This window comes from Lepisma saccharinum (assembly GCF_977018435.1).
Source record: "Lepisma saccharinum chromosome 12 unlocalized genomic scaffold, izLepSacc3.1 SUPER_12_unloc_1, whole genome shotgun sequence".
NCBI lineage: Eukaryota > Metazoa > Arthropoda > Insecta > Zygentoma > Lepismatidae > Lepisma > Lepisma saccharinum.
In genome coordinates this window covers 15709075-15952867 of record NW_028142891.1, presented here as the reverse complement: position 1 = coordinate 15952867, position 243793 = coordinate 15709075, and the positions used below count along the sequence as shown (strand labels likewise).

Genomic DNA, 243793 nt, shown 5'->3' with positions numbered 1-243793 from the left:
TGATCGTGTTCACCTTGAGAATGCGCACGGGTCACGTGCCCGTGAATCAACATCTGGCGAGAATACACGCGGTACCCTCAACTTCCTGCCAATGCGGAGAACCCAGCCAAACAATAACGCATCTGATTTTCCAATGCCCCTTACGACAAGTTAATCGGGAAACGTTCTACAAAACCCTACTTCGATTAGATGTTCCATTTCCGGTGTCAATCTCAACCTTAATAAGTCAGCCTCGAGCTCCCACTATGTGGGCGCTATATAGCTTCGCACGGAAACACAACATCGCCATGTAAACAAACAAACAAAAAAAAAAAAAAAAAAAGTCAACACGGAAATCTGCAGTGTAACATACCCCATAGGATACCCCCCTTAGTGAAAATCACGAGTGAAAGTGAAAGTGAATTGTGAAAGTGCCATAAGGATTACCGAGGAAGAAAACACGAAGAAGTAGGAACACATCAATCAGTCCCGCTGGCTCGAAATCGCAAAGGATAGGCGGTGTGAGCCAAGAAACAGCAAGCAAGCAAGCAAGCGTTTGCTTGCGCTTTCGAACTGCACTAGGTGACGTCACTTCCGTCAAGACTGTACTTCAAGTATGTACTTTGTACCTTTTGGACACAGCCTTTGTACTCAAGATGGCAAGAGCCGCATTTGTGCATGAATGAAAATATAATCTTGCAAAACTTAGTTTTTGTGTTGATATATTATATTTTCATATGCATGTCTGTATCATCTCGTTATTTCTCGCAGAGGGCGGGATCATTAGTCCATTTCTGTGTATGGCAGAACGCAATGAAGAATTGAGATTGGAAATATTATTTTACATTTTAGAACTTATTGGAAGGGGGCTACGGCCGTGTCATGCACTCCTATGTCAAGCCTTACTAGAGTCCAAGTCCTAGAAGCCCAGCAAGGGGAAGACTGTGCAATTAGTTTTAGAAGAAAAAGAAGTGCCAGTAGCGGTATAGGAGATTACCATTTCACCAAGAAATTGAAGGAAGAAAACATGACTGATACAGCTAATCAAAAGCGACCTAACTTTTCGGCACTTAATAGTCCAAATGGTGTAAGTAGGACTTCAGCAGCACTTGCAAATACGAAGCCTGGTGCAACAAAGAAACTTGTCATCAAAAACTTCAAAGGTAATAATGGAAGTAGCATGTTGTGCTGTATGGTTAATAAGCCTTAGCTTCTTCTGTAGCTAGGCATGTGATGCTCTGGTGAAAGCTTTTCATATCCTTACGTGTGTTATGCATAATAAAATTGAAACAAATGGTGCAATGAGGAAATAGCATGTTTGTTTCTGTGGGTTCAGTAGTTCAGTGTTAGTTAACAAAATGTTTGTCCTTGCACTAAGCCTTGTCATCTGGTATTTGGACAGTTGCTTATTTGCACGGCAGATGGTAAGTTACATCAAGATATTTACAAACGAAGTAGGTTCCTACTATTTCTCTTCAATACTACTTACGTGTGATCTCCAAGATACCTGTGCTTACACTTTTATTTTTAATTTTTATTTCATGTAAACCTTACAGGAAACAAAACCAGCAATGTTTTAAATTATTAATTGCTACTTCATATTGAAACATGTGTATCGTAATAAATGCATTTAAATAGCTTGACAGCATGTCTTAATATGAAGTAACTCGTCATGATTGATACCAGATGTTTGCACTTATTACTTCTCATCTATGTCAAAATTATAAACAAGGGTATAGCTTGAGATGACCGGACCCCTCTCCGATTTTCTTGATATTTGACGTAGTCACTAATTGAGGCCTCCTAATCACGAATCTGAAGTTAAAATTTGTCGGAAACTTCTAGAAATTGCGAACCATTGACGCTAGCCTCACGAAGCATTGGCACGTGGTTAGGTTAGGCAAACATAGTTAACATTTAGTGTTGTTGTAGTATCAGGATCTAGAAATTGCAAGTAATTGCGAACCATTGACTCTAGCCCCACGAACTATTGGTGCGTGGTTAGGTTGGGCAAACATAGTTAAAATTTGGTGTCGTGGTAGTATCAGGAATATATATATATTTGCTTTGTGAAACAAAAAATCGACTGTTTCCATTCTGAAAACTAACACCTTATTTTAGCTTACTTTGCAATTTCTAGACATTTCCGACAAATTTTAACTTCAGATTCTTGATTAGGAGACCTCAATTAGTGAGTATGCCAAATCCGGTCATCTCAAGTCGTTCCTAAACAAGTTTGTGAAAATTAAAGACCAAAGGGTAACAGTTCGTTATATCGGAGACACTTTAAAATCAGATATTTTGTGTTTTGCATGGTTCGTACTTACCAATTGTGTGTTGTGGAACATAGTTCAAGGTGCCAACCTAAGAGTTCAGTATGGGGCTTATGGCAACAGTGTTGCCGCATGGTTCGCAGTAGAAGAAAACTCCAGCACGCATCGAGCGTCTGCTGTAGTACATGCCGCAACAAAAAGGTAGTGGTGGTCAACGGGTACTGTTCAATGGGGCTGTTCACTGCCAAACTTTTCCACTAGAGGCACCACCCCTGTTGTGTCCCTAAATAATTTCGTTTGTGATTTGGTTGCCCTAAGCTTTACAGTGGAGCACGATAGAATGGCTATTAAAATGTTATTTTCAACGAAGGTAAGAATTTCTCGTGTAAATTGATAACAAAAATGCGTTTAGCAAACTTTTAAGATTATCTAGCAAGTTATAAAGTTTCCAAAAATTACTTTCTCCTGAACCTAAGAATGAATATATTAAAGCGCAATGGCAGGGTAGGTCAGATGGGCTAAATATAGTATGTTTATGAACAAAGAGCACTAAACGTGACGTAATTTTGGTCGTCCCTAGGTGCCATTGGTGAACAATAAAAAAATAATAGATTTTTACACTACGCTTTTATTTTTCCTTTTGTTGCGACTAGCGAGTATGTGCAATTCAACGGCGGGAGTAGGAATCGGAGAAACTACCCAAATTACAAAGAGAAATGTATTAAGTGGATAAGCACATAATATGCCCTATGCCCTATCCAATAATTTAATATTAACATATGTTTTCTGTGTATTAAGCACACATTATCCCCTCGTATTTTGGACCTTTTTGTTTTGCATTACAACAATTTTAAAATTGAAGCATCCCACAGTGTGGCACATTTCAGTGAATGCGAGAACAACGGATAAACCTGTTGTATGTTACTGGACTACAGTAGAAAAAAACATAAAACCTTATGCAAACACAGTAGCAATCTTTGAGCAACATCTGACCTTACGACTGGCCAACTTGTAGCCTGTAGCCGCAGTATATGATTCCACTGGTAACTCAGCACATTCCCCAAAGTGCAATACAGCGTTATTCGGTGGGCTGCTTCAATTATAATTCCTGTAAATAAGAAAGCTCTAAACGTTGCGAGATATGAAACAGAATATAACATATTTTTTGCAATAACTACTCTTCTCGATTAATGTGTATGTATAAAATAGAGAACCATATTTACTAGCCATGAGGAAAAGTATGGTATCACGTAAAAAGATGAGTAAGGTATTAATAACAACTATATAAAAGAAAGTACAGTTGCGTGGAATTATTATGTATTATTCTTTACCAGATTCACAAGAATAAAGCACTTAAATTGTGAAAATTCATAGTGGTGCGTATCTCTCATAAAACCGTAGTCCAGTCCCAATTAACATATCTGTGCATAAATGTGGATTTAAAACTCAATTAATCATTTACTAGAGGTGTGAAATAGATGAAGGAAGTTCTGTTGTATTTTGTGTGAACAATGTTTACAGAAATAAAGAGACAGACATTGGAAATATTCAATCTAAAATGCTCTCGCTTTGTGTCCATCAGTTAACGTTATTACCTTGCAAGCAACAAGTCCAGGATTCAATTTACTTAAGTATCTCATAAATCTATTCCCTATGTATGCATTTGCGTCAAACTTTACTATCTGGAAAAGAACTGCTCGATCATTTTATGTTCTTTTAATATAATGCTATCAATAGTTTTTTATAATAGTCAGTCATCCTTTGGGAAGAGCAAGTGAGTATGCCAAATATGATCCGCCAATGTATACAATATTCCTGTTTTCGGAGAAGAATTACCCAAAATTGAGAAAGCACGCGCACAAATAATAAACCACTTGACCTGACCCCAAGGCGGAATTATATTCACGAACTTTTGCCTGGCCGTTTCACACACCCCTTCCCAACACGTGTTTGCAGTGAGTGGCAACAGGCGGAAAGCTGTTATTTTTAACTCCCCAAATCGCGGTTAACACAAGAAAGGAAAGCTTTTTTTGAATGGTCTGAATTGTAAAAGAAGGTATAGACCATCACAACCTTACATTTCCTCTGATTTTTGTATATTTATTATTTACTCTTCGAATGTTAACGACTTTTGTTTCTGACAGAAACACACTTGTTTGGGGGTGGGGATCTCAAAAGTAAAAGCCCATTACAGCCCATACTGAACTCTTAACATGGGGCTCCTCTAGTGTGTTGTAGGTATGCAGTGTTTCCAACCTTCTTCACCGAAAAATACCTACTATCGTGTTCGTCACGTGTGCAAATTGTAGATTATGCACGGATACCTGACGGATAGCCCCATGAACCATTTCCGATAAGGTTAGGTTAGGCAAGCATAGTTTTAAAAAAGGGGGGGTTGGAAACACTGACAGGGGGTTATGTCATCAAACGTATGCAGCATCCGGTTCACGTAGCAAAAGCAATGGCACTTGTGCATCAGTGAGATATTTCTCTTGAAAAATACATGATTTCCCGGTGAAATAGATTCCACGATGAAAGAAAATACCTCGATGAACATTGGAAACCTTAGAGAAACTCATTTCTGTAAGTAGTTTCTTCTGTAAAAATCAAGAAATGTGTCTCCGATATAACGAACTGTTACCGACCAATCATCAAGAACATTGCATTGAAAAACAAATATATTTGATATCAGTATAGATGGATTGTTGTCAGCAATATGGTTCAACTATCATTTTCATCAAGTAACCAATTTACAATGATGTAATGTGTGATGTGTAAGAGATGGTTCCACAATTTAGTTCTTTAACCTATACAAAGTAACCATAAGTACACTCCCTCCTCCACTCATAACTACTTTTGGGTAATAAAATTCCCTGGCAGTTATAAAAAGAAATAATAGTTTTGACATGCATGAACTCGGATGTTTTTGAAAGTTTAGATATTCAGTCCTGCCATGGTAATAAGGTATACCCAACAGCGAAAGAAACAGTTGGCAAATTGTCCACCACCATTTTAATTCGGTCTGTATTACACATTGTGATGACAATGAATTGAAATAATGACATCAATAAGCAGAGAATAATGCCTGCTTCGAACCAACATAGGGCCCAAGCTTTTGTTTTATTGCGATTTCATCAAGCGATGAATGCAATTTTTACATGGTTCGATTTCGATGTGTCTGTTAACACATACTGCGGAGTTTTAGCGATTACTTAAGATTTTGTTCAATATATGCTTTCATGGTTAGGTTTGATTACCTTAGCATTAAGATAAAGTCCCTAAATGCATTATACTAAGGTTCCGATTTCCTTTTACATTCATTCCCATGCTTGTACGATATTTACTGTCGCTTGTCGACTGAGAATATCGTGTGCATGAGAAGTGCATAAGGTAATTTTCAAGTTGTTTTTTTTTCAACATAAGTAACTTTTTCGAGTCCAAACAGTGCTCATTACTTTAAAGAAGGTTCAAATTTCATGTGACTATGATTTCCAAAATTCTACAATAATTAGTGTTTGTGCTAGGAGAAACAATCGGAACCGTTACCGACTTGACACAAGTGAATATAGCACCCAACAAGACGTTCCATAACAGAATCTATAATTTTATGTTGTTTGGTTAGGATGGTTAGGATTGTTAGGTTTTGGACTGATAGTTATTTTCGACATGTTCTTTCGCTATTTGAGTGTGCATTCAAACACTTTTCACTAATAAAAAGTGGTGAAAGTACTCCAAAATGGCAGATTTTTATCTACATAAGCTATACGTTGGAATCAAATATCTTTATTTGTTTTTCCTAATGCGGATACCAATTTTATATTACGTAAAACATTGATCTCTGTCGATTAAAAGAAAATTAAACATAGTTCTCGAGGGGGTAAAGTGGCTTACATTAACTACATTAACTACTTGCATGGGAATGGATCCTTCCCTCCCGGTTATTGGTTGTGATATACAATATTCATACCATAGCGAGCATGGTTCGCAGGTGATCCTACAGCAAATGAAATTAAACATAATATTAAAAATAATAGGAATTACAGCTAGAGGAGACCTTGATTGTGAGCAAGTATTTGGGGTCAGTGACTGACACAGAGCTTAATGTGAGCCGTAACTCCATTCTGGCAAATCGATTTGGTACTAGAACTCTGTTCCTGCTGCAACATTTGGACATCCCTTTTATTTATTTAACACCCTGTATAAAAGTCCATCATTTGTTAATTCTTGTAAGTTCTTGTATCAAATTTGTCACTCTCGTTGGGTGGTCCAGAAATTTAAAAAAAAACAACAATATGTTTCAGTGAGTGCTATTCGTTTAAGATGTAAATGAAAACCTAATTTCCTGAAACTACAGATATGATAAATCTTGTGTTTATATATATATATATATATATATATATATATATATATATATATATATATATATATATATACTTTAGATGAAATAATAATCAGTACTTTTCTCTGGCGGTACGTAACAGTACACTGTACTGGCATTTTTTTACAGGACAGAAGAAAACTAAGAACATTTTATTTGAAATGCACACGTGTATGTGTGTGTACATGGATGCACCATCACTTATGAACATACCACAATATTTAGAATAGTTCTTGGATGAACACGATAACAAGTAATACCAACAACAAATAAACCTGAAGAGTATTGAAACCTATCTTCCAAGGAAAAATACAGTAACGGTTCAGATTGTTTTATGATTTTTTTAAATACTCCAAGTAAGAAAACTAATTATCGTAGAATGTTGGCAATCATTGTCACACGAAATTTGAACTTTCCTTAAAGTAATGAGCACTGTTTGGATTTCGAGAAAAGTTATTTATGTTGAAAAGAAAACTTAAACACTTACCTTATGCAAGAATGCACACTTCCCATGGAATAATTAATATTCTGTTGACAAGCAACCAAACCTAACCTAACCTAACCTTATCGGAAATGGTTCGTTGGGCTATCTGTGTATGCTTCGTGGGGCTCTATGTCAGCTACCCGTGCATAATGTATAATTTCCACCTGTGATGAACATGATAGTAGGTATTTTTCGGTGAAGAAAGTTGAAATACTGCATAGCCACAACGTGAGTCAAGATATGCCCGCCATATTGTGTGTTCTGGAAGTGAAGAAAGGAATTAAAAAATGCACTCAGAATGTGAAAAATTGCGTTTGTTTTCGTGTAAAAAGCATAATGGCACCTTGAACTATGTTCCGCTATACACAATTGGTAAGTACGAACCATGCGAAACACAAAATATCCGATTTTAATGTGTCTCCGATCTATGAAACTGTTACCAGTTTTTTATGCTCTCACATAAATCTAAAAATACTTGAACATTCTAACAGCCTCAGGAAGGGTGGTACCTACATGTACCAGCACCTCACGGAGAAATTAACATGCCATTTCTTTGAAACTGCACATGATATTTTAGTTCTGTCTTTTTTGTTCATTTGTATACATATGAAGACAATGACATACTCAAATTATACAACAACATATCCATTGTTACTATTATTATCAAGTGCAAATTGAAAATGTCTTTGATCTACCTCTGACTGTTATGGGATAGATCTTATAAAATGGTGTATAATTTCTTCAACTACCACATTTTGCTGATGTATATCACTTTTACATGTAATAATGAGAACATGTTCAGCACATGCGACTTTAAGGTTTTCAGTGGGAAATGCACAGGGAGCACATTGCTGTTTTGTAGAAAAGGGTTCAGAATTGTGAGATTGGTGAATTGACTTGACTGACACATGATCTGGGGCTTTTTGTAATTAGTGAAATTGTAAATGACTTGTACATGCAGTTGGGATCAATATTTTTTTACACTTTATGCTGTGAATATATCAGTGTGACTCCATGCGTGCTCAACAAAAAATCAGATAAATTGAACATTTGAGCATATTGGTTCAACAAACTACAGGTATTACCTCAGTGGATAGCCTCTCAACACAAAGGAAAGTTTGTACATTTTAATTGCAATTTAAAGCAAAAAGGATGTAAACATGTACATGACATTTTCATTAGCCTTTGATTTAGTTTTTCCTGGTGCCTGGCTCTGAAGAAAATTTTTCGGGCACTGCTAATACCTTCTACTGTCATGTATATTTATTTATGTAACTTGTCTTCACTCGAATGATCTTATTGCAGTCAAATACACTAGACTCTCGCTAATCCAGCCCTCAATAGTCCGGTCCACATCCGGCCTGTAATCACTCAAGCAGAAATGACGCGCACAACAATGAATTATCGTGTTTAACAATGTTGTTAGTTAAATATGTTAAACAATGCTATACATACGTACAGTATTTGAAATTGTGACTTTCTTATAGTAAAGTTCAGTACATACTATGGCTTCTAAAAGGAAACACGTAAAGTACAGCCTGTATAGTCCCTATGTGTTTAAACTACATAGTAAAATGTAATTTCCGACCCTCTCAGTAATCTGGCACCCATGGCCGGATTAGCGAGAGTCTAGTGTACTTCTGGTTTCACATGATCGGGAACATAATGTCGAGAAGGGCAGAGGGTGTGAATTCACAATGTACATCAGCATTTTATCACCATCATTTGCCTGCTATAATATTTTTGTAGAACTGCACACAGTAAATTTTAGCATAACTTTTTCTAGCTTGGTAGGTCCTTTGTGAAGGGCTTGAGTAACATTAGAACTGCCTTTTGTTATTAAATCCAATAAATAAGTTTGACGTAACATGATTTAAGATTTTGAAGATTTCAGGATCAAAAGTGATATATAAAATGACCTTTCAATGTTAAAATGGTGGAGAAGACCTTAATTTTGATTTTAAAACTACTTATTATACAAAATAATTTTTCCCCTTAAGATAGTACAGCAGAATTAATCAATTTCCCATGATTTGTATAACTTGCAGGGTAATTCAGAATTCAGAAGGTCTCGCGTTGGTAAATAAACTCCTAGTTTCATGTTTCAGAGTTTATTTCACATTTTTTCGTAACAAAACATGGTTGGATAATGTACCTAATACCTTTTCAAAACCATGAAAAATTAACATCACAACATGTTATTTCACATGGGTTTGTGTACCACTGATGCACGCCTTGGTGTTCCATATTTCGCTAGTGTCCACCACAGCTTTAACCAGGTTAAACCATGAAATCATCATTTTAGACGTCTCCAGAACTGGTGCAGGTGGTGAATTGAAATGGTGTCTGCTTTGAAACTTGTTCTCATTCAAAGTATCCGTTCTGTAGGCAATAGTTTGGAATGTTTTACCGATTTTGTTGCGCTGAGGGCGAATAAACCAGATGAAGGCATAAACTGTTGACATTTTTAATTGTACTGCTCCTTCTCTTGCATGCCAAGTGAAATAAAGTATGCTGATGCATCAAAACATGGATTCATGTTCTGTTACGACATGCAGGAAAGCCTAGATTCTCAATATTTTTACAAGGAATATCACTTAAATTCGAAGTGCACATGCAAAATGAGATGCCGTTAATTGAATATATATAATATTCATGAAATATCTTCTGTGGTTTAGTCACTATCAGTTACTTTTTTAATAAATGCGAATATACGTACACTTTCCAAATCTAGTCTTTGTTTGTCTCAGTATGAAGCTTTCCGGTTTTCACCAGATTTGGTGTCATTTTTCAGTTCACCAGTCTGATGCATGCTATGGTTTGTGTGTCTGTCAAAAGTTAAATATCTAAGTGTGTAATTAGTAGCAAATAACATTTGTTTCTTTGCAGATAAACCAAAGCTACCTGAGAATTACCAAGAAAAGACTTGGGAGAAGTTGAAAGAAGCCGTAGTTGCAATCCAGACCTCCAAATCCATTAGGTATAGTCTTGAGGAGTTGTATCAGGCTGTAGAAAATATGTGCAATCATAAGATGGCATCACATTTATATATTAACCTAACAGGTATGTATGTTTCTTATGTCATTTTCAGTTATGAGTTGGCCTCCCCGATGGTGTAGTGGTTACTTTTTGCGTTGTAATCAAGGGGTCCTGGGTTCGATACCCGGTGGAGGCACATAGTGGTTCGGATCCCACTTTAAACTGTAGGTCCAGTCCAGATTAGCCTTACTGTGCATAAAGTGGACTCAAAACACCAAATAAATAAAACATTTATGTAGTTACCAGAGTATTAAGTTTATTCCTGTATAAAGGGGTCCATTTTTGCTTCTAAAATATTTACAGCAGAATTATTCCATTTTCCGTGGATCACATAACTCTCAGAATAATTCAAACTTCAGAGAGTGTTGTGTCGATAAATAAACTCTAAATTTCATCTTTTAAGGGTTTATTTCGCATTCTGCAGTTCTTTTTGCATCATTTCATGACAAAACAGGGTAGCAAAGTGCACCTCACACCTCTCAGAAACATGAAAATTTAACATTACAATGTGTTATTTCACATTTCGTGTTTTTGTCAAAAAAATAAATATGCATACCTCTAAGTACTTCAATGAAATTTGAGGGTCCTTCCAAAATCAAATAATTGAGAAAATGAAAAGTTAATTTGACACAGCCTTTTTATTGTGAAAGTACACACCTTGAACAATTTTTCTACTAAGGCATACTTGCCATTCAAGCCGTTATCTTAGTGAGAGACAAGTTTTTGCATACCCTCACCATACACTAACTTTATAGTTTTAAAAAATATGTCCAGAATTTTAATATATTACTTTTAGTGTTGTGCAAAATGTTGCCCCTTCCTTCCTTGGCAAATCTCCATTACAAGCCAGATAGGGCCTCCCTGATAGCACAGTGGTAGCGTCGTCACCTTGTAATCAAGGGATCCCGGGTTCGATACCCGGTGGAGGCACATAGTGGTTCGGATCCCACTTTCAGCTGTAGGTCCAGTCCCGATTAGCCTTAGTGTGCATAAAGTGGACTTAAAACATCAATTCAATAACAACAAGCCAGATCCAGTTATTTTTTTAATTTTTTTTTTCTTTCCATACAGCACTATATTCATAACGTAAACAAAACTACATTTTCAATTGGAAATGATGACTATGTTCACGTAAGTTTCAATTTCACCACGTCTTTTACTTCACGATCCATATTTGATGGCCTACTACCACAAACAAATAAAGGTTATTTATGTCTTACTAGGCTTTGAGCGTAATTTGCTCAAGCGAAAGCACTCTCAATTCCATGCGCCATCTACTGTCTGATGAAAAATTATAGATACTCGAGTTTGGACTCCCATTAAAAATTAACCAATAGACCTACATCAAAATATAGCTTATTCTATTCTGCATTAATCTATGCTAGCCAATTTTTTTTTAGTATGTCTTCTATTTTTTCTCATCTCTTGTGCGTGTGCGAATTACTCACTTAGTAGATATTAAGTATTTAAAAATAAAATGTATTTAAAAATATCAAAATATATTTTACTTACGGTTTGTGAGTATGTAAAGTATTCCAAATTATGTTTTGGGAGTCAACTGCTCCCTTCCTCAGGTTATCTCCTTGGCTAGCGAAATTGCTTCATAGGCACGTCAAATAGACGTAAAACAAGGAGTGAGGTGATGGGTGTTGCTATGGTAAAAAAGCTTTTCTAACAACTTGCCCATTCCTGATAAAACTCCCATGCCCACATTCCTTTATTTGTAAAGCGTAAAAAGTCAAATATAAAAAACCTTAAAACTTGAAACATTAACCTTTTGTGTCCCAAGCGTCTCGATCGAGATTCTGTGTCAAGGTCGTAGTTTTTACGTTATAAATTTTCTATTTTTGGCTAGAATTTCAATTTTTTTTAATATTGTTCCTAACACATGTATTTAACAGAAATGTTTTTTTTTGCATTTTTTTTTGTCTTCATGAAAATGGAGGGGAAAAGGCGGGAAAAGGGACTTCTCTTTTGCGTCTCTTTTCAAGGTCAAATTATTTGCCAACAAAGGAAGACCGGCTTTGTTGTTCTAAAGCAATGCTTTTCACTCCCTCCTGTTAACTGCATTCGAAGGAAGCTTGTTTATCAGTATCCGATGTCAAAATGAAAGTTTTCCATGAGGGCGCAAGCAGGGGGTGGGGAGAGGAGGAAGACTGGTTGTTGAATCTGAATTGTGAGAATGGAATTTCGAAGCACGCTGCAGGAAACCTTTGTTTTTTAGCACAAGTGTCCACAAGTTGCAACAGGGATTACCCTGCATTGTCTAAAAATAGAATTTCAAGCAGCTGCAAGAATCGGCGCTCATTTTTCACTGCGTTCTAGCTTTTCGTCCGTGAATGTTGTGCGTAGGTGTCGTTTAGTGCCCAAGTGCGAGGACATTTTTTGGGTGAAGTGACAATTTTTTAAAATAATTTTTGGGGCTTTTCTCCCTTCCCCCTCCATATATATGCCAAATTTGCAAAACTTTTGCATTTTGACATTTTTTTTTGGGGGGGGGGGCATTTTTTTTAAGAAATGTATTTTTGAGGGGATTTCCCCCCTTTCCCCCTCCATATGTACGCCGAATGTGCATAAATTATACAGGGTGGTGCAAAATTCCGTTTACAACGCTTGGGAGGTGATTCGACAAGTAAAAACAAGGAAAAAATGCCATGTGAAAAAATGTCGAAATCGGCACCGTTTTCGAGTGACAGGCGTGCGAAAATCGCCTCACACCATGTTTATAGCACAATAACTCAAGAAGGAAGAAAGATATCAATGTCGGAATAAAATAATACAAACAAAATCGTACCTGACGAATACAATGGTGCAGCAATTGAGGCCCAGTGTAAATTGCGCAAGGGGACTCTCAAAGAAAGTGGGGAATCCCCGGATGGAAAATACAGGAAATTTACTACTATTTTCTACATAATGTTGAGATCGGAATGTAGGCAGTAAAAAATTACGACGTATGTCCACATGTCCTACTACTGCTGGGACACCGTCCCACACTCGGGAAATAGGAAATTCACCCGAAAATGACGCTATGCCGTCAGATTACGCTGAGATTGATTTCAGCTAATTGATACAGAAAGCCCCACTAGAGGCGCTGTGGGAGTGTAGGTCACCTGTTACGTATTAGTGTTGGTGGATACTACGTAGAGAGTGTAGTCGACCGTTGTTCTTCCTGTCTGTTCTGCGTGTCGCAGCGTAGGGTTTAGTCTGGCATGTGTGTGTGGTTGAATTGCTCCAAGGAATATGAAGCATGGCGTTCGTATCACGAACGTTTTCCCAATAGGCGGTTACCAGCACATGCACTCTTTCAAAGACTTGATGCTCGACTGCGTGAAACTGGATCTCTACTACCCCGTAGGTGGGATTGTGGAAGACCCCGCACTGTGCGCACTGTGCAATTTGAAGAGGACGTGTTGGATGCGATACGAGACCGTCCTGACACCAGCACACGTGTCATTGCTCGTACGCAACAATCCCACCATAGCAATATGTTCCGCGTTATTCAGGAGGAGGGATTGCACCCATACCAATTGCATAAGGTGCACTACATACTGCCCACGGACTTTCCCCTACTAATTGGATTTCTGCCAATGGTACGTGCAACAAACTCTTGCCATTACAGATTTCCCAACAAGAGTTTTGTGGACCGATGACGCAATGTTCACCAGAGACGGCATGTTCAATAGCCACAACAGCCACGTCTGGGATATGGACAATCCGAATGCAATCATTGTGCGCCATCATCAACATAGGTTCGCAGTGAATGTGTGGTGTTGCTTAGTAGGTGACCACTTGATAGGCCCGTACATTTTGCCCTCTACTTTGTGTGTTGGGAATAATCGGGTGTTTCTACATGACGTATTACCTGAACTTTTGGTAAACGTGCCACTGGCAGGCAGACAACGTATCTGGTTTCACCCCGCGGCGCCCCCGCACAATTCGACCGGGGAGCCAAGGCCTTACTCAACGATATTTACGGCGATCGTTGGATTGGCAAGGGTGGACCTTTACCGTGGCCACCTCGTTCCCCCGACCTCACACCACTGGATTTCTCTGTGTGGGGAGAAATGAAAAGGCTCGTGTATGGAACCCATGTGGAAAGTGCTGAGGATCTCGTTGCTCGTGTAAGTGCCGCTGCTGGGACAATTGTTGACAGGCCAAAAGTATTTTCTCTTACCAGACAATCAGTGCTTCGCCGATGCCATCTTTGTCTTCAAGTCAATGGCGGACTTTTTCAACAAAGTCTCTGAGTATACCGGTCTTTGTGAGCCCCTAACAGCATAGCATAGTGTCCTTTAGTGAAAGGTGCGAGTGAAGATGCTGGAGATCGCTGTACTTCATACCATCGATCTGCATGTGCGGAGGTTGTGCGCTTCTCAGTGGAATCCCTTCAAGATGTGCTGTGTCCGGAAATGTTACATGCCATTGTGTGCGTTTTCTCGCCATTCTCCTTCTTCATTCCTTCAAGGATTACCCACTTTCTTTCTGGAGCTCTCTTGTAGTATGTACAGCCTGACGACATGTGGCCATTGTTTAACTTTTGTTTTTTGTACTGCAAAGTAGTGTGTCAACATTAAGGGATTGAAAACGTTTTTTTGGTGTTTTCTCGTATTTTTTCCATTTGGAATTGTGTCCCAGCAGTAGTGGGACATGCGACAAATTGGTTTCTTTTCTTCTTCGTACCGCAATGTGAACCGTGTACAACAGGAAATTTGCAGTTATTTTCCTATTTCCCGAGTGTGGGACGGTGTCCCAGCAGTAGTTGGACATGTGGACATACGTCGTAATTTTTTACTGCCTACATTCCGATCTCAACATTATGTAGAAAATAGTAGTAAATTTCCTGTATTTTCCATCCGGGGATTCCCCACTTTCTTTGAGAGTCCCCTTGCGCAATTTACACTGGGCCTCAATTGCTGCACCATTGTATTCGTCAGGTACGATTTTGTTTGTATTATTTTATTCCGACATTGATATCTTTCTTCCTTCTTGAGTTATTGTGCTGTAAACATGGTGTGAGGCGATTTTCGCACGCCTGTCACTCGAAAACGGTGCCGATTTCGACATTTTTTCACATGGCATTTTTTTCCTTGTTTTTACTTGTCGAATCACCTCCCAAGCGTTGTAAACGGAATTTTGCACCACCCTGTATATCATCTGAATCTGTGATTCATTCTGCGTACAATGGTATATCTTTCATATCTCTAGGGCATTTAGTTTCTGAGCTGTAGTCAATGTAACTCTGCATTTCGCTCAATTCCGAAGCTTGAGACAGTGGCGTACAAGCCTTTAGTTTCAGGGGTACAACTCACGTTACATTGGTCGTACGGCAATGATGCAAATATTTTTCTGTTTCTTACATGCCAGCGATAATTTCTATGTGCATTTTGAACCTTTCATATCCTTTTTTTCAGGGGGGGGGGGAGAAACCCCATTTTTTAAAAAGAAAAGTATTTTCAGGGGATTTCCCTCCTCCATATATACACCGAATGTGCATAAATTATATATCGTCTAAATCTGTGATTCATTCTGCGTACGACGGTATATCGTTCATATCTCCAGGGCAAATAGTCTCTGAGCTAAAGTCATTTCAAGGTACCGCTGCATTTTGAAGCTTGAATCAGTGGCGTGCCGACCATTCCTTTTGGGGGTACAACTCAAGTTACATTGGTCATATGATGATAATGCAAATATTTTTGTGTTCCTTACATGTCGGCGATTATTTCCATGTGCATGTCGACACTGTCATGTACTTTTTTCTTGAGGGGAGGGTGGGGGAACCAATTTATTTTCCGAAATTTTGGAATTTTGAGAGTTAGCCCCCTCCCCCTGCCACATATACGCCGAATTTGCATAAATTTTATATAGTCTGAATCTCTGGTTCATTCCGCGTACAACGGTATATCACTCATCTCTCTAGGGCAATTAGTCTCCGATCTACACTCATTTAATTGAAACTCTGCATTTTGCTCAAAATCTGCTCAGGACAGAGAGGCTTACATGTGAAAAAAACCTTGGGTCTCAAAAGGTTAATACCATAATCCTTTGCCACTTTTTCAATCCTTACGGAAACCCCTTTGAAATACAGGATCCCCATATATCTATACTTCATTTTCTCCTCTTCTATATCAACCCCATCCTCCACTATTTCCCTTTCCTTATTCTTTTCCCTTTCCTCTCTCTTGCAAGTTTTTCGAGCTCCCCTTTGCATTCTCCTCATTTCATTCTCCTTATATCCATTCCTTTTGCCTACCCCCATGATGCATTTTTCCTCTTTTTTCAATTCACCTAAATGATTACACAACCTTTTTGCTCTTATGAAGAAGTTTAGAAAAACATTGTTTTTTGATTCTCCAAGCATGGTCAGATTCATTATTGATGTATAAGTCCCCTGCCAAGACTTTACAAGTATGAAAAACACCTGTTCTACTTCTCCTTCCCCTTCATTTCTTCCCTGGTAAACTTAATATGATCATCTTGTTCACTCAAAATCTTAAACATCCTGCTTAAACCCTTTTCCTCCCCTATAATCAAGGTGTCGGCAACATACCTCCCAAAATATTTAACCTCCCCTTTCATTTGTTCCATTCAGCCATTTCAATGTAATGTAGGAAAATACTGGATACAATTCCAGAGATCGGGTTCCCCATAGGTTACCCTTCCTTTTGTATGTAATTCTTGCCATTAAAACTAAAGTAGTTATATTCTGTACACAAATGAAACCATCTTACATACTCGCATGCAATAATAACATTTAACCCTTTTTCCATTAACCACCTTTGTAAGCAGTCTGCCGCTTTGTCCCTGGGAACACTCGGGATATAGATTGACGTCGAAACTCATTATCCTATCCTCAGTTGAAATCTCAAGTTTTTCTTTTTTCACCTCCCATGAGTTCCTAACACTATGTTCGGTATTTTCCCCTACTTCTTTAATTTTAGATACAAGTGTTTTAGCTAAGTTATACCCTGGATGCAAATACATTGGAAATATGGGCCTAAGGGGGGTTCCTTCTTTGTGCGTTTTGGGGATCCCAAACGCTATTGGGATACTCCCTTTCTTACACCCCTCAATTAATTTCTCTTTCATCGTTCTCGCAATGGTGATACTGGTCTCCACCCCCTTCCTACATTTTATTCTCCTTATCCGATCGGAACAAAAATAGATTGCTTTCCTTAACATTATTTTTTTATATATACCGCATCAGGCACCTAAAAGTACCACCTGAAATAGCGAAGAAACCAGAAACAGTAGCGATGTGAGGTTTGCGGGAAACAATAATATCAAATGGGGCTCGTAAATCGGAGGTATGGGGTGGATCGAAAAATATCGACAAATGGGGCATCTGGAGCAAAGTCATTTTTTTAAATGGAACGATATACAAAAACATGCATAATATAAAAGAGCACACGCAGAGAAACACAACGCCGTTGGTCTCATGCATCTACTGCACATAGGAACGAAGATATGGCCATGTGAAAATATGTAAACAAACTAACAAGTAGCCCACTTGACCGTCAGTACCACGGCATGTAAGACTTCTCAGGTGCCTGACAGACCTGCCTTTACACAGAGCAAGTTTTGATAGCAGGTACACAAAATCGTGTTAATTCATAGCAAGCAGTCGTAGTTGTAAGAGCGAAGATTATGGTGTTCACAAACATAGAAAAAGCGGACATGATCCTGATTTATGGGGAATGCCGAAAGAATGCCTCAGAAGCCTACCGTGTGTACGCAGAGAGATATCCGGACAGACGACAGCAATCTCGACGTCTGTTTGGTAAGTTATTTACTAAATTAAGAGACACCGGAAGTGTAACACCACGAGCACGTGTGTGGAACAAGCCAACTACAGGTGAGGCAGGTGCAACAAATGTTCTCGCCGCTGTTGCTGTGAATCCGCACATTAGCTCGCGTGAAATTGCCAGGGATGCTGGGATGAGTCAGCGAAGTGTATTGCGCATTCTGCACACACACAAGTTTCACCCATATCATATCTCCCTCCATCAGGAACTTCACGGGAATGATTTTGTGGACCGTGTTCGGTTTTGCACATGGTTGTTACGACAGGACACACCCGATTTGTCACGTATCCTCTTCACTGACGAGGCAACTTTTACCAATCATGGAAATGTCAACCTAAGGAACATGCACTATTGGTCGGTGACAAATCCACATTGGCTTCGCCAAGTGGAACGCCAGCGCCCATGGAGTGTGAACGTGTGGGTGAACATCTCATTGGCCCTTTTTTTATACAAGGGACACTGAATGCTGACCGATACATACAGTTTTTACAACATGAACTGCCTGTACTATTGGAGGATTACCACTTCAGACAAGGAGGGACATGTGGTACCAACATGACGGGTGCCCAGCTCACAGTGCAAGACGCGCTACAGCATGTGTGGAAAATACATTTCCAAATCGTTGGATTGGACGTGGAGGGCCTGTCAAATGGCTGGCTCGTTCCCCAGATTTGACACCGTTAGACTTTTTCCTGTGGGGAAAGCTGAAGGACATTGTCTACCGGGATGTGCCAACAACTCCAGAGGATATGCAACACCGTATTACTGCGGCCTGTAGGGACATTCCCTATGAGATGCTACATTCTGTGCAATGATCTTTGCGTGGGCGCCTCGTTGCCTGTATCGCAGCTGACGGCCACCACTTTGAACACACACTTTGACAGGTTTTCGCTTCTTACGCAGTGGTTCTTCGACATACTGTCATGGTCATTTTCATTGTGCTGTAACACTGTCAAATACATGGTGCTGACGATGTCTACTGTATTTTTTCTTCCTTTAACACGTTCTGTCTTCATCTTGTCCAATGGCTTCCGACATCTCATACTTGTACATGCCGTGGTACTGACGGTCAAGTGGGCCACTTGTTAGTTTGTTTACATATTTTCACATGGCCATATCTTCGTTCCTATGTGCAGTAGATGCATGAGACCAACGGCGTTGTATTTCTCTGCATGTGCTCTTTTATATTATGCATGTTATTGTATATCGTTCCATTAAAAAAAATATGACTTTGCTCCAGATGCCCCATTTGTGGATATTTTTCGACCCACCCCATACCTCCGATTTACGAGCCCCATTTGATATTGTTGTTTCCCGCAAACCTCACATCGCTACTGTTTCTGGTTTCTTCGCTATTTCAGGTGGTACTTTTAGGTGCCTCACGCGGTATATAGTTCTTATGCTTCTTATCCTGTCCTTTTCCCCTTATATTATTCCCCTTTTTCCTAACTTTTTCTTTCCTAACCTGTTCTTCAGTGATATTGTGAATTTTTCATTTTACTTCATCCTTGTCTTCCTTATCGTCCAAAATTGTCCCTATTCCTTCAGCAACTATTATAAATTCCTCTTTCACGATCCTTTCATACCCTGTGGCAAACTTTTGGTATTTTTAAATACTTTTTTTTTTAATACGTAATATTCTATTTTTTATCCTCCTGAGAACAAAAAAGGGTCGTTTTTTTTATATTTTGCAAACAATCCCTATCTTTGAAATTCTGTAAATCAAAAACTGGTTGTCCAATTGTTATGAAATTGTATTAGGGTGCAGGTAGAAAGGTTTTAAACACAATTATTAATTTTCAAGTTTGCAAAATATCTCAAAAAACCGTTATTTTATATTTTGCCAAACAACTTTTTCTTGGTATTGGTTAGTCCTACAAATGCATTAGTCTTGTTTCAGAGCTCTTTGCATCCGTTTTTAAAATGCATTATCATTGTCTATTCACATTGCGGGAGCGATTTTATACAGATTTTATTCAGTGATTTCTGTTATACTGTGTAAACCTCAGGCTGTTACTCTGATTCAGTGTGTGCGGTGTTGTCACACACTACGTACATCTTTACTCCGTTGAATAAAAGTCTGTATATAATTGGGTTCACAATTCAAATTAACAATGATCATGGGTTTTAGAAACAGATGCAAGGAGCTTTAAAACAGACCAATATTTTATTTGAAGGACTATACCCAATCCTAAGAAATTTTGCAAAATTGATAAGAACTGTTTTTTGACAAATTTTAAAAATGTGAAAATTAAAACCTTTCTGCCTGCACCACACTAAAATTTCATCACAATCAGACCACCCATTTTTTCTTTCTGGGATTTCAAAGAGATCGTTCGTTTGCAAGACTTAAAAACACTGCATTTATTTTGTTCTCATGACGATAAAAAAACAGGAGACAAACTCGAAAGAAAATAATTTTCAGCATAGATTAACACAGAATTGAATTAACTAAATTTTGATGTAATTTATTTTTATGTAGGTCTATTGGTTAATTTTTAATTGGAATCCAAACTAGAGTATCCATAATTTTTAATCCGACAGTAGCATAACCTGTGTGAAGCATCGGGCACTTAAGCAATATTATCTTCATGCAGCACACTAGTTCATGTGGTTCTCCCATTGCATGAGCTGCTCTGTTCCTCGATTGGATGCTGACTGGCCAAAGCAGGGTTGGAGAGGTTCATTTAAAGTGATATAGAGGGAGTTAGTGTTTATATGTACATCCTTAATCTGTAAGAAATATCTTGGATCTTTTGTGTATGGTGGTAACGCAGACATTTGTGAAGGATAGTGAACTTTTTATTTGTTACAAAGTGATTAATTCTGTTCGCTTTGTTAATTTTGTTATTTTTTGTTAATGCAGGTTTAACAGAAACTCATGTAAAAACTAATATCCAGCAGTTTCTGGCGGAGTCCATGGACCGGCTAATATTTTTAAAGAAAATGAACGAATGCTGGCAAGCACACTGTAGACAAATGATAATGATTAGGAGTATATTCCTCTACTTAGATAGAACTTATGTTTTACAAAATCCTGCCATTCATTCCATTTGGTAAGTTGACAATTTTTAACTTCTTAATGATTGTAACATAAGAGAAAATGTGATTTAACCCATTGAGCAGTATGTTTGCAACTGACCCCATTTTAGTGAGTTTTTTGCATCAAATATCTGGTCGTTGCAAATGATATGTCTGATTTTGGGATGACCTAAGTTGGATATTCCAAAATGCCGCCACGTGGTGCCAGTGTTACGGAAAGTGACGCGTACGTATCCCTACAAGGAATCGGCTGAGTGCTAGCTTGCCGTGTGATCCTGTAGACACAACACGGACGTAAATCAAATGCACCTACTTTTTCTTTGCGAGTTTAAACTTTATCATAACGCAGAAAAGGCAACGAGGAACATCAACAGATCATTTAGACCTGACACGGTAAATGAACGAATCATACAACGACGGTTCAGAGAATTCTCATCTGGTGATATGACCCTTGAAAGTGAACTGCGGGGACAGCCATTAGCAGCCGTTGACAACACTGAACTGCAAGCTCTAGTGGAGTCGCTTCACTGTAAGGGACAAGCAGTGACATTGGGTGCACATTATTCCACAGTTTCCCAGCACTTCCAAAAACATGGAAAAATTAAGAAGCTGGATTCCCCATGAGTTCACTGAACAACACATGATGTCAACTAAAAGTGGGTTTTTCTCTGCTCTCCCGAAACTGAAACATTTTGCACTCTGCACAATGGCTAGATACTGATGAAGTCCGAAAACACCTGTCGAAACAGACCCTTCACCCTAGAAGGGTGAAACAATGAAGTACTGAACCCAGCTGGATGAAATGCATAAAAAATTCCTAGTTAAACACCCTAGATTGTTAACAGAAATAAAATGTTAGTGCTTCACGTCAATGCGAGGCCCCATGTTGCAAGAACAACAGTGCAAAATCTACACAACTTGCACTATGAGAGACTTCCGCATCCACCTTACTCACCAGATTTCTTGCCATCCAACTATTCTTTGGACCATTATTTGGTGGGGAAAAGGTTCCCCAATGAAGCAGCTGTGAGAAACTCATTTGAGGAGTCTCTTCAGTCCAGATTGTCCAACTTCTATGAAAGTGGCATTAATGCTCGTTGGGAGAAGTATAACATCGAACGGTGTCTTTCCTCTGAGTTTCTGTTTGAAGTTTCACTACCAAATCCGACGTTTTCCCTGATGGTGTAGTGGTAACATCATCGCTTGTCCTGGGTTCGATACCCAGTGGAGGCACATATTGGATTGGATACCACTCTAGGTCCAGTCACGATTAGCCTATCTGCGAATAAAGTGGACTCTAAACAACAATTCAAACAAACAAATCCAACATTTCATGTGTAACTACCTGATAAAAAATTGGATTACAAGCATTTTGTTTTTTTTGTGATTGTTATTATCATCATTAATAATAAATATTAGGGATGAAATTTTGGCTGATATCGATAAAGTACTGATATAAGATTTATGTTTATTTACTTGTCGAGAGTGGAAGCTGTATGTTTATGTAAATTATACCAAAGTGGTACACTAGTGTAAGAAATTGAAAGATATATTGGTAAAGTTATCGGTAAATTTTTCCATAAAACCGATACATCGATATGCCTGTATCAGCAGATACTGATAAGATACCAATTAATCTGCCCCCCCCCCAATAAGAATGGTACTGTTATATTTTTTTTTATTTTCCCATTAATTTTAAGGAGTGTACAATTATTTAATGACATTTTGTAAGAATGTATATTACACAAAAAAAATATTCTAGAGGTCTCAAATAAAACTGCAGGTCTTTGACCTCCTTAATTAATAAATGTATTTTGAAAGGCAACTTTGAACTAAAGTCCAAATCACCAACCCTGAGACCTTCTGTAAACAAAACCACGTCCATGCAGAAAGCATTGCAAACTCATAGAAGTAAAATAATCCACACGAAAATCCAGCGTTGTTACACAATTCATTATGTAAGGCAAAACAACGGCCAATTTGTAGTATGGGATACACTGCTGCAAATGACATCTCACTTTAAAACCAATGCTCTTTCTTTTGTATTTATTGCTTCATCTTTATGGTTAACTCTTTGCACCAGTAATCATTTCCCATAAATTTGACTTCTTTCTTGCATGCAAATTGAATATATTTTACTTGCATTTTTTTTAGACAAAATGATATAACATGGTAATGTATATTTCTAAGGTTTCATATAGATAGCAGTGTATTTGAAATTTGTTTGTAGATTTTATGTAAATTGTATCTTACGTAAATAAAATATATAATGGGCATAAACAGCCATATGCAATGCTGTAAGTCCAACAAATATATTGATGATGATGATCAAAAGGTAAAATTTTTGTATCCCCAAAACGTATTTCTTCAATTTTACAGGAGAAAGTACTTACCGAAATGGCTTTATTTATACTTTAGGAAGGTCTTGGAAGTTTGTTTTCACCTCGATTTTTTTTTGCCGGTAAATCATGTAATTTTCGACATTAATGTCACTCCGATGCACGAAAGCTGTTCCCTTGATGTCCATCTACTACGTGAACCAAATATTTGCGAGCATTTCATGACATAACAACCGGTCAGTGTTTCCAAATATGCGGTTTTGTAACTGTGTAACAGTTCTAGAACGTAAATAAACGTGAGTTACTGTTCATCATTTCTGATTACGAACTTGCGACAACATGACGTGCACAGGATCAGTGGCGTGCTCAATGTGAGGTTGATGCCCCCCCCCCCCTCTTTCGCCCAGTATCTCTAAGGCTATTTATGAATGGTTCGTGGGGCTATTTATGAATGGTTCATGGGGCTATCCGTGAATGGTTCATGGGGCTATCCGTGAATGGTTCATGGGGCTATCCGTAAATAGTTTGTGGGGCTATCCGTAAATGGTTCGTGGGGCTATTTATGAATGGTTCATGGGGCTATCCGTGAATGGTTCATGGGGCTATCTGTGAATGGTTCATGGGGCTATCCGTAAATAGTTTGTGGGGCTATCCATAAATGTTTCGTGGGGCTATTTATGAATGGTTCATGGGGCTATCCGTGAATGGTTCGTGGGGCTATTTATGAATGGTTCATGGGGCTATCCGTGAATGGTTCGTGGGGCTATCCGTGAATGGTTCGTGGGGCTATCCGTGAATGGTTCGTGGGGCTATCCGTGAATGGTTCGTGGGGCTATCCGTGAATGGTTCGTGGGGTTTTCGAACCCGAAAAAAAATTTCTAATTTTGAAAAACAAATTTAACTAAGTTTCAACAGAACCTAACCTAACCTTGCCGTGCATGGTACGTGGGGCTATTTATGAATGGTTCGTGGGTCTATCTGTGCATGGTTCGTGGAGTTTTTGAACCTGGAAAAAATACAAAATCAGTAACACGAAAGTAGGTATTTTTCTATGAAGAAGGGTGCAACACTGCATAACCAGTGATCATGGACTACGCTAGTCAAGATTTCTCCGCCATATCGCGTGTAACGCAAGCAAAAGCGAACAAAATAAAAATACTCGATATTTCGAAAATTGAGATTATTTGCCTGCAAAAAACGAAACTCGAAGTAGAAGAATCCTTACGAATGCAGAATATGTAAGTATCAATGTGAAAAATACGAAAATAAGGGAATTAGAGATGTTTGGTGGTTACCGAAATTTTAATGATCAAAACAAGACAAAGAAAGTCCGTAAATTTCTTGCGGTTGGAAACTTTGACAAGCATCCTAATAACGATTTTTATTCCTCCAAATATAGTGCACTTCCTAAAATAACTTGGTGACATGGCAAGGCAAGATAAGTGTGAACATTTTGTAGGAATATGCATTGTAACTTTCAATGAGCTTAGAGATTTGTGTACATAATGATATTTTATAACATTGGTTATTTTCTAATCATGTGAACAGCAAGGAAGTAGTCCCACTTTCAACATGGCGAGTTCTATGCGTGCGGGAAGGTCTCTGTGTTCAGTGATACATCGAATCGTTGAGACGGTTTGTTTACAGAAGGTCTCAGGGTTGGTGATTTACACTTTACAACTGCATATTTAGACAATTATTAGTTGTATTTTTACACAATTATGAATTATAATACTTTACAAAACCATGCCATATAAATTATACATTAATTCGCCAAAATAATAAAATGGTTGGATTTTACACTAAATTACAGCCTGTTTATAAACTCATACACCGATGTTTGTCATACCAATAGAATACCAATTAAACTGTCCCATTCCTAATAACAATAAAGAAGCCAGCCTCCATGGCAGAGTGGTTAGCACAGTACAGTGCGATGCCAGCGGTCCTGGGTTCAAATCCTGGCTTGTGTGTGTTCTTTCTGAGTGTCCCTTCATAAATTTTAAATAGTAAAGAACTCTGTGTTCAGTAATGTTCATAATAATAACCCATGCCACACCAGCCCGTGAGGGCCAATGTCTACCTACTCACTGCTGGCCTCATTCCCACCAGAGGCGAGATCATCCAACCAGTTATGGGGTGACATGTGTTCAGCAGGACGAACCCCAAGTCATTGTTGTACGTTTCCATGACCAGGTTTTATTCATTCATAGCTCCCCAATTTCCTCACGATGGTGGGTGACCCCTACACAGGCCGAAATCTCAGGAGAAAAGTTGGTACGCTTCCTCCAGGAGACTCAAACCTGCATGCATCCTGTAGCCGGACCCCAAAACATGACACCTTAGACCTCACAGCCACGGTGTGTAACACTGTGTATTCAGTACCCTGATGAAAATTTGAGGATTCTGAAAAACTCAGGGAAAATACATTTAGAAGTTATTTGGTAACCATGAAACTGCAAATAAAAGTAACTGGATTTTTTAAAAAGTGAGATGTGATTCTCAATGTAGTTTTAGTAACACTTGAATGAACTTTACTAAAAGTACGTAACCTGTTTGTTTCCAGGGACATGGGTTTGGACCTTTTCAGACATCATATAATCTTAAACCAGTTAGTGCAGACCCGGACAGTGGAAGGCCTGTTAATGTTAATTGAGAAGGAGAGGCAGGGAGACACGGTGGACAGGACTCTCTTGAAGTCTCTGCTTCGGATGCTGTCAGACCTTCAAATTTACCAGGACGCGTTTGAAAACAAGTAAGAAAAATAGTTAGGTAATTGCGTAGATTTAGTTTTGGTGCAATGTAACTGAATTTTTAGTGTTGTAGTTTTGGTTCTTACAAGCGGAAAAGAAAAATTTTGATTGTAACATTTCAGGAAAACACACACTTCCTTCATCGTTAGTTTCATTAATGTTATAGAGTCCCTAAACAATGTATTTTATTTATTTTTGGGATTACCATCTTTTGCAGTTTTTCCCACAGTTACTTATTATACAGAGTGCTCACAAAGTGGGCGAACCCCCTCCCTCCCCTCTTTGATGGATTTTGTTAATTGCTTGATATGGACACAGCTGATGGTTTAAGAGCCCAGAACATCAGTGTGGAGTAGAATACTCCATTGGACCACTTTCGCTTGCTCAAACTCGATTGAATCTCCCACGCTCGAGTGTTATTCAGTCGAATATATGGAATATCAAATATAATTTCAATGTGACAAAAGTTGTACAAATGTAAAATTTGTGGTGGTAGTTTCAGTCCTTAATCATCTATCCATTTTCATATATTTCTATGTATTGGTAAGATTGACTAAATTACTTTTTAAAATGATGATGACTATATTCACTGTAGTTTCAATTTCACTGCATCTTTCACTTCACGAAGCATATTTGAAGGACCACTGCCACAGATAAATTACGGTTTTACGTTAACTACTGGACTTCGAGTGTATACCGATCATTTGTCTGTTCGAGCATTATTTGCTCGAGCAAAGAAACGGTCGATTCCATAAACCATCTAGCGTCATCCGTGCGAACTACTAGACAATAGAGTAAAGAAGCCTCAATGCAGCACTTTAGTGTGGAGACTGTCACTTTCGTAGCACAGCAGAATTCTGCACCATATTCTGGCAGATGTTTTTCACGGCTGCTCGTAACTCTTTGTGTTGTGTGATACCGTTTATTTTAGACTCTTGTCATTGATGAGTCCCCAGAGATGAGGTTGGGTCTTCTTGGAAGTTCACTTGCAACACGAAGTGTGCCAGAACATGGTACAGAATTTGGCTGTTCTTCTAAAATGACGGTCTCCATGCCGATGTTCCAGGTTCTTAATGTATCAGGTATGTGTCCAGATCAAGCATTCAACAATAACCATTGTAGTGTCGAAAATAAAGGGGGTACACCCACTTTCTGAACACTGTACATAATATTTTATATTCCTTTCTTTCTTGTTTACATTATTTACAACCAAAATGTGTTCCAGTATTGCCAAATTACTTTTGATACACTAAAATTCCACACTTTGTAAAAAAAGATAATATACGTATATCCCATTGTATGGTAATGTTTGAATATCAACAATTCTAAGAATTGTGGAAGAGGTATTGTACAGTTTATAAGTCTTTTATAAAATGTCCTATTTCTTACATATATCTTTTGCACTCAGTTATAATATGATGTTTATCTTCTTTATTTCCACACGTTCAATTACAGGGTGGCGCACGAAATGATCCACCATTTTGTTGTTGAATAAAAACTATATTATAAAGAATCTTTCAATGAAACATAAATGACACAAAGGTTACACTTTGGAAAAACGTACTACTGAAATACATGCTCAATATGGCCACCGTTTTGACTTTTAACCTCAGTCAAGCGAACACTAATATTTCCAATTACCCTATGGCACATGGGTTCCGTAATTTCACTGCAAGCCTGAACAATAAGTCTCCGCAGTTCCATTAAATCTTGAGGTTTTTTTTTCCGAAAATCTTGTCCTTCAAAAAGCCCCAAAGAAAATAATCACAGGGGTTGAGACCTGGACTATATGCGGGCCAGGATTATCCACCAGCGAAACGATAAGGAAATCTGTTTGAAATTACACGAAGATTGAAAATGTCGTGCAAAAAATTTGCTGTGTGTGGCCTTGCACCGCTTTGCATAAACCACTGTGTATTGAACAGTAAAGCTGTGTCAAGAAGCTGTGGAATAAAACTATTGCGGAGCATGGTCAAGTAACGTTCAATGTTTTCTGTCTCCTCAAAGAAAAAGGGTCCGATCAGACCATGACTGGAGATAGCGGCCCAGACCATAACCTTCGGTGCTTGGCTAACTTTTTCATGAAGCACTCGTGGATTCTCAGCTGCCCAAAAGTGCACATTTTGTTTGTTAACCACACCATCCAAATGGAAATGCGTATCGTCAGAAAACCACACGTTGTACAGTGTTGCATTGTTACCCTCAGCCCAATTAGCGAAGGTCAATCTCTTCTGTTTCTGTTCATTTGTGAGTTTTTGCACCACGGTAATCTGGTACGGATACATGTGGAGATCACTTTTAAAAATCCTTTGAGTAGAACGTCTTGATATCCCAAGTTGTGTTGCTGCTTTTCTGGTCGATTTGCCAGGACTTCTCTGCACAGCAACGTGGACGGCTTCAATATTCAAAGGCGAACGCACAGGTTTTCGACGATAACGCTTTGATTCCAGTACTGTTCCTTCCACTAGAAACTTTTCATGCAGTTTGTGTATCATTTTACTCGAGGGGGTCCACTGAGTTTGGAAATGTGCACGAAAGCGCCTCTTGAGTCCCCACAATGCTCTTTGTTTCGGCGAAAAATAGCACAGTTGCTGATCGCTGTTCCATCGTAAGTCTTCCTTTGCCCGCCATGTTGTATACTCTAGCCCCCTGGGGACAGGTGGATGCACTACGCTTCAATTTTTATCATACGATATTTCCAATGACTACTGCAACTGCTGGTGGCACACATGACATCATTCCTCATCTCAGATCTGACAAAAACAAAAAACAAATGGTGGATCATATCGTGCGCCACCCTGTAGGTTCTTGTAAAATTAGAATGTTTTGTAAACTGCTGTTTGTTCTGACCAGATGCAATACAGCAATACTATTTTAACAAAAATAGGAAGAAGTTATACAATGAATCTTGCCAATAATGTTCCATTGTTGAAACATGACAAGTGTGAAACAAGCATTGAAAACTTATCAAATTTTAATTGTGGATCCCAAATATCATTAGGATATTCAAAATCATCAACATTTCCTCAAAGATTCTTCATCCTATCTGTACAATTAAATTTCAAGTGCCATGGCGTACCCTGTTTGTGAAAGAGAGAACACCATAGCGAGTGTATAATTCACAATTCTTGTTGTTTAATTTCTTCCAGTGTTCTTCTGCAACGAATGAAGCCTCCCACAGATTTACGTCTGTGCCTTCAGTATCTCTTTTTAAAAACCTTTATCTTTTTAATCATGTGTTTCTTTTCGATGGAGGGAGCCGACAATCCGTTTGTGATGTCTAAAGCATAATCTTATTGCCATTTTTCTTGATGTTTGCCTTACATCAGTGGCATGCCGTGTCTGGCTTACAGGAGCACTGCAAAATGTTCCAATATTTTCACTTTTTACACATAAAATGTTTCTGAATTTAAAATATGTTTATTTTTTAACTTAAGGTAAGCAACCTAACCACAGTAACAAGCATTGCAAGTGTTACATTCTGACTTGGGGACCCCCTGTTCTTTTGAACATGAACATATTATATTTTATATCCCTGTATATTCCCCATCTCTGAATAAATGTCGTCATCATCCTTTACCGTTTCCTGCCTCTGGCTGGGTCGGCATAGAAGTCAAGCGCCTCCATTTTTTCCTGGCCTTCCACCAATCCTCTCTTTCGACGCATTCCAATCTTGTCCTCTTCTCCTAACACTCTCCACTATCTGCTCTTTCCACCGACATCTTGGTCTCCCCCTTGGCCTTATTCCCACTCATTGTGCATTGTAAGCTCTTACTGGTAGTCTTTCTGCATCCATCCTCTTCATGTGTCCGAACCATCTCATCTGCTCTGTCCTGAAGCTTCACCACACCCACCGTCTGTCGGATCTCCTCATTCCTTATTCTATCCCTTCCAGTCTTCCCTAATATAAAGATTTCATCTCCACTGCCTGCATCTTTCTTTTGTCTCTCTCTCTCATTGTCCAAGTCTCTGCTCCATAATGAATTCTTGGCACATAGCAGTGTTATACAGGGTGCAGCAGTCAAACAGGAAGATTAAAAAAATTCACAAAAAATAGGGAGAGCAAATATTATTTATTTTTTGAACATGAATGTACTGTACATGAGTGAAAATTACTAGTGTACCTGAAAAATGTTCATTTTTTTCATATAGTGTCAGTAAGATGGCATCCTTGGTGTTGCACACATTGTCGGAGTCTCAGAGTAAATCTGCCCATGATGCTTCGTAGCATCTCCAATGGAATGTTGTGGATCTCTTGCTGAATTCGAAATGCGTGTCTAAGCACATCCATAGACACTCTGGCAGTATGGCTAGTTGAACCATTTTGCTGGAAGAGTGTTTCTTCATCTGGGTCATAGTCATCGAGGGCAGGCAGGAAAAAGGTTACCAATATGTCAGCAAACTTTCAGCGTTTACAGTCACCGTGTTACCACTTAAGGTCATGCCCCCACTCTCACGCTCGCCAGCCATTCCTGAAATCTTTCCATTTGATTGCCTCTCGCAACATCATGGGCGGATTTACTCTGAGACTCTGAGGTCTCCCCATTGGTGCAGTGGTATCGTCGTTGCCTTGTAATCAAGGGGTCTTAGGGTTCGATACCTGGTGGAGGCACATAGTGGTTCGGATCCCACTTTAAACTGTAGGTCCAGTCCTGATTAGCCTTACTGTGCATAAAGTGAACTTAAAATGCCAATTCAATCAATCAATCAATCTGAGACTCCTCGACAATGTGTGCAAAACCAAGGATGCCATCTTACTGACACCATATTAAAAAAAATGAACATTTTTCAGGTACACTAGTAATTTCCACTCGTGTACAGTACTTTCATGTTCAAAAAATAAATAATATTTGCTCTCTACTTTTTGTGAATTTTTTAAATCTTCCTGTTTGACTGCCTCACCCTATATATTACCTTCTTGCATTTCATAGGTACATCCCTGTTCCGTTCCATATTAATCTTCGAACACATTGATATAGTCCACCACCCATTTGTCCTCTTCTGTTCACCTCCTCATATATTCTCCCACTTCTCTCAATTATGCTTCCTAGATGTTTGAAGCTCTCCACTACCCTCAACTCTTCCGTGTTCATCTTTATTCTTGGTTCATTTCTGGCTCTGTTTTCTTGTTAGCTCCTCACTCTTTTCTGCACTGAATTCTATTCCTGCTCTTCTCATTTCCTCATTCCAACTATCAAGCTGTCTCTGTACTACTTCTTCCATGTTTCCCAATATTACTAAGTCATCAGTGAACAAGAGGGCCTTCATCTCTTCCTCTCCTATCTTCTTCCCCATCTCTTCGTTAATTACATCCATTGTAATTATGAAGAGCAGTGTGGAAGGAGCACTTCCCTGTTTTAGCCCATTACTTATACTGAACCACTCCTTTCTTCCCACTGGCATTTTCACACAACTCTGGTTGGCCTTGGATGTGCTATCTCTTCCTAGACTCCTTTCTCTCTTAGAGCCTTCCAAATGATTGTTCTGTCCATGCTATCGTATGCCTTTTCTATATCTAGGAATGCCATAATCAAATCATTTCCATACTCGTTGTACCTTTCCTGCATTTGCCTTATGGTGAATATCAGATCTACTGTTGATCTGCTTCTTCTAAATCCATACTGTTCCTCTCTCAGGTTCAGTTCTGTTACTTCCCTTATTCTTTTCTCTAATATTTTCTCATACACATTTGCTGAGTGGCATTAAGTGTTATTCCTCTATAGTTTTTACATTCCTTTCTGTCCCCTTTCTTGAATATGAGAACTATTAGTCCCTTTGTCCATTCTCTTGGCACTTCTCTCTCTTGCCACACTGTTTTCAACACACTCTACAGCCATTGCACATTAATCACTCCTGCTCCTAGTATCATTTCCACTGACACTTCATGTATTCCAGCTGCTCTACCTCCCTTCATTCTCTTCAGTGTTTCCTCCACTTCTTTGCATGTGAGATTATTTTTTTCCTCGTTGTTTTCTTTTTCCTCGACTTTTTCATGTTCCTTTCCTTTTTTCACATTCAGCAATTTCTCGAAATGATTTCTCCAGATTCTCCCTATTTCTTCATCCCCTTCTACAACATTTCCTTTCATCATCCCTTAGCTTACTGCTGTCTCCTCTTTCTCTTCTCCTTTCTCTCAGTAATAAATGTAATATCTTACAATTGTAACATTAATCCTACTAAAAATAAATGTCTGATGAAGGGACAGTATGTTCTCTGAAAACGTCATGCAAAAATTTGGGTTTTTGTGCTTGTAAGAACTGTAAACTACAAGACAAATAATTCTACAATGCAAGCATACAAGAAAAAGAAGAACCAATTTGAGATTATGTCAAGAACCACTGCTTGAAGTTAACAATATTTGGTAAAATATGGAGTGAACTGCTCAAGTATAAAATAGTTGAAATTTAGCACAATCTGATTCAGATTCTTCAAAGTTACTGTTGTGTTGGTCCTGTTATTGTTTCAAATCTAGATGTCTATCCATTGTATATATTGCATAATGAATTTTCTTTTCTCCTTAGGTTCCTAGTTGCAACAGAATGCTTGTACGCTGCGGAAGGGCAGCGCTTAATGCAGGAACATGACGTTCCTGAATATCTTGCTCATGTGGATAAGAGGATAAATGAGGAAAATGAAAGACTGTTACATTATTTGGATCCAACCACAAAGTAAGTTCATTTTCTCGTGCAGTGAAATCTCACACTTCTTAAAAACAGCACTATAAAACAGCCTTAATCCGTTCAGCCAATTCCCTGCAAAAAATCATGTTGAACATTAGGACGTTTATCTCGATCTTATATTTACTGTAACTCTTGTTTTCCAAACCCTGCCGATGACACATTTGCCAGAAGGCTGTTCTGTATGACAGGCGACCTCTCCCTTGATTTTGAAGCAGTCTCATTCAATCACCATGCAACCTTGAACTCCTGCCTTAAGATCATGGACCAATGCACTATTGCCAAACTGATAGTCACTAAATGCTGCTTTCTCTAGGGTTTGAACACATTCTTAAAGTGTGACTGAGGTGTCCCTCCACAAAAACGTATGTTCACACTTCTTTACCCACACTTTTATTACATAATCCTTCCTAGTAGACGGGGGAGGGGGGGGGAGAACTTGCTTATGAAAACTTTCCTTTCTTTTTGTTTGCCATGTTAGCTGTTGGAGGGAAAAAGTAAGAAAAATTTGCCCATCCAGGTTATCTGGTATTGGTTGAGGAACAAGTGAAAAAAAAAGTCACCAATCTCCCCTCACAAGAGCTCATTAATCTGCAACTGCTGTGTGCGGCTATGCCATAATTTCATGAAGTAGCCTTTTTTTTAATGCAGCTATCTGCATAGAAAATATTGCTCCTGTGTCCATTACATTCATCTTTTCCCCTTTCTTTCTGCAACTTGGTTCGGGGATAAGCATGCTGCTGATTAAAAAAAAAATGAATGCTGTAGTCCAGCTTGTCTTTGTCTTTAACAAGTGCTTTATCTTTAAAATATGCAAAACCTTCTATTCCGCCACCTGTCCACTAGTGCCAGTCTGTCTGGAGGGAGGCTGCTACCAGCACCAGTGTTGTGTCTGGCTGTTCCAAGGCAGTCGCTTGCAGATCTCTTCTGACAGCAGTGATGACTCATCCACCATAAAGGATGCAACTTTTCGTTCTTGGCCTGCCTTCTGATAAACAAAACATTAACTCTTATTGTGTGGATACAAGAATAATCTCTCTTGAACACTAGAGCCAGTGGCGTGCCCAGGGTTTTTTGGGGTTGGAGGGGCTTACATATATATTTTTTTTGCCCCCCGGTGGCGTAGTGGTAACGTCATTGCCTTGTAATCAATGGATCCCACTTTAAACTGTAGGTCCAGTCCCGATGAGCATTCCGGGCATAAAGTGGACTTAAAACCTCGTGCACCTATATTCCCATTGAAGCTGGCACCTTTTCAAAGTTGTCGAGAAGTACAAAATAAATCGTAGCTCGAAAACAAACTGTCATAAAGAGATGAAATTAATTTTGTTTTCTTTCTTAAAGACAGGGCTTTTAACGAAGGTAAAATTTATACATTGTGCCTCCCAATAATTAGTGTTATAGGAGGAAGAAGAAAATTGGCATATGGCACGCCACTGTGCCCCCCTCAATAGAGCGAAGTGAATGAAAAATGTAGTATGTAGTGATGGTACATTCCTACAATCGTGCAAAGTTTCGTTGAAATCAGATGCGTGTTGAGTAAAAAATAACAACTTTATATGAAGTGGCAGTGTTACCAGCTTCGAGACAATGTGTGGAATTTTTGCTTCTATTGTCGGCGCTATGGATGCTGGATGGACTAAAGTTGGAGGGAAGCACTAAAAAAAACTACTCCAAGAGTATATGTAATGATTGTGCTGCAACTTTGGAGGAAAAAAGTGCTGAAATTACGACTTTTGGAAAATTTCAAACTTTGGTCCTTTTCCCTCACCTCCCCCCCTAGACCCTTAATTGTTGGATGTTACTCCAAATGGTGCTTTTTGCTTATTCTTACATTTAAAATTTCAATTTTTGGTTGAGAAGTTACAGCCTTTTATTTTCAATTTATTCTATAGTAACAAGAGGGAAGAAACAAAGGCCTTTTTTAAGTGGTGTTTGCAGAAAAGAAATGCACTCAATGTTTAGTATGATCACTGCTTTTCTTCAGAACCATTCACACACTAAAAATAAGTCACAGTGTTCAGTAATTCATCTGCGATTTCGTTTGCATAAAAAGAGTACTGCAACTTCTGTGTCTTCAACAACTGTATTATCTTTAAATATTATGCAGTGGCGAAGGTGACATTTTTACGAAGTCATCGCAAGACTTCCCAAACGTCAGGGTCAGTTTTTCAACCGAGGCCGGTGCAGGGGGGATTCCTACAATGATAATAAGAACAACAGTGTTCGTACGTGACGTGTGAAGTAGAGATGGCCAGATCCATTTTTTTCCCCTCAGAAACCAAAGTAGTAAAATTTCAGAATAGAGATTTTAAATTTTCCGGAATCCTGATATTTTTGGCCATCCCTGGTGTTGAAGTAAGATATGTTAGGAAAATGGTTGTCTGAATAAGTATGTCTGTCACCTCGAGAACAAAAAGCTTGATCAGTCTTGTTTGTAAGCATAGATAACTCAAACAACAGGAAGTACTTCGTGTTTTTTAAAGCAAGAACATTTTTTTTGGAAAATCGATATTTGAACCGCAGGATTCAAAATAAAATTAAATGGAGAAATACTATGAAAGAAATACAATGGATCCAGAACTGCTTTCTTTTTTCAGTTCTTTCTAACACTAACCATTGGGAAATTTATGCTTTTGCTTACTTATATTTTTTTTGTATGCACCATTACTTTCATATATTCGTTGCAAGTTGCATTGCGATACTCTTAAATATGTGTTTTTCTCTTATAAATAAGAGCGTTAGATGCTTTACAGTGCTGTACATTCTGAGATGTTTCATCTTGATGACGTCACAGAAACCCGTGCATGTTTGTAAGCAAGGGGGCTTACAAAAAGGTTTCTTATGACCAGACCTTCAAGAGCGGAGGAAAAGTGCTTGAAGAACCTTGGATTCGAAGACCTACTGCGATGACCTGGGCCGCCTGACACCATTGCACTCAACAAGAAATATAGCGGGATGGTTGGGCCTTGGGGTAGGACTGGGTTTTCTTTTCAATGCGCTAAACTTTGCGAATCTCTTGCATATTTCTAGCTGTTTCATGGTATCACTTATTTCCCTTAAATATGCGAATATTCTGACTTACTCTTTACTTCTGTAAAATATTTAAAGAGCAATATTTTTAATATATTTGCTTTGTCATCGCTGCATCGACCAATATTTGAAGCTCTTTTTTTTTTTTTTTTTTTAAATGGTACCAATATTACCGATACTTAAAAAAACATGTATTACTAAACTGTCTTTTGTGCAATATTAGGATGCATTGAATACTCACGAATACATGTTAAAAATGGATAATCCAAATCTACGCACATTTATTCATGACAGTTTAGCAAGCATTTTAGTTGAAATGTTGAGAAAATATACTACAGTGTTACGAAGTACGGGCATCCAAAATGTAACATGCTGTGTTCGAATATTCTGTGTTGTTATCAGTGGTTTCGTTACCTGATGCACAGATGTGACGATTTACCAATGAAAGGTTATAGACCAATTTTTGGACTGAAGAAAACAGGGTGCAATGATTATGTGGTGGAATATGGTATTTTCTGTGAATTTCTGAAGAAAAAAAAATTCTCCTGGGAATGAACATTAGTTTGACGTCATGAGTCCAAACAAATCTACCATGTGTTTTTATCTTAATAAACTGCCTTGGTCAGTTGGAAAGAAGTGTGTGCTAGGAATTTAGTTGTATCCATCCGTTGATTTTTGTTTTCCAGTTTGGTACATTATGTTGCTCTATTTCAGGTGGCCTCTTATACATACTGTGGAAAAGCAGCTCCTCAGCGAACACCTGACTAGTATTCTCCAGAAAGGACTGGACAGCCTACTGGAGGGGAATAGAGTCTCAGATTTAACGTTGATGTACAGCCTCTTTTCGAGGGTGAAAACTGGGTTGCAAGAACTCTGTGTTAACTTCAACAGCTATATCAAGGTGAGGTTGATCTTTTTATGCTCTTCAGCTTTTAGAAACTGCTATTATGTGCATTTTGGTTGGATTTAATGAGAATACTTCACTTATTTCCCATTTTTTGTAATCATAAAAGAATATTATTTATAATTTGTAACAAGGCTGAATCTCGAGGAGCAGGAGTGTTAAAAGTGGGGGAACGTGGGGGATGCTCCCTCCAGCTGGGAAAATTAAAATCATTAGAGGCATGTTTATTTCTAGGGCTAGATAAAACTACAAGTTAACCAAAAAAGTTCTTGCCGTTCTAGAGCAGTGATAAACAAAGAGCAATACAGTGGACGGCGCTTACCTTTAGGTTTTTAAATAATCTCCATCAGCATCCAACACCTTTTGCCAACATTCCTGCAGCTGCACAATACCCTGGTGATAAAACTCGGCGGGATTGGATGCAAAGAGGTCCGTGAGTGTGTTCCGCAGGTCTCCCTCATTTGCGAAGGATCTCTTACGGAGGTGGTTGTCGAGGGAATGAAACAGGTGGTAATCTGTTGGTGCAAGGTCCGGTGAATATGGTGAATGACACAGTGTCTCCCAGCCAAGTTGCTGAAGGGTTTCCCGGGTCCTCTTTGCCACATGTGGCTTGTCATTGTCGTGCAGGAACAACACACCCTTGCAATTCACCAATGCCAGCTCCTTCTGCAGCAATGCACGGTGTACCTTTTGCAACTGCTGAGAGTAGAGGTCAGCAGTGGTGGTCTGACCAGGTGGAAGGAGCTCGTAATGCACCACTTGCCGACAATTCCAGCATACAGAGAGCATAACCTTTCCTGGGTGCAGAGCTGCTCTTGAGGTGTGAGGAACAGGGTCACGTGGCGACAACCAATGTCTGGTACGCTTGGGAGTGTCATAGAGGACCCACTTTTCGTCACCAGTGAGCAAGCGATCGAATATGGGTGTGTTCAGGTGCCGAGTGAGCAAGGACAAAATAGTTGTCACTCGTTGTTCCTTGTTGGCTGCCGACAATGTGTGGGGTACCCACTTGCTTAACTTGTATGCCTTCCCTATCCCATGCAGGTGCAGTCTGACTGTTTCGGCGGAAACGTGAAACCTTTCTGCAAGTTCATCACACTTAGACCACTGTCCTCCTCGATGGCTGCTTTCAGGGCCCCGTCATCCAACACATGTGGTCGTCCAATGCGATGTTCATTTCCATTCTATCTGAGGTCTTCCTCTTCCTCTCCTTCCTTCTGGTCTCGCTTTCATTACTTGTTTTGGTTTTCTTTCTTCTCCCATTCTCATGACATGGCCATACGAGCCCAGTGTTCTTCTCTCTATTATCTCTTCAATTTATTCTACTTGTAGCTGTTCCCTGATTTTAGTGTTCCTGATTCTATCTCGTCTGGTTTTTCCTACGACGACTCTGAGGTATTTCATCTCTGTTGCTGTTAATCTACTTTTATGCTTATTTTGGAGCATTAAGCTTTCTATGCCATAGAGCATTGTTGGTATAAGTATGGTTTTATATATCCTTAATTTTGTATTTTCTTGTACCTCCTTTTTCCCTACTATTGTATTACTTATTTGGTAATATATTTTATTTGTTTTTAGAACCCTGCTATTTATTTATTTCTTCTACTTTTCCTGTTATTATTGTTCCCAAATATTCATATCTATTCACTTGTTCTAGCTGTTCTCCTTGTCATTTTACTTCTAATCTCTTATTTCCATTTAATATATGCATTACTTTACTCTTCTTTGAGTTCACTATCACTTTTCTATCTTGTATTGAGCTGGGCCATTCTATTATTGTATTTTGTAGTTCCTGTTTAGTTGATGTTATTAATGCTATGTCATGGCCACGGTGGCTCAGTTGGTAACACATCTGACTACCATGCTAAAGGTCCCAGGTTCGATTGCCGGCTGGTTCAAATCATGGAACTTTTCTAATGTTGGAAGCGGCCCCGGTGCCCACCCAGCGTTGAATGACATGGGTAACTGGGGGAAACCCTGGGGGGTAAAGGCAGTCAGGGGCATGATGCTGATCACATCATCCCCTCACAACCGGATGAAGAAAGTGTGGGGCGTTACCCCAAACCCCCTATACGCCTTTATGGCATGGTGCTAAGCACAGCATACAGAAGTGATTGTACATCCATGAGCGAAAAAAAATGCCCACACTTGAAAATTTCAAAGTCCAAATCTGCACAATGTGACAACAAGGCAGAGCAGTGTAGCAAACCTCACATGCGAGAAAGTAGCATCGCCAGTACGTCGAAGTCTTGGTGATGCTACAAAACATATGTAATTGATGTATTTATTTCTGATGAATAATTGCAAATAACTAAACAATTGATAAATTTTGCAACACATTCTTTGCTCCTGCTTCATTCCTCAATATTTCTATTGCTGCAGATATCTTCTGAAACTCGGTGAATATGTGAAAGATGATTCATATATTGGTTCCAAAAAATGATAAAATATATTATTTTCAACTTGATAAACATTACTTTGCTGAATTTTTGCATAAAGTGAATATTGAAAAAAAATAAAAAATAACACAAACATGCGTGCACAGAAACACGCACCCATAAAACACATATATAGCCAGAAATGAACACAATATCAACTGGGTGTTTGGTCACATAAACAACACGCGTGTTGATCGTAATTACATGTCTTACCATGTCGACAATGACGTGCGTGAAACTGCAAATGGCGCGAGTTCTTCACAGTTTGTAACACTGTCGATCATCGTGGCAGTCTTTCTGACTCAGCTTTTGGCTTGTAGGAGCTTGTTACATTCCTACAGGCTACAACAATCATTCGTAAGGATGTAAAAAGTATCATGGCCATAAACCAAACTGTAATTTGTGGGGGAAATATGTCAACAGATCTCTTGCGAAATGTAAAGTTGCAAGAAGTGGCTGGACGAAACGAGCCACGCGGTATCTGCCAAGCGAGACTGGAAGAGCATATTGAGTGGAGAGAGTGAGTGAAAGAGAAGACAGAAATTTAGAGTAGATGGTTAAGGCGTTCTACTTATAAACTCAGACTGACATTTTGATTCCATGTTTGAGTCTCCACTCAGCCACTTCTTTTTTTCTTTCCTTTTTTCCGGCGTATGGTGGAGTTAAATAATGTATGATTATTAAAATTGCCCTAATGTTTTTCCTATCGTTTCAAACCATTTGAAAATAACTTTCGCAAGCTCTACGTTGGCTACAGTGTGCTGCAATATTCGTTATAAATATATGTTTGCGTTTATCAGAAACATTTCAAGATTGAAGAGCCTAGTATTACAAAGTTAATCAAAATAGGACTTGTTCCTTCCAAATATCGGAACATCTAGTAGTTCATGTATGTGTTTAAGAAAACTTTAAAATACTCGACATTTTCATAAGCTGATAATGTTTATAATAAAGATAACATTAATTATAATGTGAAAAACTGCAAGATTTGTAATTCCACACGCTTTCTTGCTTTGACTAGATAGTTGCTGTTCAGTGATAGATTTGTTCCTCAGATTTGCCTTCAGGAGGTTACGGCAAGAATCTCACATGGTTCATTCGCAGAGTCAGGCGACCTTTAGTATTACTTTAAAATGATTTCCTTCCTATAACACGAACTTCTTGCCATCAGAAGTGGTGGTATGTTTTTCCAAAGTCGAGAATTTCTTCTGTAAGGAAACAGAGGATGCTTTCAATCTAAGGAAGAACTTGTTAGGTTATTTTTCATCAATTTATTATACATTATGTATTAAAAATAAGTTTTCAGTCATTTTTATTGCAATGTTTACTTTTTTAATTTCAAACAATTGTGGCAGTAAAATATTCATAAATATCTTGTGGATTTCAGAAAAAAATGGAGAATAACACAGTAACATATTTTCTATGGTTTTCTGAAAGACTAAAAATCTGCAGTCTCCTGGAAAAAAACATGGTATTTTCAGGCCAGTCTTCAATGCATTAAATACGTAAATGGGTGTAATTTGCCTTTGCAAGTTGTATGAAATAGTATCTGCCCTTCTCTTTAATATGTAACTTTTTCAATTACAGAGAAAAGGAAGAACAATAGTCATAGATCCAGAAAAAGACAAAACGATGGTCCAAGAGTTACTGGATTTCAAAGATAAAATGGACAATATAGTGTTTGTATGTTTCCAGAGAAATGAAAAGTTTACAAACAGTTTAAAGGAAGCATTTGAACATTTCATTAACCAGAGAGCGAACAAACCAGCTGAACTAATAGGTGAGTAATGCATTTATTCATTCCAAAATTGGCAAGCCATTGTTATTCAGTGGTGTAGCAACATATCGCGAGGCCCTGGGCGAGATTAGAATGTGAGGCAACTCTGCTTTTACATTTGAAATCTCAATGTGAATTCATACAAAATATTCAGGGATTCGTCAGCAATTGATCATATTTAAATTATAATAATAAATTGCAGACTAAAATTATATTTAATAGTTTACTCGTCCTAAAAATGTCTATCCAACGGCATTTCAGATTTACCATTTATTCGACATCCTCCTTAGTTGGAGGTGCTTTATTGTTAACTTATTAAAATCGGGAGTGTGCAGTTAAGAAAAATAAGAAAATACAAGACAAAGTGTTTCTTATTCAAGAAAAGATTAAATGGGTAAAAATGTCCAAGCAAGTTATAGTGATTTTTTCGTAAATGTTTTTCAGGCACCCTTAGCTTTAGGGCCCCACCTTCCTATATGTTACGTCCCTCATTTGACACATTGATTCAGATTATAACGTTTAACTAGAATTTAAAATCAGATGAAAACAGAATGTATTAACTTCATTGCCTATTCCATATTCTCACCTCTGTTCTTTTACATTTTTCGTATTAACCTCATTGGACAAAGGCCCCTTTAGGTGCAAGGCCCCAGACGGTCGCCCACTTTGCCCACCCCTTGCTACGCCACTGTTGTTATTTTTACCTCAAACTTAACTGCATAATCAGCAGACGTACTAAAAATATTGAAATTGATGAAGTGAAAATAACTGTAATTTTGCAACACCTATGTTCACATAATTTTCCCCATGTAGTTGAGTTTGTGTAGTTTTCGTATCCTACAGTCTGTATAGTAGAGTGCTGCAATGAATGTTTTTCGCTCGAGTGGCAATTAGTTTGCACGGGCAGCACTAGATGGCATACAGAATTGATAGTTCTTCAGCTCGAGTGAAAATCGACCGAACGAGCAAAATACACTCGGAACTCTCGAACCCTATTAGTGCACGTATAATCGAAATTTGTCTATGGTAGTGTGCCCTCAAATATGGATCGTGAAGTAAAAGACGCAGTGAAATTTGAAAAATAAGTGAACATTGTCATCATCTCCATGTTAATATGCAGTTTTGTGTATCTTACCAAGATACGTGAATATGAAGTAGATGAGTATGGGCTGAAACTACCTATGCTGACATTTTACGTTTCTACGATTATTTTTACATTGAAATGATGTTTGATTGAATGTTATAACTGCATTTTATTATTTCGCAAAATATGATTATCTTTTTCGGTAAGTTAGCAATCATGTACACGTACTTGTTGCACTGTGATGCAATATTTGTAATTGTTTAGGCAGGTCTGTCAGCATGTGTATCCATTTTACGTTTCGGTCTGTATATATTGCATAGTTTCGCATGTGCTGTATTTGAGTCTTACATAATAATATACAGAATTATTATTTAGAATTGTAATTGCATGGAGTGATTTCCTTCCATGTTTGGGTTTTAGGTTGACAGTGTTGCTTATTAGGCTCTGAAATATGGGACGTTGCCAATCATTCTACTGCAAGTGTGGTACGTTCGAGTGTGGGAGATTCAAACGAGTTTGATCGATCGAAAGTGGTCCGATGCAGTACTCTACTGTATAGATATTGAACAATGTTCATTGATGTTAATGGATGTATTGAAACCAGAACTCTCCAGTACTGGTGTCAACCTGACTACCATTTGTAAATATAGTGTGCTTCAAAAGTCGCAAAACCCAAACCTTGAGGGCTTGTAACATGAAAACCGTAAGAGATATTTGCACTGGGTCTTCATTACAAAGCCTCCTCATCCATTGAGATATGCTTAACATTATTACTTTATTCCATACAGAAAGTTCTAAAAATTAATAAATTACGTTAGTCATTGTCAACAGTTTTCCAGAATACCACACATCTGTTGAAATCATCGGAGAGTCTGCAATGTTAATCTGTCATTTTCAATCAGTGTGCAGCATTTGATGGGTTTTGGACTGGCTATTATATGGGTTAAGTGAAAAAGTGCTATTTTAGGGTCATATCTCCATAGCTGGCAACACTAGAAGGTCAAAATTTTGTCAGCAGATGCAGGCAACATGTGCCTAAGTATTGGCCATACATTTACATGATGAAAAATCATAATTTCCACTGAAATTTCACTTTTTAAGTGTAAAATTCTATGCATCTAGTAACACTGTTGTTACATGCCAGCTGACAGACATCTAGTTTTGAATTTGCAAAAGTAAGTCGCAAATGTGGCTATTTGATGTCCTGTGTTAAGACTTGGGCCCTAATTGCTACAAATTGAAACTAATTGTTTCGTCTTCTCATAAAATGAACATGTAACAACTGTACACTTCAATTTTGTCACCTCACTTCAATAATAAAGAGCCTGCAGCGAAGAAAATCTTTTTTTGTAAATTGGAATCATGCTGATAAACAGTGGTCTGAAAATTTATTTGTAGTGCCTGCCCTATGGACACAAAGAGGTTGAAATTTTCAGTTAATCATCACTTATCGACAACATGCCACTCGATAAGTCATAAAAAAGGCATATTTTTTGAAGAAATGCAAAAAGTTTGGGAAATTTATTCGAATTGCAATGCTTTCTTTCCTTTCTTTTCACTGCCGGCACCTTATTGTTGAAGGGTTGAGACCGAAACTTTGGTGGTCTGTAGTTACATGTTCATACTAGGAGATGTGATTATCATTTTCGATTAGGGGGTGCAGGTGAGATATGTCCGAAATTTTCCTAAATGTTAAATTTTTTTCCAAAAGATGCTATTTACGGTCGTTTTTATTTATAATGTGGGGACGTAAGAGATACGTTGTTGAAGAGTGGTCTTTTCTTATGATTATCTGGAAATTTCAAGTGTATTTGCTTCCATACGTCCCATGCAAGAGCCAGTTCAATAACATTGCAAACCTTTAGCGGATGTAGCCTCGTGCACCTCGAAACCCTCTGGACCTTTTCAAGCACACACTTTTCAAACTTCCCGCGCAATAAAAAAAATCGTAGCTCGAGAACTAATTGTCGTAGAGAGATTAAATGGATTTTGTTTTCTTTCTTAAAGATAGGGCTGTTAGCGGAGATACATCATGCCTCCAAATAATTAGTGTTAAATGAAGAATAATAATAAGAAGAAAATGGAATTTTATTTTTAAATGGCGTACAGCATGCTCCTGTGCCTTCCTCAATAGACCGAAGTGAATGGAAAAATGTGGAATGTAGTGGTGGCACATGCCTACAACCATGCAAAGTTTGGTTGAAATCAGACATACTTCTTGAGTAAAAAACAATAATATTATAAAGTGGCAGTGTTGCCAGCTTCAGGACAATGTCTGGAATTTCGCTTCCAGTGACGGTCCTATGGACACTTGCTGGTCCAAATATGGAGGGAAGGATGACAAGAGACCACTCTAATGAGGATATGTAATGTGCGTGCTGCAATTATTTTTAAAAAACTGAAATTTTGCATAATTACGGAAAATTTCTAACTGTAGGCCTTTGCCCCTGCTTACCCCCTGGACCCTTAAGGCTCAGCTGGACCTTTGGCCAGCGCAAGGGCAGCTTTCCTCGAATTTTCCTTTCTTTTCGAAAAACTGCTATAATATTTGAAAATCCGAAAAATTACATATGTTTAGAATTCCTTCTAGATCATTCATGTGAATTTTTGTGTGGTTTGCTTTTTGCTGTTGTCTAGATATTATCAATGTTTAATAGACTTGCATAATCACAAAACTATTGAAAATATCTAGGCAACAGCGAAGGCAAACCACACGAAAATTCACATGAATGATCTAGAAGGAATTCTAAACATATGTAATTTTTTGGATTTTCGAATATTATAGCAGTTTTTCGAAAAGAGAGAAAAATTTGAGGAAAGCTGCCCTTGCACCGGCCAAAGGTCCAGCGGAGCCTTAATTGTGGGATGTTACTTAAAATGTTTTTTTTTTTTTTTTTTTTGTTTTTTTTTTTGTTTTTTTTTTCAGATTCTTACATTTAGAATTTAAAATGTTCAAAAAGATGCAGTAGTTGAGGAGTTACAGCCTTTTGTCTTCAATATATTCCATAGTAACAAAAGGGAAACGAAGAGCTTTTTTAAACGGCGCATGTTATTGTAACAATGACTGTATTGTTTTGTAATTCGAGTATGTAATACCTTTAGACGTAAACTAATGAACAAAAAAGACAGAACTGAAATGTAGTGGATACAGCAAGGCTACTGACCGGGAATTCTGCCTGAATTTTTGACTCCAGGAATTCTGCATGAATTTTTGACTCCAGGAATTCTGCATGAATTTTTGGCTCCAGGAATTCTGCGTGAATTTTTGACTCCAGGAATTCTGTGTGAATTTTTGACTCCAGGAATTATGCGTGAATTTTTCTCCGAAGACGTGAAAAGTGGCAACTTTTATTAATCCCAATCCCATTGAATTGCGCAAAGGATTATTAAGGATTAATCCCATTGAATTTATACATATTTATTAATTTAAAACAATGTGTTTTAAACATTTTTTTTACAAGTGTTTAAAACACATTTTGGTGGTTGATATTTTATAGTCTGTGATAATTTTTTTGTTTGGCAACCCTGTTTTTACATTGAACCTGTGTCAATTAATCCGTGCTTTACGGGTCTCACTTATCGCACAACACTTGAGCAACCTTATGTTCTGACATAAAAAAAAAAAGCTTTTTAATTTTAGGCTAAATGCCTACATTGTTAGGGTAGGCAGACTAGCTATGTATGCACAAGGTAGCAAAATTGTTGTGTGACAAGAAAGACCCGTGCTTTACTGTAGAAATCGAAACTTCTCAGTTCCTTGTTTCATACCGTCCTGTAAGTTTGAGACTAGTGGAAGCTGGAAGTGGAAACTAATATCTGAATACACAATGCGTGATTTTGATCATGACGTGATTTTTTTTTCTTTTGCGATACGATTCATTGGTTTGTATAACTGCATGAGCGCAGATGCTTACTTTTGGTAACATAACTTTGTACTTGGAAAGATAAATTGATCTGGAGAATCTATTATGACACTGCAGGTTGTTTTCTGCTATATAAACTGTTCAGGCAGCAGGAAATATTTCACCCTGATTTTCCCAGGACGAGGATAGTAATTCTATAATATTTAGTTTCTTGAAATTTAGATGAATATGAATCCTAGTGGCGGAAAAACTTTTGTCCCTGCAGTAGAGGTGTGCGGGATCCCGAAAAGTCGGGACCAGGATCGAGAAAGAAAATTTTGGGATCCCAAGCAGTCAGGAAATACCGAATGGTCATTTTAAAACGTCGTCAATTCTCGACGTTCTCTGCATTGTAAATGTCTGGAACGTATCGGAAATTGTTAGTTTTTGTACCAGAAGTGTAAAAACAAGCACTTAAGATGGAAATTACATGTAGAATTCGATATTTCAAGAGCTTTGGGAAATTTCAATCACATCCCGTCCCGAAAATTTCCCGACTTTGTCATTAAATTAAGAATTTTCCCCGTCCCGACCCAAAAAATTCTGTCCCGCACACCCCTACCCTGCAGTATGGTAAACCTTATCTCCAAAGGGAAATAAACTGTCCTTGTCGCCACTGTACTCATAAAAATGAGTATTTTTTTTTCTTTAACGACTTTAACTATAATTTACTGGGAAAAGGTTGACTTTATTTTGTTTAAAACATGTTTTTTTAACTCATGTTTAAAACTATGTTTAAAACAAAAAAAAGTTTGTTTTGTTCTTTTTTTAAAAAACACAAATTTTGCCAACCCTGCTTGCAGGAGACCTGGTTCAATTCCCTGGTTGGGTAAATTTATGATCAGCATTTTTCCAGCCTTGCCCCTGCATAAACTGACTGTGGTTCACCCAGCCTGAAGCCAATGGTTATGTGGCAGCAATACTGGGGGTAAAGGCAGCGGGAGCATGGTGCTGATCATAACACCTCCAAAATGGCAGAGTTCGAGAATAATGTGTGGTTCTACCCCCAATTCCCCTACCTGTGCCTTCATGGAGAACTTTACCTATATTTCTGGTTGAATTATTATTTGGTGGAATCCATGACAATTTCTGCAATTTTACTGTGATATTCCTTAATTCTTGAGTAATTAAAAGTATTTTTTTTCTTCCAGCAAAGTTTGTTGATTCGAAATTGAGGGCAGGGAACAAAGAAGCCACGGAGGAGGAATTAGAAAGGCTACTTGATAAGATCATGGTGTTATTTAGGTTTATTCACGGAAAGGATGTGTTTGAAGCTTTCTATAAGAAGGTAAGAAATTATGAAAATGCATTATAATATATTTTGTATGTATTATTTTCTCATTCCACATAATATCTGAGAATGGATTACATTGAATGTTTGACTGTTTCAATTGCTTTTTTATAATTATCATGTTTGTGACAAGAAATAGAAGTTACATTTCAGATATACGAGGGGGTATCAAAAAGTTTTTCCTGTTGAGGTATAATTTGTGTAATAATGGAAAGCTTGAAACAACAAACATACATATAGTTTGCCTGTAGTGTCCTCTACTCAGAGTTACCCTTTCAAACAGTTGCCATCACATTCGATACCGATACCGATAGAGTACCGATTAATCGGTCCCATCCCTAATGAGAATACATGGATTTTGATTATCTGGCGAACTTTATATTAATTTTATATAACTGAGAATGAAAATACCACAAACTCATGATTCTTCCTTATGTTAGTAGGCAATATTTATAATATGTCATACAGTTTTATGATGCCTATGTCATTTTCTTAATGTATGAAGTTATTTTCAGACTTAATTTTCCTTGTATGTACGAATTGCTTGCATTGTAGAATTATTTCTCTTGTAGTCTGTTAATGTAACAGAAAACATCAAGAATCTCTGTGAAAGCAATGGTGATTTTGAATTGCCTGATGATATTTTGTATTCATAATTTTTAAAAAAATGGCGATCAAATTTTTTTATCAGAAATAATAATAAGAGAGACTGCTTATTTCACAGTTAAGTTGCTATGTTACAACAATGTAACATTGACAAGATCCATTGTATAACTTATTCTTTTTTGTTAAAATTTTTTAACCATTGTTAACTGTATCTTGAGTCAAACTAAAAATAAATGTCTGATGAAGGGAGCCTGAAGTTGGAACGAAAAACTGTGTTTTTATGCTTGTAACAACCGTAGACTAGAAGAGAAATAAATATGTTCAGACTGTTTATTCAGGAAAACAACACTAACATCAGAGTTTTGACACTGCAACATATGGTTTCCACATATTCTTTCCATATCCTTTTACAAGGAGAAAAGTGCCAGAACTGGATATTGTAGCAGATGATGATAGAAAATTTAATACTGTATGCAGTACCTTCAAGTTCACAGCATGACTTTATCCTCACGGTAACAAACCTCTTGTGTTTTGAGTGTCCAATGACTGTTCACTGCTAAATAGACCAACATGATTCTTAGAACATGATCTTCTGATGCATTGCTTGTGCCTTCTTAATTCCTGGAGCGTCTGTAGTATGACGGTATCAGAATGAGTACCATCATAATGTGAAAAATAAAATAATTTTATTACTTGAAATTTACGATTTGAGGTCATATTTGGTAGTTTATATTTGTACAAAATTAATTTGCATCACTTTGGCTTTAATATAACTGAAGTACGTATGTAAAATGCACGTATTTAAAATATTTTTATATCTCAGCGATGTAATTTGGCTTGTGATGTATGAAGAATATGCTTACCGAAAATTGCCAATTTATGCATAATCGAATCGCACATATGTTTGGTTTCAACAGCTTTTATTTGCTCTTTCATCAGTATTTGGGCACAAACATGTATTTAAAATGTATTACTAACATGTACAAATCATTTAATATAAGTTTTGGCAGAATTTTGTCGATAAACATACGATTTGTTTAAATGAGCGCCTTGAAGAGTAATCCTAAAGCTGTGAAGTAATCCTAAACTTGGAAACATAGCCAACTCACATAAAGGGAAAAATCTAAGTTGAGCGTAAATAACCTTTTTCCCACCAAAATAGTAAAACTTAAAATAACTGAAAAAGGTGAAAATAAAATACGTAAACATGTAATTGAATATTGTAATATCTATTTTATTGTATCTAATCTATTTTACTAGCATTTTAATGTATAATAACTGTACAATTCTAAATTTGTCACTTGAAAAGTATTCGCAAGTTTGTATTCTGTGAAAAAAGTTGTAACAGTGTGAGTTCGGATACACTGCTTCATCTTTAAGATCGCCTTCGACCAGAATGGAGTCGAAAAATTTGACAAGGACATAAATTGGATCTATTATTCTTAAAAGAACAAGATTCGTCCGATAAATGTGATTATTTTGTCACATAAAGAGCAGTAGCGGTTTTGATCTTCGGAAACTCCGTGAAGAACCTTAAAAAAGTGAAAGAATATGAAAATAGTGAACGGTTACAAAGTCGTAATAATGGCAGCCATTTTCTCTCGCAACTGAACTAACAGATAAGTACTTAATACATGCACGTAGCTACAAATGAAAGGCCTAGAATGTTAACTTATAATAGTGTTTAATCTGAATTCAGAGAGTTTCTTAAACTCATATAAGCGTTTATAAATATAATTCGTCTTGAATTGTGCTTCGTCATTTTCAAACGTCATGTGAAAATTATCTCGTAAAAATCTTCGCAAGATCGCAAGTAATTACAAATGATAATAATTTGACTTGACATCTTAAACAAACGTGAAGAAAAACCTGAAATGTGTAGAAATGAAATGTTTTGCAAGCTAATGCTTAGCTTTCTCTGAATGTTCACTGAATGATGTGTAAGAGTATGTGCTTCGACTTTGTTAATATTTTTCTCAAAATACATAAGTCTTTTATACTTGATATGTGATAATTTTCCTTAATTCCTTCGAAAGTTAATACTGATATTAGTGTTGCAAATTCATTTATGTGAAAATTTGAATTGAATTTTAGGTAGCTGATAATGTGAAATATAAAACAATTTTCTTTAATTTAATTTCTTTTAATATAATTTTGATCTCGACCGTGCACTTAGCCGAGGAAAGAAGGTCTCGACATAGTAGCGAGATTCCACTCAATCTGGACTTGATTTATCTTTTTTGCATCATGGAAATTATATTCACATTTGGAACTACTTTTGCAGTTACTGCAGAAGTTAAATTAAGACAGACATGGACTGCTTTGTTTTATCTTTTGTATTGCTAACACTATGTCTTTTGCATGTATTCAGAAAGAGCAAAAATAATAATTAATAAGGTCATTACAAAGTGCTGATTGTATTTCAGCATGCAAAATCAACTTGTAATCAACTTAGATTGGAAGGCTGCAGCTTCAATTCTTCTGCATTGGTCACTCGACGTATATTTAAGAAGAACAATATTTTGTTGTCTAGGATTGCAAAACTTTGAATACCCAATACTTACATCACAATTCTCTGCTTTGAACAAAAACCTTTACTTTTTTCATGTTAACTGTAGGGTCGTATTTGTGAACATGTTGCCTAATGCCATTTTCCCATGTTGTCATTACACCATGCATGCCTGGAGGAGTATGTAAAATGTTTGAATGGTATAAGAACACTACCACTAATTTTCTGTATTCAATATTGTTACTGCCACTGTTAAATAGAAAATAAAATACACTATTCTAGTCATAAATATCTGCATAATAACAGTATCAAATACATGTATAAGTCACAAACCTGACTCATGTCACATACATGACAATCATAAACTGAAATATTAATTAAAATTGTAATTAATGTTTTCATATTTTGACACCTTTCCATGATTGTTTTTGCACACAATATTTGGAGATTTACATTTGAACCATGTAGTATGGAGAGGAAACGAACTGTGACTGGTCATGTTTGCGACTCCTGAAAACATCTACACTATTATCTGATACCCAGAACACCCAGAAGTTTTCTAATGGTGTAGCATCATGAGAATATGTCCAAACAGTTCAAACAGGCATTATTTCTGTTTTTAAACATAATAATAACATAAAAGAAACATAGCCATGTGTTTTAAACATGTCCCATAGGTAATCATTATGATTTGTTTGTTAGCTGAATGTACATTTTCAGTCACTGAACAGATTTCTGGGTACTGTAAACGAAATGACATGGATTGAACGAATGGACACTTACAAAACATTCAAATAACTACAGACTATTAAATATCTCAAATGTCAAAATGTTATTTGAACAAATCTAAAAAATATGTTTATAACTGTGTTTTAAACGTTTTAAACATTTATAAAAAATGCAAGTCATGTGTTTTAACTGTTTATAACAGGTTGTGCAATTAACTCTTGATAAACTTACTTTTCATTTTTCCACGTAAATTTCTTTCGCGATCGATTTCGCCACCCGTCTGGTGGCTTCGTCAGGCATGTACAGTACCTATCTCCACGTAACTGCCAAACAGATATGTTTAGATACAGGTTGTGCAGTTTATCCTAATCTAGTTTCTAATCACTGATGATGATTATGTAAGCCTACATAATGCATTCTTTTTTCCCCTCAGGATTTAGCAAAGCGCTTGTTGGTTGGGAAGTCCGCGAGCGTTGATGCAGAGAAGAGCATGCTGTCCAAATTGAAGCAGGAGTGTGGTGGTGGGTTCACTTCCAAATTAGAAGGAATGTTTAAGGATATGGAGCTAAGCAAAGACATTAATGTAGCATTTAAGCAGGTAAGGTTATTGTAATTATTTTGGGGATTATTATTGTGATAATATTTTGGAAGTTGTATAACAGATTGTGGTAAGTTGTTTAAATTATCCATTCTTCAAGAGTCTCTGAATGTTAGGAGTGTGTGGGACAGAAATGTTTTTGTTGGGACGTGACCAGGAAGGAACTATTTTAAATCCTCAGTTTCAGGACAGGAAAAATTTGCAGTTTTACGACCATGTCGGGAAATTATCAGGTTGTGAAATGTCCGAAATATCTAAATCTGCTAACCATTTTCCCTTAAGGTGAGGAGATACAATTACGCACCAATTGTGCATTTATTTCAGTATCGCCCGAATGGGCACTGCTACTAAAACAAACCCTGGGTGTATCCAAGAGTATGAATTTCTCTGCATGTTGCAAGTGCAAACATTTTGTTATGTTGATTATTAAGCTGGACACGATGTTTGAAAAATATGATGAATAATAATTTTTGGAATCCCATGTATTCCTTATGGGGAATCAACTTCAACATAAAGTTACGGCTAATCAAATGGAAGTTTCGACTTTTCCGCTGTTGAAATTCATCTTCAAACTGCCCTCTTCCCGTTGACATATCTTCCTATTCCATGGGAATTTTTATATTCACAAGAGAATGAATCAAATCATACTCCCATATGAGCAATGCTTTTTTCCTTGCCTCCTGGCAGTGTTGCCAAACCTGATGGGCATAAAAGAACTAAATTTCACCTTAAATGGAGTTAAAACTGACTCTCATGGAGCTAGATTTGCGATGGCTGGATAAAGTGCCTTCTAGGGTAATGTTAGTTGTCAAAGGGGTGGGGCAATGCTATTATCGTTAACTCTAAATTGATGACAATTTATTCTTAGTTTTCAACATCTAGATCCGGCGGCATCACCCATCTTATTAATCCACCGATGGTGGTATGAAATCGAAAGTAAAGAATTCCCTGACGACAATATTATGTCAATTTCACATCTAACATTGCGCTATAAAGAAGTAGCTGGGGAGATAAGAGAGAGTGGGGCGACACAGCCAATATAACAATATCATGTCACGTGCAAAATGTATAATTATGACGAAAGGTGATCTATGTGGGTCTGAACCAGAGATGGCATCATAGTGGGGCACGGGGGGTGGGCATCCCAGTTCACAGCCGAACTAGTGCACGAAAGATTGATTGATTGATTTAGTTTATTTTACTTCGCGTTTTATGCCTCTTGGCTAATTTGGGAAGATGGGGATGAGTGATGAAATTAATGAATGGACATTCGCAAACAACCAAGCCCGATCAGGATTCGAAACCGGGACCCTTGGCGTTGCAGCACGATGTGCTAACCGCTCGACCACAGGGTCCGGCTAGAGTGCACGAAAGAGCCAGATCTGGCTCCGCAAGAGAGCTAAGTTGGCACACTGTCATGGACAGAAGGGCTTGGGAAGACTCCCGTGGAAATTGTATCGCCTGTCCTTAAATCATTCTTTTTTGCAATTGTGGAATAAAAATTAACAATTTCCGAGAAGTTTCAGACATTAACACTGCAGAAAATATTGAGAATTAACCACTTTTATTAAAAATGACTATTTGGAATTTCCCGACTGTTTGGGATCCCAAAAAGTCAGGAAATCGTTCATCAATTTAGTCACATCATCACTCATCCTCATATTCGCTATTGGCCAAAAGTGGCAGAAATGCAAAGTAAAATAAACCAAATCAATAAATTGAGTTTGAGTTTGAGTTTATTGAGCAATTTTCACACCGATAATACCCCTGGGGGCATTGGTGCATGTACATTACAAAAGACATGTTGACATCGCACATATATATATATCTATACATCAATTTGGCAATTTTTTTTAATAATAATATAACATAATATAATAGTAAAACACACAATGACAAATTATTTGTTGAAGTGAACTAGTGCTGTAAAAGTACATGTTATATAGTGTATACAATCTAAATTTATTTTATAAAGTTAGTTAATTCTTGAAATTCTTGAACTGAATATAATGTGTATTAATCAAGCATGTCAAACCCCTTGCTTTTCAAGAATTATTTAGCATGTTTTCCATGTTCGACTAATATACCCATGTGAAATTACTAACTTTGACTATTTTTTGAACTTGGAATGAATTGTGGGACCAATCTCCACTATTTTCTCGATCTGCAAGCAGAATAAGGGGAAAAGTAGGTGGTCGGAATTGAAAATACCAAAAAGTCCGGCCATATTTTTATAGCAAATAAAAGATCAAGAATGTGTATAAAAACTGGGCACATTTCAGGATCAAAAGTGGTATATAAAATAGCATTTGTGTGTTAAAATATTGAATGTGAATCTAAAATGGATTTAAATACTTACATTTATTACACAAAATTAAGAAAATCCTTTCTAGTAGCACATTTATGCATAGTGTATCTAGGTTCTTAATGACTTGCATAACCTCTTTTAGGGTGGGGTTGGCCATCGGCTGATTTCTTTTTAAAAGTGCGATAAAATAAACACCGTGCAATATTTTTCAAAGTTTGTTGCTTTTTTGACAAGAGTACAACTTCCGATTAGTTATGGAATATAATTTCATTGAAATCGCTGCCGCGGCTGGCTTGGCTAGCACATCTTGGCAACCCAATTTTGTAGGACATTATCGATGGTTTGTGGCTCTATTGCATGATCAATATTGTGCTTAAGTGCCTGAATCGTTTCTGGATTGTCAGCATAACATCAATCTTTAGCAGAACCCCATAAAAAAGAGTCTGACGGCATCAAATCGTAGCTTCGCGAAAATAGCTGATTACACGCTCATTGAACTGAGTGCGCAAAAGAGCGATTGTTGGACGGCTTGTGTGGCACGTAGCGCCATCCTGTTGGAAAAAAGAAATGCCTCTGTAGGACTCTTTGTTGACTGTAACATTGTTGCCATCGTCATCCTCGAAGAAAAATGGACCAATAATGCTGCCACTCCACAAACCATACCAAACAGTCACACGTGGAGGATGCAGTGGCCTCCCTACGACGACGTGCAAGTTTTCCGAGCCCCAAATATGGCAGTTTTGCTTGTTGACATAGCTGCCCAGGTGGAAATGTGCCTCATCCGAAAAGATGAGCTGGTCTAAATGCCACACAGAGAAGCGATAACAAAGCAGCTGGTCATTTTGCTACAATTCCTGAGGCTAGTGCGGCTAAAGTTCAGTTACTGAGATCTGTGGCAAGTTGAGGTTCTCTGGTTTCGGCGCACACTTTCGGCAACAGCAGAAATATTCTGGACTGAGCGCACTGGACAAACCCGAGGATAACTTGTGTTATCACTTAGCATGCCACTCTCACGAACTTCCATACAGCTGGCACGGTTGGTGCATTATTTCGTCTGAAATTTCTTTTCAACATTCACACTGTTTCGGCAACACAGCACTAACTTTGGAAATAAGTTTTCAATATTTCCCACCGTTGTTCGAGCGTAAAACAATTCATTTCGTACCGCGGAGATATGCTACTGTGTTTCTGTCAAGGTTTTGAGCGCGAATGAGCTGTCAGTGTCAAAATAACATGTGCTTTAAAAAGAAACCACCAGATGGCCCACCCTTTAGATGCAAAATAATATACAGTTATGATGGTTGCAGGAAACGCAGTTTAAAATTTCTTGCGTGAAATTTTGAAAATTCCCAAACTCCGTACCCTTTCGTGAATGAAGACATTGGATCTTCGAAATTAATAGGATTTAACCATTAAATTGTGTGTGCGGAAGTGAGAAATTTTCAAAATTTCACGTAAGTAATATACAGTTATTTTAAGTGCGACATTTCATCCTGGTTTTTCAGAACTTTCTCAACGCAAGATAAACACACAGCTTTACATAACTAGTCACTCTACACTCGGTAAATAAACTGTATGGTGCACCTAGTAGCGAAAGTAACATGGAAACAGCTGAAGTAAATGAATTACTAAGGAAATATGTTGTCCCCCCCCCCTCCTTCCTTATTGCACATATTGCAGCATTGTGCCAAGGTGTAAACTTTTTTTTTACCTATACCGCGTGAGGCACCTAAAAGTACCACCTGAAATAGCGAAGAAACCAGAAACAGTAGCGATGTGAGGTTTGCGGGAAACAATAATATCAAATGGGGCTCGTAAATCGGAGGTATGGGGTGGGTCGAAAAATATCGACAAATGGGGCATCTGGAGCAAAGTCATATTTTTTTAAATGGAACGATATACAATAACATGCATAATATAAAAGAGCACATGCAGAGAAACACAACGCCGTTGGTCTCATGCATCTACTGCACATAAGAACGAAGATATGGCCATGTGAAAATATGTAAACAAACTAACAAGTGGCCCACTTGACCGTCAGTACCACGGCATGTAAGACTTCTCAGGTGCCTGACAGAACTGCCTTTACGCAGAGCAAGTTTTGATGGCAGGTCCACGAGATCGTGTTAGTTCATAGCAAGCAGTCGTAGTGGTAAGAGCGAAGAGTATGGTGTTCACAAACATAGAAAAAGCGGACATGATCCTGATTTATGGGGAATGCCGAAAGAATGCCTCAGAAGCCTACCGTGTGTACGCAGAGAGATATCCGGACAGACGACAGCCATCTCGACGTCTGTTTGGTAAGTTATTTATTAAATGAAGAGACACCGGAAGTGTAACACCACGAGCACGTGTGCGGAACAAGCTAACTACAGGTGAGGCAGGTGCAACAAATGTTCTCGCCGCTGTTGCTGTGAATCCGCACGTTAGCTCCCGTGAAATTTCCAGGGATGCTGGGATGAGTCAGCGAAGTGTATTGCGCATTCTGCACACACACACACAAGTTTCACCCATATCATATCTCCCTCCATCAGGAACTTCACGGGAATAATTTTGTGGAACGTATTCGGTTTTGCACATGGATGTTACGACATGACACCCGATTTGTCACGTATCCTCTTCACTGACGAGGCAACTTTTACCAATCATGGAAATGTCAACCTAAGGAACATGCACTATTGGTCGGTGACAAATCCACATTGGCTTCGCCAAGTGGAACGCCAACGCCCATGGAGTGTGAACGTGTGGTGTGGTATAGTGGGTGAACATCTCATTGGCCCTTTTTTTATACAAGGGACACTGAATGCTGACCGATACATACAGTTTTTACAACATGAACTGCCTGTACTATTGGAGGACATACCACTTCAGACAAGGAGGGAAATGTGGTACCAACATGACAGGTGCCCAGCTCACAGTGCAAAACGTGCTACAGCATGTGTGGAAAGTACATTTCCAAATCGTTGGATTGGACGTGGAGGGCCTGTCAAATGGCCGGCTCGTTCCCCAGATTTGACACCGTTAGACTTTTTCCTGTGGGGAAAGCTGAAGGACATTGTCTACCGGGATGTGCCAACAACTCCAGAGGATATGCAACACCGCATTACTGCGGCCTGTAGGGACATTCCCTACGAGATGCTACATTCTGTTCAACGATCTTTGCGTGGGCACCTCGTTGCCTGTATCGCAGCTGACGGCCACCACTTTGAACACACACTTTGACAGGTTTTCGCTTCTTACGCAGTGGTTCTTCGACATACTGTCATGGTCATTTTCATTATGCTGTAACACTGTCAAATACATGGTGCTGACGATGTCTACTGTATTTTTTCTTCCTTTAACACGTTCTGCCTTCATCTTGTCCAGTGGCTTCCGACATCTCATACTTGTACATGCTGTGGTACTGACGGTCAAGTGGGCCACTTGTTAGTTTGTTTACATATTTTCACATGGCCATATCTTCGTTCCTATGTGCAGTAGATGCATGAGACCAACGGCGTTGTGTTTCTCTGCGTGTGCTCTTTTATATTATGCATGTTATTGTATATCGTTCCATTTAAAAAAATATGACTTTGCTCCAGATGCCCCATTTGTCGATATTTTTCGACCCACCCCATACCTCCGATTTACGAGCCCCATTTGATATTATTGTTTCCCGCAAACCTCACATCGCTACTGTTTCTGGTTTCTTCGCTATTTCAGGTGGTACTTTTAGGTGCCTCACGCGGTATAGGTAAAAAAAAAGTTTACACCTTGGCACAATGCTGCAATATGTGCAATAAGGAAGGAGGGGGGGGGGACAACATATTTCCGTAGTAATTCATTTACTTCAGCTGTTTCCATGTTACTTTCGCTACTAGGTGCACCATACAGTTTATTTACCGAGTGTAGAGTGACTAGTTATGTAAAGCTGTGTGTTTATCTTGCGTTGAGAAAGTTCTGAAAAACCAGGATGAAATGTCGCACTTAAAATAACTGTATATTACTTACGTGAAATTTTGAAAATTTCTCACTTCCGCACACACAATTTAATGGTTAAATCCTATTAATTTCGAAGATCCAATGTCTTCATTCACGAAAGGGTACGGAGTTTGGGAATTTTCAAAATTTCACGCAAGAAATTTTAAACTGCGTTTCCTGCAACCATCATAACTGTATATTATTTTGCATCTAAAGGGTGGGCCATCTGGTGGTTTCTTTTTAAAGCACATGTTATTTTGACACTGACAGCTCATTCGCGCTCAAAACCTTGACAGAAACACAGTAGCATATCTCCGCGGTACGAAATGAATTGTTTTACGCTCGAACAACGGTGGGAAATATTGAAAACTTATTTCCAAAGTTAGTGCTGTGTTGCCTCACGTGGTATATGTATTTTAGAAAAATGTATACAGATCCTCCCCCAAGAAAGAGAAGAAACTAATGCTCGGACTGAACGAGTGTTTTTGTGCATGAATGATTTGTGGACAAGTGACAAGAACGCTCTTTCGGAACATACGTGGAAGCTATGTTGATTAATAAGGTGAACTTTAATCACACGTGTGTGAACTTTTAAAAAAATGCTATTTGAAGTGTCGGGAGAAGGAACCAGATAAGTCAATCTTCTGTTTGAGTTGATGCAGTGGTGTTTGTTTCGATACAAGGTTAGGAGAGGCATGACTGAGGGGTGTAAAATGGGGAAAGAAGCAAGTTTGTAATGAGTCATACCATATGCCTTGCTTAAAACAGAATATTGACTAACCTGGTTCTTTCCCCTGACGTTTCATTTGAAAAGAAAGATGCACTGAAAAAGGTCCATTCATCAGCAAAATATCAGTGAATGACTTCTATTACTAAAGGACTGCTTGCTTGTAGTTCAGTGCATATCACCATATTATGAATGTTATTATTGCAGCATTTATTTATTTACTTTTCAAACAGTAGTATTTATGATGAAACAGTTTTCACATTAAAATGTGTGCATTTCGCCATCCTGTTTTTCCTTCAGGAAAATATGAAAAATATCCCATTTTGTTGTTTTAAGAATCTGGTCCTCTATTAGCTTCTCATAGTTAATGTGTTTGTATTTTCCTTTCCAGTACATGGGAAATCTTCGGAATCCCCAGTTATCTAGTATAGACTTAACTGTGAGCATACTTACCATGGGATACTGGCCAACGTATCCCGTGTTGGAGGTGACTTTACCAACCGAAATGGTACAGTACCAGGATATCTTTAATAAGTTTTATCTTGGCAAGCACAGTGGAAGGAAGCTTCAATGGCAGCCTACGTTGGGCCATTGCGTTCTCAGGGCAGAATTCCCTCAGGTACAGTGACCAGTCATGTTGCTATTTAACATATTAAGTAAGTGTATTTACTCTCTTATGCCTTGTACCAGAAAATATATTTTTAATCACTATTTCACCCTTAAGTTCCGTACCATGGCTGTACGGTCTAAGGCGTCAGACTTTGGGCTCCGGCTTCGTTGTAGTCTCCTGGGGGAAGCGTAACAACTTTTCTCCTGAGATTTCGGCCTGTACTCGGGACCGGTGGCCTCCCACCATCATGAGGAAATCGGGGAGCTACGAATGAGTAACGTAACCTGGTCGTAGAAAACCTGCAAGAATGACTGGGTGAACGAAATCCAGGTGAACCTTTACGACCTGAATATTGCATTCAGACAGTCAAACACCCACCCAAGCAAATGTTTTGAGGATTCTTTACTTGCAGTGGACCTGGAGGGCTCGTACCAGTGGATGGAATGATGAATTCCGCAAAATACATTGACATATTGAGGCGCAGAATTGTCCCACTCATTCAAAATCCCACTAACGACGGACAAGAAATTTTTCAGCATGACCTTGCTCCTTGTCACACATCAAAGTCTGTACGTAAATTTGCTTCTGTCAACAATTTAACGATTCTAGATTGGCCAGGGAATTCACCGGATATGAACCCCATAGAAAACTTATAGGGTATTGTGAAGAAACGTGTTGCAAAAATGGACTGTTCAACGAAGCAAAAGGTAATTACCAATGTGATTCATGTGTGGTTTCATGACAGTGATATCAAAGTTATGTGTTCAAATTTGGTTCAATCAATGCCAAACCGCATCAAGCAGCTAATAGCAGCCAAAGGAGGACATATTTCATATTAGTGTAAGTGTACGTTATGTACATCTCCAAGAAAGAGTAAAAAATGGAAAAAATATTTTTTTTTTCTCTTTGTCCGCATTAATTTGCACAGTACTGTAATTTGTAATGTACAAGCCATGATTTTTTTTTCAGCTGGAAATTGCCCGCTCCCCTGAAATTAGTCAGAATGAAATTGACCTTTACTAATTGCTAATGGCATATGTCAAGTTTCATATGACACTCAAAACATGTATCTCCAAACATTATCTCATACTCCTTGTGACGGGTGTTACGGCTGCCATTAGCAACCACTCTGGATGTGACACGGTTGGTGTCTAAGGCCTAAGGGTAACTCCAAGGTCCTTAATCACATCTACTTGGCTAACATATATGTCCTTGATTGATTGATTTGGTGTTTTAAGTCCACTTTATGCACAGTGAGGCTAATCGGGACTGGACCTACAGATTAGAGTGGATCCAAACCACTATGAGCCTCCACCAGGTATCGAACCTGGGACCCCTTGATTACAAGGCGATGACGCTACCACTGAGCCATCGGGGAGGCTTATATGTTCTTAAATTAATAAGTACTCCCTCTGTCCCATAATTATTGTCCGGTATGCCAAAATAGTAACTTTTTATTTAGGTTCTTTTGGATACTTGATCGGCCAATTTGTACTGATCCTTGAGTAATAACGTTGTATGACACATTCCCGTGTTTCATTTACTTCTTCTGTATACACCAATGTCACCGTTTGACAATTATTATGGGATAACAAACAATAGTGTACTGGACAATAATTATGGGACAGAGGGAGTATGAATGATGTATTGTTTACATTTAGTGTATCTCATAAATTTAGTTTTATTAGCACTGATCTTTAAATTTATTATATTGCATGACTAATTGAAATGTATACAGTATATAGTTGTAACAATACCAATATGCTGAATCAATATTTTGATTTTCAGGGAAAGAAAGAACTTCAGGTGTCTCTTTTCCAAGGTTTGGTGCTATTACTATTCAATGACATAGATGAACTCTCTTTGGAAGACATTAGAGCAGCTACAAACATAGAGGTGAGAATTAAAAACTTGTTTTATTTGTCATTAAAAAAAATTATACCAGGATTATTATTTGGACAAAATGTTAACAGACTGTGACGATTAATTATGTGTGTACTGTTATTACACTGGAGAATCTTTTCTGAGATTTGAGAACGTGAAGCTCTGTGGGCAGATTATAGAACTAAATTTACCTTTCTAGGAAATAAAACATTGCTAATCATGTTTTGATAGCATGTCTTGTACTGTTATTTCTGTTACTATAGCAGAATGTCTACTAGTCAAAAAAGTAAATAAATCAACAAGTTGGTCAAGAAATTATACTTGTAGTCAAGACTTTTTGCTGTCACAATGATTGATTTGCTTTATTATACTTCGCCTTTTGTTCCACTTTTGGATAATTTGTGAATATGGGGATGAGTGATGACCCGATGAATAGACATTCACAAACATCCATGCCCAGGCCGAGATTCAAACCCGGGACCCCTGGCATTGTAGCATGATGTGCTAACCACTCCACCATGGTGGCCGGCTCACATTGATTGAAATTGCAAAGATGAGGATGAAGGGACGATAACATACACATGCAAGCTTTCCCTGACAGTTGTTTACGAATATTTGGAAATCTGATATTGTATTGAGTTGTGTATAAGATTTCTTCAGCTTCGTTTCTTAAGAATTAAGGTGCTGTCCTTTGGACTGACCGCAGGCCGTTTCAAGTCCGCCTGGGTATAGGACCAGTGGCAACCCTCAATCATAAGGAAATTGGAGAGTTACAAGTGACTAGCGTAATCTGGTCTGGGAAATTTCCCATAACGGCTGAGGGTTCGACGTGCCGACCCCACGTCGCCCCATTACTGGTTGAAGATCTCCACATCTCTAGGTAGGATTGTGGGAGGGAGACTGGCAGTCGGGAAATAGGCCAAGGCCCTTTCAGGGCTGTCGAGTCACGGATATGTGTTCTCTTGTTAAAGTACATCTTCACTTTTCATCTTAATGGGCCTTTTGGTACGGGTTTTGCATTAAATAAAAAAAATAATATTTATTTTATTAATTGCAAATTTCCAACTTTACGTAAGTAAGGTTCCATAAAATAAAGGCCAAGAAAATGTCAGGAATTTTGGATTTGTAATTTTTGGTAGACACCCTGTATAGCAATGTTAATTTTGTCAAGCACATAAATGTCATACAGTACAACTCATCACAGATAGAAAACAAATGTTATTGAACATTGTACATAAACTTGAATGTTAACATTTGAAGTTTACAACACATATCAATGACATATTTTAAATTTACAATGTAAAGAAAAAATATTGACTTGTACTGTATTAGAGAACATTTACAAGACTCATTTAATTGTTACTTACATGGTATAATTTTATATTAGGGTTCCTTCAGTATGAAATATTGGCCAATACTGATAAACTTCTGGTATAAAATTTACCGATACATAAAACTGATTTTCTATGGATCCAGTATAAAATTCAAAATGGTTCATTGACCTCCTTAATAAATTAATGTTACTAGATGAACCAAACCTTTGCAAAGCTGCATATTTAGACATTTACTTTAAAAAAGGGACAGAATGGAGATATATATATATGTTTATATCCATAAAAATTTAGCAAAGTGGCACAATATTGCACTAAATTATAAAATATTTATAGACATATCGGATCAGTAAAATTATTGGTAATTTTACCAATAAAAGGAAAACCAATATTCACATATTGGCCTATTCTGATAGAGCACCAATAAAACTGTTTCGTCCCTATTTTAAGCCCTTAAGCACTGTGACTGATTTTACCCAATGTAGGCTACAATACTGAGTGTGTTTAAAATTAACACAAGGTTTTAAATAAAAACATTATATATCATTAACTACCATTGTGGTATCAAAGAAAAATGCAAATAAAAGTACAAAATTTACATTGTATCTTAAGATATCTGTTTGCTAGTTCCGCAGATAGATCTAATCCAGTTCATTTTTCCTTGTAAATTTTAGATTGCTATCAATTTCACTACCAGATAAATCGATCACAATCAAAAAAACTTTGTGGAAAAATCAAGGTTGTTTGACTTAAATTGCAATTTGAATCATGTTATTTTGTAAAAAAAAAAAAAAAATACGGTTGCTACATATGTGGAAAACCTGGAAAATAGGGAAATGTTTTGGAATGTGGCTTGTCTATTGTTTTATAGAACTTAGTCTTGTTGGAATTTCCTTTAGAATTCCTATATGCAACAAAAATTTCTCCAGATGCTATGTACTTATAAATGTAAGCAAAAAAAGCAGCATTTTCTACGACACTATAAATCCGCCAGAAAATGAAGAATTATGTATGGTTTATGAACTTTTTCTGTTGTTTTTATATTGTGGAGATCTGTTATGGTGAAATATTGTACCTCTGTTACCTTAGCTTGAAGGATAGATGCACGTGATTGTAGCACCCAATACATATAATGCCGATCGTAATTTTACACTTTACTCTTCGAATTTTCACATGGTGTTGTGTGTGTAGAATGAAGTGCTAAAAAAAAAATTGTGAAAGTGAATATTCATAATAATTAGTGGATTATGTACAGGGTTATTCAAAGAGAAAGAGCAGATTTCAAATGTTTATTTCTCTTGAACTATAAAAGATAGGAACACGTGCCATACATCAATGGATAGAGGAAGCTTTGAAGTTTTGTTGTTTTAAAGTTTTAATGTATGCACTCAACATGGGAGCACCATGTGTTGCCCGACAAACATCAAAACGGTACTCCATTTCTTGGCACACACGAATTAACTGGTCCCTAGTTATATTTCGAGAGAAATAAACATTTGAAATCTGATCTTTCTTTTTGAATAACCCTGTATTTAATTGAAAAACACCAAGGTTCAAAAGCAAAAATAAACATGCCTGGAAAAATTTCATTTTAAAGAAATCATTCAGTGGTAATTTACTCTGTTAAGCTAATTTTCCATTTTTCCGCCAAATTTTTCTCGTGATCGATTTCGCCACCCGTCTGGTGGCTTCCTCAGGTGTTGTGTTTATTAGCTTGTTAGATACTCTAACTTCTTGAAAAGGAAAGCGTGTCAAGAAAATGTATGTACTGATCAGTGGCGTAGCATGGACATTTCGGGTAAGAACGCCAAGTCCAAAGGAAGGGTCGGCCCTTTTTTGCTTAATAATTTACTTATGGTATTAGTCGCCACAGGTATTATTTGCCTGAAGTAAGCTGGGTTTTCAATAAAACATCATCCATGCATGTTTTACCTAGAAAATTAGATGCCTCACTATGCCACAAATGTTTTGAACTCTGGTGTTTTATACCTTTTTTTTTATATCTTTCTGCATGACGCAAGTCATTAAAAACCTACCTGAATCACAAGCGCCTTTGAACAACAGCAGACGTCATTGTTGTGGTTGATCCAACTACTGATTGATTTGCTTTATTGTACTTTGCTTTTCTACCACTTTTGGTTAATTGCGAATATGAATATGAGTGATGATATTTATGAAGTTGATGAAGGGACACTCATAAAAAACACCTGTGCTAATGCCAGGATTCGAACCAGGGACCTCTGTCATCTTGGCACATTTTGCAAAGCACTCTGACACGGAGGTGGGTGGATGATTCAACTATCGTACACTCTACTGACGTAACAGTGCCGATTAGTAATTCAGACCACTGTTTATTGCATCTTGGAATGGTGATAAAACATTTTAAAATAATTTTGTCCATAGACCATTCAATGTTAAGAGCTTTCAAATGAATGCTAAACATTTCCATTGACACAATATTAAGCAGTTAGATAATAATGAAAAAATAATAACAATAAAAGAATAATAGTTTTGCAGGTTAAGTGGTAGAGCAGGCACAGGCTGAATTCTTCCACAAGGACTTCACCAATTTATTTGACAAAAACTGTGTTGATCTTTTAGTTTCTAATGCACATCGCTGTTCGTGCGATAAATTATATAATGCAGTGGCCATTAAGAAGCGGTATATTTGAGATTGGTAAAGTTACGTCAGTCAATATTGCATATTGTAGCATCACATAGCACGAGTTGCATGAGCGCGAAGAGCGAAGAACCGGGTAGGAATTCTACCGCTGTCGTCTGCTTCAGAAGGCAGGAATGGTCACATGAACCAGTCATGGTAGACCTCTGCTCCGTACGCTGGCGTACGAGAGAGCATTTAGGCGCGTGCTGTAGAGATCGAAGCTTTCCCTCCAGAAAGGCAGCAAGAACTATAGAGTCCTTTACACCAAATCTGCTCGGCATCCAGCCAGGAAAGGCATTGGAAAAAGATGCTAGAACGAGTGTTGAGAGTGGAGCGTTGCAAGCGGATCGAAAAATAGCTATTATAATGCCATGAAGGTCAAACATATATGAAATTAGTCACGTTTTACTTTATATTCACAGCATTTACGCATTTTTGAAATTTTAAATCTGGGAACGCCGGGCGTATGGGCATACTATAACGCTATGCCACTGGTACTGATAAGGTCAACTTCATAGGAAAGGAAAATGTAATATGTAAACTATAAACACTCAATTTCTACACAAAATATCGAATATTATGTGTAGAATAATACACAAGATACTAATCATGGAAAACTTAATAGTGTCATTATCATAAAGCTCTAAGTAAACATAGCAGCTGATAATATTTTGCAAAGTTTCATTTGAAAAAACCCAAAGTTCAGGTACAAAGACTGTAATGCATTTAAGTTCAAGATTTCATAGTACATCCAAAATATTTTATTTTTACTTGAAGGAAAGGTAATGAAATTATTATACAGTTTCATTAACACACTTAACAGACTTTTTCATATGTCCAGTATCGGCAACAGAAAGGAAAGGTTGAACAGAAAACACCTTTCAAAAAAATATTAAGAAAGTATATATGTACTGTGCCAAAAACATACAAGGGCTTCCCAGATAGCATAGTGGTAACCTCGTTGCCTTGTAATCAAGGGGTCCCAAGTTCGATACCCAGAGGAGGCACATTTTAAACTGTAGGTCCAGTCCCAATTAGCCTTACTGTTCATAATGTGACTTAAAATCAAAACTCAAATGAAAAACATACAAGCAAATTTGTTTTTTTAAAAAAATCACAAACTGAAATTTAAATTTTAAAAAACATCAAAAATTATTTTCAAAATAAAAATGAAGATTTTTATCCACTGTCCACCAGTAAATGGATTAGAATGGAGTACACAGTTCGTGTTATTTTCCTAGAGATTTTCTTTCTGTATGACTAATTGCAAAATCTTTGTATTCTCCTTTAAAGGATGGTGAATTGAGAAGAACACTGCAGTCCCTAGCGTGCGGCAAGGCCCGAGTGCTGCAGAAAGTGCCTCGTGGACGAGACGTTGAGGACAATGACAAGTTCGTCTTCAATCGGGAATTCATGAACAAGCTCTTCCGGATTAAAATAAATCAAATTCAAATGAAGGAGACTGTAAGTATATGTTTTCTTATTATGCACTAATTGTAATAAAATCAGAGGTTTATGTGTATGTATGTAAGTTGTCCTTTCAAAAAATCATGAACGTGTATGAAAGTAGAAAAACTGCCGTATTTCTTTGAATCCAAGATGCCATGGAATGTAAGGTGAGCCATAATTATTGAGAGACCAGAGTTCGATTCGCAAGGTGGGTAATATAGGGTCTGTTTTTTTCTGGCCTTGTCCCAGCATAAAGTAGCTTTGGAGCTCAGCCAGCCTCAAATCAACGGGTACCTGAGGCAACCCTGTTGGGTATAGATGACCAGAGCATGGTGCCGATCACATCACCTCCAAAATGGCCGAGATCGAGAATGTGTGGGGACATGGTGCTATATCAGGGTGTCTAACAGTCAAAAGTCAAGAATTTTTGCTCTTTTTTGTTACAGTATAGTGAATTTACATTGTGATATACCTGTACTGGGATTTGATAAAATGTAATATTTGGAAATCTAAAATTGTATTGAAGTGGGGTGAAGATTCACTTTGTTCCTTAAGAATTACTTTCTTGTATGTGTGAAGTTTTGTAAAAATATTACATGACATAATGTGGCCATTCCGCATCCAGGATGACATGGTCGTGCAATTTATCAACAAAGGATATTAGTAGCAATAACAATAATAATATCAATACATATAGTGAATGAACAGCCTCAAACACTATAATGGTATACAAAAGACACCTCTCAGAGCACGGGAAAATATTAAGATTTGGGGTCAAAACAAAACTCAGAATTAAGATAGTTATTCACATTTCAAAACTGTCTTAACTCCTCTGCCGGACCCTGTACATCCAAAATGTTTTATTTTTAATGGACACACTCGACAAACTTTTCCAAAGTAATTTTGTATGTACAATATCAGAAACGGAAAAGTGTATATTTACATATATTTTTTATTTGCTTTAATCAAACTGTTCAAATATTTTGCAGGCTCAGTCATCAGAAAACACATTCACGTAAAAAAAAAAGGTATCTATGAGGAACGTGGTGAAGACATGCAAGCAATTTTGTGGATGCTTTTTCTAAAACATCACAAACTGTGATTTATATTTCAAAAATCATCAAAAATGATTTTTAAAATAAAAAAGTGATTTTTTTTATCAACTCCGTATGTGCATAATGAACAACAACATGTTCCACGCATTGAGTTTAATTGTTTTGTCGCCTCTTACAGACCGAAGAGCAGAAAGCAACCGAAGAGAGGGTCTTCCAGGACCGCCAGTATCAGATAGATGCTGCAATCGTTCGTATTATGAAGATGAGGAAGACGCTTAGTCACAATTTGCTAATTAGTGAATTGTATAATCAGCTTAAATTTCCAGTGAAGGTATGGATATCATTTGTTTATATTCTAAATTGCATCTTAGCATGGAGATGATGACAATGTTCACTTAAGTTTCAATTTCACCATCTCTCACTCCACAATCCATTATTTTAGGGTGTTATATCAGGCTTCGAGTGTATGCTGGCCGTTTTGTCTGGTTCAGCATAGGGATAGCCGAATTTGGATATCGGATATTTTGATATCTGGATATCTGAATGTGTGCATAATCCGGACAGTTTTATTGTTTATTCATTTTACAGGCTGTCCACATATTGTCAGATTTTCTACAAATCTTTCATCGAATCTGAACTATCCGGATATGAATATCCAGATATCCGTTATCTGGAATTTGTGGCTATCCTTAGTTGGGTGTCATTTGCTCATGATGTGACAATGTAAGGACTATATTTGTATTTTCTTTTGGCATTTCTTCTTTAGTCAATAAATTAGTTCATTTTGTCTTAATTATGTATGTTTTGTATGTATTATAAAGAGTTTTCCAATAAGAATGATATGATATTTAAATGAACTGGTAACTACGGTTCAAATGTTATAACTGTCACTAGTTGTTATTTGTGTTTAGTATACTGTCACAATTTATCATGGCTAAATACACGCTTCAAGAACGTTTGGTTATTATCCAAAAAATTGATGAAAATAAAATTGTGAATAATTTTGGGCAAAAAATTATCTTCTCAGCTGAAGCTCATTTCTGGTTAAGTGGATATGTTAACCCATCCGAATACCATTTAATTTCAATATTTTTTCCTGTGAAATACCATTTAATTCCGGCCTCCGGCCACGGAAGTTGAAGGACAGTACGGAACTTTAAATTTCTTAAAAACTATTCAACTAATTTACATGAAATTTTAGATTGTTACAGTGGAAGACCATTAGTACATGTTAGAATAAACAAATTAATTTTATATCTAATATAAATTACCTAATAGTTCTGCTTTGTGTGGTATAACTTGAAACATTCCGGCATGTGCAGTGCAACTTTACATTTCTCACACTCCCAACGGCTACTTGACTTCTTGTTTTGTGCAGAACACACTTTGCACTGTCTTGATGGATTCTGTTTTATAGCATTTGGAGGGATTTGCTGAGGGAAATGTGCCCAATTGGCACACTGAAGTCTCATAGGTGTGTCTCCGGAAGGGCGTCCTCTTCGGGCATATTCTGGCAGGGCAAGTTCCTCCAAGATTTGCTCTATTACCAGAAGTCTGAATTCGTTAAATTTGAAACCCTTGATAGATGGCCTAATCTTCTTGTATATGACATATGCATTGTAGAAAGCTAAGTCTAACATATAGAAAAATATTTTCTTATATGCCTTCAAGTAACGACGCATGATTGGAAATGATGCCAGCTGCTGATCCATTCTATCAACCCCACCCATTCCTTTGTTGTAGTCAATCACTACCATAGGTTTCGAAATAGGTTCTTTTGTCTTTCTGTTCTTCTTCCCTGTGTTTGTCATATTTATGTGATCATGCATGGTAGACAACAATGAGACAGGTTTCCGGTCAATCCACTTGATGGCAATCATATTATGGCTGTACATAGCAGAAGCCTCACCTTTCTTCAACTGTTTGGCTTTCAGTTCCTTTGGCATTTGTTTCCTGGTTAGGCGTACAGTACCCACAACGTTTGTCTTTGCATCTAACAATTTATTGCACAAAATGGGAGATGTGTACCAGTTGTCGATATACAGAGTGTAGCCATTATGGAGTAAAGGTTGCATGAGATGAAGGACAATGTATTCATGTTCAGGGATGTTTTGCTTTGTATTTTTTTTGCCTGTGTATATGCTAAATTGGTGACAGTAGCCAGTAGAGGATTCACACAATTTGTAATATTTTATCCCAAACCTAGCCCTCTTAGTTGGATTAAACTGGACAAAAGAAAGTCTTCCCCTGCACTTCACAAGACTTTCATCAATTGCAATGTCTTGTTCAGGTGTGTAAACATGCTGGAATCTACTACTGATATACTCCATAGGTTGTCTGATTTTGGCTAGCTTATCTTCTGGATTCAAATTATTGTTATTTACAAAATGTAAGTACCTCATGATCAAAACAAATCTTTTGAATGGCATGACAGTAGCAAAAAATGGAGTTTCTGAGAGTTTTCTAGTACTCCAGTAGCTTTGCAGGCTTTCTTTTTTTACCTGGGACTGAAGGACACACAGACAAATAAATGCTAATATTTCATCTGGTGTTGTGTCAAACCATTTAGATTCAGTACTATTGGATTGTTGATCACCATTGAGTTCTGCATTGTTTATTTTGCTTTGAGCATAGATGTTCGTTTCCCTAGATATACTAGCCCATAAATCATCCTGAAGGAACTTTTTCACTACATCGCAAGCTCTGGGAGAATCCCCTAATGAACGCAGAACAATGTTATTTATACCAGGCTTACCTGAAAATGGTAATTTCTTTGGTACTTCATTTTGGGGACATGATTCGGACCATTTCCAGTCTTCGAACTTGCTTCTCTTGGGGGTTTCAACAATTTCCCCCTCACTTTCACTACTTTCACCAGAGGGACCACTTTCACTTTCACTAATGCTACAAGAATCACTCTCTTCATTCCCGTCATCAAAATCCACATTTTCATCTTCGTCACTATCAAAAAGCAAATCTTCTATCAACGAATCTTCAACAAATCTTATTCGCGACATGTTTCCAAGACGTAACAAACGAAGGTTTGTTTATATGAGAAATTACTGAAGAAAGCAAGCTTGAATCGGTATGAAAAATTTAGCATCACAAACATAGACATCACAGATTCAACAGATCATAAAACCTCTGCCATCTATGAGCAAAAGAAGAAACTACGTGATGAAAATCGGGAGGCCGTCGATTCGACGGCTAGGTATGGCAAGCAAACTTCAAGTCGGGCCGTCGAATCGACGACTAGGTATGCGGATGGGTTAACAAACAAAATTGTCGTTTTTGGTGTGAAAACAATCCACAAGAGATTCACGAGAAGCCCTTGCATCTGCAAAAGGTCACTGTATGGTGTGGTTTATGGCATGGTGGCATTATCGGACATTTTTTGTTTGCAAAACGAGGTAGGAGATGCAGTTACAGTGACTGGTAAGCGGTACCGATTGATGTTAACAGATTTTTTGTGGCCAAATTTAGATGAAATCGATTTGGAGGACATGTGGTTCCAAGAAGACGGTGCCACATGTCACTCTGCTAATGCCACTATCAACGTATTGCAAGAACAGTTTGGTGAAAGGATAATTTCAAGAAATGCAACTGTTAGTTGGCCTCCAAGAAGTTGTGATTTAACTCCTTTGGATTGCTTTTTGTGGGGTTATTTGAAATCTATAGTTTATGCAAACAGACCTCTAGCCCTCATAACATTAGGCCCAAGTTATTGCACAAAGTCATCGAAAATTGGGTTCATCGAATTCACTCGTGTGCACGAAGTCGAGGTGGACACTTAAATGATGTGTTATTCAAAATATAATGTAATAAACCATGCTTCAAAATAATATAAAATGTTTGGTTGTATCTGAAATAGTTTTTATTTTATTTCATTGTAAAATCATATTGTTCTTATTGGAAAACCCTATACATTATTTTGTCAACTGTGGAGTATTAAAGGCTTGGGTGGGCCACTGCCAAGATAGCTGTTTTCAAATTTTCCTGTCCTTTCAAAAAAAACCTATGATATTCCAAAATCTGAGAAATTACATCAGCTTAGAATTCCTTCTACAAGGTGACCGAAAAAGTTCTTGCTGTTGCATGGGAAGGAATGATCACTGATAGGAAAATATGTGTGCCACGTGCCGGAAAAGTGGTCGGGGTGAGTCATAGCAGCCATAGCTTGAACAGGCGCAAAGAGAAATGGAAGTGTTGAAGCAGCTCGTTCGGGGTTGTCTGCTTTATGACTTCAAGGTGGGCTTGTCCGGAGCAGAATCAAGTCGCTGAATATGTCAAGCCTTTGGGGATAACGCTGTGAATGAACACAACGGTAGGAATTGGTTCCAGAAGTTCAGGTCGGGAGATCTGTCGGCCGGCCACACGTCCTGAATGGCGAGGCCCTGAAGTAGGCCATACAGGAGGACAGCAGTCTAACGAGTGGTGAGCTTTCCAACCACTTCCAGGTTTCCGATGAAACAGCCAGACTGCACCTGCACCACATAGGGAAGACGTTGAAGTTGAGCAAGAGGGTACCCCATACACTATCGGAAGGCAAGAAGCAACAACGAGTGATAGCCTGTTTCTCGTTGCTTTCTCGGCACCGCAACACACCCATATTTGGTCGAGTGCTCACCATTTACGAAAAGAGGGTCCTGCATGACACTCCCAAGTGTGCCAGACATTGGGTGTCAACACGGGATCCTGTGCCTCACACCACAAGACCACCTTTACACAATGCAAGATCATGCTCTGTATGGTGGACTAGTCGCCAAGTGGTGCACTATGAGCTGCTACCAATGGGTCAAAGCATCACTGGGGACCTCTACTCGCAGTAGTTGGAACGTGAGTAACAGGCACTGAAGCAGAAGGAGCCAGCATTGGTTAATCGCAAGTGTGTACTGCTTCTTCACAACAATGCCAGGCTGCGGGTGGCCAAGGATACCATACAGTGACTTGGCTGGGAGACACTGTGCCATCTACGGTACTTCCCAGACCTTGCGCCAACAGATTGTCACCTCTTCCATTCCACCGTACCACCTTCGTGGGATATCCTTCGCAAACGAGGCAGATTTGCAGCAAGCACTAATGGACATCATTGCGTCTGAGACCCCGAGTTTTACGCCAGGGCATTGCACAGCTGTAGGCATGTTGGCAAAGATGCTGGATGCAGATGGGAATTACTTTGAGGACCAACAGTACGTGACATTCGCTGTATACATTTTTGTTTCTGACGATAAAAAATGGCAAGAACTTTTTTGGTTACCTTTAAGATCATTGATGTGAATTTCCATGTGGTTTGCTTTTGCCGTTATCTATAAATTTTCAATAGTTTTGCAATTATGTGAGTCTATTAAACTATTGATAATATCAAGATAAGAGTTAAGGAAACTACATGAAAATTTTCATCAATGCTCTAGAAGGAATTCTAAGGTGATGTAATTTTTCAGATTTTTTAATATCATAGTGGGTTTTCCAAAAGAGAGGAAAATTTGAAAATTCTGCCCTAGCAACGGCCAAAGGTCCAGCCGAGCCGAATTACGATTCATTGCCGCACCCTTTGTGCATTTTCTGATGAATATATAATTGAATATTTTTCTTTTCTTATTTGCAGCCTGCAGATTTGAAGAAACGCATAGAGTCGCTAATAGATAGAGATTATATGGAACGGGATAAGGATAATCCTAACCAATACAATTATGTAGCATAGTGTGCCATCATAAAGACTGGGCGTAGAGCGTGTGCGTGTGTGTGTGTCTATGAGAGAGTGCGAGAACGTGTGCTTTACGTAACATTTGAAGACCTTCGTTATCTACATGTGGTCTTGCTGGATCGTGTACAGGAAGTTTGCAAGGTTGTTACAACGAAGGTCAAATTTGCAAATGGTGAATTGTGGACCTTGGTTGTGTTCAAGGAAAAGTAATATTTTCTTCGTTCGAAAGACAGTGCGATCGAACGACGAGAGGAGAGACATTTTAATGCTGTAGATAAAGGAGCAAACACTCTTCTGGTCTTAAACAGTAGTCCTTGATTTTCATAACTTATTAGAGTCCCCACCCCACCCCTCCCCTCCAACTACGAAAGACTTACACAAAAAAGAAATAGTTGAAGAAATCTATTTGGAAGACTGCTGCAGGATGCTCGGTGAAGATATTTTATTTATTTAGGGGAATTCGAGAAGAAATATTATTTTTAGAGAAAGGCAATTAACACTATATTGTTCTGACATGTTTATTAATTAGATCTAAAGAAATAAACTTGCACATACTTGTGCAAAAGAATGACTTCCGTACGTTATCATTTTACTGTTGGTGGAAAGTGGAACTGTTGCTTCAGTGTGAGTTGAACTGTAGTGGATGGTACAAAAAATGAAGTAGTGTTCAATATTGATTGCTTAATGCAAATAATCCCCTCAACTTTTGCCTGTACCGTACGTAGCATCTTTGTTTATTCAACGTATTGAATTTTGGACATAAAATAGTGAAAATTATGTAGGTAAACTCTCTTCATTTCTTGTATCAGCCGCTATTGTTCAGTTATTTGGTATTTACTGTTGTTTTATCAATAAGGAAGAAGCTGTATCAAAGATATACAATCTCGTTCAATAACATTCACTGAAACATCTGTCTGGAGAAACTAAATATCACCGTGTATAGTAAGAAATTGAATCTTTACAGGACTACAATTTTTAAGGTACTTCTACTTTTCTTTTAATTGTAGATTTATCAGCTTAAGACAAAAAAAACATAAATTTATCTTTAAATAATTAAGTATTAAATTTACAATGCTTAACTCTATTTCAATCTAGTCAAATCTTTGAAGTGTTTGGAATGTTCTAAAAACACGCATTGTACCTTGTGTGTACTTAAAAAAGCAAATCACAATACTTTCACAATTTTCTTCAGAGCATCGACAGCCTTTCCAACTAGTTTCGTTACTCTTTTGTGATAATTCCGAGGAGGATTTGTGATATAAATGTGTTTGGATAAAGGAATGAAAATTTTTTTCAGTTATTTCTTGCACTATTGCAGCTTTTTTAAAAAATTTGTTTCCAGTATTAAATTGATCATGTTGTTTATGTATGCTGGTAATGATTTATTTTGCTGGTCAAACGCTAGGGATAAATGTGTTGGGGACTTGACTCAAAAACAACATTGTAAAATAAGGATTTGAGAGTCAGCTATAAAAAATCATTGAATATAGCTGGATCTTTCCATTTTTTTGTTTCATGCCTCTGTACCATATTGTGCATTCTTTCCAATAAATAAGTTAAGAATGGTAATATATATAATTTCCACAACACATTAGATGGGACGGCTGGTCATAACCAGCGCCAATTTCTTTATTGATGGTAGAATAACCTTTCTCAAGGCTTGCACTGATGTGTATAATTTAAGCACTTAATTTGGATTTTTGATGCACAAGAAACATACATTGGATTTTACACTTGTCCAGAACTGTGCAGTCAGAAAATTTAGTTGTACCAGGTGGTCAGAATTATAGTTCCCCTATCCAGAGTTCTCTGGAGTCTTTTCAAATCATCATATTGTGGTGAAACTTGTCACTACAACCACTATTGGTTTTCTCAATTGTCACCATACCACAATCATCAGATTGTGGCATAGATGCCATGGAGATCATGAGGAAGCAAATGCTGATGAAAAAAAGTTCAAATTTTCACCACCAGGTGGAAGTGTGGTGCTGAAATTTGGTGCACAGTGAACAACATCCTGCTATTGAATCATCGATTACACTGTGTTACGTCACATAGGCGGCACACACATTTAGTTTATGTCTGCTGTACAGACATAAACTAAAAGTGTTACATGTCTGACTTCTGATGGTTGTTATTGTGCCATATTTCCACCTGGTGGTAAGAATTTGAACTATTTTTTGTTAGCAGCATTTCCTTCCCCATGGTCTGATTAGCGTGTATATGAAGTTTCATTGCAATCGGTTGCTTGCTTAGAGTACAGGAATTTCATTCTAAGCACCAGATTTCCACCTGGTGGTGAAATGTGAACTATTTATACATCATCTTTTGCTTCCCCATGGTCCTATATCCTCTCATACCAGTGGTTTTCAAATTGCGGAGCCCTTTTCACGATTCAACACTTTCCCGAATCAACTGAAGAGATGGTAAGAAACTGGAGTAAATGTCGTGGTACAATCATGTGTTTTAAATTCTGAAAATTGACCATCAAAGTATAGCATCAGTGAAGTGTTACCTCACGGCAGTTTATTATTTCAGAAACGGTATCATTGCACTTCAAAAATGCCGCGGAAACCTCACACTTTCAGCACAGATTTCTTTTCCCTGCTAAAGGTCTTGAATGACTTGGGATGCTTGAAAGTCGCTGGTATGACGGTGTGATGAGCGATTTATCAAGGAAAACGGAGCACACTGAAAATCGCTGCTCTATTCCAGGTTTCACTGCATTAAATTAAATTAATTAAAATTCCCCTACTCAGAGCCTGTTCGAAGCAACGGATTGCAGTGAAAAATGTTCTAGAGACCATTAGGAAGCAGATGCTGACAACAAAAAGTAGTTATAACTTTCACCACCAGGTTGAAATGTGGCACTAAAGTAACATCAACCAGTAATTGAGTTTTTGTTGGTACAGGAGTGTTCAATATGCACCCTGTCAACTTCAGTGCCACATTTTCACCTGGTGGTGAAAATCTGATTTTTTTTTATTTTGTCAGCATTCACTTCCCCATCATCTCCATTGCCTCTATACCAACTTTCAGCAGAATCTGTTGCTTCGAATGGCCTCCAGAGGGCAACTTTATAATTGTGGCTATCTGGTAAAATTACTCCAAATTTCATTACCTTAGTGCAAGCACTGTTTTTTAATTGAGCTGAGCTCCAAGGCTATCAAATAAAAATGTACATCTTTTTGAACAGAAGTGTTCAGGAATTTTCATTTGTTTTACTATATTTGGGAGCAGCTGCCCAAGGTATTACTGTTAGCAGATAAATTTATATTGCAATTTCTGCTGTGGCTCGTGTGTTTTTTTTTTTTTGCACTAACATTATTATGGTCTTGAAAGCTGGAATATAAGTCACTAGTGCCACATGTTTATGGTAAAGAAAAGATCAAGATTTCGGTTAAAAAACTGGGCACAAAAGTTTCATATGAAGGGCAATTTCGTTGTGACAGGTGTGACATTTCAGACAAATTTACATTCATTTTAAAATTATTTCCTTATCACTTTCAAATATGTAACTCTTAACAATTCATGTAATTTCATTTTCCTTGATGAAAGTTATTGAATTTCAGAATATTCCTCTCCCATCTCAATTTTCAACTACAGAAAATAATTATTTTGTAATTGTGATGTGTGTGACAGGAGACTTGACTTCAGGACCTTCTTTAGTCTTTCAGAAAAACTGAAATATATATGTATTTACTGAAATTATTTTATTTTATTTTCATAAAGCAAACTTTAATCGACATTTACATGCTTTTAGTTTCTAAAAATATTACTACATACTTTCTTATAATTTTTTTTTGTCTGTGACTTGTGACACCATGCACATTATTTACTTTGTAGGAGTATGGAACAATGCAAAGGCTATGAAAATTATCATAAATAGAATCTTCAATTTAAGGTTTGTATCAGAAATGAAGTAAGATACTTAAGAGCTTAAGATATAGAAACAATAAATGAGACAATTAGAACGAAATTAGAATAAATTTTCTTATGGTACAGGGTAATTCAAAATGAATGGTGCAACTTTAGAGAGTTATCATTACGTTACTATTTATGATAGGAAATCAGACAAAGCATCAATATAAAGAAGAACTCTGGAAGTTTTACTCCCATGACACATTATAAAGATTCAACATGGGAACTACGTGTAACGTGGAAAAGCTCTAAATGATAATCAAGTACTTGCTATGCACGAGAAAGCAAGTCGTTGTCAGCAGTTTCGAGGGCACTTTCAGATTAAATTTTTTGAGGAGCTTCGAGCGATACGTATCCGATACTACCCACATTGCACCCAGACAACAATGAATATTTTGGACCATCCGTATATTCAAAAGCCTGGCATGACCGTGCTGTGCTGCTAAGCATTTCTAAAAGTAGATAAATTACGTGAAATATTCTGTGACATCTTTTGACACTTGTAACTTGGCAAATCTTTCGGAAGGGTGAAACACGTGCATTACTACCGAAAAGAATGTGGAAATGTCTTTACACCATTGCGATTGAATCAGTTCTCGATAGCTCCAACCTTCTACTGGTCATTAGCCATTTTGCAACACTGGCGATCCTGGTGGAGCATCGGCTAAGCAGAATAAGCCCGCTAAGTGGAAATAATACTTCCAGAGTTTTTTTTTTATCTTGTATTGATGCCTTGTCTGATTTTCTATCATAAATAGTAACGTCATAATAACTGTAAAGTTGCACTATTGATTTTAAATTTCCCTGTATATTACTATATCATAATGAAACTAAATTAAGTGGATGGAAACATCACACACAAGATCCCAGTTGTATTATAAAAAGTAATAGGTTTGAAACAATATGCTATGTAAAAGTCATTAAACTAATGTTTTTATTAATAATTCCAAATTCTGCATAATTTTCCCTTCAATTTCACATATAATAAAAATAAAATATCCTTGTTTGTCCACTTTCACATGGAATGACTGTAAAATGGCATTTCAGTGTTAAAATTGAGAATATAATCCTTTCTTTGATTTACACAAAATAAACATTTCATTTCTGATAGCACATTTATGTAGTAATCGGAGTGTTAAATTTAGTCTTGTGCAAAGGGGTCCCATTTTTACATCTGAAATATTTTTCAGCATAATTAACTAATTTTTCCGTGATTGTCTACACCTCACAAGATAATTCATACTTCAGAAAGTATTGTGTCAGTAAATAAACTCTAAATTTTATATGACAGTAGAAAACATCTTGCGTCACGTGCCGGGAACGTATTTGTTAAAAAAACACAAAATAGCACAATAAAAAAAAGAACACTAGCAGTTCTTCCGAGCTTTCAATTCCATCTCGGAATCATCATCAGGGCACTAGTGCTAGCGGAGCTTCAACCACGTCCCTTCCGTCGCCCCTTGACCAGCCCTGATGATGATTCCAAGATGAAATCGAAAGCTCGGAAGAACTGCTAAAGTGTTTTCTTATCTAAATTTCATGTTTAAGAGTTTATTTCGCATTATACAGTTCATCACATCATTTTGTGACAAAATATTGCAGGAAAACTTACCTCGCACCTTTCAGAAACATGAAATTGAGCATTACAGCTGAGCCAATACCGATGTCAATGTGTTGGTTTATTTTTACCGATACCAGCCGATACTTTTCCAGAATTTTTGTACAGTAAAACCTCGTTAATCCAGACCCCGATAAGTCGGACTTTGCTTAATCCGGACAGGAAAAAAAAACAGAATGCAAGGTTTTAAATGTGGCTAGAAGTCAACAAGAGAACTTCCCAAAGAAAAGGCAGTCAACCACTGATGAAATTCTGTTTCACGCAGACTTTGTACTGTACTGTATAGTGTATTTAGGCCTATGCCCTTTAAATACACCATAATAAGCGTGTTTTGTTGCTATAAACGGAGTTTTAATGCACTTTCTACTGTTCTTGTAGGTTATTTCATTTTATCTGGACTTTCATTAAACCAGTCAACTTATCCCCTCCCCCATTAGTCCAGATTAACAAGGTTTTACTGTATTTCACGTTCTCAAAACTACTATGTGGCATTTTGCCAAGAGTCTAATTGTCCAGACTGCAACAATTGCAGATAAGGTGACATTGTTGTGTGATTGATTGAAATGATAATTTTGGGTGCATCATCACTTAGGCTACTTTGCACCCAACATTATATGGGGTCCAACCCCTTACCACAACTATAATAAAACAAGTTTCTGAGGATTCAAATATTCTTACCTAGGTTAAGAGCTGAGGCTGTAAGCAGGTACTCACCACATATAAAGACAAAACACAGGGCAACACGCACACAGCCGTACGAAGATTATACTGGTCGTAGGTCCAGATGCCAGAGCCTCGTCAGTCTGCAAAATGGAGTCCAGGGTGTACTACGTAGAAGTGAGGTTTAGAATTGTGTGTACTATGTGGAAGGTCACCCCTTACACCCCGGTGACATTGTTGCCAAAAAAGGAAATTTTGTAAAATCTGAAGTTTCTTCTTATTTCACGTTTTGTGCAAAGAAACTGAATTTTGTGATAACCATACCATGATGTAATTCTTGGATATTTTGGAAATGCAGAATGTGCCTCGAACCTTAAAAGAGTTACTCCACACATGAACTAAGCTGAAAATAACTAATCTTAAACTATAATTTTATAGTTAATAATGTTACTTTCTTTGTCTGAAATAGCCAACCTCCGTGGCGTAGTACAGGTTCGAATCCCAGTCTGGGCCTGGGTCTTCTTTGTGGGTGTTCCTTTATCAGTTTCATCGTATCATCATTCATCATCATCTTTGCAAATAGCCGAAAGTGGCAGAAAAGTGAAGTAAAATAAACCAAATGAATCTATAAGATATTGGTAGGTGCATAACTGGCCTCATAGAAGCTCTGTGTAGCCCCAACCTATTAACCCATAGGTGTGTGCAGACCCTCTCATTAAAGGGTTGGGGGCAAGCCTTGGTAAAAGTTCAGTCGGAGAAAGAAAAAGAAAAGCCTCATTCCATCTCACTGTTTTATTGCATTGATGGATAATGTGTGTCCAGACCCACCAAAACTCATTATTAAAAGAATTCCAACTTCCGTGACACAAACATTCCCTGTTCCCCCTCCCACTTTATTTTCCTTCTCTGTGGTTCAAAATAATTTATTTCACTTCCATGTGTGACCAATTTTGACAAATGAAGACCACAGAAAAAGAATATGCTTTGTCCATTTTCTTGATTTTACAGGACAGCACGTTATTTCTTTGTTAGCTCTTTCCCTGTATACGCAACCAAAACCTCTTTGCAATGGATGGAAAAAGCATGTTCTATTCTTGTAAAATTCCTAGAGTGTAAATCAAAAACCCTGAGACCTTCTGTAAACAAACGGTCTCACCGATTCGATGTATCACTCCGCGTCAGCTGATTCATGACGGCAATCATCTGCTGTTACACTCATAGTTCGCCGCACCTATTCATTTTATATAAGAGCCTCTGCATGTGAGACCCGCTCTCAAAACATCAGACGAATATGCAGCCGCATACATTGTTACTCCCGGTCATTCTCTCTTTCATAACCCTTAAAACTGCAGACACTGACACACCACTGCACTGGGATACCAACTTAACCACTTCATTTACTGGTTTCTCAGGATACCACTGACAGAACGTTACATAAATATTGAGTAGTATCTGTTTCTCACCCCTTTTCAAAGGCTGACCTTGCTGGTGTTTTGAAAACAAGCTCGGAGAACACGGAGACTTTCCCACACGCATAGAACACGACATGTTATTTTTCTAAGGATAAATCAGGCAATATTACTAAGTTGCACTACTTCCTTGCTGTTCACATGATTATTTTTAGAAAATAACCAATGTTATAAAATATCATTATGTACACGAATCTCTAAGCTCATTGAAAGTTAAAATGCATATTACTACAAAATGTTCACACTTATCTTTCCTTGCCATGTCACCAAGTTATTTTACGAAGTGCACTATATTTGGTGGAACAAAAATCGTTATTAGGATGCTTGTCAAAGTTTCCAACCGCAAGAAATTTACAAACTTTTTGTCTTGTTTTGATCATCATCATCAATATATTTATTGGATTTACAGCAATGCATATGGCTGTTTATGCCCATTATATATTTTATTTACATAAGATACAATTTACATAAAATCTACAAACAAATTTCAAATACACTCCTATCTTTATCAAACCTTAGAAATATACATTACCATGTTATATCATTTTGTCTAAAAAAATGCAAGTAAAATATATTCAATTCACATGCAAGAAAGAAGCCAAATTTATGAGAAATGATTACTGGTGCAAAGAGTTAACCATAAAGGTGAAGCAATAAGTAAAAAAAGGAAGAGCATTGGGTTTAAAGTGAGACGTCATTTGCGACAGTGTATCCCATACTACAAATTGGCCATTGTTTTACCTTACGTAGTGAATCCTGTAACAACGCTGGATTTTCGTGTGGATTATTTTACTTCTATGAGTTTGCAATGCTTTCTGCATGCAGGTGGTTTTGTTTACAGAAAGTCTCATTGTGATTTGAACCTTAGTTACAAAGTCCCTTCACAGAGCTATTTGACAGCACCTTTACCTCAAGCACCGAAGTGACTCGAAAGTGAGCAAGACCACACAGATCAGAACACTTTGGACTGTGCAGGTAACAGTGTCACCAGACATTTTGCTTTGTTTAGAGCTTTGAAAAATCACCATGGACTTGGAGGAAGGGAAATCGACAGAGAGTACATTCCAAACACGTTCCTCATTGAATATTTTTGTGACCAAACAAAGCAAATGCCTCTCTGTGAAATAAAGATCCTGTAAAACCTTTTAAAATATATAAAAACCTGAAAAAGTCTTGATTTAGGCGCATAATCCTAAAATAGGTTCTAACAAGCAAAATAGTTTTTTAGGCACTATAAAACTTCATCAGTTGTTGCGTTTTCCAACGAAACGCTTGCTTATTAACTTATTATTTCTTACATACTCGTAAAGGAAAACAAATAGGTTTAAAACCTAAAATACGACGTCTAATCATCACACATAAAATATTAATCAGGAACTTTACTTTTCGTCAGCTGGATCTAACGTATTTTTTTTATATTATTCATTATTCGAAAAATATTCAATTCTTTATCTATTTGACATTAATTCACATTTTTTTGTACAAAATTTGGCGATCTTAAGTACACGCAAGCTATAATATCTATATTATTATTATTATACCATCTTTTTACCTACTCATGTAATAATACAGTATTAATAAATTTACATACTTTAATATCTAATGTAATTATAACCTAATTATTTTAATTTAAACATTATTATTATTATTGTTCTCTATTATTATTATTGAGACCCTTAGTTCGGATCACCCCATGAAATTTCTAGATACGTGCTTGTTCTTCCCTAGTTCTGTGGTGTGGAACTACTAGCTGAGACTGTTCTGCACCTACAATCAAATCAGTCAAAGGGGGAGCAAGGGACGAAGTGGTGTTTTAAGTCCATTTTATGTACAACTAGCTGATTATCCCATGTTGCCCGGGTATTTATTTATCCCAATCTTCTATTAGACAGGAAAATAATGAATTCTAACTATTGGCCAAAATGAACTTGGAGTTGAACGGCATTGGGAGTGTCACTATTCATCTTAGCGACCCCGAATACTATGGATTCCATACTAATATCGGTCGTTTTACGTCCCCCTTTCCCACCCCGACCCCTAGCAGTGCCTGAGGTGTCCTGGAAGTGGAGTTGAACGGCATTGGGAGTGTCTCTATTCATCTTAGCGACCACGAATACTATGGATTCCACACTAATATCGATCGTTTTACATGTCACCCCTTACCACCCCCCCCCCCTAGTGGTGCCAGGGGGGTCTTGGAGTTGAACGGCATTGTGAGCGTCACTATTCATCTTAGCGACCCCGAAAACTATAGATTACACACTAATATAGGTCGATTTTTATTATTTTTACATGTCACCCTCTTCATACCCCCACCCCTAGGGCTGCTGGGGTGTGTTGGAGTTGAACGGCATTGCCAGTGTCACTATTCATCTTAGCGACCACGAAAACTATGGATCCCGCACTAATATCGGTCGTTTTCGATTATTTTTGATTGTCACCCCTTCCCACCCACACCCCTAGGGGTGCCACGGGTGTCTTACACCCACAGTACTTCTTTCGAGATTGCAAGTGATAGATGTTCCAAGTTTGGTTGAAATCGCTCCAAGCGTTCGAGAGTTATGCTGGAACAAACACACACACACATCCATTTTTATATATTAAATAAGGCTAATCGGAACTGGACCTACAGTTTTAAGTGGGATCTGAACAACTCTTTGGCCATCGAACCAGGGACCCCTTGATTACAAGGCGAAGAAGCTACAATTACGCCATCGTGGAGTCCCCGTAAATAGAACAAAATTAGTATTTACTTTGGAAGACATCAAACCTAATTTCCTTACCACTACAGAACCAACCCAACGCATGCCGCACTGAAAGCAAAAGCACAGCAAATTACAGAAATGATCTGAAACGGATGTCGACCCATCATAACCCAGTTCAATTGTTGCCTCTTTAAACAGCCTTCAAAAGTAACTTGTCGAAAGTTTCATCTGTATTTGATTTGGGAAAACTTCAATTCAATTCTACCTAACTTTCCAGAAGTATGTCGACCTTGGTGGCGGAGAGGTTCGTTGTGAGTATTCCTTAATCAATTTCATTGTATCACCACTCATTCTCGTTATGTTACGATTAGCGAGAAGTGGAAGAAAAACGAAGTTGATGAACTAAAATCAAATCTCTACACACATACATGAAGCCCCACCCGAAATCCTACAAATACATAATTTAAACACTGCATAGTGGTAATTAATTTTACTTCGGTTAAACATCTTGTATAATAAGTTGTAATGTACTGACAAATTCATTCTCAGGGATTCTACCCCCCACACACACACACTTTTTTTCTCTTTAGATGTCGGTGCTGCCCTCCCCGAAATAAAATTCTGGCTACGGGCTTGGGGCCGTTAGTAATATTTTGCAGGAGGGCCCAACATTTGTAGATCCTACACTGTTTATATATAGTAATAATTTCAAATTAAAATTCAAATAAGCTGACATGTAATACGGAAGAGATGAGAAATTCTATTTTTAGAATAGCACACACGGATTTGCTGTTTTTATTTCTTCAGAATTTTATGGTTATTTGAAAGATATAGTATTTTTAAAAACCGGTTTTAGAAACGTTTTTCTGGAACAGACAAAACTACGAACAGAGAAAGATGCTTCCACGGCACATATTGAATTACCATTTCTTTTGTTAGGAGCGTCTACAGGTAAACCTTAATATGGATTACAATGTGAAGTTTGAATATCTTCATGTTAAATTTGCATGGAAAATTACTTTTTACTCACACAAGTTCATTTCGTATTTGTATTTTTAAAATTTTGAATACATTCTAAGAAATTATATATGTACACTACATGAAAGGAAATTATACAGTCGCTACTCCACTTTCAACGTCAACATCACGTGAACGCCGTGAGGATAACGATAATACACGATCCGCAAAGCTGTTGGTGGGCGAATACAGTCTGCAGAAGTCGAGCCAGCGATTCGCATCCGCTTCATTGTCTGGTTCGAAGTGAGTAGATGCACGGACTAGATTTCGTAACTTTTCTACCATCTTTCCTTCCGTGGTTAATACCTTCAATATAACGTACCCTGGTATCAAAATTGCTGGTAGGAACGTTATGATCCACCCTGCTATTACAGTCCAAAGGGGGAACGGTTCTGTCCCGTACGAAATCCTTTCGTTGTAGATCACGAAGGCACAAACGACAGCGAGCAGTGTTACGGGAGTCAGGAAAATCCAACACAACCACCACAATACATTAATAGTCTTTGCACCGTAAACAAAATCAAGAAGTTTTGCGTAGTTTTTCATGCCGAATATGAATACAAAAGCAAGCACTTCCATGAGGCAAATAATGACTATGGTTAGCGTTGCGTGGTTATCGAGAAGTTTCATCCAATAGATACCATTCTCTCGAAGGCACAGTGCCGAGCCTACGAGCAGTAAGAATGTCGTCACTGTGATGCGAAAGTTTCTTTCCTTCTTCAGTGCAGGGTGTAAGTCTAACAAACTCCACTGCAAGGCGTCCAGCTGTATTACTATCCAAGAGAGCGTAATAAAGCCAAGAGAGAGGAAAAGGATCACGTTCCATAACTGTGGAAAGGGGAAGGTGGCTATCATTGCAGGATATATGGAGAACATAGCTGCTGGTCCGTCCTTTGCCAAAGAGAACATGGGAATACCTGTCTGCGCCTGCAAATATCCCAAACCACAAAATAGGATGAGTCCAAACAGGATGCTGACCACTGTGCTTAGAGCAGGAACGCAGAACACTTCCCACGAACAGTCCTTGTTCACGTAGTTGAACCGTGCTCGATGAACCGCCATCCCTAGTCCTGCACCGACGGTGAACAGTGCTTGCACTGCAGCGTCCACCCATGTTTTGATGCTAAGAAATTCGTTCATGTCAGGCACCAAGTACGCTATAAGCCCGTTCGTTGCTCCAGGGAGAGTGACTGCACGGAGTATCATCACTACCATGGCTACGTATCCAAGCGGCATAAGAAAATAGAAACTTATTCGAATTCTTTTCCAGCCGATGGAGCAACAAGCGATGATCAGAGCGTACAACAAGAGATGGAACGTCAACAGCTCCCACACGAGTCCTCCAGGCTGATCGATACTGGCTGATGTTCTGAGGGCGAATTTGTTGAGGTACTGTTCCGACGGACTCTGCAGAGCCACCGATAAGCTTGCCAAGCCGCTATTTCTCACCTCGGTACAGTTTCCATCATTCCAAGAGTACTGGCACGCACTCCAGTCGATAAGTTGGCTCACGGGATAGACCATGAAGAAAAGACAATAACTCCCGATGACGCTTGCGTACGCACACAGGAAAACATTGAGGACCACTGTTGCGTATCCAGCTCCATGCATTATGGGAGCCGCACCGAATATTTTGATGCATCCGCTGCTGGTGAACTGCCCAACAACTGTCTCCAAGTGGAACATGGGTATTCCGCAAAGAAGGATCATAAGCAGATACGGGACGAGGAAGGCTCCCCCTCGATGAATGTAGCACATGTAGGGGAATCTGAAGACGCCTCCGATGCCGATACATGGGATAAGGTAGTAGAAGAACATCTCCATTCGTTTCAAGTACTTCTTGGCCTCGACGGGATGTGCGTCGGGTTCCATCAACTTGATGCTTCTGGTCTCCCGTCGGACTCGAAGCTCGGAGATTATTGACCGTGAGTCATCGCTGATGGAGTACTCCTCGACGACGTCTGCAAACGTCACCACTCTGGGAGGAACGTCTACTTCATCTTCGTCATCTTCAACATAGAGACTCGGGATTCTCTCTCGGCATCTCTTGAGGGGAATCAATTTCGGTTTGCATTTTCTCAGTGGTCTTTCAGAAGGTTCGGCCTCAATTGCTTCGGAAGATTCTGTCTCAATTGCTCCAGAAGGTTCGGTCTCAATTGCTCCAGAAGGTTCGGTCTCAATTGAATCAGAAGGTTCGGCCTCAATTGCTTCGGAAGATTCGGTCTCAATTGCTCCAGAAGATTCGGTCTCAATTGCTCCAGAAGGTTCGGTCTCAATTGATTCAGAAGGTTCGGTCTCAATTGATTCAGAAGGCTCCGTCTCAATTGATTCAGAAGGTTCGGTCTCAATTGCTCCAGAAGGTTCGGTCTCAATTGCTCCAGAAGGTTCGGTCTCAATTGCTTCGGAAGATTCGTTCTCAATTGCTCCAGAAGGTTCGGTCTCAATTGCTTCGGAAGATTCGGTCTCAATTGCTCCAGAAGGTTCGGTTTCAATTGCTTCAGAAGGTTCGGTCTCAATTGCTTCAGAAGGTTCGGTCTCAATTGCTGGCCCAGCTTCATCACTTACGCTTCTATCCATCTCGCTCTCTTCGATATTTGGCAGAGGTTGCTCATCACTTGACGTGTTATCCATAACTTCACTGCCTTTTCTCTCTTTCGATCGTGAATATCTATTCTTTTTTTATTCTTTTTCTTGCTAATCGCAAAATATGCGTATAGTGCTATTTAATTTTTTCGCTGCACTAATTCCATGGAAACTCTTTACCAATTTTTAAAACATCAACAATCAATAATATCCATGGCATTGCTCCTTCCCTGTGCAAGATAATTGGGATGTCTTCCAATGTTTCGAAGTGTTAATGTCGGGAAAGTTTAAAGTTTTCTCAATCGGTGACAGTGGCTTTAAGAGAATTTAGTCTTTTTCGTTTACAGGAAGTTTCTTCCAGTTCCAAACCCTAAATCCGAAATAAGTTACACACATATATACACTCACACAAATGTCTTAACAATGTTATTTCTGATTGACGTGTATATATTAGTTCGGTTTACCTATAAATGGTCAGATATAAATCTGCTTAATACGTTTGAAGAAGTTGCATAATCAAGTTAATTTTGTGTAAAGTCATTTCTGACATCATCTCGTAATCAAGGGGTTCCGGCAAAGGAACATTGCAGTGTTTCGTGCACCATTTTGAACTGCAGATCCAGTCCCGATTAGCCTACCTGGCCACAAGGTGTACTTAACAGAAAACTGGTCCCAGGTTCTAATCCCCACCTGGGTATGGATGTTGTTTGAGAGTGTCCCTTCATCAATTTCACCATATCATCAGGTAACATGCATAGGAGGTAAAAATGACGTGATCAACACGTAAGGCTTGTAAGTCCACCTTACAAGTTGAAATTATTGAAGAAAACGTATTTCATTCCCGTATTTATCGCTTGAACACACATAGCAATATCAGACTTCAAGTAGAACTTTTAATGAAACAATTGAGGACTTGTTTTGATTCGAGTTGTTTCTCTGTAAGGCTTCTTCAGAGGACTTACGTGCAGGTGAATGGAAGAAATGATTTGGACTCGCCCATGGCGGGTGTGTTTGCTTACTTAGTACCTTCTCAACCAATGACAGGGCGCCCCGATTCTCACGCACTGTAAGGCGCATTACGAGTGGGTGCTATCTGGCGAGATTTCTGTCCCCGCTGCGTCTGTCTGCCACGGTCGGAAGAGAACCAAGAAAATCGACTCCGTGTTGTTTCAACAATGCTTGACAGGAGGTGTAGCTAACAAAACGGGTGTCATTTTAAATGTGTAAACTAACTATTAAGTTCACAAAGAGATGGTTTAATGTTGGACATTACCTTCATTAGAAGCAGCGAAGTTAAAGATAAAAGAGGAATGTCTGGCAAACCTAGATCCGGCAGCACCCGCAAAGTTAGGCGCGTGCATCCCAGTTGCCCGTAATGTTAAAAGCATACGCGTAATACTTAGCGTTATGATTTACAGATTTGTTTTGCCTTTTCCTTTGACTAAGTTGCTTGATGTGCTTTTCAAAATGTGCGCAAATATCGTAACCATGATAATGAGTAATATTCTCGAATGCATTTGCATTTGCAAATTGTATCCTACTCATTTCCCACAAATGGCTTTTTAGTGAAAGAAAAAGAATAATAAGAATAAAAATATGACATGGCCTTTCCAGAAGAGTCTGTGTCCTTAACTAAGCTGTATGCGAAATTTGTCAATTGCTACCAGTTGAACGTTGAGCTACAGGTAATTTATTCTGAAGCCGAATATCGAGTAAAGAGTGTGTTTGAACTTCATGAGTACTTGCGTACTACCCATTTGAATGAAACTGTTAAACAAGTGTACAAACTAACAGAATTGTTCCTCGCTGTTCCTGCCTCAAGCTCGTCGGTGAAAAGGTCGTTTTCTGCACTGAAGAGGATTCACACATTTCAACGCAGCACACAGACTCAGGCAAGGAAATCTGACTTGGGACTGATATCCATTGAAAAGGAGCTGCCAAAGATATTGACCAGGAACTCCCGATTCTACGACGACGTGGTTGAGGTGTTCAGACTAAAGGATCGTCAGATCGAGTTACAGTATAAATGAGAATTTTCATTAAGTAATACATACATATGCTATTATTGTTAACATAGAGTGTGTGCATTTTGTGTTTGAAATTGAGTATGCCCATGCATGACTTACATTCAAATAGATTCTATTTAGTTAAAATATCTTTGGGTTTTCTTTATCCAATATTCAGATCAGGTTTATCTAAGGAAGCCTTACACCTTTCATAGAATCACGCTACGCCACTGGTGTTCAACCACTAGTATCATAACCGTAACAGCATAGGCGTCGACTCCATGGGGCTTGGGGGGGCTCGAGCCCACCCAATGTTAACGATGTGGGGGCAGACCCCCCAAATAATTTTGCTTAAGAGGATCTAATGTATTATTTTGCTTCTCTTGTAAAGTTTACTTTGAATTGTGCCACATGAACTTAACTTTAAATACACATTTGAAATGTTCTAGACCATCAACTTTGGGGGGAAGGGGGCTGAGACCGCTAAACCACCAACTTTGGAGGGGCTATGACCAGAGACAGCAAAACACACAACTTATTACTATATAGTAAGTATATAATTATGAGTATTGTTAACATTTTTACTAAAAGGAGTTTCAAAAGACGATGTGCATGAACTAGGGGAGTGGATGGGACGTTCGGGCTACAAATGGCTCTCACGTGATATTCAGAACGAGATCGTTGATATATGTCCATATACAGTACATATCCCATAGTGAACCATCATTAGTTGAATTCTCTGTCAGAAAAATAATGATCCTTTATTGTTATACGTACTTGTGTGGTAAATTTATATTTCATTATTTTTTTTTGTACATACCAATAATTCTTTTGCTTTACTTTTATATAATGTAATCTTTTATTAGGGAGATCTGTTTTGCGCTCCCTGGTAGCAGGTATTAAAAGTCTGGAATATTTTGCTATTATGGTTGACGAAACTTGTGACATATCCATCCGTGAAAAATTGACATTCTGCATTCAAACTGTGAATGAAAATTTTGATATTTTTGAGGAATTCATAGGCTTTTACGAGATTCCGAACACTGAGGCCAAAACTTATAAAAGGGTGGGAGTGAGTCATTCATTAATTTATTTCAGTGATCAGAGCCCCCCCAATAATTTTGACAAGCCGGCGCCCCTGCGTAACAGTGTACAGTTAGTTGGTAATTATGGTAATTTTTGTAATTATTATAATTACTACGCTGAAAGTTTGCTCAATGATAAAATGTATGTGTGACACACGTCCATTTTTTTATTATTGATGGTAATTTATGTAATTATTATAATTAATATATAATTGCACATATTTAAATAACAAAGGAAGCGGTGATTCAATGCCAGAATGGATTCTTGAATTTTAGTGAAAGAAAAATGGGTGGACCTCTGAAAATATTCAATACTTCATGTTGTCATGTTCTCTTTCTTCGGTGTTAAAATTCAACATCTCAGTAGCTTTGTTTTGTCTGCGAAGTTTACATGAGTGTTTCCATGTTCAGACATAATTTATGTACTAGCATATTGTAACACATCCCCTATAACACATCCATAGAACCTTCTATCTTTCAACGACGGTTTTGATTTATAACTCTTGACTGGGGCGTTTTCGGACTGGGCTTCGTTATCTCGTGTTGATGCTTTTGTCTCCCTCCCCATCATCCATGAACTTTTGTTACAGGTTATGGAAACACCCTGTATCTCATACTTCAGATGCAGAAATTGAACTCAAATTTACTTCAAGTAAACAAAGGTTATTCTAATTAAAATTCATGGCTCTTAAAACTATCACTATGCACATGCTTGCAAACTGAGTGTAGCTACTTATACAAGTCTAACATGAATGATTCTTCGGATTTCAAAACACTGTATTTTCAAAAGTATTACAAATACAATAATGATTTATACATGAAAAGAACTGGAAACTCACCAAGTTTTTGTGACACACTACAAGCAGGAGCGATTCCTCCATGTAGGCAATGAGGAACTTCCTAGAGTTCATTTATATTTATTTCCAGTTCTCTACTTTTGTAAGAATTTAAGGAGCGTTATAAAATTTTGAGCCCAATGTAGGTTCCCTACTCAACTGTCAAGAGCCAATCTGCTATCACTCGCTCGCCCCAGATCTGTTACCCAAAGACAAACTTCTTTGCCGCTCAGCGGCGGACGAAGCTTTCTCGCCACACTGCACCCAGATGGGTGAGGGGCAGTGCAAGCAAGGGAGAGGGGTTGCCCAGTTATACGTACCGAGAGGAAGCTCCAGTAGTTTCCTCAATCTTTGATTCCAAACCTAGCACAATAGTTTTAAACCTTGCAAAATTTGAACTTCCTTGGCACCTAGCACACTGTGTTTGGTAAAATCCAGCATCGTCTCAAAAAACGGGCGTCCCTGGGAAACGGAGAAATTGAATTCTAATGAAGTGAGGAAATATTTATTTTTAAAAAATCAGATCTTGTTTGTACTTCTCCAGCGGACTTGTTTCAAACAAAGGAAGTAAACCGACCAAGGAACAAGCTTTTACAGGCCTTTGTCCATCCTCTTTTTTCATCTTTTCTTTATCATCCTCGATTTAACAAGTAAGGAACACTTTATAAAAGGAAATCGGTAGAAAGTTGGGAGTCACAAATAAACAGACGGCGTTACCAGTCGTCGAGTTTTCTTCAACTTTTTTCAAGCACTATACTGAACCCATTTCATTCAATGGTTGAAATTGCTAATTAATAATGCAGTTCACAACTCCAAAATAGCTGCATAAATTGAACTTAAGACTACAACAGTCATCAGAAAATGATAATGATAATAATAATTGTGTAATAATAATAATAATAATAATAATATACCCTAGCATAAGTTTATCGCATTTAGCGTAATTTAAGTGTTGAAATAGCACTTTTTCTATCAGGAAGTTGGTATTGACAAAGCTGTCCTCAATCCACATACGACAACAGACAGGGAAGGCCTCCAGCTAACATTATAAATGCAATGGCTAGTACAAGGCACGTACAAGCGATACATGTGACTGTGTAGTTGAAAACATTTTCGAAAACTTTTCTCGGTCTGTTTACCAAAACTTCCTACACCCAAAAAAATCCACGAGTCGCCACTGACTGCAAGTGTTCTGTGTGTTCCCCAAAACTCTGCCTCATCTCTCTCCACCGTTTCCTGAGACATTCTTGCTCGCTCCTTGCTTTTCTGTTTACACACAGAGCCAGCGTCTTTAAACTGCTGGTACCACCGCAGAATGCTCTGGTGACCTGGTGGTTCTTTTCTGTATCCTCTTCAGAATGCACGCTGCACTGCAGTAACAGGTGAACACCTCAGATATTCCAAACTCTTTTCTGCATTGTTGCCATATTTTGTAACGGCACTGTGCTCGTGCTGCCACCTGGTGTATGGCACATGAAAACTTGGTGAGTTTCTGGTTCTTTTCGTATATCAGTCATTACATTATTGCATATGTAATACTTAGGAAAATATACAGTGTTTTGAAATTCGATGATATTCATTTGTACTAGCCCTGTATTGGCATTTCTAAATTGCATGTGAAACATCGTTGTTCCAAAATTAGTATGAGCTTCTGTAATCTTAAGAAAATATCCCATCCTACAATGCAAGTCTTTGTTCTGCTGATGCAAGAATTTTAAATACCTTCACCATGTCACTGGCAGTGCCACTTCCAATTACATAAGAATAATACCATCCTCCTCGCAGCTCGGAACTTTCATTGACTTGAAAGTGTTTTTCATATTTTAAAAAGTAGATCTGTAACATTGTTCATTATCGGCCCCCTTGCCCTCCCTATGAGCATACCTATATTGCGGCTTCGGCCACAAGGAAATGAACCTTCGGCCAAAAGTCTCCGTTCACCTTTTCCTCCATCGGTTCAACTCGGGCCACAAGGAAGCCTGCTCCACTCTGCCCCTCCCCTCCATGCGGAACTACGATGCACAGGAGTCGCGGGTCTGCACAGGCTCTTTTGTCTGTGGTATCACTATAGGATATAGTCAAATCATTTTATGTCTGTTTCCAAAGCAAAGAATTGTATAAAAACAAGAAACTTGTTTTTCAAAATATCTTTATAAAAATTTAAATGATCAAACAAAAATTACACAAACATATATAACTAAAATCATTACTATTATAGGTAAAAAATGTCATTTCACTTTCAATAAACCTCTTTGGATATAAAATACTGCATTTACAAAATCATACCATGGTACTTGACATATAATGAAACTGCATAGGAACAAAGAAAATGGAACGAATTAAGCATTGGCATTCCTATAACGCTTAGACATGCGCAGTTTTTTTGGTATGTAAAATTCTTCTTGGTCTTTAGTTTCACTTTGTGGAAAATTCCCATTTTGGAAAGATATGTGAATATTTTCAGGCAAGCATGAGACACTACATGCTTGCTGTGAGTGATTAGTACACGGTTCACTTTCAGATTCTTGTGTATTGATACTCTGGAAGTTCTCAATATCCATATGTATAGGGGACATGTGTCCCAATGCTGAAAATGAACATTCATTAGGAACTTGATTTGCGTACTCCACGCAAATAACTTCATTTGACCAACTGTCCACAATTGGTGTACTTTCTGGCGAAATACAACAATCCCAGTTGCTTTCGTCAGTTGCGTACGTGATACTGTTAATTGTATTGATCTGTGGACTATCCGTGCATGGGTACATGTTGCTGTAGTTCAAGGTGGATCCATAATCCCACACATCACGGATAATTTTTTGACCACACTCTTGCTTAACGTCTGAGTTGGCAACCATGATGTTGAGAGCGGTTGCATTTTTAAAGTGAACAAGTAGATGGCGCTGCAAGTTGCTCTTGTGACTTGTCGCATATGAGCAGAATTTACAGAGAAAATCCTTCCGTCCGTTGTGAACGCTGTAGTGTCTTTTCAACAGGGTTTTACGAGAGAACACGTACTGACACACAATGCACTTGTAGCCACTCTTGTGTGCTGATTTGATATGTGAACGATGTGCTGCTTTGCTGAAGAACTGCTGGTCACAACACTCCAAGGGTTGTTTCAAGTCCTTGTGCATCACTTGCTTGTGTCTCTTGAGGTTGTTTCTTCGAGGGGTGTGGTAACTGCACTTCGTACAGAAGTACAATTGACGCTTGGTGTGTTGCATTGGTGAATCTGCACGCTTTGGCATCCCATCTGAAAGCAGAGTAGAAAAGAAACTCACATATGTCTTCATATTATGCATGGTATTCTATCTAAGGTGACCAGACTGTTTGTTACTATTTTTTTAAAAACGTAAAACAGAATGCCAAAATATCCCCTTTTTGTGCCAATGAGTTATCACTATAGAATTACTGCAACAATACACCTTCTCTACTATGGCATTTTTGGGTAAAATTATTATTTCACATTTCAATCTCAACAATGTACCATATTCCAATTTTTTTCTTAAAATATTTCAGTTTTCTCTCTGTTTATCTGGAACTAATGCCCCCACTGAATGAGTGTTTTCATACATGAGTGATTGATTCGTGGACAAGTAACAAGAACACTCTTTTGGTACAAACTTAGAAACTATTTTGTTAAAATAAACTGAACTTCAATCACAAAACATATTTCAAAATTTTATTTGAAATTTGAAAAGAAGGATGTACTGAAGAGGATCCATTCATCAGCAAATATCCATGAATGACTTCTAATTCTAATGGACTGCTTGGTTGGAGGTGAGTTTTTGACATATCACTATATAATATAAGCTATTTACACAGTATTTATTTATTAATTCAATTAGTTTTGAAACAAGTATTTATGACGAAACAGTTTTTATATTAAAATGTATACATTTTGCCGCCCCGTTGTGTTGTTTTAAAAATCTGGTCACACGTCTAAATTGTCATCTGTGCGTGTTTGTAATTCTTACTTATCTCCCACTGAACTGCTTTAAGATGAGAATATTATGCATGGAATTTAGTGGCGCCTATGATATTTAAGTGCTTTAAGTCCGGAGAATTCTGTGCCTCTCTTTATTAGGAGGAGTTTCGTTTCCAAAAGTATGTTTGATTTTTCATTTCATATTATCCATCGTGTTCTAGCCTTAAAATTTACATTGGAAAATAAACTCGCACTCATTATAAATAGCAGTTCAAATATGATCAGAAGCAAACAACAATGCCTGATAATAAGCCATCACCAAGGAACGGATTTATATGTAAAAACATATTTATGTGTGAAGCTGAAACCAGTTAACTAAATTTTGTATTATTTTTACACATCATGGCATGTAGACACGAAAAATTCAGTTTTTATTTTTCCATATATTTACATATATATAATACATTATGTTTTGGCTCATATTTTTACATAATATTTCCATATTTCTCAACATGTACTCCATATTCGCACAATGACTACATGTCCCCGTGTGACCGAAAGAATTGGGTGAATTTCTTACGAATTAAAAAAAAAAAAAAAAAAAAAAATCACATTTTGGCTTATTATTCAACTTGTATGACACCCAAGAACATGAAACATGTTTCATTCTCTTCAGAAATGTCAATTCTTTAAAAATAATACTAAAGTTCGCGCCTTCTTCCCAAATAGCGGGAGAAGAGGGGGGGCAAACTCCAGATTTTTATGGTTTTTTCATTGAAATTCGGGGGTCGCGCCCCCAACCTCCCTTCCTCGGTTCGGCGTTCTGAATTGTACACGGCTGCATGCTTTGATGTTTTAGCTGCAAAACAAAACTTATCCGAAGTAGATTGCTCCCATTGTGCCCGAGTTATAACAATTTCCTCCAAAAATGCAAATTACCTATTTTCTCTATTTTCTGTTAAAAAAATATCACATTTTGGCTTATTATTCAACTTGTATGGCACCCAAGGACATGAAACATATTTCATTCTCTTGATAAATGTCCATTCTTTGAAGAGAATACTAAAGTTTGCGTCTTCTCCCCAAAATAGCGGGAGAAGAGGGGCAAACTACAGATTTTTATGTTTTTTCCATTGAAATTCGGGGGACGGGCCTCCCCCAAGCCCCTTTCCTTGGTCCGGTGTTCTAAATTGCAGACGGTTGCATGCGTTGATGTTTTAGCTGCAAAACAAAACTTATCCGAAGTAGATTGCTCCCATAGTGCCCGAGTTATAACAATTTTCGTCAAAAGAGTGTTCGAAGTCAATGAAGACGATATTCCCTGACATTTCCCTGACTTTTTTTGACACCTCAAATTCCCTGACTTTTCCCGGTTTTCCAGGTCTGTCGCCACCCTGTTATATATATAAATATATATATAATATTTTATATTGTTATACCTTTTTACCTATTAATGTAATAATATAAATAATATATTAATTTAATAGTTATTAATTAATATTATTTTAATTTAATATACTGATAATTATTTTAATTGCAATGTTATTCTTATATCCGAGACACTTGGTTCGGACCCTTCTCCCTCCCGAAATAAATTTCTAAATACGTGCCTGTTCTACAAATACTATCTTGGCTTTGTTTTCAAGATCTTTGCTTGTTTTTAAAATCTATTATCATTGTCAATTCACATTGCGAAGGCGATTTTACACATATTTCTATTCAACAGAGTAAAGATGTGTGTTGCTGTCACTAGAGCGATGTCCATTGAACCGTGGAAACTGCGGGCTGGCGCACACATAAAAAAACCGGCACTTTTTTTGTTCTCATCTCACGACGATAAAAAAATCGAAGGCATACTCGAAATTGGTTACCATAGCTTAACGCCGAATAGAAAAGCTAAATTTTGATGTAATTCGTTCTTACGTAGGTATCCTGGTTAATTTTTAATTGGAGTCCATATGGAGTATGCATAATTTTTAATCCGATAGTAAGTCACTGTTGATAGTTCCAACACTCGCACATAACTTAGGACTGGACAACCAGAAACGCCTGCGACATATAAAAATTTATTTTTCATTCTTGTTTTTCCCGCTTTACAACAATAGGGTTTCTTTAACCCCTTTCAAGACAGCTTCTGTCATACATACTTCAACTTTCTGCAACAATTTCGAAATGATAAACTCAAATATTTACAAATCGCTCTGCATGCAAGAATCATTGCCTACCAGCAACTGGCGTACGCATGGGGGGTGGGGCTACAGGATCTCCCGAAATTTTGAGATCAAAATTCTCAAATGAAAACAGTAAGGATTGATTGATTGATTTGGTTTATTTTATATCTCTTTTCTGCCACTTTTGGCTAATCGAGATGTGATGATATGATGAAATTGACGAAGGGACACTCACAAAGAACATCGATACCCAGGCCGGGATTCTGAAAATTGGGGTCGGCTGAAAGCAGCAAAGAACTTGGCGAATGTCCCCCTATGAAAATGGTAATTACGATATGTATTTTAGAACCTGTGGTGGCGATTAGGGGGCAGTTGCCCCCACACTTTTTGCCACTTTTGCCCCTGCACTGTGCTAAACCTTATGGACCAAGGGAAAGCAAACTGTCCTTGCCCCCCCCCCAATTTTTGCAATTTGCCACCCTAGTTTTGGAACCCTATCGCCTCCCCATCTAGAACACATCTATGTAACATCCACCTTTTGCAACCTCCCCCCCTCCCACACACAGACGCGGATCCACGGGGAGGGCGATAATGGCGATCGCCCCTCTCAACTGCCAGGTTTTTGAATATATTATTATTTCTAATATTTTTGAATACTCAAATGTTCTGTCTTGTCATTACGAAGATTAACAGGCTCCATAATATTTTTTAAATTTTCATTTTAACCCACTTATGCTCATATGTGATCATTCAGTTTACTGTGGCAATGGAAGGAATTATGAAAACGACATAATTTAGGACCATAATTTGCATAACCTCATAGCACACGCCACCCCATAACATACATATATAGTTATACAAAAGTAGCCGTTAATTGTGAAGAAAGTGTATGTGTAACAGAAATGGTTTATACATCAATGAATACAGCATATCTTGAAGTTTATTGTCGCACGTTGTTAGTTTCAGACGCCGCCACTGGAGGCGTGAGCGTTTGTTTATCTACACAAGTACCGACTTGGATTGGTCGTGGTGGAACGATTCGGTGGCCACCTCGTCGACGTTGCCGGAAAGAGGGGGAACAAACACACGTTCTTTAATGTAACCCCAGATGGGGAAATCCATGGGACCAATCAGGCGAACGAGGTGGCCACGGAATCGTTCCACCACGACCAATCCAAGTCGGTACTTCTGTAATATGTATAAACAAACGCTGAAACTAACAACGTGCGACAATAAACTTGAAGATATGCTGTATTCATTGATGTACAAACCATTTCTGTTACACATACACTGTCTTCACAATTAACCAGTGTGGTATTTGTAGGGAGGGATGGTGGATTTCCCCCCTCTGGGTACTTCTTTACCCCTCTGCTTGATAAATTTTTATCCATGGGGGAAATGTTATATGGCATAAAGCCATTATCTCATGCTGTCCCTAAACAGTCAGTAGAATTTCCCTCCACTAGAAATTTCTTAAATACCACACTGCAATTAACGGTTACTTTTGTATAACAAATTTATGTATGTATGTATATACAGGTTCCGGGTTCGAATCCTGGGCAGGAATGTTTGTGAGTATCCATTCATCAATTTCATCACTCATCCACATCTTCGCAAATTAGCCAAAAGTGGCACAAAAAGCGAAATAAAATAAAGCAAATCAATCAATCAATCAATATATATATATATATATATATATATATATATATATATATATATATATATATATATATGTTTTGTTGACGGTACGCAATAGCGGCATCTTTTTATAGGCGAGATTTGAAACTAAAAGCATTTTATTTTAACGAAATAAATGTATGTAGCTATGTTTGTGTGCGTGTGTGTGTGCGCGCGCCTACATGGATGCAAATTGTTTCTCGAAGAAATTAATGTAAACAATTTGAATGCCAACAACTGAAAGACAAGTCAAAGGATATTGACGGTTTATTTCCCTTTGGTGCGTGCGTGTACAATGCATTGTTGTGTGGCGAAATGCATAGGGCGAGTGGCGCTTGTAAATGAAAACGAAGTTTAATGAATAATTTTAATGAGATGTGTCCATTTTTAGAGTTTATAATGTGATTAATACAGAGCATGGAATTAGGGGAAGTGGAGTACCATGTTATCAAAACTGTTAATAATAATAATAATAATAATAATAATAGTAATAATAATAATAGTAGTAGTAGTAATGTCGGGAGGGTCCAAAACAAAGGATAGCCTAGGGGCCCAAATTTGATTAATACTCCCCCCCTGATGGTGACCCACGCACGGTAAACTTTCCAGTACTGTCTTTCAGAGAATCTTGCGTCATTGCAATGGATGAAAGTTGCGACAAATATAGGAATTTCTATCTATTTCTTTGGATTTACCAGCTGAAGAAACTGATAGTTGCAGCTACTGTTGCTATTTTTCTTACAATTTTGAAAATTAAAAAGAAAAGTATGTGTTAGAAATTGGTTCCAAAGAAAATATGCTATTCAAGTTGTACTCAACATGTTTTTAATAAACTCGGTGTATTCGTGCGTGAGATTCGCAGGATTCATTCATTAAAAAATATTTTGTAGAACTAAATATGTCAAGCATTTAATACCGTGGTAACAGTGGCGGTGATTGAGTTCCAAAACTGGGGGGCATAGACAATTTACTTTCCCTTGATAGATACGGTTTAGCATAGTGCGGGCGCAAAAGTTGTAAAAAGTAGGGGCAACTGCCCCTCATGCCCCCCTCCCTAATCGCCACCACTAGGTGGTATTAATAAAGATTTTCATTATCGGCAAATCACATCTGGCGTGTTCAAATCCCATTGCTATGGATGAATTCCTAAATATTAATGCATACGAATGCACCTCATTTGCGTTTTCTCTTCTTCATCGAACACAAAATGCACAACCAACACGCAAGAACCGCCATCGCTTTTCCTCGCCAAACTCACAGATTATCTTCACATGACCAAACGTTCGCTCTGATTGGTTGTTACCACAGCATTTAGCAGAGAAAGTCAGTTGCAATTAGAACACAGCACACCTGCCAAAACCAGTCAAGCAGCCAGCCTGGCAGTCATCATTTCAAGCCAGGTAGCCAGTCCAGCGCCAACTAGGGCAGCGTCACCAGCAAAAAAGAGGATTTGTTTGATTGATTGAATTGGTATTTTAAGTCCACTTTATGCACAGTAAATCTAATTGGGGCTGGACAGGCACGTATCCAGGAATTCCTTTTGGGGGGGGGCTCAACACCATTTTTTAAAGGGGTATAGTAAGAACCTCACAATTGTATGTTTAAGACCAGTGTTGGCAATTGGGTCCAAAACAGGTGGGGGGGGGGGGAGGGCGGTGCAAGGAAAGTTTACTTTCTCTTGGTAGACAAAGCTTAACGTTAAGAGGCCATAATGTTGAGGCAAGAAAATAAAAAATGGGGAGCAACTATCCCTTAAATCGTCGCCACTGTAAGGCTGTCATTTTAATCCGAACGTGAAATCGGAACATTTTTTACCACTCGACTCCTCTGTTTCCATGCATTAACATTGTGTGCCGGAACCATCTCAGTATGTGTGTTTGTCCATTTCTTCTCATCAGGCATAAAAACATCTATGGTGTCTTTGAGTGTTTTTACGAAGCTGTTACACATGCACGGGATGGACAATCCACTCGACAACGCGAGATTCAAATTGTCGGCTGCCAACTGGACGCAGACAGCTCTCGAATATGTATCTCTGATTCGAGCCTGAACACCACTAACGTGTCTTGTCCTCCCATGCTTGCAGCTCTTATAAAAGCCGAAACCCACCAAATTGTTCAGATTCAGGCTTTAGCACTCACAAGTGTTAAAAAATGCCTGTCACAGCTTCCGCTGTCTTGTCATATATCGGCACGAAACAAAGGAAGTCTTCTCGAATATAGCTGGATCAGGAAACAATTAATGCACAATGAAAACCCTTCCGTTCCCAACACATCTAATGTTTCGTCTCCCAGTATGATCAAATGCTTATTCATTTATCTCCAGTGACGTGCCCTAGGGAGGGTTGGTGAGGTCATAACCCCATTTGACCCAGTATTCCTTCTTTTTTTAAAAAAAGAAGAAGAAGAAGAAGAAGAACAAGAAGAACGTCAAAGACAAGATAAAAATGGCAAAATCAGGACTGACCACCAAAAATAGTATGCAAAACCCCTCTCCCTTCCGAAAATCCTGGGCACGCCTCTCTTTATCTCGGACACATTTTTTTAAAATCAACTCACCAGAAGTTTTTATCATTCCGTATTGGAGATTGAAGTACGATGCGTTCTTCCTGCAGGTTTGGATATGATCCTTTAGGGTGCTGTCTGCCTGCCTTCACACCGAACCTTAACAAGGCCTTAATTTTCCATCCTTGTGACTTGGATTTTCAAGACTTAGGAAGGTTTCAGACCGAAGGGACAGGCGATACATGTCGATTGGAATGGGCCAATCAACAGCAACGTTTCACACCGTAGCGACACAAAAGGCCGCACAAACCTAATTTCGAATTGTGAAATCCTCAGGCGACACGGTGTGAAATCTCCCGTATTAGGCCACGTCATTGTCACCTCGAAGTAGTAGCTCTTGTTGATCACAGAAGAAAAAATTCTCCTCAACCGGTGGGAATGCCCCTAAGTTTTCTTCTCTCCTATATTTTCTGTGCTTGTTCACTATACAGGCAACACCTTACGATTTGATATACACAGGACATGTACTATGTAGACATTTTAACGAAAAATCGATTGAAGTCAAGGATGGCTAGGTGGCTCAGTTGGTAGAGCCCTGATTCAGGTCCCGGTAGAGCCTGCAATTTCCGCCTAAAATGTCTTCATGTTCAACATCTTCTTGCTTTCTCTTCTCGACATTCATAATTTTTTTGGCTGTCTCTTTATGGTAGTTAAGTGTTTGTATGTGTTTCGAACCTAGTAGGCTTAAACAAAAGTATTTCTTTATACCATGATATTCTCGGACTGCATATACGAAATTTAGTTCTGGCAAAACTAAACCATCACTCAAAACTTTGGTTTTCAGTTGATCTATGCAGCTTATTTCTGCTTTAATAAACCACTCCAATATCCGGTACTGCTGAAATATTCACTTTAGAGAGAGAGAGAGAGGGAGAGAGAGAGAGGCCCCGGAAGTTCTACTGTCGTCAATGTCTTCATTTTCGAATCACTATATCTTATAAAGCAACCAGAGGACGCTGACTGATCACTAATCGACTGTATGAATTGTCACACTTACCTCTGAAATCTCATTAACCGATTCTTTGTAGAGATGAACAGAAAAATTGAATCCGCGTATTTATATCCTCATTATATTCTAGAACGTTCCGCAGATAAAACGATTCGTTAATATTACCAGTAGTTGACTCCTTCTCTCATTCAAGAACGTACCCTCTCCCGCCTTCCAGAGATTAGAAATTACAACGAATCGCCCTACGTGTGGCGCTACCTTTGTTGTGCAGCTTCCAAATGCTGACAAGTCTCTACATAGTGCTCAAGTGCGCTGCGACAACACCGAAAGCGCAAGAAAAGTTTACGTGCAATATTATCAACAACAGGGTTATAGAACATTCTCCGTCTTGCCTCGATAATTGTCTATCTCCTTAACTCATCGTCACATTATTCAAAAAGCCAAAAACCTAATTTTATCTAGTGAAAAATAAAAAAAAATCCTGGGGGGGGCCTCGAGCCACCTTAACCCTACCTTGGATACGTGCTATTAACAATAACAGGGTTATAGAACATTCTCCGTCTTGTCTCGATAATTATTTCTCCCAAATTATCATCACATTATTCAAGAAGCCAAAATCCTACTTTTATCTATTTTTTATAGTGTAAACAGAAACATTTCCTGAAGGGGAGCTCGAGCCTTCTGATTCCCACCTTGGATACGTGCTATTAACAATAATAGGGTTATAGAACACTCTCCGTCTTGTCTCGATAATTATTTCTCTCAGATTTATAAATTTATTATCTTCACATTATTCAAGACGCCAAAAATCTATTTTATCTAGTGTAAATTGAAAAATTTCCTGATGGGGGGCTGGAGCCACCTCATCCCCACCTTGGATACGTGCTATTAACAATAATAGGGGTATAAAACATTCTCAGTCTTGCCTCGATAATTATTTCTCTCCTTAAATTATTTTCACATTATTCAAGAAGCCAAAAACCTAATTTTATCTAACGTAAACTGTAAAATTTCCTGGGGAGATGAAGAGCCCCCTGTGCCCCATCTTGGATACCTGCTATTATCAATAACAGGGTTACGGAACATTCTCCGTCTTGCCTCGATAATTATTTCTCTCCTTAAATTATTGTCACATTATTTTATTTCGCACCACAAGAAACAAAAAACCTCATTTTATCTAGTGTAAACCTAAAACTTTCGGGGGGGTGGCTCGAGCCCCCTAAGCCCCCCTCTGGATACGTGCCTGGGGCTGGACCTACAGTTTAATGTGGGATCTGAACCACTATGTGCCTCCACCGGGTATCGAACCCGGGACCCGTTGATTGCAAGGCGATAAAGAGGAAATCCTTTCTCGACAGGAGCGGTGAAACGATCTAACCGGTGGGGGTGGGGAGGAGCACATTACTTCCCGCCTCAAATTTTGAGGTAGACTGACGAGCAATTTCCATTGAAGTGGAAATATTTTGATTAATTGGAATTTTTCGGTGTCCGAAACGGAACATCCCAATGAAAATTAGCACGTAAGAAATTAATTTAATGACATTGGCCACAGGAAACAAAAAAATCCATTGGATTCAGTCGTTGTCAGCTAATTTAAACCAAATTTTATATTTGTGAACAAGCCTAGTAGACGTAATCGAACTAATACTCTCTACGCCATAATTTATTTATTAATAATAAATGTCAAGGTTACACATTAATTAACTTGTACAGTTTAAAAAATTAGAAACTCATTTACGAGTAAAATTATTTGAAAAGGTCATAGACTTTTAAAAAACGAATTCACCGGACGGAACGAAGTTTGAGAACCACTCAACTAGGGCATTCCTACTGGAAATGATGGCTGCTTCACTGATTTTGACGATTATCTCGTGTTCTTATTGCAACTGGCTGCCCTCTGCTGGATTCTGTAGAACAGCCAATCAGAGCGAAGTTGGGTCACGTGAAGATAATCTGTGAGTTTGGAAAGAGAAGTTTCTTGTCTGTGGCTTCCGAGTGGGGTTTGTTTTTGTTCGTTGCTCGATGGAAGAAAAGAACAGAGATAATGTGCTGTGTATTCGGGTTCATTAACTATTTAGGAATTTATCCAAAGCGATGAGATTTGTACACGACAAATGTGATTAGGCGATAATGAAAATCCTTATTATTACCAGTGTATTAAAGGTTTGACATATTTAGTTGAACAAAATATATATTTTTATGAATGAATCCTGGGAATTCTTCCTTAAAAAGGTTGAGTGCAACCTACAACGTTCTTCAGATCCCTCGTCCATCTTCTTAGCTTGTGGGTCTCCTTTATCGCACAACGCTAGGACAACCTTGCGTTCTAACATCAGACGAGGAATTCCTGCGTTGTTACGTTAGGTCTGTTAAGTTTGGTTCTCTTAGCACTGTAAATGTATTCTTTAGGCTAAGAGAACTAAACTTAACAACTAAGCCGTTTAGCCTAACAATGAAAGTGTTCCCTGGTGACGTCAGAACGAAGATTGGTAGCGCGTTGTGCGATGAGGGAGACCCCAGGCAAGTATCCAGGAATTCCTTTCGGGGGGACTGAACACAATTTTTAAGGAGTATAGATAGAACCTCACAATTGTATGTTTAAGACCAGTGGTGGCAATTTGGTTCCAAAACGAGGAAAGTTTACTTTCTCTTGGTAGACTACGCTTAGCATTAAGAGGCCATAGTGTGTAGGCAAGAAAATGGGGAGCAACTATCCCTTAAATTGTCGCCACTGTTTAAGGCTGTCATTTTAATCAGAATGTGAAATCGGAACATTTTTTACCACTCGACTCCTCTGTTTCCATGTATTAACATTGTGTGCCGGAACCATCTCTGTATGTGTGTTTGTCCATTTCTTCTCATCAGGCATCAAACCATCTGTGTACCAGAAGTGTTTTTACGAATCTGTTACACATGCACGGGATGGACAATCCACTCGACAACGCGAGATTCAAACTGTGGGCTACGAAGTGGACGCAGACATTTCTCGCATATTTCTCTCTGATTCGAGCTTGAACACCACTAATGTGTCTTGTACTCCCATGTTTGCAGCTCCTATCAAAGCCGAAACCCACCAAATTGTTCATATTCAGGCCTAAACACTCGCAAGTGTTCAAAATTGTCTGTCACAGCTTCCGTAGTGTTGTCATATATCGGCACGAAACAAAGGATTTTTACTCGAATACAGCTGGATCGCGAAACAATTAATGCACAGTGAAAACCCTTCCGTTCCCAAAAAAAAAAAAGGTAAAGTGCTCCCCTGTGCATAGCACCACGCCATGAAGGCGTATAGGGGGTGTGGGGGTAACGCCCCACACTTTCTTGATCCGGTCGTGAGTGGGGGTGATGTGATCAGCATCACGCCCCTGACCGCCTTTACCCCCCAGGGTTTCCCCCAGGTACCCATGTTATTCGACGCTGGGTGGGCGCCGGAGCCGCTTCCATCGTTAGAAAAGTTCCCGGATTTGAACCGGCCGGGGATCGAACCCGGGACCTTTAGCATGGTAGTCAGACGCGTTACCGACTGAGCCACCGCGGCCACCCTTCCGTTCCCAACACATCTAATGTTTCGTCTCCCAATATGATCAAATGCTTACTCATTTATCTCCAATGACGTGCCCAAGAGAGGGTTGGTGGGGTCATAACCCCATTCGACCCAGTATTTCTTTTTATTATTATTATTATTATTATTATTATTATTATTATTAAAAGAACGTTAAAGACAGGAGAAGATGGCAAAATGAGAACTCACCAATAGTATACGTAACCCCTCTTCCTTCTGAAAATCGTGGGCAAACCACTCTATATCTCGGACACATTTTTTAAAATCAACTCACCAGAAGTTTTTAATATTATCCTTTAGGGTTACAGAACATTCTCAGTCCTGCCTCGATAATTATTTCTCTCCTTAAATTATCGTCACATTATTTTATTTCCCACCACAAGATTAAAAAAAAAACCCGAAAACTTTCGAGGGTCTCGGGCCCCCTAAGCCCCCTTCCCTGGATACGTGCCTGGGAGACCCTTTAGCTTGTCGCCGGCCTCTGTGGCGGAGGGTTAGCACATCGCGCTACAATGCCAGGGGTCCCGGGTTCGAATCCCGGCCTGAGCATGGATGTTTGTAAGTGTCTATTCATCAATTTCATCTTATCATCACTCATCCCCATCTTCGCAAATTAGCCAAAAGTGGCACAAAAAGCTAAGTAAAATAAAGCAAATCAATCAACCTTTAGCTTGTCACTGCCTTGCGGGAACAAAAGCATACCGACAAGTACGGCAAGAAGGATCGTGTGAGGCGAGAGCTAGCAGATGAGCCAGTACCACACAACTATAAGGTCTCGCGCGACAACTTGAGCTCTGGGGAAAGTGGAAATCCGAGGGGGCCATATGGGTTTTGTCAAGAAAAAGGCAGGCTGGTGGAGTAAATTCCAATGTTGCCATCTACAGATGTAAACAATTAACTGGTCACTCAGTTTAGATGTAGATTTGCATAATTCGGAAAAAGAGGGTTCTGCATTGCGAAGCCAGGCAAGAAATGTTGGAGAAGATACTCGCCGATATCCGTGGCGGAGTGGTTAGCACAGCGTGCTACGACGCGAGGAGCCCCGGGTTTGAATTCCGGTCTGTAGATGGTAGTGTTTTTGTGGGTGTCCCTTCATCAATGTCATCATATCGTCACTCATCGTCATCTTCGCGATTAGCCAAAAGTGGCAGAAATGCGAAGTAAAATAAATACAATCAATCAATGAATGAATCCAATTTGGATAAAGGGGATATCAATTCATTGATTGATTTTATTTATTTTACTTCGCATTTCTGCCACTTTTGGCTAATCGCGAAGATGAGGATGACTGATAAGACGAAACTGATGAAGGGACAATCACAAAGAACACCCATGCCCAGGCTGTGATTCGAACCCGGGACCTATGACGTCGAAGCGCACTGTGCTAACCACTCCGCCACAAACTTAAAAAAAAGTGTTCTTACGTTGTGGACAATACTGTACCTATCAAAGTGTACCAGAAATGTTTACGTGATCTTTGTTTTCCTTGTTAAAGATCTGAATCCAATAGGAAGGTTTTGACGGAAAAACCAGATATTATTGTTGTGCGTGCCGATTTCTTTAGAGATATTCATGACTGCCCAAACACTGAAAGAGCCGTGTACTATTTAGACGAAACATACATAAACGAACATCGTACGGTGTCAAAGCGTGGCAGTGTGACAAAGACATTGTAGGGCCTCTACCGCCAAGTGGACAAGGAAGGAAAGGGTACAGCACGTTAGACAACATAGTCATATTACAAACACTCGTACAGAGGAAAATAAAACAGAAGCGGGGGAAATTATACGCATGTTTCATTGATTTTGAAAAAGCATTCGACAAAGTTCATAGGGATATTTTGTGGGGAAAATTGTATGAGAAGGGAATGTCAGCGTGCATGATCAGAGCACTGCAAGCAATATATGCGAGGGTAGAATTCGGAGTAAGATGCGAAGGAAACCAAGTCTCGGCACTGCAGCCTTCGCTCAGGGGACTCGAACAAGGATGCATCCTTTCACCAGTGCTATTTTCACTGTTCATAGATTGGGTAGCGCATGAAACTAAAATGGACCAGGATTCTATCCCATGTATAGGAGTGCAAAGTATACCAGTGCTTATGTATGCAGACGACATAGTCATCTTGTCCGAGACAATAGAGGGTCTTCAAAGGGGCATAGATAGCATATATGAGGGGTGTATCAATATAAAATGAAGGTAAACATTAAAAAAACAAAAATTATTGCCTTCAAAAATGACTACATATTTAGCAGACAAGAGACATGGACATACGGGGGAGAGTTAATCGAGCGGGTTAAAAACTTCACATACCTGGGGGCAACACTCTCCATGACAGGGAGTTGGACACACCATATAAGGGCAAGAAAAACTAAAACAAAATTTGCAATAGAACAAGTCATAAGGACAATAAATAAGGCACCTCAAATGTCTTTCCCGGTCATTCAAAACCTCTATTCGTCAACAGTATTAGGTACATTAAACCATGGAATAGAACTGTGGGGGTTAAGGGGGGACAACACAATAACTGGCATACAAACAGAATTTTATAAGAGATTAATGGACGTAAGCAGAGGCACGGCCAACTGTGGGATTCTCAAGGAATTGGGCCTGAACATAGACGCGGTACAAGCACGGATGAGGGTTGTTAAACATTGGATGCGATAATCACAAGAGGGCCAAACTACGCTGAGGGGACAATGTTTGGAAATACAGACAAGGGAGGAAAACGTTTACAGCTGGGGTCTGGAAGTGAAAAATCTCTTATATAATAGCGGAATGGGTTGGGTATTGGAAGAGGGAGGAAGGGGGGTATCTCAACAGAAAATCAAATCAGAGACAGGTTACTGGACATAGACAGACAAGAAATAGTAGCAGACTGCCAAACAAAGACCTCAATCAGGGGACAGCTAAGAGAAAGAGAATGGGGGAAAGCGAAATATATCCAGGTTGTTGGAAAAAAATTTAAAAAGAGGATGATAAAATGAAAAAATAAAGAAGATGCGGCACGATATCCCCAAAGAAAACACACCTGGGCTAGCGTGTGATGCACAAATCGCGTGTCGAAAATGAATGCGGCAGGGATTCCCCGGAATATGTCCGACATGGAACACAGGTATCGAATGGGGGTACAAAGGGAAATGACGGAGGTCACAGCACATGAAGAACTTTTCGCCAGGAAGTGTCCGAAAAGCAGGCTGCCGCATCTTCTTTATGAGTGCTATTTGTCGACATATGGAGGTGTGAAGTCCATTTTCACACGATTTCGGCATTCTCTAGCTCTGACACGGTGCGTCATTCTACAAAATTCCATTTACATTTTCGTCTTCATTTCACTTGGCGATTCACCTCCTCCGCGTTGTAAACGGAATTTTGCACGACCCTGTATATATCGAGAAGAGACGTGTATATACGCATTGATGATGTCAGAGGGATGGACAGACGTTTTAACCCAATAACTTCCATTACGAAAAGGAGAGAGAAGGAAATGCGGGGTAGAGGAGCTCGCGCCATTGCGTACAAAGCAAATATGGTCGTAATAGGTTAGAAGGTCGATATACTTTTCTTTCAATTAAAATAACGTAGTGTATATACAGCTTTGCTAAGAAATGCTCTTGGTTATCACAGGCATTCTGGTAACCTATATTGAGAATATAAAGAAATTAGCGCGGTTGCAAACACTGTTTTTGAAGGGCGGAGAACTCATTATGAGAGTTGTCACTGCCTCCGCGGTCAACTCGAATACTTTCTCCCCAGAGCTCAAGTTGTGCCGCGAGACACTAGTCCAACTGGAAAATCCAGGAGGGAATCTAGCCTCGTGTGATCCAGTCATTACTCGATAGACACCAGGCCCGTAGCTAGAGGGGGCAGGGGGAGCAACTGCTCCCTGAGAGCCTGCTTTGCCCCCCTGTGAAAAATACAGAACACATTCCTACCTGGAATTCTCACTAATTGTTACATTATATCCTGTATTACTCTATCAACATAACAAAGACAGTTATTGATTTTGTGATTTATTATGGTGTATGGGATTCCGTATAATGTATCAGGATTGGGGGAAAATATTCCCTTCCAGATCCAGACTTCGGGAAATGATTTCGCAATTGTGACATTTTGAGTAGTCTTGAATTAAAGGTGCCTAATGTGTTCGGATGTTTTTCTTGGATGTGCTGTTATGAAGTTTGAACTGCTTAATTTATTGTTTCCCAAGTCTACCTTTTTGTAAAAGTGATTCATGTGGTAGAGAGAGGGAGTGGATATTTGATTTTTGTTACTTAGCGTGGCTTTTCTGCTAATCGCGACAATAAGTGATAGGGGACACAGAGGGGAAACTGCCTCCTCGATTTCACATTTTATACAAATAAAAATACATTTCGAAAAATTTTCTTGCTCGCATTCTTTGCTATTTTTAAAGTCCATGTTCAGAGCCATGGCTATGGGGCGGCCGGAGTCAGCCCTTGGAGCCAAACGATCTAAAAGTAAAAAAATGTTCAAGAGAATGCCATGGCGCCCTGTGAAATTATTTTGCGCCCTATTAAATCAATATTGCTTTCAGTTTGCAAAAATTTGGATTATTTCGGTTAGAAAGCGATAAAATTTGTAGTTTGATACGTGTTACAGTAGGCATCTTGTGGAGTGTAAATATAAATTTCAAATCTTATGATTCATTTCTCTTATGCAAAAGCATCAAATATGATAAGCAACATAGGCGTGTGTTACGAACGATAAATGCATTTTATAAAGGAAAGGGTAAGTGATATCCCTGACTGTTGGCGTGATATCGTTTCCATAGCATGTTATATATTGCTCTTAGAGTTTTAAACGGCAGCAAAAATAAATGCTATTTTGGTTTGGTTTGAGTTGCTGTTTTAAGTCCACTTTATGCACAGTAAGGCTAATCGGGACTGGACCTACAGTTTAAAGTGGGATCCGAACCACTTGTGCCTCCACCGGGTATCGAACCCGGGACCCCTTGATTACAAGGCAATGACGCTACCACTGCGCCATGGGGGAGGCCCTAAATGCTATTTGCATCTGCGAAGCTATCAATGGGATTGCATACATTAAGGACAGAAGATGCCATATTTCGATTGATTGTAACATCGAAAGAAGAATTGGACGAGCAAATAGTTACTGAGAAAAGTTGCTTGCCTTGATGTCCTGTACACACTGTGAAAGTTGTCGGTGTTATCAAGCGGCACCCTATGAATATAGGTTCAAGAAAATGACAAGCAAAAAAAGCTGCAGTGAAATAAATACGAATGAAAATCTCTCAAATTATATACTAATTATTTTCTTATATTTATAATATTTTACTGTGTCTGTAACAGACGTTTCTGTAAAAATACCTCAGGCTCAACCTAATTTTTGGCAAATAATTCTGTCAACTCTTCTGCTGTGGAGTGGCTTCTCCTAATTGTATTCATATTTCTTAAGCCAATCTGCGACTGGCAGAAATCAGTATCAGGATAAAAAAAACTGATATTAGGGGTTTGTAAGCTTCTGCTCAAAAAGTGGTGGTGATAAGCGGTCCAAACCTCGTGCCGCGGGGATGGGGTAAGGCGAAGGAGACCCCTTATATCGTTTGGTTTCATACCATAGTCATTAAGGAACATATTTTTCATAACGTAAAGAGGATACAAATTTTTCATCTATGAAACTTAATATGAAATATTAATGATGACACTGTATAATCCAAAAAGTCATTGATCAATCAAGGGATTCCTATTTGTTTGTCAGGTGTCAAACATGTATTTCAACATTAAAATACAATACACACAATATTATGCAAAATGGTTAACATAAACAGTAGGCAAACATTGTCTGTAGTGATGCAAGAGTCTCCCCTTTGTAAGAAATACAGTCCGTGGTGGACTAAGGGACCCATGTTTTAGCAAGTACAAAAAAAAATGTACATTACAAATTTTTACATAATTCATCAAAGTGTAGATAATATGTAACCATTATTATTTAATTAATTCGATTTTTCTTGCATAACACAACACAATGGCGTTGTTGGATTCTCGTTAGATTCCTTTGTGCGTAAAAATCTTGCATACTGGAAGCATGATTTATAAAGGCCTTCCTTAATCAGTTCTGCAGAGAAGCCCAAAGCTGTTGGTACATATTAATCGTCTATTAACATTATTGACCTGTAAATATAACGTAGATACAGTCCCGATTAGCCTATTTATGTTAAACTTTATCTTTGTATTCTTTGGTAGTCCGGAAAGTCATTATCGAAATATTGTTATTTGATGTTGCTCGAACTTTTTTTGTTCGTTGGAGTTTCAAGATATCATCCCTTTCCTGTTACTTATCACTTTTGGAGGAGGGGGGGCATCTTCCAATGCAACACAATATATTAAAAATTTGCCCCCTCTAGGATTGACTTCGCCCCCCCCCCCCCTACTAAGAATTCCTGGCTACAGGCCTGATGGACACTGAGATACCTGACCCGCCCCAAGATTCGATACGAGATTTTCATTTTGCAACAACGTTTTGCTTTCAGCCCGGATAAACTAGCGAAAAATGTAAGGCCTACCTGTCGGGTGGTCCTCGAACACTGCCGCCGTCCGCACCCTTCACCATCGCAGGAGGCAATCGGTGTGGGTGCCTCCGAGGGTCAAAGGGTCGGTCACGGTGGCTGAGTTCTGTCGGTAGCACGTGCTCCGTCAGACGGTGTTGCCACACGAAGGGAAAGTTCCCTTTTGAGGGAAATTCGGACAGAATTTCCAGTCAAATGGGAAATTAGATGTCAATCATAGGTCGCCAAAACAAGCTCGAAGCTAAATTTTCGCGGTTATTCCATTTGGTTCAATCCCTTTTGCTTTAATTCATTTCGTGTTTAATACGTTTCAGAGGTCGTTCCTGTCGCCTTATTCCGATATTGCATTTATTCAGTCTCTATGTTTTTCCTTTCTCACTTATTCTGGGGATGGAATATAGTTTGGAGCTTGATGAGTTTCGCTATAGTTTCTTTAGCACGTGTTTCCCTCGCGTTTAATTCTGTATTACGTTTTGCGCGAAGAAAACATTCGACTCAATACTGGAACAGATTATAGCTTTGAGTCTTAGGTTTATATTTAAAAAAATATATTTTACGTCGCTTTTCTACATATTCGTTTAAAAGAGAAGAAGAGAGATGATATGATGAAATTGATGAAGGGGCATGCTCAGGCCGGGATTCGAACCTCGTAAACTGGCATCGTAGCGCGTTGTGCCAACCACTCCCCCACGGAGGCTGGCGAACTTATGAAATAGTTGACGGGTCGATCACAATTGTACATACATGCTTGGCCGGGAATCGAACCTGGCGCATCTGGTTCGGAAATGATGATGATGCTACAGGCATGTACTGTCACATATGTTTAGGTTGTAAGGCTCTCAATTAGACTGTTTCAACCCAGAAGTGTCTGACTGTACGGGTATGTGACGAATTTATTTAACAATTTAATACATGTGAACATGAGCCAACGACAATATTGCTGAGTACTTACAAGACCGCCCGTAGGATTTTTTCTCAGGGGGGCAGCAGTGCTGAAAGTGGGGGAGACGTGGAGTGATGCTTTCACCTACTTAAGAAAACTCTCATAAAGCATCCCCAGCACTTAATCTGCGGTCTTTCACGGCACCACTCGTCTATGTTTTCACGCTACACTTTCACCATTTAAATTATGTGAGGAAGCGTCGTCGCCTTGCAATCAAGGGGTCCCGGGTTCGATACCCGGTGGAAGGCACATAGAGGTTCATTTTAAATTGTAGGTCCAGTCCCGATTAGCTTTAGTGTGCATAAAGTGGACTTAAAACACCAAATCAATCAATCTTTACGCGAAGGGAAATTTCCCGCTTGCAAAGGGAAATTGTGCCATCCGATTGTGGCAACACTGCCGTCAGCTGCTCGTCCGATTCATCCTGACGCACGCCTCGCGAGAGGGGTAACAATGCGTGCTGGACAGGTGCTGCCCGCAACAATGGATCGTGCCCTGATAGTGCAGGCAGATGCCTCTTCCGCACTTAATCATCAACACACTCTCCGCGTTTTGCGATCAGGAGTTAACAATGCTGCGACACCTCGTGTCGATAAGGGAGACATCTAGCGTGCAATGCGAGAAGACACGGAAGTTAATTCGTCATGGAAGGAACACAAAACATTAGGCCATGGCGCAATTGTTTGGGTGCATCATGACTAAAGAGATTTATCAATCATATTTTGTCTCCACGCCCATTGGCGGATTTAGTGGGAGGGATGAGTAAGTATTGAGAAGTATTAATAGCATTATATTCCAACGAAGAAAAATGTTAGAACAACCCTTTTCAGATATTAGAACAAAGATTAGCACAAATATATTAATCGAAAGCAGATTTATTAGACTAGGGGTAGAAAAATACATGACGGTCAACATGTCGCCTAAAATTTTCACCTGGCGCTTGATTGATTGATTGATTTAGTTTATTTTACTTCGCGTTTTGTGCCTCTAGGCTAATTTGCGAAGATGGGGATGAGTGATGAAATGATGAATGGACATTCACAAACAACCAAGCCCGACCGGGATTCGAACCCGGGACCCTTGGCGTCGCAGCGCGATGTGCTAACCACTCGGCCACAGGGTTGGGCACCTGGCGCTTGAATACAGTACTAATAATAAGTGTGTGTGTGGGGGGGGGTTGTTTGTGTGTGTATATACATATAATATTTCGAGTTCGCTTTTCGCTTATGGAATATTTCCTTACCTTATTTTAAAATAACGAGTACAGTACTATATGATTTTTAATATTTGTGTGTTTTCTTCTCGTTTAATATCTAAGAAACTAAAAGTTAAACTATACAAAACAGAAATGTTGCCTGTAATATTATATGGATGTGAAACTTGGTCCCTTACATTGAAAGAGGAACATAAATAGAGAGTATTTGAAAATAAGATCCTTGTTATATACTCGCAGCACATTCTATGCCACTCCCAGGAAAAATTCTAGATCCGCCCATGTCCCTGATATCTATTTCTATGCGTATTTTTTTATTAGTATAGCCGTTCTCATATTTTCGCAGGCCCTGTCAACGCAAAGCTGTATAAACACTATGGGAACGGATTTTAAGGTGCAGCACCTTTCCAAATAATAGCTCTTTTCACACCGATCGTTTGAAACATGTATTTAAGGACATGGAATCAAGTAAAATGAACACACTTGGTTGCATCTTTTCCTGAGATTAGCACATTTATCCCCTTTTTAACCCCTCTTAGATGCTTCGGCACCTTTTCCCTTCCTTTTCTTTCATGTATTGTTAAAAAATTGGACGGAAAAATAAATGATTTTCACTATTCTTGAGCAGCTACATAAAACCCTATAGTCTCATTTTGTAGATGAGAACGAGAGCTACAAAATGGTATAATATAATCATTGCAGCCCCAATAGTTCACAAGATAATGTAGCAAAACCCGCGAGAGAAAACACAAACTTCAACAAAACCTACTCGGCAGAGCCACCGTTCTCTATGCGGTCCGCGCGCATTATATACAGGAGGCGCAGAAAAAGAGAGCGTTGAATAAAGGCATTTTATCAGCACCTTTTTGAAAACATTTTCAGAACATTTTTTCCCCCTTTTCCCGACCATAATTTTGCACCTTAAAATCCTTTCCCTAAGAATCACCCAAGGGTCCCGGGTTCGAATCCCGCTCGGACTTGGTTGTTTGTGAATGTCCGTTCATCAATTTCATCATTTCATCACTCATCCCCATCTTCGCAAATTAGCCAAGAGGCACAAAACGCGAAGTAAAATGAAACTAAATCAATCAAAAATCAACGTAAGAATCACAATCTACTCGCTTTCTTTATGTAAGTTCGGGGTAATTACATGATCTTCATTTTATACAACAGTAAACAATTATTGTGCTCATTTAACTTTGTACTTGGCAAAGTCTTTCGGAAGGCTCGGTTCGGACTCTCTGCCCTCTCCCCGCCCCTCTGGCGACGCCACTGGGTCCCTGCCATTTTACACCTCAAAGCAGGTCTTTCCCATACCAACAGATGAGGTGGAGCCTAGACCATCAATAAATTACAATCCTAGACACCTGTTTTTCATCATACTTGACAACGCATATCGACGCCTTCACCAAACATCCTGTTAGGGGAGTAATGACTTAGTTATAGGCACACACACTGTGTGAATTAATCTTCTTGCCTTGGGGGGATGCACACTGAGTGACGTATTTGTGATTTCATTTCCGGTGGGGGGCAGGTATGGAAATTTGTATATGTTACCAGTTAGGAAACTCTACTACAGTGAAACCTCGTTAATCCGAACTAATGGGAACGAAAGTCCGGATTAACTGAATAACCTAAAGGAACAGTATAAAGCGCATTAAAACTCCGTTTATAGCAACAAAACACGTTTATTATGGTGTATTTGAAGGGCATAGGCCTAAATACACTACAAAGTCTGCGGGAAACAGAATTTAATCAGTGGTTGACTGCCTTTCCTTTGGGAAGTTCTCTTGTTGACTTCTAGCCACATTTAAAACCTTGCATTCTTTTTTTTTTCTTTTTTTGCTTTTGCCTGTCAGGATTAAGCGAAGTCCGACTTATCGGGATTCAGATTAGCGACGTTTTACTGTATTGCCTTCCAGTTCTAAGTAGGCTACCTAGGACATTAAATCTTATGATAACATTAGACGTAATTTAGAAGCAGTAAGTATATTTACATTCTAAGAAAACCCGAAGCCCTACACATAGTGTTGCCCACGAGACGAGACATGTCCCGTCTCGTCTCGTGTCTCATCTCGAAAACGAGACGCGACACGAGACGGGACAGCCTTTCTAAAATTCGAGACGGGACGAGACTGACCACCTGTCTCGTCTCGTTTTAGAGACGAGACACGAGACGGGACGAGACGGCTCCTGAAAAGTCTCGTCTCCTCTCGTTTCTAAAGTCTCGAAAAAATATAAACAAAATAACTAATCAATTGCAAATATTTACTTATTCGGAATAAAGCATTTTCTTTGGAAACCCAAAACAGCTTCTATTACATGAATAAACATCTGCAAGATTCTCCCCTCGCAAAATCCTAATTCGTCACACGCTGTCCGTAAGGAATTTGCCCAGACTTTAGCCTCGCGTCCCAGCTATCTTAACTTGCAAAATCCCTGTATCTTCCTACTGAAATTTCCTCAGAATACCTTAAATCTGGCAACTATCTGCTACCCCAAGAGCTCTCTTCCATTCATTCTTGCGCAAAACGATCCGGAGGTATTCACTGCCATTGTTTTCTACGGCCCTGTTCCAGTCATAAAATTTCTCGCCCAAACGGACCCTTCTTTCATTTGCGACACTCTTCTCAAAATTCACAGCAGCTTCGAGTGCTGGTTGCAAACTCCAAAGATTTCGCACTAACAACCTAGGTAAAAGTAAAGTTCCAAGTGCATATAACACAGTGCCATGAAGGCACATTTACGGGATGTGGGGGAAAGGTCATTTTGGAGGCGAAGTGATCAGCATCACACTCCGGCTGCTTTTGCCCTCCAGGATTGCCCCCATGCACCCATTGATATGAGGCTGTTGAGCCCCGGAGCTGCTTTATGCGGGGACAATGCGGAATAATTGCGACCTTTATTCACCCACTCCGGGATTCGAACCCTATTCCCCCTCCTGACAGTCAGATGCCCTAACAACTACACCACCGCGGCTCTAAAAATCTAGTGCAATTAGATACTCTGCTTTGACGTAACGAACATAAAATAGCCTGAAGTCATAGGAGTAATAAGCGACATGCGACAGCAACAAGTGTCGCTTGGAAATGAACCCACAGTAATAAATTCAACCTTCCGAACGGAAGCGACTAGCAGCACGTGCTGCTTTGTCACTTGCGTGTCGTTCGGACTGGGCCGTTTTTTAATAGCGTGCATTGGGTCCCCTCTGTCTGTTGGTAGCGAATTCACAGTGAAAGCTTGCTTATAGACTAAGGGAGATTTCACGTCGAAGCGACACGCGACCCGTAACATATGTCGCTTCAGGATTTCACCAATCGAACGCAGGTTTGTGCGGCCTGCCATGCTCCTACGCTGTGAAACGTTTTTGTTTTGATTGGCTCGTTCCAAAGCAACATATGTCGCGTGTCACTTGTCGCTCCGGTCTTAAATCTCCCTAAAGGAGCGTGTCGCTTGTTGCTTTGGTGCGAAAACCCTGTGTCGCTTGTCGCCTGTCGCTTCAACCTGAAAGCTATCTATCTTGTGGAAATTTCACACCGAAGCGAAAAGCGACACGTATAATTCACACCCAAGCGACACAATCCCCTTCAGTCTGAAGGAAAACATTCACCCCGCATCCGTGAACAACGGACCGAGGCGACAAGACATCTGTTCGAAAGTTTGCATTGACTACTGAAAGTTCGCTTCCAAGCGACTCGTGTCGCTTGTCGCCTGTAACTTTGGTGTGAAGAAATCTTGCTCACAGCAAACTCTTCGAACCGAAGCTGCACGTCTCGCTTGTCGCATGCTTCTTGTTCTGCTTACGCCGTTTTCTGGTTGCCGTGTATATAGTCGCGAGGGTTGTTATCTGTGCATGCGCGATGAATGCTTGCTTGTAAACTGAGGTGTCCCTGTTGTTCGTTGCTTGAGTGTGATACTTCCATGTCGCTTGTCACATTCAACAAGCCACAGGAGAGAAGCGACAAGCAACATGTCTCGCTTGGAAACCAAATCTCTCAGTAAACGTAACTTTCCGAACCGAAGCAGCACGTGTCTCTTGTCGCTTGCGTGTCGCTCAAATTGGGTCGTTTTCTTAATATCGAGCGTAGAATCGCCTCGATCTGTTGGTACTGCCCGTGCGGTGAATACTTTTATCATAGACGGAACGGAAGGGGATCCTGTCGCTTGTAACTTCGGTGTAAACCCCCGTGTGGCTTGTCGCCTGTTCCTTCTGTCTGAAAGCTCCCTGCATGTACGATGGATAAAGAGTGGATGGGAACTAGAAAAGCAAGGCAGATTCTATACATTATCTAGCTATTGATAATCAACAAACTTTATTTGATATACTCATGTTCTTATGATTAAGGAATCATATTTATTCTCACTATAACTACAGTGAGCAAAGTGTTACAGGTTTAACCCATTTTCGAGAATAATATTTTGTGATGTCTCCCGGTTATAACTTTTGTTGGTATAAAATTCCTGCATTACTTTTACGAGACGAGACGAGACAAAACGAGACGGGACGAGACGAGACGAGGCAGAACCCTTCGAGACGAGACACGAGACGGGAAAAACGTATATTTTCGAGACGAGAAAGCATTTCCACGTGACGAGACGAGACAGACCAAAGTCTCATCTCGTCTCCTCTCGTGGGCAACACTACTACACAAGAAGAGCTATTGAACAAGTAACAGAGAAAACTTGACCAAATATCTATTGCGCGTTCAACTCAATGAAGGTGTGCGGCGAGAAATGTAATCTACGTACCTCCAACGAATGAATCTGACGATATGAGCTGTTCTTGCCATGGCGGTAGGCTTTCGTAGTTTATTTGACAACGGACATAGCAACGGCGTTACTGTGGAAGCTTTTCGTAAACCTCTGCACCCGACGACAATAAACAAATAAACAATGAGCTACTTAAAAATAGAACTTCAGACGCAAAGTGGGATGCAATTGTTTTAAAGGTTAATTAACTGATTTCCAGAATGGTTCTTCCATGATGTTTGTTCCACAGTTAGGAAATTGTATTCTAGCCTATATGTTTCAATGGATGATTCAATGTGACATCAGCGGCGCAGAGCATGATGGGAAATCTAGCCCAAACGTCCGTGGTCCGGTAAACGTGAATGTGAAGCAAATGCTGCATGCATGAAAGATCCGGTGTATACCACTTTTAATTGTATAATTGGAAATTTTAAAATGAAGTTTCCTTTTGGTAAATTAATGCGTTGTGTGTGTGTTGTGTGTATGCCATTGTTTATGTATTAATTGTGAGAGAACATCACACCTTCATACAGTTTTGTCGGTGGCTAAAATGGCGTGATTTTTCCAATCCAGGATGAAATATAAATCGTATTTGAAACACAAGTACTGTGTTTATGGCTAGTGTTATGTGACTTTTATGCTACTCTTTACATCCGCTGCTTTGCAACGCGTGTGGTTGATGTACGATCTCTAATAATGTTCACACAAAAAAAGTTGAAATGTTGTTTATCAATCAGCAGATGCGTTCGTAGTATTCATATATTTGTATACACTTTTCAGCATATCTTCTATGGCTGTCTCAATACACATACAAAAAGTGACAATGATATGTTACTGCCTTAAAAAAAAAATAGTACATAATTTTGCACTTCGGAACATATCTATAAATTATTATTTTCACGACAAAAATTTGTTTCTAATTTAATTTATACTCAGCTGGACTAGTACCATTAAAAATAAGCTTGCACCGGGAATCGAATTTTGGATCCTTCGATTATAAGGGGACAGAATTAGCCGCTGTACGTTATGGAATAACCCGATTACTTCCATGAGGAACAGGCTCCCTAGTCCTGTATTTTCTCGTATGTTACATACCTTTATACAGTGTTGTTTTGTGACAAATCACATATTTTTAGATACTCTGGTCATTGTTACGAGACTGAGCAAAGTGCGAAGGACTACATTTAGCATATAATCGTTATATTTGTAGTGCCACAAACACTGTAAGCGCAATGATTATCTATTGTGTTTACAACAGGTTCTGAAACGTTTGCCGGAATCATGGCAGCAGACGTGATTTCCCGCAATGAATTGTGGGGGAAGTTGTTCGCTGAATATCATCCATTCCATTTTCTTTGGTGGGGATTAAAGAAAAATTCTTGTCGGGGATAAAAGCTTTTGTGAGGGGAAAATCGCCGGCATACAACCCTCCCCCCCCCCCGTTAATTCGCACACACACTCAGGGTGTCTACAATTTATTAAAAACAAAATTCCCTGACTTTTCCAGGTTTCCTAGACTGGTAGACGCCTTCACACTGCAGAATCAGTGTTTGGAACGACGGAAGATAACAAAGATGTAGATAAACTAATAGGCCTGTCCATAAATACTTAAAAGCTACGCAGAAACGTTTCCTTCTAGAAGCCGCTCCTTTCCCCTCTCTTCAGATAACCCATTCGGTCTCACTTATCTGAAAGCTTTGATTCACCCGACTTCCCCAAAGCACGAGAGTGTGGCACTTTCAGTTGACGAACCGCTGAACCGCGACTGCGTTTCTTTGTGTCCTTGGGGCCCAAGACCCCCAAGAGGGGTGGTGAAATAACAGCGAAAAACGGATTAAGCGCGAAACCAAAATTGAACACCAGAATAAGCGCGAAAGGAATAACAGACAAAACTGATAAATACTGTCCTGGCCTCATGAAAGAAAAATATATGTATTTCTACGAAACATTAATTTGACTTGGCAGTTTCTCTTTTCGAACAGGAATAAGTTTTAAATTTTAATAGCTTATAAATTTACGCTAGCAATTTTGAGTAAAGGTTTTGCGTAACCCTAAAAGTACATTTAAAGACTGCAAGGTCAACTCTCGATATTTCAGATATATTAATAATTTTCATCACAACGTCTAGTAATAATTATTTGTTACTTCAATAACCTCCTCGCAAATGTTTCCCGCATATTAAAACATAGATGCCATATGATTGTCATTTTCTGTTTATTTCCTTGTAATGCTGACCTCCGTGGCGAAGTGGTTAGCACAACGCTTTACGATGCCAAGGGGCCCCAGGTTCGAATCCCCGCCCGGGCATGGGTCTACTTTCCTTTCTTCAATTTCATCATATCATCACGCATCCTCATCTTTGCTATTAGCCATATGTGGCAGATAAGCGAAGTAAAATAAACTAAGTCTATTAATCAATAATTTTTTAAACTCTTTAATTCTTCTTTAGCATGCCACGTTTTTGTTAAAATTATATTACGATTTGTAAAATGATGAAATTCTAAAGGAGAACACGCAACTTTCTTTGTAGCGCATCGGTCAGAAAGTTTCAGGGATATGGATTTTCAAAATACATTTTTTCACATGTACTTTGCCCCCTTTTAAAAGTAGCGCGTTTTCAATTATGTTACTAATCATTAAAAGGATGCCTCAATACCATCTTGGAGGATGAAAATTAATATTTTCCCCCTCCTAAAAGTAATAATATAGTTTTGCTCTCTGAATCTCCCATATAAATGCTAGGGGCCGTCTGCTTCAGCCGAGCTCACTCCCTCTCTGGTGACGTCACGCGTTCGCAAGATCTGCAATCTTCGGATGGCTTTACCTAATCTCTATCTACCTTTAGAAATAGCTACATGCAAACCTTATGTACCTTGATGCAAACCTACGAACTGAAGCAGCACGACAAGTTGTACATGTTGCTCGCAGTGTTGCCCAATTACATTTTTCCAGGGTACAAAATTTCCTTTTCCCTAATTTTTCTCTTTATCTAAAGAAACCATATAATAATAATAATAATAATAATAAATAATAGTAGTAGTTATAGTAGTATTTCGTTTACCCACGTTCGTATACATGCTAAACTCTAGCCCTATTGCTGTCGAGATAGATGCCCCAGTTCGAACCCTTGTCAAGGAATTTGTTCTGTCATTTTGTAAATTCATTCATTCTTATCATTGCTATTAACCGAAGTAGTAGAAAGGCAACGCAGAATAAACGAAACAGAAATATGAATAGACACATAATCTTATACTCAAAGGATTGGCAATACGAAACAGTGTACAAATCTTGAGCCTGATGTCTTACATATCCCTTAAATTTGGGTACGTTCATTGAATTTACCTTTCTCCTTTCCGCTTAAAATTCTGTCTAAATTTCCATTTATGGGGCAACACTGGTCTGTCCGACTGGGTCGTATTCTCTATTTTCTCCACTGCACATCGTGTCGCCTCGATCTGTTGTTCGCAAAGGAATGCGCAGTGAATGCTTTTCTTTAGACTGAAGGAGCTCGTGTCACTTGTCGCCTCGGTCTGAAAGCTTGTTCCACCATTTCACAGCGTAGTGGCATGACAGCATAGGCAGTTAGGTAGGGGCTAGGGAGCTAAGCCCCATAGAACCAGACATTAGCCCCCCAAACGCATGTGACATATGCATAAAATAATTAAGGAAATAGAAACTGCACACAGAAATTAGATAATTCTCATGAAACTTTCATGTACTACTCTTGTGGTGTGGCAGTCACGGAAAATGAAATAAGGTACTACTTTACTATACCTGAGACACCTGGGAATAATTTCTTTCGCACTTTTTTACATTGCTAACGTCCTATTCTGCATTCAGGAACACTTATTTAGGTGAAATAATTGAATTTGTTAGGAAAGTAATGTATATTTCTTACATTTACGAGTACTTACTGTTCTTGTTTATTTCCACACACAACATGGCGATAGCTTACCGTTGATCGTTCCTTGAGCCAGAAAAACCATTGACGTTAGCCCAAAAATTCACGATAGCCCCACAAACCATCACGGGGACGAGGTATGCCTAGGCCTGTTAGGTTTGGTTCCATTAGCACTCCTTTCGTTCAATTCAGCATATACGGACAATACGAGAGCGTATTGTGCTCTCGTGCAGAAAGCAAATGGCAACAGCAGCAATAGCGCGTCGGAAATAGATTTTCGTAGAAAACCACATGCATTCGCATTAAAATGGATGAAAACTACATTCCCGAACATCAACAACGCTACAGAAAATGATTTGCGTAAGTACTTTTTCCTGTAAATTAGAAGAAATCTGTCTCAGGTATAGTAAAGTGTTACCTGAAATAATTTTAAGTTATGTCCTGGTGTAGAATACAATGAAAGTTGAAGTGCACGTGCGTTTATACTGGGGCTATATGTTCCGAAACAAGATTTCAAAGAAAATATATAACCGTTATTTCTTTTGATCTTCCACCTTGGAGAGCTAGGTAAACATTGTTACATTCAAACAATAGCTGCATTGCAACCAGTGTTTACATAAATGTAGCCCTTGAACAATGAGTTCCTACAATTGTGTTTTTTAACATGAAAAAGAAAAGCCGTCATTGTAGAGACTTAACAGAATAGCAGTTTTGATACGGAAAAGGCGTCAGTTCAAAGAAAGAAGTGAATTTAGTTTCTGTGAATTTGTATTGCGTAGGGGACATTTAAAGATGTACACCTAAATGTCACATGAATGTGTTGCAATCCTGTAGAATCGATTCAATTGTGCGTATTTTTTTTTTATTAAGCTGTTTAACGCACGAGCTATCCTAAGATACTTACCCAGCGCAGAGGCGACCCCGATAGCGGCAGAGCTCTCCCCACGACGATCAGCAGATTAAGTGTATATGCAAATTATGCTAGTGGTGGGGATGCTATATGAGAATTCTCTTAACTGGGGGAAAGCATCACCCTACCTTTTCTCCACTTCAAGTACTGCTGTCCCCATGAGAAAAATCCTGCGGGTGGCCTTTTGATTAATTGCTTAATCATAAGCATGCATAGTGCATATATTGGTGAAAAAGATCTGCATGTGAGGTGTAAATGAATGGAAATTACAGCGTACTAAATAGTATAGTATTCTGGGGAGCTCTTTGCAAACGTTTATAAGATTCCAAAACAAGCAAGTTCACACCCTCTCTCTCTAAGTTCATCTTAAAGTTTTCTTCACGAATCTAGTCCGAAGTGGTTCTCAGTTATAATAGAATTAGAAAAAATGTGAAGTTTCGTTGTATAGAAATTAAGGAAATTGAAATATTTACAATTCCATTACCTATGTAGATTGTGCTTTTAAATGCCTTGCAGCATTATAATTTGCTCACTACCATGAACACAGGATTACCGATTAATATTATCACATATTAAAATTATACCTTCTTTATTCTAATGAAGAAATGTGTTCTTTAATAAATTTGCACCCATCTATAATAACGTATTTATTCCTTTTATAGATAAAAGTATGAATAAAGTTAGCCCCAGCTAGCCCCCCCCCCCCCAAGCAAACGGGCAAAACTACGCCTATGCATGACAGGCCGCACAAGCTTGCGTTCGATTGATGAAATTCTCAACCGACACGTGTCGCCTGTCGCTTCTGTGTGAATTATCCGTTCGTCCATAAGCAAGAATTCACCAAGCATGCGCGAACAACAGACCAAAGCAACACGATGCACGCCATGGAGTAAACGGCCCAGTCCGGCGACAAGCGACACGTGACGTGTCGGCAGTGGCGTCGCTAGGCCCTTTTTGGGGGAGCTTCAGCCCCCCCAATCCCTCGATAAGCCCCCCCAATTTTTAGCTATTATTACATACAGTATTTCGAGAAAATATATTTGAACAATTGTTAATGCAGGAACATACCTCTAGGTACATATTCTGGGAAAGAATCGTTTCGTTGTGACATAGTTTTTTTTAAAACCACGATCTTACATCTGACACGTCATGTCTTTAGCTGGCAATAGTGCAAACGATAGCCGTCATTTGTTCTACAGGGAGGTTATTTCAGTCGTTTACCGCCAGAGTGTCGGCCGTTCGGCGGCTTCTTCATGCAACAGGTCCCGGCAAATTGCGTTCAGGAAGTCCGTGACAGAAACAGCTTGTTTTGTAATGTTTCCACTTTTCACAATTACAGTTACAATTACAATTGAAATAAGCACGTACCTTGTCGCAAGGATGCTGGAAATGGTGTCCTCCCAAATACAAATATTTCAGGCACCTTATTTCTGACATCTAATCTTGGATTAGACATCGCTACTTTATCCTCAGTTGACAGAAATAGAAGATAGCATCCCGGCGCATAAAGCAAACCGAAAGCGTAAAATGATATTTAAAAGTAATAAAAATAATGATCACTAACCTCCTGTGTTATAAGAGATGTTGAAAATGACCTCCTTCAACAGCAATACAACACGTTTATTAGGTTCAAGAGATCCTGTCTCTTGTAATTGCCTGACCACTTTTCTGCAAGAATTCGTTTTCACGTAATTATAGTACATAAAAACTCTTTGTTCAAGACTATATTTGTTTAGCGGCATAACTAATGAATGAATAACAATTAACACACAATAAAGCACTAGCACTGAATAGCACAGCAACTCAACACAGTATAAACAACACGCGTACTGATAAACGCAAACAGAAGTGAACATGAGCGTAGACTCACAGTCACTACGTCTGGTAGCCGACAGTGTTGCTAACCATTTTCCGGAATTTTCTTTACTTACAACAAATTTTGACTTGTTTTTGAACCCTCAATTCTTGAGTGGTTTTTGTGACTATTAAATTACAAGTGCCGATCGCTGAAATCATGGTTGCAAAAAATTACTAAAGAACTTGACATACACCATCACATCCATAGTACATTTAATGAACGCCATTCCAAAAGGCATGTTTCCGAACTTATGCAGAATGTTGCAAATTGCAGTGACAATTCCTGTGACATCAGCATCGTGTGAGAGGAGTTTTAGCTGTTTGAATCAAGATATTTTTGCGTAATAGTATGGGCCAAGACAGACTTTCCTCACTTGCAATACTGGCTATTGAAAAGAAGAGTGTCATGAATTGTGTGTAGATTGTGTTATTGAGAATTTTGCAACAAATTCGAACTGCAGAGTATAGCTGATACATAGAGACATAGTTCACCAGCATTAGAAAAACAGGACAAGAATATCCATCTGTTTTCATAAAAATTAATGCAGTAAGTCTATGTTAGTTTTAATTCCTTATGCTTGTTATATATTATTGTCTTATTAATCACTTTGCTATTTTCAAACATTAAAAATATTTACAATAGTAATAAGTCATGTATCTGGTTGCAGCCCCCCCAAAGCAGATGGCCTAGCGACGCCACTGCGTGTCGGTTCAGTCTGAAAGCTCCTTTACAATTTAGCGATCCATGTCTCCCGAGCAGTGTTGCCGTAATCATTGAAAACAATTTCCCATTTCCATATACACACAGTGGGTGATTTGCCACTAGGATATCCTAGGAGCCGCTGAAGAGTAAGAAATTAAAAAAGACCAGTGGCGTACGCAAGGGGGGTTACGGGGTTTAACCCCCCCCTTGAGCTTGTGAAATATTATGGAAAATGCTGTGGAAAAAATTCAAAATGGCCAATTTATCACAGTCAAAGATCTGCGACAATACTATTACTATTACGACTGCTGCTACTACTACTACTACTACTAATAATAATAATAATTTGAATTATTATTTCTATGCAGCATGGAGAAAAGCAGAGCATTCCAAACACACGCGTCTTTCAGAGTGAATGCCTTGAAAATAAACACGAACACTATGATTTAAAATATAAAAAAAGTTGTTTTGTATCTCAGTTGCAACAATGTTCAGTACACTGGTATACACAGGATATTTTTTTTCGGGAGAGGGTGGAATAGTAAATGTGGATAGTACATGACTTCGTTTTGGAGGGCAGGGTGCGTAATAAAATATTTCGTATTTTTGGAGCTTTTCAGTCTATTAAATTTGTATTCAAAGACAAAAATGGTAATCGGGACTCACTTAAATGAGGTTTCATTTACACATTTTGATTTTTTAAAGTTCTTAATGGATTTTTATCTGAAAATTCTGATTTTCTCAAAATTTGGATAGGAGCTGTAACCCCATCAACCACCCCTCTACCTAAGCCAGTGTTCAGTGAACATGTTTTTTGTTTTTTGTGTGTGTGAACAATGAGAATTAATTAAAGAAAGTTCTTGGTTCGTTGTAAGCGGTTAATGTATAGACAAAGGTTAGGTGGACAATAATACAGTCACCAGTCCGCCTTCCCATTGTTTACCGCTGCACGTTTGAATGTGTCTTTAAAATGTCTCACCTTGTTGACTAGAGAATTATTCAAACGACAATAAGCTTAACTATTGCAAAATGTTTTGTTGGTAAGAACAGCGAGACAATCCAGATGTGAATTATCGGGGACATTCATGCGGGGAAGAAACCGGAAAAATTCCAACGTATTCTATTAATCGAACCCAGATCTCCCACGTGGTTGTCAGACGCTCTACCGACCAGACCACCGCAGCTCCTTGTATGAGTTTCATACTTTGATTATTTCAATTTATTTTAATATATTTTCTTGTTTATTATTGATTTTCTTCACACTTAAAATGTCTCACCTCGTTGACCAGACAATTATTTCGTAACAAAGAAACAATAAAATGCTCCCAGAATTTGATAAAAATAGAATGACTAAAAAGTAATTTCGTTCTATTGCTTTCATAAATACTATATATATATAGATCTCTATTACTTAATAGTCGTAGCGGTATTAATAGTATTATTAGTAGTAATTCAGATAATTAATTATAAGTATTATTAATTACTTATGAGCATAATTATTTAATTAAAGTATAATAAGACAATGGTAGTGCGAATTTGGAGAAAGTTTTAGAAATAACCCCCCCCCCTTGATAAAATCCTGCGTACGCTACTGCAAAAGACCATCGACTTTCAAGAATTTTTAAAGGATTTACACTTGACTGAAGCAAAGTATGAAGTGAATTCGGCTAGTGACTAATAAAAACTTAATCGTGAAAAATATTTAATAGTGCTTTTCCCAAATCTTTATTTATTTATTTACAACTTTGTTTACATGGCGAAGTTAAGGCATTAATGCCCTCTCTTCCACTTAACCATTAATTACAGGGATCATTTTTTCTTTACAGTTAATTGTATACAATTAAAAAATTAAAAAGATAAATGAAAAACAAAGTAATAAAAGAAAAATAAAGTAATGAAAGTAAAATGAAAATAAAAATGAGAGCAATACATTTTGAATACGGGCAGTCAAGCCCTGGATTAACCATTAATTACGTACATTGTTCATTATTTTTACTAACACAATCAAAAAATATAACTTAGAAGAAATTAAAAATAAAAGCAATACAGTTTCTACATGCACACACACATACAGACACAAACACACACACACACACACACACACACACATTCATACACAAATACATACATAGGAAGCATATTTCGTGGGCTAAATGTATAACGTATTTCTTTCTGGGAATTTAATCTAGGTCCAATTGTTTAGCATGTATAATTTTAATTGTCTTTTGAATGTTACAACTGAGGAGGAGGCTTGGATTTCGGGGGGCAGTCTGTTCCAGTGTCCTGCAGAGGTAACGGTAAACGAATTGGCGTAGAAGTTAGATCTGTGGATAGGGATGGATAACAGAGATTTTTCACGTGATCTGGTGTTGCGGGAGTGAAAGTCCGAAAGATATTGAAACCGCCCGGAAAGGTATTTTGGATCTTTTATTTCTAGGGCTTTGTACATTGCTCTTAGAATTTTTGAAAAGCGGTAGTGCTGTAAAAAGATTTAAAACTTCCCTTAGAAATTCAACGTCCGATAGCAGACTTTTTAGTTTTGTCATCCTTCACAGCGAATGCTGATGTCCAGCAAGGAACTGACTTTGAGTCTCTCATTCATCAGTTTGCTGTCATGAAAGCCAGAAGGAAACAGTTTTAGGCTAGTGTTCTCTTGTTAAATCTAAGTGTATTGTTTCATAGAAGTTAAATGAACAATTTTTAATCAGATGTATCTACAATATTTCAAAGTTTATAAGTGGAAGAAAAGAACCATGATAACAAACCCGTTGATAATAATAACAATAATAATAATAATAGTGATAATGATGATAATGTCGGCAGGGCCCCAAAACAAAGAATAGCCTAGGAGCCAAATTTTATAAATCCCCCCCGTAGCGAAAGCAGAAGTCAGGGGTTCGGATCCTTCATCGACTTAATAAAATCGTGCTCATCGTTGCAATTCCTCTGACAGTAAACGAGTGACATAAAATGATACCGAGAAAATGACGTTCGTATAAAGATTAGATAAAAGCTATAAAATATAACAAAAACAACAATACATAAATAAAATTTATTTCATTCCTAATATGACAAATAGTAACTTGAAGTGTTTTTTTTACCCTAGCTTTCTATATTTTTTTAGCCGACTTATCATATTTATCGCAACTGTCTGCAAAGGCCAAAAATGCCGGAAGTTATGAAACAAAAATGGTCGCCATTTTGAAACAAATCAAGTTTTAGGAAAAAATGCCTGTTTTGAATTACCCTTAAATAGGGGTTACAACAACAACAAATTAAAAATGGTCGAGCAACTAATTGTTGTATCTTTTGGACCGTTTGGTATGGATTGAACCCAATACACCACACGCTCGTGCAGCCTATCATGTCGCTACGGTGTGAAACGTTGCTGCTGATTGGCTCGTTCCCATCTTAAACAGATGTAATATTTTAACAATGGCCAACAGGAGGCTACTGCACTATCTATCTTTCATTCATGATCTGCAAACTGAACGTAAACCCGCGTACTTATTTAAAAAATTATGTAATCGCAACTCAATTTACGTCGTCACAACGAACTTGACCAGTAGCGTACGCAGGATTTCATCAAGGGTTGGGGGGGGGGGTTATATCTAAAACTTTCTTCAAATTCACATCACCATTGTTTTATTATACTTTAATTAATAATAATTCTCATAATTAATTAATAATACTTATAATTAATTAGTTGAATTACTACTAATAATACTACTAATACCACTACTGCTATTATGTAGTAGAGATCTACATAAATATAGTATTTATGAAAGCAATAAAACGAAATTAATATCTAGTAATTCGATTTTTAACAAATTCTAGAGCATTTTTTCTTTCTTACGAAATAATTGTCTACTCAACGAGATGAGACATTTTAAGTGTGAAGAAAATCCATAAAAACAAGAAAATATATTAAAATAAATTGAAATAATCAAAGTACGGAACTCATCCAAGAAGCTGCGGGGGTGTTTGGTCAGTAGGGCATCTGACAACCATGCGGGAGATCCGGGTTCGATTCCCGGAATTGGTTGGAATTTTTCCGGCTTTGTCGCCGCATAAATATCCCCGATAATTCACATCTGGATTGCCTCACTGTTGTTACCAACAAAACATTTTACAATAGTTAAGCTTATTGTCGTTTGAATTCAGAAATTCAAACGTGCCGCAGGAAGGCGGACTGGTGACTGAGTTATTCTTGTCGGCCTAGCCATACATTAGCCAAGTTCAATGAACCAAGAACTTTCTTTAGTTAATGCTCATTGTTCACACACAAAAATACATGATCATTGAACATTGTTGCAGCCGAGATACAGAACAACTTTTTTGCTCTTTAAAATCATAGTTGCCCTTATATATTATTTTCAAGAATTCGTGTTTATTTTCAAGGATTCACTCTTAAAGACGCGTGTTTGGAATGCTGTGCTTTTCTCCGTGCCGCATGGGAATAATAATTCAAATTATTATTATATTATTATTATTAGTAGTAGTAGTACTGCCGCAGGTCCTTGACATTGATAAATTGGTCATTTTTATTATTTCCACAGCATTTTGCATAATATTTCAAAAGCTCAAGTGGGGTTTCAACCCCGTAACCCCCCCCCCTCTTGCGTACGCCACTGAACTTGACATTCCTCACCATTCGACTACGCTATATACCTCATACTTTTATATCTGCCCCGAAAGCATGGAATGCACTACCAACAAATGTTAAATCCATAAAACTCAATAAGAGTTTCAAAATTAAATTGAAAGAAATGCTTCTACAGGAACAGCAGCAGATACTAGAAATGAACTGGCACTCAACAAACGACAAAACACTCATATTCTATAACTGTAACTATTGGAATTTTATTAATATCTTCAAATTATTATTATTATTATTTACTTAAATGCAACCTTATGTTAACATTCACATTTATATTTTTTCTTTTCACATTTGTATTTTTTTTAATATTTTCTTGTTCTTTCACATTTATATGAACTTATGACTAATATTACTGAAATGAGAATATTCGTAATTGTATGTAATGTGATTTTTTATTTCTCTTTAGTGTAATCAAGCTTTCCATCTGTAGCTACTCATATATTATCATATTATATTATATATACTTATATATTCTTATGTAGCTTGTAACAAGGGTTAGATGGTAGAGCAGCATACGGCTGAACCTAGCCCGCTATATAAAGGAATTATTATTATTATGTGTCGCGTCTCGCTTCGGTCTGAAATCTAATGTAACATGCCGCTTACCTGTCACTGTGGTCATCCTGGAGGTGGACAAGGGTTGTTCTTCCAAAGTCTCCCCACCATTGCACAAAAGGTGAACAGCCCACGCGAGCACATGAAGTCCGTGTTCTTCGTTCATCTCGACTGATGAGCCGAAGGCATTGGCAAACTATGGACTGAATTCGGAAAATTGTTTCCAGATGTGAAACACGCCCAGAGGATTAGCATGTTTCGGGTTTTCTATAGTTGCCGGTCTTCAACCCCAGGCTTCTTGGAATAGGAACACCTGACCTGGCTTTGGTGACCGCTACTCAGTGCTCACCCCCACCCCCTCCCTTGTCGGCGGACGCAAAAGAGTTGGCAAGTAGAGACGCCCTGTGGGGCGAAAACTGCGCACTTGAGGCAATCGTTTACTTTACCCACCCATTTGCACATTCGAACCCTTCGATTTCAAGACCACAACTTTCGGAAGCAAAAGAATTGCACAACGTGATGACTAGGGAGCGGAAGTTGATGACCTAAAATATGTAGGTATATGACCTATAGAGTGTCCTAAAACATGGGAAAAAATGACGTAAAAAATGCATAAAATGACCATTAATTTTTTTAGTTTCAGGTTAAAAATTGAAATGAAAATGAAATTAAACAAAATGAAACCTTGCTTTGAAAAGAAAGGCACCAAATGGTACCACATGCACATTCAATTAAAATATGCAACGAGGATTTCCAATGGAATCAACCGAATAATTTTAACACAATTTAATGGAAAAGTCGTATACACTGAATGAATTGGTATAAAATGCATTAATTTCCCGCATCATTGCCTGGTGATGTAGCGTGGTGTGTTTCTGTGACACTGTAAAGAAAAAGAAATTATCACGATCCACGTAAGACAATTTTTGTCTAGAAATTTAACAAATTGTATAAAAAAAATAGGGAAACCAAAATCAGGGACGCATCAGGGGAAAGGGTTCATAGACACGCCCCCCCTCAGGAAAAAATACGTTGGAAAAGTAATTTTTAACATCAGAAATTGTTTGAAATATCTGAGTTTGCCCCAGACGGGCACCTGGTGGTTTCCCTCGACAGAACAAAGACTGTCGCCAGTTCAGCATTTCTTTTGCTCAAGAATATTGCCAAAATGAAAGAAGTGACAAAATATGACGAAACAATACACCGAATATTGCGAAAAATGACGAAAATCTGGGAAAATGACCTAAAACATGAAAATTGGCAAAAAACCTTTAAAATTGCCTTTTTGCGTTCTAGACGAAGTGTAATATTGTGTATAATTAATGGGCATCGTGTCCGAGATGTCAGAAAAAAAATGACATTTCATCAACTTCCCCTCCCTAGTGATAACTAACTAACTCTCTAGCATTTCTGGCTGTAGCAACACTAGCCTTCCATCTGTCCCCTGCCCTTCGCAATATCAATCCAATCTTACCGATTTCCTTTAGGTCCATCTCAACGTTATCCCTCCAGGCCCGTAGCCAGCAATTCTTTGAAAGGGGAGGGGGCGAAGTCAATCCTAGAGGGGTCAAAATTTTAATATATTGTGTCGTTTTGGCAGATATAGCAGGGTACACAGAGGCACTTGCTCCCCTTCCCCAAAAGTGATACGTGACAGGAAAGGGATGATATCTTGAAACTCCAACGAACAAAAAACTTCGAGCAACATCAAATAGCAATATTTCGATAATGACCTTTCCAGATTGCCAAAGAATATAAAGTTTACCATAAATAGGCTAATAGGAACTGTATCTACTTGATATTTACAGATCGGTAATGTTAATAGACGATTAATATGTACCAACAATTTTATGCCTCTCTGCAGAACTGATTAAGGGAGACATTTATAAATTGTACTTCATAATCTTTCCCTCTAGTTTCCAGTATGCAAGATCTTTACTCACAAAGGAATCTAACGAGAATCCAAGAACACCATTGTGTTGTGTTATGCAAGAAAAATCGAATTAATTAAATAATAATGGTTACATATTATTTACACTTTGATGAATTGTGTAAAAATTTGTAATACATTCTTTTGTACTTGCTAAAACATTAAAACATGGGTCCCTTAGTCCACCACGGACTCTATTTCCTTCAAAGGGGAGACTCTTGCATCACTATACAGACAATGTTTGCCTACTGGTTACTTTAACCAATTTGCAAAACATTGTGGGAATTGTACTATATTATAGTTGAAATACATGTTTTGACAACTGACAAACAAATAGGAATCCCTTGATATGATAAATGACTTCTTGGGTTACAGTGTCATCATTAATATTTCATATTAAGTTTCATAGAGATTAATTGATTTACTAGGGCGCAAATAATGGCATTCTCTTTAACATTTTTTCTCATATAGATCGTTTGGCCCCCAGGGCCGACTCCCGCCGCCCATACCTATGGCTATGAACTTGAACTTTAAGAACAGCAAAAATTGCGAGCGAAACGAGCAAGAAAATTTTACGAAATGTATTTTTATTTGTATAAAATTTGAAATTGGCCCTCTGTGCCCCTTGCAAGTGCAACTGGAAGAAAAATGCAAGGAAGACGTAAAAACTAATTCCATCATGAGTATCCAATTGTCCTGCTATTCTTAGATTCTCCTAGTCTTGTTTTTTTACTTCAATGTTTGCTTCCCCTAGAATGGACTTCCGTCCAAGGTAGGGGGGGACAATGCCCCCTCCCCCCAGTGGTTGCGGCACTGTTTATGAGTGTCTCTTCATCAATTTCACGTCATCATTCATTGTTGAGATTAGCTAGAAGTGGCAGAAAAGCAGCGCTAAGCAACAGAAATCAAATATCCACTCCCTCTCTCTACCACATGAATCACTTTTACCAAAAGGTAGACTTGGAAAACAAAAATTTAAGCAGTTCCAAGTTCATAGCAACACATCCAAGAAAAACATCCGAACACATTAGGCACCTGTAATACAAGACTACTCAAACTGTCACAACTGTTCTAGATACTGAAAATTGCGAAATCATTTTCCGAAGTCTGGACATGGGCGTCCGGAAGGGGGGGCAAGGGGGCCGTGGCCCCCCCTGGAAAATGAAAGTCAACATAAAATTATGTATTTCACACATATAATTTCATTTTAGTCAAAATAATATGTGTTAATTATTGCATTAACACCATAAATTCAAATTTAAGCAATGTTTTTTTAGGGAACTAGACTCCTTTGGGGGAAAATGTGACTTGTTTGCACCCCCTGGAAAAAATACCTTCCTTGCCCCTCCCTGGAAAAAATCCTGCGGACGTCCATGAGTCTGGATCTGGAAGGGAATATTTTTCCCCAATCCTGATACATTATACGGAATCCCATACACCATAATAAATCACAAAATCAATAAGTGTCTTTGTTATATTGCTAGAGTAACACTTGATATAATTGTAAAGATTAGTGAGAATTCCAAGTAGGTATGTGTTCTGTATTTTTCACAGGGGGCCAAAGCAGGTTCTCAGGGGGGGTGGCAGTTGCCCCCTCTAGCTACGGGCCTGTATCCCTCCATCTTCGTCTCGGCCTTCCTACATGTCTCTTACCATCAGGTTTCCCAACAAGAATCCTGTAAACTCCTCTTTCCTCTCCCATTCGTGAAACATGGCCGTCCCACCTGTCTTGTCGATTTAATAATTTTAATAATATCTGGACATGAATACAAATTATGTAACCTTCTCAACTCACCCGTCTCCTCATCCCTTTTTGGTCCAAATATTTTTCTAAGTATTTTATTTTCAAATACTCTCAATTTATGTTCCTCTTTCAATGTAATGGAGACCAAGTTTCACACCCATATAATACTACAGGCAAAATTACTGTTTTGTATATTTTAACTTTTAGTTTCTTAGATATTCAACAAGAAGACAAAAGTTTATGAAGAGAGAAGTAACATGCATTTCCTGAATTAAGCCTACTTTTTATTTCCTGTTTAATATAATTTTCATTTGATAGTATTACTCCTAAGTATTTGAATTTGGAAATTGGTTCAAACGAGTTGTTATCAATAATTAGATTTTGATTATTACCCAGTACTTGGTTTCGGCCTGTAAGCATATATTTAAGACAATTTACTTTTGTGTCATTTTAGCCTTGTGAATCGAATTTTGCGTACCCAATACTTACTCCGTAAAATACAAGTTTTTTAAATAGGGCTGAACCAGTGGTATATTATCGATTATTTATCGATAACGTAACGACCGGCGTTTTAGCATTTTGTGGAGTTCGCAAAAATTCCACGCGACCTCTCACTAAGTCTAATTATCCTGTATCAGTGGTAGCACTGGCGTACGCAGGGGAAGGGCTGATGGGGCTACAGCCCCTCCAGAAATTTTGAGCAAACAATTTTTTAAGGACTGAAAATCAATTTTAATAAGAGTGAAAAGTTCCAAGTATTCGAAATATTTTTTGTGCACCCTCTCCCCCCAGAACGAAGTTATGTACTATCCACTACTTACAATTCCAGCCCCCCTTGAAAAAAATCCTGCGTACGCCAGAGAGTTGCGGCGATTAGTGGTATACATTGCCCCTCCGCTCCCCACTTTTGCCCCCGCACTATGTGTAACATTATACACTAAAGGAAAGTAAATTGTCCTTGGCCCCAAGTTTTGGCACGTTAACACCGCCGCCCAGGTACGTAGCCAGGGGGAGGGCTAAGGGGCGGAAATCCTGTGTGTAGTGTATAGTGGTAATTAATTTTACTTCCTTAGCAGGATTAAACATTACATCGAAAGAAAGTTTAGTGTATAATAGAGGGACCAGTTTATATTTTTATATTCTACCATTTAATCCAAAGAATAAATTGATCCACCAGCTCTCAAAATTTGTAGTTTTCTTTGTGACAAGCCATACAATATAAACTTTATGAGTAAAATTTGTCCCTAACTTTTAAAGCCTTTTTTGAACGTAATGTACAAAAGTTAATAACAATACAATAACTATGAATTTCAGTACACTAACTGTACAAAATGTAAGAAAAATAATGGTCAACAGTTGTGTTCTCATACGGTGGATCGAGTAGCAAAATCTCTCCATTTACATAATAATAATAATAATAGCAATAAATTTGGATTAAAATTGATTTATTTTATTGACTTTTAATAGTTATTATTATTTTAAAATGACAATTATAGCCCGTGCTGATCAGGGATGAGCGCCCCGAAATAAAATCCTGGGTACGGGCCTGCCCCCCGCCCCCAGTTTTGTATAAATCGCCGCCACTGCCTGAAAATTATGCAAAATTCGAGGGGTTCATTAATTTGCCACCAATATTACGTCAAAAAATGTATTTGTGATTGAATAACAGATTTTTAAGCAAGACTCTTGTAAATTGATGCTTAGGCCTATATGAATAATTAACAATAGTATTAATCAATACTTTGAACAACTTTCAAGTATCACATTGGTGAGAATCAGCGAGAGTATCGGGCTCACTGGCGTACGCAGGATTTTTTTTCGGGGGGGACTGAACTTGCAAAATTGAATGGTTCATTGATCGATTGATTTGCTTTATTTTACTTCGCTTCTTTTGCCACTTTTGGCTAATTTGCGAAGATGGGGATGAGTGATGATATGATGAAATTGATGAATGGACACTCACAAACACCCGTGTCCAGGCCGGGAATCGAACCCGCGACCCCTGGCGTCGTAACGCGATGCGCCAACCACGGCGGCCGCCTATGTTTTTGAAAAGTTGGCGCCCCTGGCTGTCTCTCTTTTACATGCAATATATTCGATATTTTCTAAGACTTCTGGTGTTTCAGAAATACTTTTCTATCGAATAGTAAAACTGGGTTGTAAATTTTTCCCTCATGTTGTGTTGCTTTGTCGTTTAATCCTGTTCGAGCGCTTCTTGATATCTGTAGCGTTTTGTTGCGTCTTAAAAAAATAACTAAGGATGGTCGCCGATCAACTCATGAGAGTTCTAAGTTTGAAGAATTGGTAAACATTTGAGAAAGTAGTTATTTATAAATGATAATGGAATTTGCTATCAGTGGCGAAGCGTAGATTTCCTAGCTGGGTAGGCACAAAAGTGCGACAATTTCCATTAGTTGCTTAAATATGTAAAAAGAAAGGGAAGGGGGGGGTATGTCATGGAGAGTGGTTCAATGTCTCTCCAGGCAACTTCTTTACTTGCCAGTGGCGTGACGTTTTCAAAAGTGTTGTTACCGGCCATCAATACGATAATTATGTCTTAGACGTTCTCCTCCCGCCCACCAGATGTCATCGATCTAGATTTTGTTCTTTTCGTGTTTTTTTTTATTTGTTTGTATTTTTTCAACCCCTGATTTATGCACACACCTCCAGAAAGGACTGCCAATCATGGGACATCGCGAAAATCCAACGAATAGTGCTCGAGCTCTGTTGACAATTCTTCATTACTTTTTTTCTAAATTTATTTTGCAAATGAGGTGAAAAGGGCTAGAAACCCCCCCCCCCACCCCCCACCCATAATTTTCGGGTCAGTGTGACGTTTGTACCGTGAGCAGACGACAGAATTCCGCACTTCCAGCGACTGTCAGTTTGGTACGTTCTACTGCTGCCAACTTAGTTTTTTTAGCAAGACTTCCTCGCACCTAGGAAAACGCCATTGTTATCTGTTGTCTAACTAAAGGAATGGTTGTAGTTAATTCCAGTCTTGGCTTTCTAGATAAATGAATTTCTGACACCTGTATGTGCAAGTAAACATAGTTTAAATTTTGAATATTTTCGTCTCATTTGTTCTGATCTATGCTAATCGTGACGATGAGAATGTATGGAGAATGAATTAAAGATGATCAGGAAACAATGACATGACCACAATTAGGTCACCTGGCTTCGTAACGCGTTAGGATGACCACCACGTGGCTTTCAAGCAAAAACATAAGTAAAGGTGACCTCTCTCATTCAGTGTGTATACTTCGCATCCTAGTTTGTTCTACCCCTTGTGTTAGTAGACACCTTTACGTGATAATAGAACATAGGATCCTTGTTTGGGACCAGGCAACACGACAGGTTACTATGTAACATAAACAGGTTATAATAAATGTAATTGCTTGAGAGAATAGAATCCCAATTTTTAGGCGCAATTCAGCTCTTTTCTGCCAATCCAATTTGACAACACTGACCTGTTCCGCCAGACCTGAAACAGACATGGCCCGCGCAATAACCCCATAACACTCTTTGTTCTAAACCCAAAAAAGTCTTCTCTTGCATTGACCGCCCTCTTCTCTTGTTATCCCTTCAGGGTAAACGAAACTGCGTACCTCTTCGCTTGTGTCGGCTGCATAAAAAAATGTCTGCTTGTAATATCTATTCGACGACAGTGTTAACGAATTAAATAACGTTTCAACAACTTTTAATATATATATATTTTTAATATTTTGCTGTCACTTGCCACTGCTACTTGCAAAGTAAAATATAGTTGAAAACATTTTAGAAATGATTGTTATAAGAAGGAAACATGAAAGACCAAAAGTGGGTCCTACCTTACCGATGATTACATCTTCACTCAATTAAGAACTCGATTGTTCTTGCATTTCAGTCCGGCACTTCTTGCATAAATCTGATCGCTGCATAAGACACAAACAAAGCTCTACCGCCACGAACCTCGCGCTCCGAGCCACACTCCCTTGTTACTCCTGTCCCTGTAATAGAGTCCCGTAAAAATTTTAGTTATGATTTGTCTAACCAATGGAACCTAGTAGAACACATGTAGGAGAGTCAGATAAACTTGGGTAGACATCACCATATTCTGGACCGGGTGTTTTAGACGCCATTTTCCAAAATGACCGACAGCGACAATATTTTGCTTTTATTTCCGCTCTTGAAACCGTTAAAGTCATAATTTTGGTGTCTAAATATATGTTTTGAAGGGTGAGGAATCGAATAAAATGGTTCCTGAAGTTGTCTGGTTGTTACTTATTTCAGAAAATCTGTTGTTGTTTTTTTTGCATCTATAAAGGATAATATGAACAAAAACCGACTACAATTATTTGTAAAGTTACATTTACACAACATAAAATATTTGAAAAAAAATATATAATAAAATGAAGCACACACAAAAAAATTATATTCCAATAAAGCACATATAATAATTATCAAAACTCTGAACTTAAATGTTTTTTACAAGTTATTGCAACAATCTGCGTAATAATATGATAATTTCTTATTTTCCTCCTACACTATCTTTTACATTCTTCGCCGCATTTGCAATACTCAGTGCATGGTAAATATTTCATACGACATTTACATCTACTAGTAGCACATGCTTTACAAGTACACTGTACTAGTAGCTCAGAAGACATTTCATGAAGGCAGATATCAGGCTTTAGTACGCCATTTGCATCTTTGCACCATCCATAATCGGTTGGTTGCAGGGTTCCATCAGGAAAGTAGCTTCGTGAAAGTTTTAAGAATTCCTGCAGAACAAAAAAAACATCTCAAATGTCCATTTCTTATTGAGAAAGATGAGGGTGGTAGCTCAGATATGTGCTTGTTTGTGTAATGAATAACAAAGCTCATCAAATGTCTTATACTTTGAGGATGGATGTTAAACTTGAACAAGATATTCCTCTGCTTTATCAAGTGCTTCTTCAGACAGAGTATTTTCTTTTGCAAATCCAATTAGTAATGTTTCTAGTGATGCTTTCAGTGAAGATGACTTTGTTCCTATCTTGCTTGTAACATCACTATCTATAAGGATGTGTGCCTTAATTAAAGTTCTGCAAAGAGTAGCTCCCAGTTTTCTCCCCAGCGTGTGTACAGGCACATAACGAACTTTGTCACCCACACCCACTTTAATCCATATTTCTTCCAATCCTTTCGTGAATAGTTCAAATAGATGTCTAAGGACGAGAACAACTACATCAGTGTCATTAGATAATACTATGAGGTATGTTATGCCTGACTGAACAGCATGGAATATATGGAGTATCATTCTGGAATCTGCTTCTTCTACAAAGGTCTGAAGGTCAGAGCAAGTTCGAAGTTCCTTGTTCATAACTATGAAGGCATCTCTGGTATCATTGTCTCCTGCGATGGTTCCACTTATCACTGTAGTGAAGTTAGTCGTTTTTGCATGTTCAATAAAACCGGTAGCAGCGGACAATTGAAGCAGCTGTTTGTTTTTACTTGAAGACCAGAATCTGTCCATCTGTATAGGAATTAGTGTGTCCCATTCGATTGTCATCATTTCAATTCGATCAGCAGGTCTCAGTCTTTCTCTTTCACCTTCGTTTAGTGACTGCTCGATGTAGCTGTCAAATACAAAATCCACTCTTTTTAGTTCCGTGGTATTGAGTTGTATTAGTCCAAACTTTATCAAATATACTTTTAAAAGTTCCCATACACTTAGTTCTGAGTTGACGAACTTGTGACATAAAATCAACTACGACAGCAGTATTCATGACTTCATGTTCTTGAAAACAGTAATCAGTTGGATCTAGTTTTTCTCCAATGTGAAACAGTAGATACTTTACAGGTTTGGTTGTGTAGCCATTATCATCTAATAACATATTAGTTGGCAGCAGATCATATTTCAAATTATCTTTCATTGTTTCTCCTCTGCTTTAGCTATGTGTATACTTCCATCAGCTGCAGCAATATTACTCTTTTGGGAAGCAAGTGTTGTCTTCAATTTCGGAGCAGGCAGTACGGTTTCACCCATCATTGTTGGGAGTCTTATTTTCTTGATAATACCAGAAAGTTTTGTAGTTTTAATAACGAAACGATCACTTCTGAATAGTTCATAGCTCTCTTCTCCATGCTATCTCACTTTCATCAGGCGTGTAGCATCCTCTCTAGGTACACATTGTTTACTGATAAAATTATGAAGTTGGGTCTGGCTGGATGTTTCATATGGATTGCCTCTACTGTTCATAAATTCAAATACTGCATTCACAAACATTAACATCTTGGAACTCAAGTTTCCTGATAATTCATGATGAAGAGTTACCTCACTGTAACTTGTATCATCAGCACCAAATATTTCTGGGAAACAGTTGCTTATTCCTAGTACCTCGTGATATACCAACTCCCATTCAGTGACATACATTTGTTGCTTTGTTTGTCCAATTATTCCTTTAGAGCTCTTTCGAAATCGTTGGATAGATTGCTCCAATTTCATGACCTGTGACACAGCACTAAATGATCGATTGGTTTGCCTCACTATAAAATGGCCTGTTTGAAATTTCTGATACACTTCAGGATGCTGTTCCTCTAACCATCGCATTTTTTCCAGATACCATGATGCATTATGCATTCCTTAAATAGTTAATACTGTCAAGTTCACAGAATATAGGTTGAAGGTTCTGAATAGCTTGAAGGTAGCAATCTATTCCAATCGCCAACTCTGTAAGACGCTATGAGAAATTTCAACAAGTTTACAAGGTAAAGGAAGGTATCCTAGTATCGGCACATTTCGAACTTAGTGGCACAATCATTGGAAAATTTCTGAAAATCATTGTACAAAACTGCTAAGGTTGTTAAAAGTTCATTAAACTCTGTTTGGCTTGTTTTCACATACTTAGTTGAAACTCTTATTTTCAATTTCTGGGCTTGTTGAATGGTAATAGCATATTTTTCTTTGGGGTTACATTTCCAAAATGCTGACCATTTCATCTTCAATATAGCTTCTTCAAGAATCAGTAAGCCCTTGGGCGATCTGACATAATGACTTCGATTCATTACTGATTCTGCAGTTTTAACACCAAACACTTTGCACCACTGCCACACAGATATTTTCCAATAATGTGCAGGACGACCTTTGTGCAAAGGAAGTTTCCAATCATTGGAATGATGTCAGGAAACTCAGAAGGGCTACTCATCATAATATCAGCAATGATATGGAATACACCCTCACCTGAAAATAATGGTAAGGGTGATTGTTTTAACTGTGAGCAAACATTCTGCAAACTTTTCAATGATAAGAAAACTGTAGCAGGTTCTGTAACTGGCCTGGGGATGAACGGAAGAAATCCCACATACATGAGAGGTGGTGTAGCTGTTGATACCAAAGCACGACATCCAGCCCATGTTGGATCAATTAGATCATCAGTTGTATCTTCAGGAATCCCATGTTAAATTAAAGTGATTGCAAATTCAGTTTCAGCATGTATCTTTTCAGTGCTCTCATTACAGAGCAGGTCTTCCTTAACTTTGAAATTTTCATGAAAACATGGTTTGCTGTCTGGTCTCTTGTAATGTAGAACCCTTTGACATGGTAATTCCTTTCGTATGTAGTGACTTCGTTGAATAAGATTACTCTGAGATATCCTTGATATACTGTTTTGTTGGATCTGGACAAACAAATCGAAAAAAAAGATTTTCTGAAATAAATAACAAACAGACAACTTCAGGAACCATTTTATTCGATTCCTCACCCTTCAAAACATATATTTAGACACCAAAATTATGAATTTAACGGTTTCAGGAGCGGAAATAAAAGAAAAATATTGTCGCTGTCGTCCATTTTGGAAAATGGCGTCTAAAACACCCGGTCCAGAATATGGTGATGTCTACCCAAGTTTTTCTGACTCTCCTACATGTGTTCTACTAGGTTCCATTGGTTAGACAAATCAAATTTTTACGGGACTCTATTACAGGGACTGGATTATGTAGCGTCCTGAGCAGGAGGCAAGTTTTCACAGAGAGGGAACGAGCGAGGGAATCCCCGTTCACGATAAAAATAAATTATTCTATTTCCAGTGAAAGTAAAACTACTTTGTAAATATAAGGCGTAGCTAGCATTTTAATTTACATAATTTGGTATGAAGATTTACTTTACACATATAAGTTCTTTAGGCTTTCTGTTTACGCTTCGGTGTTGGGTGAATCGACAAGACCATCAGCACTCTGTCCAGAAAACGAAGTCAGAACTACAGTACTCCGTAATTTTCAATTTCACTTACACTTGTCGATGAAAGGAAGGAAAACCTAAGTTTCGTACAAAATATGGAGAATATACAATGAAATAGAAATATCTCTGTACGAACACAGGCTAATGTTTACAAAAAAATGCCTGTACACCACAAATTTCCAACCCTGGCGGAAATGCAGTGTTGCTGACATTCTGTTCGTCCTAGTGGGTAACACCGCGAGGCCGGCCTCAGGAACACGTTATAAGCATACGTACAGTACTCGTAAGATTAGGCTTCCCGCATATACGACCGTACGACGGAATGTGAAGAGAAGAGGCCCCAGCAAATGAGCCTCACTCCGTGGAAAGTTCGTATACTGGACAGGGTTAGAATTTTTTTTCGTAATTATCATAAATGAAAATTCCAAACTTTTCCATTGCATTACATGTGTTTTGACGAAATAAGTAAATACACCTTTAAAAGAGTAATGGCGTGGGTAGGCCCGGCCTCCTGGCCTCATAGGACGCTTCGCCACTGTTTACTATACTTTGCGTTGCTCTACAAGTACTGAAAGTACTATCATTGTAATATGCAAAAGCGAAATCCTTCAGTTCTTAGAGCAAAGCAAGAAATTGACGTGGGTACCGAACCAAGTATCTCAGGAATAATAATATTAATAATAATAATAATGTTTATGTTAAAATATTTATAAATCAAATTAATACTAATTACAATACATAAATTAAAATTATATTATTATTACTGTATAAGAATAGAGATATAAGAGTCCATATTCATTGCGTAGCTTACCTGTAGTTGCGATCGGAATAATTTACATAAAACAAGTGCCCTGGTAAATGAAATTAATGTCAAATGCATGAATAATGAATATTTATCGAATAACAAAAATGATGTTACATGTAGTTGGAGAAAAGTAAGTTACTGATTAATATTTTATGCATATTATTTTTAGTAGTAGTGTACATAAATCTTCTTTGTAATGTCATTCAAAGCTGTATGATCCCAATATAATCCTTGCCTTCTAAAAAGTTCAGAGGAAATTAATAACTATCGATTATGCAGCAAATGCTAATGTTTTCATTACTTAATTTTAGTATTTGGTAAGTCTCTCGTGGGTCCGGACCCCTGGACCCCCCTTAAATACGTCCTTCCTGTCCTTCAAAGCCGTATGATCACAATATAATCATTGTCTTCCAATAAGTTGAGAGGAAATTATACAACAACGGCTAAGCGAATATATTTTTCATCATTTTTAATGTTAGAACTTGATAAATTTTCGGGGGGAGGGGGGCCGGATCCCCTGGACCCCCCCATAAATACGTCCTTGCGCTCTTGAAACATTGAAAACGACTGAATCATCGCGTAGGAGGACGAAAGTTCAGGAATTAGAGGAAAACCAGACTGTCGAGAGACTTTTTTCAATCTTTGGTGGATAATATCAATAGCCGGTTTGAAGCCACATGTTTTTTTCTCATGTAATCTCATTAAATTCACATTCCTGGCATTTACATAATTGTGAACGTGTGTTTTATGGTGACATGTCAGGTGAACTTTAATGTAAGCGAAACATGGAGCATATGCGTCAGTAGTTAAAAATGTTCGCATCTATAAAGAATATCCAAAACACATTTCCATCTCACTCAAGGATTATGTGAATTCAATTGAAATTTGTAGCAATATCTACATCTGAATGTGAACGTGGGTTCATTGCCATTAACCTAACCTTTACTGAACAGAGTGAAATTAAATATCGTACAATCACGCCATCGACAAAACATCAAACAAGATTTTGATCAGTCGGTCCCCGTGGCGGGCATATCATCATATCATCACTCATCCCCATCTTCGCAAATTAGCCACAAGTGGCGCAAAAAGGGAAGCAAAATGAAGGGAATTAGTAAGATTTTGATCAGAATTTAAGGGTTAAAAGTTGTAGGAAATATCGGTTACAGGCTTGATCATTTTAACATGCAAGGTTAACTCCAGGAGTCCCGGGTTCGAATAATAATAAGTATATTGCGAAATCATTTAGCAATTTAAGCTAGGAGATCACTGTTATTTTGATATTATTATGTAGGTATTAAATAAATGCATGCATACAACAAACATATTATGTAACAGTAATACTCAAAGTAATTAAAAGTAATGCTATTATTGTCTTATTTAAAACCGTAAATATGTATACCCTGTCCCAACTATCTCTGGAGCAAAGTCGCGTCAGAGAAGGGGAGGAAAACGAGTGAGCAGAGCGAAGGAGTACACGCTGCTGAGAAGGCTGATAACTGCAGTCGGTTTCCCCCTCCACGCAATCCCATTCCCTCTCACGTGTTCATTGGTGGAGCCCGTCTCGCGTCACTACTTGCGCAGAGACTTACTTGTTTTCGTTCGCTTGCTCTAGAGATAGTTGGGACAGAGTGTAACATGGTGAAGGTTCTTACAGGGGAGTGGAAAGTTAGTATTGCAGGAATCACAGAAAATCCACCTCCCCCCCCCCTCTCCTTTTCTGTCACACTGAGCGGTGGCCTGCACAGAAGGAGACGGCAATGGCCACCAACAGTTCAGGTGACAGCTGACGACCCGCTGCGTAATGTTGGTGCAGGGATTAGAAATGCACCATTGCATATCCACGCTTGAGTGCTGCCACCTGTAGGCCTGCACACACGGAGCCACCTGACGACCAAGCCGTGAATCAGGATCGTTTCCGTTCCTACACCTGCAGAAATCTTTTGTTGTTACAGAATTTTCGGTTCGTCACGAATCCCTTGGCATTTGGCATTCTGAGGGGAGTGGGGCGTGAGTTCTGGTTGCACGCAAGGGCCAGATTACGAATCAGAGGGCGCTTCCAGAAGACACCAGTTGTTTGACATATGAGTAGGCTCCAGTGGTCGAATTTATCACTACTGAGAGAGATAGAGAGAGAGAGAGAGAGAAATGAGCAAGTACATAGTTGGTCATTTCATAGCTACTTGTGCGATCATCTCCAATAAATCGGTGCGAATTTTAAAAATTTACTGCGCCGGTATAATTTTTGGCATCTTAATTTACTACTTGCATGCCATACCGGCTCATACCGACCCGATTCGATCGCTGGTAGCCTTGAAGTTGATGAAAATACATCTTTTATGGGCCTTGAAGTCAATGCTAAACATGACACTAGTTCGTTTCCCTTCAGTTAAAACCAGAAAATATAGTTATTATTTTGCATGTTATTACATTATACAGTAAAACCTCGTTAATCCGGACTAATGGGGGGGATAGGTTGACCGGTTTAACGAAAGTCCGGATTAACTGAAATAACCTAAAAGAACAGTAGAAAGTGCATTAAAACTCCGTTTATAGAAACAAAACACGTTTATTATGGCATAGGCCTAAATACACTATAGGCTACAGTACAGTACAAAGTCTGCGGGAAACAGAATTTCATGACTGCCTTTTCTTTGGGAAGTTCTTTTGTTGACTTCTAGCCACATTTAAAACCTTGCATTCTGCTTTTTTTCTTTGTTTTTTGCCTGTCCGGATTAAGCGAAGTCCGGCTTATAGGGATCCGGGAATAACGATGTTTTACTGGTCTGTTGTTTCGCGAATTTTAAATTCCCTAACATTGTTTCCTTAGAAAGTACGCCATTAATTGAATATATGATCTCTGCAAAAGCACAATATTATTTCTAACTGTAATCCTTGCCAGTGGATTAAACTTAAAATACTTTGAGGTTCTCTTGCTGGCCACTTTTGTCGCTTTAATCTGTGGGTTTAAAGGGAAATTAATCTGATGCATGCGAAATACAATCGGAATTTCAGATGCTTACCGACTACTGTATCATCCAAGGCAGAGGCGCAACCACGATTTTTTGTCTGGGGGGTCAAGTAACAGAATAAACTTACCAATAATAATAATAATAATAATAACGACAATAATAATGCTAATAATAATAATGTTATTATTATAACATTACTAGCTGATTACCCGGCATTGCCCGGTGTTTAATGAATTCTAACTATAGTAAAATGTAACTAATTTTATTTACAGTTATTTAAAAGTATAAGTACAGTAAACAAATCATAAATTAATATCTTTTACAAATTCACTATAATATAAATTTAACGACAGTTTATGAACAACATTTTTAGTTCCACCTCCAAGACCAAGAATAAATGGCATTGGGAGTGTCACTATTCATCTTAGCGACCCCGAAAACTATGGATTCCACACTAATATCGGTCGTTTTACATGTCACCCCCTTCGCACCCCCTCCCTATGGGTGCCAGGGGTGTCTTGGAGTTGAGCCGCATTGGGAGAGTCACTATTCATCTTAGCGACCCCGAAAACTATGGATTCCACACTAATATCGGTCGTTTTCGATTATTTTTACATGCCACCCCCTTCCCACCCCACCCCTAGAGGTGCCAGCGGTGTCTTACCCCCCCCAGTATTTCTTTCGATATTGCAAGTGATATGTGTACCAAGTTTGGTTGAAATTGCTCCAGGCGTTCGAGAGTTATGCTGGAACAAACAGACATACATACACATACACACATACATCCATTTTTATATAGAGAGATATTATTATTGTTATTGCTACGGTTCTGAACTTGATAAGAGTAAGAAAAGCAGGGATTGCGAGCAAGAAAATTTTTCGAAAAGTATTTTTATTTGCATAAAATTTGAAATTGTAGGCGGTAATTGCCCCCTGCAGGTACAGTCATGGAAAATAGTTCTTGGGCCACGAGACCTACGATATCGTAACATCTTAAAGCCTGTTCTCTATGCAACCCAAATAACAAAATTGTCGCTTGGGTTTGCCTGGCGGACCTGGATTCTCGGGAATGATTGAGTATTGACAGCAGCGTGAGTCATACCCCCAAGCCCAGCCATAACAAACAACAGCTGGGTGCCGTGAGTTTCAGGAATTGGTTTCTTAACAACAGCTATTCGTAAGAAAATGTTCTCTTTACTGATATTAGAGTCATTTTCAAGAAAGTTAACTGAAATGGTGGTTTTTGTCGAATCATCATCGCGCAACACACATGCTGTCAACCCAGAAGTCCTTGAAAAAGATTGGAGTTAAAAACAACTACTTGACAAATGATAAGACGAATCGATATTCATTAGTCCCAACTTAGAATTTTGTGTAAGACCTGGATCATCATGTCCTACCATCCATTTCATAACTTCATTAATCATCCTCATCGCCTTTGTTGACGCCAAGTGCTAGAAAAGCAATATAAAATAAGCAAAATTAAGAAATTAATAAATTACATTTTCAGCGATTTCACGCAGCGACTCAGTTGCATGTAGACAAAGTTTCATTAATCGGGAACCAAGGGCCCCCTCGTTGTGCTTCATTGTCATTTTCCCTCCACTTTGCCTGCCGCGATTAACCTGATGTTGATTAATGCACAATCCACAAAGTGTAATAAAATGTGAATTTTGGGGGCTTCAGTTAAGTGGCTGCACATCCATTACGTAATCGCGATATCATCAAATTGTACGAAGCGTGTCTACACCTACGTAAAGTGTCAGTCCCCGTCATAGGCGTGCTCAGACCCTCTGATTAGGGGGGATAGCCTTGATGATATTTCAGGCCGGAAAAGAATAACGTAATTTCATCTCACTTGTTTAAATTTTATTGCATTGATGGGTGTGTTTATATATACACCCCTCCCCCCGCCCCACACACACATATAAATATTAAATACATACATACATATATATATACAACACACACACACACACACATATATATATACATATATACCAACAGTAAAAATCGTATACATTGTCTCTCAAATCTGCGCGTTCCTTTTCCTCCAAACAATTGTTCATGCACTTAAGAGAAAACCTTTTAGAAGCAGTACTTCTCTCCTCGGTAATTTAAAATGCATTACAGAAAACAAATTGCGAGCGAAGCGACCAATAAATTTTCAGATCCATTTTTTTGCAAAATGAAAACAATGTCGATTTAATATGGGGAAAAAAATTCATGGAGCGCCATATTATTCTCTTTTACAATTTTTTTTGATTTAGATCGTTTGGCGTCCAGGGTTAACTCCCGTCGATCCCTAGCTAAGGCTCTTAACTTGACTAGACTGCAAGAAAAGCAGACATTGCGAGCGAAGCGTGCAAGAACATTTTACAAAAGGTATTTATATTTGTATAAAATTTGAAATCAAGGGGGCAATTGCAGCTCTGTCCCTCCCTCCCCCCCACCGCAGGTGCTCTTGGCAGTCTGGAAGAAATAATGCAAGAAAGACGTGAAAACAAAATCCATCTTGAGTATCCTTTTGTTCTGCTACTCTTACATTCTGCTACTCTTCCTTTCCTTTACTTCCATGTTTGCCCCCCTAAAATTGATTTCTGTTCAAGGTTGTGGGGGTGGGGGGGGGGTTTCGCCACTGCACCCCTTCTCCCGTAGTTGCTTTGAACTTTCATCGGCTTGAAAATACTTAATTTTCTTTAATAGTATAATATAGTTTAATAACGGCGATAGGATTCATCTATCCTAAATTTCTAGGTGAAAATATAATAATATAGGGGCATAGATGTCTGGAAGGGGGGCAAGGATTGCCACATCTTCCCCTTAGAAAACGAATGTCAACCAAAAAGTACGTTTTCCCATGTATAATTTGATTTCAGTCATAATAATTTACATTAATTATTATATTGAGGATGCAGGAATGCGATAATGCAACACTATTATCGGGGTAATATGCCCCATGGAAAAATACCTTGTCTCTTCGTGGAAAAAATCTGCACACGTCCATGATTAGGGGGGCATCTGCCCACCCCCGGCCCCCTTGGCGCACGCCTATGATCCCCGTGATGGAATATGTAGCTCAAAGCCAGGGCTTTAAGATCAAATTTGTTTTGTTATTGTTTTTATTAGTAATTACCTCAGTTTTCTTCCTCTGAAGTTAAATTATTCATGACGACGATTTATGATTACATTAAAGACATGAATGAACATACACAATGAACCCATTTTGGTCGGAACTCGAACTCGGAACCTTGTTTGGCAAGAAATACAAATATCCATAAGGCATGAGTGTTTCATTGGAGATGTTCCTCTACTTCCGTCATTTTATCACTAATATATTTCTTTAATATACAATAATAAATCACAACTACCTAAAAATAAATATTATTTTGCATTTTCACATGCATATGTTTTTTACGGTTAGAGTGTGAACTGGAACCTGTTTATTTAGATTGTTCTTTATGTTTCGTGTATAGTTAAAGATAGGACAAATGCTTGAGGAACGATTAGGGCTATAAGAATTCCGTCCGTGACAGAGTGGTTAGCACAGTGCGCTACGATGTCTGATGTCCTGGGTTCGAATCCCGTCCTGTGTATGGGTGTTCTTTGTGAGTGCCCCTTCATCAATTTCATCATATCACTCATCCTCGTTGTCGCGATTAGCAAGAGGTGAAAGAAAAACGACGCTAAATAAGAAAATAAAAAAAATTATAAGAATCAATGTTATTTCCGGACGTGTCCTACATTTTATAGTTGTGTCTGGCCTCCGGAAGGAATTTGAAAGAAATCTCAAATGTCTTATACGTATTTTGAGCATCACGTAACTTAAAATTAGATGGAGAAACAGAAAAACTGAGGGAAGTCTAAGATAACGTGGTTCCTTGGAGAAGTATGCTTAAATCAAAGAGTGTGCATGGTTGCTACTGGATATTCGGAAAAGCAATTACAATCCCAGCTCACAAATTACTTCACGATTTTCTAGATCCGGAAAAGTCCGGATATATGTATAAAAGTGCTTACTTTGTGAAGTTTTATCGATATAACTGTCGGTAATTTGTTCGAAGTAACAAGTAATTATTCTCCTTATTGGAGAAATAAGGCACACAATTCTGTTTTTTTCCCAGTGTATAGTAGTTTTTTACATATTAATAAACAAGAACTTCCAGACTTTATTTGCGAAATTGTGAATTTTCTCCTTCCCGAATTCATGGATTGTTTTCACTTCCTGGCCCCATGTCGACGAAAAACGTTCTGTCTTACATACACAAGTTGAAATCACATACAGCCGTGCTATTAATTGGCAGTTAAGGAATTTTGAACTCAACCCTTCACTTCAACATTAATTTTTCAGCTGAAGATGTGTCATATTCTCGTTATATGCTAAGATGTCCTAGTAACCTATTATAGTTACTGCAAATACGATCGTGTCCAACATTTTGAGACAATTTGTCCTACTTTCTGCTGAAGAGTGATCTGATAGCCCTATGTGTGACGAGAACTGTTTTTACTCAATTTCTGATATAATTTATTCCAGCATTTCCTTCAACTTCTATTACCTTGTTATTACCTCCAATGCTTACACGACTTTTCCTTCGTGCTCGACCTTTGGGTTCAGAAATGTTTACAACACCCCCATCTCCCGCGTGTAAATAGCAGGCAACAACACTCTGGAAGACCATAATGTATAAAACTTGTTTACTACATATTTTACGAAAATATTAGAATGTTAGCTTGATATAACTGCGGATTGTAAGGAACGAAATTAAATACCTGTTTTATACGCACACTGGAACGAGCGCAGGCCTGCTGTGAGTCACTCTGGCAGTGAAGGTCACTGATCGAAGTAGTTAGTGATTGCTTGCTTGCTACAAGCAGGCGCCTTATCTTTCCTCAAGGAAACACGGAAATCTTCGTTACCTTTTTTCGCCAGACTAATGGTGAACATTTACAGGAACGTAAGGAGTAGTATCGTATTCTATTGGAATTAGATTTCGTGGTGTTTAAAAGATATCATAACAATATGTAAATCTCTTTTGTGATCTACACTGAACTTCTTCCTTACGATTTCTAAACAACCGAAGAGCGTAGTGAACTTGAAACTACTTATTGTTCGCCACAATGGTATGTATTATACAAATGGTCTCTTATCAAAAACCCTATTATATCACAGGATGTGATATTTAAAACAATTCTACCACGTATCCAATGTAACCAATATTCAGATTGATTCCCAGCTTCTGTTTGGGTTATTTGGTGTCGCATTTTTACCTCTTGCGATAATCGCGACGATGAAGATGTTGGGTAATGATTAGGGACAATGATTTATGGTAAATAATATTAATGAATTTCGCATTTAAAAAGTTACAATTTCGGTATATAAAAGCGGTGAAAAAAGATCATTTCGTTGGAAAAGCGGAAAATAAAATTCAAAGTTAAGTAGTCTGCACCTACCTTCTTTAAGTGCTAGCAGCATATTAATTAAATTCAAAGTTACACCTGACTCCTTCACATCCCTCTTTACCATATCCTGAAAAGCTTTGTACCCTCTCAAAAAATTTAATTGTGAACATGTTTTTAGAATAGGCACATTCTTGCAAATGTCGTACAAGTCTTCATTGACAATATTTCTTGAATACTGAATAAAACTAACATTTTCAAAAAAAAATTATTTACTGGATCTTCGCGGAGCCAGTCATTTAATTTTGTACAAGCCTTGTTGCCTTGAACTCTCGAGCACGTTCAAATACTGAAATAACTTTGGGCATTGTAATTCGCCAAAGAAACTATGAGCAAGCCCGCAAGAAGCACGGACACGAAAATCCTTGAAACTCATATTTTTGTGTGGCACGTAATGGAGACACAGACTACACACGATCTTCTGTAGGCCTTTGATTGGAACTTTTTGGACCGCAAACTTTGGCTGAAAAAAAATAGTCCTACTGTAACATTTGCGTTTTAGCTACAAAAACATAACATTGACAGCAGAAATCTAATTTCTGTATTTTCTGCATGACAGCAACGTATTTACGCATTACGTTGGAGCGAGATAGCTTGAGTTGCAGGAATGGAGAAATGAACGAACGGAGAAGAAAGAGGCTAAATACTTATCACTGACACCGTTTGTACTGTGCGGCATTGCGCTTCTGATGATGTAAAACTACTTTACGCAGTCATTGTCACCTGTAATGAAATGTTGAACTTTCACGAGCAAAATAACAGTCCAATGTTATGAAAGAAGATAAATTAATGTGTTTTTTTTTGTTTTGACAACTGAATTTCGGTGTTATTTCGTGAACTTCGACACTTTTCGTTTCATTTCGCATTTTGATTTGTATTTCGCAGAACTTCGTGAATAAATTGGAGCCGAACATGGTCATAACTCCTATCCACTTCTCTCGAAACAAAATTATACAAACTTGAAAATAATTTCGCGTTTAAAGCGTTCGCGAAATTTCAGTGTCCCTAGTAATGATACAAATGCAATGCTACATCTAAACCTCAACAGGTTTCAAAAATGGATCCTCTGGCTTTGTAGAGAGTTACGGTGATTTTAATTTTTATTTTCATTTGGTATTTTAAGTCTACTTTATGCACACAAAGGCTAATCGAGACTGCGTCTATAGTTTAAATTGGGATCCTAACCACTGTGTCTCCACCGGGTATCGAACCGGGAACTCCTTGATTACAAGGCGACTCCTCTACTACAGCGTCATCGGGAAGGATGAGAGAGAGAGAGAGAGAGAGAGAGAGAGAGAGAGAGAGAGAGAGAGAGAGAGAGAGAGAGAGAGAGAGAATTACGGTGACTACGATAATGAAGAATTGAAAGTAGCAGAACGACTAAGACATTCTTTTGTCAATATTGGGATTGTTAATGAATGTTATGAATGTCAGTTCAAATTGAAAAAAAAATAAACTAAAAAATTTCCAGAGTGCCGTTACAAATCGTTAATTTTTCTCTTTCCACACATTACTTTGCTACTATGTAGATATTTGCATGCTAAGACGTAGAAAGTGCTTCATTTTCAGTGTGTGGAATTGCGATTTATTTCTGAGAATGGAGTGGGTAGTGGGAAAAGGATCACCTCACATGTTTGGATTATACCCCCCTTCCCCTACACACACGCACACAAAATATATCGGCTGTTGTTCTTATAAGGAAATATAACATGTATGAATTGTCTCAAGAAATATTGGAGCCTATTCACATCCCTACGGAACTTGGAAGAAAGCCCACGTAGAGATTGGGAAGTTTTGTTACGACAAAATCGGGATGTATAGTAAATTAAAAAGCAAAGTCCTACCTTGTGCTTTGCACCAAGCCATGAAGGCGTATAGGGGGTGTGGAGTTAGTGGAGTTAGGGCCCCACGATTTCTTCATCAGGCCGAAGGTGGGAATGATGTGATCAGCACCACGCCCCTGGCCGCCTCACCCCCCTTTCCCCAGAGTTTCCTCCAGGTACCCACTTTATACGACGTTGGGTGGGCACCAAAGCAGCGTGAACAGGTGGACAAAATCCCGATTATCCCCCGTCGGGGATCGAACCCAGATCTCTCGCATGGTAATAAAACGCCCTAACCACTGTGCTACTGCGGCACATACAGTAATTAAGGCAAGAATTGTTTTAGCGTTTCGTTCAACGTTTTTAGGGGAATCATTTTGGGACATATAACGTGTAGCTCTTGTCGGTTCTGCGACCTGGCTTGAGAAAAGGCGATTTTATGACGAACAACATTCCACCTGACAAGTCACGTGACTTTCCTACATTTCCTGTGCCTGTTGGCTTTTGCACGAAAGACGAGTTGCTCTTGAGACAGACAGAATCACCCGATCACCTAATGGTGCAATGTGTGTTGCCTACCCTTCCGGCATTATTTACTGCCATTAAAGTCTTATGGGGAAGAACTTTTTTCCACCACTGTACACTTGGACGTCAATGTTTGCCCCCCCCCCCCTGTGGTTGCGCCACTGATCCAAGGCCCAGTCCGAAAGGAGGTGAATACATAACAACCTTGCTGTGTGTGTATTTTATGTAACAGTGATGTAAGAATAAAGAAAACAACATTACCCATGCTTCTGTAATAAACCACTACACATGGACTCATTCAACTAGTCTTTGCAATGAAAAAATCAAGGTTTCATTATAAGAATGAAAATTATTTTTAGCCGTTTTTTAAAGATTTCTTGGTCATCAACTTCGCAGCCTTACAATAATAACATAAATGAATTTCAGTTAGTTACAATTCGAACAGATCTAACGAAGTTTGTACTGTTATTATTATTATAGGGTTTCGTTAGATCGAAAAATGCCGGATTTGTTTCATTTTATGCCTTATAATCCAAAGAATAACTGATTTCATAGTTTTCAAAATTACAAAAATTAGTTTTTTATGTGAGAGGTCACATGACATAAGCTTTAACTAAAATATTGCTTTTACTTTTGATTGTAAAAGTTACTAACAATAATTATGCATTTCAATACACTAATTGACGACCTCCACGGCTTAGTGGTTAGCACAGATCTCTACAATGTCAAGGGGTCCCGGGTTCGAATCCTGGCCTGGGCATGGCTGTTTTCTTCGTGAGCAAGGAGTTCGTTTTTTCTTGGTAGACAAGGCTTAGCATTTAGAGGCCGTAGTTCGGGGGGGACTAAACGTGAGGGGCAACTGCCCCCTCGGCCCCGTAATCGCCGAAACTACTCGTGAGTACCCCTTCTTCATATCATCACTCATCCTCATCTTTGCGATTAGCCAAAAAGTATTAAGTATTTATTGCTCATCTCATGTGCGAGCCATCGGCTGTGCGCACTACATCTTTTCTTATTACACAACTATGATTTTCCTTACAGACTAGACTTTCCATTACATTCCGTATATGTGTTAAATAGCAGTTCTGGTCGTTTTAACTGTTCTCACTTAAACTAACACTTATTCCGTCTCTGTACCGCACTTCTTTACCCCCTAACTGTTTGTAAATATATCCCCACTTTTTCTAATAGTTCCATGTTCCTATGCACTGCGATTGATTCGAGCACACTTTCCAAGCTTATGTTGCGTAGCTTCTCCTCCTACAGAACGCGCGTGTCCTGACATAAGAATAAACGTTCTGGCCCATCAACACCAGCGCATTTATATCTCCCTTCCTCATTTTTCCTGTATTGTGTCCCCATCCCCCAGCCTCATCCATGCCAACCCCTTTCTTGCCACCATGCTCACCTTCTTGATGCACGCTACTTGTCCCCATTCCCGCGGTCCCCTTCTTTGGAGTTCGAGCGATCTCTTAGTTTCACATTCCGCTATTATTTCCTGCCTATCTACATCCTCTAATCTTTGTTTCACTAATTGCAATGCTCCCTGGTCGACGTGTTCCCCCTCCCAGTCCAATTTCGTGCTAGTTTGCCTCTGATCTCTTTCGCCCATGTTCCCATTTCCTCCCCTTGTACGTACCTGCTGCATCAGCGCTTGCCCTTTTACCGAGTTCTCCCTTCTCGATATTAATGTCGCCCAGTATTTAACCCTTCTCAACATACCCCACGTATTCTCCCTGACCAGTTCAAGTTCCCGTAGTACGCCGCACTTTGCAGTGCCCATACTGATATGCAAAGCCCTCTTGTAAAATGTGCATTGGATTCAGTTTAGTACATGACCCCCTTTGCTCCCCATATCTCCCTCCCGTACCCTATTGACCCTATTAATAATGTACGATACAGTTTTTACACAAAATGTATATCGTATTTCTCCAATTCGCATACTGTCCGCATTATTTCATTTGTGATTGCTCCAGCCTTTCCTTGTACCGTTTGTACACGTCTTGTCCTTGTCTATGTCCCTGCCATAGTGAGAACTACTCCCAAGTATTTTATTCTTTTTACCATGCACAGAAAGGATAATCGGGACAGGACCTACAGTTTAAACTGGGATCCGAACCGCTGTGCCATGTGCCTCCACCGGGTATCGAACCTAATTTTTCCCTTTCCAATTCTTGCCCTCTAAAAGTCCACCTTTCGTCTTTTCCATATATGTACGTAGTCTATCCTTTCTTGAACACCATAATTTTTGTTTTTGTGATATTTACTTGAACCAAATCAATGACTGAATTAAAAACTGATCGTGCTCAGAAGTTGACAAATCGGGAGCCCCGGTTGTTACAAACCCAATACACGAAAAAGAAAAGTTTTCGAACTGCGAAGACAGATGGCAGCACTGTACCAGAAAGTGTAAGTAGTTAGCAACAAGACTAGTGATGATAAAATAAAGATGGAAATGGATTAAAAAACTATAAATAAAAGTAGATATTGTAGAAAAACAATAAAATGATAAAGGAGGATATATAAATATTAATATTCGTAGATATATTTACATTATTATAGCTGATCAATGTAGAAATATAAAGAAGAGTTCCATGAAGGAAAAATATGTACAAGAATAGATGTATTGCTGAATTTCAAAGCTTCGTCAACTTGGAGTGCAACAATAACGAAAATTCAATTTCACAATACCGAAGTTTTGTAACGCCTCGGTTCAAGAGAAATTCAAAGTTCAAAAGTTGCACTCGAAGTTGACGGAGCTGAATTTCCATCTCAGTAGGAAGTGCAAAGTTAAGGTTTCTTACCACGTTTTGTACAAAAGTTACGTACCTTCAAAATTTCGGTTGCGTGATTTTTTGGACACCCTGTAGACTAATGTGAACGAGAGGGAAGTTAAAAAGCTGCAACCTTCAACCGACGAAATTAAAAGTAAGCGGCATCTCAAAGCGTTGCCTCGCAAGGTCAAGGGTGAATTAATTCCTTCGTTTCCAAATTGGCATTTGCAAAATGCAAGTCAAGTGAGTAATTGCTTGCCTCATTAGGGGCGTGCCAGAACGTAATGTGATCCTTCGCGAGTCTCGCTGGCTACTGCAATATGCAGGGTCCGTGTTTGTGAGGCAATAATTATTTTTTTGAGCTGAGTTCATTCGGATTAAGCTTGCGTGAAGCTGAATTCACAGTTATGGCTGTAGTCCCAAATTTTTCACATCGTATACGCTAAGTTTCATGGAACCCCATCCTGCTGTTGCAGTGCGGAAGGCATATGCTTACGTATATGCTTCGTGTTTGCTTTGACTACACCTACACTGCAGGTGGCGTATATATTTGCAGAGGCCTTGAGAACATAAATATAATGTAGTTGAGATTATGCTATATTGATCGGATGTCCAAGTGGCGGCTCACCTACATGGCTCGATCTGTCCTCCAATCGTCTTAGGGGCTACGTGCCTCGATGGGTGTCAAAAACCTCAGTTCACGTAAGAGCTCTAGGGGCAGAAGCGCCGACTTGTCAAAATTATTGGGGCTCTGATCACTGAAATAAATTAATGAATGACTCACTCCCTCCCTTTTTTAAGTTTTGGCCTCAGTGTTTCCAGAGGCCCATGAATTCCTCAAAAATATTAAAATATTCATTTACAGTTCGAATCAGAATGTCAATTGTTCACGGATGGATATGTCACACGTATTGCCATAATAGCAAAATATTCCCGACTTTTAATATATGCTAGCATGGAGCGCAAGACAGATCTCCCTTATATATCAATGATCTCGTTCTGAATGTCATGTGAGAGCCATTTGTAGCCCGAACGTCCCATCCACTACCCTAGTTCATGCACATCGTCTTTTGAAACTCTTTTTAGTAAAAATGTTAACAATACTCACAATTATATACTTAGTATATAGTAATAAGTAGGGAGACAAATTTATGGTAAATAAAAATTGAGGAGAGCGGTAAATAAAATGTTAGATCAGCGGTACACAGAGAAAAATGTTTGTTTGGATTAACCAAAAAAATGGTAGTGGTGAACAAATCGTTTGTTTAAATAGGCATCAACCAAACAATTGTTCACCAGTACCAAAAGATTTGGTCAAGTTCTATTTGTTGGTCGTAAACAATTTTTTGGTTACCAAATCCAAATATTATTTTGGTAAATCTAACAAAATGTAGACCATTTGTTCAGAAAAACCAAATAATTTGGTCAAAATTACCAAACGATTTGTTCAATAATTTATTCATAATCACCTATGTTATAATGTGGCTGATTTTAGCTAGGGTGGATAGTTTGTAGAAACTGTTCTCAAAATACACCACTCAGAATAGAAAGTTCACCTGAACTAACCGTTTTTGGAGAGTGTTTGTTTTTCTGCGCCACTTTTTCCCCCTTGTTTTCCATTTAGAAGGGTACACCACACCTTCTCTTTGGTAAGTTAATTATTTTCATTTTTTTTCTTGTGCAAGGTGATGGTCTAAGTGGTTTTCTGTATTAGGATTGGTACATATTTACTTATTCTGAGGGTAGTTCATTCAGATCTTATTTATTCAGTGACGGTAGTGGGAAATTTACTTCAGTGAAAAAAGTAATAATTTGCTATGGTGCAGCATGTGTTGGATATATCACGTGCCGTAGTTCCGGAGGATGATGGATATTATACAGCTCATAGTCAGGATGCTGTGGATCTATCAGGAAGATATACATGGTTAAGAGATGCTGTAATGGTGTGCAGTGGTATGTGGGAAGGCAGTCGTGTAGAGCATCTTCGTACGTACAAACGAACTGTAGGATGTTCCTCACTTCCTACATAAACGAATCGCCCCTGGTTCGAATCCTCAATCCCGAACTTGAAATGGGCGTGCGCAGACCCTCTCATTAGAGAGGGGCAAAGACCTTGGTGAAAATTCCCTTCGGGGAGGAAAACGTAATTCCATTTCACTGTTTTCTTGCATTATTCAGTACGAACCTACCTCTAATGTAGAAATGGAACTCATATTTATTTATTAAGTAAAGGATAGCCGGATCAAAACAACCACTTAAGTATGGGGTAGTGTTAATATCACGAAATTTGCTAGAGGACGAAGTGGGATAGTCCAATTAGATAGGAAATAATGTACCCATCTTGCTTGGAACTTAAATCAGCTTGAAAATGCTTCATTTTTATTTAAGAGTATAGTATTGTATAACAACGGCGATAAGATTCCTATGCACTAAATTTCTAAGTGAAAGTATTAGGGGGTCAACTGCCCCGCTTGTTCCTCTGTGCGCACGCCAATGCATGGGTGTTCTTTGTGAGCGTTCTTTCATCACTTTCATCATATCACTCATCCTCATCTTTGCGATTAGCCAAAAGTGGCAGAAAGCGAAGTAAAATAAATCAAATCAATCAATCAATCACCGCTGGTAAAGATCGTCGCAGGAACAAGATAACTTCAAACTCAGCAGTGCTTTGGGGGGGGGATATCTTGTCCCCCTCCCCTCCCAGCCCCTGCCTCGTGGAATGATCATGGGGGCGCTCATGCCTTCGAAACAGCAGTACTGTAGTACCCTGCAGAATGCAGCATGAAAGCTTCCTTCATTAACCTTTCCTTAATGGGAATATTTAAATCACAAAGCTCTGAATTTGTTGCGTATAGATGGCGAGAAAGTTTTGTGAAGCCACTTGATTAAAAAGGAAATAACTTGAAACATGCAATAGCTATCTTGGGCAGTAATTAAAAAGGATTTTACTCTTCAAGTAATGAAGAAAGTGTCTCATTTTCTTGCAAATTAATACGTGGACATCGTATTACGTATTATTACGTACATTATAAATGATAATTGCTTTAAAAAAATTAGTTACAAGTTAAGTTTCTTAAGAAATATCTGGTGTAAATTGCAAATTATTCAATTCGTGGTCCACGTATTAATTTGCAAGAAACAATTTTATAAATGATAATTTGCTTTAGATCGAGTGCATAGTTGGAGATCGGTTAGTTCATCGAACTATCCAGCCTAACTATTGCCTATTTTTGGGAGAGCAGGAATAGGTTTATAATATCCTTGCCTTGACTCATCTCACCCAACAGGTCGTTAGGTGCCGGGGCTTGCCCCTAGTTGTTAGCTTTATGGAGACGAGGCCTGCTCGTAAAGGTTTATATAGTATGATAATTTGCTTTATAAAACATTATTATCGTACATTTTGTGGATACTCCCTAACGCCAGAAGAATCAGAGCTCCAATCGGCCTACGCAGAAGCTTCTCAAGGGTTAAAAAAGGTAAAGTTCCCCGTGCATAAAGCACCAGTCCACGAAGCCGCATTTGGGAACACATTCTCGATTTCAGCAATTTTGGAGGTGACGTGATCAGCACCACGCTCTTTACCCCCACAGGGTTGACCATAAGTACGCTTTGATTTGAGGCTGGGTGAGCCCCGGATCCGCATTATGTGGGGACAAGGCCTGAAATATTCCTTAGATCACTCACACCGGGAATCGAACCCGGTCTCCCGTGTGGTAGTCAGGTACCCTGCCGACTGCATCAACGCTCGTACATAAAGATTTTGTAGATAGAATCACTTTCGATGAAAGTACATTCATCTCGTAATCATTTAACAGTGTTTATTAGGTGCTAAGAAAGGAAAATTAAGGAAACAAAATATATGTAGGCTACTGATGGGGTGAAGCTCAGATGAAATGAAATGTAATATGTAATCTGTGTAAATACACTTAAATATCGCTTGATTTAAAATTCTATATTTTTATACGCAAAAATAGCAAACATTTCGTGTAGAATAATATACAAAATACTAATCATGTTAAATCGTAAGTAGTGTAATTATCATTCATTAAATTCATAAATATGGCAGCTGATCTTTTGCAAACTATTATTTAAGAAAAATACCAAAATTCAGCTACACAGACTATAAAAATATTTTAAGTTACAATTATATACGTAGTACATCCAGAATATTTTATTTTCACTGGAAGAAAAGTTACTGAAATTATTATAATTTTATTAACACACTCAACAAACATTTTTACAGTAGGTTCATGTATACAGTATCAGAAACAGAAAAATGTATATTTACATATATTTTTATTTTGCTTTAATCAAACTATGCAAATATTTTACAGGGTCGTTTCCTCGAAAAAATATCTATAAAAAAGCATATCTATATGTATGATTCCAAAAAATATACGAGCAATTTTAAGGGTATTTTTTAAATAAAAAAATCGATTTCAATTTAACAAGTTAATTTAAATAAAAAAAATCATCAAAAATTATTTTTAAATAAAAATCATGAATTTTATCCACCCTGATATGAATACAACAAAATGTTGTCCATCTTTTTCTGCTGAGGACCTTTTCCAATCTTCTTTTCATTTCGTACTCCTTCGTATCACAATAATATTATATTTCAAAGAAACATATCGAAATCATTCCAACATAAAGCAGACAAAGGCCCAAGTTTATTTTGTTTTATTGCGATTTCATTACGTTGCGTATCCATTTTTTTACATGGTTCGATTTCGATTTCCGTCTCTTAAGTCTTAACACATACTGCAGAGTTGTAGCGATTACTTACTGCGTATTTCCTTGACACTGGTTTTTCACTTCAATATACTTCTACATAATTCTTGCTGCCAAAATGTTCGAAGATTTTGTTCGATAATGCTTCCTTGTGAGGTTAGGTGGTTGTCTGTGCAATGCGTCAAGCATGCGAAATGGAGAGTTATGTGCAAGGTACCTCTAACATTTTATTTTAACCATAAATTGGACTTTTTCGAAATGAAATCTGTGCTCATTAGGGTAAATGTCTGTTATATCGGAGACACATTTCTAACACATATTTTCAGTTTCAAATGGTTCGTACTTACCAATTCTGTATTGCGGAACCTATTTCAAGGTGCCATTATGCTTTTTACACGAAAATAACTTCGATTTTTCACATTACGAGTAATTCTTTTGGGTCCTTTCTTCCGTTGCGGAACATAGAATATTTCGCGCACAGCTGAGGATCATCACGCGTCGTGCTTGTGTTTTGTCGATTTGGAGTGGGCATGCAGTGTTGCAACCTTCTTAACCGAAAAATACCTACTTTCGTGTTCATTATGTCATCACAAACCAGTAGTAGTATTGGTGATATTATAAACCCAACTTACAAGTGTAGAAAAGGAGAGGCTATTTGATTGAACAATCCGATTTGCTTACACTTAAAACAATGCCAAGAGGGGCCTATACCCCAATTCTTCCAGTGTGATATGCTCTTAATTTTAAGAATTTTGAATTCTAGTGTAGAAAGGGTGAAGCCCCTCAGACAGATTTGCTTATACTTAAAACTATGCCAAGTTCCCATATGATCTTATTGCTTATAGTGTGTTTTTCTGTCAAAATCCCAGGAATCTTGAATTAATATAAAGCTTATAGCTACTGGGTTCTGAGGCCCAGTGGAGTGTGGTGCATAGCCCCATGGTTTTTATTGCTTTGTAATCGGGAGGCTCGGGTTTGAATCCTGATAAAATGTGAAGCCTCCCCTGATGGCAAAATGTTAATATTGTTGCTTTGTAATCGGGAGGCTCGGGTTTGAGTCCTGATAAAATTTATAAGATTGAAATACATGTTGCAAAATAATATCTCCATACGTGAGATTTTGAGAATAATTATTCCTAGTTGATATACAACTCCCAGATCTGAAACCTGGTAAAAGTGTTATACAACAGCATAAAAAAGCAAAATTATTTTATATTTCGGGATCACCCAAGCCTAGGTTTTGCTGTTGTTTGGGTATAAAAGCACCAGCTCAGCCATTAACTGCTGTTATAATTGTTTTGACATATTGTCCATAGTTCTGTTTTTTCGGACCAGGAAAGTTTATATAAATAAACAACAAAAATGCCAAATCAAAAATATTGCAATCAGTGTAATAAAAATATATCTAGTTCTCATTGGGCTAGGCACCGGCATATTTGCAACCGTAAGAAAAGCAGAAAGGCCACAAAAATGTGCCCAAGATGCCATAAAATATTAAGCAAGGCATATTACAAATGGCATAGGTGTAATTCTTATGTACAGTCATCAGCATTGCCCCCGCAACCATCTACATCTGGTCTGAAAAGAAAGCACGAAGCACCTGTTAATGCTGGACCGGCAAAGCAGCCACGCTATGCACCACCTATCCATAGCAGTTTTAATGGCCAATTAAGAGATCACCGGTTTGTATCAGAGCCAAGATGTGGCATTGAGAATTTTTTGAACAATATAAATTCTGATCTGCAGGCAATTCTAAATGCACAAAATGGGTCTTATAAGCTGTCCCTCAAATTGTTTACACAATATAAGAAACCAAATGGCACAAAATTTACACAGCCCCACATAACAGAAACTGTACCTGTATATTCAAATGCAAATTCGGACAGAATAATAAGCAGGTTGATGGAACAATTGAATATTAAACACTCTGAATTTGCAGCAAAAGAGTCTGGATGGAGCCTATGCGGCTCATCACACAAGTTATATGTTAATATTTCTGAATTCAGCCCATTGCAAGGATCTACATATTTGCCATTACCTGACAATATTAAAAACAAAAGAGCCGTGGTTAATATTGAAAATACCGACCAGAAATGCTTTTTGTGGTGTATTTTAGCTGCTTTGTATCCAGTTTCAAGGCATCCTGAGAGAATAACTTATTATAAACAATATGAACACAATTTCGATGAAGCAATGGAGGGTTTAGAATATCCAATGTCTGTTCAGAATATTGATAAATTTGAAAAAAAGGCCCGGGATATTAATGGTAAACAATTATCTATTAATGTATTTATTTGTTCCACTGGCAATTGCTTGATAGAACCTCTCAGAATCAGTACACTTGATGATGAATCTGCTATTCCGATTGATCTGCTCTTAATTGAAAAGGATGGCACATATCATTACACTCTGATACACAGTCTTGAAGCTTTAGTGAGAACACAACTAGACAAATTTAATAGAATATTTAAGTTGTGCAGAAGATGTTTAACTGTTTTTGATGGTAGAAAAATGGTGAATGGGGTTCGGGAAGAAAATGCAGAAATTGCTAAAAACAAGTTAATTGAGCATCTGAAATACTGTGGCAACCATAAACCTGTTCATATGGTGATGCCCAATCCAAGTGAAAATTGCAAATTCAAAAAGTTTGAAGCCTTGTTGGAACACCCAGCATATATTGTCTGTGATTTTGAATCAAATCTCAAACCTCTTGCATTCTGCAATCCAGATCCTGAAGAATCTTCAATTACACCATACCAGCTACATGAACCTTCCAGTTTTTGTTATATAGTTATACGGGATGGTGTAGCTAGTGAGCCACACTTATACATGGGACCAAATGCCATCAAAGAATTTGCACATAGAATAGAAAATGAGTGCCGTGACATAGCATCTAACATCTTATTAAAATCAAAACCCATGTTGCCTTTAACAGAGAAACAGATTGAAGATTTCAACAAAGCAGAAAAATGCCCGGTATGTGATTGTGAATTTTCAGATACAAATATCAAGGTGAAACACCATTCTCATACAGATGGTAAATTCAAAATGGCCCTGTGTAATAGCTGCAATATTAAGATCAAGAGACCAAAATTTGTCCCCATATTTTGCCATGGAGCATCCAATTATGATTTCCATCATCTGATCAGATATGAGGGGTTTGACAAGCAGAATTTAAATATTTTAGCTGAAAATGATGAAAAATATATATCTATTAGCAAGATAATTAAAGTTAATGGTGTTCCTATTCACATAAGATTTCTTGATTCTTACAGAATTTTATCTGCTAGCCTGGCTACACTGGCAAATCAATTATCTGATGATCAATTCAAAATCACAAGTGCCTTGTTTCCAAATCAGGACCTGAAATTAATTAGGCGGAAGGGTGTATATCCATATGACTATGTTACAGATTTTTCTAAATTTGATGAGTGTTCTCTGCCACCACAACAAGAGTTTTACAGCAAAATCAGAGGATCTGGAATCACTGATGATGATTATCACCATGCCCAGTTGATGTGGAACAATTTAAATTGCCAGACATTTGGTGATTATCACATGGCATATTTAAAACTTGATGTCACCCTCTTAGCTGATATATTGCAGGCATTCAGAAAATCTTCTATGCAAAATTATAAACTGGATCCAATATATTTTTTCAGTGCCCCGGGCCTATCATGGGCCGCAATGTTTTTTAACACCAAAAAGCCATTGGATCTGATCCAAGATCAAGATACGTATCTGTTTATGGAACAATGTATAAGAGGAGGGATGGTGCAATGTTCCCAGAGATATGCCAGAGCAAATAACAAATATATGCCTGATTATGATCCAGCACGGCCATCAAATTATATAGTGTATGTAGATGCAAACAGCCTCTATGGTCATGCCATGATGCAAAAACTGCCATATGCAGGGCTTGAATGGGTTGAAGATTTCAATATTGAAGATCTTCAGGACTTTGATGACAGTAATTATGGCCTATTCTTAGAGGTTGATCTGACAATTCCTGATGATTTGCACAATAAATTTTCTGATCTGCCCCCAATTCCCGAGGTTCAGTGCTCACCTGGCTCTAAACAGAAGAAGCTCATGATGACACTGGAGCCAAAACAGGGTTATGTCATATATTACAAAAACCTCCAGATCCTGATGCATCATGGTGTCCAAGTGACCAAAGTTGGAAAAGTTTTGAGGTTCAAGCACTCAGAATGGTTAAAACCATACATTGATACAAATACAGAGCTTCGAACATCTGCAAAGAGCCAATTTGATAAGGGCTTGTTTAAATTGATGGTTAATTCTGTGTATGGCAAAACTATTGAAAATGTCAGAAAACATACCGATGTTAAAATAATTACTGACCCCAGCCTGAGCAAAAAATTGGTTGCAGAGCCTAATTTCAATTACGGAAGAATTTATGATGAAAATATGGCACTTTTCAACATGAAAAAAACAAAGATTAAGTTTGATAAACCTATTTATGTAGGGGCTGTGATATTGGAATTGGCCAAATTACATATGTTAACATTGTATTATGATGTGTTGAAACCTTTTTATGGTGATAATATAAAATTGATGTACATGGACACGGATAGTTTTATTCTTGATATTAAAACAGAAGATGTTTATCAAGATATGTCACAGCCTGAATTGTTTAAATATTTTGATACCAGTGAACATACAATAATTCAACCCCACAACAAAAAGGTGCCTGGCAAATTAAAAGATGAAACACTTGGTGATGTTATTGTGGAATTTGCTGGGTTAAGTGCCAAGATGTATACTTTTAAAACATGTAGTGGCGCTGTTGCCAAAAAGGCCAAGGGCATTGGCAGAGTGACTGTGGAAAAAGAGTTTGTATTTGAAGATTATAAAAATTGCCTCAAATCCCAGAATTTAATCAAAACATCAGAATCCAGAATTCAGAGTGTGGATCACTTATTGACTTCAAATATTGTAAGAAAAGTGGCTCTGGACCCACATGATGATAAGAGATGCATTTTATCATGTGGCATACATACTTTACCTTGGGGGCATTGTGATTTGAAAAATGGAAATCAATGCCCAATTACAGAGCATGATTTGAAATAAATAAACATGCCTATGAACTTATTTGGGTTCAAAAAACAGGCTATTATGGACCTGCCGACACCACAACCCTCTTCTGATATGCTGTCTAAACTGAGTGGCTTGTTAATTATTCATCTGAACAGCATATTTACAGATAATGATGATAAAACAGGCAAAATATTGTACAGTGTCTCTCAAAAGTTTTAGGACAACGACATTTTAAACTAGGCAACCCAATTTACACAAGGCGTTGGTGGGTTGCGTGTAGAGTTAGGCTCAATTTCAGGGTTGCCACATGCACAATATATATTTTTAAAATACACGAAAGAAATAAAAACAAGTATTATTGTATATAAATATAAAAAATATCACTATTACATCGCAAGTGACAAAATTCTTTCTCAAAGAAAAAAATAGGTTTTCATGTATTTCATCGCTGATGAGTCTACAGAAAGGAAAAGAGGTGAGAGAAAACGAAAGGTAAAAAGTAGAGGAGAAAGAGAAAGCGAAAGGAGAAGAGGAAAAGTAGAGGAGAGAAGAAATGGAAGATAGACGAGGAGAGGAGATGTAGTGAGGAGAATGGAAAAATATTCTAGGAGAGATGAGGAAAATGGAGCAAAGAGAAAATAAAAGAAAAACGAGAAGAGGGGAGTGGAGAATAGAGTAAAGGAGAGAAAAAGAGAAGAACGAAAAGAAGAGGAGAAGAGTGCAGTGGAGTCGGAAATTAAGACAGGAAAGGAGATACGAGGAGTGGAGATGAGTGGGATGGAGATAAGATGCGAGAAAAGTAGGGAAGGCGATATGAGATAAAAGCAGAGCAGAAGGAGGGGAGAGAAGAAGGAAAAGGAGAAGAGAAGAACAGAAGGGACTGAAGAGAAGAGGTGGTTGCAGAAAATATCGTCTCAGCGTCAAGAATTGATGCATTGGTCAAATTATCGGCATGAAACATTCAACAACATTTTGAAATGTATTGGAGAATGTATTAGATCGGTGCGAAATGCCTTTTGGCTTAGTTCAGAGCAAGGTAAAATCTTCCATGTAAGATATTTGATTTTACCTGCGATTATACCATTAAAAACATGAATGTAATTTTAATACTTATAAGAATTATCCAATTTTTTGTCCACTTCTCGGTTCGTTGAAATGGAGATTTTGTAATTTCATATTTCCCCTCCCCCCATCGTTAATTCCAAACTGAATCATTACGTTTCACATGACGTGGACAATGAACACAATGGGATAGGTCTAAAACTTACGAAAATTTTCTGCCATCGGAAGGGTTTGAACCTACGACCATGAGATTGACAATCCTGAACGGTAATCACTACCCTACAAGCTTTCGCTCCTGAAAGTAAGTAGAAGGAGCTGACCAATGTGAAATGTAGATGCAACTCTCCTCCTACATGTAATGTGCAAACAATACTCGTTTGTAACAAAGAAAACGAAGTTTGTGCGACTCGGCGAAAACATTTAATGGAGAATTGCACATGATGAGAACTTTTCATTCGATATTTGCGGAGGTATCCTTGTATTGAACTCGAGTGGGAAAAGGGGTAAAATTAGTATGTCCTGAATTGCCACAAATATAAATAGTTATTTCATTAATATTTGTCAATGTCTTTGAAGCAGTACACAATTATCATTAGAGTATCATAATTCACGATTTTATACATGAAAATATCCCTTTGAACGTGTGTCAATTCATTTATTTCTTTATTCTTCTTTAAATTCCATATGCAGAACAATGTAGCCACTGTACACTGCTATTACAAATAATGTTACCATGCTCTTGTTTAATAGAAAGGGATTTAAAAAAAAAGAAAAAAAGAACACCTAGTATGGAGGATAGAACCTGGGATTGCAATCAATGCTTTCAAGAACTCTAACCAATACACTACGCCCTTTGTTTCCCTTGGAGCAACAGTTTTTAATTATTCTGTCGCGTCAATATTGTAAACGTTATTCTGTAAAAAGAAGTTCAATACTCAGATATTGTTCGGTACTTCTAGAATTACTCTATACACATGTATTTGAAATTTAACTCTGAATTTATTTCTTCGTTGTTAGTATATCCAAGCTTGTGAATATATTTTATTTGTAATTTTGTAACGGTTACATGAACATCTACGAAATAGTTCCTTAAAATAGCCTCTGGTTGACCAAGTTGCCAATATAAACAAGTGGAATACAGATTGTCTTCGAGCTTACATTGCTAAAAAGGAGCGGATACACGTATTACTATCCCAATACTTATTTAATAAGGTTTCTTGTTTGTCAGAAATTATCACTTAAACTATTGCATGTTGAGCTAGTGCCCACCTAGCCGCCTCTGATGAAATCTATCATTCTTCAGATTCTCTTTAAAATTCGACTCTTGTCATTTGTAACTTGCTGGGTGAGTCACTGTGCATTGGCGCACAATGTATTGCGATAAGAAGTGGCCTTGAATAGCGTGAGTGAGTCACTTTGAACGCGAGCAAGCTACGCTACCAAGCTACACTACCAAGCTTGTCTGCCTTTGAAAACCAAGTCATTTTTTTCACCGTTTCCGAAAGCGATTGCTATTGTAGAAGTATATATATTCTCTCAAAAGAGCAAGAAAGGAAATTCGACCAATATTCTCCCGTCGTTTAAAACCAAATATTATCTATTAAACGAAAAGTTCACGATTGTCAATAAACCTATCTGAGCATAAGATGGATGTAAATAATACATTTAATAGAAAGATTCTCCAAAATTTCTCTCCCACTGTCTACGTCAGGCCAGTACCCGGGGGGGGGGGTGGGGGTCATGCCCCCGTCGAACCCTCAAATATTTAAATGTGAACCTATCAATAACTACAAAAATAACATCGTCGATTTTAGAAATGTGTAAAAATTTCAATTTTGTTCTTACATAAATGAATCTGTTTCTTGCGCAAAAGTCTTCAGACTGCAATATTGGATGGTTTTAGTTTTATAATGCAAGGCTAGCAGACGTGCGATTCACCGATTTAGTCAGGACAGTGCGTTACTTTCAATCCCTGTCCCGACTTTTTCGAACTGCAATCGTCATGCGAGAATGTCTCCTTATTATTGTTTTTTTCTTAACTCACAATTAGACATGTTCTTTATTGTAATAATAATTCCTGGTAAGCAACATTTAATTTATAAATATATTATTTTCTAAACATAGAATTATCATGACTTTTCAATGGCGCTCGCACTATTTGAACTATTTTGTAATATCTGTTTCTCTCCCTCTCTCTTTTATATATAAGCTATATATAAAAATTTTGGTCTGGCCCCTCCCTGAAAGAAATCCTGCGTATGGTCCTGGTCTACGTCAATGACAGAAATGCAAGCAATATTTTATTTATTTTTAACCCAATTAAAGGAATGTGGAAGAACTTAAAAGAAATAACAAAAGAGCGGAACTACTGTTACTCTACTTTCAAAATTGTTGTTCTTCGAGGAATAAAAATAAGAAGGATTTACTCCAGCACCTTAACACAGTGTCCCAAGAGTCTTTCTTGACTAATACTGTCAAATGTGAAGTGATTTTATTAATAACATTTTCTGCCTGTTTACGTCTTACGTTGCGCAGATTTGGTAGTTCGCAAACGGTGTAATTATTTCATGTTACCTTACGCAACAGAAAATACATTTTATAAGACTGTTATGAACACGAGACTTGCGTCAATAAACAATCATTTCGCCTGTTGCAGTATAACAGGAAAATAATATCGTCCTGCAATGTTCAAGCCTCTAGATATTTTCCATTAATAATGTCTAATCACAGTAATAAGTTAGAAGAAATAACTTGCATTTTCACAACTACCAATATTGTAGTTTTTCTTCATGACTTCAAAAATTATTTCTCGAAGATATCTGCTATACTACAAGAAAGCAATTCAAAATTAAAGTAAAAGTTCAACTAGATGTATACCCAACGACATTTACAATATTGGAGGGACAGAATACTTTAAAGTTGTTGTTTTAATCGAAGATAAGGGCGTAGTGTAGTGGTTAGAGTTTTCGATTGGACTGCTAGCGGTCCCATGTTCGATGGTGTTCTTTTTTAAATTCTCCTTTTATTATAAACAAGAGCATGGTAACATTATTTGTAAGAGCAGTGTATAGTTGCTACATCGTTCTGCATATGGAATTTATAAAATATTAAAGAAATAAATGAATTGACACACGTTCAAAGGGATATTTTCATGTATACAATCGTGAATTATGATACTCTAATGATAATTGTGTACAGAGGCCAGCATATTCTGCATTTTACCTACCCACTGCCCGCTTGCCGCGAGGACAGGTATACCTGCTCGCCTGCCCACGGCAACGAGTCGACTTGCGTCTTTACCCGGGTTCTTCGTCTTCCAGGCGCTCTGCGCTTACAAGGTAACTGGGCATTCAACAAGACCCGGGCGCCTGCAAAACCTGCTGGAAGGAAACAGCCCTCCGGCAGCGTGTCGCTCCAGGTGTTTCATCACCACGTGGACAGCTTCAGCCAGTGTTGCCTACTTACGTAGCTCGTAAATCCTACGAGGTCCTAGGAGGAGCTCTCTCCTCCAAGGAGAATTTATATACTTAGCGATTTCAGTTCAGCGTAAGCAGTTTTTATCTTATTGCCAGGAAATGCACGCAGTATTACAGCTTCATTTATTTAAATGAATGATCGAGCAAACAAAAATCTCCTCACTGAAAACTAATTGCTTTTCATTGCATGGTGCCTTAACCAGGCACGCAGTGGCGCAACCAGAGGGGGTAGGGTGCATTGCTCACAACCTTGGACGGAAATTAAGTCTAGCGGAAGGGTCAGGGTGGGGGTCAAACATTAAAGTACAAGAAAAAACAGACTAGCAGAATTTAAGAGTAGCAGGGCTAAAGGGTACTCAAGATGGAATTAATTTTCATATTTTTCTTGCATTTTCCTTCCAGACGGCCAAGGGCACCTGCAGAGGGGGAATGGAGGGGTAATTGCAACCCCTTGATTTCAAATTTTATGAAAGTAGAAATATATTATAAAATATTATCCAGTCTCATCAAGTTCAATGCCGTAGCAAAGGGGTAGCGGGAGTCGGCCCTGAGCGCCGAACGATCTAAGTGAGAAAAGTTTTAAAACAGAGAATGCTATGGCGGCCCGTGATATTATTTGCTATTAATGTTGGTTTGTTACGAGTTGGATGAATTGATTATGTAATACGTCGCTCCATGTGAAAAGAAAATATTGTAGATGGAAATTTTACATGCCATATGTCTGTACATTCGGCATGCATTTATCATGCACTTTCTTTCTTTCAAAAACAGTTTGTGTGCTTGTTTTCCATTATTAGCTAACGTGAAATTGACGTGTTGAAAAAAAATATTTCTAATCCTCTGTTTCAACACAAATGCGCGTGAGAACCGACTTCTACCCCCTTTTTGCGTGATTTATGAGGATTATAATGCCTTTCATGCTACTTTATTACTATTATTGTGATTGTTCTTGTTGGCACGTTTATCCAAGTACTTGGCCCTACCCCCCAAACGAGGGTAACGGCAATGGCCCTGGCTGGCTACGGCCCTGGTGTTCGCAGTAGAACAGTGTGTTGTTCGACTCGCGACCTCAGCGTCGAACGTGACATGTTTCAGTCCTGTCCTATATCACTATATATACGTATATTGGTTGTTTACGACATATACTTATGGATCCTGTGCCACGGCAAACCTATTTCAATGTGTGTGTGGGGGGGGGGGGTAGCAACATTCGTAAATCTCATTTCATTGGTGATGTGGCTTACGAAGCTTCGAGTTCCCTTTTTTAAGTAGTGAAAATCTATTGCAGTTGGCAACACTGCAGAACGGTGTGGGCCAGGTGCAGTTTCTACTCGAAGCAACTACGTCATGCAGAGGGAGGGGTCTGCAGTTGATGGAAAGAACGAACTGAGACCTACTAGGTATCGTAAGACTGCGGGTACCCGGCGGGTCTACAATGCCTGCCAGGAACGATCTGTGCAGGTGGGCATACAAGCTGCTCAAGCGAGGGTGTTGCGCAGGTTGCATGGCATTTCAGGAGCGATGTCTCGCGAACGGGTCTGCTCCAGGTCTTGTGCAGGCCTTTAATTGTGTACTGCTTCAAAGACATTGACAAATATTAATGAAATAACTATTTATATTTGTGGCAATTCAGGACATACTAATTTTTCCCCTTTTCCCACTCGAGTTCAATACAAGGATACCTCCGCAAATATCGAATGAAAAGTTCTCATCATGTGCAATTCTCCATTAAATGTTTTCGCCGAGTCGCACAAACTTCGTTTTCTTTGTTACAAACGAGTATTGTTTGCACATTACATGTAGGAGGAGAGTTGCAACTACATTTCACATTGGTCAGCTCCTTCTACTTACTTTCAGGAGCGAAAGCTTGTAGGGTAGTGATTACCGTTCAGGATTGTCAATCTCATGGTCGTAGGTTCAAACCCTTCCGATGGCAGAAAATTTTCGTAAGTTTTAGACCTATCCCATTGTGTTCATTATCCACGTCATGTGAAACGTAATGATTCAGTTTGGAATTAACGATGGGGGGAGGGGAAATATGAAATTACAAAATCTCCATTTCAACGAACCGAGAAGTGGACAAAAAATTGGATAATTCTTATAAGTATTAAAATTACATTCATGTTTTTAATGGTATAATCGCAGGTAAAATCAAATATCTTACATGGAAGATTTTACCTTGCTCTGAACTAAGCCAAAAGGCATTTCGCACCGATCTAATACATTCTCCAATACATTTCAAAATGTTGTTGAATGTTTCATGTCGATAATTTGACCATTGCATCAATTCTTGACGCTGAGACGATATTTTCTGCAACCACCTCTTCTCTTCAGTCCCTTCTGTTCTTCTCTTCTCCTTTTCCTTCTTCTCTCCCCTCCTTCTGCTCTGCTTTTATCTCATATCGCCTTCCCTACTTTTCTCGCATCTTATCTCCATCCCACTCATCTCCACTCCTCGTATCTCCTTTCCTGTCTTAATTTCCGACTCCACTGCACTCTTCTCCTCTTCTTTTCGTTCTTCTCTTTTTCTCTCCTTTACTCTACTCTCCACTCCCCTCTTCTCGTTTTTCTTTTATTTTCTCTTTGCTCCATTTTCCTCATCTCTCCTAGAATATTTTTCCATTCTCCTCACTACATCTCCTCTCCTCGTCTATCTTCCATTTCTTCTCTCTCCTCTACTTTTCCTCTTCTCCTTTCGCTTTCTCTTTCTCCTCTACTTTTTCACCTTTCGTTTTCTCTCACCTCTTTTCCTTTCTGTAAACTCATCAGCGATGAAATACTTGAAAACCTATTTTTTTTTCTTTGAGAAAGAATTTTGTCACTTGCGATATAATAGTGATATTTTTTATATTTATATACAATAATACTTGTTTTTATTTCTTTCGTGTATTTTAAAAATATATATTGTGCATGTGGCAACCCTGAAATTGAGCCTAACTCTACACGCAACCCACCAACGCCTTGTGTAAATTGGGTTGCCTAGTTTAAAATGTCGTTGTCCTAAAACTTTTGAGAGACACTGTACATATTTAACAATAATTTAAATCATTACCAATTACCTGTAGGTGGGCAATTGCAATTTATTACAACCCCTGAGGGTGATGTTAAAATTTCAATAGGGAGAAATATTTATAGAATTAAGCACTCAAACATGATTTCTGGCACTGTTTATACTGTTTCTGCTGGTGACTGCTTATATATTGAGGTCCCTGGGTCATATGACAAGCTTATACCCTTTTTTATAGAATTAAGAATCAGATACTCTATAATAAATAACCACTAAAACAAAAATGCCTAATGATATATTTGGCCATACAAGGCATGAAGATCACAGTGATGAGATTCTGATGCTTGATGTCAGAGTCAAGAAATTAAGAAGTGATTTACAAGCTTTACAAACCACACTGAATGCCAGTCTTCAATTAGAAATTACAAATTTGCAATCACAATGCATGGACCCTCTTCTTAAAATTGATTCTGAACTCAAAGTGCTGCTTCAGAAATATACTGATCTGGCAACATTGGATAATTTTCAAAGTTTAGAAGAAGCTGTAGCAGCTCTTCAAGCCAAATTTAAGAGCCAGGCCACCAACTCTGAGCAATTGAAACAACAATTGGAAGAGCAGATAAATAATGTCCAGACACAGCTCCAAACAATTGTCAAAAGCATAAAATCACAAGAAGATTTTGATCTAGTGATTTCCACTCTAAAAGAACAGATTCAGTCACTCCAGATACCTAATCTGGACCCCCTGAACAATGCCATAGCCGAGGTTAAAGAAAAAATTGAGACACTTGAAAATTTTATGAACAATTTGCCATCTTCTGATGCTTTGAGTGCAATAACTCGGAGTGTTGCCAACATTAAGCTGCAACTTGAAACATATGAAGATTTTGGAAAAATTCAAAGTTCCATAACCCATCTTGAAGGTACAATAGCAGCAGTGCAAAATGATTTGACAAATGTACTAGAATCCCGCCTGCCTGGTATTGTAGATACCCTTGTCAGTGTCCAGCAACAAATCACAAAGCTTGAAAACCTCAACACCGAATCTGAGCTATCTCATTTTCATCACTTGATAGATGATATCCAAACAAAACTTGAAATTTTACAACAATCCACACCCACTCAGGCAGATATAGCCCTGCTCCAAAATGCTATGCAAAATGTGGCTGATGCATCTGAATTAAACAATGTGAAATTGGCACTTGAATTTTTGCAAAATACAGTATCAAATCTTCCCACATCACAGGAACTTAAAAATATTAAGAGAGCAGTGAATCGCATATTGAAATCAGAAGATATCAAGAATATCCAGGCAGAGATCAAACATCTCACTCAGACAGTGGCCACTCTACCAACCAATCAACATATTAATGAACTGCATGCCCTGTTTGAGGATATCAGAAGACAGGTCCATGATCTTACTGCTCAAAATTCAAAATTGGCAGTTGTTGAAAATTTGCAACAAATTGTAGCTAATATCAAGCAACAGCTAGGGACCATGGAATCCAATCAAGCAAATGCTCTGTCTGTTTTTGCCACCCAGCTTCAAGAGATTGTGCAACAATACAAGAAACTTATTGTGGACATAAAAATTAAGCCAGGCCATGATGATGTTGTTAGGACCATCAATGAGCACCTTGAATCTGTAACAAGCAGATTGCTTACAGCAGAAAAAGAAATAACAGGCATAATCGAGAATCCAAAACATACAGTAATTCTTGAATTGTACAGCATCCCCAACAAAGAATATGATTCACCATTTACACCAGGTGGCAAAATATATATGCTGTCCCCTGCACAATTTTATTACCAATTTTTTGTTGGGGGCACATTGAGACCAATCAAGATCAAATATTGGCTTCAACCACAGGCACACCACTACCCCACCTTATCAATAACAAATGCTGATAACAAAGCAAAAATCACCAGTGTAGAGTTAGAGGATTTTACAGATCCCAATACATTAGAAACAGCATATGTTGAAGATGATGGCTCTTTGGAATTTAAAATACAAATAGGGGACAAATTATATTTAGAAAATCCTGTAGTATCAGCTGCTGAACACCCCATAGTTGCAATATTCTTATTTTCATATTATGTCTAGACAAATTATTGTTGATGAATTACACAGACAAGCCAGACATAATTATAAGAGACTGCCAGTAGTCACAAAAGGCATAGATGATTTATGGCAGAGCGACTTGATTGAGATGGCAAGTGGACAGCTGAAAAACTTAGACAAAATCAACAAGGGCTACAAGTATCTACTTACTGTAATAGACACATTTTCAAAATTTGCCTGGGCTCTGCCACTCAAATCCAAGACTGGAAAATGTGTTACAGAAGCCATCAGGACAATCATCAATCAGAGTGGAAGATCCCCGCGCTATTTGCAAACAGATAATGGCAAAGAATTTTATAATTCAGTGTTTCAACAATTTATTAAAAGCCAGGCAATAAAACATTACTCGAGTTACAGTGACCTCAAAGCCTCAATTGTAGAGAGATTCAACAAAACCCTAAAAAATCTTATGTATAAACAATTTACCCTCCAAGGTAATTATAAATGGATTAATATTCTTCCAGAACTTCTACATAAATATAACAACTCGGTCCATTCCACAATCAACATGAAACCCTCTGAAGTAACTTCATCTGATGAGCAAAAATTGATCAGGACTGTTTATTATCCTAGATACCAGCCAACAACAAGAAAGGCCAAATACAAGGTGGGTGATCAAGTAAGAATCAGCAAATATAAGCACTTATTCAAAAGAGGCTTTACAAGAAACTGGAGCACTGAATTATTTACAGTGGTTCAAGTTAAACCCGGGACCCTTAACACATATATAATAAAAGATCATCGAGGAGAAATTCTCAAAGGCCGATTCTATGAACAAGAGCTCAGCAAAACTAAACAGCCTGACACATATCTCATAGAAAAAATAATCCGCAGAAAAGGCAACAAGTTATTTGTCAAATGGCTAGGACTTCCGGAACACAGCTGGATCGATGCAGACAAAGTGATAATATGAGCACCTGGGATGTTATAAAAAGGCTGCCAGAACCTGAACAGCAGAATAAGAGAAATGGCAAATTGCTACCTGATAATATTAGGTGTCTTATTGTTGGGCCATCTGCTTGTGGTAAAACTACACTAATGGTTGATAATTTTTTATTGGCACCCAACTGGTTAGACTGGAAAAACAGGCACTTGTATGTCTTCTCTAAGAGCTTGGAACAATTAAAATATCAGCAGCTGATGAAGCTATATGATGGATTGGATATTGCCACTTTTGAACCAGATGTTAAGCCACTTCATGACTGTCTCGATAATTCTGTTGTTGTGTTTGATGACATTATACTGGATAATCAAAACAAGGTTAGAAATTTCTTTACACAGGGCCGACACAAAAACATTGATTGCTTCTACCTGGCACAGACTTTTTCTAAAATACCGAAGCAACTGATCCGAGACAACAGCAATTTTATATGTGTGTTTCATCAAGATCATACCAACCTCAAACACATACATGATGAATATGTAGGTGGGGACTTGAGCTACAATGATTTTTCCAAGTTTTGCAGTAGGTGCTGGAACCAGGACAGTTATGGGTTTGTCACTATTGATATGACAAGAACACCCAATAGTGGCAAATACAGAAATAAAATCAACAATTTTCTAGACATTGAAATATAAATAAATAAACATGAAAAGGCCAATAATTGATGATCTTAAGTTAAGAGATTATCTTGTAAAAAGATTTAAGGGATGGAAATCAGAGAACCGGGGAATTTATGAAAAACACAAACAAGCAGAACAGCCTGTAATTGATGCTATTAGTGAATTAGGTAAGAATATCAAAACTGTTACAGAGCAAAATCAAAATTTGATCACAGAGCTTGTACCTGTAGCTGCAAGGAACATATTAGATTATCCATTTACCCCACTTTCCAGTATTCATACACCTAGTCCTATTGCTCCTAGAAGAATTGAAGCTACTCAGGATCCTATTGAATTGGGTCTTCTTGCTCAAAAATATTTAACCACACCTAAAGACAATAAAGATGAGGTGTTTGGCTTATATGCTGACACAGAGCTTGATGGTAGTATCATACATAGAATTGGCAATTTCAGAGTAACATTTATGGGGGATGATCTGATTGTTTATTCAGAATCTCGTCTCGGAGAAAAAGGTGCTTTTGTTAAGTACCCCGGCACACCTGGATTGTGGGAACTGATGACTAGGAAAAGGCCTGGCAGCTATACAGATCAAGATTATGAACATTACAAAGAAATATTAATAAAATCAGATGCTCTATACCAGAACAATGATCCCACACAAAAAAGAGTCAAGTCTAGCAGTGGGGCAAAATACAACAATTTAATCAAGCCCATATGGTCACAAATTAAGACAGGCAGTGGAATCAAACAATACAACACCCTGCCTAAAGAATTTGTGTGGGTTGATGATGTCAGGAAACTTGTAGATAGGTTATTGGTGATAGCTGGGGAGGAAAATGCTGGCAACCACAATTTTTACAATGAAAAGGTTGGAATTATGGACATGATAAGCACCAAATTGTCTAATTTTATAGTGAATGACACTAAGGGGATTGGATATCTTATAAAAATTATTAATACTCTACCACCTAAATTTTGGAATATTTCTGAGGGTCGGGGCCTGGTTAATGACATTATAAACAAGCTGCCATTTGAACTACATATTCCAGGCTATCAGTATTGTGGTCCCGGTACAAAATTGGACCATAGATTAAACAGAGGGGACCCTGGTGTTAATCCCCTAGATGCTGCTTGTAGAGACCATGACATAGCATACAACACACATTCTGATCTTGACAAGAGACATGTTGCAGACAAGAAATTAGAAGAGGCTGCATTTGGTAGATTTGTAAGCAAAGATGCTTCTTTGAGTGAAAAAATAGCAGCATTGGGAACCACCATAGCTATGAGCACCAAGCAAAAACTGGGGTGGGGGCTGTGAATATGTATATAATAAACCTACAATGAAGGCCAAGGGTGTTATGTATCAAATACCTTATGCAGGTCTTAAATCTCTTAAAACTATTGACAGTCTTTTAACCAAAAAGCAGCGCAAGAAAAAAAATTCTTGTCTTGCAAAGGGCCATGGAATGAAATTGTTGCTTAGTACCCCCCAATTAAAAAAATTACAGCAATCAAGAAAAAAATCACATGTAGGTGGTTTCATATTTACTATCCCTGCCATCTTAGCAGCACTTGGGGCTGTTGGGAGCTTGGCCGGGGGATCAGCTGCCATAGCAAAAACAGTAATAGATGCCAAGAAAAATAAGGCAGAATTAGATGAGCAGAGGCGCCATAACCTGGCCATGGAGAAACAAGGCAAAGGTGTTAAGAGAGCCATGAATAAGTTTAAAAAAAACAAGAGCCGCTTACAAACCAAGATATTGAAGCTTTAATCAAGCCACTGGGCATCAAACATTTTAGGGGTGTGTACATGTCTGATTCTTTACCAGAACAACCACTCAACAAAGAGTGTGGCATTGTTAATTTGGATAAGTACAAAAATCAGGGTACTCACTGGATCTGTTATCTTAAATATTTAAACAATGAGGCATTTGTGTTTGATTCATTTGGAGGTGTTCCACCTGAAAATTTAATAAAATATCTAAAATCACCTAATCTTTATTACAATAATGCCCGTGTTCAAAACTTCAAAGATGTTAATTGTGGACATTTGTGTTTATCAGTTCTTAGATATATGTCTCAAATAAATAAACCATCAATTGAAAATTTTCAAAAGGCCTTGTGGTATCTGAAACATCATGGGGGTATTCCATCTCACCAGCCAAAATTCAATATTGAAACTCAAATTGCATGATGACATAGTGTATCCCAAAACAATAGCTCTCAGAGCATTTTATGGCATGTACTTGATCCCTAATATTACACACCACAACAACAAAATTGCAGTAGGGGATCAAAAAATTGTCATCACTCCAGGGCAATATAATCTGTCCACTCTAAATGCTCAATTACCCAGAGGTGTAGTATTAACTCAAAATTCTGTCACTCACAGAGTAGAGATTGTATCTGCTACAGAAACAGTGGATCTGGGTACTATAGGAGAACTGCTAGGATTTGAGAACAACACAAAACTTGAAGCAGGCATCAAACACACTGCTATGAATATACCTAAATTCTTAGCCACAGAGACTCTGAATATTCACTGTAATGTGGCTGAGGGTATGATCACCAAATCAAATGGTATAGGCACTCACAAACAAACTGGCATCATTGCAACATTCAAACCTAATTCCGAATTCATGGAGCCAATCATCTACAATCCATCCCCAACATTATATTTTCCTGTGTGCCATAATAGAATAGATTATATTGAATTGATGGTCACTAATGAAAAAGAAGAATTAGTTGATTTTGCTGGAGCCACAACAACTGCAATCATAGAGATTAATATTTAAATAAAAATACATACAAGAAAAAATGGAAAATATTGAGAGTTATGAGCTACAATCATTCTCCCCAAACAGGAGGACATTTGCAAATTTAAATCAACCCAACACAGAAATTGAGGTTGATCTTGATGTTGGGGATGGATTTATACACCCCCACAGAGCAGATCTATACATCAAATTTGATGTTGTAAAGCTCGATGGAACAGATTATCCGGCAAATTCAAATATAAGATTGGTGGATAATTTTGTGCCGCATCTGTTCTCTGAAATTGAGATCAGAAAGCATGGCGTTGTTATAAACAGAGTGGATTATCCCGGCATTACCTCCACAGCTTTGGCCACATTAAAATTATCCAAAACCGAGGCTTCTTACTACAAAATAGGTGGATTTGAGGCTGGTGATAAAATATTATCCAAAAGCCACACAGTGCTGTTCCCCATGCGCCTGTTGCCAGGATTCTTCTCAGATTACAAAGATATTATGTGGAAGGGTGGTTTAAGAATTACATTTAGAAGAGCTGCCAATGATAATAATGCTTTGATGAGGTACAGCACATTAAACCCTACAGGAGAAGCTCTGCCTAATACCCTACCTGATGCAGGCAAATGCATTATTCAGAGTATGGAGCTAAGAATCCCTGTTGTTGAATATGAGGCCAGTTATGCTCTTAAATACAAAGCTGATATAATAAAAAATCCACAGATTCCTCTGCAATTTTATACATATCAATGTGTACAGAAGCCCGCATCTGGTTCTTATTATGAGTTTGATGCCACAAATTCATTCTCCAGTATTCAATATGACATGCCTGATTTTGTGGTGGTACTGTTTCAGACTGGGAGACACAATAATCAGGAAAAAAATTCAAGTAGATTTGATAACTGCAACATCAAGAACATATATCTTAAAAATGGCAGAAATGAGGTATTCCCTAGAGAAAATTACAATTTAGACATGTCCAAGAATGATTTCCTCAAATTATATGAGGCATTTACGGCATTCAAAAGGGTCACTACTGGCAATACTGACATGTATTACACACCAGATGAATTCAAAGCACAGAGGCCCATGTTTGTCATCAACACTTCAAAAAGGAAACAAGTTGTGGTGAATGACAGGACAAATATTAAAATTATCTGTGAATTCCATGAGGCATTACCTGATGACACTATATGTAGTGTTATTCTCATAGGTGAAAAATCATATGTTTATGATTTAAGAAATGAGAGAGTCACAGAGCAATTCTAGAAGATATTTGCTCTATTATGCTGTTGTACAACACACTTTGCCAGGTTTCAAACCTCAACTGTATATCAGCTAGCAGTGAATATCTCATGTGTGGGCATATTATTGTGTTGTATGTATTTCAATCTTACACATTTTATCAGGACTCAAACCCAAAGCTCCTGATTACAATGCAGCAATATTAACACTTCTCCATATGGAATATATCCACATTTTACTGGGTTCTGAGACTCTAATACAGACAAAATTGGATTTTGAACTGCCATAATATTTTCTAAGTCTTTGCCTAGGCTCATATTATCAGAATAGAATTGCTTTCAGCATGAAAAACAGTTCATTGCCACTATGCCAGAAGATATGTATTTTTATCTCAATAATCTTTGTTACACTTTTACATGTCGCACAGAAAGATTAATGACCTCTTCAGTGAATCGCACAGAAAAATCATTAATGCTCCCTTCTAGCTGTATAGATTATATCTCTTGCGTGCCGGCAAAACATGCAAACAATTAATTATGTTTGCCCGCTTTTCCCCTATTGTATGGCTGAGCAGGTGGTTCCCAATAGAGAATAATTTTGCTCTGTTGAACAACACTTTTTACCAGCTTTCAGATCTGGGAGCTATCAACTAGGAATAATTATTCTCAAAATCTCATGTGTGGAGATATTATTTTGCCACATGTATTTCAATCTTACACATTTTATCAGGATTCAAACCCGAGCCTCCCGATTACAAAGCAACAATATTAACATTTTGCCATCAGGGGAGGCTTCACATTTTATCAGGATTCAAACCCGAGCCTCCCGATTACAAAGCAATAAAAACCATGGGGCTATGCACCACACTCCACTGGGCCTCAGAACCCAGTAGCTATAAGCTTTATATTAATTCAAGATTCCTGGGATTTTGACAGAAAAACACACTATAAGCAATAAGATCATATGGGAACTTGGCATAGTTTTAAGTATAAGCAAATCTGTCTGAGGGGCTTCACCCTTTCTACACTAGAATTCAAAATTCTTAAAATTAAGAGCATATCACACTGGAAGAATTGGGGTATAGGCCCCTCTTGGCATTGTTTTAAGTGTAAGCAAATCGGATTGTTCAATCAAATAGCCTCTCCTTTTCTACACTTGTAAGTTGGGTTTATAATATCACCAATACTACTACTCAAACCATTGACGGATAGCTCCAAAAACCATTCCCGATAGCCCCAAAAACCATTCACGATAGCCCCAAAAACCATTCACGATAGCCCAAAAACCATTCACATTAGCCCCACGAACCATTTCCGGCAGGGTTAGGTTAGGTTGGGTTAGGTTAGGTAAGCATAGTTAAAAAAATAAAAATAAAAAAATTCTGGTAAAAAAAGGCACGTTTGGAAACACTTCTTCCTCTCGCGAGACAGCGTGACTTTCGACACTCGCGCCATCTGCAGGTTCATAATGGAAACAACGGCATAATGTGTCGCTTCGCACAAAAGGCTACTTTATTACATCAAAAGTGCTTATTTTCTGTTGTGCAGCATTCCATAGTGACAAAATACCTCCACGAAGTTTGATAAATGCAACAGAAACTCGTTTCCGTAAGTAGTTTCTCCTGTAAATTTGAAGAAAAGTGTCTCCGATATAACAGACATTTACCCTAATGAGTTCCAGAAAAGTTCAAAATTACTTCTATATTCATTCCCACTATTCTACGACACTTGCTGTCGCTTCTATCAACGGAGAATGATTTGTCTATGGGGAGCGCGATTGCTTGCGTAAGGTAATTTTTAAGTTGTTTTTTTTTTCAAACATAAATAACTTCTTTCTCAATCCAAACAGTGCTCATTACTTTGAGGAAGGATCAAATTTCGTGTGACGAAGATTGCCAAAAGTTTTACGATAATTAGTCTTTCCGCTAGGCGAATTTGAAAAAAATCACGAAACAATCGGATCTGTTACCCACAAAAATATGACAAAATATTAAAATCACTCTAACGTTATGATCTGTGGTTATGTCATCATTAATAAACCTTTGTATAACAAGAAAAAATATTGGCAACATACCTCCATCCGTGAACCATACTTGTAATAACCTTAAGTGAACGACATACAGGAGAACACATTAAGGCTTTTCAACTGTTATCATGACGTCATCAAACACATGAAAATTCCCAAATAAACAATGATGTATTATACATTTTTTTAATGTTTAAACGTTACACGGATGTACAGTGGGGTCCATGTGTATTACCGTGCAAATTGTCCATGACTGTATTCATTAATTTTTCTCTTACATCCTATGTATTTTTAAGCGATGGATTTTTATGTATCCTGGTGCAGAAGTTGTCAAGAGCTTCTTTTGAATTTTCTGTTAATTCTTGAAGCTCTTATTGGGTGCTCTTAAAGTGCACGAAGATGGTGATGGACAATTTGCATGGTAATACTTATGGATCCCACTGTACAAGGGCCGTACTATGCCATTTCAGTTACCTTTCATTTTCATACTTAGTATAACATGTTGTTCAAGCACAATATTAGTGTGTAATTGTCAATCGTCATAAAAGTTGCCAAATATGAGCTCGCTAATTAGCCTTATTCATTAGGTAAGGTTAAAACCTTCGTGGCGCCACATACCAGGTGGCATGTATGTTGGGGGAGGAAGATGCCAGTTTTGTTGCTTCTACTGTGACATTCTTTTTCTTAATTACGTATGTACCAACAACGTTTTGTGTATACTCTGTCCCAGGAGTCTCTGGAGCAAGCGAACGAAAACAAGTCTGCGCAAGTAGTGACTCGTGAGGCTCGACCAACTCGTGGGAGGGAAGTGAGTGCAGCTACCAGCCAGTTGCAGCAGCGTGCACTGCTATGCTCCCCAAACTCGCTTTCTCCCCTTCTCTTTGTTACGGACGGCCTTGCTCCACAGAATACAGGGACAGGGTATAGGTTATGAAGAATGTAATATATTTTGTTGTATCTCCATGTTCCTACACCAGAGGAAACCCTTAAGTATGGTATCTTACCCTGCTTACCTTATACGTATATGATGAAAGATGAGGAGCCAGAGGGGTGTCTTCAAGTTTCCGCTACCCCTCTTTGGAAGGCAGTGCTCGCCAGTAGGAGCTCTTGTATGTTGCAGATGCATTTGCTTCCCCTGAACTGAAAATACTGTAAAAGTGGTACAGATAGCTCTTGGTGGAAAGCCCCACAACGGCGTCAACGTGGCTACCATCTGTGGGGGCCTCTTTTTTCAGTTGGAGAGGAACGCAAGGCCCTTTGTACCGTACGGCCTTGCGCCGGAGAACCAACTAAAGCCCGACCGGCCAAAGAAAAAACTTCAGGAAACCCAAACTTTTCGCCTCCAGTTGTGGGAGTTTCAAGGGGGGAAAGCGGTGTTGCCTGTCCAGTCGTACACGATACTTTGTGCTGTCAACATGCACCCTTCGCTCGTATTTCAGGGAGAGGCAGGGAATCTGAGACCCATTCGCTTGCTCAGGCTTCGCCGTGCTTTGCCTTGTTGAGGATGCCACCTGTTTCGAAAACGATTCGAAACGAAAAATTTGGCAACGCAGAATACCACGAGAACGTCCCCTCACCACGACAATTGGACACAAGTGATTAGTTCAGAGGTTTATGTGACCCTCCTTGGTTCTCGAAGGAAAAGACAAAAATAAAATTTTGAAGATTGTTCTTTCGCTGAAGAAACTTCAAAGTTATATTCCCTCGTGGCTCGTCCAGAGGAAGAAGTTCCAGTAACACTCTGAGCGTCGGGATATTATATAAGTTCTATTCATTGCGCCCACCTCAACCAAGTGCCATGAATTAGCAACCGGAAGGCGGATGCAAAAACCAGAGGAAGAATTCCCCCTCACCCCCTTCAAATATCACATTGTGCACATGTGTGCAATAGGAAAATGCATTGTGAGCGTCAGAAACAAGTTTCAAATGGTTTGGGTCAAAGTTCTAAAAGTTATGGTGACTGGTTTGTGCTCGTGTGAATTGAAGACTAAAATTGGTAAACGCTGTAAGTGCCACAATAATTCAAACACCGTTTTCCACGTTAAACTGTGAAATGTGCCATGCTTTATAATGTGGTAAACGTGAAATGTGGCTGGTAGCCCTGTAAGTAGTTCAAAGGGCGTGTAAAGACGTCACTAGTGTGTACGTTCTTACGGGCTGATGTGCGGAACGATGCGATTTCCCAACACTTTCGCTTTTGGCACTTACAACGTTTGCCACTTTTAGTCCTCAATTTCAGCAACGTCTTTCTTCATTTTGATTTTATCCACCCAGCACTTATTAGTTAGAACATGGCAATTTTCCTTCAAACAAACTATATCTTCTTAATTCTCAGCGAAAAAACATTAGCTAGCTCTCTTTTCTTTTCTTTGCTGACTTATTTATTGCTCCAGAGACCTATTTAATGGATTTCATGAAATTGAAACTTAAAATTGTGCTTCTCGGAAACTAGCATGAACAAACATGACATAATTCCTTATCGACTAATAGCTAATAATGTCTCCCCCCACCCACCCTTACCTATTCCACGAAAAATCTGAGAAATTAATTTACACATTATTACAGAGATGGCAGCACATTAAAAGAACAATATGCATATATTAAAAACATAAAACACAATTACTGTTAAATAAAAATGAAAGTAATTCAGCAAAGTTTGAAGAATATATATATTATCTGAAACAAGGTTACTTAAATATTCAATTTTTAAGTCAGCAAAAAATAATTTACTAAAAAGATCAAATCTCCCACGTGAACATTTCTCAGAAAATTCTTAATAAGAAAAGCGTCTGTTTGACGTTCAAATCTCTCTCTCTGGATTGGTTGGTCCCCCTTGACGCATTCACTGTGGGTTTGGTTTCTGCACGTTTGGAACGGACGGCTGTAGGGAATCAAATCCTATACAGTGGTTTGGCGCGCTCGAGGTGCCTTTGGCAGAACGCCTTGCTGCGAAGGGACAGACAACCGTTACTGATAGCTTTGGAGCAAACTGTGTTCACAAATCACGTTTGCAATCACTGGTGTGAACTTTGCTTATTTTGAAGCAAACCGTGCTCAATTCTCGTTTGCAGCACTTTGTACTTTGCTTATTTTGCACTCTGTTTATTTTGAAGCAAGTTGTTCTACAATTCTCGTTTGCAGCACTTTGTTCTTTACTTATTTTGCACTTAGTTTATTTTGAAGCAAACTGTGCTACAATCCTCGTTTGCAGCACATTATAATCAGCTTATTTTGAAGCAAACAGTGTTTGCAATTCTCGTTTGCAACACTTGTAACTCTGTTTCTCATTGTTGTTTCCGCCTTGTCGATTTTAAGATAAGTATTGGTAGGTCTCCTCCCTTTGTTCACCATTCATAAAGGGCTCCCCCAACAAGTTGGGGGTGCACACGCTCGAGACAGGAACATACAAAAACAAGACCGAGGAAATTCAAGAAGCACCTCAGCTGATTCAAAGACAGCTAGGGATCGCTCTCGATCCCCTCTCCAACAACAAAAGAAGCAAAAATACCACGAACAAACACGCAATCCAAAGTTAAATCCCAGAGATACCACACAAATTGATGGCCGAACTGAAGAAAATTCCACTGTCTACAACTTCATCCTACAAAATTACGACCCCAAGTACAGAACTCCTAAGTTGCTCCTTCAACAGTTACAAAAATACCTCCCCCGAGCACAAGTAGAACAAATTATATTCACCAGAAATGGCATCATTATAAAATCCAGAGATCCGCAATTTCTATCCACCTTGAGAAACAAAGTTTCGTTCGAAATTTTTGGGCCACAGGCTGCTCTATCCCAACTGACACCCAAAACTGCCAAACAATCACCACCCCCAAACAAACCACCTCACATGTCAGTCGTTATTAAAGGCGTAGATCCAGAACTCGCTGACCAAGAAGTATTAGAAGAACTACGTTTGGAAGGGCATGAAGTTATAAAATGCGTTCGAATCCAAAACAACAACGGACCAACTTACCTGATGCGAGTAATAACAGACTGTTCCAGCACAATCGATCGCTTACTTCATAAAGGGGCTTATATATATCGCCAACGACACAGGGTTGAACCATCGCATTCAAGGGCACCTCTTCCGTTACGATGTGAACGCTGCCAGAAATACAACGTCCACACTACGGCAAATTGCCCCGAAACACCTATCTGTGGCTATTGTTCTGGCGAACACACGACTAAAGAGTGCACAAATCTGAATGCACCACCCAAATGTAACACGTGCAATCAGGCTAATCCCTCATATAGTTACCGTTGTGCTGCACGCCCAAACCCCGAAGCCTCACGCCCTGACCTAACTGTACCATTAAGAACTATGGACTCTACAACTCCACCACAGAATTCTCTGAAACAACCAGTGACTGTTGAAGATCTACTTAGATTTCAAACATTAACCCTACAAAATATCCACCCATTTCTACGCCAACATATATTACAACAGATAGTACAGACAGCTAAGACTCTTTTTCGTGTTCACCTGTTCGCTACATATTCTGGTCCACATGTACATTTTCAAATTGTACCACTGGAAACTAGTAGATTCTATAATACTTGGCGGACATTAATTTATTCATAACGACGCTCGGCTATTGTTATTCTGTCATTTTTAATTATGATTAATGTTTTTTTAATTCAGTATCGAGGGTGACGCTATTGTTATTTAATCAAGCGCCACGAGTCGTGGGTGGAGGAGGAGATGAGTCATCGATGACTCATGCACACGTTGGAGTTTGGAATTAATGGTTTTCCATTAGTGCACAAAAGATACTATTATGTATTCCGTTTTCGGCCTAAGCTAACCTATTGTTGTATTTTATATATGTGTTTCTGCCGGATATGAGTCATGGGTGTTTTATACAGACGTGTGAGTTTGAAATTAATGGTTTTCCATTAGTGCACAAAAGATACTATTATGTATTCCGTTTTCGGCCTAAGCTAACCTATTGTTGTATTTTATATGTGCGTTTCTGGCGGATATGAGTCACAGATGATTTATACAGATGTGGGAACTTGGAATTAATGGTTTTTCCATTAATGTACAAAAGACATTATCGGCCTATTCTAAGGCTTCACGTCCGGCCATTTTGGCGTCGGTGGTGAGTCATATTTGGTATAATTGAGGAGCTCGAACGGTCCTGGGTAGAGGCTAGAAAATATTAACCAATGAGGGAAGGTTTTTAATAAATGATTCAACCAATCAGAGAAGAGTAATGAAAATAATATTTATATTGACTGGCCTTTTGTCTAAGAATCTATAAATATCGAGCGGAAGACGAAGCGATCCAAGAGAGTTCTCAAGTGTTTGGCTTGAAAGACGTACTGATTTTTTAGCTTGACTGAGTTGTTGCAGTGCAACTAAAGGCTTTTTAACTTGGTAAGTATCTTTTTTTCTGTACTATTCTTTATTTCAAGTTGTTTTTAACTGCCATGCAAACAAAGTTTAAGCGTTTTGCATTATTTTTGAAAATATTATACAAAGAATACTCGAAAATAACACTAACAATGTGTATTGTTATTGTTCCAGGTTCTGTCACTTTCTCTCTTTCTGAATTCCACCCATTCTTTTGTCACTGCGATGTTTTTTAAAAAATATTATACAAAAATATTAGAAAATAACACTAACAATGTGTATTGTTATTGTTGCAGGTTCTTTCACTTTCTCTGAATTCGACATACGAGCGAAGAATGGCTTCCAGCTCCAGGTCCAACAGCAGTGCGGTGAGTACAGCCGAATCCATTTTAACCCATTTTACCCTGGGATATTACACTTCTCCAGAAGATATTATAAATGCATATTACAACTTTTGCGAGAGGGTGGTTATTTACTATGATTACCCATATTCTGATCCGACTTTGTTTTGCGAGACTGCTCACAACATATTGAATCAAATTGGTTCGGGCGAACCCCTTTTTTCAATAGCGGGGGAACGGAACAGATATTTCAGACGCTTTGCCATGCTAGGCAGGGAGGTTTCTTTTGATATCCCTGCGCAGGTAGTCGGGGACCCCCATTCTTTTGTCAGATCGATGTTCAAGTTCATGATGAGAAGGGTTTTTTATTATGTACCCGAAAGTCAAGTTGGGGTGATTATTTCTGCGGGAGGTAACGACAGGGATATCTATATCCCTTGGCGTCGCCTTTCAGCGCTAAATGTGGACATTATCCAGCATTATGTTGCCAAAGTGCTCAATAGCAACGAGTCTTTCTTTGTGGGGAATACTATTAAATGCTCGGCGCATATTGTGGAACCGCGACGCGGAAGAGGAAAGAGCAAAGTTCCTCTCTACAGAAAGTATGCGCCGATACTAACAATGAACAATCCCAATCAGATACAACGGGCTATCACTGTAATCCACAACGATGATAATTTGTGTTTACCTCGGGCTATTACTCTTGCCAAGCCCAAAATTGACAAGGATACTAAGAAAATCGATATTTTTCGAAAGTATGACAATACATTTAAAGAAGCCGCTATGCGTTTGTGTTATGAAGCAAGCGTCGACCCTTCCAATGGGTGTACAGTGGAAGATATTATGAAGTTTCAGAATAAGCTAGGGGCAGAGTACCAGATTGTTGTTTTTGCAATGAAAGACGGGGAAAGAGACTATGAGGTGATACGGTCCACTCCGTTCGCCCCTAAACAAATCAATTTGGTGTATCATAACGAACACTTTGATATAGTCAATTCAGTTCGGAACCTTCTTGTCAAAAATTACTACTGTGCAAAATGCCAAATAGGTTATAATAACAAATATCAACATAGTGAGTGTACATTACATTGTTCCAAATGTGAAGGTAGTCATTTAGAGGAAAATACTAACTCTGTCCCGCGAAAATGCGGAGAATGTAACCGTACGTTTCTGTCTGGAAAATGTTTCCAGAACCATTTACGTACGGAAGGCCGTAAATCCAGTGTGTGTGAATCTATTCACCAGTGCACAATCTGTTGTAAAGTAGTGAACATGAGAAAGCGTAAAACTCCCCATAAATGTGAAGAATTCTTTTGCAAAAGCTGTAGTGCTTTTGTTGAGCCTACCCACAAATGTTATATTCTCCCGGTCAAAGTAGAACCAATCAGTAAATTTCTGTATATTTTTTATGATTTTGAATGTATGTTGGTTGACGGGGAAGATGCACAGAAACACGAAGTGAATCTGGCGGTTGCCAAACAGGCTTGTCATGCGTGTAAAGACACTGAATCAGATTTCTGCGAAACGTGCAGCCCTCGTATGCATATTTTCCCCAATATTGCAGAATTTATGCATTATATTCAAACACCCAGGGAAGGATTTGAGAAAATTGTGTGCATTGCACATAATGCGGGACGTTACGATTCTCATTTTGTACTGAATTATTTGATCACTAAAGAAAATATTATGCCTTCAGTAATTATGATAATATTTTTGTATAATATTTTTTAAAAAAACATCGCAGTGACAAAAGAATGGGTGGAATTCAGAAAGAGAGAAAGTGACAGAACCTGGAACAATAACAATACACATTGTTAGTGTTATTTTCGAGTATTCTTTGTATAATATTTTCAAAAATAATGCAAAACGCTTAAACTTTGTTTGCATGGCAGTTAAAAACAACTTGAAATAAAGAATAGTACAGAAAAAAAGATACTTACCAAGTTAAAAAGCCTTTAGTTGCACTGCAACAACTCAGTCAAGCTAAAAAATCAGTACGTCTTTCAAGCCAAACACTTGAGAACTCTCTTGGATCGCTTCGTCTTCCGCTCGATATTTATAGATTCTTAGACAAAAGGCCAGTCAATATAAATATTATTTTCATTACTCTTCTCTGATTGGTTGAATCATTTATTAAAAACCTTCCCTCATTGGTTAATTTTCTAGCCTCTACCCAGGACCGTTCGAGCTCCTCAATTATACCAAATATGACTCACCACCGACGCCAAAATGGCCGGACGTGACGCCTTAGAATAGGCCGATAATGTCTTTTGTACATTAATGGAAAAACCATTAATTCCAAGTTCCCACATCTGTATAAATCATCTGTGACTCATATCCGCCAGAAACGCACATATAAAATACAACAATAGGTTAGCTTAGGCCGAAAACGGAATACATAATAGTATCTTTTGTGCACTAATGGAAAACCATTAATTTCAAACTCACACGTCTGTATAAAACACCCATGACTCATATCCGGCAGAAACACATATATAAAATACAACAATAGGTTAGCTTAGGCCGAAAACGGAATACATAATAGTATCTTTTGTGCACTAATGGAAAACCATTAATTCCAAACTCCAACGTGTGCATGAGTCATCGATGACTCATCTCCTCCTCCACCCACGACACGTGGCGCTTGATTAAATAACAATAGCGTCACCCTCGATACTGAATTAAAAAAACATTAATCATAATTAAAAATGACAGAATAACAATAGCCGAGCGTCGTTATGAATAAATTAATGTCCGCCATGTATTTTCGAATCTACTGAAACTGAAGTTTAGAAACCTAACTGTTATTTATATAATTATGGCGGGCTATATACAATATAATTTCCTATTTATGAACATCCGTTCTCTACCGAAACATAAAGCTATATTCCAGGAACTTCTCCTGGAAGAAGACATTCATTTCTTTGCACTGAATGAAACCCGTATCCCCAAAGCCACACCCCTTTACATACCCAGGTATTCCTTGCTACATACACCTGGTCCTACAACGGCGCAACGATTATGTGGTGGAGTAGCCCTAGGGATCAAGCCAAAATTTCCCTATAGAACAAATATATTACCACCTCAATTTCCATACCAAGAATATTCTATTGCCACACTTTATCTCAAAAGTATAAATGTGACATTGGCTACTGTATATATACGACCCACTAGCCCTCTACCTACGGACTTCTTTCTTTATATCGCTTCTACATACCGTCACTACTTCATACTAGCTGATATTAATATACATAGTCGTACAAATGCAGAACGAACAGCTTTCCACACTACCATCGATAACAATACTTCAGGTATATTTCAAGATTTACCATCTGCAACTCGTCCAGAGAGTAACACAACCCCCGACGTAGTTTTTGTGTCACCTTCCTTAGCTGACAAAATTAACATAGAAGTCCTTGCACCGATAGGAAGTGATCATGCACCAATTAAAATAACTCTACCAGTGCACCACTATACTCAACACAAACAGGCTCCTCCAAAGCGGATCTACGATTATAACAGAGCAAATTGGGAAGGTTATCGAGAAGATCTCTCCACTGTCTTTCAAAATCTCACCCCTCCAACGAACTCTGACGAATTAGATAAGGCTGTAGAAAACATCACGTCAGAAGTCAAACAAGCAGCAAGCACACATATACCACAGATAACTGTGAACAGTTTTAAACCTAAACTACCACCTAAATACCTTCATCTAGTAACTGCATCACGTCGTGCATATCGGGAATACGTACAAACAAGGAATCCTGAATGTCTGCGAGTTCACCGTCAATGGATAAGAACTGTCCATAACTACATAAAGGCACACAAACAACGTCAGTGGATCGACACTTGCAATCACCTTGATGCTGAAAGTCATCCTAGCAAATTCTGGAAACGATTTCATATGCTTACAGGAAAACATACAAGTACTACGTATCCTCTTCTTTCACAACAACAAGCTCTTACAAATGATTACGAAAGGCAAATGAATTTGCACAGATTCTCCAAGACACATTTACTCCTCCGCTTCCGCTTGCCCCTAATAGCAGATTAGAATCTCAAATAACAAGGAAGGTACATCCTGAAAATAGACAACTGCAACCCAGTTCTCATCATACTATCAACGCAAATCACCCTCTTACTACTTTAATCACCACAGATGATATAACAAACGCAGTCCGCAACAAAAGAAACACTGCCCCTGGGTTTGATTCCATCACATATGTTTTGATAAAGAAAGCTCCACTAGCAATGTTGTCATTTCTCGCTTTGATATACAACTTAATCCTTCGCACTGGATATTACCCTGTCGAATGGAAAGTGTCGAAGGTACTCATGTTTCCGAAACCTGATAAAGATCGTACAGACCCAAAATGCTATAGACCTATACAACTAACATCAACACTCAGCAAAATTCTTGAAAAAATTTTAGTCCGCCGATTACACTCTCATTTACTGTCAAATAATTTTCTCCCGATACACCAAGCCGGATTTAGGCCACACTTTAGCGTCTTGGATAACCTACTAAGACTCTCAAATCGAATCTACAACCAGTACAATACATCTAAACCCTCTTGTTTAATACTATTCGATCTTGAAAAGGCATTCGATAAAGTGTGGCACACCGGCCTCATATATAAACTGCATAAGTTTCGCCTTCCTTTCTGTTACATTCGATTAATTTTCAACTTTCTTACCAACCGAATGGCATATGTAACAATAAATAACAATCTGTCTCACCCTATCTTCTTGAACGCCGGAGTACCGCAAGGATCGGTATTATCTCCATTGCTCTACTTACTTTATGTCGCAGATATGCCAACATTCTCTCAGGTGTCAACATACCAATACGCTGATGATACAGCTCTACTGGCTTGTGCTTCTACAATTCAAGCAATAAATCGCATTATGCAACCAGCTATTAATGTATTTCAACGATGGTGCGACACTTGGAGACTCACCATCAATAGCGCAAAAACTCAAGCCATAATATTTCTTCCTACCGGATGTCGCTCACGGGTACAAAGAAATCCAAGTATGTTAGATCTTAAGATCCGTGGCACAAACATAATTCCTACCAAAAGCGTCAAATATCTTGGTGTCATATTTGACACAAAACTAACATGGACACCACACCTACAGAACATCAAAAAGAAAGCCAAAAACAGACTACAGCTGATGAAGAGACTTGTCGGCACGAATTGGGGACTTCGAGCAAACATCCTCCTAATACCTATCTGGCCTTTCTTCGGCCCGTACTTACGTATGGACATACAGCATGGCTCTCAGCAGAGGACTCGTTCTATGAACGACTACAAATCATAGAGAGACATGCATGTCGACTGGCGTACAGAATCAAACTACCAAGTCCAACTCGACTCTTATACACACGAATAAGTTTTCCACATATAACACTTCACCTAGAGGCATTGCGAAAATAATATATAAATAACAGGATGGACAAAGAACACCCACCGTTGGTTCACACAATCCGTGAAGATGCAATACACGACTGTTACCCATACAGATTGTATACTCCATTACAACATCTTTTAACTCTGTATACTCTGACCATCGGGCCCAGACATCCTGATTATGAACTATACACCATTCATCATCCACCACAATTACGACCACATTTATACCCTTCATATTGCAACTAATAATCAAACTACAAGAAAGGGTATTTATTTACTAACATAAGAATGAAAGCAGGGTGTTATATAATATAGCAATGAAAATCCAAGGTCATTTCAAGACTAGGTTAATGTTCATTTCATAATCCCAAAAATAGAAAAAGTGCACTTAGCCTATCTATTATTATTATTATACAACCTTGGTGACAATGAAGTTCGACCAGAAAGGAATACGTGATTAAATGCACAGAGGCATAGGCGGTGGAATGGGTGACCCGCAGAAGTGACGCATGTGTGGAAGAGGAGGCGTGTGAGCAGGCAAGAATCGTGATCCCAGCATGTTGCACCCAAGGTCACGTAAAGAACGAAAACGGGGAACTATACGCGTGACATTAAACTTCGACCAGGCACCAGACCCATACGGAAATTCCAGATAGTGGCGCATTCGACGGAAGCATGACGTCACGGACACGATAAGGAAGTCCGTCGTATATAAGCGCGTGCTGTGCACCGAGGAACCGCAGTGCATCATCACCATGGCCAAGGGAAAACCTATTGACAACACCCTGAGGAGAAGAGTGGTGGAGTTGCAACGGGATGGACTCAGTGAACGGGAAATAGGGCGCCAACTGAACTTACCCAAGTCAACCGTCCACTGCATCATCAAACACCACCAAAATACGGGTACTACAGAGCCAGGTAAGACCCCCGGTCGAAAACGCCTGCTGATCGTGCGTGACCTACGGATATTTGGGCGCTATATCCAGACCAACAATCATGTTTCTGTGGCCGAATAACGACTGTGGACTCGAGAACGCTTTCACAATGAAGTGTCAATCAGAACCATTCGCCGTTACCTACAGTGATGCGGTTACCGAGTGTACAAGGCGAAACGTAAACCCTTCCTTTCCATATTGAACAAAGGCAATCGACTACGGTGGGCACGAATGTACCGGTGATGGACATATCGTCAGTGGAACAGGGTTTTGTGGACGGACGAATCCATTTTCAATGTTGTGTACTGGAAAATAAGGAAAACAGTCATTTGTCGGAAGGAGGAACAGAATGAAGCAAAATGTTATGCACGTCGGGTACAGAAACCTGCGTCAGTGATGGTATGGGGATGCATGACGGCATCTGGGGTTGGCCCACTACACGTCCGTGAGGACATTGTGAATGCACACGCCTATACACGCATACTGGAGCGGCATCTTCCCACAGTGCGAAGGCACCTGTTCCACAGGACGCGTCTCATCTTTCAACACGACAATGCCAGGCCTCATACAGCGCGGCTGACAAGAGAATGGTTGACTCGCCATCACGTGCGAACTCTGCCATGGCCACCATCGAGTCCCGACCTCTCGCCCATTGAGAATGTGTGGCGTGTTCTTAAGCGACGTGTGCAACAGAGGGGACCCACGACAGTAACTGCTCTTATCGCCTGCCTGCAGGAGGAATGGCACCGCATCGATGTGGAATACCTTGAACGACTCGTCCGCAGCATGCCCCGACGCATTGCCACAGTTATTCGCCGACGGGGCGGCGTCACACCATGGTAAACAGGATCCCCTCTAACAGTGGTCGAACTTCAATGTCACGTGTAGATGGACGAAAATGTTTTATTTTGTGTGGACACCATACATTGCTGCGTTGCAGCGGACATTTATGTTTTCCTTTGTTCCATGTAGCCTGCTGAATAAAATATGTTCAGCATATGCATGTGTTCTCCTTCTTTCACAACGCACTCCTATATTTGTGACTAGTCGAACTTTCTTGTCACTAAGGTTGTATATTTAAAAGTATCTAGCACGTACCGAAGAGAGGGACATAACCCTCTAAACGGATGAACGGGGGGGGGGGGGAAATTGACGTTCAACACGTCAGTGCGTCGAGAGAAAACCCCCTTGGAACATTCGCTGTGACTGTAATTTCAGTACGTTTGGAACGGACGACTGGAGGAAATTGCAGTCTACACAGTGGTTTGGTGTTCCCGAGGTACTTTGTTGAACGCCTTGCTGCGAAGGGATATCTAGCTCGAACGACACTTTTCAGGTGGCCGCAACTAGGTTGTAGCCCCAACATTCACCGTTGGAGCTCTGGTCACAGTAGCTAGATACCAACCCTTTCTTTCTTTCGTTGGCTCTGGTTTCTGTCCTCGTTTCTCATTGGCTGTTTGGTTCTAAAATCTTGTTTGGTAAGTGTCTGTTCCGAGACTTTGACTCTGACTCTCTCCATCACGTGCAAAGTGCAGCTTCCACACTCACTCGCCGATTGCAAAGTAGTGCAAGGGAAGCGATGCATAAAGGGCTCCCCCAACAAGTTGGGGGTACTGTCCCTAGAGATGTCAGAGCCAGAGGCCGGAACAAGCTAGAAAACCCAAATTCCCGAAGCTCTTCCATGGATTCCCGCGATCGATCTAGGTCACCACTTGCCAACAAAAAGCAGAAACTTCCAGAGAGAACAGACTCCAGACAGAACAAGACCGAAGTAAACACACAGACACCAGAGCTGTACAATTTCCTTCTTTCGAACTACGACACCAAATACAAGACGCCAAAACATATCCTAAATCAAATCCTAAAATATGTGCCAAGAGCTTCAGTTAATGAAATAGTCTTCACCAGGAACGGAATACTTATAAAATCTACTGACCCACATTTCTCCACCATTATCAGAGACAAGGCCTCCTACCAAATTTTTGGTACAAATGCCAATATGAAGCCACTAACTTCTACACGTCCAAAGCAACCTCCTCCACCTAAACGAGCACCAATGCTATCAGTGGTGATTCGGGGTGTTCCCCCTGAATACACCGACACAGAAATCGCTGAAGAAATTCAGGCAGAAGGTCACACCATCCACAAGTGCATGAGAATCCGAAATGACAACGGACCAACCTATATGGTTCGAATACTGACAGTAGATAAAGATACCGTGGACGAACTATTGCACAATGGAGCCTATATATATTGTCGAAAGCACAGAGTCGAACCTTCCAGGACGTCAACACCACTGCCAGTGCGTTGTGAACATTGTCAAACATACAATCAGCACACTACAACCAACTGTCCAAATTCAGCCATCTGTGGATACTGTTCTGGGCCACATTCTACCAACACTTGTACAAACATCCAGAACCCGCCTAAATGCAACACATGCTCTGAAGGACATCCTACTTACAGCTATAAATGCCAAGCCAGACCTAACCCAGAACCAAATCACCCTGAGCTTGTTGTTCCCATCCGAACTATAGATAGCTCAACCAAACCGGCAAATTCACTAATGGACCCAATCACTGTGGAAGATCTGCTACGATTCTTTACTATTACAACTCAAAACATCCAGCCATTTCAACGCACACATATTCTGGACCAAGTCATACTCGCTGCAAAAACACTTTTCAAACTGCAGTTACACGCTACGTATACGGGACCACATGTCCATTTCAATATCAACCCTCTTGAAAACACAAGTACATCCTAAAACAGTTTTCAGACTCTTCATAACAATCATGGGCTATTCTTTTCTCTTCTTAAATATTCGCTCTTTAACAAAACACAAAAGCTTATTTGAGACTGTCTTGCAGGAAAAGAATATATCAGCTTTTGCCCTCAACGAAACATTCCTAACGCCAAAATTCAAACCCAAGATCAGCGGATATAATATGATTCGACATGATGGGCCAACGGAAGCTCAACGTGCAAATGGAGGGACCGCAATTGGCTTTCGAAAATCATATCCGCACAGAGAACACACATTACCACCGCATTTCAACCTGCCGGAATACAGCATATCAACAATATACCTGAGACACAGAAGCATTACCCTAGCAACCATCTATGTTCGGCCTGGACATCCTATACCATACAACTTTATCAATTACATTGAAAACAGCTACAAGCATTACATAATCATGGCCGACATAAATCTCCATAGTCGACCACAAGCCGAAAAGCGACAATTTCACCAAACTATAGTCAGCTGCCAAAATTGCCATTTCCACCAACTTCCGAAACCATCTAGACCAATCAGCAGTACTTCTCCAGCTGTCGTACTTACATCGACTTCCCTCCTTACAAATAGCAACGTGGATGTACTTGAACCCATTGGTAGCGATCACGCACCTATAATCTTTACAGTTGACGCACCTGCACCAACTCCTCACAAACCCTTTCTCATAACAAGGTACTCCTACGATCAAGCAGACTGGGAAAAATATCGTAATGCAATCGAAAACTCCGTGCAAAACGCAGATACGCCAACAAACGATAGGGATCTGGATGATGTAGTCCCATTACTCACTTCTGCCTTAACTGAAGCTGCAAAAAGTGCCATCCCACTTCAAAGCATCAATCTATATAAACCAAAACTACCGCCGAACTATCTAAAACTGATTTCAGCCTCCAGGCGTGCCTTCCGAGAGTATGTTGTAACAAGAAATCCCGAAGCGTTACAGCATCATAGACAACTCCTCCGCACGGTACAAAACTATATCATTGCATATAAAAGAAGGAATTGGATAAAAACGTGCAATACACTGGCTGATACATCACATCCATCCAAATACTGGCAGCAATTTAACAAACTCACAGGGAAAAGGTCAAGAACTACATATCCCATTATAGTCGATGGGAAATCCGTAGACGACGACCAAGAGAAAGCAAACGCCTTTGCACACCACTTTCAAGGTATCTTCACACCACAAACTGAACCATTACACAAAACAACCCAATCACGTACAGTACAACGTGTCTCAAACCCACATAACCGAGCTTTCAAACCTAACAATGACCATATTATGGATGAAAACGAACCTCTAACCTCACCTATAACACCAGAAGACATCGCATGCACCATATCTCAGAAAATAAACACTGCTCCAGGCTTCGACTCGGTAACCTACCGACTCGTCAGAGAGGCTCCAAGAACCTTTCTGCTAATCCTAGCCACCATATATACCTATTATATACTACGAACAGGCTACTTCCCGACAGAATGGAAAGTTTCCAAAATGCTGCTGTTCGCCAAACCCGGGAAACCTGTTTGCGAAGTATCCTCTTACAGACCAATACAGCTCACATCGACCCTCAGCAAAATCTTTGAAAAAGTACTTGTACGCAGATTGCACCAACACCTTTCATCCAAGAAGCTCCTACCTGCACATCAAGCAGGCTTCCGACCATCATAAACTCTTCAAAAACTCAGGCAGTAGTTTTCCTACCTCCCCACCGTCGCTCCAAAATACACCGAAACCCCAAACTCTTGGAGATTAAAATACCTTGGGGTTTACCATAGATGAAAAACTGACCTGGCGTCCACACTTAGAAAGGATAAAGTAAAAGGTAAAGAACCGCCTAAACCTATTATGGAAACTGGTGGGTACATCTTGGGGATTACACCCGACAACAGTCCTAATCACCTACAAAATGTTCTTGCGCCCAGCCATCACTCACGGGCGTATTGCTTGGATTGACGCTTCTGCCTCCTTCTACGACCAACTGGAAATCTTTGAACGGCACGCATTTAGATTGGCTTTCCGGATTAAATTACCTTATCCCACAGCACTACTGTATGACAGAATTTCCTTCCCGACCATTTTGTATCACGTCGAGAGACTTCGCCAACGATACATAAACAAAGCCATGATATCCGAAAACCCAGTATTCTGGAATACCATTCATCTTGATATCGGACATGATGCAGCACCTACACATATTTATACGCCATTACAACACCTGCTCACCATGTATTCATGTTATCTAGATGATCTAGACCCACAGAAACACGAATACGATATATATCATCCATCGCAGTTATCACGCCATATTTATCCCACCACTACAGCCTAAGCAGTACCAACAATACTCCGACTCCAAATATCGAAATCCATATTTACAATCTTCTCAACCATGCCCAAAAGTAAGATAACACATACGAATCACCAATCTTAATAAGAAAAATATTCTGCAATATAAAAAAGCACTTAGACCATCCAAAATGATGAAAGACACATAACTTACAATGAAATCACTTACCGAAGTGAGGGCACAACCCTCTCAACGGGTTAACAAAAAAAAAAAAAAAAAAAAAAAAAAAAAAATTGACGTTCAATTCCCCGGAGTTCCCAAAAGGCCCGTTTATTCGCGGCTCGTCAAAGGGATATTTTGGAAGAGTGGTGATCGGACCCCCGCTCTAAATTAATAACCAGTGTGCGAATTAAGCTTTTTGCCTTGTGATTTCCTTTCCGTGGGGTGAGGTTTACTTGGTATGAAAAGTTATATGTACCTAGGACGGTGATTCTCAACTTGTTTTCAGTCCGGGACCCATAAGCATGGATAAAGGTAAAAAAAGGTAAAGTGCTCCCCTGCGCATAGCACCACGCCATGAAGGCGTATAGGGGGTGTGACGGTAACGCCCCACACTTTCTTGATCCGGTCGTGAGTGGGGTGATGTGATCAGCATCACGCCCCTGACCGCCTTTACCCTCCAGGGTTTCCCCCAGGTACCCATGTTATTCGACGCTGGGTGGCCGCTTCCATCGTTAGAAAAGTTCCCGGATTTGAACCGGCCGGGGATCGAACCCGGGACCTTTAGCATGGTAGTCAGACGCGTTACCGACTGAGCCACCGCGGCTGTTTGCCGGCAGAATTACTTGTAGGTATGTGCGCCCAGTTTATGCTTCATTCAAGAAAATGAAATAGCTATGTAATTTAAAAGACCAACTGTGAAAAAAAATCTACTGAACTCCTAAAATCGCCAAAATTCATTTGTCCATAGGCAGTTAGCTTTGTAATCCGAGCAGTCTCAATAACAATGTGATATGATGACAGTTGACACCTCTCGGCAACCGCCCGACCCTGTGGCCGAGTGGTTAGCACATCGCGCTGCGACGCCAAGGGTCCCGGGTTCGAATCCCGGTCGGGCTTGGTTGTTTGTGAATGTCCATTCATCAACTTCATCATTTCATCACTCATCCCCATCTTCGCAAATTAGCCAAGAGGCACAAAACGCGAAGTAAAATAAACTAAATAAATCAATCAATCAATCAAACCTCTCGGCAACCGCACACGCAGAAGCGGTCGGAAACATCAAGCGAAACCTTAAGTCGACATGGATGTGGCACAGATAGTTAAGAACTTTTGCTACGACCGAACCGAAAATGACAGATACCCCATTCCCTTGAGTTAAACATCAGAGAGATGCCTGTAAAAAGCAATTGTAGAGAGTGAATAACAGAAATGTAGAGTTTACACGGGTTGAATTTAAATAGTTTAAAACAATTCATCTTAGTAATTTAAATGTAATTGTTTTTTACGACACCGTAAATAGATGTTCGGGCCCGACTTCGTGACCCATCAAACGCCCCCTCGGGATCCAGCAGTGGGTCGCGTCCTATAGGTTGAGAAACGGCGACCTAGGACATTAAATCTTATGATAACATTTAGACGTAATTTAGAAACAGTACGTATATTTACATTCTAAGAAAAACCAAACCAACACACCGAGAAAACTTGACCAAATATCTATTGCGCGTTCAACTCAACGACGGCGTGCGGTGATAAATCTTATCTACGTACGTACCTCCAACGAAAGAAGCTGACGAAAGAAACTTTTCTTGCCATAGCGGTAGGCTTTTGCACTTTATTTGGCATTGGACAGACAACCAGAGACGCGAAGCAGGATACAATTGTTAACAGTTTTCTCGGATGATTTTTTCAGTAGCATTTGTTACTTAAGAAATGGTATACTACGTATATGCTTTCAAATACTTTTTCTTTGGAAGGGATGATAACAACTCTGGCAGGGATGGTTGTTTTTTCTTCTGCCGTAGATAAACATTTTTGTGGGGGGAATCGCAGGCATCATCCCGTTAATTCGCACACTGTTAATAACTTAAATATATGCCTAAGATTAATGAAGCTTCCTTAAATGCATTTTTTTTTAAAGATATGGTTCAGTGGAGTTCCCGCTTTAGATTAACTTAAACTTTTATCTGAAGTTGAGGAAACTTCTTTAATGCATTTTTTTGAAGATAGGGTTCAGTGAGGTTCGTCTTATTTATTGAATGAGTTATTTGCATTTTGCATTTTCCATCCAACTCCCCTTTTTTGTTTTAACTTGAATGACAGCATTACATACGAGCTGGTTGCAAATTAGAGACGGATTCTAAATACCCCCCATAGACATAAAGTATCCCTGGCATGTTCGATCTTATCCCTGTCACATTTTTGCAACAAATATTTCCCAAATGTAATCTTTATGCGAAGCAAACAATTTTTCGTACTTTAAGACATCATGGGTACAACACTGATATGCACCATTCTTAACTTTCTATCGAGAAACACTTAACAACCTTTTAAAACGTATTTGTTATTATTTGTTAAAAGACAATAAAGGCTTCTCGTTTGGTTGATGGACTGTTTTCAGAAGTTCACACAATTGAGCAAGAGTAAATATTCAAATATTAGTTCCATGAACTCAGTTTGCTTTCTTATACTATAACTCAAGTTCTAGGCTAAGTCTTTCAAAATGCAAGAATGGATGAATAAAGATTCTGTAGAACCAGTGAGAGGGTGGTTGTTTGGGAAACAGATGTGCATTCTCTGCTTCAAAAAGGCCAATCTCCTTACACCCACCTCCCCTCCCGCCATGCAAAATTTTAATTCGAATACCGAGTTCGAGACCAAGAACATTTGTGATTTCTAGAGCCCGGAAGTTTGGCAAAATGCCTCTTTTTATCTACTGCATATATTGATAAAAAAAATTTCCGGATATACGTTTCTCATGTTATTTCGAATGTTTTAGAAGCCTTTTCATTTTGCCTATTTTGCCTATTTGGGACCCCACTGCCTATTTTTAATTATAATGCCTTTTTTTGCTTTTTTCAATTAAATTTGACCATTTTTTTAAAAAAAAAATGTGTATATAAATTATTTTTCTCCCAAAAAACGTTATTGGCATTTATTTTTCTTTCGTTTATTATGTGAATAATTTTCGCCTTATTTAAGTAATATTGAACTCATGCATGTTTCAACATTGCTGAAGGAGAAAAGTGTGAGAAAAATGTATTTCATGCTCAGTTAAGATATTGCCTTTCGGTTAACATTTCCTTGTGTATGATTGACTGCTGAAGTGGAGAGGTTGATTTCGAACACAAAGAAGATATTTCTGAAATCTCCCTCTCGAACCCGAAATAAGGAAGTTGCATCTGAGCTTAGTTTACCTCCGCAACCAGTCTAAGACCAGATGGAGAACCTGGATATCAGCAGCTATATATTATGCTAACAACCTTGAAAAAATCAGTGAGGTGATAGATTCTCTTCCGGAAAACGAAGCGGCTTCAATTCGTGAAGTGAAAAAACTCCTGTGCTATTCAAGTTTACTTTTGCACATTATGGTGCATTGGCAGAGACAATTACAATTACAGAACTTAAAAAAATAACACTTTGTAGCATCCATGAAAATGTACGAGGAATCTATGCAGCAGATGATGGAAGTGCGAGGAGAAAAGGGGTCAGCTGTTGCGGAAAAGTGCAAGCGGGTAGTGAGTGCAAATGAGGACTTGAAACAATTGAAAACAATTTGTGATATTCTAAAAGGTGAAAATGCTGTTACCGAAATGCGTTCAGCTACATTAGCTTGTTTTATGTATGCTCCAATAACTTCTGTCGAAGTAGAAATATCATTTTCTATTATGAAAAACATTCTCTCTGACAGACTACTATCAATGAATGTTGAGTAATTAAAAAAAAACACCTTGTAGTTATGTGCAATCAAGACGGAGAAAATTGAAATGCTCTTCCCAATTTAGATTTTAACATGTTGCCAGAAATTATAGAAAAAAGTAAGCGACTTCCAAATGTGTCTTTTTTCGGTTTATTTTGCCTTTTTTTTCATTTTAGTGCCTATTTTCCACATTATAAATGTCTTTTTGCCTGCCTATTTTAACGAAAATAAATGCCTGAACTTCCGGGCTCTAGTGATTTCTAATCATAAATTACAGCTGAGATAAGAGCACACCTACTATAAGTTGAACCACATGTTTTGTATTAAGCATAGTTGAAGAATATCGCTAATCTGAAAAAACAAAAACAATGCAATAATAACTAGGGAATGAATTTTAAGATGCAGCACCTTTTCAAAATTATAGCGGTTTTCATACACATAATTTGAGATTGTAATCAATTAAAATGAACACGCTTTGTTGCACTTTTTTGTGATATTAGCAGTACCTCTCTTTGATGCTTTAGTACCTTTTTTCTTCATTTCCTTCCATGCTCTGTTAAAAAATTGGACAGAAGAAAATGATTTTCACTCTTCTTGAGCAGATACATAAAATCCCCTAGTCTCATTTTGTAGAGGAAAACGAAAGCTATAAAATGGTATAATATAATCATTGCAGCCCCAATAGTTCCCAAGATAATGTAGTTTCTTCACGTATAAGGACATCCTGAGCTCAAATCGTCAGCGACTTTCATTCGAAAACGTCGAAATGTTGAAATGTATAACAAGTTGCTTGAAACCCAGCATATGCCACATTTAGTTCCTAATTACTTCATGTAATTATGTTATTTGATACAGTGTGGAATAAAGAATGTTAATGCAACTCGTTTAGATGTGAATAAAGACATATTATCAGCACCTTTTTGAAAACATTTTCAGAACCTTTTTTCGCCTTTGCAGACCTTAATTGTGCACCTTAAAATCCTTTCCCTATTGATAACTGCGGTCAAAATCTACAAAAAAATATAATATGTAAATTGTTTTAGATACTCACAGCTCCACGCATTGAGAGATAAATTTTGATTGTAGTTACATAGAAACAGGCGTTTGCGTCAACAATGTATAATTATTACTTCAATGTTGTTGTGTCGGATCTAGATTTTTTCTTGGGAGGGATACAGTTGCTACTAAGTTTATGATAGGTAACATTGGATGTATATTGTACATATTTTTCTAGATATTTACAAAGCCATATCCAGCGGCGGCGCCAGGATAAATCCCCAAGACGTGCTGAGAAGGCGCGAAAATTTAGGGGGCCCTGTAAAGAAAACATGAAACTACGTCAAATACCAATCAGCTTTAAGTGGGCATCTATGAAAGTATGCCAAGAAAACTGAAGACTTGATTTGCATCATTTTTACTTGATTTTAACACGATAACCACACGGTAGGAAATTTGAAACAAGCAAAGCTTTTTTTCACTTTGTTATATAAGTCAAAACGCAGATTTGGTATTTTTTAATTCTCATCAGAGGCGTAGTGGCCGCCGGACAGGTGTTTGGGATTAATGTTTATTTTCTTGCCGAACTGGGGGGAAACAAGGTTGATTGCTTTATTTTACTTCGCATTTTGTGCCACTTTTGGCTAATTTGCCAAGATGGGGATGAGTGATGATATGATGAGATTGATGAATGGACACTCATAAATATCTATGCCCAGGCCGGGATTCGAACCCGTAACCCTCTGGCCTCGTTGCGCGATGAGCTAACTATTGTACGTCCACCCACTCTTCTGATATCGTTGTTGCCCCCTGCCCCCTTTGGTGACATCGCTGCTCTTTTTTTTTTGTTCTATGTTTCCCGCAATGTCTTCTACACTTTCTTCATTTTATCTCGATTTCTTACTATCCGTTTCTGTTTATTTTTCCTCCTCTTTTAGTACATCTTTCTGTGTCTCTCTCTCTCCCCTCTCTATACCTTTCTTTATCCCTGTTATTGCCTCTCTCTCTATTTATCCTCTGTTTCTTTATCTCCGTTCCGCTTCTTCTCTTTTACCTACTCCCAGCCCACTGTCTCTCTCTCTTTTTTTACCCTGTATCTCTGTCTTTTATTTTCTTTCCTCGCGTTTTCTATGTTGATAGTTTAGCGGTCTCAGCTCCCCAAAGTTGATGGTCTAGAACATTTCAAACGTGTATTTAAAGTGAAGTTCATGTGGCACCATTCAGAGTAAACTTTACAAGAGAAGTAAAATAATACATTAGATGCTCTTAATCAAAATTATTTGGGGGGCTCTGTCCCCACATCGTTAAAATTGGGGGGCTCGAGTCCCCCAGGCCCCATGGAGTCGGCGCGTATGTCTAGGGGTAACATGGCTCTCCTGTTACAACGTTTCCAAGCCTACGTCTATTTTTGGCAGTTGTTTTTATTGGCTTGTTTGTAATGTTTGGGTGTTTTGTGTACTAGTTTTCCTTGCTTTGTGTACTATTACAACTTTTATCCAGTAACGCCACTGATCAACTCCCGCGCTCCCGTTTCACAGTACGTTTGGCAACATGCTGTGTATTCGTCGCTCATTTGTTTCGTCTCACCAGCAACTTTCGATGCCTTGTAACACGAAAATGCCCGATGTCAGTCGAAGAGAATTCAACTGATCGCTGATTCGTTGTTTCCCAGCCGTCAGTTGAAAATGCGAGCAGTCTGAAGTAAAAACAAAAACAGTAGAAGAAGAGGAAGAAGATGAAAAAGATGAAGAAAGACGAGACAAGTTAGATGTAGGAAAAATTGTCTGCTCTTGTGCGGTGTAGTTCGTGCATAATATCAGACAGAAGACCGAAATATGGCTTAAAAACCAAATTTACGTGATGCAAACACTGAGTTGCACTTGTTTGAAGGTTTGTTCTACTTTACGCGTAATAGGCTAATAGGGATTGGGTCTACGGTTTAAAGTGGGAATCGAACCACTGTACAGTGGGATCCATGAGTATTACCTTGCAAATTGTCCATGACTATTTTCATTAATTTTTCTCTTACATCCTGTGTGTTTTCAAGCGATGGATTCTTATGTATGCTGGTGCAGAAGTTGCCAACAGCTTATTTGAGTTTTCTATCAATTCTTGAAGCTCTTATTGGGTCAAATAAAGTGCAATTAAGTCAAATAAATTTAGAATATGCTGTTAGGAAGGTAAAAGAAACTAAAGAAGGACTAAAATTAAATGGTGTGACTCAGTTGTTAGCATATGCAGATGATGTACACCAGGCACGTATCCAGGAATTCCTTTCGGGGGGGCTCAGGGGTAAAGTAATAACCTGACGATTGTATGTTTAAGACCAATGGTGGCAATTAGGTTCAAAACGGGGGGGGGGGGGCGGAGGGCGGTGCAAGGAGAGTTTACTTTCTCTTGGTAGACAAGGCGCCACTGTAAGGCTGTAATTTTAATCAGAACTTGAAATCGGAACATTTTTTACCACTCGACTCCTCTGTTTCCATGCATTAACATTGTGTGCCGGAACCATCTGAGTATGTGTGTTTGTCCATTTCTTCTCATCAGGCATAAAAACATCTATGGTGTCTTTGAGTGTTTTTACGAAGCTGTTACACATGCACGGGATGGACAATCCACTCGACAACGCGAGATTCAAATTGTGGGCTGCAAACTGGACGCAGACAGCTTCGAATATTTCTCTCTGATTCGAGCCTGAACGCCACTAACGTGTTTTATTCTCCCATTTGCAGCTCTTAAAAAAGCCGAAACCCACCAAATTGTTCAGATTCAGGCCTTAGCACTCACAAGTGTTCAAAAATGCCTGTTACAGCTTCTGCTGTCTTGTCATATATCGGCACGAAACAAAGGAAGTCTTCTCCAATACAGGTGGATCAGGAAACAATTAATGCACAATGAAAACCCTTCCGTTCCCAACACATCTAATATTTCATCTCCCAATATGATCAAATGCTTACTCATTTATCTCCAATGACGTGCCCAAGGGAAGGTTGTTGAGGTCATAGCCCCATTTGATCCAGTATTCCTTTCTTTTTTTTTTTTAAAAAAAAAAAAAAGAACGTCAAAGACACTCTTTATCTCGGACACATTTTTTAAAATCAACTCACCAGAAGTTTTTATCATTCCGTATTGGAGATTGAAGTACGATGCGTTCTTCCTGCAGGTTTGGATATGATCCTTTAGGGTGCTGTCTGCCTGCCTTCACACCTAACCTTAACAAGGCCCAAATTTTCCATCCTTGTGACTTGGATTTTCAAGACTTAGGAAGGTTTCAGACCGAAGGGACAGGCGATACATGTCGATTGGAATGGGCCAATCAACAGCAACGTTTCACACCGTAGCGACACAAAAGGCCGCACAAACCTAATTTCGAATTGTGAAATCCTCAGGCGACACGGTGTGAAATCTCCCGTATTAGGCCACGTCATTGTCACCTCGAAGTAGTAGCTCTTGTAGACCACAGAAGAAAAAATTCTCCTCAACCGGTGGGAATGCCCCTAAGTTTTCTTCTCTCCTATATATTCTGTGTTTGTTCACTATACAGGAAACACCTTACGATTTGATATACACAGGACATGTACTATGTAGACATTTTAACGAAAAACCGATTGAAGTCAAGGATGGCTAGGTGGTTCAGTTCGTAGAGCCCTGATTCGGGTCCCGGTAGAGCCTGCATTTTCCGCCTAAAATGTCTTCATGTTCAACATCTTCTTGCTTTCTCTTCTCGACATTCATAAAATTTTTGGCTGTCTCTTTATGGTAGTTAAGTGTTTGAATGTGTTTCGAACCTAGTAGACTTAAACAAAATTATTTTTTTATACCATGAAATTCTCGGACTGCATATACGAAATTTAGTTCTGGCAAAACTCAATCATCACTCAAAACTTTGATTTTCAGTTGAACTATGCAGCTTATTTCTGTTTTAATAAACCACTCCAATATCCAGTACTGCTGAAATATTCACGAGAGAGAGACAGGCAGGCCTTGATCTCTTCGGCCCTCGACCCGAACTAGCACTACATTGAGGCCCCGGAAGTTCTACTGTTGTCAATGTCTTCATTTTCGAATCACTGTATCTTATAAAGCAACCAGAGGACGCTGACTGATCACTAATCGACTGTGTGAATTGTCACACTTACCTCTGAAATCTCATTAACCGATTCTTTGTAAGATCAACCGAAAAATTGAATCCGCGTATTTATATCCTCATTATATTCTAGAACGTTACGCAGATAAAACGATTCGTTAATATTGCCAGTAGTTGACTCGTTCTCTCATTCAAGAACATACCCTCTCCCGCCTTCCAGAGATTAGAAAATACAACGAATCGCCCTACGTGTGGCGCTACCTTTGTTGTGCAGCTTCCAAATGCTGACAAGTCTCTACACAGTGCTCAAGTGCGCTGCGACAACACCGAAAGCGCAAGAAAAGTTTACGTGCAATATTATCAACAACAGGGTTATAGAACATTCTCCGTCTTGGCTCGATAATTATTTCTCCCAAATTATCATCACATTATTCAAGACGCCAAAAATCTAATTTTATCTAGTGGAAATTGAAAAATTTCCTGAGAGGGGGGGGGGGCGCTCGAGCCACCTCATTCCCATCTTTGGATACGTGCTATTAACAATAACAGGGGTATAAACATTCTCCGTCTTGCCTCGATAATTATTTCTCTCCTTAAATTATTTTCACATTATTCAAGAAGCCAAAAACCTAATTTTATCTAACGAAAACTGAAAAAATTCCTGGGGAGGGGGTCGAACCCCCTGTGCTCCATCTTGGGTACGTGCTATTATCAATAACACGGTTACGGAACATTCTCCGTCTTGCCTCGATAATTATTTCTCTCCCTAAATTATTGTCACATTATTTTATTTTACACCACAAAAGTAAAAAAAGGTAAAGTGCTCCCCTGTGCATAGCACCACGCCATGAAGGCGTATAGGGGGTGTGGGGGTAACGCCCCACACCACAAGAAACCAAAAACCTCATTTTATCTAGTGTAAACCAAAAACTTTCGGGGATCTCGAGCCCCCTAAGCCCCCTCTGGATACGTGCCTGATGTAGACTTATTAGGGGATGATATAAATGCAATTAAGAATAGTGCTAAAATATTTTTCAAAGCAGCTAAAGAGGTAGGTTTGGAAGTTAACAAAGAGAAAACTAAATATATGCTTACAGGCCGAAACCAAGTGTTAGGTAATAATCAAAATCTAATTATTGATAACAACTCGTTTGAACCAGTTTCCAAATTCAAATACTTAGGAGTAATATTAACAAATGAAAATTATATGAAAGGGGAAATAAATAGCAGGCTTAATTCAGGAAATGCATGTTACTTCTCTCTTCATAAACTTTTGTCTTCTCGTTTAATATCTAGGAAACTAAAAGTTAAAATATACAAAACAGCAATTTTGCCTGTAGTATTATATGGATGTGAAACTTGGTCCCTTACATTGAAAGAGGAACATAAATTGAGAATATTTGAAAATAAGATCCTTAGGAAAATATTTGGACCTAAAAGGGATGAGGAGACAGGTGAGTGGAGAAGGTTACATAATTTAGAACTACATAATTTGCATTCATGTCCAGATATAATTAGAATAATTAAATCAAGAAGACTTAGGTGGACAGGCCATGTGGCACGAATGGGAGAGGAAAGAGGAGTTTACAGGATTCTTGTTGGGAAACCTGATGGTAAGAGACCAGTAGGAAGGCCAAGACGAATATGGAGGGATAATGTTGAGATGGACCTAAAGGAAATCGGTAGGGATGGAAAAGAGTATATAGAACTTGCTCAAGATAGGGAAAGATGGAAGGCCTGTGTTGCTGCAGCCATTAACCTTCGGGTTTAAGAAGGCTAGGGAGTTAGGTAGTTAGTTAGTTAAAGTGCACGAACATGGTGATGAACAATTTGCACGGTAATACTCATGGATCCCACTGTACCTTCACCGGATTCCTTGAATTACAAGGCGACGACGTTATCACTACGCCATCGGGAAGCCTGAGTTGCACTTGTTGTTGATCTTTGAAAGAAGTGGATCGGAATGCGAAGAAGAAGAAGAACACAAAGAAGGATTTTTGCTTAAAAAACTCAATTCTCCAGCAGTGACTTGTTCAGAAAATACTACACTTAAGGAATTAAAAGTGGATACTATGTCTTAATTAACTTTGGATTGTGTTTCCATTAAATATATGGATTAAATGAATTTACTTTTACATAAAAATGTTATTCATGTTAGTAAATAATGATAATGATATAGCCGTAATTGTCATGAAAAGGTACATTGCAATGAGTAATAGCATAGAATCGCATTTATTGAATGGGCGTGTTTCGACCTCGCGGGCCGCTCTTGCAACAAACCCTTGTCGAATACATAGCCTGTTACAATTGACACTTTAAACTTCCTGAAAATTTCTGTTACAATAGAAAAAAAATAGAAAAACAAAACATTTATACTTACAGTGTAGACAGTTAATACACTGAAGATACAAAGCTAAATCTAAGATCACAATTAGAATATCATTATTACAAAAATAAAACGAAGGCCGATACAGAAGAGACAAAGCCAGGCACTATTGATGGGCAGCAGATGCTTCTTTAAGTTGAATTTAAGTGTTGCAGGATGGAATCTCCACTGAGGTCAATGGTGGGGGGAGTTAATTCCATTCTTTTATTGCGGTGACTATGAAAGAGTATCCACAGAGCGTTGTTTTGTGTGCAGGAATCGTGAATTTGTTTCCTGACGATAGCTAATATGTTTTCCGTTCTTCCTGTAGGGGCAGTTTGATTCTGTAAATATTTAAATTCTTTATTGTTCAGAATCCTGCACAGTAACGACTATGCCAAAAACGTTGTCCTCTTTTTAACGTTTAACCAATTAAGTTGCTTTAAGTACAGGCAGGAGTGCCCACAGGGGGAGGGGAGATTTTGGGGGGAATTTTTTTCCCTTCAAATAATATAAAATTCAACATTCACATATTTTTCTAAAATATATGTAAAAAAGAAAACATCTTAAATGCACCATATGTAATCCATCACATGAAGAAATGAAAGTATTTAGGGGCAGGGGTGGCCACAGGTGGGTTTGTGTACGCAAGTTGCGTCCGCATAACTTTGAAAATGCTGGAAATTTGATGTGAACAATATAGTTGGACACATTACGTTATCAATTAACCATTGCTGCTATATAAATAGGAATTTGTAGAGTTCCAAACCCAAGGGTCCCGGGTTCGAATCCCGGTCGGGCTTGGTTGTTTGTGAATGTCCATTCATCAATTTCATCATTTCATCACTCATCCCCATCTTCGCAAAATTAGCCAAGAGGCACAAAACGCGAAGTAAAATAAACTAAATCAAAATAAAAAAATAAAATCAAAGTAGAGTTCCAAAGGAATTGTAACAGGTAATATGTATTATCGGGAAGGGGGGTGAGAATATCTAACTATTACATATTAGGCCTTACTTAAATTGACACGTGGATTCTGCGGGGGGATTGAGAATTAAACGTTGGGGGGGGGGGGCAATATCCAACTCTTGAATATCGGTGTTAAGTCTTACATTATGGCGGGTAATTTAATTAGGGGGAATTGAGCATTAAATTTAGGGGGGTATCGAATTCTTGTGTATTGCTATTGTCTTAAGACTGTTGCGGAAATTCTGGAACTGAGAGTGAGAATTATTTGTTTTGGATGAGGCAATATCCACTCTTCATTATAAACAGTAAGCCTAAAAATTGGTATGGAAATTTTGGTGGGAGGATTGAGTATTAAATTTAAGGAGAGACATGAAGCTCTTGATAAAGTGTTAAATCTTAGATTGTCAAGGAATTTCTGTATTGGGGCACAGTTCGAATATTATATTTTTGGGACTATATTTAGTGATATGGTATCCACATGTTTTCGGCGCCGAACGTGCGAAAAGGGAAGCTGGAAAAGAGTAAATATCGCAGGATCTTAAGAAAGTATTGATATAGATATCCCATTAAAATAATATAATTAAAAGCTTGTAAAGAAATGGATATAAAAATTTTCTTTCTCACTTCGCTCGTAATAATGTATTGATGCATCCACAATCTTGAAGTGATGAGGACCACTGTTTATGGAGGAGGGGCAGATCAAGTATAGTGTTCAGTAAAGCTAAGGAAAGAGTTACTTTTAGTAGACACTCTGTCATAATTAAATACTTTATGGGGATTATGACATGATTTTGCGGGGGACATATCTCATGATTTTGGGGGGGGAGGGGATGGGCATCCCTGAGTTCAGGGATATATGTTTTCTTCTTTTAACATTCAGTATAAATCTTATGCAACTATTTTGAAATTAATGTAACTTGTAATTTAGGCTATTGTTGATGTTTATAAGCATAATCAATTTTTGGCATTACAAGTTTGTTGACAAATTGAGTTTCGGTTTCTTTTCTTAGCATGTGCTTCATTGGAGAAAGTTATTTTAGTTTGGCTACAGATGAACCTTGTGAATGGTTATCTCGAACAATTGCAGTGCTCCAACATTCTGTCTTACATATTTCGAAAGTGAAGGTAATGCTGGTAAAACAATGATTTGTTCATGCCAGTGGCGTGCCCACAATTCTCGAAAGGGGGGGGAGGTACTTTTTAGTAGTCAGTCTTCATTTTGCCATCTTTTCCTGCCATTGATGTTATTTTGTTTTAGGAATACTTGACCTATGACCCAAGGGCGCCCATAGAGAGGGGCCGTGGGGGCACTTGCCCTCCCTGAGATATCTGGAACGACTACACGTAATTCAAATGGTGAAATTGTAGCGTGGAAACATAGATCAGAGAGCCGGCCCCCGTGGCCGAGTGGTTAACATATCGCGCTACGACGCCAGAGGTTCCGGGTTTGAATCCTGGCCTGGGCATTGATGTCCATTCATCAATTTCATCACATCATCACTCATCCTCATCTTCGCAAATTAGCCAAAAATAGCACAAAAGCGAAGTAAAATAAAGCAAATCAATCAAACATGGACGAGGGGATGCTTTATGCCACGTTTCCCCCACTTTCAGCACTGCTGCCCCCCTGAGAAAAAATTCTGCGGGCGGCCTTGCTACGACCCCCTCCAACCCCCCGTGGGCACGCCACTGGTTTATTCAATCACTTGGCAAATGACGCAATTTGTGGTAACATTAGCAAAAGAATGTGCAAAAAAATGTGCTCCAGAATGCATGCAAAGTGAGTCAACAGCGCTTAGCTTATCGTTTGATATTTATGGTGGGAGATAAGCGACCACTCCAACCCCATTCGCACTGGAAGCATGTACGGCTTTCACTCATCGCACACCGTATTCAGCACCTTCGTCTACTGACGCCAGCGCGGAGTGCTTTCGTTGTTAGGCTACGCTTCTTAGGTTTAGTTTTTTTTTTCCAGGCTTGTCCAAAAAGGTAATATGACATAAATAAACCTAACAACAAGAACATTTATCGTGACGTCAGTACACGAAGGTGCTAAATACAGTGTGCCCAGGGAACTTTTTAGTTTTCTGGTAGGATGTGCAGAAACAGTGTTTCCAACGTTTATAAAACACGGGATGGGCTGAACTCTGACATTTGTTTTGTCATTTTAAGCAATAATACATATCATGTAGGCTGAGGATTTGCATTAAAATGCTTTTTGTGTTTCCTGGCCAGAAAATATAGGCTTTTACGTTTAAAAACCGTTTCAGGCCATTTCTCAGAGAAACACATGAATCTTAAAGTGGTTGGGCTAGAGAGTTTGTAGTCCTATCCCTACCATCCCTTACTTTCTCAATAACGATGTGCCTACTGATAGTGTAAATGGTACAGGCCACTTAAACGTATCATGTTGATAACACCGTCAGTAATTAAGTTGCGAGAATTCTTTAGGCGAAACATTTTGTTTTCTTAAGCAAGGGGACTTTATTCTAAAAGAATACATCACAATAAGCAAATTATTGGATGGGCTCGAGCCCCACAAGCCTATGTAAGTTGGCGCCACTGTGCAGAAGCATCCGAGAAGGATTAGAAACAAGGGAAATCAAGGGATATAGAAACTTTTATTATTATTATTTTATTATTATTATTACTATTAATGTTGTTGTTATTGTTCTTACTTTAAAAAGCATAAAATTGGAATTGAATTGAGAATACTTTGATGTTGTAGACAAACTTGAGTCCACTTTCCATAAACATCTATCACTTTGTTGATGACCTGTTCTTTGGTTTTTTGTACTTCTCCACGTTGCACAGATTGATCTGCTCTCCTTCATGGCACCTCTGTGATACATGTTTTTATGCACCGGAGGGTACTGAAAAGAAGTAATTAGAAATGACGGAGTATGAATTGTCAAGGTCAGATCATTCCCCGACATTTCGTGATACCGAACAGTCGAGAAATTCCAAAGGATCGAATTTAAAAGTGGTTAATTCTTGATATTTTATGCATCATAAGTGTCTGATTTTTTTTAAAAAAAATAATAGTTTGTAGCTATTCCAAAAGTGCAAGAACAATCATTTGAAGGAACGAATAGTGTGCACAATTCTTCTTCGATAATTTCCCGTACCGAACGTTAGGATTATAAATATGTCCCTTCCCAAACCCGTCACGCAGTTAACATGATTCTAATGTCTCTTGTGAAAAGGTTCTCTCGTTATTTTGTTAGACATGACAGTTAATTGTTCTAAGTTACAGCCTGTAAATCACAGAAGCAATATTCTTTGTAATAAATCTAGATATCTCATGTGGCAAGCCCCCTGCCCCCTCTTCTGGCGCCCTTGATCAGAAACGTTGTTAATTATTCACTCAACCTTTTTTCTCTGTACCCGGAGAAGGAATATGAGAGGGTGACTTTGAAAAGCGCATGATGTAATAGTTTTTTAACCTTCACGTTCCTTGCGTTTCACGCGTGCCAAAATGCGCCGCTGTCGCCATCTGACAGATGGAAGACAAGTTAGAGGAGCAACTGGGATCCTCATCAGCGGAATAAAACAACGCGTGACCTTAAACTTGAGACTTTCATCCCTTCCGCCAGGAGGCAGCTGCGTCATTTGCAGCATGTGCCACGAAATGCAAAAATGGATGACTAACGCTTCCATCCTATAAACAATCGGTTGGGAGTGATTCAGCCCAGAAGCAACTGTTGATGAATCTGGATCTCTCTGTCCTTGAAACACCTGTTGGTAGTGGCTGTTAGTGATGGATTCATCCAGTGTTCGAAGTGGAAATTGCTAGCAGGGGGGCTGCTTGGTAGATTTTGGGAAAATACACAAGACCTCCTCCAAGATTTTTTCTCAGGGCGCTGACGTGGGGGCGATGCTATTCTCCCAGTTAAGAAAATTCTCACAAAGCATCCCCCCTAGGATGTTTTGCATAGGTATCCACTGCATTTTTTCCATGTTTAATCTCCCCACCATTTCGCAAAGGTAAGTGATTGCTGCGTACGACTCTTTTATATTAATAATTGCCATTGGCTGGTAGCTTTGTGGAGTCTGTGCAATGCGTTCGTTGTTAGGTTAGGCTTGTTGCGTTAGGTTCTCTTAGAAGAGGAAGACGACAAAGATAGTTGTAGCAGCAATACCAACCTTTCCCCTCCCCCTCAACTAGGAATTTCCACTTCTATCACTGGAGGGGGAAGGTAGAGTAAGATTTCACATCTTGTGCCTCAGTCATAAAATCTCGTATTTTACTTTTTATTATTACATAATATAATTAATTACATATACATATATGTATATATACGGTATATTACATATATATATGCATATATTCTTTGTCACTGTTTGAACCCCCAACAACCAAAGAACAATCTCACACTCACTCACTGAATACATCTACCTCCCAGACAGGTATCATGTGAATTTAGTAGCAAGTTTGGCGACTCATGATTGGTCAGTTACTTAGTATCAAATGATCACTGGCCGTTTTTGATCCAGTCATATCCGCGGGTACTCCCACCCCTACGATTTTAGAACACACCGTGATAAAGTAATCTTGCTTGCTATCTTACTAAAGTAGGAAATGCTCTTGAACATTTTAATGGCCTTGCCCCGATGGAAGTTTTGTAATGGAAAATATTATGCAAGAAGACTTCTTGTTCTTCTGTGAAAATCTGGGGTGGGCGTCAAGGGTGGCTGAGTTCCGTTTTGGGTGGCTTCAGCCTCCCTGTAGTGCCGTCCTTGTCTACACCGTTATTCTTGCGTACATCTATACTTGGTTGAACGCATTTTCCTTGCAGAAGCCTGACACGAAATGCACCTGCACTACACTTGGTGTAGAAAAGTGTAGCCAACTAGACGGGGTTATTGTTTGTAGATGAAAATCTGTTGTTGTTGACAATCACTTCCAAGAAACAAACCAGTAGGGTTAATGAGAACTACGGAAGGTTCCTGAAATCAATTTCGGTTTGAAATTTTTACTCCGAGTGGGAAATGATTGCAACAGATATTTTCCATTTAATTCATTGCGAAACAGAAGGCTTTCCTGGATATCCAACCTGTTCTGTTCCTCTCCTCTGGAATTCTCGTTTTCCTTCCCCAACACAAGAGGTCCTCTGAAGAAGGCCAGAACGGAAATACCTAGACTGAACAATGCCATAAAGCTTCTTTAGTGGCGTGAAGAAGCGTCCTTTTACGAGGCAACATGGATGCCTCAGTTTATTATCATCTGGAACCTGCGTTTCTTACCACTTCTGTCTGGAATCTCAAGTCGTCCTGATTTTGGGCACGCGGTATCTTGCCAAAATGTTACCATTCCGCAAAGCACCCATTTAGTAGTCACATGTGAGCGTACGTTGTGGATATATATTCTATGCAGAACACCGAAGTGCAAGTTATTGGTATGCTATATCACAATTATATCATTGTATGTGACATTGATAAATTGGGCATGATAGCATTACAGATATGTGAATGTTTCCCTTACGAGATATCATAATACAGGGTGACGTAAAAGACAGGTCACATAGGTGAATTGCCACCACGGTCGGCAAACCTAACACCGCTGGGTTTGTACTTGTGGGGACACGTAAAGACCATTCAAGTCCCGATTAGCCTTACTGTGCATAAAGTGGACTTAAAACACCAACTCAACTCAACGTAAAGAGCATCGTGTACGCACAGAGCCCGGAGCACCTCAAAGAAAGGATGAGAGGTGCCATCTCCCAAATCACCCTCACCACACTAGCAGACGTCTTACGCAATTCAGGACGTCGAATTGAAGCAAGCATTCAAGCAAATGGTGCGCATGTTGAACATGTACAGTCAGAGAAAGTAGTTCTTGGGCCACGAGACCTACGATATCGCAACATCTTAGAGCCTGTTGTCTATGCAACCCAAATAACAAAATTGTCGCTTAGGTTTTCCTGGTGAACCTGGCTTCTCGGGAACGAGTCATACGAGTGAGTCATACCCCCAGGCCTAGCCATAACAAACCACAGCAGGGTGCAGTGAGACCGCCAGAAAAAGTTTCAGGAATTGGTTTCTTAACAACAGCTACTCGTAAGGAAATGTTCTCTCTTTACTGATATTAGAGTCACTGCCAAGAAAGTTCACTGAAATTGCGGTTTTCATCGAATCATCATCGCGCAACACACATGCTGTCAACCCAGAAGTCATTGAAAAATATTGGAGTTAAAACAACTACTTGACAAATGATAAGACGAATCGATATTCATTAGTCCCAACTTAGAATTTTGTGTAAGGCATGGATCATCACGTCCTATCATCCATTTCATAGCTTCATTAATCATCCTCATCGCCTTTGTTCACGCAAGTGCTAGAAAAGCAATATAAAATAAGCAAAATTAAGAAATTAATAAATTACATTTTCAGTGATTTCACGCAGCGACTCAGTTTCATGTAGACAAAGTTTCATTAATCGGGAACCAAGGGCCCCCTCGTTCTGCTTCATTGTCATTTTCCCTCCACTTTGCCTGCCGCGATTAACCTGATGTTGATTAATGCAACATTAATTAAAACAACCAACTAACGAAACAATCCACAAAGTGCACCAAAGCGGCGCATGTTATGAATAGGTAAACTATGTGATATTATGCTAATTTAGAATTTAGTAATAAAATGGGAATTTTGGGACGTTCTGTTAAGTGGCTGCACATCCATTACGTAACCGCGATATCATCAAATTGTACGAAGCGTGTCTACACCTACGTAAAGTGTCAGTCCCCGTGATGGAATATGTAGCGCAAAGCCATGACTTTAAGATCAAATTTGTTTTGTTATTGTTTCTAGCCTATTAGTAATTTCCGCAGTTTTCTTCCTCTGAAGTTAAATTATTCATGACGACGATTTATGACTACATTTAGACATGAATGAACATACACAATGAACCCATTTTGGTCGGAACTTGAACTCGGAACCTTGGTCGGCAAGAAATACAAATATCCATAAGGCATGAGTGTTTCATTCGAGATGTTCTTCTACTTCCGTAATTTTATCACTAATATATTTCTTTCATATACAATACTAAATCACAACTACCTAAAAATAAATATTATTTTGTATTTTCACGTGCATATCTTTTTTTACGGTTATTGCCTGTTTATTTAGATTGTTCTTTATGTTTCGTGTGTAATTAAAGATAGGGAAAATGCTTGTGGAACGATTAGGGCTATAAGGATTCCGTCCGTGACGGAGTGGTTAGCACAGTGCGCTACGATGTCTGATGTCCTGGTTTCGAATCCCGTCGTGCGTATGGATGTTCTTTGTGAGTGCCCCTTTATCAATTTCATCGTATCACTCATCCTCGTCATGGCGATTAGTAAAAGGTGAAAAGAAAACGACACTAAATAAGAAACTAAAAAGAGGTTATAAGAAGCATTCTTATTTCCGGACGTGTCCTAGATTTTAGAGTTGTGTCTGGCCTCCGGAAGGAATTTGAAAGAAATTACAAAGGTTTTATACGTATTTTGGGCATCACGTAACTTCAAATTAGATGGAGAAACAGAAAATCTGAGGGGAGTCTGAGATAACGTGGTTCCTTTGAGAAGAATGCTTAAATCAAAGAGTGTGCGTGGTTGCTACTGGATGTTCGGAAAAACAATTACAATCCCAGCTCAGAAATTACTTCCCGATTTTCTAGATCCGGGATATATGTATAAAAATGCTTACTTTGTGAAGTTTTATCGATACTATAAGTGTCGGTAATTTGTTCGAAGTAACAAGTTTCATTCCAGAAATTACATAAACAGTCCTTATTGGATTGATTGATTTGGTGTTCTAAGTCCACTTTATGCACAGTAAGGCTAATCGGAACTGGACTTACAGTTTTAAAGTGGGATCCGAACCACTATGTGCCTCCACCGGGTTCGAACTCGGGACCCCTTGATCTTAAGGCAATGACGATACCACTGCGCCATCTTGGAGGCCCTCAGTCCTTATTGGAGAAATAAGGCACAAAATTCTGTTTTCCCCCAGTGTATAGCAGTTTTTTACATTTCAATAAACAAGAACTTCCAGACTTTGTTTACGAAATTGTGAACTTTTTCCTTCCAGAATTCATGAATTGCTTTCCCTTTATGGCCCCGTCTCGACGAAAAACGTTCTGTCTTGCATACACAAGTTGAAATCACATACAGTCATGGACGTAAGTATTCATAGAAACGCATTGTCTGAATGAAACATGTTATTATACAAAGAAGACCGTAAAGGCAAGTCAAGTCTGCAGCACATATGCTCCATTGGAATGGTAAGAATAGAAACGCAAAGCAATTGTGTGCATACAATTGAAATTGTCATGAGAAATGTGGGTAATCCTTAGAGACACTGCTTTCTGGATGGTCATAAGTATTCATACGCCAGGTTATAAACTCCAAAAAAAGTTCGTGAAACAACCGTTTCCATCATTCAGTGCCATATATTTGTTTACTGCACTTGCACCTGTGTAAGGAAGTGGTTGGTTTGGTGTTGGCGTGCTGCAGGAAGTCAAATGGGCCGCAAAGGGAAGGAAACCACGATCGAAGAGAGGAAAATTATGATATCATTATACCACAATAAGAAATCAAATTCTGAAATCGCAGACATAGTTGGGAGAAGTCGTGCGACTGTGCAAAGTGTCATCAAACTATATAAAGACACAAAAGTGCTGATAAATAGTTAAAGGGTTGGGAGTCCTCAGAAACTTACTTCGAGAGAGAAACTAGGACTGTTGAGAATGATCAAGAAAAAACCAAAATTAACATCTTCAGCATTGTCGGCACATGTTCACGAACACCTGGGAAAACAAGTGTCCTCAAGAAGTATTAGAAGGCTTTTCAACCGAGCAGGGTACAGAGCTAGGGTACCTAGAAGAAAACCATACATCAGTAAGAAGAACAAGAAGGCCAGATTAACATTTGCAAAGGAGTATGTGAGTAAAAGTTTGGACTTCTGGGATAAAGTGTTGTTTACGGACGAGAGTAAATTTAATATTATCCATAGTAATGGTAGAATTTTGGTGTGGAGAAAGCCCAATACTGAGCTTGAGCCTCGAAATCTCTTGGCTACAGTTAAACATGGAGGTGGTGGCGTTATGGTCTGGGGCTGTATATCAGCCTCAGGTGTTGGAAAACTCGTCTTTATTGAGGGAACTATGGATAGATTTGTCTATTTGGATATTCTGAAAAACAATTTGCAGCAGAGTATCGATCATTTGGGTCTTGAGAATGATTTTTACTTCCAGCAGGACAACGACCCTAAACATACTGCTGAGATTGTCCACCTTTGGTTGTTATATAATACTCCCCACACACTCAAAACTCCACCTCAGTCCCCCGACCTAAACCCCCTTGAACATCTTTGGAGCCATTTGGAAACCAGACTCGGAAAACATGACATAACAAGCAAGAATAGACTGAAAGAGGTCATTTTGCATGAGTGGCATAATATTACATCTGAAATAACCACGCCTCTTGTTCATTCTATGCAAAAGAGACTGACAGCTGTTCTCCATAACAGAGGAATGCTTACAAAATTCTGACGACATGGTATTTGTTTCTTTCTTTTCTTCAAAGTGAACTTTTATGTTGGTGTATGAATACTTTTGTCCAGCCAAAGAAGCGGGTATTGAGAATGTATTGTATTTTATTTTTCTACAAGCAGCATCTGATATTTATTTTTGTTGTCAATATATCGTTTGGTGCATACATGGTAAAGCATTAACAGTTTTGACTTCCTTATTGTTTTCCTATCTGCTGCAATTCGTCCTTTCTTCCTTTCAGTTCCACTGTATGAATACTTTTGTCCATCACTGTACGGCCGTGCTATTAATTAGGAGTTGAGGAATTTTGAACTCAACCGTTCACTTCAACATTAATTTTTGAGCTGAAGATATGTCATATTCTCGTTATATGCTAAGATGTCGTAGTAACCTATTATATTTACTGCAAATACGTTCGTGTCCAACATTTTGAGACAATTTGTCCTACTTTCGGCTGAAAAGTAATCTGATAGCCCTACGTGTGACGAAAACTGTTTTACTCAATTTCTGATATAATTTATTCCAGTATTTCCTTCAACTTCTATTACCTTGTTATTAACTCCAATGCTTACACGACTTTTCCTTCGTGCTCGACCTTCGGTTCAAAAATGTTTACAACACCCCCCCCCCATCTCCTGTGTGTAAATAGCAGGCAACAACACTCTGGAAGACCATAATGTATACAACTTGTTTACTACAAATTTTACGAAAATATTAGAATGTTAGCTTCATATAACTGTGGATTGCAACGAATGAAATAAAATACCTGTTTTATACGCACACTGGAACGAGCGCAGGCCTGCTGTGAGTCACTCCGGCAGTGAAGGTCACTGATCGAAGCACTTGGTGCTTGCTTGCTTCAAGCACCGCCTTATCTTTGCTCAAGGAAACACGGAAATCTTTGTTACTTTTTTCTTTCGCCAGACTAATGGTGAACATTTACAGGAACGTAAGGAGTAGTATCGTATTCTATTGGAATTAGATTTCGTGACGTTTAAAAGATATCATAAAAATATGTAAATCTCTTTTGTGGTCTACACTAAACTTATGTTAAAGTTTCATTGACATCTGAAAGCGGAAATTTAGAGATCCTTCTTTCTTACGATTTCTAAACAACCGAAGAGTGTGGTGAACGTGAAACTACTTATTGTTCACAACACCGATATGTATTATACAAATGGTCTGTAATAAAAAAACCCTATTACATCACAGGAAGTGATTTTTAAGACAATTCTACCACGTATCTAACGTAACCAATATTCAGTTTTTTTGTGTCGCATTTTTACCTCTTGCGATAATCGCGACGATGAAAATGATGGGTAAAGATACGAATTCAATGCTACATCTAAGCCTCGACAGGTTTCGAACCTGGATCCTCTGGCTTTGTAGAGAGTTACGGTGATTTTTATTTTTATTTTCATTTGGTATTTTAAGTCGACTTTATGCACAAAGAGGCTAATCGAGACTGCATCTACAGTTTAAAGTGGGATCCGAACCACTATGAGTTTCCACCGGGTATCCGCTACTACTGCGCCATTGGGAAGGCTAAGAGAGAGAGAGAGAGAGAGAGAGAGAGAGAGAGAGAGAGAGAGAGAGTTACGGTGACTACGGTAAAGAAGAATTGAAAGTAGCAGAACGACTGAGCTATTCTTTAGTCAATGAATATTATGAATGTCAGTTCAAATTGGAAAAAAATAATACGAAATTTCCAGAGTGCCGTTACAAATCGTTCATTTTTCTCTTTCCACACATTACTTTGCTACTAGATAATTGCATGCTATGGTGTAGAAAGTGCTACATTTTCAGTGTGTCGAATTGAGGTTTATTTCTGAGAATGGAGTATTGGGAAAAGGATCACCTCACATGTTTGGATTATAATCCCCCCCACCCCCACCCCCACACACACATAAAGGATATCGGCTGTTGTTCTTATAACGAAATATAACTTGTATGAATTGTGTCAAGAAAAATTGGAGCCTATTCACATCCCCACGGAACTTGGAAGAAAACCTACGTAGAGATTGGGAAGTTCTGTTCCGACAAAATCGGGATGTATAGTAAATTAAAAAGCAAAGTGCTAGCTTGTGCTTTGCACCAAGCCATGAAGGCGTATAGGGGGTGTGGAGTTAGTGGAGTTAGGGCCCCATGCTTTCTTCATCAGGCCGAAGGTGGGGATGATGTGATCAGCACCACGCCCTGACCGCCTTACCCCCCCCCCCCCGAGTTTCCTCCAGGTGCCCACTTTATACGACGCTGGGTGGGCACCGGAGCAGCTTGAACAGATGGACAAAATTCCGATTCTCCCCCGTCGGTGATCGAACCCAGATCTCTCGCATGATAAGAAAACGCCCTTACGACTGAGCTATTGCGGCACATATAGTATAGTAGCCTATGTAATTAAGGCAAGAATTGTTTTAGTGTTTCGTTCAACGTTTTTAAGCGAATCATTTTCGGAGATATGACGTGTAGCTCTTGTTGGTTGTGCGACCTGGCTTGAGAAAAGGCGATTTTCTGACAAACAACATTCAACCTGATAAGTCACGTGACTTTCCTACATTTCCTGTGCCTGTTGGCTTTGCATGAAAGACGAGTTGCTCTTGAGACAGACAGAATCACCCGATCACCTAAAGGTGCAATGTGTGTTGCCTGCCCTTCCGGCATTATTTACTGCCATTAAAGTCTTATGGGGAAGAACTTTTTTCCACCACTGTACAGTAACTCTGTATAACTATTACATATCAATCAAGTGTAGTGTTTGTATGCACGTATTTGTTTTCCCATGTAACCTGGCTTTTACATCACCCTGTAGTGAAGATTTTTTCATCAATATGTGTGGGTGGATCTCGCACGTTTCTATCAGCGAATCATCGCGAATCTGTGGACAGCTAAAGATGGAGTCCTGATTCGAACGCCAGTTCGGTATCTTTAACAGCTCGAGAAGAAGCCGGCTGCGTATTTGGTATCGATCCAGCGCCTGCTTTTCTGAAAAGCGCTGTTGTCAATTTTGCTTGCAGTGTTCAGACATCCATTCATTGACTGCGACGTTATACTCCCAAGGTCTCTATATTGTATAAGAAAATAGCACAACACAATAACACAACCTACGTAGATAGCCGCAACCCCACGTTATGAAATCTCTAAGGAGACTGACTTGGCAACATCTAATTTACTCCACGTGGACTTGACAAGAGCTGTCAGTTCCTATAACGGACCCTGTTGATGGGAAAGGTTTGAGGGGGTTTACTGGGCTCCACGTAGGTTGTCAAAGGGAAACTGATCTTCGGAACTTTCTTTGAAGTAAAGTGGCGTTCCAATCAGGACTTGAACCATAGAAGCTGGTGCGATTCGTGCATATATCACGACACGGTAGCTTGTTATGGACGCAAAGGTCTTTCTTCAACAATGCGTCCTGTCGAACTTCCAAATATTTGGTTCTACACCTTCAGGCAGGGCTCTGGAGTCCGTTGTTTATTGTTCCCAGACAAGAAGATGGAGATCAGAGGAAGTGAAGAGTAATGTGTATCAATCACGCTTTTCCTTCTCAAGGTCACGCTCTTTCTGCGCAGCCACGGGGGACGTTTTGCCATCAACAGATTCCAGCGAGGCTGCTCTGAGAGAGACGGAGATTGATTTGCCTTCCTTATTTTCACGTGCTTAGTTAACTCTGGCCCCATCTAGTTCGCTGCATTTTTCGACACTAGGTGTCGTGCAGGTGTATCTCGGTGTAGCGGTGGTGCAAGGAAATGACGTTCAACCAAGTAAACGGAAAGCGATGTTCAAATTCTGAAGATTCACCAAATGCCTGTCTGCTGTTAGTAATCACCACGTGACCATACACCACACACGGTGAGGTGCAGAGACCAAATACACTACGTCACATGCAAGGCCTCCTACCTCCCCAGGACGTGGACGCACCCCCCAAAGTCGTTTATTAAAATCCCCCCAAAGAATTCTTCATCATACCCCCACACAAATATACAGGGTGTATCAGAAGTCCCTTACCACCCCTTGTAAAATCCGCAGTGATGTATTTTCATGGAATTTGATATGGACGATACAAAATAGGCCTAGGAGGACACCTTTTGGAGTATGTCACGCGGACGGCCGCCATCTTGGTTCCGCCATCTTGAATTCCATTTTTTTTAATTTAAAATGATAGGTGGGTCATGTGATACATGACCATAGGCTAGAATTTCGTCAGGATGTCAAATCTGAAATCAGATTACATGTAACTTCAGTATTTGATTTTTGTTTGAATGACGATAATTTGATTTATTTTCAAAAAATAAAATTTTGGAAATACGTAAGCTTAAGACAACGACAACTGACAATATTTTACAATTATCCAGCCAGTCGTAGCACAGGAACGCATACAACTGAAACAAATCGTGATGGAAAGAAAGAAAAACCAGGGATCACTTTCATGTTTGCTAACATAAAATGCAAAACTGCTGAGGCTCACTTCATTGTTAGTGTGCTGAACCATATTCTTAACAGTTTGTCTGCTTCACTAACCCTGTACTAATGGTTTTCCCCTTGCAAACCGATTCTAAACTCATAACCATCGCCGCGATGACCCACAGGTAGGTAGAAAAACTGTATATAATAACCATAACTAAAAATCAGTAACAAGTCAATGAAACGAAACGATTCCCCCAATGTTTGTGTGAAGATATATAGAATTGGTAGCTAAACTACAAAATGTTGTCCTCCCAAAAATGTCCCCGTGTGGGCACCCCTGGTGACATCAAAACAACGAAGGAGACGAGTCGGTGTTGCACCGTATGACTAACTAGACACGTGAGTGCACAGAGACTCAAAAAGTGCAGCGAACTAGACAGGGCTTATATGTATCAAACAAGTATTAAATCCACCCACTTTCGGAGTGGGGTGGCGGGGTGTCATAGGCATCAAATTATAAAACTAATAAAAACAATACTAATATTTTCAAATTACCTCTTACCTCTGATATGTAATTCAGTTATAAGGGTTAGTCAAATGAAAGTGAGCCAAGCCGATGTTAAATGAATTGTACAAATTATGGAAATTCTCAAAAATTAAAATTGCTCTACTGAAAAATTTACCACTTGAAGCTTGTCATGTTGTTGCACTAAGCCCTTCAATTAAATTAAATTAAGTGTAAATTCCGATAAGACTGCATAAACATCATTCCACATCGAATTGTTTTGTAACTGTTAAATTAGCTGAAGAAGTTGAATTTCCTTACAACATTTGGGCCTCTCCGATGGCACAGTGGTACCGTCGTCACCTTGCAATCAAGGGGTCCCGGGTTCGATACCCGATGGAGACACATAGTGGTTCGGATCCGACTTTAAACTGTAGGTCCGGTCCCGATTAGCCTTATTGTGCATAAAGTGGACTTTAAACGCCAAATCAATCAATCAATCAATTCTTTAAAGCTTACATTACACCAGCCTTACCGCTCTATACGTGTCCATTGTTGAGATTCAATTAAATTAAATTTTGTTAGATACTACTAGGTAGCAGTTATGAAAACGGACGATAATTTAAATAGGTTTATTATTTTGACTTTTGATTACAAAGAAGACATAACCAGTGCTTATTATTACGAAAACGCCAAAATGAAAGTACTTTCTTCGTTAAAGTGAATAAAAGAAAGCGAAATTTCTTAGCTGCTGGCCGAATGCTCTGCCAAGTTACTGAAATTTTCGGAAGGGGGAATTTCTATTTCCGGAGGAGATTCCACCCAGGCCATCCACAGAATTAGAAAACGACATGTTTCCCACATCGTCTGCACACGCTGTGTTTTCAGTTGTACAGCCACAGCCAAATATGTACTGGGAATTCGAGTCGTCCAACATATCCTGGCTAACGGGCAACCCAAATCGCGCAATTTATTGGTTGGTTGCATACCGCGCTAGGCAGTGCCGTACCAAGGAGTGTGCGACCGTCCGGGGCTTGAAGGGGCCTCGCGTACCATGGGGGTTGATACGAAAATTGTAGTATACAGAAGAGAGAAAATATATGGAAAAGGCTAATTTTTGTGGACATTTAAATTAAAACATTCTGTTTTTATCTCGCTTAAAATTCTAGTTTAATGTTATAATTTGAATAAATACGTCAAATCAGAGGCGTGACATACAGGCGATGGGCCTTAAACCTAAGGGGGTTCGAAAAATAGTAAAAATTATTGTCGTATTTCTCATGTGAAACATTTACGCAAAAATTGACTTTAACTTGCTTGGACATTTTTTTTCCATTTATTATTTTCTTGAATAAGAAGCAGTTTGTTTTTTCTTTTCTTCTCTCTCTTGATGCTGCACTCCAGATTTTAATAAGTTAGCAATAAAGAACGGCGCAAGGTATGGGTCATTCTTTTCAACTTAAGAAGGGCGTGGAAAATATTAGCAGCTCTTTCTTCCTTCCAACAGCTTCAGATGCAGCGATTGCCCAATTTAACGAGTACGAAGATGATTTATCCTCTGAATTTTCTTGTAGCTACATATTTTGGCACCCTAGTCAGCGCCCTCCCCCCGCCTCCGTTATACCAAGCACCAATATTTTATGTACGTCCTTTGATATTTTCTTCTTATGCCATTGTTTGTGATATTTACATCTTTCAAATTTTGAAATGAGGAAGCAAAGAAAAACTCATAAAAAAATAATATAGATTCGTAGTTTGCATTTCTGATTTAAGAAAAAAATTAGCATATTTAAGGATATTTGAGTTATGTCCTAGTGCCTGAAGAACATCTTTAAAAACGTACGATTATTACTACTTTCGTTATGTAAAATTCCAGCAGGGTGTTACAATAATATACCTCCTATACCAAGTGTAAATATCTCCATCGCATATTATTAAATATCATTTACTTCATTATTAATTATTTAAATATGATAATCTGCTGACGTATCCCTGAAGTTTTTGTGTTTATTCACATTGAGATTTCAAATTTAAAGAACAGATGGGGGCCTCGTATTCTAATCTCGCCTAGGGCCTCGCGATATGTTGCTACGCCACTGGCGCTAGGATACTCGCAGCAAAGGAAATGACAGATACAGCATTCTACAGCAGATACGTGGACAAAGCACATTCCTTTGATATAGTTTTTGTAGCAATCCATCCCAAGATATTCCATTGTATTTTTTCTAGTATACTGCACTCGTATAATTTAGTGCCTTAATCGTTCAATAGTTACAAAAATTAAAACATAAAGAGAAACGCTTCCTTTCTGTATAATAATGGAGTCCAATAGTGTGACGTTACAGCAGACGACACGCTGGGACTGAGTCTAAACAAATGAACATGTGCTTTTCTTCCTATCCATTTCAATGCTGCACATCGCGCTGTGACGCCAAGGGTCCCGGGTTCGAATCCCGGTCGGGCTTGGTTGTTTGTGAATGTCCATTCATCAATTTCATAATTTCATCACTCATCCCCATCTTCGCAAATTAGCCAAGAGGCACAAAACGCGAAGTAAAATAAACTAAATCAAATCAAATCAAAATCAAACCATTTCAATGCTATATTCCTTCGGAAGGGGTAGCTTTAATTTTTGTGACAGCAGTTACGAAACAAAATTGTGATGTGCATTGTACATCAATGTAAAGATGAGATTTCGAAGAATACGTCTATATATAACATATACCTTACAGATGAGAATGTAAAGAATAAATGGAGTAGAGAATTGAATAAAGCGAATGCTCCAAAAGAAATCTCAGCCAATGGGCGCCGTCGGTTCAATCCCACGGTTTCCCATCATCCATAGCGGCAGCTTGGCCGACTTGAGATCGGGTGAGCCTCGGCTCGGCTTCGGCTGTGCTCGGAACTGGAATGTTATGAAAATGCATGATTTTCTTCCTCCGGTTATTCTTTACCTTATTCTCTGTAAGGTATGGGTGATATATAGTCGTATTCTCCGAAATCTCATCTTTACATTGATGTACGATACGCATCATAATTTTGTTTCATAACTGCTGTCGCAATAATTAAAGCTACCCCTTCCGAAGGAAAATAGCATTGAATTGGATACGAAGAAACACGTTCTCTCGTTGTGTAGACTCAGTTCCAGCTCGTCATCTGCTTGCGACGTCACCACCTGTACAGCACGCATGTGTGCTTTGGGTTGCATACCCTTAAGGACTTGCTTCTTCATTGACGTTCAAAATTCGGCCTCCTCGAAGGTGAAGTGGTAACGACGTCGAGGAGTCCCAGGTTGGATACACGGTAGAGCTAGATAGTGGATCGGATTCGAGTTCAAACTGTATGTACAGTCCCGATTAATCTATCTGTGCATAAAGTTGTCTTACAGCAATAAATGAATGAATCACATTCCAAATTCACGTGTAATCCAACTGTAATTAGATTAGATTTTTTTAAGTATACAGTCAGAACTTTCAGCTAGAAAATCTATGGCTCTGAAATGTTTGCGTATCCGTTCCTCGTGTCACGTGGTTACCACAGCACGCTAACCCGAAAGGAATTTCAGATTCGAATCCCGGCATGGGTGTTCTGTGAATGTCCTTTCAGCACTCATCTTCATCTTCATCTTCGCAATTAGCCAAAAGTGGCAGGAACGCAAGTAAAATAAAACAAACCAATTAATAAATTAATGTTTGGGTAGCAATTCGAAGTGAATCTATCGTTTGCTTAGGATGAGACACCCGGATCCACCACGACGCAAAATATCATCCCCCCCCCATGAGAAATGGTGACAATATTCTTGGTGGTTACTAACTCCGCGGTGAAGGAGATCCAGGTGTGAATCACCACTAAGGAAGGAACCGCATGGTTCACGGATGAGGGAAGCGGCTCACCCACTTGTGGATCTCAACACCAAACAAATCGCCCCGGAGAGCCACAGCTGGTTCTGCCATCATATCGGATGCTGCGAAGCTCCATGCAGTGTTGTCATATGAAGGAAAAATTCCCTTTCTGAAGGGAAATTTGGACCTAATACTATCCCTGCGTTAGGCGCGTCATATTCTGTAACATATCTACACTCTGTCCCCGGTATGTTTGGAGGAAGCGAACGAAAACAAGTCTCTGCGCAAGTAGTGACGTGAGACGAATGAATACGTGACAGATAATGGAATTGCGCGGAGAGAGGAACGCGACTGCAGTTACCAGCCTTCCCAGCAGTGTGTACTGCTTCGCTTTGCTCATTCGACCCCCCCCCCTTCTCTGCCTTGCTTCCTAGATTCCGGGGACAGAGTATAGGGTTCCTACAACGAATTGGGCGATTTTACAACACTGGATATAGCTAGTTATTGCGTCACTGGTAACACGTGACCATCACCACCTTGCAGCCTCTGCTTTATCGGTCTGTGATTAGATGTCTGTACCTCAAGTGAATCGGCGCATGCGCAAATCGTTTGGTTGCAAGACCAAAATTCCACGGGCCTTCGTTATTTTGTCTCAAACCGTCCCAACGTGACTCAAGAGAACTCGAGTCAAATGTTTCGTGAGGTGTATGCCCGCCCATAAGAGCCTCATGTTAAACCTTCCCCGAGTCTTTTTGCGGCAAGAATAACTCGTCGCGTCGCGTCGTGTCGGATTCGGTGTGCCGCTGCCCTTGTAGTTCAGTTTACTGTGTTAATGGGAGAAATTATGATACCGTCATACAATAATAACTACTGAATCTATATTCCAGCCCTGGTCCCCTATTTTACCAAAACAAGACTCTAATATCTAAAATATGCTCCTGTTTACAGTACTATACATTATTTATAGAAAACAGTGCACTTCGTGTAGCTTAGAGTTGATTCTCAGTGAGGTGACTCGACTAACACCTGTGAACATGTTACGTCGACTACAGCCGGATTGAGCACACTTTTCCGGTTTTATTAGTGGTATCTGATAAGCCGTTGACAAGCTGTCACAATGTGCAGGATTGCGCACAAAAAAATGAGGCGATGTTGTCAGATGTAAAATGTTCTCACTTCTGTTGTGTTTGTTTGTGTGTGTGTGTGTGTGTGGACTTCCACGTGTTTTTGCTGGAAGGGTAGCATTAGATAAGCATAGAGGATGCCTGATTGGTGGACTAGAATGAAATGGTCGGTGTATCTCCGTATTTATAAAGGTCACGAGCTTCGATTAACAAAAGTGTTTGTTGTGCAGTCATTACTCTAACCTAACCTAACTTTTGAGTTTGAGAAAATTGGTATGAAAATTGTATCTTGACTTGCTACATTTACTGGTCAAATTATATTTTTTATTTAATCCTTAAGAGATTTACTATTTTATTTCTCTCTCTTCTTGTCTAAAGACAAAAAAAAACAGTTTTGCGCACAGACTTTAAAGCTATCAAAGTGGCAACGTTGGATCAGAATCTGTGCGCAAAACAGGTCAGTGAGATTTGTGCGCAATTCTGGATCTAAAGTGTGCGCAATTCGGTTGCGGCGGTTACGTCAAGCTATGCAAGAAGTCCCTCGACGACTACAGGAATGTTTGCGCAGAAATGGTCTTCATCTACTGACATCATCTTCAAGACATAAACTTACCCATCTCTTTAGTGCTGTGTTGGCATCCTCTGCAATATTCATTTCCACGATTGGCGCCCGTGTCGAAGTGGCTAGCACCAGTGGCGGCTGGCGGTCTCGCTCCATAGGTGTGCACTTCAGCCTCGTGTCTAGAAGGGGTATCATCACCCCCTCTCAATTACTCACACCCGTTTCTGCGTACATAATAATCCTGAATGTATTGGCGACACAAGGTATGGCCACCTTTCACTGATAATGATACTATGAGAGGGTTGGTTCTTTCTTTTAAATATGAGTTTTTTTTAAAAAAATGGAAATTCCTCGGAGATTTTTCCGTCCATCACGAGAAGAAAGATATTATTGGGTTGTAATGAGTCTTGTTTGAAGTCCACTTTATGCACAGAAAGGCTAATCGGGACTGCATCTACAGTTTAAAGTGGGATCCGAAACACAATGTGCCTCCACCGGCGGACAATAAAAAGTTATATATAAAAACTATATAAAGCAAAGAAATAACTATCTACAATATTAATATGTTTGTCGATTACAAAATATTTAGTATCACCTTGCTCCGCTGATAATATTGAACAAGGAGAATAATAACATTACCATACACTAAACAAAGAAGCCGATCACACTAGCACATGCAGAAACCAACAATATAATGCGAAATCAACAAAATAATATACATATGTACATAACAGTACTGAATCCACGCTGGCCTGCTTCGAAGTTTGTCATTTGCCTTTCCCTTCCGCCGTTACCGTATCATTACTGCAGTCGCTGCACGCTTTGTAGCTAACTTCCCTCCCATGATTCACTGTCTACAAAGCATTTAAGCGCATGAGCGTAGATGCGCACACACGCGGCTCGGTGCTCGTGAATTCCCTATGACACAAGCCAGTAGAGGAAACCGGTTTTCTCTACGCAGACAGCCCCAGCTGAACACAAATCGAGTTGTGTTCATGAGCTCAGTGTAACCAACCGAAGTCTGATGAAGCGATGCAGGTGAAGTGGCGTCGGAACATTTTATGTTTTGAAGGAGATGGTGTTCAATGAATAACTATAATACAAATTATTTACATTGCAGATTTATTTGGGTGTGCACGTGCGAGTGTGCGAATAGGCAAAAGCCGCTACTGGATAGCACATCGCTCTAAGACGCCAGGGGTCCCGGGTTTGAATCCTGGCGTGGTCTTGGATGTCTGTGAGTGTCCATTCATCTATCTATCTATCTATCTATTTACCTATCTATCTATCTATCTATCTATCTATCTATCTATCTATCTATCTATCTATCTATCTATCTATCTATCTAGCCTTCCTAAACCCGAAGGTTCATGCCTGCAGCAACACTCGCCTTCCATCTGTCCTTATCTTGAGCAAGATCTCTATACACTCTTTTCCATCCCTACCGATTTCCTTTAGGCCCATCTCAACGTTGTCCCTCCATCTTCGTCTTGGCCTTCCTACAGGGTGTCCATTTATCAATTTCATCATATCATCACTCATCCCCATCTTCACAAATAAGCCAAAAGTGGCACAAAAGGCGAAGAAAAATAAAGCAAATTAATCCACTATCAAATCTCCGTTTCGAAGTTCCTCTTCTGGAGTCATGTATACACACTATTTTTCACTAGCGCGCGGGCAGTATGAGCTCGTGTACAGTCAACTGCAAAGATAAAGGTAGGCAAATTGTCCCTCACTATTTTGATTACTTTTTTCATTCTACGTCCTGTGTTGTTTTAAGGAATGAAACTATGTTGGTTCGAAGCAGGCATTGTTCTCTGGTTATTGACGTCATTATTTAAATTCACTGTCATCACATTATGTAATACAGACCGAATGAAAATGGTGGTCGACAATTCGCCTACTGTTTCTTTCGTCGTTGGGTGTACCAGAAAACTGGATGTAACATCCGCGTAACTGGAACAGCTAACTATGTAATCAAATAAGTTCGTACAATCACATTGACAGTTACAATTAAAATGATCACATACCTTGTTACAAGAGGTGTTGGAAATGTTGTCCTCCTGCATACACATATTTACGGCATCTTTTTAGGAAATTTTCACTAACACGCATCAGTTCCTCTTCCGAAATTACTTCAATGAGAGAAAGAAAGACACGGAGAGAGAGAAGGAAAAAGGGAAAGGTAAGCGAGAATTGAAGGAGAAATAAAGAAGCGAGACAACACGCGCGCTCGCAGATTGAAGGAGAGAGAGAGAGAGAATGAAAATGGAAAGCGAAAGAAGAGAGAAAGATATAGAGAAGTGAAAGAGAGAGAGGGATAGAGAAGCCATGAGGAGAGAGAAAAGAGAGAAGGCAGGAAGAAATAAAATAGAAGAGAGAGAGAGAAATAAAGAAGCAAGAGAGAGAACGGAAGGAAAACAAAACTTAGAGAAAAGAAAAGAGAAATGTAAAAGAAAAGCATGGATAAAAACAGAGAGAGAGAGAGAAAGAGAAGGAAGGGGAGTAACAGAAGTTCGATAGAGAAAAAGAATAAAGAAGAAACTGACAGAAAATAGGACGAACAACATGGAAAGAGAAATGGTGAAAGAGGAAAAATTGAGAAATGAAATGCAAGAAAGAACATCCAGGGTCTCACTTATCGCACAACACTTAAGCAACCTTGTGTTCTGACGTCGCGGGAGAATGCTTTTTAATTTTAGGCTAGATGCCTATGTTGTTAGGTTAGGCTAGCTAGGTTTAGTTCTCTTAGCCTAAATAGTAATTTTTCATTGTATTTATGCTAATGGATCTAACCTAACAGGCCTAACCTCGTTGGCATTTCTCGTCTGACGTCAGAACACTAGGTAGCAAAACTGTTGTGCGAAGATACAAGGAAGGAAATGGACAAGAGAGTTACAAAGAAAATGGAGGGAAGGAGATGTGCGCATTTTTTCCTTATTGCAAGGGGATCTAGCCTCCCCTTTTGACCCTCCCTGTGGACGCCCATGAGTTCTTATGATGAACAAAATAACAAGACAACGCAATAACAAATTAAGCTGAAGAGTACAAGAACCTTTCTTCCCAGAAAGAAAAGATGAAGGTAAAATCTGTCGAGAAAGGGAATTTTTGTTCTTTGATTCTGGCAACATTGGCTCCATCCCGTCGTCCCCTGCGAGAGATTCGCGTGGCAAGCAGATCGGCGTCGCCCGACAGGGGGAAGCTCCCCCGATGACAGATCTCCTGGCGTCGTCGCAGCAGTGAGAGATCGATGTGGCGAATGAGGCTTTGAAATAAAAGATTGCGATGTCTTCCATGTGTGGCGGGATCGTCCGTGACAGATGGAAATATTTCCGAAGCGTCCTGTACCCGGAGAAAAAAGACATGTGTGGCTCTGAGTCTTGTGGAGGGAAAGATTTTTTCGTGACGTAATGGGTTACATAACCCGACCTTCGCCTGCTTACGGAGTCCTCCCACGAAGAAAAAAAGAATCGCTTTTTGTTTAGTTGTTTGACAACCAATCTACTTCTGAGACGCAGTGGCGTGCGCACGATTTTCGAAAGGGGCGTTACGTCACTGGCGTACGCAGAATTATTTTTCGGAGGGAGCTGGATTTGTAAAGGTATTATATAACTGCGTTCTATAAAATATTTCATGATAATCATTTGTAATTTCCTTTCAAAAGTTGTTCAAGGACAGAAATTGTAACTTTTGGTCACTTTAAGGGGAGGTTTCAGTTACCACTCCCCCAGTTCTTTACTGGTATCATATTAATATATTTATTTTATTTTCTCAAAAAATTTAGTATGGGCTGTAGCCCCACCAGCTCCCATCTGTGTACGCTAATGAGTTACGTAGTGGTCAGCCCAGTCTCGTACCCATTTTTTAGGGGGGGCAGATCCGAAAATGGGGAACAAAGAGAGGATCCGAAATATTGTGGGGTTGACTAATTAGTTTTTTACATCGCCTTTCTGTCTAGTTTCTCCAATCGCGACGATGAGGATGAATAATGATATGATAAAATTGATTAAGGAACAGGCTCACAAAGAACACTCATGGTTGGCGAAATGTTGTTGTACAGGGTGGTCTGAAACTCTTGTCATCCCCTACCGAAACGTAATAAGGACAATAGAGGAACGCTATAGTAATATCAAACACATGTACTGTAGATATTCTTTGAATTGTCTATTTCAGATGGCTGACACAAGCTTCTACAGTGTGGAATAGAGGCTGATGGCAAGTGCATGGGCACATGAGCGTGTGCATTCTGGCAAGAGCATGGAGGATGTTCGTACAGACCTTCTCGATGTGTGACGGTGTCAGTGTCAATGAAAGTGAATATCCTAAAACCAGTACACGTGTTTGATGCAAAGGGTGGGCAAGCGTCCACCCAAAAATTCCTCTGCCCACCCGATTGCCCACCCAAACGAATTCAAGACGGATTTTTTTTAGGAAAATATGAATGCTTTAATAAAAAAGAAAAAAATTATTGTCTTGACTCCCTGCACCTTTTTCTTATCAATATTGTCCGCACTAGAAAGTGTCACAAATTATCCAATAAGAAGTTTGGCTTATTCACTATTTTTGGAATTACATTACTGACTAAGAAAAGGGAAATTGTTAGAAAATTTGTTCATGAATAATACCTGTCACATTTAACTTATTTTTAAAACTTGAAACATGGTCTAGTTAACTCTTCTGTGGCTAGAAGTAGTGCAATATCTGGCTATAGCCAAAGTGTGCGTTTTCCGAGGTGGAGACTACAAAATCATACAGAAGGGAACCAATACTAAACACATAAATAAAAACACGTTACTTCCATAAGATATGAAAAAGAACGTCGAGGCTTCCTTATCCTAGCGTTTTGGGTAATGGATGTTATATTTCGATAGTATGATAATAATCAGAGACTGGCAACTTCATATAAATATTTGGGGGGAAGGGCCAAGATTGAGAACAATATATTTTTATATACGTAAAATGTACATAGCCTACTTCTTTTGGAACTTCGAGGGCAGAAAGTGCTTTTCCCCCCTAATGTCGACATTAGCAGGTATGGACTTAATTGGTTGCAATCACTGTGCAGACGAACTTAGAACCGCAGATTCGCCAACTCGAATCTGTATTGCGTTGAAGAGACATTGAAACTTTAGAGCGAGTCGAGCGAGACTGAATGCGTTGCAGAGCGCGTGAAATCGCTGATACCAGTGTTGCACATCCCACTATTTTAACCCTATGTTTATTGTAGAGCGGCGAGAATGGCTGAATCTCCTGTTCAGCGCGCGGTTTTACCCGAATGTTATTTTGGGCTTCATCCGAAAGGAAATGTTCTTCAAAGTCAAGCAAGTTGTTTTAAATGCATAATCCTCCTTGCGGCAACAAGATCAAAGTAAAACAGGGCGTGAGGTGATTTGCCGTAAATGTGCACACGAATTGTATCACGGGTGTTGAATGATTTGCGGTTTGAGTTTAGCAAGAGGAAACGATTGTTTGTTGTTTGACGACTAAAGAATCTCCGCGGTATTAAAATATATCGCAGTGAGAAGAAACATGTTTATTATTTGGACGAGACGTCCTTCAACTCGGTGAGTGGGGGAAGGGGGAATAAACCATGGAAGGATACCACCATGCAAGACCACCGCCAGGGCTGAAGAAACCGACGATGAGGGGAAGGGGGAGGCTTATTGTTTCACCCACTGGCGGCAATGAAAGCTTTGTTGAAGGCGCATATTTACTTTTCAGCGCAAAGAAAGGGAAGGGTGATTATCAGCAACAAATAGACAGACCAAGATTTGAATCCTGGTTTAGTGAAGTGATTCATAAATTGAAACCAGAGTAATAGCGACAGACAATGCACCTGATTGTATATATCACCAATAACAAATCATGCTTTTTTGGTGGTACAACTTGAAGTGCGTGTGTCTTACAGTAACGGATGTATTGCGAACGAAGCAACCAAGTTTTTCATAAATCTATTTCTTTCTAAACCAAAAACAATAATTTGTCATTAAATTCAAGAGGGGCCTATCGTTGTTTACTTTTATCTTTGTTTATTTTTATTTTTGCGTGCTCGAAATATACACACATGCTCTCATGTTTAGAAGTTGTTTCGCTCTTATATTAATGACACATTTATTAAATAATATATGCGCAGAAAGTACTTTTAAAATGTTATGTTTCAGGAGACAAAGAGAAGCAAAAATACAATCCACTTGACATGCATGCGGGTTTTGATGTGTTGTGCGGTTGGCAATACTGTAGATTTTCTCAGTGTCTCCGATGTAAGCAGCTCGGCGGTTGAGGAAAGACTGGCACGGAAGATTCTGAGCTCAGTTCTCGCGCGGATTGATACATACAACCTGCTGCAAGGTTAACCTGACGCTTGGCTTAGTGGCAGTATATGTACTTGTTATTGTTGTGGAAGCCGGCATCCTTTGTAAATGTACAACAAAGGCAACCGACTGTCGCCGATCTCAGAGAGGAAATAATAATACTGCTTCAGGAGGTGTGTTATGGTGCAATTGTAGCGGTTTAACACGTTGGCATGTTATTATCTGCCGTTGCAGTTCCATACCAGTGTATACGGGTTTTGGGAGTGAAAAGTTAGAACGCCACCAGTGCATTAATGCAATGAAAAATAATATATATATATTTTTATTTTGTTTGAAATCACTCAAATAAGGAATCGTATGAAGAAGTCTTCTTAGCAGCATTTTTGGTAATTTTACTTATGTGTTAGCCCTTAACAGGAAGTATGTGTCTGACAGACACGCATGGTTTTTCTTTTCGTTGTGCTGGCAACCCTGTATGTTTCTGTGAAGCGAGCTCCTCAATACCTTCATAATTTTTTTTTCTTAGTTTGGTGGTGTGATTCATTGTTGTCGGTCGCGCTTGTGTGTTAGCTGATAAGACCCTTTTTGTAACCTACCGTGTCTGAGAGGCACATACTTCCAATAACGTAAGTTTTTTTGCGTGTCCCGTGGACACATACTTCCAGTAGTGTAGTTTTCTTACACACAAGTATTATTGATGTTGATGATTAGAACTTAGTTATAATGGAGGAAGGACCTTCTACATCTAGGACAAGGAAACTAAGCGATGTAGCTAAACTGGGTGAACCCAATTTTTGCGCCAAGGTTTTAAAAATGTGGGAAGAAGTGGAAGAAGAAGATGGGCTAGAAGAGGAGATGGAAGATCTATTTTCTGATGATGATTCCGATGTGGACCCCACGTTCATTCCTGATACATATGGTTCTTCCACTGATGATGAAGATTGTCGTAATTTCGAAGCTAGTATTTCGTCTGTAAGTTGCAGAACAAATAAAGAGAAAGACGTTCCGGCTTTTTTTCAAGGGAAGAAAGGATATTCTTGGGAATCTAAAGAACCAACAAAGACTAGGCGTGTTCCTCGTCAAAATATAATACGAGGAATTCCAGGCTTGACAAAGATTGTTAGAAATTTAGGTGAAAATCCTCAAATGGAAGATATTTGGTCTCTAATTTTTGATGACGACATTATTGATCATATTCTGTTGTGGACAAATGTAAAATTAGAGAAAACAAGAATTAAAGTCAAAGAGCATCAAAAGAGCAATTACAGACCAACTCATAAGTGTGAAATAAAGGCACTTTTAGCTCTTTTTATGCTTACATCAATTTGTAAGTCTGGACATGAGGATATGGTTTTCCTATTTTCTACTGATTCTATGGGTAGACCCATATTTAGATCAGCTATGTCAGTGAAGCGTTTCTAAATTTTGTTACTCTGCCTCTGATTTGACGACTCTGAAACAAGAGAAACACGGAAGGAGACAAACAAAGTTGCATTTTCATAAAAAAAGAAAAGTTTTTCTCAATAATAGTTATTTTTTCTTACGTAGCACTTGCGTTGTGTATGTATTTTGAAATAAATTTTATAATATTAGATTATAAGAATAAATCTATGTAATACTTTGCAAGGAAACAAAAGTTTCGGCGTTCCGTGTCTGTCAGACACATACTTCCAATTATGTAATAAAAAATCATACTTCCTGTTAAGGGTTAGTTCATATTTTGCGAATTTTTAGTAGCTACATACAAAGCCACTTGTTAGTACATATTAATCCTAGTCCTGGTATAATGCATGACGTTTAAAACTCAACGTTAGATAGACCTGAATTCTCTAATTTTATTGTTGTACGTAACAGCTGTGCATCGGCGCACTGCAGCGATTTTTCTATCTGCTCCATTAGCAACACTGCTTCTTTAGTTGTTTCGCGCATCGCACGGCAGAATTATCTGCGCTGGACTCTAACTTGTCCAACTTTTCCTTTCCGATGAGGACTTTTTGTCTGCTAAAGTTCAATTATCCATTAAAATGTATTTTCATTCACCCCCACCCTGAAAGCAGCTCCCGAACCTCGGTCGGTCAGTCGATACATTGTTTCCTATAGCTGTTTAATATGTGCACGAAGACGGATTCCTCCCCTCTAATTCTTTTCACCCACTCCAAAAGCAGTCTCCCACATCCCCTCCTCCGCCCACGAAATCAACTTCGAGCTTTGTTGGTATGGCAGAAACCAGGTTATACTAGGTATTTTCATATTCTACCATTTAATCCAAAGAATAAATGGTTCCACAGTTTTCAGAATTCGAAAAATTATAATTTTAGATGAGGTCACACAATATAAACTTTATGAGTATTTTTTCTAACTTCTCAAGTCCTTTCTTGAACGACACTTGCAAAGTTAATAACAAAATACAATAACTGTGCGTTTCAGTATAGTAACTATAAAATGTAAAATAATTAATGTAAAATAGTTGTGCTGGATATTCACTCGGCTTCACTCGAATATCATGATCGAAAACCAACACAACAAAAATCATTAATTTTGAATAAAATGTATTTAATTAGGTTATATTATTAGTGTATAAATATAAAATTTCAACCGTGGTAATTGTTATGAATATTTAT

At 38.7% G+C, this 243793-nt stretch overlaps 3 protein-coding genes across 3 annotated transcripts; 1 reads left to right on the top strand and 2 right to left on the bottom strand.

Moving 5' to 3' along the window:
- The first annotated feature begins 747 nt into the window (after nt 1–747).
- Cul4 (cullin 4) lies at nt 748–74896 on the top strand. Its single transcript, XM_083115775.1, has 14 exons — nt 748–1142; nt 10004–10177; nt 20822–21011; nt 25903–26091; nt 32611–32757; nt 36514–36700; nt 40729–40921; nt 47056–47192; nt 51473–51637; nt 59024–59251; nt 61031–61138; nt 66413–66583; nt 67802–67954; nt 73229–74896. The coding sequence occupies exons 1-14, from the start codon at nt 872–874 to the stop codon at nt 73322–73324; spliced, it is 2409 nt and encodes an 802-aa protein (XP_082971901.1). The 5' UTR covers nt 748–871; the 3' UTR covers nt 73325–74896.
- A 9914-nt stretch (nt 74897–84810) lies between these two features.
- On the bottom strand, nt 84811–87348 carry LOC145982189 (sodium-dependent proline transporter-like). Its single transcript, XM_083115755.1, has 2 exons — nt 87283–87348; nt 84811–86940 (listed from the first exon to the last, which is right to left on the bottom strand). The coding sequence occupies exons 1-2, from the start codon at nt 87346–87348 to the stop codon at nt 84811–84813; spliced, it is 2196 nt and encodes a 731-aa protein (XP_082971881.1).
- Nucleotides 87349–93483: 6135 nt separating this feature from the next.
- Nucleotides 93484–119609, bottom strand: LOC145982151 (uncharacterized). The gene is made up of 2 exons (XM_083115721.1): nt 119531–119609; nt 93484–94483 (listed from the first exon to the last, which is right to left on the bottom strand). Exon 2 carries the CDS (start codon nt 94476–94478, stop codon nt 93567–93569), a length of 912 nt encoding a protein of 303 aa, XP_082971847.1. The 5' UTR covers nt 94479–94483; nt 119531–119609; the 3' UTR covers nt 93484–93566.
- Nucleotides 119610–243793: the final 124184 nt, after the last annotated feature.

What these genes read in the sequence shown, in the direction of transcription:
- Cul4 (XM_083115775.1), top strand. Translation starts at nt 872, where the DNA reads ATGTCAAGCCTTACTAGAGTCCAAGTCCTAGAAGCCCAGCAAGGGGAA. An exon ending in GAGCAGCTACAAACATAGAG is followed by an intron (nt 61,139 to 66,412) that starts GTGAGAATTAAA and finishes TCTCCTTTAAAG; the next exon opens with GATGGTGAATTGAGAAGAAC. An exon ending in AGCTTAAATTTCCAGTGAAG is followed by an intron (nt 67,955 to 73,228) that starts GTATGGATATCA and finishes TCTTATTTGCAG; the next exon opens with CCTGCAGATTTGAAGAAACG.
- LOC145982151 (XM_083115721.1), bottom strand. Translation starts at nt 94,478, where the DNA reads ATGCCAAAGCGTGCAGATTCACCAATGCAACACACCAAGCGTCAATTG.
- LOC145982189 (XM_083115755.1), bottom strand. Translation starts at nt 87,348, where the DNA reads ATGGATAACACGTCAAGTGATGAGCAACCTCTGCCAAATATCGAAGAG. An exon ending in AGAGCGAGATGGATAGAAGC is followed by an intron (nt 86,941 to 87,282) that starts GTAAGTGATGAA and finishes GGAGCAATTGAG; the next exon opens with ACCGAATCTTCCGAAGCAAT.